The sequence below is a fragment of the Oryctolagus cuniculus genome, chromosome 9 (assembly GCF_051225735.1).
Source record: "Oryctolagus cuniculus isolate XC-2025 breed Fujian yellow rabbit chromosome 9, ASM5122573v1, whole genome shotgun sequence".
Classification (NCBI taxonomy): Eukaryota; Metazoa; Chordata; class Mammalia; order Lagomorpha; family Leporidae; genus Oryctolagus; species Oryctolagus cuniculus.
In genome coordinates, this window is record NC_142875.1 from 134356 (window position 1) to 347297 (window position 212942).

At 58.6% G+C, this 212942-nt stretch overlaps 3 protein-coding genes and 1 long non-coding RNA gene across 15 annotated transcripts; 2 read left to right on the top strand and 2 right to left on the bottom strand.

The window, feature by feature from the left end:
• Nucleotides 1–4964: 4964 nt before the first annotated feature.
• CFAP97D2 (CFAP97 domain containing 2) lies at nucleotides 4965–24879 on the bottom strand. 8 transcript variants are annotated; one of them, XM_017339753.4, is made up of 5 exons: nucleotides 24537–24879; nucleotides 20458–20538; nucleotides 19488–19606; nucleotides 13079–13238; nucleotides 4965–5384 (listed from the first exon to the last, which is right to left on the bottom strand). In XM_017339753.4, exons 1-5 carry the CDS (start codon nucleotides 24624–24626, stop codon nucleotides 5337–5339), a joined length of 498 nt encoding a protein of 165 aa, XP_017195242.3. In that variant the 5' UTR covers nucleotides 24627–24879; the 3' UTR covers nucleotides 4965–5336. The 8 variants fall into 8 exon arrangements, with proteins under 8 accessions (XP_017195242.3, XP_017195241.3, XP_069904467.2 ...); XM_017339752.4 differs by having other exon boundaries at nucleotides 4965–5387; XM_070048366.2 differs by lacking the exon at nucleotides 19488–19606 and having other exon boundaries at nucleotides 4965–5387; nucleotides 24537–24738.
• A 19594-nt stretch (nucleotides 24880–44473) lies between these two features.
• On the bottom strand, nucleotides 44474–49163 carry LOC138843668 (uncharacterized). 2 transcript variants are annotated; one of them, XR_016212640.1, is made up of 3 exons: nucleotides 48772–49157; nucleotides 44917–46077; nucleotides 44474–44831 (listed from the first exon to the last, which is right to left on the bottom strand). It is a non-coding gene; the product is annotated as an uncharacterized LOC138843668 (long non-coding RNA). The 2 variants fall into 2 exon arrangements; XR_011378593.2 differs by having other exon boundaries at nucleotides 44474–46077; nucleotides 48772–49163.
• A 5422-nt stretch (nucleotides 49164–54585) lies between these two features.
• On the top strand, nucleotides 54586–177283 carry RASA3 (RAS p21 protein activator 3). 4 transcript variants are annotated; one of them, XM_070048522.2, is made up of 24 exons: nucleotides 54586–54742; nucleotides 87456–87573; nucleotides 106986–107089; nucleotides 123485–123579; nucleotides 129447–129523; nucleotides 139405–139485; nucleotides 139686–139758; nucleotides 142689–142765; nucleotides 145939–146043; nucleotides 146452–146608; nucleotides 147216–147364; nucleotides 148744–148858; nucleotides 151121–151195; nucleotides 151690–151813; nucleotides 153845–153951; nucleotides 154567–154644; nucleotides 155616–155693; nucleotides 156633–156706; nucleotides 160080–160186; nucleotides 160954–161036; nucleotides 167193–167401; nucleotides 169087–169190; nucleotides 174766–174949; nucleotides 175991–177283. In XM_070048522.2, exons 1-24 carry the CDS (start codon nucleotides 54688–54690, stop codon nucleotides 176064–176066), a joined length of 2505 nt encoding a protein of 834 aa, XP_069904623.1. In that variant the 5' UTR covers nucleotides 54586–54687; the 3' UTR covers nucleotides 176067–177283. The 4 variants fall into 4 exon arrangements, 3 of the variants coding, with proteins under 3 accessions (XP_069904623.1, XP_069904625.1, XP_069904624.1); XR_016212641.1 differs by having other exon boundaries at nucleotides 54587–54742; nucleotides 156610–156706; XM_070048523.2 differs by having other exon boundaries at nucleotides 54652–54742; nucleotides 145939–146048.
• A 1585-nt stretch (nucleotides 177284–178868) lies between these two features.
• On the top strand, nucleotides 178869–198892 carry C9H13orf46 (chromosome 9 C13orf46 homolog). The gene is made up of 7 exons (XM_089304845.1): nucleotides 178869–179043; nucleotides 185641–185692; nucleotides 187140–187366; nucleotides 187418–187449; nucleotides 188506–188553; nucleotides 191559–191623; nucleotides 193729–198892. The coding sequence occupies exons 1-7, from the start codon at nucleotides 178869–178871 to the stop codon at nucleotides 193793–193795; spliced, it is 666 nt and encodes a 221-aa protein (XP_089160971.1). The 3' UTR covers nucleotides 193796–198892.
• The last annotated feature ends 14050 nt before the right edge of the window (nucleotides 198893–212942 follow it).

Genomic DNA, 212942 nt, shown 5'->3' on the forward strand with positions numbered 1-212942 from the left:
AATATAAATCTTTTTAAACAAGAATTAAGAAATGAATGATTTGCCACTGCAGGCATTGTGACATTGTTAAACTGCCACTTGGGACGCATGCATCCCGTACTGGACAGAGTGCTAGTTTGAATCCTGCCTGCTCTACTTCTGGTCCAGCTTCCTGCTAATGTGCTCACTGGGAAGCAGCAGGTTGTGGCCCAAGTCCTTGGGACCCACCACATATATGAGAAACTCAGATGGAGTTCCTGGATCCTGGCTGCAGCCTGGCCCAGTCCTGGCTGCTATGGGAAGCCTTTGGGACATATCTCAGAAGATACACTACACACTTCACACACACACACACACACACACACACGAGACATACCTCAAGGTGCACACAGATACAAATAGCACACCTTACACATGATACACCTCATATACACCCACCTCAAAAATACAAATACACCTCACAGACACACATCACACACCACACAACCTCAGACACCTCACACATGACACATCTCACAAGACATACATACACCTCAGATGCATACCACAAACACACACACATCAGACATAACACATCTGACACACCTCACACCTTACAGATACACAACATAGTTCAAAAACACTCAACATACTTCACAGACACGCCTCACACACATGACACATGTCACACATACATCCATTGGCACACACTACACATGACCCACCTCACATGTACACCTCAAAAACACAATACACTTCGAAAACACACTTCACAGACACATCATGTACCACAGTCTCACAAACACCTCACACACATGACACATCTCATACACTTGACCCACCTCACAGACACACAAACCTCACAACCACACTGCGCATGTCACATCCACATGTCACACACCTCATAGTGTTGAGTCCGAATTTCCCAATCAATGCACAAGGCACAGTCACGGATGCAAAAACAGAGGTTTATTTGTTACCAGCCAGCTGGGACCCCCTACCCACACACAGCCATTTAGCAGCGCACAGGCAAAAGGCCCCCTCGTTTCCATGAGAGGTTTTTATAGCCTCACACTTACAAGGGTGCACTGTCATCTCGTGCATAGGTTACCTTCTTATTCTCTATATGGCAAGATATTGGGACCTAACATGTTCATTGGTTCATTTAAACGTAAAGACTGTGTACGTTATGTGGCGGGATGTGGTGGAATGAGAAGGCCATGCCAAGGTGGCTGCCAGCAAGCTAGCGTCAGTTACTCAGGAATGGCTTTGACACCCACCTGGCAACGGAGCCTGCCTGGCAACAGGCTGTGATTGGATGGCTTTGAATCCCACCTGGCAATGGAGCCTGCCTGACACCAGGCTGTGATTGGTTGGGGCATAGACCGCCCCTTGAGCGGATTGGCTGGTCTTGGCTACATAAGATGTTGTACCAACTGAAATAAACGAGTCTGCGGGCTGCTCGCCTCAGGCCTGCTTTAGCCTGTCTCCCGGGGTCCGTGTGGTGACTCCGCGCCTCTTGCCCCCACCACGCTCCTCCTCTCAGAAACGAATCCACTGCAACATTGTTGAGAAATCAACCGCAACAGCAGGAAGGCCACACAAAGGAGATGGCACCGGGAGAAACTGGCGGGAAGCATCGGGCTATAAATTCCAGGGGAGCTGGTGGGGGGCAGGAGGTCATACATTCCAGGGGAGCGTAGCAGGCAAGCGAGCAGCCAGAGCACAGCAGCGGAACCAGCATTTAGCAGGCTAGGGACTCCAGCTCCTACAACAGATACACACACACATCCCTCACACCTCAAACAACTCACAGAACCAACCTGCCCTTCACAGATGCACACACCCCTCCGATGCACACCCACACACAACACACACAGCACACACATCACACACCCCCAAAACACACGCTTGTGACAGACTTCCCTCTTTTGCCTGGGCTCTCCCTAACGGCCCAAACTCAAAAACCTATGCCTCCCCTATTCCTCTCTTGGAAGCCCCTCAGTCTTGGGCTTTAACAACCGGTCGATCTGGTTTGAGCCCCGGCTGGAGGAGCGCCGGTCGCGCATGCGCACAGGGAGCCCGGGCCCGCGGTCGGCGCCGCGCAGGACCTGGGCACGCGCAGAAGGAACGCGGCTCACTAGGCTAATCCTCCGCCTTGCGGCGCCGGCACACCGAGTTCTAGTCCCGGTCGGGGCGCCGGATTCTGTCCCGGTTGCCCCTCTTCCAGGCCAGCTCTCTGCTGTGGCCCGGGAGTGCAGTGGAGGGTGGCCCAAGTGCTTGGGCCCTGCACCCCATGGGAGACCAGGAGAAGCACCTGGATCCTGGCTTCGGATCAGCGCGGTGCGCCGGCGGTAGCGGCCATTGGAGGGTGAACCAACGGCAAAAGGAAGACCTTTCTCTCTGCCTCTCTCTCACTGTCCACTCTGCCTGTCAAAAAAAAAAAAAAAAAAAAAAAAAAAAAAAGAAGAAGGAACGCTTTGCCCTAGATCCCTGGAGTGGGAGTGGGGGCCGACTCGGCGCCGTTGGCCGCCTCAGTTCCGGGGGCGACTCCTCGGTGCGCGGGTCGCTGGACGCTGGGGCTCACGACTCAGGGAGAAGCTGATCTGTGAGCGGCAGACCCGCCCGGCACCCTTGCCCTCGGGCGGAGGGACCCGCAGGAGTTAGTGGCCGCACCGCCAGGCCGGACGCTCAGCCTGGGTTCTGCCGCAGTGAGGGGCGAACTGAGGACGGCGGCGGAGCAGAAACGGCCGGGCAGGGGTGTCGGGGGCTTGCGGGGCCCGGCGTGGAGGCGGAGGCTCCTGGGGAGGCAGCACGCGGGGCCCCGCTCAGTCAGCGTCCAGGGCGGAGGGAGGAGGCGCACAAATTGTGAGATTCTCAGGACATCTCACATTTTCCCAAATGGAATTTCATAATTTGGAGAACCTTACTGAACACCAGCTTGTAAGAGCTATGACGAATTGCTGATTGTGAATGTCGCAGTGGTGATTGGATAAATTGTTGATAATTCTCAGATGCTGGGTTACTTACTATGTATTGAAAATGATTACTTTCCTACCATTTAGAAAAATGTAAAAATTATTTTGATGTACGTATTTGGAGAAATACGTTAGCAAAATTAACAAAAAGTGCTAATTAGGGGACTTGAGGTTGAGGGCTGCTTAAATTTCTCATCAAGCATATGGAAAGAGAAAATCCTCAAGTGCAAGGCCCCTTAGTTAGGGGCTGCAGTTCTGCAGAGCATCACTAGGGGGCCCAGTTTCCTCCCAGTCACTAGGCTTTTCTCTAAGGCCCCTGGGGTGACTGGCCAGCCTGGGCATTTCACCTTTGTGGAAGTTACGCTCTAGATATGCTTGGTCAGGCTGAGAACATCTGGACGTTGACAGGAGGCCCAGGTCATGAAGATAAGAGCACCCATACAGTCCTTGCAGATGGCTCACAGATGGGCACCCTACAGACCACTGGGCAGTAACTGCCCAGTCTGTTCCAGTTGCCACTATTTTGAGTGCCCCTCTCTTTGTGGTTTCCTGTAGTCTACTTGTGTGTTACGTGGAAATTAATTTCATCATTAAAGAATTATCTATTATATATATATGTATATACAGTGTTTCCCGACATTATACTTGAAGAGAAAAGACAAATACCTATACTAGAAGGTCCTATTTGCTAAACACCAAGATGCTCTGGTGGTGAAATCGGCAAAGTGAGTTCTCACTGAGTGGCTCGAATCATGTGATACAGGACAAGTGCATCTGAGCAGTGTGACTGCCAAGGGGTGAGCACGCGTCTCATATTTAAGACCAGCAGCCCCCGCTTCCTGCTGTTTCAAGCCTGAGTCCTTAGTTACAAACTTTGGTAACGCTGCAGTGTGTACCTTAGCATTCTATCAGACTCAGCTCCAACTTTGCCTTACAGGTGCTTACTTTCCCTGCTGGCAAGCCTAACTTCTGGGCTTCAAGACTTTGGGAGTCAGGAATTGTGGAATTGCAGCCTGGAAGAGCTTGGATTTTTCATCCAGCCAATGATGCCTGCAGTTCTAGAACATCCCCTCATGCTTAGGACTCCATCCCCTTGGCACACAGGGACCTGTACTTGTGTCCCTTTGAGGCACCCTTGACTGATTTGGCAGCAACAGAGGACAAAATAACAGAATTGACACACAAGGGAGTTCAAGGGTAAAAGAGTGGAAGTTTCCCCATATGGGAAAATTTTGTCCCTTTTTGACCATGTGGAGCAATTTGATAGTCTTCATGAGCTGTTGACTCTGGAAAATGGTAGACAGAAAAAGAATACAATGTGCTGTAACCAAATAACAACGTTTCTAGCTTTGCAAGAGTCCTTTAGAGCTCACAGGCCAAGACCAGGGTTGAGGAAGCAAGTCAGGGAACAGACCGGCACAACTGGACATGATGCTGCCACCATTAGAAAGGAGGTACAGATTCAAGGCTTGTAAACCAAGGACACAGTCGTTGGTGAGAGATCATTTCTCTATCAAATTGGGCACAAATCTAAACTGTTAATGAAAGTGTTGTGTCCACATTGGGGTTTCTAGAGGATATGGGAGAGCCCCAGGGTCAAAGCTGCATTCAATCACATGGGGCCAACATGGCACAGCAGGTTAAGCCACTGCTTACAACGCCATCGTACATCAAAGTGCTGGTTTGAGTCCCAGCTGCCCTGCTTCCCATCCAGCTTCCTGTTAATATGCCTGGGAAGGCAGCAGAGGATGCACTTGTGCCTCTGCCACCCACATGGGAGACCAGGAAGCAGTTCTTGGCTCCTGGCTTTTGCCTGGCCCAGGCCTAGCCTGCTGAAGCCATTTGGGGATCGAACCACTAGATGGAAGATCCATAGCACTCTCACTCACTCTTTCCCTGCCTCCCATTTATCGTCCTTTACATAAATACTTTTTAAAAAATAACAGTCACAGAGTTGTTAAGGTAATTACACAAATATCCCTAGGAATTGTAAACAAATCCACCATAGATCAAAATATGGTAACAGAGTAAGTGTTGAAAAATCATTTAATTCCCAACATCACTCAGTGTGTTTGTTTTCAATTATCAGCCAAAGGAGCAGAGGAAAACAAGGTTTGCAGCATTGTGCAGTCCAGCATAGTGTCCACGCTGTCTCAGAGCTGCCTTGCAAGCATCTCCTGGCTGCACAACAGCAAAGAGGGGAAGAGGAGGGGCTGCCCTACCTCGGCCTAGAGCCTGGTTCCCATGGAGCCCAGTTCTGGTGGCAAAGCTGATGTCCTGAGGCTGTGTCATGGGAGTGCAGTGGGAGCCCCGGAGTGGTTGTTCCTGGTTTCTGTCACCACCTTCACCAGGCTGCCTTGTCCCAATCTGTCCCGAATCCTGTGCTTTCCCGCTTGATGTTTAGGATCCACGCTTGAATGTGCTCTTTCTGAGTTTCAGTTTCTGTTCCTGCTGGATCAAAAATACATATTTGAAACATTTTCCTCATGAAAGAAGAGTAAAATATCAACTTAGTAGAAGGCACGGGGACAGTGTTTAGAATCAATCCTTTCAAAAACAGTTTTACAGAGATATAACTGTAGCACAAACTTCACCCACTTAAAGTTTGTATTTCAGTGGTTTAGGCATATGCAGAGTTGGGAAATAGTTATCACAGTCTAATTTTAGAACATTTTCTTTAAACTCCCCTAAAAACCCACACTCATTAGCAGTCACTTCCCAGTTCCCTTTCCCAGGCCCCTGACAATCACTAACCTACTTTTTTCTGTCTGCACGGATTTGCCTGTTCTGGGCATTTCACAAGAAAGGAATCACACCAATTGGCCTTTGGACCTGGTTCCCACCACATGGTGCAGCCCGTATCAGCACTTCACATTTGATTTTAGCCAAAAGGCCAAGAGAATGATTGTATCCACACTTGATTCTTGAGATGGTGGACTGTCGCTCCCCGTCTTCGTGGGGGAACGACACAGGACCCTGCGCTGTTCTTTCTGTCTGCTCGGCCCTCCCCAGGTTTGCTGCTGGTTCTTCCCGGGTTGGCTACTATCCCTTCCACCTCCGTGGAAGGGCAGTTCCCCCTGGCCGCATTCCCCACTTCCGCAGGGGAGCGGCACACCGCCGGCCGGCTCTTCTCGGGGACTGCACAGGTGTTCCTTCAGCTAGATGTTCCCCATAGATGTTCCCGGTGCATGCCGTCTCTCTCCTCCTTTATAGTCCTCCTCCGCCAATCCCAACTCGGCTGCCCACACGCCGAGTACGCTGCTCTCCTCCAATCAGGAGCAAGTCCTACAATTTATTAGTTGAACTGGAGGCAGCTGTGCAGAAGCTGTTTACTTCTCTCCCAGCGCCATATTGTGGGAGAGCAGATGCATAGAATAAGTCTTAATTCGAGTAACTTAGTCTAGTCCGGATTGCTCCCCACAGATCCCCCTTTCTTTTTATTTTTGGCGTTGATACGCGCCTGTCTTCGGTGTCCCGCGGCACACACTCTGCTCTACTTGCTAGAGTTGCCACAGGCTCTTACAAGTCCTATCAATCAGGAAAACCGAATCCGGGTCCTCTCTTCGCCATTGTGAGGAGGTTTTTAGGCGCTGATGCGTGCCTGTGTTCGGTGCCCTGCAGCGCATGCTCTGCTCTGCCCGCAGGGGCTTACAAAACCTATCAGGCAAACCGAATCCAAGCCTTCTCATTGCCTTATTGTGGGGGAGACTTATTAGTGTTGGTTCGTGCCTATCTTCGGTGACCTGCAGCTCATACTCTGGTCGAGCTGCTTGCTGGCGCTTACCGCCTTAAATCAGGCAGACCGAATCCAAGCCTCCTAATTGTTGCATTGTGGGGAAGCTTTACTGATGTTAATTCGTGCCTGTCTTCGGTGACCTGCGGCGCATAAGCTGCTAGCCGCCCAGGTGCTCATCGCCTCACTAATTGGGCAGACCGAATCCAAGCTCTCACATTGCAGTGTTGTAGGGAGGCCTTTATTTCTCTATTTCTCTATCTCCGGGCATTCCTATTTCTCCCATTTTACTTCTATCTTCCAGCATTCTTATTTCTCTCATTTTATTTCTAAACTTCTATTTCTCTTATCCCTGCAGCTTCCCGGCTGCGCCCGCCCCGAGGCTGCTTCTCGGCAGCTTTCCGGCTCTGAGCCGCTTCAGCCCGCATCTCTCTCATCTGCGCGGCTCGGCTTTGCGTGGCTTGGCTTCGCGCGCTCTGCGGTCTCCACGCCCTTCGCGTCTGCACCACGGCCTCGCGCCAGCCCCGTTCCCTATCTATTCACGCCCCGTGCTCTCTCTGCACGCGGCGGCTTCCGCGAGTAACACAGCGTAGCTTACGTGTCCGCCATTAGCATTCAATCTAAGTTCCCCGGGCTAGCCTGGCGAATTCAACCCAGCGTACGTCTCCGCCCCACGGTTTGGCTTCCCATCCTTTGCTCCCCGGGCTAATCAGACGGATCCCAACCTGGCTCACGTTTCAGCTTCTGGTTTCAACTTTTCGCCCCCTATTCCCGGGCTAACTTGAGAACCCCAAAGTGGCTTCCGTTTCCGCCTCGGCCTGCCCCCCGCGGCTTCAATTTCCCTAACATTTTTCTCTACCCGGTATGTTTCCCCAAGCTTTCCTCCAACGATATTCCTCCCTCATTTCTCCTGGCCTCTCCCCACAGTCCGCGTCCGAGTCTGTTTGTTCTAGCTTTCACTTTTGCTTTCGACCTTAGAGATTTCTCCCAGCTTCCCCCCGTAGTCCGTATCTGAGTCTATGCCTAGGCTTTCAACAGCTTCCTCCGGCACCTCTTTTCGTCCGGCTTTTCCCTAGGCTGTTTGCTAGTCTCTCTCTCTGGTATTTTCCTGCTTCTTCCCGTTTCTTCCCTCCTAAGTTTGCTATCCGTCCTAGGTTTCCTATCCGAGTCATTTCTTCCCTCCTAAGTTTCCTATCCGTCCTAGGTTTCCTATCCGAGTCACGGCACCATTATGTCGCTCCCCGTCTTCATGGGGGAACGACACAGGACCCTGCGCTGTTCTTTCTGTCTGCTCGGCCCTCCCCGGGTTTGCTGCTGGTTCTTCCCGGGTTGGCTACTATCCCTTCCACCTCCGTGGAAGGGCAGTTCCCCCTGGCCGCATTCCCCACTTCCGCAGGGGAGCGGCACACCGCCGGCCGGCTCTTCTCGGGGACTGCACAGGTGTTCCTTCAGCTAGATGTTCCCCATAGATGTTCCCGGTGCATGCCGTCTCTCTCCTCCTTTATAGTCCTCCTCCGCCAATCCCAACTCGGCTGCCCACACGCCGAGTACGCTGCTCTCCTCCAATCAGGAGCAAGTCCTACAGTTTATTAGTTGAACTGGAGGCAGCTGTGCAGAAGCTGTTTACTTCTCTCCCAGCGCCATATTGTGGGAGAGCAGATGCATAGAATAAGTCTTAATTCGAGTAACTTAGTCTAGTCCGGATTGCTCCCCACAGTGGACCAAGATGTCTCTCAAACTCCAAGACTCTAATTCCATGTGGCAGAGGCATAAGGAGAAGGAATAACTCAAATTTATTGTTTGCCAAGTCAGGGCCAACACAATCTCTTGTCATGGTTAACTCATTTGGTCCCAACATGAGTCCTAGGAGATGGTCCCCACTCCATCTACAACTAGAAAGCAAGGCCCTGGGTTTAGTTCCAAGGTAACTCATTTGGTCCCAACATGAGTCCTAGGAGATGGTCCCCACTCCATCTACAGCTAGAAAACAAGGCCCTGGGTTTAGTTCCAAGTTAACTCATTTGGTCCCAACATGAGTCCTAAGAGATGGTCCCCACTCCATCTACAGCTAGAAAACAAGGCCCTGGGTTTAGTTCCAAGCAGTGGAGAAGCCTGGGAGACCTGGAGCAGGCCTGCCCTGTGCTCCCACTATTGCACAATTCAGCAGAAGCTGATCACTTAAGGATTTACTGTAGCTCCTCTGTCTCATTTTTGTTTTCTTTCTCTAGGAAGTGGTGGGTCACTGGGTTGGGCTCTTGTCAAGAATGATGCATAATTCCAGGCTACTGAGGGCTCCATTGGAACTCAGGACAGGGCGAGTTTTTCTGCCAAGTCCATGGAATGTGAATTGCAGCTGTGCAGGACCTCAAAGGTCCCAGGAATGGGCGGTGGGCATCGGATCCGAGGGTGGAGCAAGCTTGGCACTGAGAGTTTCTCAGGATTCTCAGGGGATTTGGGTCCTAGAAAGCTGAGTTATTTCCTTTCCTAAGCCCACATATCCGAAATCACCTGGTTCTGGTTTTCTTTCTAAAGGGAAGAAACCTACCCTGAAATGTGTACTGCTATCTGCTACCTCGGTGTGGACGCTGGGAGGCACTTCAGGCAAGGCATCCACCCCGGCCTGGCTCCCAGCGAAGGGGATTTGTCGCCTAGGTGTCCCAGGGCCTGGGCCCGCCCCCTCCTCCTCCCTCACAGACAGGAAGAGCCAAAGAACCTAAAGCACAACACCACAGGCTGTGACAAGGCTGTCACCAGGTTTTGAGACTCAGACGTGGCCCCAACTGCAGTGCAGGGACAGCAATTTGGCAGCTGTCCCTTGGTTCTTGATGGTTTCCATTTCTGCCTTTTCAGAAAGGGAGAAAGTGCTGGGCAGCTGAGGACCTCGCCCGGCAGGGGGGCACAGTGAGTCTTCTATGCACCCTGCAGGCCTGTGCAGAGCAAGGCCTATAGCCAGCTGGCAGAGCAGGCCCTGTCCAGATAGCCTCGGGCTGGAGCTGCAGCTGCTAGAGACCCTTTTTTCTATGGCTTCCGTTTTCCATTTCTTTATTTAACTTATCCCACCCTCCTTGCTCTAGGGCTTTATCTGTTTCCTGTTAATAAAGCAATAAAGTGGGGAGAGAGAGTCAAAGTAAATAAATGAAGGATGGGTTTGAAGCATACACTCTAAGCATTTTCTTGACATTTGCTAAGAAAAAACCCAACACTATGAAAAAGGGAAAAGTAAGGAAACACAAATGAGGAGCCAGAGAGGAGAGCAAGCACTCTTCTCATGTCCGGAAACACAAATGGACAAACAGGGTTAGGGGTAGGGCCTAACCAAGACCAGGTTTAAAAGCAAAATTACACTATTCTGCTTCTAAGACAGACAAACTAAAATGAAATGATGCCCCAAAGCGTGCCAGGAACACATAACTGGAGGCAGCCTCTCAAAAATTCAGAGGAACTGAACACTGAGACCCCCATGGAGCATGGGCCCAGACACAGACCCTTGCCCAGCAGGGAGGATTGTTGAAGGCGCTGTTCTGGCTTTCCAAGGAGCTGAATGGGGCTTCCTGGGCATGGGGCCATCAAGAAAGAATGGAGGCACTGCTGGGCCAGGTCAAGGGTGGGGGGTGGAGGGTGCAGCTGTAACCCTTGGAGAGCAAGCTATGTGAAGAATATTAAAGGCTATTGAACTTGCAATAAACCTGGAAAAAATAAAATTTGATCTCTAATTTATATAACATAAAAACTCCATATTTATTAGACAGAAAGCTAATCAAGAAAACTACAAACACTAGGAGAATACATTCATAGGCTTAAATCTTGCAGGAGCTCTCCCATGTAGGACATAAGAACCAGCTGCCTGGATGGGCTTTTGGCAGAGCAGTTAAGCGGCTGCCGGGATGCCCACATCCCATCTTGGAGTCCCTGGGTTTTAATCCTGGCTCCACTTCTCCATTCCAGCTTCCTGCCAGTGTGTACCCTGGGTGGCAGCAGGTAATGGCTCAAATACTTGGGTCCTTGACACCCACTTAGGAGATCTAAATTGAGCCCTGGCCTGGCCCAGTCCTGGCTGTTGTAGGCATTTGGGGATCTCTTTCTCTCTGTCTCCCTCCACCCTCCTTTCAAATAAATTAAATTTAAAAAAATTTTAAGAACCACTTGCCACAGAGGAAAGTACTGGTTTACAACCTAAAAATAAGTGTTAGTAAAATAGTAAGTAACAACATGGTACAGAAGACCTGTCACATCAATAATAAGGGTAAATATTTTCAGCACATAGACAGCTACCGCCTCTTAATAACTGAAAGAAACATTTCGTAGGATGTGGGGAGCAATCCGGACTGGACTGAGTTACTGGAATTAGGACTTATTCTATGCATCTGCTCTCCCACAATATGGCACTGGGAGAGAAGTAAACAGCTTCCGCACAGCTGCCTCCAGTTCAACTAATAAACTGTAGGACTTGCTCCTGATTGGAGGAGAGCAGCGTACTCGGCGTGTGGGCAGCCGAGTTGGGATTGGCGGAGGAGGACTATAAAGGAGGAGAGAGATGGCATGCACCAGGAACATCTATGGGGAACATCTAAGGGAACCCGTGCAGCCCCCGAGAGAACCAGCCGGCGGTGTGCCGCTCCCCTGCGGAAGTGGGGAATGCGGCCAGGGGGAACTGCCCTTCCACGGAGGTGGAAGGGTCGGTAGCCAACCCGGGAAGAACCAGCAGCAAACCCGGGGAGGGCCGAGCAGACGAAAGAACAGCACAGGGTCCTGTGTCGTTCCTCCATGAAGAGGGGGAGCGACATAATGGTGCCGTGACTCGGATATGAAGCCTAGGCAGGGCTTAGTGTCGTTCCTCCACAAAGAGGGGGAGCGACAGTAGGACACTGATCAAAGATATGAACAGACAGTTCATAGAGCAAAAAATACGATGGCCCAAAAATTAAAAGCACATGTACCACTCTTTTGTTGGCAAATGGGAGGAAACAAGTACTGTGACACCACTGTAAAAAAGAGATGCAGATTGCTAGTACCAGTTGCAAATTTAAATATGTGTACCTGTTGATTTATCAGTTTTGTTTGTAGGAATAGAAGTTACAGAAATATGTACATGAGGAGATATCAACAGACTAGTTTCCTTTGGAACAGTGAAAATAAAACAACCTAAATTTCTGTCACACAAGGGTTAGTGCAGAGCCAAGGCCCATCTGTGAGGAGACTCCATAACTGCTATGAAGGGAAGGGGAGGCCTTTTTGCACTGGCATGAGACTTTTCCATGATACGTTACTGAGCGAAATGAGGAATTTCCAGAAACTTCAGAGTGTGATCCCATTTTTAAATAACTATATCTGTGTCTATATAGAGAGATACACATAATGAATAGACATTACAGTTCCCACCCAAGCTGCTAAGAGGTTACTTCTAGAAAGTTCTGCCTTTTTTTAAATGAGCAAATATTTTATTACAATTAAGATCTGAAGTGGAATGTTCAAGTATTTAATGTAAATTCCAAGATAAATTAGATTTTCTTAATGAATTAGTAACCACTGCTTACTAGCTACACATCTTTGCAAAGGTGCTTGTCCCCACCCCACCTCAGGATTCTGTAAGAATTGTTCAAGCAGAGAATTGGGAAGCCTAGGAGGTCCCAGTAAGCATAGAAGGAAGCTCAGTGGGGGCCATTGCCAACCCCAGTGCCCCGGGGGAGAGCAGAACTGGTGCCAGTTGGGGGAGGTCCTGGCCTGGCTCGGGTAGGAGTCTGTGGTCCAGGAACATGCAGGTAACATTGACTCCTGTGCATTTTCCCCTGTGATGGGTGGTATTTCAAGGAAAGCTATCTGGAAATGCTGCTGGCCATGGAGCTGTAAATACAGAGGAATGAGGGTGACGGAAGATTTTCAACCCTGCTTAATTTGATTTATTGGACATTTACAAGCATGATAATTCATGGTAAAATTTAATGTCACTTCTCCTCACTCAGAATTTTGGTTTTGCCAGCAATGTGGGTAAGATGAGGAGGGTGAGTCTAGAGTTTACAGAATCCGGCAAACCCTTTGGCCACCCTGGCCATTCTGTGTGGGACAGCTAATTCAGGATGGACACAATCCAGCCAGTGGGACAGCTAGTGTTGTGCCAAATTATTGTTTTCACCAAATCTTTCCCTCACAACCTATCATCCATCAACTGAGTTTAGCTTTAGCTTTTAAGTTTGTAAGGGAATAGTGGATGGATGCACCAGTTGAGTCATTGTCCTGTGTCTTTTACTATTAGGATGTGGCCATTTGGCACTGGCCTGTGAACAATGGAAGGAGGTTCCCTCACACTAAAGGCAGGCAATGCGGTACTGGATGCGTTTGAGTAAGTACAGTGGGAATTTGAAATAGCCATAGATTCAGGACAGAGCCCCAGGCGCCTTTATGCATGGAGTACCTGCGTTTCCAGAGGTGTCCATCTTGAGCCCTGCCCAGCCTCCATGCTGCCTGTATGCACAACACCACGGCTCAGCCTTTGAGAAACCCTCTGGGATGATTTTGTTTTCTTTTGGTGCTCTTTTCCCGGTGTAGACTCCAGAACAGAGCACAAGTTTTTCCTGAAAGACCAAGATGGTTAGGGCATATGTCAGGGCCCGGCAGCTTCGGGGACTGCAGGGTTTGCACTTTGCATGACTGTGGACAAGCGCAGAGCAAACCCACGGGGAGGTGCTGGCTCCAGGGTGAGCACTCAGCTGCTCTGGGGACCACACAGCCACTGTGGGAGGGACAGAGCAGGGCTCCTGAGGTGGGCACTCGTGCCTCCCCAAAGAAGGATGTCACAGGCCACCTGAGGAGTGCCTGCTGGGAGCTGACCCAGGCTGGATCTTGGAAAGGTTCCTGACTTATCTTGAAGATAGTCCATGACTTCAGACCACACTCACACAGTTTAGAAAGAACACTGAGGAGATGGCAGAGGATGACTGGAGACAATGAGAAGGGACGGCACTGTGGGAGCACCGAGGGGCAGGAGCGCAGCATGGATTTCAAGAGCAGCGACACTGGAACAGAGACCTGGGCTGAGCAGGTGTGGACCCCTTCCTGGAACAGTGCCCACCTCGGTACAGTACTAGGCACTTGGGCTGTGCCAGGCCCCATCGTAAACACCCCTCACTTTTATTTTTCAAAATGTATTTGTGTGGTAAGCAAACAGAAAAAGATGGACATCTTCCATTCAATGTTTCACTCCCCGGTGCCTGAACGGGCTAAAGCCAGGAGCTGGGAACTCACTCCAGGTCTCTCAAACAGGTGGCAGGGCCCCAGCTAAGCCCTCATCACTGCTACCTAGGGTGCCCATTTACAGGAAGCTGGAGTCGGAAGGGGAACCAGGACATGAACCTGGGCACTTGGACAGGGGATGCAGAAGTCCCAAGTGGCTTCTTAACCACTGGGCCAAACACCCATCCCTGCATTCGTGCTTTTTACTCCGCCAAAAAAGGAGCATTACTGCCAGGAAAACCACACTTCACCGCAGTACACATGCACTTGAGAGTCACTGAAGTGGGTACGTGGTGTGTGTGGGTAGTGTGTGGTGTGTACTGTACGTGTATAGGTGTTTGGTTGTGTACTATATGTGTGTGGTATGTGGTGTGTGTATGTGTGTGGTATATATGTACTGTGTGGTATGCATGGTGTACTGTGTGTGCTGTGTATTATGTGGTAGGTGTGTGTGATATTGTGTTGGTGCTGTGTGTATGTATATGATTGTGTGTGCTTGGTGTGTAGTGTTACTAGGATAAATAAAATACAGTTCTCTCATTTAATTCTGATAATAATCTCAACAATAGGATCTTGTGCTTTACTACAGCTAAGACCTTGCCTGGCATCACTGAGCCCATCATGGCGGAACTGGAATGGGTTTGGGTCATGGTGAGATGCGTGGGTCCTCTGGCTAGCTCGTGGTTGGAGTGGCCACAGGGTTGACAATGGGATCTGTGGCCTAATGGGCACCATCTACAGTGCTGAGCTGAGCCCAGGGATGGGGCTACGGGCCAAACAGGAAAGAGGGCAGGGTTAGGGAGGTGGAAGCATGAGAGAAAGTGGATAAAGAGTTAGAACAAGGAGCGAGTGGATGTGGATTAAATGCCACAAAAGGGTCAAGTATCAGACTGGGTCTGACAAAACCGCATTGTGTAGATCAGAAACAGTGGAACATCAGCAACTTCACTCAGTGTAAGAAGAGTAGGACTGGAGAGTCCACATGGACATTAGTGCCTAAACGTGTCCATTTCACGTCGGCTACAACAGCATGTGCTTGGAATTAATACACAGACCCACTGATACGGGCTGATTAAGTCGTGTGGGTTTAGCTGTTATGAACCCAGTAACATGATATTCAAGAAAACAAGTAGTGTCTAATGTCAGGGTTAAAAGATTACTGTGAGGTAACTTTTTTTTGACAGGCAGAGTTAGACAGTGAGAGAGAGAGACAGAGAAAGGTCTTCCTTCTGTTGGTTTACCCCACAAATGGCCGCTACAGCCAGCGCACCGCGCTGATCTGAAGCCAGGAGCCAGGTGCTTCCTCCTGGTCTCCCATGCAGGTGCAGGTCGCAAGGACTTGGGCCATCCTCCACTGCGCTCCCAGGCCACAGCAGAGAGCTGGACAGGAAGAGGAGCAACCGGGACAGAATCCAGCGCCCCGACCAGGACTAGAACCTGGGGTGCTGGTGCCACAGGCGGAGGATTAACCAAGTGAGCCACTGCGCCGGAGGTTCAACTTTAATCATACTTGCCACATTTCTCTAGACACAGACCATGCCCACTGGGAAAGGCAGAGGGAGGACAGAAGCTGTGGTCAGCGCTCTCCTGTGCCCTTGCAATGGTGTGCATTGTGCTGTCATGGGTTTGCCTCTTCTGGTTTTCTTCTGTCCTCTCTGGACTTCACTCGCAGTAGGCAGCTCTCTTTATTTGGGGTTCTGGAGCCTTTTCTCTTTCAGGATGAGAACTCCTCCCTGATCCATACTCACGTGTCATGGCCTTATGTGCCACGTTTTCCACGTGACAGGTCAGGCTCTGCCCTGGTGACCGCATTTGCAGCAGGTTTGAAGAACAGTCAGTCTGGGAAGGCCCAGAAGCAGTGCAGTGTTTTATGTGTCTCATGTTTTTTTTTTTTTTTTTTTTCAATATTTTATTTATCTGAAAATCAGAGTGACAGAGAGAGGAGAGATAGACAAACAGATCTTCCATCTTCTAGTTTACTCCCCAGATGGCTGTAACAGCTGGAGCTGGGCTGGATCCAAAGCTAGGAGCCAGGAGCCTCTTCCAGGTCTCCCACAAGGGTGCAGGGACCCAGGCACTTGGGCCATCTTCTACTGCTTTTCTATAGCAAGGAGCTGGATGGGAGCAGCTGGGACTCGAACCAGAACCCATATGGGATGATCTCCTCAAGGCAGCAGCTTAACCCGCTGTGCCACAATGCCAGCCCCAATATTTATTCTTTGTGATACTTTTGTGAATGGAATTATTTTCTTAGTTTCATTTTCTGATTGTTTGTTGCAAATGTATAAAAATACAATGGATTTGTGTGTTTGTGGTCTTGTATTCTGCAACCTGTTGAATTTGTGTATTCATTTTTAGCGAATGCAAACTCACTTATTTGTGAACAGTTTGATTCCTTCCTTCTTGGTGTCCATGTTGTTTGTCTTCATGTCCAGGCAGCCTTGCTCTTCTTCACACGCTGCTGCAAGCGGAGCAGCCCTGAAGGATTAGGGGCCACGGTGTTCCCAGTCTGCCTCCTCTCGGGTGGCATCTCAGTGCCCTGGAGTTGGGCATAGGACAGGGGCAACCTCCCCTGAGGGATACCCCAGCTCCGCACTCCATGGTGTGGGGACCATAGGTCCTCCCAGTGTGGGCCCCCTGCCTCGGGGGTCGGGGCTCCAGTACCCCTAGCAAACCCGTGGCAGGACCCAGATTAGGGCCTCCTCTCCAGGGATGTGGGCCGAGCAGAACACAGGTGTCTCCCACACGCCTGGGACAAGAGGTGCTGAAGTCCTGCCCCCAGGAAGAGAACCACCGCCTGGTTGCTGGATGAGATGGAGCCTGCGTTCTCATTCTCGGCTCAGCCCCTGCAGTGGCACCTGCTTCCTGAGCTGGGGACAGGGAGGGAGGGGCAGGCTTCAGTTCAGAGTCTGGGGGTGCTGCTGTTCTTGACAAGCTATGGTGGGTTTCCATAGGCTGTGTCCTCAGGACCACATTCAGAGACCTCAAAGCGTTGTTTTTAGAGGCTGCTCACCAGTGTCTCTGGGGAGAGATCTTGGAACTCCCAGGCAGCGCGCTGGAGGCCCCGGCTCCGGCTGACTCAACTGAGATTCGTTCAGCACAGGTGTCAGTCTTGTGCTGAGAGCACTGTTAGTCTCTGTTTTTTTTTTTTTTTAAACTTGAATGATCATTTTACACATGATTTTACTTGTAATAAAATGCTCTTCCCCAGGCAAATGGATTCACCAACTGCGGGTCACACAACACAGCACTACCCAGCAGGAAGAAGGCCGATCTGCACACGGACCAGGATGCTGCAGACAGGAAGAGCAGTTCACACACAGGGACAGCAGACAGGCTCCTGGCCGGCACCAGGAGTGTTTGTGTCCTGTTGTGGAGACAGTGTCACAGGTGTAACATTGGGGAACTCAGACTGCACACTTTAAGCCTATGTGCTTATCACACGCCGACTAAATCTGAATCAGGAGTGAGCATCTCATTGCTGGCTGTACAGTTTCTCTCAAGGCGCTGACTTCTGCTGTTGACCAACTGGCCTGCTGCGTATGTGTACATCTGAGCCAGTTAGTTCGCTGGGCTTCCCTGTAGAGGGACTGCTTCTCTTTGGCGCCTCATGTTAATTTGGCAGGTGTCAACCAGACGAAACAGCCAGGTACTAGGCACCAAAGCGATGTGTTCCTGACAAACACTGCTGATGTTTCCTGGCAGGTGTCAACCAGACGAAACAGCCAGGTACCAGGCACCAAAGCCATGGTTCCCGACAAACACTGCTGATGTTTCCTGGCAGGTGTCAACCAGACGAAACAGCCAGGTACCAGGCACCAAAGCCATGGTTCCCGACAAACACTGCTGATGTTTCCTGGCAGGTGTCAACCAGACGAAACAGCCAGGTACCAGGCACCAAAGCCATGGTTCCCGACAAACACTGCTGATGTTTCCATGGAGATGCACTCAGCTTAGGGCTGCTGGGCGTCACCGGCTCCAGTATCCCTGGCAGCACCACACATGAAGCTGGGCTCACTGTGGTCTGGATACTGGTCACTGCCGTAGTTCATCACAGCACACTTCCCAGCTGACAGGCCAGCACCTCCCCAGCTCAGTCCTCTATCCAGCCACTCCCAAGCAGGTGCCCTAGCAGCCTCACCTTGCAGGCAGCAGGCTGAGAAGCACACCCGTGGGGGCTGCTCCTGGGCAGCGTGACCTGTGGATGAGCTGCTGTCCCAGCCACTTGATTTGTGCTCAGGTCAAAACGTCTGTCTGCAGGGCCTGTGCTGTGGCGCAGCGGGTTAAAGCCCTGCCCTGAAGCACCGGCATCCCATATGGGTGCCGGTTCTAATCCCGGCTGCACCTCTTCCGATCCAGCTCTCTGCTATGGCCTGGGGTAGCAGTAAAAGATGGCCCAAGTCCTTGGGCTACTGCACCTGCATGGGAGACCCAAAATAAGCTCCTGGTTCCTGGCTTCAGATTGGCGCAGCTCCAGCCATTGTGGCCATCTGGGGAGTGAACCAATGGATGGAAGACCTCTCTCTGTCTCTACCTCTCTCTGTAACTCTGTCTTTAAAATAAATCTTAAAAAAATGCCTGCAAGCTGATGGTGACTCCAGGTCTCCCATCGCTTACCAGGGCTGAGGGTGGGTGCAGCCAGGAGTCACAGGGAGCTCACTCCTGACAGCCCAGCCCCTACCCTGCCTCTGGCCCAAGTGGACCATCTCTGAAGGGCAGAAGACATGTGCTCTGACCAGGCACCCAGCCAGACCAACTCGCAAGGGTGTGCTCTGAGCAGCTTCTCGTGGGCCCTGGCCTCGGGGTGCCCGAGGTGCAAGTGTTAATTTACGGTGAAACCTGGGAGCTGCCAGGTGCTTCTCAAGGTTTTAAAAGGTTCGAGCGCTTCAGGAAAGACCGCTCTCATTGAGCTTGTCTCAGGCACCGCAACCCCCTACGCCGTGGGGAGGACCATGGCGTGCCTATAGCTAGAGTTCTGGGATCTGCGGGGGGGGGGGGGGGGCGGGCCGAGGGCTCTCACTAGAGAAGAGGCTCAGGGCTCATACCTCAGCAGCCACGTGGTGGTCTCAGGGGCTGCACCTCACAGCAGGGGAACCACACTTTGGGACCACCGAAGAGCAGGCCTGGTGGCCAGCAGGGTGTCCACAGTTCACAGGCAGCCAGGAGTACACGGTCTACTCATGGAGATACAAAACCACTGCTGCTTTTGGAAGCTGCCCTGGCTGACAGGCTGTAGGCCCAGCCTAGAACTCGGGCGTGGTGCCTTCTTTCCAGCTGCTGCCCCACCGTGCCTCGGTTTCCCCATCTGACACGACATGCTCAGTAGTCTCTGCCTCACTGGGTCACGTGAGGACTCAGAGTTAAACAATTAGCAGGCCTGGAATAGTCCTGGTGCCAGTCGCATTAGCAGTTACTCTGTCTTTTTTGCTGCAGGTGGGGAAAATGGCTCGCATGTCTCAGCTAAGACCTGGATTCAGGGGCTGACGGGGGAAGGTGCTTCTCCGATGCACAGCGATAGCTGAGCCCCGCCCCAGAGCCCAGGCCTTGGGTTTGCTGCTGACCAGGGTGGGTGGTGGGGGCCCCTCTGTTACCTTGTGTCAGTGGAGTCATATCTGCTGCCAGGCTGCCCCCTTGTCTTCAGGATGTGGGCCACCCTCTCCAGGAGCAGGCGGTTGTTCCTGTCGATGGTGGAGAGCCGCTCCTCTTCCAGCTGTGGGTGGAGGAGGGGCCTGGAGCAGCCCTGGCCATGACTGTGCACAGATCTGGGACGGGGCTCCCTTCTGCCCCCACTTTCTGTGACTGGAGACCCCTGGATTTTGCTTTGCCTCACCAGCCATCAGCGAGGGCACCGTAGCACTGCTCAGCAATGGCTGTGGCAGGAGCGACCTTGACCTCTTGTTTAGTATTGGAACACAGGCTGCAGTGGGATTCTATGGACTTGGAGCAGTAGAGTAGCAAGGTGACAGTGAGGAGAGAAGCTACCATGTAGAATTAGGGCCCCTCTGAAATGGACACATGGCTGTGATGCTAATGAAATAATTTCAGATTGTGAAAGAGATTCTTATACTGCTCAGAAGATTTAGGTTTTAAAACACCTAACCCGCAGTTGCTTAGGGCTGGTTGTGCTCAGCCAAGCGCTCCTCCCTTGCCCAACAGGTGCATGAAACGCAGGGCGCTCTGCCTGATGGGCATTGCTACAAGCGTGACCACACAGTTCTTGCTCTCACTAGATGGCCTGACCTTTAAGAAACAATCATTCTAAGGGAGTCCAGTTTAAAGGAAGGATGCTGAGTAATATCTCAGAGCTGCACTGTATAACTGGCCACCGTGAATCACCAGTACCAAGTCTGAAACCTGACAGGTCAGCACAAAGACCAGAAAGCTTCAGGCCACCCACTAATTCCATCAGGCCAAGACAGGGCTCACTGGCTGCCTGCCCTGCACTAACTGCTGAGTGACCCATACCCCTCACCACGCCTGCCGCTGCCACTTCCCTGGGCGCTTGGGCAGATCTTCCCAGGTGGCCGTCCGCTTAACTGAGGGAGGGCGCTGCACACCTACCTTCAGCCTCTTGACCTTCAGCTGCAGGTGGCAGAAAGTCGGCGGGGCCCGAGTGTCCACCAGCGGCTGGGCGTTCTGCACCTGTGGCACAGAGTGGATAGTGACCTCAGGGGCAGAGCAGCTCGGGTTCCCAGCACCAGGAACACTTACAGACTGTTATCCAAGGCACCAGAGATTCCGAATCTGCTGATGGCAGGAGGTTCCCAGTGGGGTCATGATTTGATTCCAAGTCTGAACCCCCTGGCAAGAAGCAGGCAGGCCTCAGAGTAGAAAGTAAAGTAGGCACAGGGCACGGCTCGTCACGTGCTGACTGCCAGACGACCTTGCATCCTGCCGACCTTGCGTCCTGCCCTGTGCTGCCCAGAGGTCTTTTACACGACGCCCCGGCCCTGTGATGCTGCCGAGCCTACTGGTGGTGCTCTCAGTGAGCTGCATGTCTGTCCTGGCAGAGCACCATCTCAGAAAACATCAGCATTACAGGGACAGTTGTTCTTAAACGTAGCCGATTCATCGCGCGAGGGCCATTCCATTCTGTTTGTTGTGCACTCTGCACGCTGGCTGCTGGGGACATCAGCTGATGAGGTGGTGACAGTTTGGGAAGCTCCACTAGCTGGAGAATAAACTGAGAGCCTACAAGGACAGCCAAGCACGGGGCTGGCAGCATGGCCACAGTCGGAGGACTCTGAGGCTGCAGAAGGCAGAGGACGCGGGGTGGGGTGTTTGACAGAGCCCCACGGGGCAGGGCACCACTGGGAAACAGCAGCAGAAGAGTGGCGTGGTCAGATGTCCTCAGAGACTCTGTCTCCATGCAATGTGGGGATGGAGTGCCATGGCCACTGTGCCATCCCAGGCCCTAGGGTGGCCACCAGAGAGAGATGGAATCCGCTGGAACTGGGCCTCTTGGAGGGGCGAGGAGGGAAGGAGAGGAAGGAGGAAGAAAGCCCGTCCCCACCCCCTGCTTCCTGTTTGCAGCCTGGTGAAGGCTGTGGGCAGGTGTGGGGTGTGGCCCCTGAAGAAGTCTGCGCTGACCCCGTGGGCGGTGACATCCAATCAGTGTTCGAGAAAGACCTGTCATTCAAGGCCCTACCGCCCTGCTCCAGTCCTGCAGGGGAGAAGGGCGTCCTCTCCCTGCTCTCCACCTGCCCAGGCAGCCCCTACGCTTCCCTCCCCATTTCCATACTTGTTCCTGTAAGCAGCCTATCATTTTGTGGTTTTAAATTTATGAAAAATTGAATTTATTAAATAAATTTATGAAAAATTACGTATCTAACTACAGTTACGATTCTTCTTCCTTTTTCAGTTAAATTTGTTTTCTAACTATTGTCTAAAATTGCAAACAAGAATAAAAATAGAGGAAGTGAGCCCATACAGGGCTTGCTGGCTCGGTAAAACCTGCCTGGGACCAGCCTGGCTTCACCTGCATCCCTCTTGCAGCCTCTCCCTCACCTGAGAGCTGGAACCACAGCCTTTCATCCGCAAATACTTTAACACGTGTTCCAAAGAAGAGAAACTTTGAAAAACGTAATTTCAGTATAAGAGCCACACCATAAAACAGTGATAGTTCTTTAGCTGTTAAGGCCGTATCACATCTCCTGCTATTTTCTATTGTCTGTTACTAAAATATGCTCTAGTCAATACATCTGGCCACGTCTTCTTGCATCTTTGCTGTGTGCCTCTGGAATTGCGGTTGGGGGTTAAGGGAGAGTGGGTGTGAGCCCCTGTGAGAGGCATGTGGCCCACACGCCTGCCCATCGGTCTCAACGACACTGCCTCTTTCCTCAGACTGCTTCTGATATTTTTGTCAGTCTGATAGATGAGAATAAGGGTTAAGGTCAGAGTCAGGGTCAGGGATCAGGGTTGGGGTTAGGGCCTGCTCAGGTCCTGGGGTCATCCCTGTTGAGATGCCAGGCAGAGATAAGGCACTGGATTCTGGAGCTGGCTTTGAGGAGCCATTAGGGCTGTGAGGGCACCATGTTCTCCTATGCATCCTTTTTCCTCTGTATGACATCAAAATTCCTGCTGTACCCAGGGATTCTCCACAGAGCAGTTAAGAAGCTGAGTGACTCCGAGGGCTGACCCCCTCCCTGGAGGGGGAGACTATGTTCCCATTGACTCCCAGTGCTGGCAGGTGGCATTGGTGAGGGTCTGGCTGGCTCTTCCTGCAGCTCCCAGCCCTGTGGCCCCCTCCCCTTCTGCTGACACCCACACTTCTCCACCCCCAGGACATCCTTTGGGACTGGGCCATGAACACACTCCTCCTGCATTTCTTTGTCCTAAATGAGTTCTATGTCCATGGGACAGACCGGTCAGCTCCTCACACACTCCATTCTCTGACCTCCCTCAGCAGATCTGGGAGACGGGGCAGCGGTGACGCCCCTGGGCTGCACCTGGGGCTCCCGCCTTCCCCACACCCCTCCTCCTTCCCAGCCTCCCTGCCAGCTGTGGCAGCCCGGTGCTGGCTCCTTGCACTTCAAGACTTGACTGGCCCTGTCCTCACCATGCTTCCTCCTGGGTGCCATGTGCAGTCCCTCCCTCAGCACCTTCCTGCCTGCTCGAGGGAGTCCTCAGTCCACACCTTCTGCCATCAGCTGCGAGCCTCATGCAATGACCAGCGACGCCCTTCCCTGTCCCACAGCCATGGACCCGTGGGAAGGGGCAGAGCTGTGGGGCAGTGCTGTGTGGGTCCACGTCCCCAGCACACCTGCGCTTCAGCTGAGTCAGCCTCACTGAATGCCGCTGACCAGCCCTCGGCAGCACCTCCAGCCTTCTTTATCACACAGGTTCTCAGGAACAGAGCCTGGCTTCTCCCTCAAGTTGGGGATATTTCTTGACAACCCTCCTCGGGACACAAAAATGAACAACAGACCACCCATGGCTGTACAATCTCGCACAGTTTTCAGAGAAGTAACGCTCACTGCCAGCGACTTTCACTAGCTGCTTGCTGTATACTCCAGCACTGAGAACCTCGCCGTGAACTAGCTGGGGCCAGCAGCACAGAGGTGAGCATACAAACAAGACACAAATGAAGCGTGTGTCCCTCTCGTGGCTGCTGCTGCGGTGCAGAGGGTTAAGCCACAGACAGCGACACTGGCACCCCCTAGGAGCACTGCTTCAAGGCCCAGCTGCTCCTCTTCCGCTCCAGCCCCCTGCTGATGCCCCTGGGAAAGCAGTGGAGATGGCTCAAGCACTTGGGTCCTTGCACCCGCATGGGAGACCTGGAAGAAGCTCCTGGCTCCTGGCTTTGGCTTGGCCCAGCCTCGGACATTGTGGCCAGTTGGGGAGTGAACCACCGGATGGAAGATCTTTCTTTCTCTCTCCTCTCTCCACCCCTCTAACCTTTCAAATAAAGAAGTAAATCTTTTAAATAAAGAAGTAAAGAATAAATAATAATAAAGAGGTAAATAAATAAATAAATATAATAAAATAAAGAAGTAATAAAATAATAAAGAATAAAGAAGTAAAATCTTTCAAATAAAGAAGTAAATCTTTAAAAAAAAATCACCACAGGGCCACACTTGTCTCCAGAACCAGAGCCCAAACTTCTCTGGGGCCACCTCCGACCCTGACCCACGCAGGCACTCGCCCAGTGAGCTAGGGCTGCTGGCTGGTGACTCCAGGGAGGCTCAGGCCCACATGAGTTGAGTGGAAAATGCTAACAGTGCATCTCCTGGAGGACAGGCTGGGCCTGTGGTCCCCTCTGAAGGGTGCTGATTGATGGGGGAGGGCTCCTTCAGACTCATTTAGGCAAAGTCTGGTGCTCTGCCAACGTTTGCTGTGACTGGCACAGGTTGTGAAAGAGCAGCCAGGAGCAGTGTGGGGGGAATGGAGCCACATGACGACCATGAGATGTCCCTCCTAAGAAAGGGGCACCTGGCCCCCTGTGCCCAGCTCTGCAGCTGCCTCTGAGCTCCCCGGAGAGTGCCAGAGTCTCAGAACTGTGCCAGGAGTGGTGTGGGGGGGGGAATGGAGCCACATGACGACCATGAGGTGTCCCTCCTAAGAAAGGGGACCTGGCCCCCTGTGCCCAGCTCTGCACACAGTCTCATGGCTGTGCCCTGTGGCTGCAGGGCCCTCCCTACCTTTCTCCTGTGGTCCTGATAGGCTTTGTCCCATGAGCGCTGTAGGTGCTCCCCGGCGTAGGGGAGCAGAGGCCGGGGGGCCCTGTACATCTTGAGTCAGGAAACTGTCCTGCTGCTTCCGGAGAGACTGGCCCAGGACTGTTTGCTGGCCACGTCACAGTCACCATGGCAGCCAGGCTGAGGGGAAAGAGGCAGCCAGAGGGCAGCACAGGAAGGGAACAGAGCTGGCTGGCCTGCCTCAGAGATCAGAGATCTTGCAAGCTCAGTGTGGCCACTTTGCTGGCCGCCCCCAGCTCCCCAGGGATGGGCACAGCTTCCTCCTCAGGGAGCTTCCCCTCCCCCCAACCCTGGCCCCAGTCTGTTCCTGCCTTCCCTGACCCTCCCCCGTCTTTGAATCCTTGCTAAGCATTTGGACAATTCCAAAACACTTCTGTTGGCAGCTCATGTGGCAGATTGCTAGGGTTCAGTCCAAGGATGTTAAGCCCTGCCTCTCTGCACTGCTTTTATCTAGGTTGGGAGGGGCCTTTCCTGAGACGGAACGAAGTGAAAACCATGCCAAGGCAGCTGTTGAGTCATTTCTTTTTTGTCTAAACCAGATGTGTAATTTTGGAGACAGCATGATTAGAGGAACTGGTTAAGGACAAAACAGCACTGTCACTTTCATTTCAGAATTCCCGTCTTCCTAACCGCGCGGTATCCGCCCCTTGAGTAGTGGACAGGGCCTAGTCCAGCTCTGCACACGTGCAGAATAGGAAGCAGCACTTCTCGAGGAGCCACGCTCTGCATATTAGCATTAGTGCCTGTCAGTCTGTGAGATCAGCCAAGCTAAAACAGTAGAAGACTTGGGAGCAATAAGACGTAAGGAAAGCAAAACGCGGGCCCCTCCGGCACACGCGGCCGCACGGCACAGCCTCCTTGGGTGCACTGCGGCAGCCATGGCCTTGCTGTCCTCAAGTTTGGTGGGAGACTTTGCGGGATGTAAAATTGCTGATGAGCTGAAAATTAAAAGTTGTGTGAGTTTTTGCACAAATGAATCTTTTAATACATCATTTTTCACAAGTTTCAACTTTCGGATGATATATACACACAGGATGCACAGTAGATACAGCCAGCACTTTAAGGCATAAGGCTAACTAAGATTTGTTGGCTGAAAAAGACTATATGTTGGGGCTGGCACTGTGGCATAGTGGGCTAAGTCTCCATCTGTGGCACTGGCACCCTATGTAGGTGCCAGTTTGTGTCCCGGCGGCTCCGCTTCTCATTCAGCTCTCTGCTGTGGTCTGGGAGAGCAGTGGAGGATGGCCCAGGTGCTTGGGTGCCTGCACCTGCGTAGAAGACCCAGAAGATGCTCCTGGCTCCTGGCTTCAGATTGGTCCAGCTCTGGCTGTTGTGGCCATTTGGGGAGTGAACCAGTGGTTGGAAGACCTCTCTTTCTGTCTCTCCCTCTCTCTGCCTGTAACTCTCAAATAAATAAATAAAATCTTAAAAAAAAAAAAAAAGCTATATGCTGACGCTGGCATTGTGGTACAGCTGGTTAAGCTATTGTTTGTAATTATAGTATTCCATATCAGAAGGCCCACTTGAGTCCTGGGTGCTCCAATTCAGGACCCATCTGCACCTGAGGAGAAGCAGATAATGACCCAAGTCTTAGGTCCCTGCCAACCATGTGGGAAGGGTGAATGGAGCTCCTGGTTCCTGGCTTCAGCCTAGCCCAGACCTGGTTTTTGTAGCCATTTATGGAATGAATCAGCAGACAGAAGACCTCTGTCTCTCTCTCTCTTTCTGCCACTTTGCCTTTCAGATAAATAAGTTTCTAGTAAAAGCTGTATGTCCTATTCAGAGGAATTACATCAAGATTATTAATTTATTTTACCCTGTTATGTCAAAAAATTGCAGGAACAAGCCCAGCCTTCAGCAGCTCCATAAATACCTGCAGAGAATGAGGGGATGACAGTGGTGCTGTCTGCTGTTGCTGTCCACTGGGACTCTTGGAGTGGGGCTGGCTCTTCTGGTCCTTGTCTAGTCTTCTCCAGAGACCGTGCCCTCGTCTCACACCCCAGACATTGCCAGCGATGTTCAGTGGAGGGGTGGCAGCTGTGTTCTGTCAGCTTTTCATACTCACTTGGACCAAGCAGGGATTGAAGAGAATTGATGAAATAAGTGATGTCCAAGCTTCTTCTTCCACAAGGTTTACACACAGACACTGTTCCTGAGGCGTTTGGCTAACACAGAGCCAGGGCCAAATCCCACACAGCTCCCCCTGGGACACGTCATGGACTCTTGGTCATCTGCGTGTGTCTGACATCACGGACAACTTGGACAAACCAGGCTTAACGCCAAAGACCCAGAGCACCCTTCCTCAGCTGCATGGTCTGGGCTCTGACTGAGCTCAGACCGGGGACTCAGTGACTAATAGCTGTTTGGAATCTATGCTGAGGACGTAATCTGAAACGCTGACAGGATTCAGGCCCTCAAAGGATCGCTCCCAAAAGTGGAAAGGCAGGCAGCCTGGCACTCAGCTAAGGGTTCGATTGGTTTACACTCGTGTGCTGTGCTCCAGGTCCCACTACACAACCACACTGCATTTTGTGTCTTTTGTATTGAGGGTTTTTTTTTTAAAGGTTTATTTATTTATTTGAGAGGCCCCTAATCTTGGTTTTCTAACCAAGTCCACCACTCCTCTCGAATGCTGGCTCTCTGCTCTCCCACAAAAGGCGGTGAGCGTCCAACCTTCAGCACTGAAGAGGGTCTTTGGAAGCAAACTGCAAACGATTTTAAGTTCATTCAGCTTTCGCAGGGAAGAGGTGCCTGTCTCCAGTGCCCTGTTCCTGTGAGTTCTGCGAGGGCTGCGGCTAAAGAGCTGCTGCGCTCAAGCCAGCCCTCCCATCACATCATCTGGGCCTTCCAGGTGTGGTGAGACTCAGCGCGTGCGGGGTGTCTCCTGGGGGCACGCGCACATGGACGTGGCCGGACGCGGCCCCCTCAGCACGCAGGGCGTCTCCTGGGGCACGTGCACACGGACATGGCCCCTCAGCACGCAGGGCGTCTCCTGGGGGCACGCGCACACGGACACGGCCCCCTAGCACGCGCACATAGACGCGGCCCCTCAGCACACAGGGCGTCTCCTGGGGGCACGCGCACACGGACGCGGCCCCCTCAGCACGCGCACACGGACATGGCCCCTCAGCACGTGCCATAGACGCAGCCCCTTCGGCACGCGCACACGGACGAGGCCCCCTCAGCACGCAGGGCGTCTCCTGGGGGCACGCGCACACGGACGTGGCCCCCTAGCGTGTGCACATAGACGCGGCCCCTCAGCACGCAGGGCTTCTCCTGGGGGCACGTGCACACGGACACGGCCCCCTAGCACGCGCACATAGACGCGGCCCCTCAGCACACAGGGCGTCTCCTGGGGGCACGTGCACACGGACGTGGCCCCCTAGCATGCACACATAGACGCGGCCCCTCAGCACACAGGGCGTCTCCTGGGGGCACGTGCACACGGACGTGGCCCCCTAGCACGCGCACATAGACGCGGCCCCTCAGCACACAGGGCGTCTCCTGGGGGCACGTGCACACGGACACGGCCCCCTAGCATGCGCACATAGACGCGGCCCCTCAGCACACAGGGCGTCTCCTGGGGGCACGTGCACACGGACGTGGCCCCCTAGCACGCACACATAGACGCGGCCCCTCAGCACACAGGGCGTCTCCTGGGGGCACGTGCACACGGACGTGGCCCCCTCAGCACGCGCACACGGACATGGCCCCTCAGCACGCGCCATAGACGCAGCCCCTTCGGCACGCGCACACGGACGAGGCCCCCTCAGCACGCAGGGCGTCTCCTGGGGGCACGCGCACACGGACGTGGCCCCCTAGCGTGTGCACATAGACGCGGCCCCTCAGCACGCAGGGCTTCTCCTGGGGGCACGTGCACACGGACACGGCCCCCTAGCACGCGCACATAGACGCGGCCCCTCAGCACACAGGGCGTCTCCTGGGGGCACGTGCACACGGACGTGGCCCCCTAGCATGCACACATAGACGCGGCCCCTCAGCACACAGGGCGTCTCCTGGGGGCACGTGCACACGGACGTGGCCCCCTAGCACGCGCACATAGACGCGGCCCCTCAGCACACAGGGCGTCTCCTGGGGGCACGTGCACACGGACACGGCCCCCTAGCATGCGCACATAGACGCGGCCCCTCAGCACACAGGGCGTCTCCTGGGGGCACGTGCACACGGACGTGGCCCCCTAGCACGCACACATAGACGCGGCCCCTCAGCACACAGGGCGTCTCCTGGGGGCACGTGCACACGGACGTGGCCCCCTCAGCACGCGCACACGGACATGGCCCCTCAGCACGCGCCATAGACGCAGCCCCTTCGGCACGCGCACACGGACGAGGCCCCCTCAGCACGCAGGGCGTCTCCTGGGGGCACGCGCACACGGACGTGGCCCCCTAGCGTGCGCACATAGACGCGGCCCCTCAGCATGCAGGGCTTCTCCTGGGGGCACGTGCACACGGACACGGCCCCCTAGCACGCGCACACGGACGCGGCCCCTCAGCACGCAGGGCGTCTCCTGGGGACATGCACAGCCCCTCAGCACACGCCATAGACGCGGCCCCTTCAGCACGCGCACACGGACATGACCCCTCAGCACGCGCCATAGATGCAGCCCCTTCAGCACGCACACACGGACGCGGCCCCCTCAGCACGTGCCATAGATGCGGCCCCCTCAGCACGCACACATGGACACTGCCCCTCAGCACGCAGGGCGTCTCCTGGGGGCATGCGCGGCCCCTCAGCACGCAGGGCGTCTCCTGGGGGCACGCGCACACGGCGCGGCCCCTCAGCACGCAGGGCGTCTCCTGGGGGCACGCGCACACAGACGCGGCCCCCTCAGCACGCGCACACGGACATGGCCCCTCAGCACGCGCCATAGACGCAGCCCCTTCTGCACGTGCACACAGACGCGGCCCCCTCAGCACGTGCCATAGATGCGGCCCCCTCACCACGCGCACACGGACACGGCCCCCTCAGCACGTGCCATAGACGCGGCCCCCTCAGCACGCGCACATGGACGTGGTCCCCTCAGCACGCGCACATGGACATGGCCCCTCAGCACGCAGGGCTTCTCCTGGGGGCACGCGCACACGGACACGGCCCCCTCAGCACGTGCCATAGACGCGGCCCCCTCAGCACGTGCACATGGACATGGCCCCTCAGCACTCAGGGCGTCTCCTGGGGGCACGCGCACACGGCGCGGCCCCTCAGCACGCAGGGCGTCTCCTGGGGGCACGCGCACACGGCGCGGCCCCTCAGCACGCAGGGCGTCTCCTGGGGGCACGTGCACACAGACGCGGCCCCTCAGCATGCGCCATAGACGCGGCCCCTCAGCACGCAGGGCTTCTCCTGGGGGCACGCGCACACGGACGCGGCCCCCTCAGCACGCGCACACGGACACGGCCCCTCAGCACGCGCCATAGACGCGGCCCCCTCAGCACGCGCACACGGACGCGCCCCCCTCAGCAGGCGCCATAGACGCGGCCCCCTCAGCATGCGCACACGGACACGGCCCCTCAGCACGCGCCATAGACGTGGCCCCCTCAGCACGCGCACATGGACACGGCCCCTCAGCACGCAGGACGTCTCCTGGGGGCATGCGCACACGGACGCGGCCCCTCAGCACACAGGGCGTCTCTTGGGGGCACGCGCGGCCCCACAGCCAGCGTGGGCTCAGGAAGAACCCCTCCTGGGGCCCAAACCCGTGTTGCCTGAGCAGAGACTCCTGAGGCAGCGAGACCAGCTTCGGGTGGCCCCGGCGTGCTGACCCGCCCCTCTCCGTCCTCTCCCGGCCTCGCGGAGACCTGGGCGCTCAGGAAGGGGAGCTGGAGCAGACCAGCGGCAGAGGCATCAGGGGCCCACGTCCGGAGCCGGGGCTGACTGGCAGCTGCACTTGCCACGCCCTGGGGAGCGGAGGACCACACTGGAAATACCTGCAGGAACAGGAAACCATAACGAAGGCGCATTTACGAGCCGCGACTGACGCAGTGGAAACGTCTCCACACATTTCAAAGGAGTGGAGTCACGCGGATTTCACAGAGACACAGAGCTGGGGACAACAGGTAACTGGGAAATCCCAAGTTTGAAATAAGCAACACGCAGTCCCTGCGCCCCCAGCTACTCGGGAGGTGGCTCAGGGCTTGTCTGAATTTGTTAGGGGTTTTGAGCAGCAGCGATTCTTTGTGTGATTAGCGGCCTTCCTGGTGGGATCACTCCTCAGGAGGAACAGTCCTGGAGGGTTCACGTGGGCCCACCAGTCTTCCCCTGGGGAAATTCTTGGGAATTGGTGCAGAGCACAGGAAGAAAGGAAGGGCTGTCCACACACACACACACACACCTGTTGGCCGTGCTGCTGTGTGAGGCTGGTCCCGGCACTCCTGGCATGGCAGCGACTGTGCCATTGGTCCTGCTGTGGTGGGAAGGTTGTCCCCAACAATGCAAGGACAAGATTGTGTTTCTTACAGAGCCCAGAGGACATCCTGGGAAAGTTGACTTGTTACAGGTGTAAAGTCACTTAAAATGGATTTTATCATATTTGTGTGGTTGCTTTAAAACCTTATTTGATGTCCCAAATAGCTTGCCCCTTCCTCCCTGACTCATCACTGAACTTAGAAAATTTGAACAATGTGGGGGCTCCCACTCGCCCCAGCAGATTCTCCTGTGGAGCAGATAGGGATTCCCTCAGCCTCCAGGTGTTTCAGCAGCCACTTCCTGGGTTCCTGGGACCTGGCTGTGTGGCCTCCTGAGCTTCTGCGGCTTGTCAGCTGCACAACACCTCAGGGCTCTCAGGACAACTGCCTGGGCCCATCCAAGGAAGTAGACACAGGGGCACACCCTGGTGCAGGGGGGCTCCCACACTCTGTGAACCTGCTGGGGTCTCCACGCCAGCTGCTTTTTTTTTTCTGTCATTCAGAACTGAACACAGCTTTTGTGCTGCCTCTGGTTACCGGTCCTCAAGTTTGGCCTTATGTGAAACTCGTGTTACTGCAGGGGCGTCTCTCTGGGGTGCAGAAGACAGTCCGCGCACATTGCCTGCTGGAAAGCCCAAGGCAGCAGAGGCTGGGGAAGGTGCACCTGGGTTGGTTGTTCTCAGAGCTCTATAGGGGCTGTGCACTAAACAGGATGTGTGTTCCTGGGCCTGGGGCTGTGTCCGGAGACCTTCCAGCAGCCCAGGGAGGGGACAGGCCCCATGCTGTCAGCCCTGCTGTCTCCTGCTGCCATTTTAACACGGATGAAGTTGTAAAATAAACAAACCATTTTCTCCATCATAAAAGCAAGGAAGCAGTTGACAGGTATTTTTGGCAACATATCCTTCCCTTTAAGAGAAAGACAAGTGAACTGAAGTGGACCGCACTCCCCCCAGCAGAGAAGGAAAGCAAGAGATGAGAGGAATGAGCACCCACGTGACCCCCGAGGGCTACACATCCTGCGAGGTTCTGTCTGTGGGGGGAATGGCCACTTGGCGGTGCTGAGGTTGTTCTCACTTTCAAGGGACCAGCAGGGGGCTGTGAATCAAGGCTGCCTTCCTGGTACAGCCTGATGGTTTGCAGCCTCCACTCTGGTGGACTGTAGTCCACTGTGGTCCTCCAGGCTGCCTGTCGATGGAGATGTCAGGCTCTGTACAGAGACCGCTGGGAAGGACCTGGGCCCAGGAAACATTGTGTGTCCAGGAGAGCGAACATCCCTTGACCAGCAGGCATGTGCAACCACTGGCTTGGGCAGAAAGGGCGGGTGCTGGGAGAGCAGGTGCGTTTCCCCGGTGTGCTGGGTGGCTACAGCTGGCCTCAGAGGCAGGGCCTGCCCTAAAAGAGGCTGCTGCTTAGATCTGCTGCAGGGGACGAGGGGTGTGCAGACCCAGAGCCAGGCTTGAACCGGGCTGCTCCTGGCAGACTGACCTGTGGTGACACTCCCCAGACACAGCTGGCAGGTTCTTCTCTCTGGGGCTTTGTGGCTCTCAGGGGCAGCCTGTCTCAGTCCCAGCTTAAAATGCCCGCACTGTCCCCTAGCTACTTGTCAGAATTCCACCATGGCAGAAGGAGCCCCGGTGGAAGCTGTGTGGTTGGCGCTGGGCACAGCTGGGCCCTGCCAGCCTGGGTACTCAGGGTGCTGCCGCCTGACCCGCAGGCTTCCAGATGCGTGGCCCAGGACTGGCTTGCGAGCCTCGGTAGCTCTCATGTTTTGGCTGAGACAGTTCTTGGTTGTGGGGGCGTCCATGGTAGGGGGCGGGGTGTCTGACGGAGCTGACTCCATGTATGCTGAGCCCCAGCCTGGGCCTCTGCTGGCTCCACACTGGTAGGAGCCTCTGTCTCCCAGTGTCCCCAGACACTTAACTGTCCCCTCGGGGGCAAAATCTCCCCAAGTTGAACACTGCTTGGTCTCCTCAGTGAAACCAGGTAACCAGGTTAGTCTGGAGGGAGAGCTTCTGCCTACGACACCCCACAGCTGGCTTTGCTGTCCGAAGTGCTGGCCACCCCTGCTCCCTTTCCAGGTGAGCCAGGGATGGCTGGCAGCTGGCCAGGTGGTAGCTGTGACAAAGGCAGTTGCGGGAAAGGTGACTCTGACCTGTGCTACAGCATGGTGGTGAAGGGCTGTAAGCAGGGCCAGGCTAAGGAAGATAAGGACGTGCCAGGCAGCGGGCAGTGGGGCCAGGAGAGTGGGGAGTCCTCAATGGGACTGCCTGCGAGTTTGCTGAGGGAGGTCAGCGCCAGGCAGCAGCAGGGGCTCTGATGGATGTGGCAGCCGAGATGGGGGTCCAGGAGGTAGGAGGGGTGCACAGGCAGCAGCTCGCACGTTGTGCTTTCTGGTGCTGGGGTCACGTTTACCAGAGCCCGTGGGGACCCAGACAGCCCATCTTTTACTTCTGGGCTCAGCAGCAGGGTGTGGAGAAGCGTGTGACTCAGATGTGCACACTAGAGGCCGAGAGCCTCATCTGGCAGTGCAGCAAGTGGGGAAGTCCTGGGGCCCAACCCAAAGCACACAGGCTGGGGAGGGCACTCACCTGCAGGCCTCCTTGGGGGTGGCCCCGTGGATTTGGGGGGAAGGTTGTGGAACTCAGACTCTAGAAGACGCAGCTTGAATTCAGAGACAGAATTAAGATGAGCTAAAGTTTACCTTTTTTACACCTATTAACTCTGATTATTATTATTATTATTATTTTATTTATTTGATAGGTAGAGTTACAGAAACAGAGAGGGAAAGCCAGAAAGGTCTTCCATCCGCTGGTTCACTCCCCAAATGGCTGCAACAGCCAGAGCTGAACCGATCCAAAGCCAGGAGCCAGAGCTTCCTCTAGGCCTCCCATACAGGTATAGGGGCCCAAGCACTGCTTTCCCAGGCCACAAGCAGGGAGGTGGATCAGAAGAGGAGCAGCGGGACACGAACCAGTGTCCACATGGGTTGCCGGTGCCACAGGCGGAGGCTCAGCCTACTACACCACAGCACCGGCCCAACCCCGATTCTGTCTCTCCCAGTGAGGTTGCTCTGGAGAAGGAGGTGCCTTCCATACACTTGGCCTGACCATCACCCTATTTGCAGGCGACACTTGTCCACCCCTGTGACAGTTCCCACCCCTGTGACCGTTCCTTCTATGGTGAGTGAAGCATCGTGGGCACAGAAATTAACAAGATGGAGTGGGAGGCAGGCAGGAGCCCTGCCCAAGTCACCCTCACCCTGCAGGTGTGGAATATGTGCTTCTGTCGGTAGAAGGGGTCATTTGTATGAATGATGTGGCAGCAAGAGGTGAACTCTCGAAACACACAGACAGCTTCTGTGTCCTTGTCCAGCCTCACAGGTCCAACGAGGACACTGCATGTCAAGGGGTTGGAGTTGGGGTGGAGCTCCCACATCTGTGGAGAGGGGCATGGCCTCTGGTCCTTTCCAACCACGTGCATGCTGGTTACTTTTGGGAATACTTGCTGAGCCCATGTGCCCCCCAGTCCTGCTATTTCTTACCACATGAGCACCCCCAGCCCAGTCTCTTCTCTGTACAGGGAGGCAGGCAGCAACTCTGGGGGAGAGGAGATGGAGGCAAGGAGTGGAGAGGCAGGGCCAGGAGGCCCGACGGGCTCCAGGGCTTCCAGCACTGGGTACGGATGCACAAGACACCTTTTCTCCCTGGGTTTAAGGAGGACTCCAGAGTCTTCCAGTAAATGCTCCTCTGTCTTGCCCTATCTGGGTTGGACAGAGGCCATCTTGGAAAGCCCTGACTCAGGCAGAAGGGGAAAGTTGCTTCCATTTCTGCCACGTCTTACAGGTTGGCCAAGTTTCCCTTCCAGGAAAATGGAGAACCCCCTCTCCCCTGCCTTTCCCACACACACTGCTTCCCAGGAAACTCCCTCCACCCCAGGAAGCCGGGAATGACTTGCACCATATTTAGGTTCAGATCCCGCCTGAAGAGCTTCTGAGGTGCTTGGAACTTCCTGGAATAAGGGTGTTGTTGGCCCAGATCACTGTGCACCATTACCCGGCTAACAACTGTGTGGTGCAGTGGCTGCTCTGGTTCGTGGTTGCAGCAGTGACTCTGGTCTACACAGTCCCACTGCTTCTAAAAGGAGGCCCCCATCAGCCCCTACAAGTCCTCACCTCATGGATAGCAAAGCAGATGCTTCACCAAAGCTCACTTCTTCAGGACAAAACTGAGCTGAGATCCGAAAGGCACTGTGCACCCATCTTGCCCATGGCCAGAGACAGCTCTGGGCTCCTTTGCTTTTCTTTAAGATTCATTCATTTATTTTTTTTAATTTTTAAGATTTTATTTATTTATTTGAAAGGCAGAGTTAAAGAGAGGCAGAGGGATAGAAAGAGAGGGAGAGAGAGAGGTGTCCTCTGTCCTCTGGTTCACTCCCCAAATGGCTGCAACAGCCAGAGTTGTGCTGATCTGAAGCCAGGAGCCCGGGGCTTCTTCTGGGTCTCCCATGTGGGCGCAGGGGCCCAAGAACCTGGGCCATCTTCTACTGCTTTCCCAGGCCATAGCAGAGAGCTTGGCTGGAAGTGGAGCAGGGGCCAGCGCTGTGGCTCACTTGGTTAATCCTCTGCCTGCGGCACTGGCATCCCATATGGGCACCGGTTCTAGTCCCGGTTGCTCCTCTTCCAGTCCAGCTCTGTGCCGTGGCCTGGGAGGGCAGTGGAAGATGGCCCAAATGGTTGGGCCCGTGTACCCACATGGAGACCAGGAAGAAACACCTGGCTCCTGGCTTCGGATCAGCACAGCACCGGCTGTAGCGGCCATTTGGGGAGTGAACCAATGGAAGTAAGACCTTTCTGTCTCTCACTTTCTCACTGTCTATAACTCTACCTGTCAAATAAAAAAAAAAAAAAGTGAAGTGGAACAGCCAGGACATGAACCGATGCCCATATGAGATGCCAGCACTGCAGGCAGTGGTTTTACCTGCTATGACACAGCGTCAGCTCCAATTTATTTATTTTAAAGACAGAGTGACAGAAAGAGAGACAGACAGACAGACATAGGTAACTTCCATTGGCTGGTTCACTCCCCCAAAGGCTCACAACAGCCAGGTATGGGCCAGGGTGAAGCCAGGAGCCTAGAACCCAATCCAGGTGTTCCATGTAGGTGGCAGGGACCCAAGTACTTGAGCCATCAGGTGCTGTCTCCCAGATGGGCATTAGCAGGAAGCTGGGATTGGAAGTGGAGCTGGAACTCACAGACGCTGACATTCTAAGTGGTGTCTTTATCACTGAACCAGATGCCTGCCCCTCACAATAAGCTTATCTTTCAAGCCCACTTACCCCAAGCTTTTTGAAGTGTTCCCTGTAGGTTGCTGCTTTTTTCTTCTTTGTCTGAGATGCTCTTTACCCAGAAACCTGACACGCACAACAGGGCGATGCCAGCCAGCAACAAGGAGGTGTGGTGGGGGACTCGGTGCCTGGTGTCTACACAGGCTCAGGCTGAGAGAGATGACTGTGGTCTGACAATGTATTCACACTCCCACCCCCAACCCTCCCCACATAGGCTTGCAGGGAGCAAGGGGTCTGAGTTTAGCCTTCACTTTTTTTTAAAAAAGAAGAATTTATTTATTTATTTATTTGAAAGGCAGATAATTACAGAGAGACAGACAGACAGACAGACAGAGAGAAATCTTCCATCCGTTGGTTCACTCTCCAAATGGCTGCAACAGCCCGAGCTGGGCTGATCCAAAGCCAGGAGCCAGGAGCGTCTTCTGGGTCTCCCACATGTGTGCAGGGGCCCAAGCCCTTGGGCCATCTTGTACTGCTTTCCCAGGCCATAGCAGAGAGCTGGATTGGAAGTAGAGCAGCTGGGACTCAAACTGGTAGCCGTATGGGATGCCAACACTGCAGGCTTTACCCGCTACACCACAGTGCTAGCCCCTACCTTCCACATTTTAAGAGAGACACCTCGTCCATTGAGGGATCTCTGAAGGGCTGGAAAGCCCCCAGATATCAAGGACTCAGGTGCTGTGCTAAGCTCCAGCTGTGAGAATCAGGTTTGCGCTGGATCCACCGAACAGTGCAGGGCCCCTTCCTCCGCAGGCTCCACTGGACTGCAGAAAAGCAAGTACAGGGAGAGCAACGCTGTAGCAGCAGAGTGGAGAAAGGGTCTCTGAAGGTGGACGGACAGAAGCCACATACCGTTCCCAGGCATCCGGATAGGTCCAGAACAGCTGGAAGACTTACAGGCCTGCCAGATAACCTTCATCTTTTTTTTTTTTTTTTTTTAAGATTTATTTATTTATTTGAAAGTCAGAGTTATACAGAGAGAAAAGGAGAGGTAGAGAAAGAGAGAGGTCTTCCATCTGCTGGTCCACTCTCCAGTTGGCCATAATGGCCAGAGCTGAGCCAATCCAAAGCCAGGAGCCAGGAGCTTCTTCTGAGTCTCCCATGTGGGTACAGGGGCCCAAGGACTTGGGCCATCTTTCACTACTTTCCCAGGCCATAGCAGAGAGCTGGACCGGAAGTGGAGCAGCTGGTACTCAAACCATTGCCCATATAGGATGCCAGCTCTGCAGACAGCAGGGCTACCTGCTACGCCACAGCACTTGACCCAATCTTCATCTTTTAATGGTCAACTTGATACACTCACATTCCCAGGAGGCACCTGTCTCTTCCAGGACCAGGGCACATGCTAAGACCCCACCCTATTTGTTCATCCAATTAAAGTACCGCCTGTGTGTCATTAAAGAGGCTGAGAACAGGGGTGGGGCAGGGCAGGGGGGTCTCTTCACCATGTACACTTGGAAGTACCCCTCTCTTCTCTTTCATGGGCAACTCTCTGGTCCACTCATGATGAGTATTTCTCCATGTGGGGCACCCCACACTCAGTGAATGTATGTTTATTCTTTCACTGTTGAGTAAATCTTGTTCTCAATTGCGCAATGTACAAACGGATGCATATCCTTTGAATTCTTAACTCTGTGGGGGCAGGGACCAGAATAGAGATCAAGATACTCAGGTCCACATCATAGCAAGTGGAGTCAGAGGAGTCACAGATCACCCCCCCCCCAACTCAGAGGAGTCACAGACCACCCCCCTCCAGAGGAATCCATGGATCATACCCCCCATTCAGAAGAGTCCGCAGGTCACCCCCCCAATCCAAAGAGTCCACAGGTAACTCCCCACACTCAGAGGAATCAACAGATCACCCCCACACACTCAGAGGAGTCCACGTGCCCCCCCAACTCACTCAGAGGAGTCCACGTGCCCCCCCACACTCACTCAGAGGAGTCCAGTAACCCCCACACACTCAGGGGAGTCCACTTATCACCCCCCACTCAGAGGAGTCCACATATCACCCCACACTCAGAGGAGTCCACGTGCCCCCACACACACCTCAGAGGAGTCCACGTGCCCCCCCACACACACTCAGAGAACTCCACGTACCCCACACACACTCAGGGGAGTCCAGTAACCCCCACACACTCAGGGGAGTCCACTTATCACCCCCCACTCAGAGGAGTCCACATATCACCCCACACTTAGAGGAGTCCACGTGCCCCCACACACACTCAGAGGAGTCCACGTGCCCCCCCACACTCACTCAGAGGAGTCCACATACCCCCACACACACTCAGGGGAGTCCACGTGCCCCACATACACTCAGAGGAGTCCAGTACCCCCCAAACACTAAGGGGAGTCCACGTATCACCCCACACTCAGAGGAGTCCACATGCCCCCACACACACCTCAGAGGAGTTCACATACCCCAACACACTCAGAGGACTCCACGTACCCCACTCACACACTCAGAGGAGTCCATGTACACCACACACACTCAGAGGGTCCACGTGCCCCACACACACACTCAGAGGAGTCCACATATCACCCCCACTCAGAGGAGTCCACATACCCACACACACTCAGAGGAGTCCATGTGCCCCACACACACACTCAGAGGAGTCCACATGCCCCCACACACACTCAGAGGAGTCCACATACCCACACACACTCAGAGGAGTCCACGTACCACACACACTCAGAGGAGTCCATGTGCCCCCCCACACACACTCAGAGGAGTCCACATACCCACACATACTCAGAGGAGTCCATGTGCCCCACACACACACTCAGAGGAGTCCATGTGCCCCCACACACACTCAGAGGAGTTCACATGCCCCCACACACACTCAGAGGAGTCCACATGCCCCCACACACACTCAGAGGAGTCCACGTGCCCCCCACACACACTCAGAGGAGTCCACGTACCACACACACTCAGAGGAGTCCACGTACCCCTCCACACACTCAGGAGTCCACGTATCACCCCCTCTCAGAGGAGTCCATGTACCCCCCCTACTCAGAGGAGTCCACGTGCCCCCCACACACACCTCAGAGGAGTCCACATACCCGCCCCCCCCCAGAGGAGTCCTAGGACCCATGGCTGTCGTCAGAAGTTCTGGTCTCTAAGCACACAGCTGTGCCCAGTGGTTCCCGTGCATTCAGAAGAAAACCAGCATCACAGAGGAGAGCAGGGAACCCTGGAGATAAACAACTGGCCTTGAGGGGACACCTGAGGCAGCAAACAGGAGAAAATCCACACCAGAAGCCTCAGTGTTTTCCTCAGAAAAACTGAAAAATACTGCACATCCACAGCGTGGGCATAGGAGACTGAAAGTGGCTGAGGGCGGCCAGCGCTGAGATGCAGCAGGCTCAGCCGCGTGTGATGCCGGCATCCCTGATGGGTGTCAGTTCATGCACGGCCACTCTACTTCAGCTCCCTGCCTGAGCACCTGGGAAAGCAGCAGACGTGGTCCAAGTCCTCGTGCCCCTGCACGAAGCTCCTGACTCCTGGCTTCAGCCTGGCCCAGCCCTGGCATTGCAGCCATTTGGGGAGTGAACCAGCAGATGGAAGGTTTCTTTCTCTGTGTCCCTCCTTTTCTCTCTGTAGGGACTCAGCCTTTCAAACAAACAAATAAATCTTAAGAAAAGGGGGCTGGCGTAGTGGCTTCAGCCTCTACCTACAGTGTCAGCATCCTATATGGGCACCAGTTCGTGTCCCAGTGGCTCCTCTCCTGATCCAGTTCTCTGTTATGGCCTGGGAAGGCAGTAGAAGATGGCCCAAGTCCCTGGGCCTCTGCACTCACACGGGAGACCCAGGAGAAGCTCCTGGCTCCAGGCTTCATTTTGGCCCAGCTCCAGCTGTTGCAGCCATTTGGGGAGTGAACCATGGGATGGAAGACCTTTCTCTCTGTCCCTCCCTCTGTCTATAACTCTACATCTCAAATAAATAAATAAATAAATACATAAATAAAATCTTTAAAAAGAAAAGAGAAAATGGCTGAGGGCAAGAAAGAAATTTGAAGTACAGTTGAGAACTTAAATCCCACAAAAGAGATGAGTTCTGAGGTCCAGTGAGTCTTGGAGCACAAGAAGCGAGGTGAGGGAGAAGCAGGAAAGGGAGGAAAGAGTGGTGGATGACTTGTGGAGGAGCAAGCGTCTGATAGGAGTTTCAGCGGAAAAACAGAAGGGTGAGTGATTACTTAAAAATAGCAGGGAAATGTTCCCAGTGCAGGAAGAAGGTGACTCATCAGAGTGTGGGCCGCTGAGGGCTGACGAGGCAGGGGTGTGACGACCTCACACAGCCCAGCCAGAGGGAGCCGACAGGAAGGCGGAACCGGGTCCCAGGCAAAGCTGACGACCAGACAGGGTAATTAGGATGCCACGGTGTAAAATGGCAGAGTGGAAATATTTGCCGCTTTGTTCTTCTAGGGAAAAATGAAGCCCGTGAAGCCTGGAGCCACCTGCAAGTGCAGCCTGCAGCAGACAGAGGACGTGGGGAGAGCAGGCGGCTGGCTTGGTGTCCTCAGGCCTCTTTCGGCGATCCCCACATGAGCCCGCACGCAGGAGCAGCACCTTGGGGAGGTAGCTGGGGTAGTGTGGTGCTGGAACAGAGACATCCACCGTCATGGGGGCTCCTCCTGGCCAGACCTGGCTCTGATGCATCCCCCACCCCACTGTGAACCTGTGAACCTCTCATACGCCAGCTGTCTTGGGAGGACTTGTCCACTGTCCTGACTGGAAAGAAGCCATGAGAGACAAACAGGGCCAGAGCGAGTGACACCAGTGGCTGAAGGAGCAAAGATGGCTGCGAAGGGAATGCGAGCTGAGACCAAACTCACCTCCTGGAGCAAAGAGCTCCCTGCCAAAGTAGGGTACGATGCACAGCAGACATCGGAGCACTGAGCACAGGCTGTGGTGTAGACACAAGAGGCCAAAGGTCAATGTCATCAATAGGTTCACCTCGGGCTGACACACAGAGACTACCCCAGTGGCTGGTGTGCGGCCCAGCAGGTTCAGCATCCCATACCAGAGCGCTGCTCCACTTCCAATCCAGCTGCCTGCTAGCGCACCTAGGAAAGCAGTGGATGATGGCCCAAATTCTTGGGCCCCTGCCACCCATATTGGAGACCAGGATGGATGTCCAAGCTTCTGGCTTCGGCCTGGCCCAGTCCTGCCTATTGCAGCCATTTGGGGAGTAAACCAGCAGATGATGGATCTCTCTCAGTCTCTTCCTCTCCTAATATTGCTCTGCCTTACAAACACATTAATAAATCTTTTTTAAGAAGAATCTCATTAATCACAAAGCAAAACACCACTGTGAACTCAGTGTGAGAATATTCCTTAAACAAAGTCACTCAGGGTTTGTGGTGGAGGGTGGGCAAAGCCTCACAGGACATGGGCCACAGGACTGTGGAGGTTTGTTCTGTGATGGACAGAAAGGCCTTGTTTGAAAGATGGACGAGTGAAGCCAAGGCTGTTCCAGACTTCAAGTCAACAAGCAGGAACGGCACAGCCATGCAAGCTGCCGGCAGAAAGAACCCAATACTGTGTGAGTTGGGCTAAGTCTGCAGAGTTCAGCTTTTTTTTTTTTTTTAAGATTTTATTTATTTTTATTTGAGAGGCAGAGTTACAGACAGTAACAGGGAGAGACAGAGAGAAAGGTCTTCTTTCCGTTGGTTCATTCCCCAAATGGCCACAACAGCTGGAGCTGCGCCAATTTGAAGCCAGGAGCCAGGCACCTCCTCCCGGTCTCCCACACTGGTTCAGGGGCCCAAGGACTCCCGCCATCTTCCACTGCTTTTCCAGGCCACAGCAGAGAGCTGGATGGGAAGAGAAGCAGCCGGGACTAGAACTGGCGCCCATATGGGATGCCGGTGCTACAGGCAGAGGATTAACCTACTGCGCCACGGTGCGGGCCCCAGAGTTCAGTTTTAACCTGGAGGTACCACGGTCTCTTGAAGTTTATGGGTACTTTTTTCTGTTTTTCTACCTAAACAGCTACCTGACTAAAAATTGCTCTTCAGAAAACAAAATTGCTTTGTTAAAAAATTATTTATTTGAAAGAGTTATGAGAGAGAGGCAGAGACAGAGACAAAGAACTCTTCCCTCTGCTGGTTCAGTTCACTCCCCAGATGGCCCCAATGGCGGTGACTGGGTCAGGCCAAAGTCAGGAGTTTAGAACTCCATCCTGATTCTTCACATGGCTGACAGAGACGCAAGCACTTGGGCCACCTCCCACTGCTTTCCCAGGTGCATTAGCAAGGAGCAGGATCAGAAGGGAAGCAGCCAGGACCTGAACTGGTGCTCATGTGGGATGTGGCCGTCACAGGCAGCTGCTTAACCAGCTGCATCACAACCTGGCCCCAAGAGAAGATATCTTGAGAACTGCTAAAATTTAAACAATGATTTGGCTCCCAACTCACGGAAAAAAATTTTTAAGGATTTATTTATTTGAAAGGCAGAGTGACAGAGACAGAGACATCAAGAAAGATCTTCCATCTGCTGTTCACTCTCCAAATGACTGAAACGTCTGGGGCTGCGCCAGTCCAAAGCCAGGAGGAGCTTTTTCTGGGTCTCCTTCACAGGTGCAGGGGCCCAAGGACTTGAGCCATCTTCTGCTGCTTTTCGGGCACATCAGCAGGGTGCTGGATGGGAAGTGGAGCAGCTGGGGCTTGAACTGGTGCTCATTTGAGGTGCAGGCGCCACAGGCAGCGACTTTACTCGCTGTGACACAGCACCAGTCCTCCACGTAAATATTTAAACCCCAAATCATGTTGATGGCTCTGAGGGAGTAGAAACTTATTCCAGTTATGGTGCCTGGAGGGGTCTTTGGGAAGTGATTGGATTGGCCCGGTTGCCGGTTGCATGGCCAGCTCTTGGTGGCTCCATCAGGGAAGATCGTGTAGACAGGCTGCCCCCTGCAGCTTCTGCCACCCCCACCCTCATCAGGCAGCAGAGCAGAGGGGCTGCTGATCTCGGATTGTGAACCTTCCCAACCTTCTCTTCCCATGTAAGGAGCCTGTGTCAAGTCCTTAGCTGTGCTCACGAAAAGCTGAGTGACCCACAGGAAGCCCAGTGCTGTGCTGTGTGCTCTCTGCAGCCTTCCTCATGCTTCGTGTCTCAGGGGGGAAGTCTGCCGTGGAAACTGAGCCCCTGGTGGATGCACCAGCCAGGGGTTCCCATGGGGGAGGGGCCCAGGAGATGTGATTTGTCCTGCTTGACCCAGGATGCCCCAGTTGTTATTCCAGGACTCCCTTAGTCTCTGACATCCTGGGACTGTCAGTCCTGGGTGAATAAGGAAGTGTCACTTGGAAACGTCATGAAATCAAACACCTGGGGAGCCTGCTCCCTGGGACGGTGGTGGCACAGCTGAGGGTTGAAAGGCTGTGCCTGAGGTCTGTGAGGGCCTGGGCGGGAGAGAGGGAGCTGCTTATACCCCAGAAAGTGGGGAGAGCCTCAGTCTGCCACAGGCTTGGGATCCCACGCCCTGCTGAGCCCAGTCAAATCCTGGCACCAGCAGTGCAATTGCCATAGATCCGCACGTGAATGCGGTGCCAAGAACTCAGCCCAGCAGCGCTGAGAGGAGCAAGCGTGTGCTTGGGGGTGGGGCTGGGGACATCACAGTGGTGTTCTGAGGCTGCGGGCCGGTCTCCTCCCTCATCCTCTGCTCTGCAAAAAGCTGCTGCAGGAAGAGAAGTGGATGGAAGGTGTAATGACACAAGTGCGTGTGCCCGAGTGCAGTCTTTTTTCTTATTTCTTAAGGAGAAAATCCGAGATGAAGTGAAGACCATGGCCTGCTGGCCAGTGTTGCAGCCCTGTCGTTCCAACTGCCTTATGGTGGAAACCGTGTTTGTGGGTCTCACTGTGTGCACTCACTGGGACTCTCAGTCAGCTTTAGTGGTCTCGGCAGGGGTCAGGATCATTTGAACAAATGACCATGGGGCTCCCCTGTGCAGTGGGGCAGATGTAACAGGCGCTGGCACGCGCAACACTGAGACAAGTGAGTGAGAAGCTTCGCGCCCTGCTCTTGCCATGGGGCCTGCTGCACAGGCAGCCTCGAGAGGCCCCAGTCACTCCTCACTTCCCGACACTCTGGAAAGGATTTTTTAAAAGATTTATTTATTCATTTTTTAAAAATATTTATTTATTTATTAAAAGATTTTATTTATTTATTTGAGAGGTAGAGTTACAGACAGTGAGAGGGAGAAACAGAGAAAGGTCTTCCGTCTATTGGTTCACTCCCCAAATGGCCTCAACGGCTGGAGCTGTGCTGATCTGAAGTCAGGAGCCAGGTGCTTCTTCCCAGTCTCCCATGTGGGTGCAGGGGTCCAAGCACTTGGGCCATCTTGTACTGCTTTTCCAGACCACAGCAGAGAGCTGGTTTGGAAGAGGAGCAGCTGGAACTAGAACTGGTGCCCATATGGGATGTTGGCACTGCAGGCAGAGGATTAACCTACCGAGCCACGGCGCCAGCCCCTGGAAAGGAAATTAAAATGGGAATCAGCAGGCACACAGGCCTTGCAGAGTTTGAGTAGCCCTATAACTTGTCCTGGTGACTTACCCAGGAATTAAGCACCTCAGGGTGGTCTTGAGAAGTTAAATATAGCAAGATCTGGGAGGGGCTGGCCTCCTGGCAGCTCTCAGAGCCTCACAGAGAAGTCAGGTTGTAAAGGGCAGCTTGAATGGTGTTGGTTTTATAAGGTCTGTGAGCACACTAACTTGGCAGTGCGAACGTGAGAGGCCAGGGGAAAGCTTCAGTCCACGTTCCCACCTGGGGTGGAGCTGCTGCCTCTGTGTCTTGCGTTCCCAGCCTGGTGCCTTAAACAACTCAGGAATTCCAGAAAACAAAGCTCAGTGAGCCTCGTGCCCTGGGTCTTCTCAAGTGCACTTTGAAACTCAAGAATTGAGGACCGAAAGGAAGTTCTGGAAGCATCACAAATAAGGTCACTGGCTTAGAAATTGTGCCTGTGGCTTCCCACGACCTCAGCACTGGGCACCCAGCAAACAGATCTCCTTCAGCAGGTTCTGGACGTCCGCTGAGGCCAGCTGTTGAGCTGCGGGGGAGCCTTCTGGACGGCAGTGACTGTGCCCAAGCCAGCGGTCCTCACCCTTGTTATCCTCCTGGTTAGTCATGGTTCAGCCTCTCCTGGAGCTGTGCGTTTGAATGGGTGTGCAGGTAGCCGTGGGCGCTGGAGTGTGCGTGAAGGGAGGCCGGCCCGGAAAGCATGCAAGGAAGCTGCAGGGTGGCTCTGAGGAGATGTCGGCTCTCTCTGCTGCCCCTTTGAGGCAGAAGGGGTTTCCTGGCTGGGCCTGAGCGTTGGACTCTGTCCAGGGTGTTATAGGCCGTATCTGGGCACAGCTGACACCTGGGAGCCAGTGACTCCAGTATCCCTGGGCTTCGGGCCAGTCTGTCTTCAGATACAGATTCACCGGGATTTAAAAATGAAGTGCAAGAGGTTTCAAGACAAAGTGAACAAATAAAGCCCAGTTTGCCGTTCTGAGAGTGAATGACAGGGTGCCCTGTGGAGGCGGGACTTCATCTTCTCAGGAAGAGTGGCTGTGTGAATGTGTGTGGGATTGGCTGGGCGCTTCTGCAGGTAGGGCCACACTGCCGTGGCCACACCAGCACTCTGGCAGCATCAGCCCCTGCCACTGGCACCGTGATGGTTTTCATGACTTGCGGATTTATCAACTTCTCCAAGGAGCTAATTTCCAAATATTTCTGGAAAAAAAAATGGCAAAAGCATCATCCATGTGACTACAGATTAATGGAGTGCTGCCTGTGATTGCAAAGTGAGATGTGTTTTCACCCCAGTAAGTCTGGGAGTGACAGAGCAATCAGATAAATGCAGGGCAGGTGTGCTAGTCTTGCATGTTGCGGTAAAGCGATGGAGAGAGAGGGTGGGCTTGGGGATCTGATGCCAGAAGCCAGAGACGTTTGACGGGCATCACCTAAGCCAAGTCTGAGAGACGAAAGGCAGTGACAGGAGCCCTCCTGGGCAGAGAGGTCAGCAGAGCCTTCCCGGTGGAAAGTACAGCAAGGAGGCCGTGGGCCGCAGCAGGAAGCAGGGGAGCATGGGAGGCACAGATGGAAGAGCAGAGCACCCTGCCAAGGCGGAGGACTGGGGGGCCAGCCGGGCCTCTGTGGAGGAGGCAGGCCTGGGCCAGCACAGGATCCGGAGATGTCCCAGCACTCAGTATTTGGCCACTAGGAATTCACATTCTAAGCCCCTGTGGTAGAGGCAGGTTCAGCACAGTCGCAGTGGGTGATGCGGGTGGGAGCCTCTGGCCTGCAGCCGCCCCAGCCACACAGCTGAGCCCGCGAGGCCACCTGCTGTGTGCGGCCCCTGCTGTGCTTTCTCCCCCTTGGCTCCCAGCAGTCGTCTCCCCGCCGCCTGGGCAGCAGGAGGTGACGAGGGCTGGGACCAGGTGCATGGTCAGCGCCCTGGCCAGGCTGAGCCGGCGTTGTCTCACGCTGCCTTCAATCCCTGCCCCATGAGGAAACAACGCCTCGGCACGGCCCAGGTGCCTCATGGAAGGGGAAGTGCTGGCTCTGAACGGCGGGCAGTCTCCAGGGCTGGGGTGGGGCTGTGACGATGACACCACCAGCGGCCGGCGACAGCAAATAGCTTTGGCCCGGGACCCTCGTGGGAGCTCTGGAAATGGCTCTCAAGCGACTGTCAGGCAGGCAGGGCGCCTGACACACAACCCCCCACAAATGGCCACTGGTCCTGGTGGCCCAGGATCACAGGCAGACTCTGTGGGCACCAGCGTGGGGCCAGGATCAGCCAGAACACCACCCTGAGGTCCATTTTAAAAAGTCAGAGGCTGGCGTTGTGGCACTCTGGCTAAGCCACCACTTTTGATGCTGGCATCCCATATCAGATTGCTGGTTCAAGTCCTGGCTACTCCATTTCTGACCCAGCTCCCTGCTAATGTGCCTGGGAAAGATGTAGAAGATGGCCCAGCTATTTGGCCAATCATGTGGGAGATCAGGATGGTCTTCCTGGCTGCTGGCTTTGACATTTGGGGAGTGAACGATTCCCTCTCTCTCAATATTGCTCTGCCTTTCAAGTGAAAAATTTGTTAAAAATTGAACCAGGCTAGTGTAAGTGAAGCTAACATAGAATGTAAAATGTTATTCTGTATCATTTCTTCTCTGCTAAGAACTGTCTCACAGGGGGCCGGGACTATGGCATAGCAGGTTAAGCCACTGACTACAGGTTAGTGTCCTAGCTGCTCTATTTCCAATCCAGCTCCTTGCTAATGGCCTGGGAAAGCAGGGAAAGATGTCCCAACTTCTTTGGCCCTTGCACCCATATGGGAGACTTGGCTTGCAGCCACTGGGGAACGAACCAGTGGACAGAAGATTTCTCTCCCTCTGCCTGTGCCTCTGCCTCTACTTCTCTGAAACGTTACCTTTCAAATAAATAATTAAAAAAAAAAACTGTTTCACAATGTATATTTGTGTGTGCGTGGGTATGTGTGTTGGGTGTGACCCAAACCATGTTTATTCTGTGGCTTCTTTAATAAGGAGTCCCATCAGTCCTGGGGCCGACACCTGCAGCTCTTTTCCTGCCTGCTGCTAGCTGGTGGCCACTCACCACCAGGGCAGCCGGGGTCCTGCTGGAAAGACTGGGAACAAGGCCCAGAGACCAAGAAGTTCTGGGAAAGAACGCCTGTGTGTGAGAGACAAGATGCAGACTAATGCCCTGAGGAGCCTGCCGGTGCCCTGCCCCACGCAGCCGGCAGCGTCACCACAGGGTGTTTCCTGCCATCAGACCACAAAGCAGCTCTGCGGTTTCTTCCGGCCTCAGCCTTCTCTCAGGACAACAAGGGGCCGCTCCCCCAGGGGGCTGCACGTGGCCAAGATGGGAAAACAGGAGGTCACGCCCTTCCTGCCAGGGGAGGTCCTGGTGCCCGCAGTAGAGGGCGGAGGCCACCCGGGCTGCAGCGAGAGCAGCGGGAGATGCAGCTGAGTCGCCCGTGCGCCACACCGCTGTCCTCCGAGGCGCCCGCGTGCCACGCTGCCCTTTGTTCTGGAGCAGTTGCAGAGTCCGCTGCAGTGGTGAGGAGCGAACCAGAGAGACCGGGGTCCCCTGGAGCCACCAGATGGTGCCTCAGGGACTCGCCAGTGACAGGACCCACACTGCTGAGACCCTGCTGCCTGTGAGGGCCCTCACGCAGAGCGTGGGAAATGGCATCGAAAGACAAGCTTATTGTGGTGCAAAAATCTTTGTGAGTGCAAGCACTGGGAGATGAGAACGTGTGAGTGAGTGTGAGAACGAGTGTGTGTGAGTGCATCCAGACCTGGGCAGCCCTAGCACGGTGTGGACATGTGTAAACATACAGGACACCTCCATCCTGCATGGCCACAGCCACCTTCCTCCCATTCCAGCCCTGAGGACCCACTCACCTGGCCCCCGGTTCAAGAATTTCCTTGTTTTGAGAACGCTGTGTTGCTGCAGCCAGGCGATCTGTGACCTTTCGCTCCCGATTCTCTCGAGGGCCGTCCAGGATGTGGCTGCATCAGCAGCTTGCTCCTCTGTCATGGAGCAGCTGCTGGGACGCAGGACGAAGACTGTTTCTAGTTCTTGGCTTTGGCAAATAAATCCGCAGTGAGCCCTGGTGTTTCTGTGTGCACGATGTCTTTATAAAAACATTTTCATTTATTTGTTTGTTTGCGAGACAGAGACAGAGAGACAGCTCCCCCGCCACTGGTTCACTCCTCAAGTGCCTGAAATGGGGATTCAATCTGGGTCTCCCGCACGGTTGCAGGAACCCTAGTATTTGAGCCTCACCTGCTTCCTCCCAGGGTGCACTTCCTCCCAGGGTGCACATCGGCAGGAAGTTGACAGTGGAGCTAAGACTTGAGCCAGGCACTCAGATATGGGATGCATGTGTCCCAGCCACTGTCTGAAGCGCTACGCCAAGCCCTCCTGATGCTGTCTTCTTCCTCCAGAGGAAAGGGCCCCGGGCCACACAGCGACAGGTGCCAGACTCTCCTGGTGCAAAGCCTTCGCTGTGCTGGGACGGTGCCGGCTGTGGACGGCAGCAGCCCAGACCCGGGCCCTCCACGGGGTCTGCTCCTGTGGTTGTGTAGCTGCAAACCCACCACGCGCTTACTTGGTGCCCGGCATCAGGAAGGTGCCGGAGGCCCGAGCTGTCCTTGCCCTTGTAAGAGTGACAAGCAAGCTACTGCTGTTCCCATTCACAGAACCTGGGCTGAGTGCTTCACACACACAGCATCCCAGGTCATCTACAGGCATGAAGGAGGCAGAGCATGTCGACCACGCATGTAGCCCGGCCGTGTCATGCTCAGGGTGCTGATGACTTGGGATTCATGAGTCCACGCCGCTGAGCTTCCCCCGTCTCTTTCCTGAGGATGCTGAGTGTGGGGGTTCCCCCCTCAGCAGGCTGCCAGCCTCTGCTCCTGGCTTCGGGGCCAGGATGGAGAGCTGGGGCCAGGCCTGTATGTGCAGAGGCCAAGGTCTCCACCGCACTCCAGGGTTTTCATGGACTGCTCCTGTCCATTAGGATTCTCTCTAATGCTGATCTTGCTGGCCTCACCGTTCCAGGCTGGACCAACTGCAGGCAGAGGGGAGGCTATGCAAAAGCCAGGCTTTCCAGGCATTTGGTAGCGGCTGTGTGGGCATTTTGTGGGGGCCGAGGTAAGGGGCTGTGTGGCATATTTCTCTCTCAGACCACAGGGCCTGGAAGGCTCTAGACAGAGCCTAGGTGTCCAGTCATCCTTTGTTAAATAAATGAATAAGTAAAAAAAAAAATGCAAACACTCATTCAAACAAATTGTATGACTGCTCTATACAGTTTTATGTAAATGTTGACAAAACCTTGGAAGAAACCCAGAGAAATAAGCCATTTGTGGTACAGTGGTGGACACACATTTTTGCATTAAAAATTTTTTTCTTCTTCTTATTATTACATCGGGATTCTGCATCTGACTCTTAGAAGGGGAACTGTTCTTTCTGGCCACTGATGCCATCTGTTTTGCCTGATTTCAATGACACTTGTGTTGACACTTCCTGCTGCACTTGTCATTGACCTCCAGAGTGGCCCCCAAACAGGAAGTCAGGGGGTCGTACGCCGGACTTCCTGCAGCTCCAGGGATTTCTGCAGTCCTTTGGAACTTGTGAGAGAGCCTGTGGTGAGAGCTGGGGTGCCAGGAAACGGCTTTGGCAGGTGCCCCTCCTTTTACTCTCCTGTTCTAATTTTATGGAGAGTTGAGATGGGGGGAAAAACAAACAACCACCACCCCCACGCCTCCCCGCCACAGCTGAGAGGCTGAGAGGTGGAGCTGGAGCCCGCTGTTCAGTTCAGTTTTCAGAAAGCACCTGCAGGGCAGGCATCTGGCTCGGGGGCTAAGGCGCCACTTGAGACACCTGCAAACCACAGCGGAGGGCCTGGGTTTGAGTTCCAGCTCCACTCTCAAGTCCAGCTTCCTGCTGATGTGTGCACTGGGAGGCTATGGTGATGGCTCAAGAACCTGGGCCCTTGCCACCACGTGGGAGACTCAAAGAGAGTCCCTGGCTCCTGGTTTCTGTCTGGCCCAGGCCTGGGCTGTGGCAGGAGTTTGGGGAGTGAGTCAGGGGATGGAAAATCCATATCTCTGTAGCTCACAAATAAATAAATTTTTAAAATGTACATTAATTAAGAAAAGTATCTGGTTATTTGGCTAGTTATGGTCAAAAATAGGCCAGCGCTGTGGCTCAATAGGCTAATCCTCCGCCTGCGGTGACGGCACACCGGGTTCTAGTACCGGTCAGGGCACCGGATTCTGTCCCAGTCGCTCCTCTTCCTGTCCAGCTCTCTGCTGTGGCCCGGAAGGGCAGTGGAGGATGGCCCAAGTCCTTGGGCCCTGCACCCATATGGGAGACCAGGATAAGCACCTGGCTCCTGGCTTTGGATCAGCGCGGTGCGCCCACCGCAGCAGCCATTGCGGGGTGAACCAACAGAAAAGGAATACCTTTCTCTCTGTCTCTCTCTCTCACTGTCCACTCTGCCTGTCAAAGAAAGAAAGAAAGAAAGAAAGAAAGATAACAGGTGAACTTCCTAGTGACAAAAGGCAGTCATCTCAAGAGAACATCCTTCATAATCAACAACCAAGACATCAAGCAGGCCTCAGTGACGGGTAAATCCACTGAAACACCTGGGGTTTTATTTTACTGTTAGCTCATATCGACAGGTGCCAATCAAATAGCATCCAATAAAAACTTGCTTAAGGTTTTTATTAGTGAGGATAAGATAGACTTGGGGTATGCAGACAATTTCCTGATTTCACGGGCTCCGCCCCAGTATTCTCATTTGCTCAAGGATATCTGCACATCCCAGCTGTTTCACACAACTGCCGTCCAGGCTGCACCCTGGGGACCCCGGCCACCTCAGATGCCGCGGCAGGGAAGAGACAGGTGGCAGAGCACCTGGGGCTCCCTCAGCATCCAGCCCAGATGTGACGTGTGCCTCCACTCTCACTGCTAGGCACACAGTTCTCAGCTGAGATGTGGGAGGGTGGGAAGTGAGGCCTCCCACACCCAAGAAGATGAGGACTAGATCCTGGCGCACCCCACATCTCCTGAGTCAGGCTGGCAACTGGGCTTGCTGACCCCGAGCACTGGTCCGTAGACTCTCACAGCATCACCAGGACCTGGAGCACCTAAGGGGCCCCACTGGCCTCTCTCAGCACCCAGCGCCACACGACTTACTCCTTCTGGGCTCCTACAGACTTCCCTCGCAGCGCTGACTCCCAAGTGCCCGAACAAATTGCATCTGACATGATGGCTTGATGTGGCATCTCCAACATTTCTGTGAAACGTGTGTGGGAAACCACTAAATTCACTCAACAAACATCCATTGCTTATTTTCTATGTTCCAGGTGGTTGTGAGCTGAAAATACCCTTTCCTAACTTGTTGAATATTCCTTCTAAAAATCTCTAAAAAGTTTCTTGTCTTGCTCAGTTGGCTAAAATATCATCGTTTTTGAACAACCGATGCCTGCCTTTTGTGGGACACACGTACCTTGCCTGGATTGTACGTACTATTGAGCTGGAAGGCAGCCAAGGCACTCAGAGCTGAGCTTATGTCTACTGGTGGGGGGGGGGCTTTCTCATTATAGATTTTTTTAAAGGTTTATTTATTTATTTGAAAGTGTTACAGAGAGAGTTAGACACACACACACACACACACACACAGGGGACAGAGAGGGAGAGAGAGAGAGAATTTTCCATCCGCTGGTTCACTCCCCAAATGGCTACAATGGCCGGAACTGGGCCAATCTGAAGCCAGGATCCAGGAGCTTCTTCCGGGTCTCCCACATGGGTGCAGGGACCCAAGCACTTGGGCCATCTTCTACTACTTTCCCAGGCCACAGCAGAGAGCTGGATTGGAAGTGGAGCAGCCGAGACTCGAACCGGCGCCCATATGGGATGCTGGTACTGCAGGCCTGGGCTTTAATCTGCTGCACCACAGTGCAGGCCCCTCATTGTAGATGCTTGATACCAAGACTGCTTCCTTCAGTGCTTACTTTGTACCCTTTAAAATTAATCTGCTGTGCACTGGCCATTCATTTTATGCTGCTGCGATTCTTTGAAAGCAGACTGGTCGGGTGGAAATAATAACTGATCTAATAACGCTGTTTTGGCAATTACCAGATGGCGCCTTGCCGATGAGCTGGTTCTCAAGGGTGTTTGGCTGAGGACTCCATCTTGGGGCCAGCACTGTGGCACAGCAGGTGAGGCTGTCACCTGCGGCACTGGCATCCCATATTGGAGTGCTGGTTCGAGTCCTGTTGCCATCCAGCTCCCTGCTGAAGCTTCTGGGAAGGCAGCAGATGATGGACCAAGCACTTGGGCCCCTGCACTTGGGAGAGCAGGATGGAGCTCCTGGCTCCTGGCTTCAGCCTGGGCTAGCTCTGAACCAGTAAATACACCTCTCTTTCCTCTCTCTCTCTCTCTGCCTTTCAAACAAGCGAACAAGTAAGATTACATCCCAGAGAGCAAACGTAACCCTGAGTTACGGAAACACTGGAGATGCCATTGTTGTCACCTTTCGCTGTAGTCCCCCCCTACTTTCCTGTTTATTATCAGGGTTCTAAGGGAATATGTTCTAATAAAGAAACCCAGTGACCAACACGAACGGCACGCTGGTGGCCCAAGGAGCTAGGCTTTGCTGAGGAAGGATCTTGGGTATGGAGGGAATGGGAGGCCCTGCCCTGGAGCTGCCTCTGACGCACTGCCGAAGCGCAGGCACTGGCAGCAGGAGGCCAGCACCTGTTCCACCTGCCCTGGCACCCGGAGCCCAGCACAGACCTCTTCTCTGGGGAGCAGGGCCGCTCAGTTCTAACGGTGTGGCGGGGATGACCCGAACGCTAGATCTGGGGTGAGCTGTGACCCCAGCCTGACCCTATCCCGTTGTGTGGGTGGGTTCAGGAAGGCGCACATGTGCTCTGGGCTAGGCCTTGAGGGCAGCTGTGGGTCTCTGCTCCCAGCGTGGCAGCACCCGGGTCCTGGGCCATGGGCCGGAGCAGCTGACCTGTGCCGCAGAAGCGCCGGTGGCATCGGGAGGTGGTCGCTGTAGGCCGTTGGACACCCGTGGAGGGCACCCCCCAGCTCCTGGTGGGCACCTCCCTACCGCGGTCAGGAGCCATGAGTCCCAGAGAGGAGGGGGCGTGGAGGTCAGCCTGGTCACTGGGGTTGGGGGTGGGGAGGAGACGCGGAGAGGAAGGGGCTGCCCCTGCCGCACCAGGGAGGCTGGGGCTCCCTGTGGGCCGCCCAAGGGCCCCGGTTCCCCCTCGACCCCCGCAGGTCGTTGGCTCTTGCTTGGGGTTTGCCTCTCCGGCAGTTGAGGTTGGGCCCGGGGCTTTCCCTTCCCGGTTTGATGTTTTAATTTCTCTTCTTCCAGAAGCCTCGCGGATGTCAACAGCGGGTCTGGGCCCCGGGCGACCTCCGTTGCTCTCTTCCGCCCGGAGGGTCTCCGAGCCGGGTGGGCCAAGGCCGCCTCAGGTCGCCCCGCCTGGCCAGGCGGGTCCCCAGCGATCCCGCCTCTTAGGCCCACCCGCCCCCAGAGCCGGGACCAATGGGAAGCTGCGGCTGGGATGTGGGCGGAGTCTCTCAAACCCCGCCCCCCAGGAAATCGGCCAATGCGGAGCAGGGCCAGGGCCGTGGGCGGAGCCCCAGTCCTCGCCGCGGCCCTCAGCCAATGGGTGGACGTGTGGGCGGTGCCGGCGGCTGGGTCTGGGAGGCCGCAAAGCGCGACGGAGCGCGGAACGCGGGGCGCTGAGCGCGGCGCGGGCGCTGGGCCGGCGGCTCCCAGGCGCAGCATGGCGGTGGAGGAAGAGGGGTTACGCGTCTTCCAGAGCGTGAGGATCAAGATCGGTGAGTGCCCGCGGCAGCCGCCCAGGGAGCCGACCCTGCGCAGCTTTCGGCCGGTGGGTCCGCCGCGGAGGCGCCCTCCTGACTGCGCGCTCCCGGAGAGCCGAGCGGCCAGTGCCGCGTCCCCCACCTCGCCGGGGCCGGGCGGGTTCCTCCACGCCGGGGCGGGGGTCGCCTGTCAGGGGGCGTGCCTGCCCGTGTGTGGAGTGTGTGCAGGGTGTGTGTCTCTGTGTGTGCACGTGCATGCGCGAGCATGGGCCTGGCTGGACAACTGCACTGCAGGGGTCAAATTCACTGGGTTGGGGTCTCGCGTCTCCCCTTGCCACTTGGCCCGGAAGCTTCCTTTCTGGGGGCTGTGGATGCGCCGCTCCATCTTTGCGTGGGCGGGCGGCTGGCTGCTGTGTGTGTGTGTGTGTGTGTGTGTGCGCGCGCGCGCGCGCGTGTGGTGATGTAGCCTCTGGCTGACAGCCTGGAGCTGGCCTGACAGCCACCTAAACCGCCAGCACCTCCCCCCTTCCATTGAGAGCCGACCGTGGGAGCTCACAGTCACAGGGCCTGCCATTCAGGACCAGCTTTTCTCTGGGCAGCAGGAGTGCGGAGGGAATGACCAGGGAACCCAGAGTGGGCTGGGAGGAGCATGCGGAGGGCCGGCTCTGGACTTCCTGCTTCTATCTGGAGAGGCTCCCGCCGTTGTTTTGCCTTGGGACAGTGATAGCTCCCCCAGCCCCCAAACCCGGTGGTCTCCTGGAGTGACATCGATGAGGGGTGGGATGGGGTTCTCAGGACCGACCCAGAGTGTCCCGTCCTGGTGCCTGGAGGTCCTTCTGCCCCACTGCCCTGTGCACCACATCCTGATCTATTCCCATGGGGGGAAGGGCCGCCAGGAGCTGTGCCAGGCACCAGTGACATTCGATGCTGCCCGAGGGATTCCAGCCACACGAATCAGTGTGTTTCCTGTCTGCTTTATTTGGTGCACAGATCATCGCGGGGTCGCTGTTTTGATCCTTGGCCCAGGGCACTGCAGATAGGAAGTGGCGGCCTGTGAGCTGTGATGGGAGCAGGAAGGGACCTCTGCTCACAGGGGAGCTGATGGGCGTCTGAGCGCGTGGGCAGGGCAGAGGCCAGTCCTGGGTCAGTTCTTTTGCTCAGTGAGTGGGCCCAGTGGATTGTGGGGGCTGCTGTGTCTCCTCACCCTCGGGGAGCGGGAGCGGTTCTGGGGAGATGGTGACTGGGGAAGGCGCCTGCCCTTCAGCCTCAGCCTCAAGGAAGGATTCCCATGCAGAGTTCAACAGAAGATTCACTTCTTTCCAGAATGTCCAGGGCGCAGCTTTGCTGGCCTGCCGTGCTGTTTGTGGGAGAAGCTGCCTGATTGGGCTGCCTCCCCCTCCCCACTGTGCACACTTTGAAAAGCTGTGAAATCCCCACACAGTGGAAGCTTAACCCAGTGCCCAGCGACTGGGGTGTTGGTTGCCTCTTGTCCCATGTGGGCACTGGGTGTCACTTGGTCCTCTGGTGTCCCTTGCCCCTTGTGTCTGGGAGCAGCAGCTGTGAGCCCTGGCAGCAGTGCACATGCACCTGCCCCTCTCTCCCCCTGCGAGGCTGGCTACAGGAGGGGTGTCTGTGTCTCGCTAGGGGGCAGGGGTGCGTGGGGAGCACAGCTGTGCATGCAGAGGTGAGGCACATCCCCAAGTTTGAGGCAGAAATGGTTGGAGGTGTGTTGCTGAGAGGAGGCCTGGGCCGAGGACTCTGCCGGCAGGCTGGGTGGGCTGGGCTTAGCCTTGTTTGGCACTCCCACTGGCAGAAGTCCCCCCACCCTTGGGAAGACCCGTCAGTGAGCGGGGAGCTGGGGGCGCCCCAGCCGGCTGTGGTGTGCAGAGCTCGTCACCTTCCTTCCCCGTCCTCCGTCTGTGGCCACCCTGGACTCTGTCTTCTCGTCTGCCTGAAGCCTCTGGCGTTCCGCGGGCTGCAGCTGGCCTCTTGCTGTGCGTTCACCTCGGGTGCGCGGGGTGCCCGTGCAGCCTGCGGTGACTGTCGGGGTGACCCCTGCAGGCTCCTCCCCCGTCCCAGCCTGGTTTTCCAGCAGGAGGTGGTGGTGACTTCTGCATCCGGGGAACTTGCTCAGCTCAGATAAACACCCCGGAAAGGACAGGGAGGAGAGCAGTCCCCACAGTCACACATCAGCAGTGTCTCTACGGTGCCACCTTAAGAAAGGACAGAACTTTGGGGGGGGTGGGGAGAGCTTTTTTAGGAGTGGGAGCCTTGGCTTTCTAAACAGGTTTGGACTGTGTGCTGCTCCTTGGGTTCATTCAGAGGCTAATGCTGGGGAAGATGGGAAGAATCCCTTCCTTTTTCGCCTTCCTCTTTCGTTTCCCTTCCGCACTTTGCCAATGAGATGACACAGAAGAAAGCAGAGTAAACGTAGATGTTTTTCTGGCCATTGGCTGGAGCCCTGGTCCTGCAGAACCTGCTGCCCGCATTCGTATCTTGCTCAGCTCTTTCTTTGCACCCAGCAGTCAACACTGGGTCATCACGGGGGTCTGGGTGTGCGTGGGCCACGTGAGTGCCGCCCGGAGCAGGTGTGTGCTGTCTCTGAGCCGCCGGGCTGTGAGGAGCACTCTGAGAGTGCTTGGTCCTACAGTGCTCCCTGGGCACTGCCAGTGATGTTTTCCGTTGCCATAATATTTACCACTTGTTTTAAAAAGTGTCATCTCTGTTGATAAACATGTTCAATAAAGAGCAATAGTGCTTCTCTCAAGCTGTGTAAAAAATGGAAATAAATCCGTAGCCCTGCATTCCAGAACCAGGAGCTGTCTCTTGAGCCGCCCGAGTGTTAATGTCATCGTGCCGTCAAGCTGTGTTTGGGTGCCTGTGGGCCCTGGGGGCTATGCTCTGCCTCCGCCTCTGCTGCCACACTTCCTGTCACTCCTGGGTCCTGCCCCCTCCCTCCTGCCACGTCATGCTCCCCTGAGCACTCACGTTCCCTCCTGTAAGATTAGAACTGTCTTCAAACAAGGGCCAACCGTGAGCACCAAAGCTGACAGCGCCTCCCTCAGCGAGCTGTGGCCATGCCCTTGGCCTCTGGGAGCTGGGGGCCAGGAGCTGGCCACCTGCAGACTCAGCATCTCCCTGCCCCAGCTGCAAGCAGAGTCTCAGCAGGACAGAGAGGCGGGAAGGGCGACCCGGCCTGTGCTGCCCTGGCGTGGAGGTGGCAGTGGGAGGAGCCTCCGTTTTTCTCAAAGGACTCCTACACGGGATGTGTGAGGCCCTGGTCTCAGCGTGCCGCAGGTGGCGTCCTGGCTGAAACAGGCGTGCAGCAGCCTGTTAGGTGGAAGTGGTTCCTACAGGCCCTCACGGTTCCATGGCTGACCTCAGAGACAAGCAGCGTTCCGTGGATCCGAGGCTGGGACAGCAGCGCTCTAGCTTTGCCGTTGGACAGAGCAGGGCAGGGCTGGGCTGGCCACACGTGGGTCTTGGCATCAGAGATTTTAGGTTCTCCTGAGCGCTCTGATGCTAAAATTAACTTGGATATTCTCTTAACCGAGCTCAGCGGGCGGCCTGTGCTATTTTCATCCCCGAGGGTGGTGTGCATGACTGTCTGTGTGTGCAGAAGCCGAGGTGCTGGGTCCGAGGGCCGTTTTGGCCAGAGGCTCCAGTATTTGCTGGGCGTGTGTTGGGAGGAGGAGGGATGCAGGCTTAGGAGGGTGCTGTGAGACTGTTGTTTAATTCCATTTGAATTCTCACAGTTCCATGATGTTGACACTGAGGAAGGGGGAATCATTGGAATTAAGACAGGCCCATTCACCCCGCCTGTAGGTGCCCAGCTGGGGCTTGCATCCTAGAATGGGCTTGTTCCCACTGCTTCATGCTCTCTCCTGTCTTTTCATTGTGAACCTGAGTGGGGGCATTAGGAGGGCTGGGGAAGAGAAATGGCCACTTTGGGAACAAGAGGCAGTCGGTGTTCAGGAGGGAAGGAAGGGCCACTAGTTTGTATGCCTGGGCAGTGGGGTAAGGCACTGGCCAGGGGTGTCTGAGGCCTGCCGCTGACCAGAGGGGCAAGGGAGAGCAGAGGAATGGTGATGGCCAGGTCTTGAGATTCAGAGGTGATTGAGCAGGGTCATTGGCATGTCTCTGGCCCTGTGGGTACAGGGCGGGTGGACCTGTGGTTGGACTGGGGTGCAGAGGCCTCAGAGGTGACCCTGTGGATGCAGTCACTCAGATGGCAAATGGCCTTGCAGAGGCTTCTCCACATGCTACTGTGCGTCGCCACAGAATCTGAACGACCACTCCATCCCGCCTTGCCCCGAGCCACAGCGCTCCCTCCACGGAGTCTTCCTGGCGCTGCCTGCGTCACGTTTCAAGGCGGCACACCACGATTTAAACATGGCAGATCCTGAGTGCACAAAGGAGGTGGAGGCACTGGTTGGACACAGCCACAAGTGAAGAGGTCGCTGCCCTTGTTTTGTTTATGAAGCATGAGATGTGAATTTTGCAAGTGGCACTTGAAGGCTAAGGCAGCTGAGTGCCTTGGAGATGGTTCTGGCCTGGCTGCCATGGGGACTTGTTAAAAAAAAAGATCAGCCCCGTTCAAGTTCACAGTTTACTTGAGCAAGAAGAGGTTCTAGGAGGGGCAGCGGCACTCTGGAGGGAGAGGCTCAGAAAGCCCCACCTGGACCAGGTTCTATTTGTAGCTGAGAACAGGAAGTGACCTGCACAGCCTGGCTGACGGCAGTGGCATCTGTCTTCTGTGGTCAACTTCGATAGCTTTCAGCCTGTGACTGGCCGCAATCCAGCTGCCTGGTTAGGGGCCCACCCTTGGGGTAGGTCACCTTGTGTTTACACGTCAGGTAGGGTGTGCTTCACTGTTTGCAGAGGCCCCTCGGGGCTGACTGCGTTGTGGTTCAGCAAGTCCCCGTTTTGGTCATCTCAGCCTTCAGCAACTGACCAGAGCCACGAGCATCACAATGCCAGAGTTTCCAAGATTTACCAGTGTCAGAGCACTTACTGACTGACATTTCACGCCTTTGTTATCCCAACGGTAATCAGACCACTTTTTTCTGTACAAGTACGTACAACTCTTGGGTGAGTACAACACATCGCCAAGAAGGTGAAGTGCGCGTTCCATCAGGAGTCAAACAGCTCTGACCTCTGGCATTAAAGACAGGTCAAGGGCACCTGAGACCTGTCTTTGGGGGATGATGGTGGCCGAGGACCCCGGAGCTCTGCAGGATGGTCGGACCCCGAGAGGTGCCCAGCTCTGCAATTAGTCTAGTGACAAACGTCCTGGCGGTGTGGAGCTCCCTCCGTGCAGCACGAGGTCAGGAGCCCCTGGAGCAGCCAGGTGTGCCCTGCGAGACGGCACAGGCTCCTTTCAGCTGAGCCGTTTCCTTGGTGTTTGTGCTGTGTCTAGAGAGGCGGCAGCACCAGCCAGCCTGTGACCACGCTTTCAGGAGAATCCTACCGGGAGCAGAAAAGCACAGCGGCTGGTTTTGTTCAGCACTAGGCGTAAGCCTCTACCTGGGACAGGGAGAAGACCGAGCGCCTCGCAATGCTCGCACGACTCTCAGGATGAGCCCCCAGGAGCCCCGCTGGACCCTCTCCTCAGCGGAAACTGATCCGCCTTCCTCTGTCAGGATTTCAGTAACTGGCCCCTTGCGCCCCAAGGGAAGTATGTGGCACTTCCAGGGAACTGCTTGGTAGACAGAAGCCAGGCCAAGGAGCACGAGCTGAACCAGTGCGGAGGCGGGGTACAGCAGGGGAATTCTCCACAGCCAGGTTAGCCCCGGGAGCTGGGGGGTCTGGGCAGCTCCTGACCACAGTTCACAGGGACCACTGCTCTTGGCTGTAAGGGTGATCGCCATGCCTCCTGGCAAAGGACCACTGGGTTTACTCAGTGACGACAAAAAAGGAATCACTGGTACCCACGCAGGTAGCTCCCGAGTCTAGAGCTTGAGCCGCCTGGAAGCACAGCACACCTGCTCAGGTAACCACCCTGACAGATTTTCTTTTCTTTCTTTCTTTTTTTTTTTTTTTTTTTTTTTGTTAAGTTCTCTTCTCTTCTCTTTTCTTCTCTTCTCTTCTCTTCTCTTCTCTTTTCTTTTCTTTTTTAAGTTTATTTGACAGGTAGAGTTACAGACAGTGAGAGAGAGAGAAACAGAGAGAAAGGTCTTCCTTCCATTGGTTCACTCCCCAAATGGCCACCATGGCCGGCGCGCTGCACTGATCCAAAGCCAGGAGCCAGGTGCTTCCTCCTGGTCTCCCACGTGGGTGCAGGGCCCAAGCACTTGGGCCATCCTCCACGGCCTTCCCGGGCCACAGCAGAGAGCTGGAATGGAAGAGGAGCAACCGGGATTAGAACCTGGCACCCATATGGGATGCCGGCGCCGCAGGCGGAGGATTAACCAAGTGAGCCACGGCTCTGGCCCCTGACAGATTTTCTATACTTGTAGTAAGCATAGGAGAACAGAGGCTAGCGGTGTTTAAAACAATAGGGATAACTTGCAGTCCCACTTTGGGGCATCAGGGCATCTCTCGTTGGGCACACAGAGAGAATCAGGACTTGTGGAAATTGCCTGATTTTTTTGATTTTTGGTATTGGTCGATGCAGCCAGCAGTGTCTTGCTGAAGCATCAGCCTTTGCTAAGGCCACCCACAAATACGGTCCCAGGGATTCTCCTGGCAGGAAATGGAAGTGGCTAGCACAAAGGAAGTAAGAGAGGTAGGAAAAAGGACTTGTGTCAGCAGAGACATCCTGGTCCACAGCCTTGGGACGGCTGCCACTTCCTCCGCTGCTGTCTGCTCCTGGAGTCCCCTGGGTGTGCAGTCCTGGAGCCTGCAGGGCCCTGGACATTGTGAGGAGTGACCCTGAGGGTCACCATTCTCAAGCTGTGCTGCAGGCGGGAGGTGAGGAGCCTCAAGGACAGTCTTCCTCTGATGTCACCTCCATAATGCCAGTCTGCAGGCTCTGGGTCCTGAGAAGTTGTCTGCAGTGGGTGGATCATGGGAAACCGCTTTACCTGATGGAAATACACTCGGCCATATGATACCTGACAGCACAATTCAAGAGGTTGGGAGATGCATGGGCCTGCTAGTAACTGATTCCTAAGGCCAACATCTGTTTCCCAGGAGCAGTAGACCTGACTACCATTTACAAGGTTTTTTTTTTTTTTCAAGATTTATTTATTTATTTGAAAGGCACAGTTACAGGATGGCAAAGGCAAAGAGAGTGAGGGAGAGAGATCTTCCATCCACTGGTTCACTCTCCAAATGACCATAATGGCCGGAGCTGGGCTGATCTGAAGCCAGGATCCAGGAGCTTCTTCAGGGTCTCCCACGTGGGTGCAGGGGCCCAAGGACTTGGGCCGTCTTCTACTGCTTTCCCAGGGCATAGCAGGGAGCTGGATCGCTAGTAGAGCGGCTGGGACTCAAACTGGCCCCCATATGGGATGCCAGAACTGCAGATGGTGGCCTTACCTGCTATGTCACAGCGCCGGCCTCTAAACGTTTATTTTTATTTTTATTTTTGAGAGAGCTTTCCTATTCAGCAGCTCACTCCCCAGATGCCTTCAACGGTTAGGACTAAGCTGGAAACTCAACCCAGGTCTCTCCTTGGGGGCGGCAGAGACATAATCGTTTGAGCCATAGCTGCTGCCTCTTATTGAGCTGCAGTCGGGAGCTAGAGCCTGGCACTGAACCAGGTACTGCCGTGTGGGACACGGGCATCTAAGCTACCGTGAGAAACGCCCGTCCCTGCAAGGCTCTGCACAACAGGAGAGTCAAGGACTTGGAGGGCCAGGCCGCTGTCCAGGCTTGTGATGAGCCCGCACTTGGGCTGGGTCCACGTCTGTTTATGCCAGCTTTATTTTCCCGAGACAGGCACATGTGTTGTACTGAAGAGATCATCGTAGCAAAGCTGACTTGGACCACTATTACAGCATTTATTGAAACTGCATATTTTCATAATTTTAGTAGTGATTGACTTAACCTGTAAGCCTGCCAGAGCCTTTCCTTGGTATCCAACCAGTTCTGGTTCTGCCTGATTTGTGTGAGCCCTGGGAAGTGGCCATCTGTTCCCTTAGAGTCCAGGAATTCTTACCCAGGCCGCTGGTGTCAGACTGTTGGACACTTTGTCTTCAGTGCACTCTTGCTACCAGTGTTCGGCCGCTCGGGAAATTTGTAAGTCCTATCCCATTCCCATGCTAGTCGGCTGGACCGCGTGTAGAGACCCTCTCACGAGATTCCTCTTCCCTCCCCTTCCCCATCTTCCCTAACCCTGACCTTACATCCTCATTCCAGTTGGTTCTTTGCTGCCTGTCTTCCCATCCTAAAACAGCCCAGGTACTTTAAGACAAAATTTGCCTTCTTTCCTGTAAACAAAACAAAACCCAATACAACATCTTCACCCTTTAGCCTTTATCAAAGACACATCTTACTCCTTTCTATTTCCCTGTCGTTTTTTCTCATTGTTTCTGTTAGTTACATGCACACATTAAACCTTTAACCCGCCATGACTTCAGTTTCCTGGGAACGCCAGAAAACCATCTCCACATTGGTAGTCTGTGCATCACAATTTCTAGAAGCAATTTGTTGATTAGAGTGTTTCATGATGTCACAGATAGCTTTAGTCTATTTGCAATAAACAATGTCCAAGTAGGCAACATTTTATGTCTATCCCTGTAGGTTTTCACTTATTGTGCAGATTTCCCTCAGCTTCAGCTTTCATTTTTTTTTTTTTATTTGACAGATAGAGTTAGACAGTGAGAAAGAGAGACAGAGAGAAAGGTCTTCCTTCTGTTGGTTCATTCCCCAAATGGTCACCATGGCCGGAGCTACGCCGATCCGAAGCCAGGAGCCAGGAGCTTCTTCCTGGTCTCCCATGCGGGTGCAGGCGCCCAAGCACTTGGGCCATCCTCCACTGCCTTCCCGGGCCACAGCAGAGAGCAACCAGGAGGAGGAGCAACTGGAAGAGGAGCAACCGGGACTAGAACCCAGCACCCATATGGGATGCTGGCACCGCAGGTGGAGGATTAACCAAGTGAGCCATGGTGCCGACCCCTCAGCTTTCATTTTTGATAAGGACTGGTTAAGGCCTTCTGCTGTGGAAACTTCATCTTACTGTCTAGTGGATTGCTTGTAACCACCGTTTTAAGTCATTTTTTCCCACTAATAAATTTTATAAGATGCAAGCTTATTTTCCTGTTAATCTAGGTAAGAAAAGTAATGCCCCAGTATTAAATACACTCATAATGCTAAGAATCCTAAAGAGAGGACTTATTATTGTTATTACCTACCAAGATTACCCTAGTAATGTAAACCTCAAGCATTGGGTCAGTTAATTTTCTGCAAGACTGCTTCATTTACATACATACTTATTTGTTTACTCTTAATCGGTTACACCCTATTGTCCTATATATAGGACACATATAAAGACTTAAACTGAGCAATAGATGTACCACTTATGTTAACCTTGAATTAAATATTGGAAGAAGTGAATACTTAGGGCTTACTGGGGGAAGGCCAGTTATATCGCACTCCTTGATAATTTGCCGATACTATCAGGAGACAGAAAGATTCCCTATATGCTACACTTGAAAGCATACAGCAATCAGAATTCTCAGCAGAGGCCTGCATCCACGTGTGAGTGTGGGCCACCCCACACAGAGGAATCCCATCACGGGTGGGCCAGAGGGTTGCTGGAGAGAGAGACCTCCAAACACGGTTCCTAGTGAAAAGAGACCTCTTCCATTCTCAGCCTCTTTCATGAGCTAGAGGGGGCACCTTAACCAGATAAATAAGTGAGGTGGGGTCTTAGCATGCAAGAAGACTCTGGGGACTTTGAATTTAAATTCCATGTGGTCATCATGGTGGCTCCTCCTTCCCAGTCCCAGATGAGATACAGGTACATCCTGGGAAGGTGGGCAGATCACACCGACAGTGAAAAAGACAGACAGTAAATTGCAGGGATTCCATCACCTAGGCCTCACGATGTACCTGCCTGGTTACATCATGCCGGTAAAGGTAGTGTCACAAGGGAGAATACTTGAAGCACAGTGTGGCTTTCTCCCTTCCTTCTCCCGTCCCCTCTCCTCTTCCCCCATCTCCTCTGCTCCTGTCCGTCTCTGGTCTCTGACCTGCCCTCCTCTCCTTTCCCGAATTTCCTCCCTCTGGTCGCCGTCTTCCTTTCTTCCCTTCCCTTCCATGTGGTTTAAGCTCTTGCTTCCTTCTCCCCTCCCTCCCTCCCTCCCTCCCTCCCTCCCTCCACCTGTTGCCTTTCTTTAGTCTTCGTCAGTGTGTACCCCGCTCCCTTTCTCTCCTCCCTCCTTCCCTCCACCTCTGCCTTTCTTGCCCCTCCCGTCCTCCCCTCACTTCCTTTCTCGTGCCTTCATTTCCTCCCCTTCCCTCCTCCTCTCACAGCTTCCTCCCCCATTTCCTCCCTCCCTGTCCCCCCCATCTTCCTTCGTCGTCTTCAGTCCTTTAACCTCCTTCCTTCCCTTTTTGTCCTCACTCCCCCTGCCCTGTCCTTGCTCTCCTTCATTTCCCCCTTGGTTTCTGTCCCCCACTCCTTGCCTCCCCTCGTCCCTCCTTGCCTCCCCTCGTCCCTCCTTTCCTGTTTCCCTCCTTCCCTTCATTTCCTTTCCTTCCCCTTCCCGCCTCCCATTTCTTTTTCCCTTCTCTTTCCTTTCTCTCCTTAAAAGACTGATGAATGTGTTTGAAAGACAGTGACAGAGAGACAGACCCAGAAATCTTCCATCCACTGGTTCACTCCTCAGGTGCCCTCAACAGCTGAGGCTGGGCCCAGCTGAAGCCAGGAGTCAGGAACTTCCTCCTGGTCTCTCAAGTGGGTGACAGGGACCCAAGGACTTGGGCCATCATGTACTGCCTTATCAGGCACTTTAGTGGGAACCCGAATCAGAAATGGAGGAGCTGGGACTCAAACCTGTACTTTGACACTGGATTGGTGCTTCAAGTGGTGGCTTAACCCCCTGTGCCACGCCTAACTCCTGCCTAATATCTTCCTTCTGGATTTCGGGCATAATACCCACCAGTGGGGCAGCACTGACTTGTGCTCATCCAAGCTATGTCTTGAGTCCCGGGTTCTCTCCGGTGGAGGTGGTCAGGTGGCAGGGTTGTGCTGACGTGGTGTAGACAGAGACTGCACAGACAAGTGAGTGATTTCCCTAGACGTCAGTCCGCTTTCGGAAACAACCCAGTTACACTGGAATTCAGTAGATTTTCCACAGCACATGGAACCTGCAAGGAACGCTCCTTTCTTAAAACTGACTGGGATAAGCCCTCTACCAACTCAGCAGCTACTTTGAAACAGTAAATTAGGTTATGCCTTAAATATGGGCCTATTCCAGTCTTTGTAGGAAATAGTCCTTGGTGCACCGTTAGCTCAGACTCTTCCATAAACAGTTTGCTTTCTAAATACACTTGCAATCTGGTAGTGAATCTCTGTCTGCAAGACTGTGCGGCAGACTCAGCAACGCTGGCAGAAATACCCTGGAATCAGGAATTCAAAAGGCTTTCAGCTCCCACAGGAGAAGCGACAGCACAGGGAGAAATAAACCGCACCGGCTACCTGACTGCCTGATGAGGGCCCTGGGAGTGAAGCCTTGGGGCTTCCTTGGGGGGCCTGACACAGAAGTGGGCACTCCTTTGCTACTTGCCTGGCTGGCTGAGAGCACAGGGCTTTTGGTCTTGGTTTAAAATCTGTGTAAGTAGGTGCTTTTGGTTCTTGTAGCTCTAAAGAAATGTGCCTCCTTGTGTTTGCTAAGGAAGCAGTATTTTGTTTAATCTGTTAAATGTCTCCATGTACCAATTAAAAAATATATAACATTGGCCGGTGCCACGGCTCACTAGGCTAATCCTCCGCCTGCGGTGCCGGCACCCCGGGTTCTAGTCCTGGTTGGGGTGCCGGATTCTGTCCTGGTTGCTCCTCTTCCAGGCCAGCTCTCTGCTGTGGCCCGGGAGTGCAGTGGAGGATGGCCCAAGTGCTTGGGCGCTTGCACCCGCATGGGAAACCAGGAGGAAGCACCTGGCTCCTGCCTTCGGATTGGCGCACTTGGCCATAGCGGCCATTTTTGGGGTGAACCAACGGAAAAAGGAAGACCTTTCTCTCTGTCTCTCTCACTGTCTAACTCTGCCTGTCAACAAACAAACAAACAAAAAACAAAAACCAAATATATCATTGTTGTGAGGTTTTTGACCCTTCCTCTGCTAACTTACCCTGCAAGTGAGCAATCCTTTGCGGATTAGAGCCTCCTCACTGCTGCCGCCGGAACTGGGCGTGGCTAAGGCGCACGCTTTCTCCAGAAAGCTGCAGTTCTGGGCATTTGTTCTTAGACACGACGCTGGAGGAGTTCTAGACTCCGGGATCCAGGTGAAGCCTGACTGTCCCAAGATTCTGCACACATCCAGGGCCCATCCAGTTCCGCCAGGGATGTATCAGTCACACACACCCTCTGGTTTAAAAAGCCAAAAAACCCAAAACTTAAATGCCCTCTCAACATCCGTAAGGGGCCCAGTGCAGGTAACTGCAGAACTGGGGTGCCCGTGAGTCCAGGGCAGGGTCGGAGCTCGGTGAAGCAGGAAGTGCGGGATGGAGATAAAGGAGAGATGAAGGTGGGTGCTCATGGTGGCTCAGCTGGCTGGGAGTGCCGCTTTGGGTCCTGCTGGCTGCGCCTGAGCTGACCTGGGGAAGTCACCGTTCTCTCCTGCTGGCAGGGACCAAGCAGGACGATCAGGGGCTGTGGGATGCCCGGCAACCACATGGTGGTTTTTTGACGTAGTTTGAAGCCCTTATTCTATTCATCTGGGTAGACTCGGGTGGGTGGTGGGCATGGCTGGGAAGGATGTGGCTGAGGTTACTGGGCTAATATCATTTCAGCCCTGGGTCAGAGGTCACTGCAACCAGGGTCCCTGCAGGTCTGGTCACAGCTGTGCAGCAGAGGTCACCGCAGCCGAGGTCGCTCTTGGCTCTTGGGGCTGGGCTGTGCAGTGTAGTAGTCAACATGGCCCCACAGCCCTTAGGATGTGGCTCTGTGCCCGTGGTCATTGTGGCAGGGGTCCCTCCTGGGGACCTGGCTATGGGACAGTGGCTACCATGGTTGATATCTCTCTAGCTGTGTTGCAGTGGTCATTGTGGCAGGGGTCCCTCCTGGGGACCTGGCTATGGGACAGTGGCTACCACGGTTGAGATCTCTCTAGCTGTGTTGCAGTGGTCATTGTGGCAGGGGTCCCTCCTGGGGACCTGGCTATGGGACAGTGGCTACCACGGTTGAGATCTCTCTAGCTGTGTTGCAGTGGTCATTGTGGCAGGGGTCCCTCCTGGGGACCTGGCTATGGGATAGTGGCTACCACGGTTGAGGTCTCTAGCTGTGTTGCAGTGGTCATTGTGGCAGGGGTCCCTCCTGGGGACCTGGCTATGGGACAGTGGCTACCACGGTTGAGATCTCTCTAGCTGTGTTGCAGTGGTCATTGTGGCAGGGGTCCCTCCTGGGGACCTGGCTATGGGACAGTGGCTACCACGGTTGAGGTCTCTAGCTGTGTTGCAGTGGTCATTGTGGCAGGGGTCCCTCCTGGGGACCTGGCTATGGGACAGTGGCTACCACGGTTGAGGTCTCTCTAGCTGTGTTGCAGTGGTCATGGTGGCAGGGGTCCCTCCTGGGGACCTGGCTATGGGACAGTGGCTACCACGGTTGAGGTCTCTAGCTGTGTTGCAGTGGTCATTGTGGCAGGGGTCCCTCCTGGGGACCTGGCTATGGGACAGTGGCTACCACGGTTGAGGTCTCTCTAGCTGTGTTGCAGTGGTCATGGTGGCAGGGGTCCCTCCTGGGGACCTGGCTATGGGACAGTGGCTACCACGGATGAGCTCTCTCTAGCTGTGTTGCAGTGGTCATGGTGGCAGGGGTCACTTGTGCTCTTGGGGATGTGGCAGAGGAGCAGTGTTCACCATTTCACCATGGCTGGGGTCACTGAGCCCTGGGGCTGTCACCCCAATTGGTGTAGTGACACAGGGCAGGACAGTGACGGAGACCTAGGCATGGTGTGTGTGGTAGACCTAGGTGGCTGGGTGGTGCGGTGACCACTGTGGCTGGGGTCACTCCTGTCTGTGCACTGTCTCTGTTGCTGTCAGCTGCCAGGAGCAGGGCAGGACCATGATGGAGACTGAGGCCTGGGAGCTGGGTCTGTGCTGGTGCCAGAAGCAGGTGACCTCCGGGTGACCCTGGGGCGCAGAGGCCTCCACCACAGGAGTGCAGCCCGGCCAGCATTCAATGAACAAGCGGCAAGGGTGAAAGCCAAGTGCAGTAACTGCCGGCTGAAAGGTGAGACCAGGTGACGTGCAGCTGTGTGGCGTGCGTCCTTCGGAGGCCGTGAGACCCGGGGACTATGGGAAGTCCTTCGGGAGAGGGACTCACAGCCGCCCCTCCGTTGGTGGAGCGACAGGAACACTCATGCAGGGTGAAGGACAACAGGTGAGCTCTGGAAAAGGGAGCCTACGACCGTTGTGCGTGCGCATCTGCTGTGTGTGAAGACAGGTAAACGACCTGAGGACGGAAGAGCTGAGAAGTCACAAGAGTTTTTTTTTTAAAGATTTTTTTTTTATTAATTTGAAAGGCAGAGTTATAGAGAGAGAGGGAGAGACAGAGAGAGAGGTTTTCCATCCGCTGGTTCACTCCCCAAATGGCTGCAACTTGAAGCCAGGAGCTTCTTCCCAGTCTTCCACGTGGGTGTGGAGGCCCAAGCACTTGGGCCATCCTCTGCGATTTCTCCAGGCTGATTAGCAGGGAGTTGGATCAGAAGTAGAGCAGCTGGGACTTGAACTGGCACCATACGGGATGCCGGCACTGCAGGCAGACGCTTAACCCACTGTGCCACAGTGCCGGCCTCCCAGAACAGTTTTAGAGATTGAAGGAGGGTGGAAGATTGCTGAGGCCTCATTGAAGAAGGCGTTCTCTGAGTGCGTCAGAGGAGACGGCTGCATCGGAGTCCCTGGGACCCCATGTGCAGCCCAGCAGAGAGGATGGGGCTGGCTCCCAGGGGCGCCTCAGGCTCTGAGCAGACTGACTTTGTGTCTGGAAGGCTGTGACATGGAGTAATGTTCTGTCACCTGCAGCAGAGGGCCCAACATTTTTCTTTGAGTGTAAGAAAGACGTTCGAACTTTGGTCCAGATGCAGTTGTCATAGTACCTGGGTGCCTGAGGGATGAGGAGTGGCAAGTGTCGTCCCCGTTTCCTGGCTTCACAGTTGCCTCCTGGGCCTGGAACCCCAGGAAGTGGTTCTCACATGGGGGTCATTATCTGGAGCACCAGAGTGCCTGGAGGATTTTGGATTGAGTGTTTTGTTTTTGCTAAAAATTACAGATCAACACGACCATGGATCAGAACCAGAGATTAGACATGTTAGTGTCTGGAAGCATTGGCTGTGTTGAGTTTCCGTGTTGGTGGCAATGCTTTTCCTGGTTACAGAAAGGTCCTCTGGTCCAGGATCACAGGAATGGCCATGGGAACCACCTCCTCCCTGCCTGCCCTGGTGCCACCAGCATTCCCGGGACTGTGACAGGAGTCTTTGCAGTATTTCATGAAGTTCATTGTCCTAATCATTAGTGTGCCTTTTTCTGGAGTTTGTTTTCTGAGCTTGGTGGTGTCCTTAGCTCAGCATGGGTCTAAATTAGGTGTGATCCATACCAGACAAGTTGTTTGCACTTGTAGGAGCCGGTTTCACTTCCCTGTCCTGTTCTATCTGTTTTCTGAGTGAAGGAGCCACCGTGGGTGATCCCACACTTAGTCCCTCACACAGTGGGAGACACGCCCCGCCCACCATCAGCCCCTCACACAGGGCAGGGGACACATCCCAGTCAGCCCCTCACACGAGGCAGGGGACACAGTCCCTCAGGGAGCGGGAGACACATCCTGCCCATGGTCAATCCCTCACTCGGCAAGAGATGCACCTGCCCTTGGTTACCCCCAGCCCTCATGCAGGGGTCATGTCGCACTCAGTCTGCTCCGCAGGTAGCAGGGGGCATCAACATACGGCTCTGCATCTGCCCTGCAGCTTTGTTTTTTGGGTGGGTATGTGTATTTTTTGTTTGTTTTTTTTTTTGTTTGTTTGTTTGTTTTGTTTTGTTTTTTTTTTCATTTTGAGGAAAAAGATTTCACTTTCATTTTTAGATCTTGTGGTTTCTCTTTTTCATCCTAAATCCAGTTCTAGAAGGTACTGGAGCATCCAGTTTGCTCTTTATTTCCTGTCCACCAGTGGCTGTGGGAAGAATGGATGGCCCTGGCAGACCCCGGTCATGTTGGAACCTGGCTGTGCCTGTGCCTAGAAGAGGGAAGACGTTTTAACCCCTGCTGCTCTGAGGCTCTGAGACGCTGAGGGCCTGCATGGTGCCGGGCATGCACCTGGACTCAGGACCAGGCTGCCACAGCTGCTGAGTGTCCTGGGGGACCTTTAGTTGCCAAGGCGCAGGATTTGTGGCGGGGCAGGAACCCTCCCCTTGGGTTGTCAGCTCTCTTTCCACCCGAGGCCCCTTTCTTCTTAGAGGTCTTTCAACCAGCGTGGACAGCCTGGCCTACCCAGAGAGCGAAGGCCTTGGCATTGACCGCTGGTCCTGCTGGAGGCAGTGCTGGAGCAGAGAGGCCAGGGCCCAGAATCAAGACTCACCTGCCTGGAATGCTCACTTAGGCTGTGTGTGGACGCAGGGCCAGCCGCTGGGAAGGCAGCTCCCTTTCTTGCACTGGTGCCTGGCTGTCGTTATGTGGCTCCATCTGAGTGGTTTCCTCCCTTGCTCACCTCCGGGGCCAGGCCTATCCTAATGCAAGGAAAGCCCACCCCTGTGAGGTGGGCACAACTCGTAGCTGGTGGGGCTCAGGGAGCTCAGCTCAGGCACTTTGAGGCTGGTTCAGCCCCACACCTCCTGGGCATTTCTTTATTGTGGCCCCGGCAAAGTTGGGGTTTTCCAAGGCTGGTGTCATGTTCCAGGAATATGGACTGTTTGGGAAAATCCATGTGTGTGTATATGGACCCTGGGGCCCTGCTGTGTTGGGTTCCTGTTCAGAGGTCTGGAGTGGGACTCATTTTCCCACGGCCTCTGGCCTGGGCTGAGCTGGGGAATTCCGGATTCTTCAGACAGCAGCTGTTGAGCTTAGCCTGCCCAGCGAGCCCTGCTGGCCCTGCATGGGGCTGACCCTGGTGGTGGGGGTGGGGGCGGCACAGCATGGGAAAGTGGCTGGGAGAGACACTCACCCCTCGTCCCTGCCGACCTCCAAAACTCCCACTGCTGAGGTCACCATGGCTGGGATCTTTGTTATTGCAGAGGGGAGCACGGGCCCATGTGCCTGGGCTGGGCAGCTGAGGGAGGTGCGGAGGTGGGCACAGGCTCCAGCCCCCAGCCCCAGCCTGACTCTGCAGAGTGGAGGGAAGCGGCCCTGGCTGGAGGTAGGGAGAGACCTCAGAAGCATGCTCCTTCGAGTCTCGCTGGACCTCTGCCCCAGTGGCACCGGTGAAGTGCACAACTGAAGGTGGCCCTGAAGCCGGGGCCCGTTTCAGGGGCAGCAGACACTCTGCCAGCACAGGGCATCCAGGGTTCGAGGGGCCACAGAGCGGGGAAGCTCTTCTTCGGGAAGCGGGGTTAGGTGGAGGGAGGGGCCCCAGCTTTACTTTCCAAGGAGGCCGTGGCGTGGTTGTGTGTGCACACGCGTGTATCTGCACACAGACACTTGGGACTGCCTGCAGGGCAGAGGTGTGCGTGGCAGACTGTCCCAGTCAGGATGCAGCCCCCAGCGGCTCCCACTGCCTTTCCCCTTAGGAGCCCCATGGCCGGTGTGTGCTGAGCTGCGTGGAGTTTACAAATTGTTCCTTGTTATCAGACGGCCCCCCTCCTTTTCAGAGTCTGACATGGGTGAAGCTGCAGACACACCGCAGGCAGTCACGGGGCTGGCCACGTGGGCGCGGCCCCCAGGAGGCTCTAGGGTCTGTGTGGCTGCCCTGTCGCCAGGCCGTCTGCACCTGCCTTTCCTCTTCCTGTGACTTGAAATCTCGTCCCGAAGCTGCTTTTTGATTTATACATATTTTGGATTTGTGTAAGAAGCTGTTAGTTTTTAGGCCCACAACTCAGGTTTGTTTCTTGCAGTTTCTCCCCGCTTGCTTCTGACCTGTTCTCTCGGGTGGGAACATCCGAGCTGCTGCCAGGGAGCCTGGGAAAGCCTCGGCACAGTGCCTGGAACGCAGGGGGAGGGGCCCTATTCCTGGGACAAACTGACACCATGGGCAAGTAGTCGAGAGCCTCTCCCTGCGGGTGCCAACAGGTGTGAGTGTGGGTCCCTGCCGGCTAGGAGGTTCTGATAGTAGAGTCCTCCCTCGGTGCCCCGGGCAGCCTCGTGGACAGTTTGTGTGGGGCTTGCTTTAGACCAGAGGTTTCTGGTACAAGCATGGGCTGGTGCAGATGCCTCACTGGAGGGAGGCCAGGAGGTCCCTGGGGGCAACACGTTCCTCTGAGCCAACGTGGTTGCCGGCTGCAGGTGGCTTCCCATTGCACGGGTACACAGCAAGAGCTCCCTCCAGGAATCACTCCTGTAACGTGCCAGGAGTCCCCCACGGGCCCCACCTTCCGCCACCTTCCGCCCTCCCCACTGCCGGCTGTGTGCAGAGCGGCGTTCAGTACTTGGACAGTGGAAAGGCAGGGCCGCATGATAGCAGGACACACTCTCCACCGTGTCTCTGCAGAGTTGTTTGTTTTTCACATTTATTTTGTTTCCGTGTTTTCTTCAGGGGAGTCTTTTTTTGTAAAAAGATTTATTTATTTATGTGAAACTCAGTTACGGGGTGTGGGGGGGTGGGGAGATATCAATCTTCTGTTCATTGATTCACTCTCCAGATGGCTGCAATGACCAGGGCTGGTCTAGGTTGAAGCCAGGAACCTGGAACTCCATCTGGGTCTCCCATGTGGGTGCAGGGGCCCAAGCACTTGGGCCATCTTCTGCTTTCCCAGGCCATAGCAGAGAGCTGGATTGGAAGTGGAGCAGCCAGGACTAGAACTGGTGCCCATATGGGATGCCAGCGCTTCAGGCCAGGGTATTAACCCGCTGCGTCACAGCGCCAGCCCCTAGAGTAGCTGCCTTTTAAGAGCTGCCATAAGGCAATGGTGAGAGCCTGTATGCTTGCTGTGTCCATCACAAGGATGAGTGGCAAAAGGTTATTTTTCAAGGGCCCCCCCAAAGTACTTCCAGGTTCATTCAGTGGGGCCTGCAGTGGTTACTGGGATTCTGCCAATAGGTGTCTCCCTGGCCCTCAGGAGCCATGGACCGGGGATGCCCCAGGATATGCGGAAGGTGTAGGCCGTGCTTTCCAGGAAGTTACCAACTCAAGACTCACTAGGACACACGTCACAGGATCGCTCGTGGGAGCACAGCTGGGGGCTTTCCATTCCCCGGGAAAAGGAGCTGCTGTTATGCTAAGGAAGCCTCACCGTCCAACTGCTGCCCTGTGTGCCAGGAACAGGCTGCACACAGGACCATGCGCACACACACACCGCCCTCATGCAAGCACATACATCAACAGGCACGCACACCTCACACGTGTGCACATGCACACACATGTACGCTCAGCCCCACGCTGAGCAGTGTCTTTTACAAATCTGGAAACTCACTGCAGATGATGGAAATTGTTTGCAGAATTAATTTTCGGTTAATGAAGTGGCACTGTTAGGAAGAATGGAATGAACCTGTGTCTGTCTGTCCTGAGGCAGTTTCCCTCCTGTCCAGGAGGCTCCGATGGCCGTCAGTGTGTTGCTGGAATCGCCTGCTCTTGGTGGCACTGGCTGCTGTCACGCCGGAGGCTCCGTGGGGCCTCAGCATGTGGCCTTTTCTTGGACAGCAGAAGGGCGGCCCATGGGTCTGTGGACACCATGTATTTACGCCTCACGTGTGTGTATTTCAGAGGCTCAGTTCCCTCTTGTAAATGCCAGGCCTGGCTTACAGGGGATTGGGTGTGGGAGGCGAGATGCAGTCACGCAGAGGGGCCGGCTCTGCACAAACCGCGTTTTGATTTGTGTCTCTCTTCACTCAGGAGGTTCCTGTTCAGTCCATGGGGTTCTAGTGTGGACAGGCGGGTAAGGGGCAAGAGTGGAAGGGGGGCCCTCAGAACACATCCGAGAGGCACTGCCCAGGGCCGGGTGAGGGCTGTCCTGAGTCTGGGGCTTTTGGGACATCCATGGGGTCTGTCATCCGTGGCTTGCTGTCAGGACACACAGAAAACCAGGAGGACTGAGGAGCTGTGTGGCATCCTGTGTCCTTTGTCCTCGGTAATGGCAAACCTGTCCCTGCTCAGCCGGCAGCCAAGGCCTCTGCCCAGGTCACAGCTCTGCTGCACCGTCCAGCCCCAGCACTTGTCCAGTGCCGCGGGGTCTCTGAGCCCGGCGCTTTGCCTCTCAGGCACATCTTGTGTTAGTCATGGTGGGGGTGCTGCTGGCATTGAGTAGTGGAGGGGAGGGGGCGGCACAGCCCCCTGCCATATGAGGGGCAGTCCCAGGGTGTCGGTGGTGCTCAGGACGAGAGCCCCTGTGGCCCTGAAGGATCCATGGGAGGAGAGAGTGGGGACACAGGTCAGACACCTGGAGACTGCAGGCTGGGGCTGGGAGCAGGTGTCTTTCTCCACATCTGACCAAGACCATGGTGGCAGGAGGAAGGGACGCTGCCCGGTGGTCGGGGTGGGCGAGACCTGCCAGGGTCATGGGAATGAGACTGGCCTGGGTGTGGCCCTGCCGCCAGCTCCTCGGGTCACGTTGGAGCCAAGTGAGGCTCCGAGAGGGTCTGGGTCTGTGTGGGTCTCGGGGTTCGGGGGGCCAGCCCCTCACTCCCGTGCTCAGTAGAGGAGATTGCTCAAGATTCTGGTGTTTTCCCGACGCACTCAGCTGCAGGTGACAGCCTCTCGTCCTCACCGGCTGTGTGAGCTGAGTTAGCTGCTGCCTCCCGCCCCAGGGCTCCCACTGTTCCCTCAGGGTCACAACAGCCTCCAGGGGACCCTGGAAAGCCCCAGGCCTCTGAGCACAGACCCTCTGTTCAGCGGGTGCTCAGTCACCTTCTTTAAGCTAGAAGAGGAATCACACACGATGTGGCTCCCGTGCACGGCAGCTGCGCAGACGTGGGTGTGCTGGCCTGCTCCTGGCAGTGCATGCATGGACAGGAGCCTGGGGAAGAGCCGCCCCTGAGCACGTCGGGTGCTGCGTGACAGCTGTCTCCTCCTCCTGGATCGTGCTGTGGCTTTCCACACGACCCTGCTCTTAGGACAGGCAGTGGGCGTTGATGAGTCGTGAGCTGCTCTGTGGACTGCTGGAGATTTTTCAGAGCAGGCAGAGGCCTTTGTGCGTGGAGCACCTGTCTGGGCAGAGCGGAGTGGTGTCTCAGCCCCGCCGCGAGCCTGCATGCAGCACTGTGTTCGTTTGCCCAGCTTGCATCCAGTGGAACTTATCTGACCGTGCTCGGGAAAGCTCAGCTCACAGTGGGATGAGGCCGGTGGGTTTTGCTGCAGGATGTGAATGAAAGTGGCAGGTGTCCCCTTGGAGGCGGTTGTGCCCCTGAGGGCACAAGGGAGGGAGCCCGTGGAGCTGCCAGTGGGTCTGGTGTTGATACATTGAGAGACCTTGGCTCTGTGGCTCGTCCTGTGGTCTCTCCACGGCTGCCCACGTCGGCAGGGTAGGGGTGGAGTCCCTGGCTCCGCTCCCTGCTCCTCTGGGTGGATACCGAGCCTGGTTCCCCTCCTTGTCTGTGCTGTGGCGATGGGCTGCTGGGAGGCCCTCAGGCTTGCACAAACGACTTGTTTGGATTTTATTATTTATTATTCATTTATTTGGAGGCTCTCAGGCTCATACGAATGACTTGCTCATGTTTTGTTAAGGGAAGGAGTCACAAGAATGGTGACGAACGAAGAGAAAGTTTGCTTTTGCAGGTAAACCAGCTGCGCACTAAAGCCCAGCGCAGGGCAGCCTGCAGCTGAAGGAGCAGACGGAACAGGTGTGGGCACTAGGGAAGGGCCGGGAGGTGCTGTGAGGAGCCCCACACGGGCAAGGCTGAGGATGAGCCAGACTCCTTCCAAGGCGGCGCTGGACATGAGTGTGATAAAGGAAACCCCAGGAAGTGCAGAGCAGGAAGTTCACACGTGACAGGAGGAAGTTCATTTTAAGCCCCCAGATGCATCTGTGGAAGATGTCCTGTCGTGGTGCCACGGCTGAGGACAGGGCGACTCCCTCCGTTGGGGTCCCCCAGTGCCAGGCAGTGTCTGCCTGGGACATCGTGAGTGCTGAGTAACCCTGCATGGAGTAGATTAGTGACTGTAGCACACGCCAGCCAGTCTGTGATGTGCGGTTTCCGTCTTGGAATCAAGGCAACAGATGCTGCCGGTATGATTTTCTCATTCATTAGCAAGTCTCTTTCTAATTTTAAAATTTACTTAATTGGAAGAGAGAGAGTGAGCGAGATAGAACTTTCATCCTCTGGTCCACTCTCCAAATGCCTGCGGCTGGGCCAGGCTGAAGCTGAGAGCTCAATTTTGGTCTCCCTTGTAGCAGGCAGGGACCCAGTTACTAGAGCCATCACATGCGTCTGTGTCAGCAGGAGCTGGATTGGAAATGGAGCTGGGACTTGAACCCAAGGGACTCGGGCATGGCTTCACTGCTACCCAGAATCTCACTCTGTGTGCCTCTCTGTCGCCGTTTGTCAGGGGCAACCCAGTAGTGTCCTGCATTCCCTGGGACTTCCCTTTTGTTTGTCCTCAGCCGGTCTGAAGTCACAGCACTCAAGCTGGAGCTGTGTGCCCTCCACAGGTGGGGCCCACCCAGAAGGAGCCCTCCCACCCCCAGTCTCCTGGATGTCCTTAGAGGCAGGGCCTACGCACAGGGCTGTGTCCTGGGACGGAGAGGGACACGGTGAAGCTGATGATCACAGAAGGAAGCCTCTGGGTTCAGGAATTGGTGGTGGATTAGGGTGCACTAAGCCTTACTAGGGTCCCGCATCCTACAACTCCCGTCCTGGAGTGCGGGTCAGCCTCTGCCAGAGTGGTCTGGCCCTCCCTCTGTGCTCTGTGCACCTTCCGCCCTCGCCACCTGCTGTGTGCTCCTGGCTCCCTCTCTTTGCTCCCTCCTCATCCCCTCCTGCTGGCCTGTGAAAGGGTTAGGGTTAGGGTCAGAGTTCAGAGTTCAGGGTCAGGGTCACTTTCCTGCTGGGCGGCAGCCGCATCCTCTCTGCCCTTAGAGACCTGAGGGTAGGTTGCAGTCCCCACCCCATGGCCTTCAGACTGCCTTCAGCATCACCTTGGGGGCTCAAGGTACAGAGGTCGGGCCCCACCCCACCCACAGAACCAGACACGGAGGGTGAGAGTGGCTGTGTTTCCACAGGTCCTACAGGGACTGCGGAGGCTGCCGCGGTGAGAACCCTGGCCTGAAGCTTGTGGGTCTCTTACAGTGTTGCAGGTTGTCACCTGAGGGCCCCATGCTCTGTCCCCAGGCTGCAGTGCTTAGAAGGCAGCCTGACCTGCCGTCCAGGTGCTGGGGTGTTTGCAGAGTGTGTGCAGCGTCCCATACAGGCCACACGAGGCCACGCCTGGTGACTTTTGTCTCCTCCACTGAAAAAGTTCTTTGGAACTAGAGTGAGGGCTGTCCCTCTGCCAGTAGCATGGACTGGAGATACTTTGGGTCAGCCGTGTTCTGCTTTGAAAGACTGTTCTTGTGCCTTCCCCCAACCAAGCCCTGGGGTTTCACTGTCCCCTGTAACAGGGTGGGATGTCTGGTCCAGGGGCCACATGAGGCCCATGGAGTCTTGGTTTGGCTCTGCCAAAGCAACCACATGTGGGACTGGAAACTCAATAAATCTACAGCAGGTGCATTTTTAGGTTGATAATTCTATACAGCCCACAACTAATGTCATCAATATGCAGGTATCCTTGGCAGAAAAAAGGCTCCCAGCCCTGCAGTGGAAGCATGGTTGTTTAAGTTGCAAGTGGCGAGGGGGGTGGATCCTAACTACTGACCTTAGATGGAGGTTGTACATGATCTGCATTGCATTTGAGGTTTATCAACAGGTTGCAGTTAGAGGCCAATATGGAGGGAAAAAGAGTTACAAGTGCCATGGCGGGCCTGGCGTGGTCCAGCATGGTAAACCACTGCCTGTGACAACGGCATTCTGTCCTGGAGTGCCAGGAGTCCTTGCTGCTCCACTTCCAATCTAGCTCCTTGCATTGCGCCTGGGAAAGCAGCAGAGGATGGCCCAAGTGCGTGGGCCTCTGCACCCACGTGGGATCTGGATAGAGTTCCTGCATCCTGGCTTCAGCGTGGTCCAGACCCGGCCTTTGTGGCCATTTGTAGAGTGAACCAGTAGATGGAAGACCTCTCCCCCACCCCTTTTTTCTCCCTCTCTCCTCCCTCCCTCTCCCCCTCCCTTTTTATCACTCTGCCTTTCAGATAAATAAATCTTAAATGTCATGGGAAACCCTGTTCCTGGGGGCTCGGCAGGCCTAATTCTGCACAGGGCGGGAAGTCTTTCTCGCGTGTCAGCAGGGCATGGTTACAGCGGGTCTGTGGCATCAACAAGCTGTGTTGTGCATTGCAGTTTTAGGGCTTTGCCTTGAGCAGCAGCTGTGATGATAGCCTTTGTGTGCATTGCCCGGTGGCTGAGCGAGGGTCGGCGGGTGCAGGCCCAGAGAAGCCCACTGCTCAGAAGTGGGCCGTGAACTGGGAGACCCAGTGCTGGGCTGAGGCAGGGACACTGGTGCCAGGAAGCGGGCAGGGTGCCCAGCTTTGCTGTCCCCCTCTTCCTGTGCTTAGGTGTCCTCTGTGGACATCGTCCACTGTCAGCCCACATCCTCTCTGTCCTGGTGCCTTCAGGTTCCCAGTCCCCACCATTGCCCTAACCACCAGACCCTGGTCCTGGGGCCTTCCTGCCTGGTCCCTGGCCCTGGCCTCTGCCCAAAGCTGTGGTGGAATGGGGGTCCCTTTTGTCAGCTTCTGCAGGGTGGGGACTGGGGAGCTCTGACTACCCCATTTCTTAGGTCCAGCAGAGCTAAGGTGGGAGTTTTCTTTGGAATCTGCTTAATTCACGGAAAGTCAGGAATGGCTCTTGGTTGAATAATGAGACAGCCGAGGGCTCGGATTCCCAGGGTCAACCCTGGAAGCAGTGTGGGGGCTGAAGCCGAGTGCGAGCCCAGGGTGCAGGCCTGGGAGGTCGAGTGCCCCGAGCCCGGGACCCGTGGGGGCAGTGCGGGCGCGGCAGGTACCGGCTGCACTCGGGTGCGGCCGAGGGTCCCGCGGCCGCGCTGCGCCCGCTCACAGCCCGTGCGGTGGGACTGCTGTCAGCGGCGGCTGGGCGGACGCGCCCGTGCTGGCCGCTGGCCCGGGGAGCCTGTTTTCCTAAAAAGGCGCGCGATGAACTCGCAGCTCGCCGCGTGGGGACTTGGACAGGCATGCCCAGTCAGCGCCAGCCTCAGCCAGGGCGTGCGGGGCCTGCTCGGCCCGCGTTCCCGCTGCGGCCTCAGACCGGGGCGCGGGGCAGGGAGCCCGGCCCGCTCTTCCGTGCAGCTGAGCAGCCAGCTGGCTGTGTCCAGGGGGTGCTGCTTTCGTGGTTAAAACGTTTTAAAAATAGAACAGCGTCGACTGGGACTACAGAGCTTTCTGCAGCGGGGGGAGGGCAGTGAAATCCCTGGAGACGGAGCAGCCCTGGCCGCTGCACCCGGAGTTCCCGAGTCACTGGACCCGGCCCCGCCCCGCGCCCCCACTCCCGGGCAGGGTCTGAGTGGCTTTGTGAGCCTGTTTGGTAGAATGGGCGTTTACTCACAAATCTCCAAATCGTGTCTCATTTTACAGTTTACAGCGTTTTACAGAATTGCTTCAATTACCGTCAATAAAAAATTGACTCACTTTTTGATATAAAAGGAAGGAATAGTTGGCAAAAGAGAAATTTGATCCAGTCCAGTTTATTTAAGATAAATTAATTTCAAGTGCTATCAAATTTGTAAGCATTTCTATGACAATAAACATAGTGCATGCTTTGTAGAAATTTTCATAAAAGCTACTTTTGAGTTTTCAAGAATGAAAAACAAGTTACCCCCCATGAGAGGACCTCAGTGTCATGTGGTGTCTTATGTCCAGTTGGTTATCTCCATCCTTGTAACTTGCTGGATATGTTGTGTGTGCTTGTGTGCTTACTACATGCTAAACACAGCACACACAAACATTGTGTGTGTACATGTACTTACTACATGCTGAACACACACGCATTGTGTTGGAATGTATACTTACTAAATGCTAAACACACACAAATATTGTGTGAATGTGTACTTACTAAATCTAAACACACATTGTGTGTGCATATGTCTTTACTAATGATAAAAACACATGCAAAACATTGTGTGTACATGTACTTAGTACATGCTAAACACACATGTATTGTGTGTGCACATGTACTTACTAAATACTGAACACACACAAAATCCTGTGTACGTTCTCCGTAGAAGTTTGTTCCATGCGTTTCTGTGTCTTGCCCAGAGTTCCTCGTCCAGCTGCTTTGGGTCCCCCTCCCCTGCAGGGTGCAAGCGCCTGCTCTTCTCTCCTGCACCATGACCCTGAGCTCTGGGTCGGCTGTGACAGTGTCAGCTCCTGCGTGTGGTTGGGCTCTGTCCTGTAGCTGCTGCCCCCAACTCAGGTGCAGGGTGGGGCAGGATCTCCTGCATAGAACATCTGATTGTCTCCTTTTTTATTTTGCTGTCATAAACACTGATCTTTCACAAGCTCGGTTTTATGGATGACTTCCTTAGGAGAACTAGAATATTGATTTTTTTTGCGACCTCTTGAAGACATGTTGTCATGGCCTCTGTAGGGAAAGGCCCAACGGTGCTCACTGCTCTTCACTCTGATGCTCCAGCTCTTTCTGCCTGGCCTCACCTCTACCTGTCCTTACCTGCTCCTGGCCTCACCGGCTCCTAGTTCACTGGCACCTGTACTCGCCTGCACCTGGTCACCTGCATGTACCTGGTTCACCTGCTCCTGTGCTCACCTGCTCCTGGCCTCACCTCTACCTGTACTCGCCTGCTCCTGGTTCACCTGCTCCTGTACTCGCCTGCTCCTGGTTCACCTGCTCCTGTACTCGCCTGCTCCTGGCCTCACCTCTACCTGTACTCGCCTGCTCCTGACCTCACCTCTACCTGTACTCACCTGCTCCTGTACTCGCCTGCTCCTGGCCTCACCTCTACCTGTACTCACCTGCTCCTGACCTCACCTCTACCTGTACTCACCTGCTCCTGGTTCACCTGCTCCTGTACTCGCCTGCTCCTGGCCTCACCTCTACCTGTACTCACCTGCTCCTGTACTCGCCTGCTCCTGGCCTCACCTCTACCTGTACTCGCCTGCTCCTGGCCTCACCTCTACCTGTACTCACCTGCTCCTGGTTCACCTGCTCCTGTACTCGCCTGCTCCTGGCCTCACCTCTACCTGTACTCGCCTGCTCCTGACCTCACCTCTACCTGTACTCACCTGCTCCTGGCCTCACCTCTACCTGTACTCACCTGCTCCTGACCTCACCTCTACCTGTACTCACCTGCTCCTGGTTCACCTGCTTCTGTACTCGCCTGCTTCTGGCCTCACCTGTACCTGTACTCACCTGCTCCTGGTTCACCTGTACTCACCTGCTCCTGGTTCACCTGTACTCACCTGCTCTGGGTTCACTGCGCCTGCTCTGGCTTCCCCGCTCCAGTGTTCACCTGTACTGCTGCGTGTGTGGGCTGCAGCTTGGTGGCATGAAGCAGCTCCCGTCCTAGGGTCCTGGGCAGCGTGCTCACAGGCTCGGTAACTCTGTCCTGCTCTCTGTGAGGCCGAGGCTCGGGGCAGTGCCCAGCAGTGAGGTTGCTCTGCGCTCCCCTCTGCATTTCCATTTTCATCTTAGCTACTGGGACATGCAGCTCACGGAACGCTGAATCCTTCATGTTGGGCCTGGGCAGATGTGATTTCCTTCCTTGTACCGTGTTTGCCAGGTTTCCAAGTTTCGATCTCCACTTGACAGCTCATCCCACACTTGTGTTTTCACAGTGCCGAGCTGCCTGCTGCGCGTGCAGATGGCTGTGTGGTGCTGGGTGTGCCCGAGAAGCCCAGGCCTGCCTCGCTGGGGCACCTAGCTCTGCTCCGTGTCAAGGGCTCCCACAGTGTGGTGTGAGATCTAGAGAGGAGCAGATATTTTAATCACAGAACCGTTCTTTTGGGGGAACATGGGAATGATAATTGCAACGTGTCATATTGGCTAACAGAATTTTTAGAGCCTTTTAAATGTTTGAAGTCAGCAGACTCAGAGGCCTGCTGGAGGGGAAAGCAGCAGGAGTCGGGCTCCTGACCTGTTTGTGTGTCACTGTGGGGAGGCGGGCCCATGGAGGAGCTGGGAAGCAGTTACGTCACAGGAGCCGATCCAGAGCCAGCGTGGCCCGAACTCCAGCTCCGCCGGGCGAACCCTTCCCTCCCAGGCCTCCTCCATCCCTAGGCCCTGCCTCTGCCTGGGACAGCTGAGACATCCCACATGCTGGCTGCGCGCTCTTGCCGCTGACTGCCTGGGTTGCGGCTGTGTGTGGTGTGTGGGCTGGTGCCAGCGGCGGCCCTCGCTCAGGACCCTGGCTGTCTCTTGCCAGGTGCTGCTGTTGGGTCCATTTGTGCTATTTTACGGTTCTGCCTGTTGTTTCAGTAGTAGCGAAACTTTGCGAGCTCAGCTTCAGCTCCACGTTTGCTGTCACATCAGGGGAGGAAGCTGGAGTCAGGTGGGAGTGCCTGCTTCACATGGAATGGCAGCTGCAGGACCAGCGCTGTGGCACAGTGGGTTAACACCCCTGGCCTGCAGTGCCGGCATCCCATATGGGCACCGGTTTGAGACCTGGCTGCTCCACTTCCGATCCACCTCTCTGCCATGGCCTGGGAAAGCAGTAGAGGATGACCCAAGTGCTTGGGCCCCCACATTCTCATGAGAGCCCCAGAAGAAGCTCCGGGCTCCTGGCTTCAGATCAGCCCAGCTCCGGCCGTTGCAGCCAATTGGGGAGTGAACCATCTGATGGAAGACTTCTCTCTCTCTCTCTGCCTCTCCCCTCTCTGTGTAACTCTGACTTTCAAATAAATAAATAAATCTTAAAAAAAAAAAAAAAAGGAATGGCAACTCCACCGGTTCTCACACAGCAGGTGACTCGGCGCTGGCAGGGTCTAAGGTTGGGGTCACTGCCCTACCCCAGTGCATGCGCTGCAAAGAACGAAGTGCATCCTCCAGGAGGCAGCAGGGGCACGGGGATGGGAACCCCGCTCCCCAGCCAGCCCTGGGGTCTTGGGCCATGAGGGTTGTGGAGCCAAGCCGTGAAGACCCTGGGTGGCCGCCTCTCACGTGAGGCTTGTGAGGGTGGCAGGACCCTGGAGGAACTACTCACGTGGTCTTTTCTTCTCCGCTGCGGCTTCGGGGTGACTGCTTGATGAGCCCCCCAGGGGCTTCCCCGGGACCTTTTCCATCGGAGCCAGCGCTGGGGCGTTTCCCCCGGTGGGCTAGAAGGACGGCCACATGCGGGGGCGACCCTGGATGGGACCCAGCGGGTGACACGTGTGCTGTGGGGATCCCAGCGAGCACCTGGATGCGTCAGAAATACAATGGACACTGGAAACGTTCTTCCAGTGCCGAAAGGAAGACTGCGCCACTTTCTCCCTCAGGGTCTCAACTTAGTCGCATTAATGAAAAGTTGAAAAAAAGCTATGAACAACACAAGTCTGTCTCTGCCCTTTGGGGTTTCTGCCATGCTCGTTTGCATGTCGTCATCTTTTCAAATTAGCTGATTTCCTCAAATGAGTCAGAGTGAATGTTTATTTGGGGTTGTGTGGAAAAAAAGTGACTCGTTTTGATGCTGAGTGGTCAGCACCGACTTCTTTGTTTAAAAATGAAAACACATGTTTACTTAGACGCAGAAGACAGCAGTAGACAGATGTGGGGCTCTCGTTACTGCTTCCCTCCCCAGATGCCCACGGCCACTGGGCTGGACCCTCAGTCCAGGTCTCCTGTGGGAAGGGCACAGACCGGATTAATGAGGCCCCCACTTGGGCTTTTACAGGGTCTGCGTTTGCAGGAAGCTGGAGTCGGGAACTGCGCCTAGGCACTCCGGGGTGGGACAAGGACATCTTAACAGCCAGGCCAGATGCTTGCGCCCGGTTCTAAGACCTGAAGACAGCTCTGAGAAACTCATGGTCTGGCTGTTTTATCTCCAGTATCAGAGGGAATAGGGACCTTGGCCCTGCGTGGTACAAAGGACTGTGTGCCCTTGCTTTACCATTGGCTCGGGGTTGAGCCTGGCATTCGGCAGCTGTTCCTGACACGGGTCTGATGCCTGTGGCAGCCAGTTCAGGACCAGACAGCTTCAGAATCTGAACTGAGAGAAGAGAGTGTGTTGAGGGCAGAGTGAGTTATGCCTGGTGGAGTTCTCTGGGCTCAAGGCCACTGCTCTTACACACACACGTGTGAGTGGATGAACAAAGTGTGGTCCATCTGTGCTCACTGGAATAGTACTCAGCCTGGGAGGAAAGAGAGCTCGGCACCTACCCCCGCACGGACAGACCTCGAGGACTTGTGCTGAGAAATCACAGAGGGACATACCTTTAGGGTCTGCCCCTGTGAGGGCCTTGAGGAGCCCTTCCACAGAGTCCTCCCCGTGAGGGCCTCAGAGAGCACTTCCACAGAGTCCATCCCATGAGGGCCTCAGGGGAGCACTTCCACAGAGTCCATCCTGTGATGGCCTCAGGGAGCACTTCCACAGAGTCCACCCTGTGAGGGCCTCAGGGAGCACTTCCACAGAGTCCACCCTGTGAGGGCCTTGGGGAGCACACCCACAGAGTCCACCCTGTGAGGGCCTCAGGGAGCACTTCCACAGAGTCCACCCTGTGAGGGCCTTGGGGAGCACACCCACAGAGTCCACCCTGTGAGGGCCTCAGGGAGCACTTCCACAGAGTCCACCCTGTGAGGGCCTTGGGGAGCACACCCACAGAGTCCACCCTGTGAGGGCCTCAGGGGAGCACTTCCACAGAGTCCAACCTGTGAGGGCCTTGGGGAGCACACCCATAGAGTCCACCCTGTGAGGGCCTCAGGGAGCACTTCCACAGAGTCCACCCTGTGAGTGCCTCGGGGAGCACACCCACAGAGTCCACCCTGTGAGGGCCTTGGGGAGTACTTCCACAGAGTCTGCCCCATGAGGGCCTCGGGGGAGCACACCCACAGAGTCCACCCTGTTAGGGCCTCAGGGAGCACTTCCACAGAGTCCACCCTGTGAGGGCCTTGGGGAGCACTTCCACAGAGTCCACCCTGTGAGGGCCTTGGGGAGCACTTCCACAGAGTCCACCCTGTGAGGGCCTTGGGGAGCACTTCCACAGAGTCCACCCTGTGAGGGTCTCGGGGGAGCACTTCCACAGAGTCCACACAGAGTCCACCCTATGAGGGCCTTGGGGAGCACTTCCACAGAGTCCACCCTGTGAGGGCCTTGGGGAACACTTCCACAGAGTCACCCTGTGAGGGCCTTGGGGAGCACTTCCACAGAGTCACCCTGTGAGGGCCTTGGGGAGCACTTCCACAGAGTCCACCCTGTGAGGGCCTTGGGGAGCACACCCACAGAGTCCATCCTGTGAGGGCCTTGGGGAGCACACCCACAGAGTCCACCCTGTGAGGGCCTCGGGGAGCACTTCCACAGAGTCCACCCTGTGAGGGCCTTGGGGAGCACACCCACAGAGTCCACCCTGTGAGGGCCTTGGGGAGCACACCCACAGGGTCCACCCTGTGAGGGCCTTGGGGAGCACACCCACAGAGTCCACCCTGTGAGGGCTTTGGGGAGCACACCCATAGAGTCCACCCTGTGAGGGCCTTGGGGAGCACACCCACAGAGTCCACCCTGTGAGGGCCTTGGGGAGTACTTCCACAGAGTCCACCCTGTGAGGGCCTCGGGAAGCACACTCACAGAATCCACCCTGTGAGGGTCTCGGGGGAGCACTTCCACAGAGTCCACACAGAGTCCACCCTATGAGGGCCTCGGGGGAGCACACCCACAGAGTCCACCCTGTGAGTGCCTCGGGAAGCACACCCACTGAGTCTACCCCGTGCAGGCCTCCAGGGAGCACTTCCACAGAGTCCACCCCATGAGGGTCTCCAGGGAGCACACCCACAGAGTCTGCCCTATGAGGGCCTTCAGGGAGCACACCCACAGAGTCCACCCTGTGAGGGCCTCGGGGAGCACTTCCACAGAGAAAGAGGACAGGTGTGGTGCAGAGGCTGAGGGCGGGGCGGGGATGTGTGTCATATGGGGGTGGGCTGCAGTCAGGGAAGGTGAGAAGACGCTGAGACAGAGGGTTGTGATGGCTGCACGGAGTGTGGGTGTGCTCAGTGCCCTCCAGCTGTGCGCTGAGCATGGTGAGGGTGCAAATTCTGTTACATGTTAGGGGGTAGCATGGATAAAGCAGAACAAACAACCCCTCGTCCTGAGGCAGGGGGCTCCAACTTCCTGGTTTGCTTTAGAGGCTGGGTGCCCACCCCTCGGCATTCTCACTAGGATTTTGACTTGGGGTAGTAAGAAAACTGAGACCCAACAGGGAACGGCAGGTGCACTGCAGTGAAGTGGGTCTGGATGTATGCCTGTGGGTGGCCAGGGAACACACGCCCGTGCTGAGCCAATGACACTTGTCATTGCTTTTCAGGTGAAGCCAAAAACCTCCCCTCCTACCCTGGGCCAAACAAGATGAGGGATTGCTACTGCACCGTGAACCTGGACCAGGAAGAGGTGTTCAGGACCAAAATTGTGGAGAAGTCGCTCTGGTAACGTCCTGCTGCTTTTCTCAGCACCACTAAGGGATTCCGAGCGGGGCTTCTCTGCGTCTTCGCGTTGCTCAGTTTGGTTGAGGGAGGAGATTGGCAGGCTCTGTTTTGCAGGGCAGTTGAAGTTCTCTGCTGTCGCAGGGAGCTGGTGCTCAGGGGCCAGGATCTGGGCACAGATGTGGCACTTCCTGCCCACTGGCTGTGCCCGAGCTCCTGCTCCTGAGAGGAGGTGGACGGTGCCAGCTGCCGCCAGGATACGGGCCGAGGGTTTTGAGAGAAGAAAATATTTGGAAAGCTTTATTTTTTAAAGATTTATTTATTGATTTGAAGGACAAAATCACGAAGAGGGGGGGAGAGATAGAGATCTTCATCTGCTGGCTCACTCCCCAGGCATCTGTGGTAGCCAGTGCTGGTCAGGCTGAAGCCAGGAGCTGGGAGCCAGGAGCTTCCTCCAGGTCTTCCATGTGGGTAACAGGGGCCCAAGCTTCTGGACATCCTCTGCTGCCTTTGCTAGGCCATTAACAGGAAGTTGGGTCAGAAGTGGAGCAGCCAGGACGTGAACCAGCACCCATATGGAATGCCGGCTGCAGGTGGCAGCTTTCCCTGCTCTGCCACAGCACCGGACCCTGGAAAGCTTTTTAAAAACTGTAACCGGTTAACTTTGTTGAGAGACAGAGACAGAGGGACAGACAGACAAGGAGAGTTCACTCCCCAAATGCCTGCAAGAGCCAGGCTGAGCTGGGCTGAAGCCTTGAGCCAGGAATTCAATCTGGGCCACCCATGATGGTGGCAGGACCCAACTCCTTTGTACTATCATCTGCTGCCCCTCAGGGTCTGCTTTAGAAGGAAGTGGAACCAGGAACAGAGCCAGAACTCAAACCCAGGCACTCTGATAGGGAATGCAGGAGTCCCAAGCTGTGTCTGACCTGTTAGGGCCAATGCTCAGCCTTGGAAAGCTGGGTTTTATAAACCATCTTCCTTCCAGTTTTCCTTAAGAGGCATAGGTAAGGTGAGCAACAAGGCACAGTCGTCTGAGGTAAGAGAACTTGAGAACGTTTGTGGATAAAATTTGAGAAGAGAAAATGGGCTAAAACAACCACCCACATCTAACAGGCCTTAAAACTGATAGGCTTGCCACATAGCACGTCAGCTCCTACTGGTGCTGGAGTCCGTGCCCAGCATGCCCAGGTGGGGTTGTGCTCGGCCACACTGTGGGAAGTGGTCAGGGTGTGGCAGGTGTGGGAGAGGTAGGCACAGGAAGTGAAGCTCCTCGGAGGGCTGAGTAGTTCCCCTGGGGGTGGGGAGAGAGAAACCAGAGAACTGTGAGGCAACAAAACAGGGTTGGAGACTGGGATGGAGGTTCGGGTGTGGCCAGGCCCTGCAGCTGCTCAGGCAGAGTTGGGGGAGGGGCTGAGGAGGACGCAGCCTCAGCAGGCACCAGCCCCAGCTTTGGGATACAGGCCTGTGGGCTCCATCCGAGGAGCTATTTTGATTTTGAGAACAGTTTAGGCAGATAAATTATATCCTTGTTTTTCACTCCCCCTAAGTGGGAACAAACAACGTCAACGCTACGTATAGAAAACTGCCGAAGCTTTCCTGCTCTGGGGGTGGGAAACGCATCCTGCGGCCCAGTGAGGCTGGGGTCTTACTCTGTGTGTGTGTGTGTGTGTGTGTGTGTGTGTGTGTTTAATTGTATTTGTTTGAAAGGCATAGTGACAGAAAGAAGAAAGGCGGGAGAGAGAGATCTTCCATCTGCTGGTTCACCCCCCAAATAATTACAGTGGCTGGGGCTGAGTGAGGCTGATGCAGGATCCAGGGACTGCATGCTGGTCTTCTGCAAGGGTGACAGGAACTCAAGCACGTGGGCCATTTTCTGCTCCTTTCCCAGGAGCATTAGCTGTGAACTTGAAAGGAAGCAGAGCAGCTGGGATTCGAATCGGCACTTGGATAGGGGATGCTGGCAGTGCAGGCAGTGGCTTCCCTTGCTGTACTACCATGCCATCCCCAGAGCCTTTGAAATTACTGTTAAAAGAACTCAAGACAGGAGTGTGGTCAATACAGCTTTGAGACACTGTCTCCTGGGGCGGAAGATGCTGACAACGAGGAATGGTAACTCTGTGAGGACAATGGAGCGAAAAGTTACAGCTGTGCCCTTGAGGAGACCTCCTGCTGTATCTGCGTAGTCTGAATCGCAGGCTGTGGATCAGGCTCTGCGCAGTGACTGGCATCTTTGTGTAGAGGAAGGGGTCTGTTTGGGACTGTCTTGTAAGTGAGGTGGTGAATAGGGTCCCTGTATCTTCAGTAGTTTTAGATCAGGTTAGAAAAAGGAACCAGAGTTTCTGGTTTTGGGGACTCTAGGAAAAGTGCTTTTGGAGCAGGAAAGAGAGGCTGAAAACTGAGGGCCACAATGGGATGAGGCTGCACCCAGGCCCAGCGTCCACAGGGCACACAGTCAGGGTGAGGCTGCACCCAGGCCCAGTGTCCGCAGGGCACACAGTCAGGGTGAGGCTGCACCCAGCCCCAGCGTCCACAGGGCACAGAGTCAGGGTGAGGCTGCACCCAGCCCCAGCATCCTTGGGGACACAGAAAAGGTGAGGCTGCACCCAGGCCCAGCGTCCACAGGGCACACAGTCAGGGTGAAGCTGCACCCAGGCCCAGCGTCCGAAGGGCACAGAGTCAGGGTGAGGCTGCACCCCGGCCCAGCGTCCACAGGGCACACAGTCAGGGTGAGGCTGCACCTAGGCCCAGCGTCCGCAGGACACACAGTCAGCGTGAGGCTGCACCCCAGGCCCAGCATCCACAGGGCACAGAGTCAGGGTGAGGCTGTACCCAGGCCCAGTGTCTGCAGGGCACACAGTCAGGGTGAGGCTGCACCCCAGGCCCAGCGTCCACAGGGCACACAGTCAGGGTGAGGCTGCACCCAGCCCCAGCGTCCGCAGGGCACACAGTCAGCGTGAGGCTGCACCCCAGGCCCAGCGTCCGAAGGGCACACAGTTAGCGTGAGACTGCACCCAGGCCCATCGTCCACAGGGCACACAGTCAGCGTGAGGCTGCACCCCAGGCCCAGCGTCCGCAGGGCATACAGTCAGCGTGAGGCTGCACCCCAGCCCCAGCGTCCGCAGGGCACACAGTCAGGGTGAGGCTGCACCTAGGCCCAGCGTCCGCAGGGCACACAGTCAGGGTGAGGCTGTACCCAGGCCCAGCGTCCACAGGGCACAGAGTCAGGGTGAGGCTGCACCCAGGCCCAGCGTCCACAGGGCACAGAGTCAGGGTGAGGCTGCACCCCGGCCCAGCGTCCACAGGGCACAGAGTCAGGGTGAGGCTGCACCCAGGCCCAGCGTCCACAGGGCACAGAGTCAGGGTGAGGCTGCACCCCGGCCCAGCGTCCACAGGGCACAGAGTCAGGGTGAGGCTGCACCCCGGCCCAGCGTCCACAGGGCACACAGTCAGGGTGAGGCTGCACCCAGGCCCAGCGTCCACAGAGCACACAGTCAGTGTGAGGCTGCACCCAGCCCCAGCGTCCACAGGACACACAGTTAGCGTGAGGCTGCACCCAGGCCCAGCGTCCACAGGGCACAGAGTCAGGGTGAGGCTGCACCCAGGCCCAGCGTCCACAGGGCACACAGTCAGGGTGAGGCTGCACCCCAGGCCCAGCGTCCGAAGGGCACACAGTCAGGGTGAGGCTGCACCCAGGCCCAGCGTCCACAGGGCACAGAGTCAGGGTGAGGCTGCACCCCGGCCCAGCGTCCACAGGGCACAGAGTCAGGGTGAGGCTGCACCCCGGCCCAGCGTCCACAGGGCACACAGTCAGGGTGAGGCTGCACCCCGGCCCAGAGTCCACAGGGCACACAGTCAGCGTGAGGCTGCACCCAGGCCCATCGTCTGCAGGGCGCACAGTCAGGGTGAGGCTGCACCCAGGCCCAGCGTCCACAGGGCACACAGTCAGGGTGAGGCTGCACCCAGGCCCAGCGTCCACAGGACACACAGTTAGCGTGAGGCTGCACCCAGGCCCAGCGTCCACAGGGCACACAGTCAGGGTGAGGCTGCACCCAGGCCCAGCGTCCACAGGACACACAGTCAGGGTGAGGCTGCACCCCAGGCCCAGCGTCCACAGGGCACACAGTCAGGGTGAGGCTGCACCCCAGGCCCAGCGTCCACAGGGCACACAGTCAGGGTGAGGCTGCACCCCAGGCCCAGCGTCCATAGGGCACACAGTCAGGGTGAGGCTGCACCCAGGCCCAGCGTCCACAGGGCACAGAGTCAGGGTGAGGCTGCACCCCGGCCCAGCGTCCACAGGGCACACAGTCAGGGTGAGGCTGCACCCCAGGCCCAGCGTCCACAGGGCACAGAGTCAGGGTGAGGCTGCACCCCGGCCCAGAGTCCACAGGGCACACAGTCAGCGTGAGGCTGCACCCAGGCCCATCGTCTGCAGGGCGCACAGTCAGGGTGAGGCTGCACCCAGGCCCAGCGTCCACAGGGCACACAGTCAGGGTGAGGCTGCACCCAGGCCCAGCGTCCACAGGGCACACAGTTAGCGTGAGGCTGCACCCAGGCCCAGCGTCCACAGGGCACAGAGTCAGGGTGAGGCTGCACCCAGGCCCAGCGTCCACAGGACACACAGTCAGGGTGAGGCTGCACCCCAGGCCCAGCGTCCACAGGGCACACAGTCAGGGTGAGGCTGCACCCCAGGCCCAGCGTCCACAGGGCACACTGTCAGGGTGAGGCTGCACCCCAGGCCCAGCGTCCACAGGGCACACAGTCAGGGTGAGGCTGCACCCCAGGCATAGTCCAGGGTCCTGCTCAGCGAGGCCTGCCCCCAGGATCCTGCTCTGAGCACCCTGCATGAGGCCCATGACCCTTACCCTTCACCAGGCTCTTCCCCGGGTCCTGGTGGAGAGTGGCCTACAGGAGTGGGAGGCCTCAAGGCCGACTGCTGGGTGTCTCTGTGGACCGAGGCCGTTTGGCCAGTGGGCGAGGCAGGCTGCAAAGCTGTGTTTACAGGAAGATTGCTTCTGTTTAAAGTGGTTTGGAATATGCAGACTGACAACATTGTGGGGACTGTGGTAGTGGAGTTACGGCCAGATTTTGTTCTGTACTTTGTATTTAAGTTAAATTAGAAGCTAGAAATTAAAATTAGAAGCTGGAAATTAAAATAGCAACTGCCCTGCTCCAGCCGGGTGAGGTGGAGCTGCGTTCCTGCACAAATTAGAGGCAGTCTCAGAGTCTCTGGGCACCCTTCCTGCTCGGGAGCTGCCAGGGCATCCCGAGTGAACGTGCCAGGTGCATGGGCATCTCCTGCAGGGACACCACACGGGGACGCCTTGCGCAGGGACACTTCGCATGGGTGCCCCTCCTGCAAGGACCTCACGCATGGGGATGCGCTCAAGGGTCGTGTTGGAGAGGGCCAGGTCACCACAGGGCACTGAACCCCTGCTCGCTCTGCAAGGCCTGGGTTGCTCAGGAAATGGTATGGCCAAAGCAAGGGAACTCGGCAGTACCAAAGCTTTGCAGGGCGAGTGAGGCTGCTTGGGAGGAGCTCAGTGTGGGAAAGGACGGTCCTCTCTCAGGGGCTTGTGATGAAAGCCCAGTTGCTGATTTAGAAAACACTGAAGTCGGAATACAAGACTGCCCCGGGAAAGTTCTCTAACTGTTTTATCAACTTTTTAAAAGGTGAAGCTTTAAGAAAGACTTGAGGGCACTAAAAGGCCCCAAGCGGCCCACTCTGCTGGAGTAGGGAACCTACTGTCCCCTCAGTCCTGGGTCCCTTGGCCATCCCACTGCTCACACCTTGAAGGTCTGACGGGGACACCGAGGTGGTCGTTCACTGGGGCAGTTTGCGGAGTGGAGCTCCTGCATTTCCGAGTGGGAGTGTCGTATGTGGTGGCTGCCTGTGTCCATGGAGAAGGTGGCCTGAGATGGATGCCACTGGAGGTGGTGGGCGTGGTCCTGGCAGCACCCCCTGGCTCAGCCCCTCTCACTGCAGGAAGGAGGTGGATAGAGGTCAGCAGAGGGACAGCCTGCGCCTGCAAGGTTTGGGCTGTCCCTTCTATGGTCTGCAGGCTTTTCCAGGGAAGGGCAGAGGTTTTCAGGAATTTGGTGATTGCCCAATTTCTGTCCATTTAGGAAGCCTGGGAAATGTCATGGTGTCAGGTGCAATGGAAGTGGGCGTGTTAGCCATGGGAATTCTATTAACAATTAATTAATTCTATTAACAAGGATGTGGGCTCTTTAAAATAATTTTTAAGATTTATTTTATTTATGTGGAAGACAGAGTTACAGAAAGAGAAGGAGGGAGAGACCAAGAGAGGGGCCTTCCATCTGCTGCTTCACTCCCCAAATGACTGCAATGGCAGGGCTTGGGTCAGGCCAAAGCCAGGAGCTTCCTCTGGATCTGCCATGTGGGTGCAGGGGCCCAAGGACTCAGGTCATCCTCTACTGCTTTCCCAGGTGCATCAGCAGAGAGCTGGATCGGTAGTGGAGCAGCTGGGACTCAAAACTGTGCCTGCATGGGATGCCAGCACTGCAGACAGTGACCTTTCCGGCTACACCATGGTGCCAGCCAATATAAGGACATTCTAACAGGCGGCAAGACACCATGAGGACACAGCCGGCAGCCACGTTGGATGTTCTATGGGCAGCAGATCTTAGAGGCAGCCCTGGGGGAGGGAGTGAAGACAGAATTCTCTGTCCCCCTCAGACCCGTGACTCTCCCTTTACCCAGCACATGTGTAGGGTGGGCAGAGGTCACTCGTGCAGGATCTGGAGAACCCGGCCAGCTGCGGCCAATGGGTGTGGCAGGGGCCCGCGCTGCCTCCAGGCTTGGTGCCAGTGAGGGTCTGAATGGCAGGGCCCTGGTGGTCCCGTGGTTCTTTGCTACAGGCCTGTGCAGGAGCCCAGTGTCAAACGTGTCTGCCTCTGTCTACACAGCTGCCTGGGTCTGACCTGGCTCCCTCGGAACCTGTCTTTGCGAGAGTCGGTATTTTCCCACCACCAGGGGCAGACCTTGCTTGAACTGGCTCTCGAGGGCCTCTGCTGGTTATCTCAGCCTTGATTTGGTTGCATTTCTTACAGGTGAGCTTTGTGAGGGGCACTTTTCCAGTGGCTTTGTGTGTGCCGGATTTTAATGGTCCTTGTGTGCTTTTCATGAAAGCTTTTATTATTTACGTCTCACCTTGTTTCTGAGACTGGTCTGCTCTGAGTGAGTGCACGAGGGAGGCGGGGAGGTGGTGCAGGTGCACGCCTGGCCGCAGGCTGCTTGGACCTGGGGGTGAGGAAGGTGTCTTCTCTCTGTTTCTTCACGTCCCGTGTCTGGGAGCAGGATCCACATCCAGTGTTGAGAGACAGGTGTGTCCTCCTTCCTTGCAGAGTGTTGACGCAAGGAGCTCTTTGCTCAAGGCCCAGGGATTGGTGGACAGGGAGTGGCACGGGGGTCCTGTTGGTTGTGGAAGCCACCAGGGGCACAGGGCCACCTCTCTGTTTGGGCTCTGCTGCTGCTGCTGCCCCCAGGTCCCGGTAGATTTGGAAGCAGGCTCCCTGGAGGGTGGGCTGTGAGCCGTGGCTTGTACAGCCTCGAGGTGCCTGCTTGTGCTTGATGGCCCCGTGCCTGCGCTGGGTCTTGATTCAGCTCCTCATTTAGCCAGGGGGTCTTCCAGCTTGTTTTCGAGCCACAGGGGCACACCTGTGTCAGAATGTGGCGTTCTCTCTCCGTCACAGGCAGCCCCGGCAGCTGAGGAGTTAGTTCTGCTGCTCTGAACACCCACGCCATGTGTGGCCTCTGCTGGGCAGGCTCTCAGGTGTGTCCAGGCTGCTGCCCAGAGAGATTGTGGGTCTGCCACCCCTCTGGGAGCCCGGGAGCCAGGGAGCCAGGCCCACCTGCAGCTTCTTCCTCAGGCTGGCCACCCTCCCTTTCCTCTCTGGGCTCCTCCCCTACAACCTCTTCCCCCAGGCAGGGCTTCCTGAAGGTTCCAGAGTTTGAAATGTGTGCTGTGACCACTCGGTGTCAGGCGGCGTGGCCCCTCTAGAGAGTTACCGTTTCTGTTACTGTAAGCAGCATAGCTGGACCCTGAATGATCCTGTCAGATTTTAGCTTGTTTGTAAGGACCTGTTGTCCCTCTCCAGGTGTGTGTGTGTGTTTGTGTGTGTGTAGAGGCCAGTGCATGGGGTCCCTCTCCGGGGGTGGGGGGTGGGATGTGTGTGTGTGTGTGTGTGTAGAGGCAGTGCACGGGGTCCCTTTCTGGGGGGTGGGGGGTGGTGTGTGTGTGTGTGTGTGTAGAGGCCAGTGCAAGGGGATCCCTCTCTGGGGGATAGGGGGTGGTGTGTGTGTGTGTGTGTGTGTGTGTAGAGGCCAGTGCAAGGGGATCCCTCTCTGGGGCGTGGGGGGTAGTGTGTGTGTGTATGTAGAGGCCAGTGCACGGGGTACCTCTCTGGGGGGTGGGGGGTGGGGTGTGTGTGTACGTGTGTGTGTGTAGAGGCCAGTGCAAGGGGGTCCCTCTCTGGGGCTGTGGGGGTTGATGTGTGTGTGCGTGTGTGTATAGAGGCCAGTGCAGCACAGGGGTCCTTCTCTGGGGGTGGGGGGTAGTGTGTGTGTGTATGTAGAGGCCAGTGCAAAGGGGTCCCTCTCCGGGGGTGGGGGTAGTGTGTGTGTGTAGAGGCAGTGCACGGGGTCCCTTTCTGGGGGGTGGGGGGTGGTGTGTGTGTGTGTGTGTGTGTGTAGAGGCCAGTGCAAGGGGATCCCTCTCTGGGGGATAGGGGGTGGTGTGTGTGTGTGTGTGTGTGTGTGTAGAGGCCAGTGCAAGGGGATCCCTCTCTGGGGCGTGGGGGGTAGTGTGTGTGTGTATGTAGAGGCCAGTGCAAAGGGGTCCCTCTCTGGGGGGTAGGGGGTGGTGTGTGTGTGTGTGTATGTAGAGGCCAGTGCACGGGGTACCTCTCTGGGGGGTGGGGGGTGGTGTGTGTGTGTGTGTGTGTGTGTGTGTATGTAGAGGCCAGTGCAAGGGGGTCCCTCTCTGGGGCTGTGGGGGTTGATGTGTGTGTGTGTGTGTGTAGAGGTCAGGGCAAAGGGGTCCCTCTCTGGGGGTGGGGTGTGTGTTTGAGTGTGCACTGAGAGGGGTCCCCTGGCCCCAGCATCTGGGTGCCATCTTGGCATCGGCCAGTCTGTACAGGTGGACATGGGCCATTGTACAGTGGGGACACTGAGTCTCGGCAGTGAGGCAACTTCCCACGGGGACTGGTGAGTCTTAGAGCTGGGCAAGGAAGCTTTCCTGGAGCCAGCTTGCTGCTGGCCTGGCCCTGCTGGTCCATGCTAACACTCCAGGTATCCAGTGCACACCTCCGGTGCCTCATGGGTAGAGCTGGGCAGTCCCCACATCCCTGCCTTATCTTTGGGCTGGAGCTGGCCAAGTCCAGGGCCAAACTGTGTCTTACCCTAGCCAGCCCACTTTTCTCACTGAGTCTTTGTGTTTGGTTTGAAAATTCAAATAAACAACCCCACCTAGCTTAAACCACACTGAGGTGTTGTGCACCCGGTCCTGCCAAAACCCAGGGGGAGGGGCAGACAGGAAATTGTGGCCTGAGCTTGGCTTTCCTTTTACCCCAGGAGAAGGTTAGCACTCCAGATGTGTAGGAGCAGTGCCGGTGGTGTTGACATGGTGCTGGCGTGGCACTGGCATGGAGCTGGGCCCTTGGTCTGACAGGGACCTGCGTGTGCGGCTTCCCGCCTCATCCTTCCTGGGTGGTTGATTTCTCCTGCACAGCTGCCCCTTCTCCCAGGACACTTGCTGGGGCACGGTCGGGGTGATGTGTGACAGTTCTGGGGGCTGGGCCCCCGGAGGGGGTTCCACAGTTTAAAGTAAGAGAGCTGCTAAGGAGCCATGAAGGTTTCTCTCCTGTCCCTGTCTGGTGCTGGGAGGATGGCAGCAGGCTCACGGAGTCCGAGGTTTGCTCCGGCTCAGAACAGGCTGCAGGCTGTCCCAAGCAGGAGTGGCCAGTTATCCTTGGACACGGGCGGTGCAGGCCCCGACTCCCCCCCAGCCCACACCCTCCCCGTCGTACAGTGTTGTTCAGAGGAATTCCGACCCAGCTGTCAGAACTCAGGGCACACAACACATTCTGGAGCCGTGGGGAACTGTCCTGAAGGAGGCTGGCTCCTTTCAGAGAGCCGGTGCTCGGTGCTCGGCCGGGCACTGGGCCTCGTCTCACGCAGGCCAGGCCTCTCTGCTCTCAGCTTTCGGCTCCTCCCTCTACCAAGGCTGCCCCCACTGCTGGGAAGTGGACATTTTTGCTGGAGCCAGCCCTGCCTGTCTTCTCCAGGCTGGCCATTGCTCGTCGTCACGAGACCAGCAGCGGGTGTGGCGGGGCCGGGGCAGCCACTGGCAGATGCAGGGAAGTGACTCCCGCCCGCCCTTGGCCGACTTCCCCTCGGCGCAGCCCCGCTCTGTTCTCTGCGAGAAGCTGCTGCCTCCTCCCTCGGGAAGGTTCACTTGAGTCTGTGGAGCTTCATCTGAGCGTCTTCAGTAACCACCGGCAAGGAGCGGCTCGGGAGAGGCCTGGTTCTCGGAGGCGGCTCGCTCTTCCTCTCTTTGCAGCGGGTTCTGGACCCCCGTAGCTGGGAGGGGCTGCCTGGCTGGGCATTAATCACGCTTCTGGCACGCTGACCGCAGCCTGGACAAGGCTGTGCCTGTGTGCAGACACCACGGGGCTGGCTGCTAACGGAAGGGGAAGTGCCCAGGGCTGTGTGTCCCCGAGTCCAGCAGAAGGAAGACATTGTCTGCACAGGCCGTGGGAGGCACGGCCCCACGCTCAGCCGGTTTCCTCTTCCTTTAAAAGAACTCAGGCAGGGACAGGCGCTCCTGCTGATGTGAGGAGGGCAGGCAGCTCTCCCTGCCCGACCCTAGGGTGTGGTCCACCCCACCACATGGCCCTGGACTCTGCTGCACATCCAGTGGTTACACCAGGGCCACTTCCTGCCAGTCCTCCTGGCCACCGGTCCTGCCGCGTTCTGCCTGAGAGCTGATGTGGCCAAGGCTCTGGATCTGTCCTGTCTCAGGCATTGTGTTCCAGGGAGCCCAATTCAGAATTGCTGGTCACACATCTTACATGCCACTGATGACAAAGCTGTTAACAAATATGTGGTGTTTTAGTTAAAAAAGGTGTTCTTTGTATGTTGTGAATTAGTGACATTAACAATTCGCAACACAAATTCAGAATTCCCAAGTGGATTAATATCCTGAGTATAAGAATATGAAAAGAGGGATGCTGTAGTAGAAAATAAGCCAAGGGCATTTCAAGAGAAGGTGAAATTCTAACAAGCTTATAAATTTACACTTGGGATGCCAGCATCCCACAGTGCAATGCCTGGGTTCAAGTCTCGGCTCTTCCCTATTCTAGCTCCCTGCTAATATTGACCCTGGGACACAGCGTGGTGGCTCAAGCAGCTGGGTCCCTGCTACCCGCATGGGAGACCCGAATGGAGTTCCCAGCCCAAGCTTCAGCTGGCCCAGTACTGGCTATTCTGGGCATTTAGGGAGGGAACCATGGTTGGAAGATCTCTCTCTGCCTTTGAAACAGGTAATAGTGATAAATAAAATTTGCACATTGATGTCGGATACCCAACCTCAGCAGGATTTCAAAAACTTTGAATTAAATAGTTTTTTTTTGCAATGAATTTTTCAAAGTTTAAAAGTTTTCACAAGACCGAGTGTGTATGGGGTGCCAGTAGGTCAGTAGTCAGAGCTTGGCTGAGGCCTTACATGGTGGGCTCTTCCCCCATAAGCAGCACCCCTGGGGGTCTCCTCTGGGAGTGGTCAGTCGGCTGCACCCACAAGGACGTTCGTTCCAGGGTGGTTTGTGCCTGTGGAAGGTGGGAGCGGCAGGGGTCTGTGTCGTTGGCGTGTTTTGATGTAGTCTGATGTGGGATGGACAAGCTGACTGAAGGCAGGGTGCGTTCTGCGATCCCACTTGCATTTTGAAAGACAGGTGTGCGTATCTACACGAACACCTGTTTCTTCTTGTACGTGGCTGCCATAGGAAAAGCAGGTGGGGGGGTGGGGGAGGGCGCGTGTCCTCTGCATTCCTTCCTGACTTCTCTGTGTGTCTGCGAGATGTTTTGGTTTTTAGACAGTAGCCTTGGCTGTGTAGCTGCTCTACCTTGTCATGTGCTGTGGCTTTACTGTGCTGCTCTCAGGGTGGGAATGTCACCTCCCCCTTACCCTTCCTGGCCTGCATCCCACGGGGGGTGCCGTGCTTTCTGTGGAACGTGCACACTGGGAGGGAACGGCTGGGTCTCATGGGCACCACGAGGAGTGCTGCTGTGTGCGGCACGGCCACAAGCTTCCACAGTGCTCCGGGCTGTGCCTCCCCCACCCCCTCATGGCCGCAGCTCCTCTTCCTCCTCCTCCTCACAGATGCGTGCATGGGCTTTGTCAGCCATCTCCATGGGTCTGATCTTGCCTTTACGACTGAAGCTTCCTCCTCGATAGATTTTTGTTCTTCAAAGCAAAAGCAGCCTCTTACTTTAAGTTAAAGTAAAAGGAAGCCTTCTCTCCAATGAACGTGTCCTTAAAAAGCAAACAAAGTTCAGGTTGTAAAGGAGAAGACACAGGCAAGTTACAGAAATTGGCACATGCATCTAATTATGAGCAAACTCATGGAACCAGATGTGTGGGGGCGGGCAGAGGACCAGGAATGGTGGGGGAAGGTAGGGCCTGAGTGATGCACCCTGGCCGGTGCCCCGTGTGCACTGACGCGTCCAGTCCCTGGATCCCTGCTTGTCACCTTCCCAGCACTGTTCACCAGGTGCCCGAGTGGGAGGCCTCTCTGTGTCTTGCCAGCTCCCAGATGAAGCTGCCTCTACAGAAAGCACAGGCAGGCACTGTGGTGCTGGGCCGGGGACAGGGAGCCCTCAGCTCTGCAGGAAGCGCAGGCAGGCACTGTGGGTGCTGGGCCGGGGACATGGAGCCCTCAGGGAAGCCCCCGTTACAGCCATGGGCAGTAAGGGCTCAGGCTCTGCTTTCCATGGAGGCCCCAGACCCGGCCCCTGTGTGGACTTCTGGTGTCCTCTCGGTTAACCCAGCGCCCCGCAGGGTCCTGTGGGGGTGAGGCATTGACGAAGAAGGATCTGGGGTAGCTGCCTGTTTTGCTGGCATTTCCAGAAGTACTTGCCACTGGAAAGATGCAAAATAAATAATTTTTAAAATGCTGTTAAATGAGCAGTTACTGGGTGAGGCCCAGAAGTGATTTTGGATTCTGTGGGCCTGTGCCTCAGGGCTCACCCTCCAGCAGCTTGAAGTGACTCTTGTGGCCCCAGGACTTTGGGGTCCAGGTCAGAGCAGGGCCTCTGTTTCGCCTTTCAGGCCAAGGCGCAGCCCTGCAGGTGTGGTGACCCCCGAAGAAGTAAAGCCCTGCAGGTGTGGTGGCCCCCGAGGAGGTGCAGCCCTGCAGGTGTGGTGGCCCCCGATGAGGTGCAGCCCTGCAGGTGTGGTGGCCCCTGAGGAGGTGCAGCCCTGCAGGTGTGGGCAGCCCTGCAGGTGTGGTGGCCCCTACAGAGGTGCAGCCCTGCAGGTGTGGGCAGCCCTGCAGGTGTGGTGGCCCCTGAGAAGGTGCAGCCCTGCAGGTGTGGTGGCCCCTACGGAGGTGTTGCCCTGCAGGTGTGGGCAGCCCTGCAGGTGTGGTGGCCCCTGAGAAGGTGCAGCCCTGCGGGTGTGGTGGTCCCTGAGAAGGTGCAGCCCTGCAGGTGTGGTGGCCCCTACGGAGGTGCAGCCCTGCAGGTGTGGGCGGCCCTGCGGGTGTGGTGGCCCCTGAGAAGGTGCAGCCCTGCAGTTGTGGCCCTGCAGGTGTGGTGGCCCCTACGGAGGTGCAGCCCTGCAGGTGTGGGCGGCCCTGCGGGTGTGGTGGCCCCTGAGGAGGTGCAGCCCTGCAGGTGTGGGCGGCCCTGCAGGTGTGGTGGCCCCCGAGGAGGTGCAGCCCTGCAGGTGTGGGTGGCCCTGCAGGTGTGGTAGTCCCCGAGGAGGTGCAGCCCTGCAGGTGGAGGTGAACACACAAGGTTCCTTGCTCTCTGGGGCTGCACTGTGGACGCCAGGTCTCCAGAGGGTTCAGAGAAGTTTCTAGAAGAGAGTCTTGGCCCTCAGCTCCCAGCTGCTGCCACGTTTTGCTCTTGCTGGGATGTGTGTTCCAAAGAACTCTTGCTCATAAAAAGTGTTGCTGCCCAGCCCTGCTGAGTGGCCCTGGCTCAGCCTTGCCCATGGTGCCCTCAGACTGTCCGTTAAGGGTGAAGGAGATGCGGTCTCACCCTGGGTGGAGCAGGGTTCTGACCTTCAAAGGGACACAGCCCCAGCACAGCCCCACAGAACTTTCTAGAAAACTGGAAGCGGCATCTGCTCTGTGCAGCTTGGTGGCTGCTGGTCACACGTGGCTGTGAGCTGAGAAGCTGAAGTCTGAATCCCTGTGTACAGAACTGGCCCCTTGTTGGAAAGCACACGTGGCTGTGAGCTGAGAAGCTGAAGTCTGAATCCCTGTGTACAGAACTGGCCCCTTGTTGGAAAGCACACGTGGCTGTGAGCTGAGAAGCTGAAGTCTGAATCCCTGTGTACAGAACTGGCCCCTTGTTGGAAAGCACACGTGGCTGTGAGCTGAGGAGCTGAAGTCTGAATCCCTGTGCACAGAACTGGCCCCTTGTTGGAAAGCACACGTGGCTGTGAGCTGAGAAGCTGAAGTCTGAATCCCTGTGTAAAGAACTGGCCCCTTGTTGGAAAGCACACGTGGCTGTGAGCTGAGGAGCTGAAGTCTGAATCCCTGTGCACAGAACTGGCCCCTTGTTGGAAAGCACACGTGGCTGTGAGCTGAGGAGCTGAAGTCTGAATCCCTGTGCACAGAACTGGCCCCTTGTTGGAAAGCACACGTGGCTGTGAGCTGAGGAGCTGAAGTCTGAATCCCTGTGCACAGAACTGGCCCCCTTGTTGGAAAGCACAGACCTGACGAACAGAGCATCTGGCGTGCATGCAGGTCCTGTGAGCAGTGAGCTTCCTGCCTTCGCCAGGGCTGCTTCCCAGTCGCTGGTGCACAGCAGTGGTGGCGTGGTCTCAACAAATGCATGCAGAGAGTCCACGGCCTGGAGCACCCCTGGTGGTGTGTATGTCCCTGTGGCTGGATGTTTGCAGGACAAACCTGCCTCTGTCTGCCCCTCACTCCCCGTCACACCAGTGGGGTAGCCACTGGTTCTGGGTGCATGACTCTGGTGCAGGGGCAGGCAGACACATATGTCTGGGTGGTGACACTGGTCATCCCTTCCATGGCCTCAGCCAGGCCTTGCTGTGCTTCGGACATTAGGGATGCAGGTGTACATGGTATGTGCATGGTCATGTGTTGTACATTGGAGGCAAAAGTGTATGTAGCATGTGTGTGGCTGTTAGAGACACGGGTGTAAATGGCATGTATGTGGTTGTTAGAGACGCAAGTGTCCACAGAGTGTGCATAGCTGTGTGTTGTGTGTGAAGAGACGTGCCCACAGCGTGTATGTGGATGTATGTTTTATGTAAAGAGTCATGTCCACAGCATGTACCTGGCTGTGTGTTGTATGTGAAGAGACGTGCCCACTGCATGTGGTGGCTGTGTATTGTATGTGAAGAGATGTGCCCACAGCGTGTTGTATGTTAGTGACACAGATGCCCACATGTATTTGGCTTTCACCTCCTCCCTCAGGCCTCAGGAAAGGGTCTCTGACGCAGACAAGCGCATGTGCCCAGGAAAGCTGGTGACACTGAGTCCCCCTGTCCTCAGCTCCCTGGTCTGGGTGTGGTGGGCAGGAAGCTTCATGGGTTCAGTTCATGGAATCCTCGTCGGATTTTCAGTTGTCCCAGAGGGAGGGGCAGCCTCTGGTCACATCCCTGGCTTCCTTTGAAGATACTTGCGTTCTTCCGGAAGTGTCCTAAGGGCTCAGGCTGAGGTCGGTCTTTGGTTTGGGGCAAGACCTCCTTGTGGGGAATGGCTGCCTCCTCCGGGAGTGTCCACTCTCCAGGAGTCTCTTTTCATGCCTTACAAAGGAGCGGTGGCTCCTTTGGACCTTGGCCCCTCCAGCCCTTCCCTGAAGGTCTCAAGGGCTCCCTGAAGCTGAGGGCAGAGCCCCGACCACCGGCCCAGCCCCTTCCTTCTCTGAAGCTGAGGGCAGAGCCCCGACCGCCGGCCCAGCCCCTTCCTTCTCTGAAGCTGAGGGCAGAGCCCGACCACCGGCCCAGCCCCTTCCTTCCCTGCCCCCTGCCTGCCTCGGGGCCTGTGCGCCAGCTGCTGCTGGGAGGCATCTCCTGCAGCTCAGCTCGACGCCTCCTCCTCCGCGTGGCCTCCGCCCCTGCCGTGTGAGCAGCGTGCTGATGCACAAGGCCCTTTCGTGTCCCTGTCACGGGACTTCAGGGTTCCTGGATCTCCCTGTGCAGCAGCGATGTGAGGCCTGGCCCACGTAGGGGCTCAGGGTGTAAACCCAGGCGTTCTTTTGCTGACCCCCATTTCTGGAGGACTTGAGATGACTTAGAGGAGACAACGTTAAGTAGTAGAATTTAAACAGTGAACTGCAAAACGGGAGAACGTGTTCAAACGGTGACGTCAGGTGTAAGAGAGCAGCCTCACCATCCCCCGCCTTCCAGCACAGCTCTGGCTCTGAGGCATCCGTTGCTGATGCAGGTGGTGGACTTCGGGCTCACTGGGAGCCTCCCAGCCTTCGGGAGCGGATGGAACTCTTCTGAGCACCCAGACCCCAGAAGAGTTCCACACGGGGCAGCCTGAGAGGGCGGGTACTTGGACAACGTGCAGGAGTGAGGTTCCCAAAGCTGTTTCTCAGGATGTCCGTGGTGGAGACGGCGTGTGGCACAGGGCTTTGCATCCGGATCAGAGAGCCTGAGATTGAGTCCTGCATCCATTTCAGATCCAGCTCCCTTTATGCTGTGCACCTGGGAGGCAGCGGGTGACGGCTTACATACCTTGGTCCTGGCCACCCACGCGAGAAACCTGGGTGGAGGTCCTGCCTCCTGGGTTCAGCTTTTGTAGGCATTTAAGGAGTGAACCAGTGAAGATGTCTTTCTCTCTCTGTCACTGTGCCTTTTGAACAAACACAATAAATTTTTTAAAAGTCCACAGCGTGGCTTTGGCCACAAGTCTAAGGACACAGTGTCCAGTGCTGCATGGGGCCCTGTGGGAGTCATTTGTCTAGATGGGACCATGCTCAGCACTGAGGGGCCCAGGGGAGGCCTTGGGGGGAAGCTGCTGGGGGGCACATGGGAGGACTGGAGGAGCCCCAGTGATGTCGACGCCTTCAGTGGAAGCTGGGGTGCCTGAGAGGTACACATAAACTAGACACTGTGTGTGAAGAGAGAGAAGCTTCCGAAAGAGGCAGCTATGAGGGACCTTGAGCCCCGTGAACCATTGCAATGATATCTGAAGGCGGGTGACACCTGGAAGTGGGTGACAAAGACAGCAGAAAACACCTCCCTGACTACGCCAGACATGAGAGTGAGGTGGGCTGGACGTGAGACTGGCAGCAGCCATCCGCTATGCCCGTGCCATGCGGTTCTAGGGAGGTGGTGAGGGTCTGCACACAGAGCCCAAGCCCAGCAGGGGCCTGGCCAAGGGAGCTCTGGCGGTTTGCATCCTGACCTGTGGATCTGTGCTGGGCCCCAGAGTGGCCTCCTACTGTCCAGACACTGAGTCCAGCTCCTTTTGGGGTTCCTCCTTTTGTGTCCCCTGCCAGGGGACACGGGACTCGGTCCACGTGAAGTACCACACACACCTGCACCTGTGGGCTCATGCCCATGGACACACACATGTACACAGGCACACACACACACACACAGTGATGGTGACATTTTTTGTGCTGGTTGGACATTTGGTGAGGCATCTGTTCAGATCTTGCCCATTTTAATGGACTTGTTTGTCATCTTGCTGTTGAGTTGTGTGAATTCTATGTGTTCCAGACATGAGTCCTGTCTATAACTGGTGTGCACACATTCCCCCTCAGCTACCTCACCACTTTCCTGCTGGAATAGAGCATATTGATTTTAAATGTTGTTGGTTTTGGTGAAGTCTGATTTACTAACGTCTTTTGGCAGCTGTGCTCTGGGTGTTGTGTTAATCTGCTTTCACTTCAGCTGAAACCCCCAAGAGGAGTTTCTTTAGAAAAGGCTTATTTCATTTCACAGCGGAGGTCACAGGAGCAGGCAGCCCCATGGTGGCTTGGTGGGGTGGCAGCACTGGTCACATCGTGAGCCAGAGGAGAGCACCTAGGCTGAGCTTGAGCTGAAAGACTCAGGCCTCTGGAGAACCTGTCCTGAGGGCCTCCCCCAGTGACCTGAAGACCTGCCACTGGCCCCACCTCTCAGACACCACACTGGGTGGAGTCTCACCCTTAACCCATCAGCTGCTGAGGGCCTCCCCCAGTGACCTGAAGACCTGCCACTGGCCCCACCTCTCAGACACCACACTGGGTGGAGTCTCACCCTTAACCCATCAGCTGCTGACCCAGGACTCCAGAGAAGACCGCTGCACGCTCTACCCCAGCAGGAGATCTTCACCCCGCTCCAGGTTACAGATTTATTCCTGTGTCTTCTGAGAGCTTTGTGGGTTAGCTCTTCCGTGTAGGTGTGTGGTCTGTTTCGAGTTGACTTTTGTGTAGGCTGAGGATGAGACCTGAGTATTTCCTGGCGTAGGGATGCCCCTGGCAAGCATGGTGTCTTCCTGTTGCTTTCATCTTGTAGGTATCTTCTCTGGGACCTTAGCCCTAGTCCGCATGAAGGCGGAATTCTGCCCACCTCTTCCAGTCTGACCTGCCCAGATCCGAGGCTCTGAGTCTTGCTGGTGGTGGGAACAGCGAGGCCTCCTTCCCCAGACGGTCACAGTCCTGGAGTGCCTGTGCTAGGATTGGGAATGGTTTCACTGGTGACCACAGACCATGCTGTGCTCGGCAACTTTGCTCACTGCCACCAAGCCATGTACAGGGTCTGTTGGTCCTTCATGACAGACCTGTAAGAACAATGCTGGCAACTCCAGAGACCCTTCACAGTCTGCTTCCTACTGAGTTCATCTCGTGTCTCCTGAGTGGTACCTGACAAATGGCACAGGTGTTTCCATGGACCCTTGGCTCAAGTACTTGGTCCCCTGCCACCCATGTGAATGAACCAGTTGGGTTCTGGGTTCCTGGCTGTTGCAGGCATCTGGGGAGTGAACCAGCAGTGGTAGATCTTTTTCTCTCTCTGTCTGTCTGTCTGTCTCTACTTCTCAAATAAAAACAAAAGGAAAACTGAGAGGTCACACTTGGTACCTTAGGCAGGGCTCCCTGTGAGGCCTGTGTGTGCTGGAAAGCTGGGCTGGCTACAATGTATGAGGACACGAGTGGGTCTGAGGTTGCGTGCAGCTCTGACAAACGCGTTCTTGTTTTCCAGCCCCTTTTATGGAGAGGACTTTTACTGTGAAATTCCTCGGAGTTTCCGCTACCTGTCGTTTTACATCTTCGACCGGGACGTTTTCCGGAGGGATTCCATCATAGGTAGGTGCCGAGACAGCTGTCTTGTTCATCCTCTCTGCCTCTTGAGCAGGATCTCATCCCGGTAGAGGTGGGGAGTGTCTCCCAGGGCGTCTCCCTTTTCTGAGTCATGGGAGATGCTAGCACTGTCTGGGGTGGTGCTGAGTGGACGGGGCAGCCTGTAGAGGAAGGCCTGGTCAGCTGCTGGCCTGTCTGGGCGTCTCCCCACCAGTGGCCACCTGTCATTGTCGCATGCCAGAGTCCACACACACAGGGTACAGCCCTGTGAGGCAAAGGCAAAGCACCTCCCAGCTATCCCAGGTGACATCGTTGTCACCGGGGCTGCCTCCCAGGCTCTGCCTGTAGCCCTTTGAGTGGCCATGGTGTCCCCTCCTCTTCACTGAGCCTGTCACCGATTCCAGCCCCTGCTTCCTCGTGGGAGCCACTGAGGCCTCTGAGCCTCAGTCTTTAAGGGGGTAGTGGTAACTTATTTCCCCCAGGAGACTGTGGGGATCAGAGGCGGACAGGACAGGCCCATGGGATGGTTTCTGTTTGGTCCCAAATGTGTTTGTTGTTTGGAGAGGCCCAGTGTGTCCCAGGAGGCAGAGGTTGGAGGGAGGAGCAACAGAGTACAGGAGCCCCTGAGCCTAGCAAGGGAGCAGAGGAGCCTTGTTGGCCTGAGGAAGTATCTCAAGCCCTGTGAGCTGAGGAAATCCCAGGTGGGTAGCAATGAAGTCACTCAGAGGGGAGGAACTGCACAGGCCCTGTGGGAACTCCCACCACGGGGGCTGCCAGGAGGAGGGGACACACAGAGGCTGGAGTGCAACAAGTCAGGGTGACTGAGAGCTCCCAGCCACTGCTCACCAGAAATACATGCGTGTTCCTCACACCTGCCTCACACTGGCTCCTCACACTCAGAACACTCGTGGGTCATGCATAAATCACAAGTGCTCCTTACATCAATCTCACATGCACTGCTCATACCAACTCGCAGAAGCTTCTCACGCCCAACTCACACACGCTCCTCACACCCAGTTCACACATGCACCTCACATCCACCTCACATAAGCTTCTCACGCCCAACTCACACACGCTCCTCACACCCAGTTCACACATGCACCTCACATCCACCTCTCATAAGCTTCTCACGCCCAACTCACACACGCTCCTCACACCCAACTTACTATACTTTTCACACCCAATTTACATCTCCCTCACATGTGCTCTTCACATTCAGCTCACACATGCACTTTAAACCCAGTTCATGCATGCACCTCATATCCACCTCACATAGGCTTCCACGCCCAACTCACACATGCTCCTCCCACCCAACTTACTATACTTTTCACACCCAATTTACATCCACCTCACACATGCACCTCACATTCACCTCACACACTCCTCATTTTGATCTCACATGTGCTTCTCATGCCTAATTCATATGTGTTCCTTACACCCAACTCACTTGGGCTCCTCACACATGCCTTATAGCAAACTCACACACCCTCCTCACACCTACCTGACTACCCTCCTAACACCCAACTTACACATGTACCTCACATCTATCTCACGTGAGCTCTTCACACGTAACTCACACATGCACCGCACACACAACTCACACACGTGCCTCACATCCACCTACACGCAGTCCTCACATCACTCTCACACATGCTTCTCACACCCAAGTCACTTGGGCTTCTCACATCCAACTCACACGCTCCTCACACACAGTTCATGCCTGCTCCTCAGACTCAGTGCACACTGACTACTGACACCCAGCTCACACTTGCTGCTCCCACCCAACCTGACTCTTCACACTCCAGGCTGTCTGCACACACTACCGTGTCTCTGGCCAGCTTCCCTTGAGGGCGCCAGATGCTTGTGGACAAGGGCCTTGAGTTTTCGTTTGTGCCCAGCCAACAGTATTGACTGCCATGCTGTGTGGTGAATATGAGCAAACTGGTTTTCTTATAATGACATATGGAGCCAGCCTGACCCTGGGACTTGATGGAGGGTTATACAACAGAAGGAGGGAGGGGGACATTGTCCTGACCAGATCCCTGTGACAGAGCAGGGAGGGGACACCGTGCTGACCAGGTCCCTGTGACAGAGCAGGGAGGGGACACCGTGCTGACCAGGTCCCTGTGACAGAAGCAGGGAGGGGACACCATGCTGACCAGGTCCCTGTGACAGAGCAGGGAGGGGACACCGTGCTGACCAGGTCCCTGTGACAGAAGCAGGGAGGGGACACCGTGCTGACCAGGTCCCTGTGACAGAGCAGGGAGGGGACACCGTGCTGACCAGGTCCCTGTGACAGCAGCAGGGAGGGGACACCATGCTGACCAGGTCCCTGTGACAGAAGCAGGGAGGGGACACCGTGCTGACCAGGTCCCTGTGACAGAAGCAGGGAGGGGACACCGTGCTGACCAGGTCCCTGTGACAGAAGCAGGGAGGGGACACCATGCTGACCAGGTCCCTGTGACAGAAGCAGGGAGGGGACGCCGTGCTGACCAGGTCCCTGTGACAGAAGCAGGGAGGGGACACCGTGCTGACCAGGTCCCTGTGACAGAAGCAGGGAGGGGACACCGTGCTGACCAGGTCCCTGTGACAGAAGCAGGGAGGGGACGCTGCGCTGACCAGGTCCCTGTGACAGAGCAGGGAGGGGACGCCGTGCTGACCAGGTCCCTGTGACAGCAGCAGGGAGGGGACACCATGCTGACCAGGTCCCTGTGACAGAGCAGGGAGGGGACACCATGCTGACCAGGTCCCTGTGACAGAAGCAGGGAGGGGACGCTGCGCTGACCAGGTCCCTGTGACAGAGCAGGGAGGGGACACCATGCTGACCAGGTCCCTGTGACAGAAGCAGGGAGGGGACACTGCGCTGACCAGGTCCCTGTGACAGAAGCAGGGAGGGGACACCGTGCTGACCAGGTCCCTGTGACAGAAGCAGGGAGGGGACACCATGCTGACCAGGTCCCTGTGACAGAGCAGGGAGGGGACAGCGTGCTGACCAGGTCCCTGTGACAGAAGCAGGGAGGGGACACCGTGCTGACCAGGTCCCTGTGACAGAAGCAGGGAGGGGACACCGTGCTGACCAGGTCCCTGTGACAGAAGCAGGGAGGGGACACCGTGCTGACCAGGTCCCTGTGACAGAGCAGGGAGGGGGACACCATGCTGACCAGGTCCCTGTGACAGAGCAGGGAGGGGACGCTGTGCTGACCAGGTCCCTGTGACAGAAGCAGGGAGGGGACACCGTGCTGACCAGGTCCCTGTGACAGAAGCAGGGAGGGGACACCGTGCTGACCAGGTCCCTGTGACAGAAGCAGGGAGGGGACGCCGTGCTGACCAGGTCCCTGTGACAGAAGCAGGGAGGGGACACCATGCTGACCAGGTCCCTGTGACAGAGCAGGGAGGGGACGCCGTGCTGACCAGGTCCCTGTGACAGAAGCAGGGAGGGGACACCATGCTGACCAGGTCCCTGTGACAGAAGCAGGGAGGGGACACCATGCTGACCAGGTCCCTGTGACAGAAGCAGGGAGGGGACACCATGCTGACCAGGTCCCTGTGACAGAAGCAGGGAGGGGACGCCGTGCTGACCAGGTCCCTGTGACAGAAGCAGGGAGGGGACGCTGTGCTGACCAGGTCCCTGTGACAGAAGCAGGGAGGGGACACCATGCTGACCAGGTCCCTGTGACAGAAGCAGGGAGGGGACACCATGCTGACCAGGTCCCTGTGACAGAAGCAGGGAGGGGACACCATGCTGACCAGGTCCCTGTGACAGAAGCAGGGAGGGGACGCCGTGCTGACCAGGTCCCTGTGACAGAAGCAGGGAGGGGACGCTGTGCTGACCAGGTCCCTGTGACAGAAGCAGGGAGGGGACACCATGCTGACCAGGTCCCTGTGACAGAAGCAGGGAGGGGACACTGCGCTGACCAGGTCCCTGTGACAGAAGCAGGGAGGGGACACTGCGCTGACCAGGTCCCTGTGACAGAGCAGGGAGGGGACACCATGCTGACCAGGTCCCTGTGACAGAGCAGGGAGGGGACGCCGTGCTGACCAGGTCCCTGTGACAGAGCAGGGAGGGGACGCCGTGCTGACCAGGTCCCTGTGACAGAAGCAGGGAGGGGACACCGTGCTGACCAGGTCCCTGTGACAGAAGCAGGGAGGGGACACCGTGCTGACCAGGTCCCTGTGACAGAAGCAGGGAGGGGACACCGACCAGGTCCCTGTGACAGAAGCAGGGAGGGGACACTGTGCTGACCAGGTCCCTGTGACAGCAGCAGGGAGGGGACACCGTGCTGACCAGGTCCCTGTGACAGAAGCAGGGAGGGGACGCTGTGCTGACCAGGTCCCTGTGACAGAAGCAGGGAGGGGACACCGTGCTGACCAGGTCCCTGTGACAGAAGCAGGGAGGGGACACCATGCTGACCAGGTCCCTGTGACAGCAGCAGGGAGGGGACGCTGTGCTGACCAGGTCCCTGTGACAGAAGCAGGGAGGGGACGCCGTGCTGACCAGGTCCCTGTGACAGAAGCAGGGAGGGGATGCTGCGCTGACCAGGTCCCTGTGACAGCAGCAGGGAGGGGACGCTGTGCTGACCAGGTCCCTGTGACAGAAGCAGGGAGGGGACACCGTGCTGACCAGGTCCCTGTGACAGAAGCAGGGAGGGGACACCGTGCTGACCAGGTCCCTGTGACAGAAGCAGGGAGGGGACACCGTGCTGACCAGGTCCCTGTGACAGAAGCAGGGAGGGGACACCATGCTGACCAGGTCCCTGTGACAGAAGCAGGGAGGGGACGCTGTGCTGACCAGGTCCCTGTGACAGAAGCAGGGAGGGGACACCATGCTGACCAGGTCCCTGTGACAGAAGCAGGGAGGGGCACTGCGCTGACCAGGTCCCTGTGACAGAAGCAGGGAGGGGACACTGCGCTGACCAGGTCCCTGTGACAGAGCAGGGAGGGGACACCATGCTGACCAGGTCCCTGTGACAGAGCAGGGAGGGGACGCCGTGCTGACCAGGTCCCTGTGACAGAAGCAGGGAGGGGACGCTGTGCTGACCAGGTCCCTGTGACAGAAGCAGGGAGGGGACACCATGCTGACCAGGTCCCTGTGACAGAAGCAGGGAGGGGACGCCGTGCTGACCAGGTCCCTGTGACAGAGCAGGGAGGGGACGCCGTGCTGACCAGGTCCCTGTGACAGAAGCAGGGAGGGGACGCCGTGCTGACCAGGTCCCTGTGACAGAAGCAGGGAGGGGACACCATGCTGACCAGGTCCCTGTGACAGAAGCAGGGAGGGGACGCCGTGCTGACCAGGTCCCTGTGACAGAGCAGGGAGGGGACGCCGTGCTGACCAGGTCCCTGTGACAGAAGCAGGGAGGGGACACCATGCTGACCAGGTCCCTGTGACAGAAGCAGGGAGGGGACGCCGTGCTGACCAGGTCCCTGTGACAGAAGCAGGGAGGGGACGCTGTGCTGACCAGGTCCCTGTGACAGAAGCAGGGAGGGGACACCATGCTGACCAGGTCCCTGTGACAGAAGCAGGGAGGGGACACCATGCTGACCAGGTCCCTGTGACAGAAGCAGGGAGGGGACACCATGCTGACCAGGTCCCTGTGACAGCAGCAGGGAGGGGACGCTGTGCTGACCAGGTCCCTGTGACAGAAGCAGGGAGGGGACGCCGTGCTGACCAGGTCCCTGTGACAGAAGCAGGGAGGGGACGCCGTGCTGACCAGGTCCCTGTGACAGAGCAGGGAGGGGACACCGTGCTGACCAGGTCCCTGTGACAGAAGCAGGGAGGGGACACCGTGCTGACCAGGTCCCTGTGACAGAAGCAGGGAGGGGACGCCGTGCTGACCAGGTCCCTGTGACAGCAGCAGGGAGGGGACACCATGCTGACCAGGTCCCTGTGACAGAAGCAGGGAGGGGACGCCGTGCTGACCAGGTCCCTGTGACAGAAGCAGGGAGGGGACACCGTGCTGACCAGGTCCCTGTGACAGAGCAGGGAGGGGACGCCGTGCTGACCAGGTCCCTGTGACAGAAGCAGGGAGGGGACGCTGCGCTGACCAGGTCCCTGTGACAGAAGCAGGGAGGGGACACCGTGCTGACCAGGTCCCTGTGACAGAAGCAGGGAGGGGACACCGTGCTGACCAGGTCCCTGTGACAGAAGCAGGGAGGGGACACCATGCTGACCAGGTCCCTGTGACAGAAGCAGGGAGGGGACACCATGCTGACCAGGTCCCTGTGACAGAAGCAGGGAGGGGCACTGCGCTGACCAGGTCCCTGTGACAGAAGCAGGGAGGGGACACTGCGCTGACCAGGTCCCTGTGACAGAGCAGGGAGGGGACACCATGCTGACCAGGTCCCTGTGACAGAGCAGGGAGGGGACGCCGTGCTGACCAGGTCCCTGTGACAGAAGCAGGGAGGGGACGCTGTGCTGACCAGGTCCCTGTGACAGAAGCAGGGAGGGGACACCATGCTGACCAGGTCCCTGTGACAGAAGCAGGGAGGGGACGCCGTGCTGACCAGGTCCCTGTGACAGAGCAGGGAGGGGACGCCGTGCTGACCAGGTCCCTGTGACAGAAGCAGGGAGGGGACGCCGTGCTGACCAGGTCCCTGTGACAGAAGCAGGGAGGGGACACCATGCTGACCAGGTCCCTGTGACAGAAGCAGGGAGGGGACGCCGTGCTGACCAGGTCCCTGTGACAGAGCAGGGAGGGGACGCCGTGCTGACCAGGTCCCTGTGACAGAAGCAGGGAGGGGACACCATGCTGACCAGGTCCCTGTGACAGAAGCAGGGAGGGGACGCCGTGCTGACCAGGTCCCTGTGACAGAAGCAGGGAGGGGACGCTGTGCTGACCAGGTCCCTGTGACAGAAGCAGGGAGGGGACACCATGCTGACCAGGTCCCTGTGACAGAAGCAGGGAGGGGACACCATGCTGACCAGGTCCCTGTGACAGAAGCAGGGAGGGGACACCATGCTGACCAGGTCCCTGTGACAGCAGCAGGGAGGGGACGCTGTGCTGACCAGGTCCCTGTGACAGAAGCAGGGAGGGGACGCCGTGCTGACCAGGTCCCTGTGACAGAAGCAGGGAGGGGACGCCGTGCTGACCAGGTCCCTGTGACAGAGCAGGGAGGGGACACCGTGCTGACCAGGTCCCTGTGACAGAAGCAGGGAGGGGACACCGTGCTGACCAGGTCCCTGTGACAGAAGCAGGGAGGGGACGCCGTGCTGACCAGGTCCCTGTGACAGCAGCAGGGAGGGGACACCATGCTGACCAGGTCCCTGTGACAGAAGCAGGGAGGGGACGCCGTGCTGACCAGGTCCCTGTGACAGAAGCAGGGAGGGGACACCGTGCTGACCAGGTCCCTGTGACAGAGCAGGGAGGGGACGCCGTGCTGACCAGGTCCCTGTGACAGAAGCAGGGAGGGGACGCTGCGCTGACCAGGTCCCTGTGACAGAAGCAGGGAGGGGACACCGTGCTGACCAGGTCCCTGTGACAGAAGCAGGGAGGGGACACCGTGCTGACCAGGTCCCTGTGACAGAAGCAGGGAGGGGACACCATGCTGACCAGGTCCCTGTGACAGAAGCAGGGAGGGGACACTGTGCTGACCAGGTCCCTGTGACAGAAGCAGGGAGGGGACACCGTGCTGACCAGGTCCCTGTGACAGAAGCAGGGAGGGGACGCTGCGCTGACCAGGTCCCTGTGACAGAAGCAGGGAGGGGACGCCGTGCTGACCAGGTCCCTGTGACAGAAGCAGGGAGGGGACACCATGCTGACCAGGTCCCTGTGACAGAAGCAGGGAGGGGACGCTGCGCTGACCAGGTCCCTGTGACAGAGCAGCGAGGGGCACTGTCCTGAGCACGTTTTATCTCTGCCCTCACTCTTAGGCATACCTCAGTGGTGGCTTTGCTGAAAACCCAGAGCCTCAAGGCTGCAGGCTCCCAGCTGGCCCTGCTGGGCCGCGGAGGCTATGCTGGCTGAGGGTGCCGTAGCTGGGAGCAGGGCTCCGCGTAGCTCCTGCGAGGGTGGCCGGGCACTAAGATCTTGTGCTTTCTCAGGAACAGCTGGAGAGTCTCGGGTCTCATCATTAGCGGCACATCGTTACTAACTGAAAGCTCAGTGTGGGCCAGACAACTCAGATCTGTGAGGAGCCCGAGACAACGTGTGTGCCCTTGGTTCGAAGCTTTGGGTTGAGGTTGCTGGACCAAAGGCCCTTGCTCTGTAGGGTGCCCTTGGGGGATGGCCAGGCCACGTCGTCCGTCTTGGGAGTCCCTCATCAGAATTGCCCTCCCGCCTTCCTGAGCCAGGCTCTGCGTGTCTGTCCAGCAGCCGTTCCCTAGGCCCCGTGTGCCACTGTGCGCTCACCCTCACCAGCTGGCCGACGGCTGGGCGCTAATTTGCATCGCACCTGTGAACCACGCGTGGCTGCTTGTTGACAGAATCAATGGCTTGAGTGTTGAGAGCAGAGGTGGGGCAGCTTCTTCTCTCCGTGTGCCCTGTGCCCATGCCACCTGGCACAGCCATCCACCTACAGAGCAAGGCACAGCCGGAGTGTCAGCTCTCACCAGCCCATATGCAGGTGCTTTATCTGCGGTCGAAACTCCCTGTCATGGTCGAGCTTGGGCACCGTCTGTCTTGGATTCATCTGCACCCTCAGTGTGTCTGAGCCTTGCTGGAGGGCAGCACCAGGGACTTCTGAAGGCACAGGGTCAGCTCTTGACAGTGCAACTGTTGGTTTTCAGTCAGCCTCAGCGCAACCTGGGGCCACATGGCCTGGACGGGGCTGGCCACAAGACGCATGAGGGCTTCTGTGGCCACGTCCTCTCCCCCCACCCCTTCCCTGGCCTGTGTGCTTCCCCATCAGCACAGGACTCCTGGCATTGACCAGGCTTGGCCCCAGCATCCTGTCCTAACGGTCAGGTCCGGTTCCTCCTCCCAGTGGAGGCCACTGCTGCCCTGGGAGCACCTCTGCTGTTAGGGTATTCCCTGAGTCCTGAAGTCTCTTCTTTGGATGGAAGGGGTCCTCCGGCAGAGTATCTGGGCTACTCTCAGGATTCTGCGGCTCTCTTGAGGGCCAGCGTCTCAGAGAACGTCCCTGGGAGAGTGAGGCCAACTCAAATGCGGAGCCTGTGTCACTTATGCCTTCTGGAAATGTCATCTCCCAGAACTTTGCTCCCACCCTCCCTGACTTCGCGGGGAGTAAGTGGGCGCTGCCCTGATGCCCAGAGTCTGACTTCCCTGCCACCGGTTGAGAGTGATGACGGCTGCTCCATCACACAGGGCACTTCTGTGCCTTGGTGACAAGGGCCCTTGGGACTGGCCTGTCACAGGACTGGGGGCCTGCACGTTTGTTTATGGCAGTCCTGGGGACGGGAAGTGAAATCAACCCTAACAGAAGCTCTTTAGGAAAAGAGTAAGAAGCCAAACTGAAGAAATCAGACTTCTACTAACCTGGCAGAGGCACACGTTTTGCACGTCAGGGGTGCAAAAGACACTGCAGAATGTGTAGAAACAAAGCTTGAGCCGGCGCCCACCTTGCTCGTGTGAGTTTTTGATGGCTGGCCTGTGAGCCAGCATGAGCGCGTGAGTCTCCAGGGGTCTCGGCTGTGAGGGAGGAGCTGCAGTGTCCTGGAGACCAGCACACTCTGAGGAAGGACGGCCCGAGCTTGACCACCTCACCCCACGCCCCTGGGCTGAGCTTGCTTTCCTGTGGGTGCTGCAGCTTCATGGTTCTTTGTGCTCAGACCGCCAGGCCTGACATCCGAGTCAGCGGCGCTGCTTGCCAGACCAACACCACCAGCTGGGCACTGGCCCTGTCCTGAGCAGGCCGTCCTGCGTGCAGAGGGCTGTGCGTGCAGTCTGAAAAGGAACAGCCCTGGCTTCGGAGTGGTGCCTGGGGCGAGCCTGAGCTGAAAGGGAGCGGAGCACAGTTCTCAGAGGCCTTTCACCGTCTTGGCTGGACACGAGGGGAGACCTCTTTCCTAAGATCGTCCGCTGACTTGTGCTGGAAACGGAATGTCATCCCCACGACACCAGTTCCAGGTCAAGGGCTCTTCCTTGGAGTGTTTTCCCAGCTGGGAGCTCCTGTGCCAGGAGATGTTGCTCCACGTACTGTGGTGCTGAAAATAGAAGCCAAGAGGCCAGAAGGGCAGCGGCTGCCACTCGGACCCTGGGCAGTGTCTTTGCAGAGTGCTGGGCGCTGGGGAGGGGAGCTGCGGGAGCGCAGCCGGGGCAGAGCCGTCTGTGCCTGCGTCACACGGCCACTTCTCTGCTTGCCTGGGCCTTGACCTCCGCCCTCAGCCGTTCAGGGGCCATGTTGGGGAGGTTGTGTCGCTGCAGGAAAGGGTGCCCCATCCCGGCCTTAGACACTACCTGCAGCTCCAGCTCACCAGACCCCAGTGCTCTCCCAGTCTCCCCACACGTCGCACCGTTTCTCTGCAGCCTCAGCTCGTGGCGCTGCTCCTCCTGGCTCACGGTCCGTCCAGGTTCCTTGGAGCAGCCCCTCTTCTGTCACCCCCATGCCTCCACCATTTCTTACTTGGGCTGCTGGTTCAGTGGGCCCTGGGCTTGCTCCTCACGTGGCTTTCTGGCCTCCAGCTGTAGCAGGCGGTTGTGGCTGCGTCCTGAGGAGAGTGCTATCTCCTCATTCTGGTCTGACAGCATCCTCAGGCGTCCTCTGATACAGCTACATGCACGTTCTCGGCGGGAAGTTCAAGTCCCAGAAAGAGAGTGCACCCAGGGTGTCAGCGGAAGACTGGGGTGCAGGCGGGACAAGGCCAGCAGCAAGAGGGAGCCCAGGGAAACAGCCGGAGCTGCTGAAAGGGGGTGCAGTGCTCCAGGCAGGGGGAGCTGAGGAAATAAAGACCCTTCCCCAGTGCCCTGCCCTGTCTGCAGCCCCAGGGCCTCATGGGTGAACCCTGAGGGCCCAGGCCCATAGGTCAGACTCCCTGGACAGAACTGGAGGAGAGGGCCAGGGAGTGTGTGCACACGGCCTCCCTACGCCCGGGAGGTACCCCCAAGTGCTGTGCTGGAGGATCAGGGACCTCTCTGGAGCCAAGGACCTGACTGGGGCGCTGTCCTCAGCGTCTCTGAGGTGCAGTGGGCGTGCTGGACACAGACACCGTTGTCCCTGTGCCAGAGCCGCGGCACCCAGAGGGCTGGTTGGAAGCCCAGAGCAGCCTTCCAGCATTGGTGGGTGTGACCGGAGCAGGCGTGTTTGGGCGCTGCTGCTTGGTGGGTGGAATTCGATTCCGTGGCCCCTGGGCCTCTCATTCTGTTCTGATCTAGACTCTAGGGCACTTCCAGGTGGGGTAGGTGTGAGGTAGATTCCTGGGCTCCTCCTCTCCCTCGCTAGGGGACACTCACACACTCCTCCCACCGTCTGGAGACCTGTATCCTTTTGTTCATAAATCAGGTTTATTGGCCGGTGCCACGGCTCAATAGGCTAATCCTCTGCCTGCGGCGCTGGCACCCTAGGTTCTAGTCCCGGTCGGGGCGCCGGATTCTGTCCTGGCTGCTCCTCTTCCAGGCCAGCTCTCTGCTGTGGCCCGGGAGTGCAGTGGAGGATGGCCCAAGTGCTGGGCCCTGCACCCGCATGGGCAACCAGGAGAAGCACCTGGCTCCTAACTTCAGCCGCAGCGACCATTGGGGGGTGAACCAACAGAAAAAGGAAAACCTTTTTCTCTGTCTCTCTCTCACTGTCCACTCTGCCTGTCAAAAAAAAAAAAAAAAAAAAAAAAGGTTTATTGAGGTGTAAATTACATATGTAAAATTCCCTTTAAAATGTTTCTTAGAGAGAGAAAGGAAAGAGTGCAGCTGGTTCACTGCCCAGATGCCTGCAACAGTGGGGGGACCAGTTGAGAGCTGGGATCTTGATCCAGGTCTGACACGCGGCGGCATCCGGCCGTCACCCTGTGAGTGTTTGGGTTGATTCTGACCATTCTCGTGTGGGCCTTCTGCCTGGTGGATGCCCAGGGTCAGGCCCAAAAGGCTGTGTGTGTGGGTGCAGCCGTCACCCTCACTAGCATGTACTGGTGTCTGTTTTTATTTTTTGATTAATTCTTGCCATTCTAGGGGGTGGTGTCTCTCTGTGTTGCTTGCTGCATTTCCACCTGAGGGACAGGGAAGCTTATTCTTGTCCTGTCTGGGGACAGGGCCCAAGCCCTTTGTCCTTTCTGGTGGGGACTGAGGCTTCCGCATCCTCTCTGGATTCCAAAACGCTTTCTTCCAGTCTGTTGTAGCCTCTTGCTCTTTGGCCTTTGATGCAGTTGCACTCGTCAGACTTCTTTCCTGGTTTGTGCTTTGGTGTCGTGTCAGAGGCCATGCAGGTTCCCGCCCTCTGTCCCTGTCGGCGTCGACGTCTCTGATCCCTTCAAGGGAATGTTTCTGTTCCAGGGCACAGGGCCTCGTGCAGGTTTTCCTTGAACATGTCTGTCTGTCCCAGCCCACGTGCAGGCCTCTTTCTGTCCCCTGCATCTGCTGTGTGGGTTGTGAGTCCTTCGCCCCGGCCTGTCGGGGAAGACCTCCAGCGTGGCCCTTTCCTGGAGTGAGTTTGCTGTTTGAGGCTTTTGGACTACCACGTCTTAATCAGCTTCTCGTTTCCAGAATATCCTCCCAGGAGTCAGGAGTGGGGCTGCCTGGCGTGGGGACTGACTGGGGGAGGGAATTAACTAATGCACGGAGCCCTCAGCCCCCGGCCTGCCCTGTCGCCACGCACTTACACCTACCCTGTCACCAGGCACTCTGCCCGCCCTGTCACCATGCACTCTGCCCGCCCTGTCGCTGCACACTCATGCCTGCCCTGTCGCCATGCACTCTGCCCGCCCTGTCACCATGCACTCTGCCCGCCCTGTCGCCACGCACTCTGCCCGCCCTGTCACCACGCACTCTGCCCGCCCTGTCACCACGCACTCTGCCCGCCCTGTCACCAGGCACTCACACCTGCCCTGTCGCCACACACTCTGCCCGCCCTGTCACCACGCACTCTGCCCGCCCTGTCACCACGCACTCTGCCTGCCCTGTCGCCACGCACTCTGCCCGCCCTGTCACCATGCACTCACACCCGCCCTGTCACCATGCACTCACACCTGCCCTGTCACCACACACTCACACCTGCCCTGTCACCACGCACTCACACCTGCTTTGTCACCATGCACTCACACCTGCCCTGTCGCCATGCACTCTGCCCTCCCTGTCACCATGCACTCACGCCTGCCCTGTCACCATGCACTCTGCCCTCCCTGTCACCATGCACTCTGCCCGCTCTGTCACCATGCACTCACACCTGCCCTGTCACCACGCACTCACACCTGCTTTGTCACCATGCACTCTACCCGCCCTGTCGCCACGCACTCACACCTGCCCTGTCACCATGCACTCTGCCCGCCCTGTCACCATGCACTCTGCCCGCCCTGTCGCTGCACACTCACACCTGCCCTGTCACTGAGCACTCTGCCCGCCCTGTCACCACACACTCACACCTGCCCTGTCACCATGCACTCTGCCCGCCCTGTCACCATGCACTCTGCCTGCCCTGTCGCTGCACACTCACACCTGCCCTGTCACCGCGCACTCACACCTGCCCTGTCACCACACACTCACACCTGCCCTGTCACCACGCACTCTGCCCGTCCTGTCGCCATGCACTCTGCCCGCTCTGTCGCCATGCACTCACACCTGCCCTGTCACCGCGCACTCACACCTGCCCTGTCACCGCGCACTCACACCTGCCCTGTCACTGAGCACTCACACCTGCCCTGTCGCCATGCACTCTGCCCGCCCTGTCGCTGCACACTCACGCCTGCCCTGTCACCATGCACTCACACCTGCCCTGTCACCGCGCACTCACGCCTGCCCTGTCGCTGCACACTCTGCCCGCCCTGTCACCATGCACTCTGCCCGCCCTGTCACTGAGCACTCACACCTGCTGTGTCACTGCGCACTCACACCTGCCCTGTCACTGCACACTCTGCCCGTCCTGTCACCGCGCACTCACACCTGCCCTGTCGCCGCGCACTCTGTCTGCTCTGTCACTGAGCACTCTGCCCGTCCTGTCGCCGCACACTCATGCCTGCCCTGTCGCCGCGCACTCACACCTGCCCTGTCGCCGCACACTCATGCCTGCCCTGTCACCACACACTCACACCTGCCCTGTCACCACCCACTCTGTCTGCTCTGTCACTGAGCACTCTGCCCGTCCTGTCGCCGCACACTCACACCTGCCCTGTCACCACACACTCACACCTGCCCTGTCACCACGCACTCTGCCCGTCCTGTTGCCATGCACTCACACCTGCCCTGTCACCGCGCACTCACACCTGCCCTGTCACTGAGGACTCTGCCCGTCCTGTCACCACGCACTCTGCCCGTCCTGTCGCCATGCACTCACACCTGCCCTGTCACCATGCACTCACACCTGCCCTGTCACCACCCACTCTGTCTGCTCTGTCACTGAGCACTCTGCCCGTCCTGTCGCCGCACACTCACACCTGCCCTGTCACCACACACTCACACCTGCCCTGTCACCACGCACTCTGCCCGTCCTGTCGCCATGCACTCACACCTGCCCTGTCACCGCGCACTCACACCTGCCCTGTCACTGAGCACTCTGCCCGTCCTGTCACTGAGCACTCACACCTGCCCTGTCACTGAGCACTCACACCTGCCCTGTCACCAGGCACTCACACCTGCCCTGTCACCGAGCACTCACACCTGCCCTGTCACTGAGCACTCACACCTGCCCTGTCACCGCGCACTCACACCTGCCCTGTCGCTGCACACTCTGCCCGTCCTGTCACCGCACACTCACGCCTGCCCTGTCACCGCGTACTCTGCCCGCCCTGTCACCATGCACTCACACCTGCCCTGCGCCACAGTTGGGGTGTTCATGTGTTTGGCAGGGGTAAGGAAATGTGGTCCCATGTGTTTTGAAGGAGCAGGAAGGGATTTTAAGTTGCACCCCAAAGCCGTGAGCACAGAGCTGGATTCTGCGGACAGCCCTGCCTTTGCTTCCATTTCCGCTTTCACTGTCAATGCTTCTGCTACGAATGGAATTCGTTTTTACATATTGACGTCGTGTCCTGTGGCTTCGGTTCTCTTTGCATTTCTTGTAGATTCAGGGTGGTGACATGTGTCCTCCCGTTTCATGCCATTGTCCTGTCCTAGCCTCACCCTTGGCTGCATATGAGGAGACGGGGCAGGCTCAGGATCCTGTGATGCCTTGTTTGTCACCATGTCTTCCCTCTGCTAACTGGCTCCCACATTCAGTGCTACCTGGCTTGCTTCTCTTTTCTGTAAGACATATTTATTTATTTGAAAGTCAGAGTTACAGAGAGAAAGGGAGAGAGACAGAGATCTTCCATCTGCTGGTTCACTCCCCAGAAGGCTGCAGTGGCTGGGGCTCTGGCCAGGCCAAAGATAGGAGCTTCATTTGGGTCTTCCAACTGTGTGCAGGGGCCCAGACACTCAGGCCGTCCTCTACTGCTCTCCCAGGCCATTAGCAGGGAGCTGGATTGGAAGTGGAGCAGCTGGGACACCACCTGGCGACCATATGGGATACTGGTGTTGCAGGCAGTGTTTTTACCTACTAGTGCATAGTGCTGGCCCCTGCTGCCCTCTTCTGAGATAGCCCCGACAGGCATCACACCCACAGGAGAAAGTAACAAATGGGAAAATCCAGGCAGCACCATCACAGCCCCGATGAGAACTCGAGGCCCAGGCTGGATCAGGAAGTCTCCTGGTGTCACTGGTGTCTCTGGTGAGAACAAGGTCTGTCCTCCTCCATCCCCACCAGGTGCCTATTCACTCTGGACCCACATGCCAAGGAGGGAGGAGGTGGCTTGTCCTGGTGCCCACAGGAACACACGTGCACCTGCACACGTGTGTGCACATGCCCATGCACACACTGTGTAGGCTGAAGAGACATGCACTCGTGTGTTCTGAGCTGAGCTCGTGTGAGCACATGTCAGGGGACATGTGGCTGTGCGGATGACCTTGTGGTGCACAGCAGCTGTGACCACGCCTGCCCTCAGGGTTCACCCCCATCCCTTGTCCGCCTGGGTCTTGAGCACTGTGCTGTGTGGGCACCTGGTGGAGCCCTCATCCTTCCCCAGTGCTCTGGCCGCAGTGCCTCAGGGGACGCCGGGGCGGGGACAGGAGAGCATCCAGCTGTGCCTCCCAGCCGGGAACTGGCAGGTTGGTGACTGCAGTTCCAGGAAAGGTGGTGAGCTGTGCTTTGCAAAGGCTGTGGCGTCTGGGCCATCACAGTGAAGTCTGCATGCGTCGGGTTCCCTGGGTAAACGTGGGGTGGCTGCCCTGGCCAGCCCTGCCCCTGGGCACCTACTCTGAGCATCTGGACACCGCTGCAAGGGGGCAGGGGCAGGGGCCGCTCTCTCTGAAGGGCCCTCCACCTTGTGTGTTGCAGGGAAAGTGGCCATCCAGAAGGAGGACCTGCAGAAGTACCACAACAGGGACACGTGGTTCCAGCTGCAGCACGTGGACGCTGACTCAGAAGTGCAGGTGAGAGCCCGGCAGCGCTGTAGACCAGGGTGCGCACTGCACAGATGCCACTGTGACGCAAGATGAGGTGTGGGCTCTTGGCCCTCACTGGGAGATCTCACTGGGAGAAAAACTAGTGTAGATGCAGTATTTTGTACTCAGAAGTGTGCTGCTGTGTTGATCTGGACCTGTGCTGCTCTGTACTCGGAGGTCTATGTGGCCGTGTTGTTCTGTATGCAGAGGGGTACACGGCCATGTTGACCTGTGTGTGAGGTGTACGTGGCCGTGTTGACCTGTGTGTGAGGTGTACACAGCTGTGTTGATCTGTGGTCAGAGCTGTACACGGCCGTGTTAACCTGTGTGTGAGGTGTACATGGCCGTGTTGACCTGTGTGTGAGGTGTACACGGCTGTGTTGATCTGTAGTCAGAGCTGTACGCGGCCGTGTTGATCTGTGGTCAGAGCTGTACACGGCCATGTTGATCTGTGGTCAGAGGTGTGTGCAGCCATGTTGATCTGTGGTCAGAGCTATACACGGCCATGTTGATCTGTGTGTGAGGTGTACATAGCTGTGTTGATCTGTGGTCAGAGCTGTACACGGCCGTGTTGATCTGTGTGTGAGGTGTGCACGGCTGTGTTGATCTGTGGTGAGAGCTGTACGTAGCTGTGTTGATCTGTGGTCAGAGGTGTACATGGCCATGTTGATCTATGGTCAGAGGTGTGTGCGGCCATGTTGATCTGTGGTCAGAGCTGTACACGGCTGTGTTGACTGTATGAGGTGTATGTGGCCGCGTTGATCTGTGTGTGAGCTGTACACAGCTGTGTTGACTGTGTGTGAGCTGTACACAGCTGTGTTGATCTGTGGTCAGAGCTGTACACAGCTGTGTTGATCTGTGGTCAGAGCTGTTCACAGCTGTGTTGATCTGTGGTCAGAGCTGTACACGGCTGTGTTGACCTGTGTGTGAGGTGTACGTGGCCGTGTTGATCTGTGTGTGAGCTGTACACAGCTGTGTTGACTGTGTGTGAGGTGTACACAGCTGTGTTGATCTTTGGTGAGAGCTGTACACGGCCGTGTTGATCTGTGGTCAGAGGTGTGTGCAGCCATGTTGATCTGTGGTCAGAGCTGTACACGGCCATGTTGATCTGTGGTCAGAGGTGTACGTGGCCTTGTTGATCTGTGGTCAGAGGTGTACGTGGCCGTGTTGATCTGTGGTCAGAGGTGTGTGCAGCCATGTTGATCTGTGGTCAGAGGTGAGCATTGCCATGTGTATTGTGTGTCCTCCCTTGGTCTTCATCATTGTTGATCGTGTGTGATTGGAACAGCCTTATAGTGAGCATAGAGGGAAATGGAAGCTGGGAGAAGGTGAGGCCCCGGGGCCAGCACGGATCTCCAACCTCCAGCCTCTCACTGCCTCTGGAGGCCCTTGGCTGTTGAGGCAGAGCAGGATCTGAGCTGCACAGACTGCTGTGGGTTCCTGGGCTCACTGCCTATACAACATGCTCACTGGGCCTGGACCCTTGTCTGTCACCTCAGCTCCCTGGGCAGGACCTGGTGCCCCAGACCTTGCAGGCCCTCTCCTCCCCATGTAGCTGCCCTCAGCCAGCACCTAGGTAGGGGCATGGTGGGCCACTTCCCAGAGCCCAGACCGCCGGTTTCCTCGGTGGGGAGCAGTATACGGGGCCTGGTTTCTTCTATGGGGAGCAGCATACACAGGCCCTGGTTTCTTCCATGGGGAGCAGCGTACAGGGGACCTGGTTTCTTCCGTGGGGAGCAGCGTACAGGAGGCCTGGTGTCAGGGACAGGGCACCTTCCCCAGCTGCCCTTTGCTGTCCCCCAGAACTAGTCCTGGATTCTGTTTCCTGAACATCGTCTAGAACCAGGGCCCGGACACGTCAATCTTGCTGAGAATTTAAAGAACCTGGGAGACAGGTGTGGGCTGGGCTCTTTCCCTCCCCCAAGCTGGTTCCCTTTCTGCTGTCATCTTGGAAGGCCTGGGTCCCAGAGCAGAGTGTGCAGCCCCCAGGCCTGCACACAACCAGCCTGGGACCCTCCTGTGTGGGCAAGGATTCCTTGTGTTGCAGCAGTTTTGTGTTCGCAGGAGGAGCAGGGAGGGTGGAGCTGGGCCGCCCAGGCCTGGAGTCTCCGACCCACCCTTACAGCAGGGAGTGGGCAGGCTGCCTGTGGTCAGTGGCCTTGGTTTCTGATGTCAGGGGCTTGTGTCTCTGTTTGTGGTCAGCATGACCTTTTCAGAGAACCTGCTTCTGGGTTTGATTTACCCTATTAATTTCCTGTTTCCAATTTCATTGATTTTTGACCAGTTTTTATTATTCCTTGTCTTGCTTATTTTGGATATAATGTGCTCTTTTTCTGGTTTCCCAAGCTAGATGTTTAGGTTGTGGCTGTCAGTCCAGCTGCTCTGTAAACGTCTCGATGTCATCGTTCACCTTACTAAGAGCAGAAGACCCATCAAATGAGAGTTCCCATCTTAGACCAAAACAGATGCAAGGACACTTACCCATCCTCCATGCGTCCTGGGCTGATGGTGGGCGTGGGTGGGAAGGGGGTCCTGAGTTGTGTAGAGGCCACCAGCAGCTGCCTGTCTAAGCCCCTCACAGGCAGGAGAGCCCAGGGCTTGGTTTCTTCCAAGGGAACCTGGAGTTCTTGGAGCTGGGCAGACAGATGGGTCCACAACTTGGGGCAGGGGCCACGTGTGTGCTGGAGAGCAGGTGGGGCTCCTGGTCTGGGCTGTTTGTGCCAAGGCAGTGTTGCTTGCCAGTGAGAGGCACTGCTGAAACCTGGGCCATGGCTGTGCGTCCATATGACTGGCAGACTGGCGTGAGCGTCTGATCTGCAGGTTTATGAGAGTGCTTTCTGGGGGAGAGGGGTTGTCTGGGGATGGCACAGCTTTGTTCTGTTCGTCCCGCACCAGCACTGGAGACCATGCAGATCCTGGTGGCATAAGCCCTGCTGGTGAGGAGCGACTGTCCCCAGTGATAGGAGCCCCTAGCCAGGACCTAGCACGGCTGTTGGAGACGCAGGAGGCAGGCAGGAAATCCAGTCTCCCTGGCACTTCCATAGCTTTGCAGAAGCTGGTGGCTCTGGATGGCCTTGTGGGTCTTACTGGTGACGTCAGAGAAACACACCCTGCTTTTTTGGTCTGTGTGTGTGTGTGTGGTTTTTTTAAAAAGTCTAATTTAAAGGCAGAATGACACAGAGAGATCTCCATCCACTGGTTCACCCCCAAATGGCCTAAATGATCAGGGATGAGTGAGACTGAAGCCAGGAGCCAGGAGCTCGCTCCGGTCTCTCATGTGGTTGCAGGGACCCAAGCACTTGGGCTGTCCTCCGCTGCCTTCCCGGGCGCGTTAGCAGGGAGCTGGATCAGAAGCAAGCAGCCTGGCTCAGCCCAGTGCTCTGAAACAGCGTGCCAGGGGAGGCCTCAGCTTTAGGGTGTGACTGAGCCTCTGATCTGATTGAATTTCAAGGACGTATCTGCCTCAGGATGGCAGTGCCAACGGTGCCGAGCATGGTTTACGAAGCATTACTCTCTGGCCACACTCAGTACGGGCAGCCACAGACCTGCCCATGGAATCATTCTTGGCCACCACCGCCTTGGGCCTCCCTCAGTCCCTGGGCCTCGAGCACTAGCTGTAGGGGCCGGTGTGCCACAGGGAGCCATGGCCACTGCTGTGTGGGCTGTGCGTGCCCTGTAGTTTTGTGCCTGGAGTTCAGGGCCAGAGATGTCACAAGGACTCCACAGATACTTCTCAGGTCATGGGGTGGTTGGGGGTGGCCCTCCGGGGTCTGCAAGAGACAGGCCATTTGTTCCTCTAACGAGTGCCTGCCTGGAGTTCAGGCCGCCCCACAGTGAGGGGGAGTCCCCGGCGTGGCCGGCAGGGAGTGGCCCTGGCCCAGCCCAGCAGGTCTCTGCAGTTCTTGAGCTGAGTGTGGCTAGTGTCAGGAAAGCATCCAGTGCGGACTCCTGGGGCAGGCAGGGCTGGTGCAGTGGCCATCAAGTCCAAGCTTGGTGACCCCTTTGCTCCTCCCCTGGTCCTGCCAGAGCAGGTTGGCCTTGCTGCGAGAGAGAGGCCGGCAGGGCAGGAGGTGCCTTGCTCTAGTGAGAGCAGCTGTGTGGGGCTGGGGGCTGCCGTACCCCCCCACACTAGCCTCCGGCACCTGCAGCATCAGCATCAGACCCTGTGGCCTACTCATTTTCTGAGGAAGGGGCTGTTTCCTTTGCTCCAGGGCTCAGCTCTGAGCTCGGAACGTTCCCCCAGCTGGCCTCTGTGTTCGAGGGGTACCAGTGATGCCGTCCTCCAGATCCTGTCATGACACAGACACCCAGAGCCCCTGCCGTACGTGCTGTGCACTTCCATAGGGTCCAGCCCAGGCCTGGGGTCCAGGCCGGAATATGGCAGGTGCCTCTTGAAACTGCGTGGCTACTGGGCTGGACGCGGGGAGCCGGTCAGTTAGAGCAGGATTTGTGTAGGCCCTGTGGCGCTCCTGTGTGGGAAGGTGCAGCGGCTCAGAGCTGAGCCCCAGCCGAAGGCACCGAGGCCTGTGGCTGCTCTGTTCTCCCTCCCAGCTGTGTCCTGGGCTCTTCTGAGAGAAGGCAGCATGTATAGGACCCCCCCACACCACCACACACACACACATACACTGCAGATACTGGTGATTTACATTAGAAAAGACTTTGTAGAGTGTCCAGTTCAGCCTGGCTTTCTAGTTAAAAGCCGTTTCCCATTGTACACACATAGGGCACACCTGGTGTCATATCCCACTGTGGTTATTAGTAACTGACTCCTTCATTTCCTGCCCCACCTCCTGCCAGCCTCCAGGATAGATTTGTCCAACCCTCCACACTCTTGAGTTCTCCAGGCCAGCGTGGCCACCAGTGGCCCCGCCACAAATGTGGTGGACCTCCAGGCCAGTGTGACCACACGTGAACATGGCATGCATGCAGTGGACCTCCAAGCCAGTGTGAACATGTGTGACATGGCACACAGTGGACATCCAGGCCAGCATGAACACGTGTGACATGGCACACCCAGTAGACATCCAGGCCAGTGTGAACACGTGTGACATGGCACACACAGTGAACCTCCAGGGCAGTGTGACCACATGTGAACATGGCATGCATGCAGTGGACATCCAGGCCAGTGTGAACACATGTGACATGGCACACATGCAGTGAACATCCAGGCCAGGGTGAACATGTGTGACATGGCACACATGCAGTGGACCTCCAGGCCAGTGTGAACATGTGTGAACATGTGTGGCCACATGTGACCACAGCACACACTCAGTAAATCTGTGCACCAAAACGGCCCCATGAAGGCTGACAGCCTGTGAATCTTCAGGCTGGTGTGGCCATGTGCCAGTGCACACAGATTGGGTCACCAGGCCAGGGTTGCAGCTCCGCCCCATCCACTCCCCTTCTTCTAGAAGCATCCATGCACGAGGAGTGGGACTCTGAGACCCCCTGTCCTCACTGGAGTAGATCTGAATGTGGGAGTGCAAGGACCCTCCTAGGGAGCCCCCCCTTCATGCCATGCCACCTGGAGATCCCAGGCCCCTGTTCACAGGGCCTGGGTGTGTAGACAGCACGTGTGTGCTACTAGAGCACGTGGCACACCAGGGCTGCCGTGTGTCTAGTGATGTTTCTCGTGCTCTGGGCCCCTCGCCTCTGGCACCAGACCTGCCTTCGACAGACCTGGGACCTGTGGGCCAGGGTTGATGTCTGGTGGGCTGGCCATGTGGTCACCTGTGGGGTTAGGTGCAGCTTCTTAGTGCCTTTGCCCACTCAGCTCTCCCCGCAGGCTGTGTCCTGGTGGTGGTAGACAGCAGTCCTGCGTCCCCTTGGTGACACTCTGTCCTTGTGCCTTGCAGGGCAAGGTCCACCTGGATCTGCGGCTGAGTGAGGTTATCACAGACACAGGCGTCGTCTGCCACAAGCTTGCTGCACGGTAAGACACAGCCAGGTCCCATGCACTCTGCAGAATGCACCTGGCTTCTAGAAGAGTGGCTGGCTACTCCCTGACAAACCTGCCGGAGCTCCACACCCAGCAACTCCCTGGTGACCTTGTCTTTGGGTCTTCAAGCCCTCAGCAAAGCAGATGCTGGTCAGAGGCAGGGTGTCTGCAGACACCAGCACCTGGTGCGACCCTTCCCTTGTCAGAAATGAGGGGACAGCAGGGGTCAGACAGCAGGAACACAGCCCCTCCACAGGCAGAGCTGTCCAGCCGTGGTGCCTGGTGGGTGTGGTGGGTGTGTGTACCTGCCAGCAGGCTCAGCATCTCACAGTGTGGCCCTTGAGACTGTCTGTATGAGGCTGTGCACCCCTGGGATACACTCGCACACATGCCATTTGCACACGAGGCTGTGTACCATATGTCCACACGCCACTTACACACGACTGTGTACCCAGGGATGCACACATGCACATACCACTTACATGCAAGGCTGTGTACCACACATGAACACACCACTTACACAAGACTGTGCACACCAGGAGGTACATAGGCACACACCACTTACACACATGTGTGCACCCAGGGATGCACACATGCACAAGCTACTTAGATGTGAGGCTGTGCACCCTCAGGATACACACGGGCACACACCACTTACCACCGTACCCCCGGGATGCACACACCACTTACACACATGTGTGCACGCAGGGATGCGCTCACCACTTAGGCACAAGACGGTGCACCCCCAGGATGTGCACGTGCACATGCCCTACACAAGACTCTGGACCGGGACCCCTGTGATTTCTCAGACAGGCAAGCCTGCCTGCCTCTGTCGCCCCACGTCTTTCCTCCACTCCCCTTTATTTCTTCGTGGTAGGGGTCCTGCTCTGAAGCAGGAGCACTGGCCCTGCCCCCACTGCCTAATCCTCAGCACCACGCAGCCTTGTGGTTCCGTTGTGTATTTTGTGCAGATTCTGGAGGCCAAGGACCCGATCTGGTTCTCACTGCTATGTCCACTTGCCCAGCCCACGTGGCCAGAGTGTGAATCCCAGCTTTGGGAGGGGGCTCCAGAGAAGCTGCGCCCAGTCACCCTGCCCAGATCTGCTCTGGCGGTGCCCTGTCGTTGAGGAGGGGTCCCACAGTCCTTGTGACCTGGGTACTGGCCTTGCAGAAGCCAGGGGTGCCCGCATGCATGTCTTTGACACGGACTATGGCCCTGGGGTTGGCTCTGCTCCTCAGCGACCCTCAAGTGCCAGCACTGGCCCAGCTCGGCAGGAACCAGTACTCCCCGTACTCCCTCTCCTGCAGGTGAAGAGCCAGGGCCTGCCTGGTGCAGCCTCAGAGGTGCTGCCTGCTTCCCTCCTGGCTCCCTGCAGTGGCCTGTGCACCATGGCAGTTGGGGTGCGGGCTGGGGCCCCTCACTTTGGTGACCAGGGGCCCTGGCAGCCTCCTCTGAGCCCGACCCCGACAGCAACAGGGGTGTGAGGGAGAGGGAAAGAGCGGGGATCCCCCGGTCACATAGGCGCCACACCTCCAGCTCCTGAAAGCTGAGATATTCTATCCCCGCGGCCACACGGCCGTCCCCCCAGCCTCTGTGCTTCCTGTGCTGAGCGGGCATCCCAGCTGTGGTGGCAGTCAGGAGGGCTGCCGGCTGCTGCTCCCCAGCCCTGCACCCAGCGTCCGGGCAAAGCCACCTCCTGAGCCAGGGGCCGGGCTTTGGGCTGGGCTCTGCAGGCTGCTTTCATCCACTTCAGCCTTGTGACCTGAGGCCCTGATGTAAGCTGTTAACAACCGCTCCTGCTCCTGCAAGACACCCTGGCTCCAGCTGGCTCTCTGGAGAGAGGGGAGGGGCGCACCAGGGCCCGTGTGCTGTGTGGTGCAGGCGGCCCCACCCCTCAGCCTCGCTTCCTGTGGCTCCAGTGAGAGACACTGCGTCTGCTAGCCCTGGCCAGGACATAGGAAGGAGTGCAGTGACCGTGGCCTCCCTTGTGGAAGGCAAGGAGGAACTCAGAGCTGGAGCGATCTGCTGCTGAGAGACGCCAGCAGCAATGTCGGATTCCCAGGGTGAAGCCCTCTCTCCTGTTGGCACCATTGCACACCCACTTTCTGCCCTCCCTGCAGTCCCATGTGCCATCCCTGTGAAAGGTGTGTCAGTGTCCTGGGGCTGCCTCAGCAATCCAAACGAGACACACTTACCCCATGCTTCTGAGGCCACTGAGAAGCCAGCTGGGCTGTGCCCTCTGGGGTCCTAGGGCAGGACCCTCCCTGGCCACTGCCATAGGTATTGGCACCCTCCCTAGTGGAACAGTGAGTGTCGCTGCATTGCACATAACCTCACAAGGCATACTGCGCCTGACACCCTACAGTGATCCTGTGTGCACAGCCCAGCCCCCTCCTAGACCCTACACTGATCCTAGTGCACAGCCCACCCCTCCTCCAAACTGTACACTAATCCTGTGTGCACAGCCCAGCCCCTCCTAGACCCTACACTGATCCTGTGTGCACAGCCCAGCCCCTCCTAGACCCTACACTGATCCTGTGTGCACAGCCCAGCCCCTCCTGGACCCTACACTGATCCTGTGTGCACAGCCCACCCCCTCCTAGACCCTGCACTGATCCTGTGTGCACAGCCCACCCCTCCTAGACACTACACTGATCCTGTGTGCACAGCCCACCCCTCCTAGACCCTACACTGATCCTGTGTGCACAGCCCACCCCTCCTAGACCCTACACTGATCCTGTGTGCACAGCCCACCCCTCCTAGACCCTACACTGATCCTGTGTGCACAACCCAGCCCCTCTTAGACCCTACACTGATCCTGTGTGCACAGCCCAGCCCCTCCTAGACCCTACACTGATCCTGTGTGCACAACCCAGCCCCTCTTAGACCCTACACTGATCCTGTGTGCACAGCCCAGCCCCTCCTAGACCCTACACTGATCCTGTGTACACAGCCCACCCCTCCTAGACCCTACACTGATCCTGTGTGCACAGCCGACCCTTCCTAGACTCTACACTGATCCTGTGTGCACAGCCCAGCCCTCCTAGACCCTACACTGATCCTGTGTGCACAGCCCAGCCCCTCCTAGACCCTACACTGATCCTGTGTGCACAGCCCAGCCCCCTCCTCCACCCTACACTGAACCTAGTGCACAGCCCAGCCCCTTCCTAGACCCTACACTGATCCTAGTGCACAGCCCAGCCCCCTCCTCCACCCTACACTGATCCTGTGTACACAGCCCACCCCTCCTAGACCCTACACTGATCCTGTGTGCACAGCCGACCCTTCCTAGACTCTACACTGATCCTGTGTGCACAGCCCACCCCTCCTAGACCCTATACTGATCCTGTGTGCACAGCCCACCCCTCCTAGACCCTACACTGATCCTGTGTGCACAGCCCAGCCCCTCCTAGACCCTACACTGATCCTGTGTGCACAGCCCAGCCCCTCCTAGACCCTACACTGATCCTGTGTGCACAGCCCACCCCTCCTAGACCCTACACTGATCCTGTGTGCACAGCCCACCCCTCCTAGACCCTACACTGATCCTGTGTGCACAGCCCAGCCCCTCCTAGACCCTACACTGATCCTGTGTGCACAGCCCAGCCCCTCCTAGACCCTACACTGATCCTGTGTGCACAGCTCAGCCCCTCCTAGACCCTACACTGATCCTGTGTGCACAGCCCACCCCTCCTAGACCCTACACTGATCCTTTGTGCACCGCTCAGCCCCTCCTAGACCCTACACTGATCCTGTGTGCACAGCTCAGCCCCTCCTAGACCCTACACTGATCCTGTGTGCACAGCCCACCCCTCCTAGACCCTACACTGATCCTGTGTGCACAGCGCAGCCCCTCCTAGACCCTACACTGATCCTGTGTGCACAGCCCAGCCCCTCCTAGACCCTACACTGATCCTGTGTGCACAGCCCACCCCCTCCTAGACCCTGCACTGATCCTGTGTGCACAGCCCACCCCTCCTAGACACTACACTGATCCTGTGTGCACAGCCCACCCCTCCTAGACTCTACACTGATCCTGTGTGCACAGCCCACCCCTCCTAGACCCTACACTGATCCTGTGTGCACAGCCCACCCCTCCTAGACCCTACACTGATCCTGTGTGCACAGCCCACCCCTCCTAGACCCTACACTGATCCTGTGTGCACAGCCCACCCCTCCTAGACCCTACACTGATCCTGTGTGCACAACCCAGCCCCTCTTAGACCCTACACTGATCCTGTGTGCACAGCCCAGCCCCTCCTAGACCCTACACTGATCCTGTGTGCACAACCCAGCCCCTCTTAGACCCTACACTGATCCTGTGTGCACAGCCCAGCCCCTCCTAGACCCTACACTGATCCTGTGTACACAGCCCACCCCTCCTAGACCCTACACTGATCCTGTGTGCACAGCCGACCCTTCCTAGACTCTACACTGATCCTGTGTGCACAGCCCAGCCCTCCTAGACCCTACACTGATCCTGTGTGCACAGCCCAGCCCCTCCTAGACCCTACACTGATCCTGTGTGCACAGCCCAGCCCCCTCCTCCACCCTACACTGAACCTAGTGCACAGCCCAGCCCCTTCCTAGACCCTACACTGATCCTAGTGCACAGCCCAGCCCCCTCCTCCACCCTACACTGATCCTGTGTACACAGCCCACCCCTCCTAGACCCTACACTGATCCTGTGTGCACAGCCGACCCTTCCTAGACTCTACACTGATCCTGTGTGCACAGCCCACCCCTCCTAGACCCTATACTGATCCTGTGTGCACAGCCCACCCCTCCTAGACCCTACACTGATCCTGTGTGCACAGCCCAGCCCCTCCTAGACCCTACACTGATCCTGTGTGCACAGCCCAGCCCCTCCTAGACCCTACACTGATCCTGTGTGCACAGCCCACCCCTCCTAGACCCTACACTGATCCTGTGTGCACAGCCCACCCCTCCTAGACCCTACACTGATCCTGTGTGCACAGCCCAGCCCCTCCTAGACCCTACACTGATCCTGTGTGCACAGCCCAGCCCCTCCTAGACCCTACACTGATCCTGTGTGCACAGCTCAGCCCCTCCTAGACCCTACACTGATCCTGTGTGCACAGCCCACCCCTCCTAGACCCTACACTGATCCTTTGTGCACCGCTCAGCCCCTCCTAGACCCTACACTGATCCTGTGTGCACAGCTCAGCCCCTCCTAGACCCTACACTGATCCTGTGTGCACAGCCCACCCCTCCTAGACCCTACACTGATCCTGTGTGCACAGCGCAGCCCCTCTTAGACCCTACACTGATCCTGTGTGCACAGCCCAGCCCCTCCTAGACCCTACACTGATCCTGTGTGCACAGCTCAGCCCCTCCTAGACCCTACACTGATCCTGTGTGCACAGCCCATCACACTCCACCTCCAGACTCTCAGGGATTCTGTGTGCACATAGAGCCTCACACAGACTCTGTGTGCACAGACCCTTTCCCAGTTGAGGTCAGAGCCAGGGTGTGGGGAGCAACTCGGACTAGACTAAGTTACTGGAATTAAGACTTATTCTATGCAGCTGCTCTCCCACAATATGGCGCTGGGAGAGGAGTAAACAACTTCTACACAGCTGCCTCCAGTTCAACCAATAAACTGTAGGACCTGCTCCTGATTGGAGGAGAGCAGCGTACTCGGCGTGTGGGTAGCAGAGTTGGGATTGGTGGAAGAGGACTATAAAGGAGGAGAGAGACAACATGCACCAGGAACATCTATCTGAAGGAACACCTGTGCAGCCCCCGAGAGAGCCGGCCGGCGGTGTGCCGCTCCCCTGCGGAAGTGGGGAAAGTGGCAGGGGGAACCGCCCTTCCACGGAGGTGGAAGGGACGGTAGCCAACCCGGGAAGAACCAGCAGCAAACCCGGGGAGGGCCGAGCAGACGAAAGAACAGTGCAGGGTCCTGTGTCGTTCCTCCACGAAGAGGGGGAGCGACACCAGGGAAGGACACAACTCTTTGGGGCTGCCCTACAGCCTATTGCTTTGGGGTTTCCACGTCCCAGCTGGGCTGCTCAGAGTCCTGGGAGCCCTGTCCAGGCTCTCCTCACTGCGGACACTCTGGGTCCCCTGAGCATTTCACGCTGGACGTCCTGAACTCTCTTTCCTGCTGTTCCTCCTGGCTGTGGATCACCGTTCCACACTGACTGTGGAAGCCACGCTCTCTGTTGTCAGGCAGTGGGCAGGAAGGGGCTCAGGGCTCCCCTCGGCGCTGAGCACAGCGCGACCGCTCTGAGCTGCTCCCTCTACCCCAGCTGTTCGCCATGTGGCCTGAGCTGGTGCCTTGGCCCTGGCTCTGCTCCTGTTCCTGGTGGACAGGATTTTTCCTCAGTGGGTGCATTCCTGCACAAGTGGTTAATGAGGGGAGGAAGATGCCAAATACCAGGTGAATAATCTGGGAGAAAAGCAGAAGTGTTCCAGAGCTGGGGAAGAGAGGGGCCCCTGGGGCCTGCTCTGGCCTGAGCAGAGCTCTAGAGGGAAGCTGGGCAGAAACGGAAGAAGGAACGTGGGGACCTCCCACCAGTGTAGAGCACGTGTAGGCAGGGGAAGGTGCAGGACCCTGCCAGAGCCGCAGATACAAAGAAAGCCTGCCAGGAGGGCACGCAGCTCCCAGCTGACCCCAAGAGGTGTCGTCCAGCCTCCCAGCGAGGGAGAGGATGTGCAGGTGTCTGAGCAATTGCCTCACGTGAGTAGCCAGACGTCTAGGCTTCTGAGTGCGAGGCAGCAGCACCTGGGCTGCTCCTCCCACGGTCACCTGAAAGACTGCACAGTGCACGCGAGAAGCCGTCATGCAGCAGACAAGGTGCAGCTCTGGCCTGGGGCCTGCAGGGTGAACTGAGCAGCCAGAGGAGCTCAGAGCCCCCGGAAGGCCCTGGGGAGAGGGAGCCTCACAGACCCCCTGGGGCAGCAGTTGAGTGGCAGGAGTTCAGGGGCTGGGGGTCTTGTCTGCTGGGCTGGCTGCAGGACGCCTTTGCACTGGGCCAGGCTGTCCCAGAGCAGAGCTGCCGGGGGCCTCCCCGACAAAGCATCCGCAAGGGAAGATCCGAATGCGTGGAGAGAATCTCAAGCAGCTCTGCTCTTCACAGCACAAGGGCACCTGGACGTTTCTGTGCAATTAAGGGTCCATCACCCGGTCAGCACCCACCTGCCCCAGAGCAGGCGTGAGCCTCGCGACCTAAAGGAAGCTGGAGGCAGAATTAGGCCCGGAAGTGACTGGATGACAGTGCTAATGTCACTGTTCCAGAATGGAAGGGGGCAGAGAGCCCTCACTGTGGGTCCCCCCGATGGGAGCCAGGGATTGAGTCAGTCCGAGAGGTGGGGGTGCTTTACCCTCACAGAGGGACAGGACTTGGGGCTCTCTGCGCACTCTGACCCCAGCCTGTCAGCCACAAGTTCCCCGTCCTTGCTGGGGTCTCGGTTTCCCTGTCCGCTCCTATACTGTGGGGTTCGTGAGATTGCGGGGGCTCGTGCTGGGCTGGGGCCTGGCTCATGGAGGTGAGTGAGGCCAGTTCTGTGGGTAAGGTCAGCCAGCTTAGGGGGCTGTGAGTCCAGTGGTTCTTCCTGCCTGGCTCCCTCCCTCCCCAGCCATCTTCACACTATTAATCCACGTCCTCACTGTTTAGTGGACAGCAGCAAGGTGGACACCCCACAGGCACCTCATCTGCCTCGCTTACACACCCCAACCCTGGGTCTCCCGACTGTGGAGACCCCACAGGAGTCTCTGTCTGCCTCAGCGGCACCCCCAATGTCTCCTGACTGTGGAGACCCCACAGGCACCACCATCTCTCACCCCCACCCCACCCCCACGCCTCCGGACTGTGGGGACCCCACAGGCGCCCCCGTCTCTCACCCCCACCCCCACGCCTCCAGACTGTGGAGACCCCACAGGTGCCCCTGTCTCTCACCCCCACCCCCACGCCTCCTGACTGTGGAGACCCCACAGGTGCCCCCATCTGCCTCACCCCCACCCCCACGCCTCCTGACTGTGGAGACCCCACAGGCTCCCCCGTCTCTCACCTCCACCCCCACGTTTCCTGACTGTGGAGACCCCCAGGCGCCCCCATCTCCCACCCCCACCTCCACCCCTTCTGACTGTGGAGACCCCACAGGCGCCCCCATCTCCCACCCCCACCTCCACCCCTCCTGACTGTGGAGACCCCACAGGCGCCCCTGTCTCTCACCCCCACCCCCACACCTCCTGACTGTGGGGACCCCACAGGCACCCCCATCTCTCACCCCCACCCCCACGTCTCCTGACTGTGGAGACACCACAGGCACCCCCGTCTCTCACCCCCACCCCCACGTCTCCCACCCCCACCCCCACACCTCCTGACTGTGGAGACCCCACAGGCGCCCCCGTCTCTCACCCCCACCCCCACGTCTCCCCCACCCCCACACCTCCTGACTGTGGAGACCCCACAGGCACCCCCGTCTCTCACCCCCACCCCCACGTCTCCTGACTGTGGAGACCCCACAGGCGCCCCCATCTCTCACCCCACCCCCACATCTCCTGACTGTGGGGACCCCACAGGCGCCCCCGTCTGCCTCACCCCACCCCCACACCTCCTGACTGTGGGGACCCCACAGGCGCCCCTGTCTCTCACCCCCGCCCCCACGCCTCCTGACTGTGGAGACCCCACAGGTGCCCCCATCTCTCACCCCACCCCCACATCTCCTGACTGTGGGGACCCCACAGGGGCCCCCGTCTGCCTCACCCCCACCCCCACGCCTCCTGACTGTGGGGACCCCACAGGCGCCCCTGTCTCTCACCCCCGCCCCCACGCCTCCTGACTGTGGAGACCCCACAGGTGCCCCCATCTCTCACCCCACCCCCACATCTCCTGACTGTGGGGACCCCACAGGCGCCCCCGTCTGCCTCACCCCCACCCCCACGCCTCCTGACTGTGGAGACCCCACAGGCACCCCCGTCCCTCACCCCCGCCCCCACGCCTCCTGACTGTGGGGACCCCACAGGTGCCCCCGTCTCTCACCCCCACCCCCACGTCTCCTGACTGTGGGGACCCCATAGGCGCCCCCGTCTCTCATCCCCACCCCCACGCCTCCTGACTGTGGGGACCCCACAGGCGCCCCCGTGTCTCACCCCCACCCCCACATCTCCTGACTGTGGGGACCCCACAGGCGCCCCCGTCTCTCACCCCACCCCCACGTTTCCTGACTGTGGAGACCCCACAGGCGCCCCCGTCTCCCACCCCCACCCCCACGTCTCCTGACTGTGGAGACCCCACAGGCACCCCCGTCCCTCACCCCCACCCCTCCTGACTGTGGAGACCCCACAAGCGCCCCCATCTCTCACCCCCACCCCCACCCCCACGTCTCCTGACTGTGGAGACCCCACAGGCGCCCCCGTCTCTCACCCCCACCCCCACGCCTCCTGACTGTGGAGACCCCACAGGCGCCCCCGTCTCTCACCCCACCCCCACACCTCCTGACTGTGGAGACCCCACAGGCGCCCCCGTCTCTCACCCCCTCCCCCACCCCTCCTGACTGTGGGGACCCCACAGGCACCCCCGTCTGCCTCACCCCCACCCCCACATCTCCTGACTGTGGGGACCCCACAGGCGCCCCCGTCTGCCTCACCCCACCCCCACCCCTCCTGACTGTGGGGACCCCACAGGCGCCCCCGTCTCTCACCCCCACCCCCACATCTCCTGACTGTGGAGACCCCACAGGTGCCCCCGTCTCTCACCCCCACCCCACCCCTCCTGACTGTGGGGACCCCACAGGTGCCCCCGTCTCTCACCCCCACCCCCACGTCTCCTGACTGTGGGGACCCCACAGGTGCCCCCGTCTCTCACCCCCACCCCTCCTGACTGCCCTTTGCTTCTCTCCTCAGCATCCTCGAGTGCCAAGGCCTGCCCATAGTGAATGGGCAGTGCGACCCTTATGCCACCGTGACGCTGGCAGGACCACTCAGGCAAGTGCCCTGTGCCCTCAGCGCGCCGCTCCGGTTTGAAATGCCCTGCAGTTGCCGTGTGGAAAAGGAAGCCTCCGTTTGTGCCCTTCCCGGGGGTTCTGGCGCGGTGCTCCTGCCTCGTTCCCTGGCAGCCGGTGAGCTGCTGGTGTGTGCGATGCCCGCAGTGTCCTCGCCGGCCCTCACCTCCCCCGTCATTGCAGATCAGAGGCCAAGAAGACGAAGGTGAAGAGGAAGACCACCAACCCCCAGTTTGATGAGGTGTTTTACTTCGAGGTTGGTGTCTTCAGGGAGCGGAACCCTTTCCCGAGACTCCGTGAAGTCCACTCTGGGCCGTCTCAAGTCTTCACTCCCTTCTGCAGGCATCTGACCCTCTCTGCCACTTCCGGAACTGGCCCAGATTTGTGTGCAAAGCCGATTAGTTGGTGCTCTCCTGATCGAGACTCGGGTTTTTTGTTTCTTCTCTGAGCAGTGTGGAAGGTTCTTGTTTTTGCCAGAAGCAGGGTTTGAAACAAGAGGGGAGGTGATTCGGACCCAGCATTGCCCAGGCTGCCTCTGAAAACCTGCTCTCCCCGAGTGGCAGGACGAGGCCAGGTGCAGCTTGGCTGAGAGCAGGCTCTGGGCTGACGGTGCTGGCGAGGCTTCTGGTGAGCTGGGCCTCGGGGAGCCCTAAGGACAGCCAGGGGCTGGGGGGACCTGGGGGTCTAGAGAGTGGAGTCGGGAGCTGGGTCAGAACAAGGGGCTCCGAAGAGAGCCAGGCCCCGCACACCCACAGTGGTGGGGCAGCTGCGAGGGGGTCTAGTGCACAGGGAAGTGCCTGTGTCGTCATGGGAGCTCAGTCCACGTTAGGAGCACACAGAAGGCAGTGACAGCCACAGCTCTCCAGAGGCAAGACAGGAGATGTAGAGAAATTTTGTTTTTAATCAGTTTGTTTTTATTTGAGAGGCAGAGAGGCAGAGAGAGAGAGATTCCCCTATCTGCTTGTTCATTCCCCAGGTACCTGTGACAGTAGGGACTAGGCCAGGCTGGAGCGAGGCGCTCAGCTCACCCACGTGGGTGGCAGGAACCTGAGCTGCTCGCAGGGTCTGCATCAGCAGGAAGCTGGATCAGCAGCCAGTGGCAGGCATTGCACGCAGGTGCTGTGATGTGGGACACTGGTGCTTAGCAGTTGTAACTGCCAGGCCAGACGTGCCCTGGAAAGTGTGGACAGGAATTGTGAGGTGGAAGTGTGAGCAGCACTCACCGTCGAGGCCGCTGCCGTGGCTCGGACAGCACTTGTCTCCCCTGGCAGCTCTCGGCTTACCTGCCGGCCTCCACTTCAGCGCTGCCCTGAGCACAGCTAGTGCTGCTGCTTCACGTCCCTGTGGCCAGGTGTCACTGGGCATAGGTGTCACTGACACAGGTGTTACTATTTATCAGTGTCATAGTACATAGGCATCAGTACAGGTGTCACTGGGCACAGGCATCTGTACAAGTGTCACCGAGTACAGGTATCACTGGGCACAGGCGTTAGTGTAGGTGTCACTGTGTACAGGTGTCACTGGGCACAGGTGTCACCATGTACAGGAGTCACTGGGAACAGGTGTTATTTAGTGTACAGGTGTCACTGAGTACAGGTATCACTGGGCACAGGCATTAGTGTAGGTGTCACTGTGTACAGGTATTACTGGGCACAGGTATCAGAACAGGTGTCACTGGGCACAGGTGTCACCATGTATAGGAGTCACTGGGAACAGGTATTATTTAGTGTACAGGTGTCACTGAGTGCTGGTATCACCGTGTACAGGTGTCATTGGACACAGGTGTCCGTTGCACAGGTGTGTGTCCCAGTCCACTCGGTGAACTTAATAGCCCCAGATACATTTGAAAGCTGTGGTGTGGATTGCAGCAGTCTGGGCCCCGTGAAGACTGGCTGGGCCCAGACTCAGTGTGGGGCCTGTGGGGCTTTGTCCTGTGACTCAGCAGCTCCACCCAGGCCACAGCAGCAGATGGCCTGACCAGGCCCCTGTCTCCTGGCAGATGCTGCTGGAAACACAGGCTGAGCCCCAGGAGGACAGCAGCCTCCAACAGGGGAAACGGGAGGTGGCTTCCGGCTCACATTTGCCAGGATCATAACAATCAACTTATCTGAAATACCTTAAGTGTCTAAATGAGGTTATGTTAAATTCTGGAAGAATCACGTCGCCACTCACCAGACGTGGGGGCGCCCAAGGCAGGCTGGGAATAGCTGAGGCAGGAGACGGACGGCCCCGTTGTGCTCCTGTGCTGGGGTATTCAGCCGTGCTGCTGTCCTGCTGCAAGGAGCTGCCTGAGGAGGATCCAGGGGCTTCTTGGGAGACCCTGCAGCCTAAGGAGGAGTGAGACTGTGCTGTGGGGGTGCAGGGGGCCACTCAGTCTTCAGCTGAGGACAGTGCAACTGGTGATGGTGCCCAGGAGGGAGGCGATGCCGTGGGGACCAGAACGGACCAGGAAGCTGTTGTCGGGAGGATGTCAGGTGGCCCCCACAGGGACCAGCAGCTTACATATTGGGGAGCAGCAGTCGGGGACAAGGTGTGCAGGTCCAGAGTGGAGGACCAGGCAGGGAACAGAGCCCAGGCCTCGTGTTGTTTGCTGCTGCTTTCCTCAGAGTCTGCTCCTGATGAGAGCTCTTAGCCAGAGCATCTGACTTCACCGCAGCTCCCAGAAGCCTTGGAGGGGACGGAGGCTGGGAGGAAGGGCCATGGCTTGGGCACCACTGAGGGCTCCGCAGCCGGCCCTGAGTGTCCAGCCCAGCTCACTGCTTCTGATGTTTGGAGGCACTCAACAGTTCCTGAAACACCAGGAGGAAAATCGCTGTTTTGACTTCTGCATTCTCTAAGCTCCTGCAGGTGTGGAGTCCCCAGAGCTGTGGGGTAGCCACTTCATGTGGACATAAGGGAGACCTCAAAAACGTAAGGGGTGACCCTCCCAGCATCCCCCCAGCACCCACAGCAACCACAAGGCCAGGGCGTTGGCCCAGAGCAGGTGGGCGTCAATGGCCAGCTCAGGTGTCTGGGGTCATGTCCTGTCTCAGATTGGGCTCCCAGGACAGAAGCCCCTGCCATGGCTGCCTGTGGCCTGGTTCCAGTCCTGCCCGCTCCAGCGGTCCTGCGCATGGGAACTGGGCCTGATCCCAGATTGTGCCTGCTTGGGCAATGCCTGAGGCCTCTTCTCCCATCTGTGGCCAGGTGACCAGACCCTGCAGCTACAGCAGGAAGTCTCACTTCGACTTTGAGGAGGAAGATGTCGACAGGCTGGAGATCAGGTGGGTAAGACTACGGGCACATTTCCCGTCGGAACCTCCTCTTTTGTGCCTATAAATGGGGGCATGGGTGGAAATGAATTTCCCTCTTCTTAATGATTTTAACACCAGAATGTTAGAAGTTGGGTTTGAACTTGGAGCCTTTGGCATAAACTCCAAGGGACTTGGGTGGTGGGTGCACAAGATGTGGGCTGCCCATGGCACATAGGGTTGTATGGTTCGCCTTGCACCTCTTTCTAAGAGGCAGAAGTCAAAGATGAGCCATTCTGCATTCAAGGTTCTGAGGTTCCCCATGAGAGTGGAGGTTGCCCACTGTGCTACAGCCAATTCTGGGTCTGGTTCTATAGCCTTGCCCTGGCTCTGAGACTGCCCTGTCCCAGCCCTGGCTTGGTACTATACCCAGCCCCGTCCCAGCCCTAACTGTACACCTGCCCCGTCCCAGCTCTAAGCGTGCACCTGCCCCGTCCCAGCCCTAAGCGTGCACCTGCCCCGTCCCAGCCCTAACTGTGCACCTGCCCTGTCCCAGCCCTAACTGTGCACCTGCCCCATCCCAGCCCTAACTGTGCACCTGCCCTGTCCCAGCCCTAAGCGTGCACCTGCCCTGTCCCAGTCCTAACTGTGCACCTGCCCCATCCCAGCCCTAACTGTGCACCTGCCCTGTCCCAGCCCTAACTGTGCACCTGCCCTGTCCCAGCCCTGCTGTGCACCTGACCTGTCCCAGCCCTGCTGTGCACCTGCCCCATCCCAGCCCTCACTGTAGGCCTTCTGGTCCCTCCGTCAGTACTGTGAGCTGGATCCCGTCTGCCTTGGAGTGTGGTCTCCATGTCTCCTCTCCACTCCTGGAAGCTTCCTGTACTGTGCAGGGAAGAAAAGGAAAGGAAAGGAGAGAAGAGGGGAGGGGAGGAGAGGAGAGGGGAGGGCCAAAGCACTGAGAGTCCCCTCCTCCCATCACCTTGCTGGCCTCACTCTTCGGGGGACACTTCCAGGGGAGGCCCAGCCCCTCCCACAGCGGCAGTGGGGAAGCCCCTGTGGCTCAGTGTATGCAGCCAGAGTGGCCCCTTTGCAGCTAAAGTCTGTCTGTTGAGAGCCTTGGGAATTTTCCTAATTATTTTAAAGACAGTTTTATTTATTTATTTTCATTTTATTTGAAAAGCAAAGAGACACAAAATCAGATATACAGATAGAAATCTTCTATCCACTGGTCCACTATACTGTGTGCACCCCAAGGAGAGAGGGTGGGGCAGACTCTCCTGTGTGCACCCCAGGGTAGGAGGTGGGGCAGATTCCTATGTGTACCCCAGGGAAAGGGGTGGGGCAGATTCTCCTGTGTATACCCCAGGGTAGGGGGTGGGGCAGGTTCTCCTGTGTGCACCCCAGGGTGGGGGGTGGTGCAGATTCTCCCATGTGCACCCCAGGGTGGGGGGTGGTACACACTGTCCGTGTTCGCCCCTGGGTGAGGGGTGGTACACACTGTCCGTGTTCGCCCCTGGGTGAGGGGTGGTACACACTGTCCGTGTTCGCCCCTGGGTGAGGGGTGGTACACACTGTCCGTGTTCGCCCCTGGGTGAGGGGTGGTACACACTGTCCATGTTCGCCCCTGGGTGGGGGGTGGTACACACTGTCCGTGTGCGCCCCTGGGTGAGGGGTGGTACACACTGTCCGTGTGCGCCCCAGGGTGGGGGGTGGTACACACTGTCCATGTTCACCCCTGGGTGGGGGGTGGTACACACTGTCCATGTTCACCCCTGGGTGGGGGGTGGTACACACTGTCCGTGTGCGCCCCTGGGTGGGGGGTGGTACACACTGTCCGTGTGCGCCCCTGGGTGGGGGGTGGTACACACTGTCCGTGTGCGCCCCAGGGTGGGGGGTGGTACACACTGTCCGTGTGCGCCCCTGGGTGGGGGGTGGTACACACTGTCCGTGTGCGCCCCTGGGTGGGGGGTGGTACACACTGTCCGTGTGCGCCCCTGGGTGGGGGGTGGTACACACTGTCCGTGTGCGCCCCAGGGTGGGGGGTGGTACACACTGTCCGTGTGCGCCCCTGGGTGGGGGGTGGTACACACTGTCCGTGTGCGCCCCTGGGTGGGGGGTGGTACACACTGTCCATGTTCACCCCTGGGTGAGGGGTGGTACACACTGTCCGTGTTCGCCCCTGGGTGAGGGGTGGTACACACTGTCCATGTGCGCCCCTGGGTGGGGGGTGGTACACACTGTCCATGTTCACCCCTGGGTGGGGGGTGGTACACACTGTCCGTGTGCGCCCCTGGGTGAGGGGTGGTACACACTGTCCGTGTGCGCCCCTGGGTGGGGGGTGGTACACACTGTCCGTGTGCGCCCCTGGGTGGGGGGTGGTACACACTGTCCGTGTGCGCCCCTGGGTGGGGGGTGGTACACACTGTCCATGTTCACCCCTGGGTGAGGGGTGGTACACACTGTCCATGTTCGCCCCTGGGTGGGGGGTGGTACACACTGTCCGTGTGCGCCCCTGGGTGGGGGGTGGTACACACTGTCCGTGTGCGCCCCTGGGTGGGGGGTGGTACACACTGTCCGTGTGCGCCCCTGGGTGGGGGGTGGTACACACTGTCCGTGTGTGCCCCTGGGTGGGGGGTGGTACACACTGTCCCGCCTGCTCCTTAGCCTAGGGCCTGCCTTTCCTCCTCTCTTCGTGTGCTGAGCTGTGCTGTCTCCACAGGCGTCACTTGGTTGCAGCCCAACTTTAAATTCTTTTGGCTTCAGGCTGCATTCCCCGGGCGTGCCAGCTGTGAGCATCCCCTCCACCCCGTCCCAGGCCCCTGGAGGAAGTGTTGCTGCTTTTCCATCCTGAGCTTTGAACCCAGAGTGAGGTCTTAGTTTCTGAATGTGGCCTGCTGTGGCATGAAACCAGGCTGAGTCCCCGGTGTGTCCTGGACACTCATCCACCCTGGGAGGCCCAGGCTGCCACTCGTGTCCCCTTCTTGGGTGAAGGGGCAGGTGCCATGGGGCCCCAAGTGCGGCAGGTGACTGCACCAGCCACAGGGCCTGCCTCCACCTCCCTCTGCCTTTGCCTTCATGTTGGCTGCAGGGCTCTTTCCCCTGGTGCACAGCTGTGGCGGGCATGCTCGGTGTGGGCGTCTTCTCTGCCCGCACTGCCTGCCTCGGCTCTGACCTCGGGTGAGGCCTGTGCCCTGTGGTTTCAGAGTGGACCTCTGGAACGCCAGCAACTTGAAGTTTGGAGATGAGTTTCTGGGAGAACTGAGGGTGCCCTTGAAAGTGCTGCGGCAGTCCAGCTCCTACGAAGCGTGGTAAGGTGGGCACAGCCTGGGGCGAGGGCACAAGCCAGGGGAGCACCCCCAGACTGCGGGCTGAGCCCTCACAGCCGGCCCCTGCTCCAGCTCTGTGCATAGCTCTGACGCATGGTGGCGTGGAGACGTCCTGCTTTCGCAGCAGGTGCAACCGTGCAGGATCACAGCGGGCGAGAAGCAGTGTGAGCGGCAGGCCTCAGAGCTTTGAAGCAGCAGCAGGGCCCAGCCCTGGGCAGACGTCCGCTCGGCCCAGCCCTGTCTGTGACTGGGTGGGCTCCTGGGGAAGCCAGAGACCAGTGATACAGAAGGGCCTTGCGATACCCCTCCCCTGGCCCTGCCTCAGCCGATGACCATGACGCTGCCTGAGGCAGGGGCCACCTCACACTGTGGTCCCCTCCTTCCTGCCAGGTACTTCCTTCAGCCCCGGGACAATGGCAGCAGGAGCCTGAAGCAGGATGGCCTGGGCTCCCTGAGACTGAACGTGGTTTACACAGAGGACCACGTCTTCTCCTCCCACTACTATAGCCCGCTGCGGGACCTGCTGCTGAAGTCTGCGGATGTGGAGGTGGGCTCTGCCCCCAGCCCAGGCCCCGCCCTCCTGCCCCGCCCCTTCCCCAGGCCCCGCCCCGCCCTCCTGCCCCTCCCCTGCCCTTTGCCCAGCCCCACCCTCCTGCCCCCAGCCCAGGCCCTGCCCTCCTGCCCCGCCCCTGCCCATTTACCCAGTCCTCTCCAGCCTGTCCGGCCCCACCCCTGTGCCCCACCTCCTGTGGGTGACTCCCCCCCCATAGTCCTCCTGTCCTATTTCCCTCCTGGGGAGGGACACCTGTGTCCCCTTTGCTGGGTGCGCTCAGGCCTGCAGTTAGAGCCGTGGGAACCCCTGACTGTGACCCTGACTGTGGATTCCTCTATGCAGGAACCTCAGTGCATCTGGGTCTGGGGATAGGGAAGGCACAGGTGCCCCCACCCCCTAGGACACAGCCCAGCAGTGGCATGCCCTCATCAGAGAGCATCCAGTGTTCCTGAAGGTTGGCAAGGAGACAGCCTGAGTGGTCACTCTGTGTGGGGTGCAGGAGTCTGGGGGCCTCAGGTGCTGTCCTGGAGCAGTGCTGACCTAGAGGAGACGGTGCTGTGGACTGCAGGAGCCCACCCCATTCACGGCTCTCTTGCTACAGCCTGTCTCTGCGTCGGCGGCCCACGTCCTGGGGGAGGTGTGCAGAGAGAAGCAGGAGGCGGCCATCCCTCTGGTGCGGCTCTTCCTGCACTGTGGCAGGATTGTGCCCTTCCTCAGTGCCATCGCCAACGCCGAGGTGAAGAGGACCCAGTGAGTGCCCTGCCAAGACCTCTCCCAGCAGGGGCCCTGGGGTCAGGGAGGGGGGTGACGTCCAGGTACAGGGGCCCTGGGGTCAGGGAGGGGGGTGACGTCCAGGTACAGGGGCCCTGGGGTCAGGGAGGGGGGTGACGTCCAGGTACAGGGGCCCTGGGGTCAGGGAGGGGGGTGACGTCCAGGTGCAGGGGCCCTGGGGTCAGGGAGGGGGGTGATGTCCAGGCGCAGGGTGACCTAGGGATCAGGGAGGGGGGTGACGTCCAGGTGCAGGGAGCACTGGGATCAGGGAGGAGGGGTGACGTCCAGGTGCAGGGGGCCCGGGGTCAGGGAGGGTGACGTCCAGGTGCAGGGGGACTTGGGGTCGGGGGGGGGGGTTGATGTACAGGTACAGAGGGCCTTAGGGGTCAGGGCGGGGGGTGACGTCCAGGTGCGGGGCCCTGGGGTCGGGGGGCTGACATCCAGGTGCAGGGGCCCTAAGGGCCAGGGAGGGGGGTGACGTCCAGGTGCAGGGGCCCTGGGGTCAGGAAGGGGGGTGATGTCCAGGCGCAGGGGGACCTAGGGGTCAGGGAGGGGGGAGTGATGTCCAGGCGCTGGCGGACCTAGGGATCAGGGAGGGGGGAGTGATGCCCAGGTGCAGGGAGCCCTGGGGTCAGGGAGGGAAGTCACATCCAGGTATAGGGGGACCTAGGGGGTCAGGGAGGAGAGAGTGATGTCCAGGTGCTGGGGGACCTAGGTGTCAGGGTGGGAGAGTCACGTCCAGGTGCAGCGGGTCAGGGAGGCAGGAGTCATGTCCAAAACCACAGCCAGGTGCAGGACCTGCAGGAAATAAGGGGAGGGCAGGCTTGCCTGGAAACTGTGTGCTCTGGATTCCAGGAGTTCGTGGGAGCAGGAAAGGGACCGCTGGACTTGAGTGTTCTGGGCACCAAGTGTTCGGGCACTTGTGTGAGTTTATCCTGTCAGTCCTTTCTGAGCTTGCTGAGCCCCTCTGTGAACTTGGGTTTCCTCTCACACTTGCATGTTTTGAGTTTCTGAACAGAGTGTCCAGAGTAAGTGCAGGGAGGTAGGGCGGCTTGGGCTTGGCCTTGGACCCGGCCCTGAGCTCCAGGCTCTGTCCTGAGCCCGCGTCACAGGAGAGGACTGCACAGTGGACGCTGCAGCCCCTCCAGAATGCACCCCTGTGGGCTGCCATGGTGGGGGCAGCCTCCCGAGTGCCCACGTCCCTCTGCACGGACAGGGGGCACGTGTCTGTTGTGTGACACACAGCCTTGTGGGTGCAAGGGAGAGCCCTGGAAGGCACCTGTGGCCCCCAGGATCCCAGACAGGCCCTGCTACTTCGGTGCCTTGCGGCAGGAAGTCATTCTCAACTCTGTTTCCAGGGACCCCAACACCATTTTCCGAGGAAACTCATTGACATCCAAGTGCATCGATGAGACAATGAAGCTGGCAGGCATGCACTACCTGCATGTCACCCTGAAGCCCGTCATAGAGGAGGTGTGTATGTGTGGGGTCAGTTTACAGTCACCCTGAAGCCCGTCATGGAGGAGGTGTGTGTGTGGGGGGGGGGGGGTCAGTGTGCAGTCACCTGAGGCCGTCATAGAGGTGTGTGTGTATGTGTGGGGTCAGTGTGAGATCACCTGAGGCCGTCATAGAGGAGGTGTGTGTGTGTGGGGTCAGTTTACAGTCACCCTGAAGCCCGTCATGGAGGAGGTGTGTGTGTGTGTGTGTGTGTGAGTGTGCAGTCACCTGAGGCCGTCATAGAGGTGTGTGTGTGGGGTCAGTGTGAGGTCACCTGAGGCCGTCATAGAGGAGGTGTGTGTGTGTGGGGGGGGGTCAGTGTGAAGTCACCTGAGGCCGTCATAGAGGAGGTGGGGGGGGTCAGTGTGAGGTCACCTGAGGCCGTCATAGAGGAGGTGGGGGGGGGTCAGTGTGAGGTCACCTGAGGCCGTCATAGAGGAGGTGGGGGGGGTCAGTGTGAGGTCACCTGAGGCCGTCATAGAGGAGGTATGTGTGTGTGGGAGGTCAGTGTGAGGTCATTGTCACTGTGTTTCCAGTCTCCCCACTCTAAAAACTGACCTAACTTCTTAGGTTCACCATTACTCCAAAGAGGTTGTTCCCTGGATACCCTCTTTCCCCAGGTGGTCTGGGTGCCTGGGCTGTGTGGCTGTCCCTCCCAGGACCCAGCTGTTCCAGTCAGGCCCTCCTTCCTGGTAACCCAGTGTCCCTCACTGACCCCAGTGGAAGGCGCTTGGCCAGTGTGGTTAACAGTGCGTCCTTCTTTGAGCCACGTGTCCAGTCGTGGCAGCGCTCACGGTGAAAGTGTCATCCATGTGAACTCCTGTGGTTCTGCGGATGAACTCTGTGCATGGAGGCCACCCCCCCCAGCTGGGCGGGTCACCGTCAGGGAGTCTGTGACTACCATCAGCTGGGCGTGTCACCGTCAGGGAGGCTGTGACTACCATCAGGTGGGCGGGTCACCTTCAGGGAGGCTGTGACTACCATCAGCTGGGCGGGTCACCGTCAGGGAGGCTGTGACTACCATCAGGTAGACGTGTCACCATTAGGGAGGCTGTGACTACCATCAGCTGGGCGGGTCACCATCAGGGAGGCTGTGACTACCATCAGCTGGGCGGGTCACCCTCAGGGAGGCTGTGACTACCATCAGGTGGGCGTGTCACCCTCAGAGAGGCTGTGACTACCATCAGCTGGGCGGGTCACCCTCAGGGAGGCTGTGACTACCATCAGGTGGGCGTGTCACCGTCAGGGAGGCTGTGACTACCATCAGCTGGGCGGGTCACCAGCATGGAGGCTGTGACTACCATCAGGTGGGCGGGTCACCGTCAGAGAGGCTGTGACTACCATCAGCTGGGCGGGTCACCCTCAGGGAGGCTGTGACTACCATCAGGTGGGCGTGTCACCGTCAGGGAGGCTGTGACTACCATCAGCTGGGCGGGTCACCAGCATGGAGGCTGTGACTACCATCAGGTGGGCGGGTCACCGTCAGAGAGGCTGTGACTACCATCAGCTGGGCGGGTCACCGTCAGGGAGGCTGTGACTACCATCAGGTAGACGTGTCACCATTAGGGAGGCTATGACTACCATCAGCTGGGCGGGTCACCCTCAGAGAGGCTGTGACTACCATCAGCTGGGCGGGTCACCGTCAGGGAGGCTGTGACTACCATCAGGTGGGCGTGTCACCATCATGGAGGCTATGACTACCATCAGCCGGGCGGGTCACCAGCATGGAGGCTGTGACTACCATCAGCTGGGCATGTCACCAGCATGGAGGCTGTGACTACCATCAGCTGGGCGTGTCACCAGCATGGAGGCTGTGACTACCATCAGCCGGGCGGGTCACCAGCATGGAGGCTATGACTACCATCAGGTGGGCGTGTCACCATCAGGGAGGCTGTGACTACCAGCTGGGCGGGTCACCCTCAGGGAGGCTGTGACTACCATCAGGTGGGCGTGTCACCAGCATGGAGGCTGTGACTACCATCAGCTGGGCGGGTCACCAGCGTGGAAGCCGCCCCCCGGGTGGACGTGTCGCTGTCTGGGAGCATCCTGTGGCTCTCTTGCCCTCCCAGGCCGTCTCCTTGGCCTCAGAGACCAGGCATGTCCCCCATGGTGCGGCCCCCATCGTGCGGCCCTGTGCTCGTGGCTGGGCATGGGGCTGGCTGTCGTCTGAGGTGCTGCCATCCCACATTGGTGAGTCTGGGTACCCCTGCCGGAGCCCTGGCCTCGATGTGCTTCCAGATATGCCAGAGCCACAGGTCCTGTGAGATCGACCCCGTGAAGCTGAGAGATGGCGAAAACCTCGAGAGCAACATGGTGAGCTCACTCCTCACTGCTGCAAAGCGCACTCCTGTGTCGGGTCCCAGCCTGTGGCTGCAAGGCGCTGTCCCTCCCCAGGGCTCCAGGGGGGCAGGGAGAGTGTGCCTGGCCCTGGCTGCAGGTGCGTGGTCTGTCCACGCTAGGGAAGAGACAGCCTCACTTCTCTGTCCACTGAGGCCTCTTCCTTCTCCTGTGCACTGACCCAGCCTGCTCCTCGTCTCCACGCACACATCCCCAGCCAGGGCCTCCCCAGCCTGCCCTGTCGCTGGGCCTGGGCTGAGCAGAACTCCTGATGCAGCCCACCATACCGCCCGTGAGGCAGGGAAGGGTGGGTCCCCCCAGGAACGGTTCTGTGCACCATGCATAGCAGCAGCTGGGATATACGGAGACCGGGCAGTGTCCTGCCGCCTGCTGCTCTCTACCTGAGTCCCTCGCAGGCGTGGCCAGCATGGGCCACCTCGGCCATGGTGTCTGCTGTGTGCTGCTTGCAGGAGAACCTGCGCCAGTACGTGGACCGCGTCTTCACTGTCATCACCAAGTCTGGCGTGAGCTGCCCCACCGTCATGTGTGACATCTTCTTCTGCCTGCGGGAGGCGGCTGCCAAGCGCTTCCAAGGTGAGTCCTTGCAGCCCTCCCTGGTGCGTGACAACCATGCGCTGCCCAAACCCGCTGGCCACGGCGGCTTCAGCAAGAGCCCAGACCTTGCTTTTGTAGGGCTAAGTCCCTCTGCCAGAGCCCCCATTCCCGTCTGTTCTGATCTGGCGAGAGCACCCGAGCCCCAGGACCAGAGGCCATAGGGCCAGCTCTCCTGGGAAGACTCGCTCCCCTGTATCTGTGTCTGTGCCCCCTCTCGCTGCCCCGTGGGGCCTGCATCTGTGCCCCCTCCCACTGCCCCGTGGGGCCTGCGTCTGTGCCCCCTCCCGCTGCCCCGTGGGGCCTGCGTCTGCGCCCCCTCCCACTGCCCCGTGGGGCCTGCGTCTGCGCCCCCTCCCGCTGCCCCGTGGGGCCTGCGTCTGCGCCCCCTCCCGCTGCCCCGTGGGGCCTGCGTCTGCGCCCCCTCCCGCTGCCCCGTGGGGCCTGCGTCTGCGCCCCCTCCCGCTGCCCCGTGGGGCCTGCGTCTGCGCCCCCTCCCGCTGCCCCGTGGGGCCTGCGTCTGCGCCCCCTCCCGCTGCCCCGTGGGGCCTGCGTCTGCGCCCCTCCCGCTGCCCCGTGGGGCCTGTGTCTGTGCCCTCTCCCGCTGCCCCGTGGGGCCTGCGTCTGTGCCCCCTCCCGCTGCCCCGTGGGGCCTGCGTCTGCGCCCCCTCCCGCTGCCCTGTTGGGCCTGCGTCTGCGCCCCCTCCCGCTGCCCCGTGGGGCCTGCGTCTGCGCCCCCTCCCGCTGCCCCGTGGGGCCTGTGTCTGCACCCCTCCCGCTGCCCCGTGGGGCCTGTGTCTGCGGCGCTGTCTGCTCGTCTGCAGCTGTGTTTTCAGGACTTGGGCAGAGCCATTGTCAAGCACTGCAGGTGAAAGGAGGAAGGGCCGAAGTGTGGGAGACACGGGCACAAGTGGTTTCCCTGTGACCTGCCATGGGTCTGGGGGTTCCTGCTTCTTTGTGTTGCCGGCTTCTGGAGGGAGCAGGGCCCTCTGCACCCCATGAGCCTCCTGAGAGCAGGGCAAAGCGTCCCCCCAGCCAGGGAGCTGCTTCACAGAGGCGTGGGGACTGCCTGGCTGTGCCAGGTCCTGCCTTCCTTGTGGCAGAACCAGCCCTGCTGGCCTCAAGCACAGCTGTGCAGACGGCAGGGCAGCCCAGTATTGGCCTCACCAGCTGAGGAGCCCCAGGCCAACTTTGAAACAAGACAGAATGTGTCCCCTTGTCCCCAGATAGCGCCAGCATCCACGACAAGTCCCCTTGAGTGTCTGTGAGTGTGACAGCTCCACCACCAGACTGCACTTTGTGGCCGTGGTGAAGTCACAGATGGGGACAGGGACAGGGACACAGAGACAGGAATATAGAAACAGGATCACAGAGACAGGGACACAGAGAGAGACACAGACAGGGACAGGGACACAGAGACACAGGAATACAGAGACAGGATCACAGGGACAGGGACACAGAGAGAGACAAAGACAGGGACAGGGACACAGAGACACAGGAATATAGAAACAGGATCACAGGGACAGGGACACAGAGAGAGACACAGACAGGGACAGGGACACAGAGACACAGGAATACAGAGACAGGATCACAGAGAGACAGATGGGACACAGAGAGAGGGCAGGCAGAGGGACTGGGTGTGGCAGTTGGTGCTGTGGTTGAGATGCCACTTGGGGCACTCGCATCCCCTGGCACTGCACAGGTTTGAGTCCTGGCTCTGATGTTGATCCAACCTCCTGCTGACGTACACCCTGGGAGTCAGCAGTGATGGTTCAGGTTCTTGGGTCCCAGCCACCTGTTTCTGAGACCTTGCTTGTACTCTTGGTTCTTGGCTTTGGCCAGCTGTTAAGAGGATTGGGGGAATGAACAAGCAGATGGGAGATCTGTCTCTCTGCCTTTCACATTAAAACAAATAGCTTTTTAGTATAACTGAGGACCACCCTTTTCTGAGGGATCCTCGGGAGGACCAGGGCACAGGCCTTGGTGGGACAGCGCCCCTGTCTCTGTCCACAGACGACCTGGACGTGAGGTACACGGCTGTGAGCAGCTTCATCTTCCTGAGGTTCTTTGCGCCTGCCATCCTCTCCCCCAATCTCTTCCACCTGACGCCTCACCACACGGTGAGTGAGCCACCAGTGGCCCTTGTGAGCCAGCCCACACTGGCCAGGCCCAGGGAATTGGTCCTGGCTCAGCCTAGCACCCTGGCTCATAGCGGGGTCTTGCTGGGCAGGGGGGATATGGCGGTCAACTCCATCCTGTCTGGAGCACAGCTGGCCTTTCTGCTGACCCTCCCAGAAGCAGCTGTGTGGGTGAAGGGAGCAGCAGGACGGGGCCCAGGCTCTCAGCTGCTCTCTCACCCCCCCCCCCCCGAAACAGGCATGTGCTCGCTCATTCATTCAGTTGTCAGCCTGCGTACATCTGAGCACGTGCCGTGGTCCAGGCCCATGTCTATTTTGCTGGGAGTCCCCAAGCCAAGGGGACCTGCGTGCGGGCCTGTTGTTTCACTGTTGAAGTCAACCCTCCAAACTGGAGTCCAGGAGAGGCATCCACGGGCGGGGTCTCGGGAGCCTCGGGGCAGGCACACCCGGCAGTGCTTCCCGTGGGGGGTCCCACACGTTCCCCTGAATGCTGGTGGGTCTGGGGCAAGACCCTGCCCCACAGCAGCAGCGAGACTGCGCCCCTGGCTGTGGGACTCCGCAGTCGGTCACAGTGCCACCCCCTCCTCGTCCCCGCAGGACCCACAGACATCGCGGACCCTGACACTCGTCTCAAAGACCATCCAGACGCTGGGCAGCTTGTCCAAATCCAAGTCTGTGAGTCTCAGTCCACGTCTGCTGACTTTCCCTTCGGAAGCCGTGGCTCACGGCTACAGGGAGAAAACACCATGAGTGCCGGGGCTGCCTCCCAAAGCCTGGCCCACCGCTGCCTCTGTGTGCTGGTGCCTGTCCTGGGCCAGCTGCTGCCAGGAAGCCTCGTCCATCTAGCCTCCTGCCTGGGCAGGGGGCCGAGCCCCACTCACCCCTTGGGTGATGCATCTGCATGTCCCCTTCATTGTCTTGGGCTGGCTGCTGCCAAGGGGCGGGGGCCCCATGAGGCTGCACCAGGCCTCCTGCTGCCCAGGCCCCTAAGCCCTTTCCCCAGGGCTGATGCTGGCATTCACAGAGATGGGCAGCAGACTCCATGCTGCAGGCTTCCCAGTGCTGTTCAGGGCAGGGCAAGGAAGGGGCTGCCCGGGACCCATGGCTGCCCTCCACCCCGTTGTTCCTGCACCTTGCAGGGCTACAGGCAGAAGCCAGGGCTGGAGGGGGACGCAGGACCTCCGGGGCCGGCACTGGATTCCCCTGAAGTGGTGGAAGGTGCTCCCAGGCTCCTGCACACCAGCCCGCCCTGTTCTGGGGTCTGCACGATGCCCACCCCATTCCCACACCAGGAAACCACAGAGTTAGGGTTAGCCTTAGGTGAGAGCCACACTCATGGGACTGGAGCTCAGGCCTGGGCTGTGGCTCCCTGTCAGCTCCAGGACTCCTGGCCTGGGCCCCAGGGCCCCAGCAGACGCTCTGGATGCTGGTTTGCAGTGCCCACGTGTTGGTGACGTGCACTGAGGGTTCTGGGTCCTTGGGACTCAGGGGACTCAGCAGGAGCTCACGGGCACCCTGGCCTGGTGTGTCCTGGGTGCTCCTGCACACTCAACGTCGGGCGAGCAGAACTCGGGGCTGTGGGAAGTCCTGCCCTGGGCCTCCGCCTGGGTCCTGGCCACCATCCCAGGCAAGCTTTTTCCTTTCAGGCCAGTTTCAAGGAGTCCTACATGGCCACATTTTACGAATTCTTCAATGAGCAGAAGTACGCAGACGCAGTGAAGAACGTAAGTGTGACACCCACCGGTGCTGCCTGGTTCCTAAAGCGGGGTGCATGCCCTCAAGGGGACACGGTCCAGGGTCTTCTCCATCCTGAGCCACCTCTGCCCCCCGCCACGCTCAGGGCTGTGGCCACCACCCTCCCTCTGCCAGCCCTGTCTCACCTGCGTGCCCCAGCCCCTCCCCTTTTGGTCTCATGAGTCTTCAGGTCTCCCAGGCCCAGCCACCCACCCCCAGTGCCTCTGAGTCAGGGCCACTGAGCCAGGAGGATCCTCCCTGGGGTCCCACAGCTCCTCCTCCATGGTTCCAGAGAAATCTGGGATATTTCTCTTTCAGAAATCATCCACGCTAGGGCCGGCAGGTGGCCTAGGAGATGGGACTGCAGTCAGGACAGCCGAGTCCCACAGCAGAGGGCCTGGGCTGGAGCCCAGCTCTGCCCATGACTGCGCTCCCCGGGAGGCAGCAGTGAGGGCTGCAGTACTCGGGCCTCTGCCACCCACACGGGAGACCTGGATTGAGCTCCCAGCTCCTGGCTTCAGGCTGGCCCAGCCCCGGCTGTCGTGGGCATTTCGGGGGGTGAACCAGCATATGGGTCCTGTCTGTCTCTCTCTCTCAAATGAGTCGATAATGTTTGAAAATCTTAAAACCTGTGGAGCTCAGAGCAGCCCTCAGTTGGGCAGAACCAAGCGAGTCACGAGCAGTCAGAGCTGGGAGGGCACCAGGTGAGGCGGCCTTGGCCACACCTGGTAGGAGGTAGTCGGGCCCTGGTGGCCTGTGCCTCCCATCCCTGCCAGGCCCCCGAGAGCCACTGTTGGACAGTTCTGGAGCCTGGCCACACTGGGGTAGAGCTGCAGGCTGGGGCCGGGCCCCCATCCTCCGTCCACCGTGAGACACAGGTACTTGGCGTGTCTGTTTCTTTTCTAGAGCTCTGATTTCTGCCCACTCAGTTCTTAGATTTGATCTCCTCGTCGGGGAGAAGAGACCCCAAGAGCATTGAGCAGCCCATTCTACTGAAGGAAGGGTGAGCCCCCGGGCCGGGAGGGAGGGAGGGCTCCGGGCCGTCACAGCCACTCGTGGTGTGCAAAGCTGTACTCTCATGGGCCTTCCGGGCTGTTGGCCTTGGGGTGTGAGCTCTGCTGGAGGAGGCCTCAACTGTGACCACTGTCCACTGTTCTCTGTGGACTCTGTAGGGTGACAGGAGAGGTGGCCAATCTCCGTGGGGAGATTCCTGCATGCTCGCCCTGGCACCCCCTGCACCCTTAGTCCTGAGGCCTTGCGTGGGCTGCCCACTGTGCCCCAGATGGTCCTGTTGTGGGTGCTCTGTGTCCTGTGGCCCTGAGGGCTGGTGTGTCCTCCCTTGACCTCCATGCGGGGCCCCAAGTGTCACGTGTGCCTCACCCTGTTCTGTGTGAATTCTGACGGAGCTACCCAGGCTGCACTGACTCCTCCGTGGCCAGCTCCCAAGGCTGGTCAGGGCTCTGGTCCAGCCAGCTCGGCCCTGTTTGCTGCAGCCAAGGCCACCCAGGAGTCGCCAGGGGATGCAGCCCTGCCTGCAGATTGTTCCCTTGGCCGTTTTTCTTCAAATGCCTTCATCTGCCTGCGCCACGTGATCTGTGTGACGTGTGTGGTGCTGTGTACAGCACGTCAGACAGGTTCAAGCTGTCAGAGCAGCGAGTGTGTCTCTGCCCTCGCTTAGCCCAGCACCCTCAGGTTTGCACACCTCATACTGGGACCTCCGCGACACAACCACGCCCCACAGGGCTCACCTTGAGGTTTGGTCCATTGAGACTCTCAGGTGCCCACCCTCCGCCTTCCCTAGCTCTGCCCTCAGCGCACCTGCAGTGCCCTGTAGGATGGGTCTGGACCTCAGCTCCAGTGGTAGCGTTCCTGGTGTGCTCATCCTGGTGGTTGCCTGTGCCATGACCCACATTCCCCAGGGCTCGCCCTGTGCCGAGACACTCTGCCCGTCTACTGCCTCACCATGGCCCTCACGCCACCACCTCCCGGCACTCAGGACCTGGGAGTCAGAGTCCTTGTGAGGCCTGAGGCTTCCTGTACCTCCCAGGAGTGGCCCCCACCCCCAGCGCCAGCCACAAACAGCCCCGAGCACTGAGGGCACCCTCGCTCATGGCGGGGTTGTAGAAATGCTGTAGTTCTGTCGGATTACACGAAACCTCCCGCCTTGAGGCTCTAAGAAAAGCAGGTATCACAGAGCCAATGCAGCTGAGGCGTTTATCACACTTTCTGCCTCTGGTTCTGCGTCAGGACCCTGCGTCCCCCAGAAGCCGCCCTTCCTCCAAGGACACAGGGCCCAGCAGGGCCTGCTCTCGGGGCGCCCTCTGGTGTCCAGCTGTGTCCTCACCGTGCTCCTGGGCTTGCTCAGGCTTGCAGACTGACAACACCAGCACTCCTCTGTGTGCCCACCGCTGACCCGGTCAACTCCACTCTCTGCCCATTGCAGACCCAGTCAGCTCCTCTGTGTGCCCACCACAGACCTGATCAGCCCCTCTGTATGCCCACCACAGACCTGGTCAGCTCCTCTCTCTGCCCATTGCAGACCCGGTCAGCTCCTCTGTGTGCCCACCACAGACCTGATCAGCCCCTCTGTATGCCCACCACAGACCTGGTCAGCTCCTCTCTCTGCCCATTGCAGACCCGGTCAGCTCCTATCTGTGTGCCCACACAGACCTGATCAGCCCCTCTGTGCCCACCACAGACCCAGTCAGCCCCTCTGTGTGCCCACTGCAGACATGGTCAGTCCCTCTCTGTGCCCACCGCAGACCTGGTCAGCCCCTCCGTGTGCCCACTGCAGACCTGGTCAGCCCCTCCGTGTGCCCACTGCAGACCCGGTCAGCCCCTCCGTGTGCCCACTGCAGACCTGGTCAGCCTCATTTCTGCCCTCACTGCTGGATGCTGTTGCAAGGAGAAGCTCGCCTGAACAGCACATCAGTACATGTCCTTGTTACTTCACTGTCCTGTCGCAGCTCTGTCACGGGGTGGCCTGTTTCCTGGCTGTCGGCACAGCATGCACTACTCTGCCCATCCTCATCAGCCTCGCCCTGCTCTTTGGTTTTCCTCTGTCCTGCACTCACCTGTCGATTCCTTCCACTCCGAGCTGAAGAGTCTGGACAAGGGCCTTGGGTCAGGGCAAACCTGGTGGGCTCACCTGGGCAGGGAAGACAGTGACAGGCTCCCAGACACCCTGAGCCAGCCTGTGCGCTGGGCCAGGCGAGCCTCAGCGTCCATCCACCGGGCCAGGCCGAGTCCTCAGTGTCCATCCACTGGGTCAGGCCGAGTCTCCAGTGTCCATCCACCGGGCCAGGCCGAGTCCTCAGTGTCCATCCACTGGGCCAGGCCGAGTCTCCAGTGTCCATCCACTGGGCCAGGCCAGTCCTCAGTGTCCATCCACTGGGCCAGGCCAAGTCTCCAGTGTCCATCCACTGGGCCAGGCCGAGTCCTCAGTGTCCATCCACTGGGTCAGGCAGAGTCTCCAGTGTCCATCCACTGGGCCAGGCCAGTCCTCAGTGTCCATCCACTGGGCCAGGCGAGCCTCAGCGTCCATCCACCGGGCCAGGCCGAGTCCTCAGTGTCCATCCACTGGGCCAGGCCGAGTCTCCAGTGTCCATCCACTGGGCCAGGCCAGTCCTCAGTGTCCATCCACTGGGCCAGGCCAAGTCTCCAGTGTCCATCCACTGGGCCAGGCCGAGTCCTCAGTGTCCATCCACTGAGCCAGGCCAAGTCTCCAGTGTCCATCCACTGGGTCAGGCCGAGTCTCCAGCGTCCATCCACTGGGCCAGGCCAGTCCTCAGTGTCCATCCACTGGGCCAGGCCGAGTCCTCAGTGTCCATCCACTGGGTCAGGCAGAGTCTCCAGTGTCCATCCACTGGGCCAGGCCGAGTCTCCAGTGTCCATCCACTGGGCCAGGCCAGTCCTCAGTGTCCATCCACTGGGCCAGGCCGAGTCCTCAGTGTCCATCCACTGAGCCAGGCCAAGTCTCCAGTGTCCATCCACTGGGTCAGGCTGAGTCTCCAGCGTCCATCTACTGGGCCAGGCCGAGTCTCCAGTGTCCATCCACTGGGTCAGGCAGAGTCCTCCAGTGCCCGACACTGAGGCTTTCCAGGGCTACAGGGACCCTGTTGTTTCTGTAGCAGCCCTCAAGGCACATCTGCTGCCTCTGCTGTTGGGAGTTGGTGTGGGTGGCAGGAGGACCAGGTCTTGCTGAAGCACTAGTTGGCCACTGTCACTGCCCAAGCGTGAGCTGGCTCTCGGAGGAGAATCCAGCGTCGGCCTCTGGTTTCACAGACCCAGGAAGGGGGACTTGCAGCTGTGGGCAGGGAGGCCGCATGGCAGTGCCTGGGCTCGAACGCTTGCCAACCGCACGCTCTCTGCGGCAGGTTCATGATTAAGAGGGCGCAGGGAAGAAAGCGCTTTGGGATGAAGAACTTCAAGAAGAGGTGGTTCCGCCTGACCAACCATGAGTTCACCTACCGCAAGTGCAAAGGTAACAGCCCAGCTCTGTGGCACAGTCGGCTTGTGGCTGGGGGAGCTGGTGTCCTGGGAGACCCAGCTGCCAGACCCCAGGATGGGTCGAGGTGGGGGCTGGGGAGGGAGGGACTTGGTGTCCAGGAAAGCTGCTTCCCCCAGAGCCGGGGAAAGCTGTGAGGTCCCTTTTCCCACCAGCGTCCTTGTCCTGGCTTCAGTCCCTGCCCCTGGGCCCTGCTTGTCCTGAGCTGGACCCAGCTTGCCTTCCTCTTGCCTGGCTCTGTGGCCACAGCTGGCCCTGAGGCAGACACTGGCGCTCCTGAGGGCCAGGGGCTAGCCTTGGGGGAGGGGCTGTGTGTGGGAGGGTCTCTTGAGCACAAGAGCGTGGCCGTGGTCAGCTTGGCCCTGCCACCCCCTGGGAGAGGCCAGGCGCAGGTGCCAGTGCAGGGCCCAGGGACTGAGGGCCCGCAGTGCTCTGTCGTCCTGTCTGCTGTTTCTTCCTGGACCTGCAGTGGCCAGATCTAGACTGAAACACTGAGAAAGCAACGTGTCTGCATAAAGTGTTTCTTGGAGGCACCGTTGAGAAGGCGGGATTTGGGCCCTGCCTGGACAGGGTGAGGGCTCCAGCCCGTGGCTGCGAGGTCCGCTCAGCCAGTGCCTCCTTGAGGAGGAGAGCCCGGGTGCCGCCCTCGGCAGAGCTCGGCAGAGCTCGGCACAGGAGCCGGGGGAGGGGCAGACTGAGCAGAGGGCCGGCACGGGCACCGCTCAGGCCCCTGTCTGCTGCAGGAGACCAGCCCCTCTACAGCATCCCCATCGAGAACATCCTGGCCGTGGAGAAGCTGGAGGAGGAGTCCTTCAAGATGAAGAATGTGAGTGTCCCACCCGCGGACGCCAGCACCCCCTCCCCCGGCCCGCTCACTCTGGTCCCGTCCCCCTCAGCCAGGCCACTCGCGGGCTCACCCTGGCTGAGTGACTTGCATCCAGACCTCACGCACGCACGCAGCCCGACACGCCTGGGGTGGAAAGTGCTGGAAGGTGGAGCCTGCACTTGGTGGCTGCGTCCTGGTGGCTCCTGGGGCCTCTGTGAGAGGCGACTGACGCTTTGTCACATTGGCTGACCTCCAGCTTACCGTGTTAGGAGAACGAGGCGTCCCCACGCACCCTTCCCTGGACTGTGTCCCGGCGGCCTGGTGCCGTGCACTCACCTTGCAGCGAGTCCTGGTGCATAGCCAGGCTTGGCCGTCGCCCGTGTGCTCCACAGCTGCTGCTTGTGCGCCGGCCGGGCTCTGCCACAGGGATCACTGTCCCCCTGGCCTGGGACTTCCGCAGCTTTCCTCACTCTCCTGGCCTTGCTGTCTGGCAGCTACTTTATAGCTGCCTCAGTTCGCGGTGTCACCATGGTGTGTTCCGATGACGCTGTACCTGGAGGCAGCCCGGTGGAGGAGGCAGGCCTGTGTGTCACCGAGGCACGTGGTGCATGCGGCCCTGGGGCTGCGGCTGCAGTTGCAGCTTCTACTGCAAGGCGCCGTCAGTGATGGATGTAGCAGGGTGTGCACGGAAGGGATTGGGCAGTCCCTGGAAGCAGGGAGGCCTCAGACCTCAAGAGGGCTGGCGGATTTCACTCCAGGAACGGCCAAGGGGCCTGGTTAACAAAAGGTGCCGGGTGGTTGTGTGCAGACACTGCGTTGAGAAGCACAGAACCCGGGCTCAGCCGGGGGCCTCCTCAGCGTGCTGTGGCCCCTCAGCCCCAGGCCCTGGCCTCAGTGAGCCACTGCCACTTCTTAGGGACGTAGCTCAGAGCCCCAGGGCTGCTCTCTGAGGTCTGCTCCTGTAGTCACTGAGGGTCACACACGGGGGAGCTGCTGAGTGCACTGGTCGTTCCCTGGCCACACAGTGTCCGCACACCGGCCCCAAACGTAGGAGCTGTGGTGTCGGTCGGTCTGTGAGATGAGGATGTGGGCGGGAGTAGCTGCCTCACTTCGGGGGCAGGGCGGGGCTGGAGGGGCCCAGGGTGGGATGTCCCTCCTGGTCCCTGCCCAGGGCACAGGCATGCCGGCCTCTGCCTGTGAGCCTTCTGCAGGTGTCCAGGCCACCTTTGCTTAGGCAGGGCCAGCATCTCCAGAGCCCTCTCTGCTCTGTCCAGTGGACGGCCCTGACTGAACCACAGAGGGAGCTGGGGGTGCACTAGTGGCTTGTGGTCCCTTGTCCTGCATGGCTGTCACACAGGCTGAGGGGCTGAGGGGGCCCCGCTGGCCCGTTGGGGTAGACGCTGGTCTCAAGGCTGGCTGTGCCTCTGGAGGTTTCTGCATTGTCCTGCTTTCTCCCCTGGTTTTCTGAACATGAATTTTATTTTCTGTTAACCTTAGATGTATTCCTTCTAAGTCACCTGGGGTCTTTTTCACAAGGTAGGCTGTGAATAATAAATGCTAGTTAAAACTGGAAGTCCCTCATCTTCACACTGTAAGTGGAGCCCAGCTCCGTGCCCAGCTGTGCCTTCTAGGTGTCCTCCCCGGCTCCAAGGCCCAGCTATGCTGGCCATCTGGGTGTCCTCCCCAGCTCCAAAGCCCAGCTGTGCTGGCCATCTGGGTGTCCACCCCAGCTCCATGCCCAGGTATGCTGGCCATCTGGGTGTCCTCCCCAGCTCCATGCCCAGCTGTGCCAGCCATCTGGGTGTCCTCCCCAGCTCCATGCCCAGCTGTGCTGGCCATCTGGGTATCCACCCCAGCTCCATGCCCAGGTATGCTGGCCATCTGGGTGTCCACCCCAGCTCCATGCCCAGCTATGCCAGCCATCTGGGTGTCCACCCCAGCTCCATGCCCAGCTGTGCCGGCCATCTGGGTGTCCACCCCAGCTCCATGCCCAGCCGTGCCAGCCATCTGGGTGTCCACCCCAGCTCCATGCCCAGCTGTGCCGGCCATCTGGGTGTCCACCCCAGCTCCATGCCCAGCTGTGCTAGCCATCTGGGTGTCCACCCCAGCTCCAAGGCCCAGCTGTGCCGGCCATCTGGGTGTCCATCCCGCTCCATGCCCAGCTGTGCTGGCCATCTGGGTATCCACCCCAGCTCCATGCCCAGCTGTGCTGGCCATCTGGGCGTCCACCCCAGCTCCGTGCCCAGCTGTGCCGGCCATCTGGGCGTCCACCCCAGCTCCGTGCCCAGTTGTGCCGGCCATCTGGGTGTCTACCCCAGCTCCAAGGCCCAGCTGTGCCGGCCATCTGGGTGTCTACCCCAGCTCTGTGCCCAGCTGTGCCGGCTGTCTTGGTATCCACCCCAGCTCCAAGGTCCAGCTGTGCTGGCCATCTGGGCGTCCACCCCAGCTCCGTGTCCAGCTGTGCCAGCTGTCTTGGTGTCCACCGCAGCTGCAGCAGCCACGGGAGCCCCTTAAACACTGTGGTGCTGCTGCTGTGTCCTTACCAAGGGTAGTGCACACAGGACAGACCCTGGCACTGCGCCATCCTGAGCTGGGATGGTGCCTGTCCCTCTGTCCTGCCCTGACCTGCACAGTGGACGTCACAGGATAGCTCAGGGCTGTTGTGGCTGATGAATTGTCCGGAAAGAGCGACACTTGGGCCTATGCAAGCTCAGTTCATCTCCTTCCAGGTGATTGAGTGTTTTTACTGTATTGTCAAGGAAAAGTCCAAACAGAACCTTGTGATAGATGTGGCCAAGTGTACAGTGTGACCCAGTGTACAGTATGGTCCAATATGCAAGTGTGACCCAGTGTAGAGGTGTGACCAGTGTACAGTATAACCCAGTGTACAGATGTAACCAGTGTTACAAGTATACAGTGTGACCCAGTGTACAGTATGGCCCAGTGCACAGGTGTAACCAGTGTACAGTATGGTCCAAAATACAAGTGTGACCCAGTGTACAGTGTAACCCAGTGTACAGATGTAACCAATGTAGTGTGACAAGTATACAGAGTGACTCAGTGTATAGTGCGGCAAGTGTGAAGGTGTGACCCAGTGCATTGATGTAACCAGTGTAGAGGTGTAACCCACTGTACAGTGTGACCAGTGTACAGAGTGTTCCCGTGTATGATGTGACCTAGTGTACAAAGTGACCCAGTTTATAGGTGTAACCCAGTACACCAGTGTGACCCAGTATATGATGTGAGCAGTGTACAGTGTACATCACACCCAGTGGATGGTGTGATGAGTGTACACAGTATACAGATGTGGTCCAGTTTATAGTGTGACCAGTGTATATGTATGACCCATTGTACAGATGTGACCCAGTGTATGGGTTAGACCCCATGCAGTGTGGCCAGATGTACCATGTGACATAATTTGGAGCCCGTTGCCAGAAAAGGACCTTGCCCTGATGAGGTCTGGAGGTGGTCTCAGTGTTGGGGACAGTTTTGTTTCTTTTCACGTTCACACTGCTTCTTGTGCTTCTTGGGAGCAAGGGCTGTGTGTGGGTGGAACCCTGTCTTGGTCACTGGGGAAGCTGCTTGGCCAGGGTTCTGGTGGCCTGGCAGCCCTGGGCCTGGGGACAGCCAGGAGCCATCCGCAGAACTTTCATGCCGGTCTCAGGGTCATCTCCAGCCATCACCACCTGAGACGAGGCAGTGGCACTGTGTCCCCCATGTCCAGATGGAAAACGGGCTCCCTGGAGCTGGCGCTCCTGTCACCTGTTGGGGGGGTTTACATCCAGATCCCAAGGCACTCCCCAGCCAGCCTGGATCCCCACCCTCTGGCCGGTCTCCAGCTGCTTGCCTCTCTGTTTGCCACCACTGCCCCCCTGTGGGTGTGCCCCCGGAATCGTCCTCAGATCCCAGGGCCTTGCCCCTACCAGGCTCACCTGGAGCAGGCAGGGCTGCTGGCGGTGTCTCCTGGACAAGTTGTGTGTTCCATATGTGGGTGGGGGAGCCCAGCACACACTCTGCTGGTGTTTGCTCATCGAACAGGGCTCTGGGGGAGACCCCGTGCTCGCTGTGTGCAGAAGTGTCCTGGGCAGAGCGGCTGTGCCCGTGTCCTGGGCTGGCTCTTCTCTCTCCGTCAGCAGCAGGCTCACACAGGTCACACAGGGTGGAGCTGAGAGGCCGAGCCAGTGGCTGCCGGCTGCTCACTTCTCACTGGGGCTCAAGAACCAGGTTCTGCCTGTCCTTGTCAGTAAGAAGCTTCTTTGCTGGATGCCAGGAAGGGAGTGAGGCCCTCCTGCAGCTCTAGGACCCCCAGGGCCTGTCCCCTCCTCCAGGGCTGTCTGAGAGGACCTTGGGAAAACAGGCCACCTAGAGGTGGTTCCTGGCCTGAGGGGCCTAATGCCCCAGCTGCTGCCTCTGGAGCAGCTTGGTGACTGTGGCCTCAGGATGTTCATCAAGGGAGCTGTGTCCTGGACCAGCGTGGGCCAGGTTGCAGCTCTTTCCTAGTTTTAGCACGTGCTCGTCACTGTGGGAGGGGCCAGCCTGGGCTGGCCAGGACACCCTCATGACCAGACTCATGCAGTCTGACATGCACATGTGTGCACATGCGTGTGAAGGTTGCAGGGTGGGGCGGCTCCTGGTCTCTAAATGTGATCCAAGCTCTTCACCCTGAAATCTGGAGTCACAGCCACAGCCCCCATCTGCTGAGATGTTCCCCGTCCCTGTGGAGAGGCGGCCAGCCTTCCAGCTGCTGGGCTCCCCTCCTGCCTGTTCCCCCAGGGCTCTGCACACACCCCATTCTGGCCTCTTCCTCCCAGGACCGCTTGAGGACCTGAACTCCAACCCTTTCTCGTGCCCTGGGACCCAGAGTCACCTCTCTCCTACTTGGGTCCTTGTGCCCACTGTCCCTCCTAACCTCAGAACCTTGTGCACACCACCCCTCCTACCTGGGACCCTGTGCACACTGCCCCTCCTACCTGGGACCCTGTGCCCACTGCCTCTCCTACCTGGGACCCTGTGCATACCACCCCTCCTACCTGGGACCCTGTGCACACTGCCCCTCCTACCTGGGACCCTGTGCCCACTGCCTCTCCTACCTGGGACCCTGTGCATACCACCCCTCCTACCTGGGACCCTGTGCACACTGCCCCTCCTACCTGGGACCCTTGTACACACTGCCACTCCTACCTGAGAACCTCTGTGCACACCACCCCTCCTACCTGGGACCCTGTGCATACAGCCCCTCCTACCTGGGACCCTGTGCCCACTGCCTCTCCTACCTGGGACCCTGTGCACACAACCCCACCTATTCTGTGACCTTGGCACCCACTCTCCCCTCTAGCTGGGATACCCCCACCACTCTCTGTACGCTGCCCGATGAGCTCTTGGCCATTCTTGGAGCACTGTTCATTGGGAAGCTTCCAGACCCCTGTGACCTGTCCCCTTGCACAGGCCCTGGGTGTTGTGTTTGTTCTCATCTTTCTGGACGTTCAGGATGGCAGAATCTGGCCACAGTGTGCCCCCAGGACATAGGAAAGCATCTGGCACCCAGGAATGTTTGTTGAATGAGTAATAAATGGCAAAGGCACTGGGTCCCGAGAAGCCTTGTGAGGATGTAACACCTGCTAGGAGGAGGAGGAGTCCCCGTGTGGTCGGGTGGGGAGAGAGAGGGGCAGATGGTGAGGAGCAGGTGGGAGACCCTGGGGTGGGGCTGGGCTGTGGATGGGAAGGTGAGCAGGACGAGCTCTGGAGCACCTTGTGTGAGCACCCATCTGGCTTGAAAAGGAGACCCCAGCACTGTGCTCAGGCTCGGGGGCTCCCCAGGGACTCCGCAGGCTCCTGCTTTGTATTTCTAGTGCTGGCATCAGGGGACGTGCCCTGGCCAGGCTGACCCTGAGTGACCTGGCCTAGTTGTGCCAGGATCCACTGTTCTCTGCACCCCTCCTGTCAGGTTTGAGGGTGGCAGAAAGCCCGTGACCCCATGGCCTCTGTGTCTCCTGGTGTTCAGTGCTGCAGAGCCCAGGTGATGATAGCCCCTGTGTCCATCCAGGCCACGCCGGCTGCAGAGCCTGCCTAGGCAGCGGCCCTTGGGGATGATGGCCAGGTGCCTCTGGTTCGGCCGCAGAGCACTGCGCAGCCCCCTTAGCCTCTGCCTGTGCGCAGATGTTCCAGGTCATCCAGCCCGAGCGCGCCCTCTACATCCAGGCCAACAACTGCGTGGAGGCCAAGGACTGGATCGACGTCCTCACCAAAGTGAGCCAGTGCAACCAGAGGCGTCTCACCTTCTACCACCCGTCTGCCCACCTGAACGGGCACTGGCTGTGCTGCAGGGCCACCTCGGACACGGCGCCCGGCTGCTCCCCCTGCACCGGGTAGGTCTGTGCCTCCCGTGCAGCACGTGTGCTGTTCGGGGACGTTCCGCCGAGCGACTGAGTTGAGGCACAGCCCACACCCACATGCAAGCTGTGCCTAGCAGCCGTTCCTGCTGTTGTCTGAGGAACCCCTCGTTGGCTCTGCAGGCAGGCGGGAGCTCCAAGTCTCCAGGGTTCCTCCCGGCCAAGGCCAGGGCCAGCCATCAGGGCAGGAGGAGGAGGCAGGGTGGAGGAGGGGCTTGATGCAGGGGGAAGACCGGCAGGGGCAGGAGGCTGCCTGCTCCTCCTAAGGGAAGCATGGCTCTGTCCCCTCCTGAAAGCTTCATGCCACTCACAGATCCTGCTTAGTACCCCCAACACCCACCCCTGGATCCCTGCACCCCTCCTCTCCCTGGGCGCTAAGGCAGACCTGTCCTGCTGGGCCTCCTGTGGTACAGGGAGGCCGTGTTGTCCCACAGGCTGTTTGCTGTGAGGTTGAGACCCTCACGCCCCACTCCTGCAGCGCCATTGCATCCTCCCGAAGCTCTTGGGGGCGGGACTTCAGATCCAGTGGCACAGCTGCAGAGGCGGAAGCTCAGAGGAGCCACCTGTCCTGCTCCCAGGAGTCTGTGTGTGGCCAGGGCACCCAGGCCCTCCGGGGATGGGCGATGGGGCCTCTCCTCTGCTCTCACTCCCAGCAGGAATGGGAGTCCCTGCAGCCCACATGATTGGGGCAGTCAAACCATCAGGGGCCACACGCCAGAGAGGTTTATTCCAGCTACTTCTGGCATCTGCTTTTTCGCTTGGGTGGGTATGTGGGTCCCAGGAGACTCAGTCACCAAGGTTGGACAGTCCTTCCTAAGATTTATTTATCAAGTTTTAAAAAAGATTTATTTATTTATTTGAGAGTCAGAGTTACAGAGAGAGGGAGAGACAGAGGTCTTCCATCCACTGGTTCACTCCCCAAATGGCCACAATGGCTGGAGCTGGGCTGATCCAAAGCCAGGAGCCAGAAGCTTCTTCTGAGTCTCCCACGTGGGTGCAGGAGGCCAAGCACTTGGGCCATCCTCCACTGCTTTCCCAGGCCATTAGCAGGGGGCTGGATGGGAAGTGGAGCAGCTGGGACTTGCACTGGCTCCCACATGGGATGCTGGGGCTGCAGGCAGAGATGTAACCTACTGCACCACAGTGCCGGCCCCTATTTAGCTATTGATTTATTTAAAAGGGGTGGGGGGGCAGGGGTCTTCCATCCTCTAACTCATTCCCCAAATGGCCACAACACTCAGGCCTGGGGCAGGAGCATGGAACTCCATTCAGGTCTCCCACATGGGTAGCAGGGGCCCAAGCACTGGGCCATCTGCTGCTGCCTTCCCAGGGGCATTAGCTAGGAGCTGGATTGGAAGCCAAGCAGCCAGGACTCAAACTAGCGCCCGATACTGGATGCTGGCGTTGCAAGTGGCAGCTTAGCCCACTGTGCCCATGCCAGCCCCCTGGCCTTTCCTCTCTAAGCGCTGTCGAGCTTCTTCCCACACCATTCACGTGGCCAAAGCTGGCTCTGGCCTCCTGGCAGCCAAGTCAGGTAGGGAAAAGTTTTCACGTCTGTCTCTCCATCTTTCTGTAGTGATTTGAATAAATTCATGTCAGGATGAGCGGCATCGCTCAAAAGTAAATCCCGTGTTCTTTGTGTTCTCGCTGTGCCTGAGCAGTGGCCTCCCCGCAAATATCCAGCTGGACATCGATGGGGACCGGGAGACGGAGCGCATCTACTCCCTGTTCAGCTCCTACATGGGCAGGCTGGAGAAGATGCAGGGTGAGTGCAGCCCTACACGTGGGAGCTGCCCGTGAGGGCCACAGGGGCCTTGGGGGTGCCTGGCTGGGCCTGGGGCACAGCCCACCACAGGGGGTCTTGGGGGTTCCTGGCCGGGCCTGGGGCACAGCCCACCACAGGGGCCTTGGGGGTGCCTGGCCGGGCCTGGGGCACAGCCGTTCTGCAGACGGCCACAGGGGAAAGGCCCTGCCAGAGCGTCTGGTGCCGTGTGGGCCACACACACTGGGGAAAGCCTTGTACAGCTCAGGCCGCTGCTGGGGAGCGAGCGTGATGGCAGGGTCTACAGGGTGATTTCAGAGGGGGAGGTGGGGCCTAACTTCACTGTGAACCACTGCACTGTTTAGAAGGCCATGTGTCTTAATAACCTTCCACAAGGGTGTGCATGTGTGTGGACACGTGTGTTACTGTCGTGACCAGCAGCTCCAGGCATGTTGCATGTTTCAGGTACCTGCTGCTTTGTTGGCCTTGATCTTGAATTGCTCTGTAGAATTGCTCAGGCGGCCAGGGCAGCCTGCACAGCACAGGGCTGTGGTGTGAGGCCTGTGACCCGGGAGGGCTGAACCGTGTCTTTTCACGTGGGGCTCTGGTGGGTCTCAGATCTGCCTAAGAAACTGTGTGGCAGAAACAAAGCGGGCAGTGCCTGGAAACAAGCCCGTTAGAGGTCCTTCTCTGGTTCCCTGACCTGACCCAGCAGTATCATGTGTGCCTTGGCTGGGCGTACACTCAGCCACCCACCCACGAGCTCTGCTACTCTCGTCCTCCAGGCCCCACCAGCAGCCTCAGTGTGACTCAGTGGGGCGTGCACTGCACCAGGAACACACATACACGTGCATACATTCATGTGTGTATGTGCACACGCATGCATAGCCATGTGGACATGCATGCATTCATGCACACACACAGTCACATGCACACATATACACAGCCATGCATGCATGCATTTGTGCACACACATGCAGAGCCCTGTGCACATGCTCCCAGCCCTGCAGGACACACATGCATGTGTGCATAGCCCTAGCACACAGGTTGGGCAGAGGACCTACCTCTGAGTTTCAGGACACGTGTAGCTGTGGCCTTGAGGCTGCACAAGGCCTCAGGGCAGCCCAAACGGTGGAGCAAGGGTGGGCTCAGTCTTCTCAGCCCTCTGGAGTGGAGGAGCCTTGGAGAGATGGAGGCCACCCCCTGCTGTGGCCTAGGTTCCTGAATGAGGCTTCCTGGGCTCCCTCCCATGAGCTGCCTTCAGCCCTCCCAGCAGTGCCATGTGGCCAGGGCTCAGCCTGCAGCACGCTGCTCGTACCCCCAGGCTGTGGCTTCTGCTCTTGCCTCTGCCTGCAGTGTGGCCCATGCTGCTTTACCCTGTAAGGCTCTTCCTCCCGGGGGCTTTTCCCGACCTCCCCATCCAATAGCCTGAGCTCAACTCTGTCACTGAAATTATAATCCCCATACACTGTCACTTCTGACAGCAGAGAGCAGAACTGACCTCAGGGCCTAAACAAAGCAGATACTCAGCACCCGTTAGGTGGGTGGACAGATGGACAGACAGGAGGATGGATTGGTGATAGGTGGTTGTGTGGATGGATTGACAGGTGAGTAGGTGGTGGATGGATGGACAGACAAGTGGACGCAGGTATCACACTTAGCCTCCTTCCCAGTGAGGGGCTGTCTTGACAACAATGGCTGTACAATATCAATGTGATTGGAAAACTTGGAGCTGACTCTGTCCAGGCCCTTGTCCCGCAGGGCACGGAGTCACTCACTCCTTCAGCGCCCAAGCCTCTGCCTGGACATGGGCTTCTGAGGGCCATGCTGGGGCAGAACTTGGTTGGAGAGTCACAGTCACATCAAGACCCTTGGTCTGCGTTTGCTACTCTCTCCCCAGGCTCGCCCCCGGGCTGGCGTCCTCCTGGGAGGGACACCCTTCGAGTGCCTGGGGAGCTGCGTTACACTGGCCTACGAGAGGGGCATGGCCTTTCCCTGGCTCAGTGACAGAGTGAGCCCAGCAGAGCAGGCGGCACTCAGTGGGACGCCGCGGAGCTGGTGCTGGATTTGAGCTGCTGCGTGATGAGTGACACAGGGGCTTTCCAAGGTGGCATCACTGTGGAGTCGGGAGGCTGCCGTCCATCAGGGGTTTCCTGGGATGAGCCCGTTGTCTCTCATCTAGGAAACGGGCATTAATACCTGTTTATTAGAGCTGGGTGGGTTAAAGGTTAACTGGGAGTGCTTACGTGAGAGGACTTCAAAAAAGTTTGTGGACAACTGGAAATAGAAGACAAGTTTATTTTGGTGCAAAAAGTTTTGAAATCCATGCAGTTTTTTCCTGCTGCACTTTTTCCATAAGCTTCTGGAAGGGCCCTGAGTACTGCTCACTCCGCTGCCACTCCTGACGCCTGGGCCCCACCGAGTTCGGAGAGCACGCTCAGTCCTGGTGTCTAAGTTCGGGACGGGCCTGGGGCGGTGCTCTGCTGCGGTCTCTGGGCATCTGCTCCGGTCATCCGCTCTCTGCTGTTCTCCACATTCTGCGTCTTTGAGGGTCACAGAGACCCAGGCCAGCTACACAGCTGGACAGACTCCTCGGCCGTCATTTTGAGGGCCATGGGGACCAGCACAGACCAGCTGCCTGCTTCATGGTCCATTTCTCCTCTGCAGTTGGCACCTGGAACGCTTTGTAAAAAGTGTCCTGCGGCCTTGCTGAGGCCACCTGCAGACTCCAGCGTTTCCCTGAACTCCAGTTTTATTTTCTCCATCTTGAGCTCAGAGTCCGTTTAACGGCCCAGTGGGCACATTTTACACCTGTGCGTGGCTCTGACTCCGTGCGTGTGGGCAGCCCCTAGCGCTCCTCCCTTCTCTCCGAGACCAGCTCCTGTTCCCAGCTGAAGGGGCAGCCCTGTGGGCCTGGGGTGTCGGTTTGCCCCATGCTCTCCTGCTGCCTGTTTCCTCACGCCCAGGTGGCAGGGTTTCTGTGTGCAGTCCCATCTCCATTGCGGACTCTGGTGAGATTCAGCCACTGCAGTCCTGCTGTCACGTGGCTGTCAGACACACTTCCAGTTCTCTCCAAACACACATTCTCAGTAGCACAGCACGTCAGAAAAGATCTCGCATATCTCTAATGCCATTTCCTTTTGACTTAACAATTCACCTTCAAAAACTTTACTCTTCTCCCATTTTGTTATAAGAAGCTGGGAAGTTGGACATGCTCATCTCAGCTGGTCACCTCCACCTCTGCCACCTCCTCACCATCCTGACCTCTCCTACTGTGTCACCTCCATCACTGGCCCCTCCTCAGCTGGTCACCTCCATCACTGGCCTCTCCTCCCCTCCTCCCCGCCACCTCTGACCCCTCCTCAGCTCCACCTCTGACCCCTCCTCAGCTCCACCTCTGACCCCTCCTCACCTCCACCTCTGACCCCTCTCACCTCCACCTCTGACCCCTCCTCAGCTCATCACCTTCCTCCTCTGACCCCTCCTCAGCTCATCACCTTCCTCCTCTGACCCCTCCTGCCCGCATCACATCACCTGCATCACTGGCCTCTCCTCCCCGCCACCTCTGACCTCTCTCACCTCCACCTCTGACCCCTCCTCAGCTCCACCTCTGACCCCTCCTCACCTCCACCTCTGACCCCTCTCACCTCCACCTCTGACCCCTCCTCAGCTCATCACCTTCCTCCTCTGACCCCTCCTCAGCTCATCACCTTCCTCCTCTGACCCCTCCTCCCCGCATCACATCACCTGCATCACTGGCCTCTCCTCCCCGCCACCTCTGACCTCTCTCACCTCCACCTCTGACCCCTCCTCAGCTCATCACCTTCCTCCTCTGACCCCTCCTCCCCGCATCACATCACCTGCATCACTGGCCTCTCCTCCCCGCCACCTCTGACCCCTCTCACCTCCACCTCTGACCCCTCCTCAGCTCATCACCCCCATCGCTGACCTCTCCTCCCCTCCTCCCCTCATCCACTCCTCCCCTCCTCCCTTCCACCTCTGACCTCTTCTCACCTCCACCTCTGACCCTCCCCAGCTCATCACCTCCACTTCTGACCTCTCCTCACCTTCATCACTGACTTCTCCTCCACTCATCACCTCCATCGCTGACCTCTCCTCCCCTCCTCACCTCCACCACTGACCCCTCTCACCTCATCATTTCCACCACTGACCTCTTCTCACCTCCACCTCTGACCCCTCCTCCCCTCATCACCTCCACCTCAGACCTCTCCTCACCTCCATCGCTGACCTTTCCTCCCCTCATCACCTCCATCGCTGACCTCTTCTTCCCTCCACCTCTGACCCCTCCTCCCCTCATCACCTCCATTGCTGAACTCTTCTCACCTCCATTATGTCGTATCCTCACCCTCAATCACTTGGAAGCCCACCCTACACAGGATACCAGTATGGGCATTTGGCTAGTTCCCTGCCACTTAAACAAGGGTCTCCTTTCTGTTGTTGGACACCTGCTGTTGACCTCGCCCTCCTATGGCTTTCTGTCGGGACGCCGGGTGCTCTCTGGGCGCAAGGCTCTGGGCACAGCTCCTGTTCGGAGCCCTCGCCAGGGTCCCCCTGTGGTGTGCTCAGCTGCGTGGCATCTTCTCGCCCGCGCCGCAGACGCTGCTGCCTCGGGCACCAGCAGCATTTGTAGGATTTGCGGTCTGGGGCCCACTCGTCGCTGCTGATCCCTTCTTGGTCGGTTTGCAGTGCTGCAGCAAGGTGCCGTCCACTGTCTGGTTATAAAAGACAGTCACGTCTCAAGGCCCTCAGGTGCTGGTGCCAGCTTTGTAAGGTCTGGTGGGGGCCTCTCCCAGGTTGCAGACACCACCTGCTCACTGCATCCTCACATGCAGAGTGGGAGGAGCCTCCTTTAGGCCCCTTGTCAGTCCGAGTCCCATTCCCATGGCCTGTACCCTCACAGCCTCATCACCTCCCTAAGGCTCCAGCTCTAGACGTCACCGTGGCACCTGGGACCCCAGCAGGAATCTGGGGGACACAGCACCTGGTCCAGCGCAGGTGCGGAAAAGGGCACCGGTTGCTCGAGCCTGACTCACACCTGGAGGCCCTGCGAGCAGGGATCTAGGTCGCCCGGAGCAGAGGACGCGCAGGTGTTTAGACAGGGAGGTGCCTGGCCAGCTCAGGTGTTGGGATGGTTCATCGTACCGCGTATGTGACCTGAATGGTGAGGTGTGGGAGTGTCCAGCTGGGTGAGTGAGGGGTACCGGGCTCAGTGCCCTTGCCAGACGGAGACAACCCAGCCCTGCGTCCAGACGTGGTGTTTTCTCTGCTGGTTCTGGCAGGGCAGACCAGCAGGAAGTGGACAGATGTGAGCAGGTCTGGCAGACGGGGCTGAGGGCTCTGCCCAGTGCCCAGAGCCACAGGACTTGGCAGCCTCACTCTTGGAAGTGCTGGCCCGAGGGCTCTTGCTTGCAGCCCCTCAGGCGTTCCCCGGCCCAGCCAGGGCAGGACCCTCCTGCACGGGAGTGGTGTCCATTTCTGTCCGTGCTGTGTGTGCATGTTCAGCCCTTGTGGAGGAGGCTGCGCGGGGAGCTGACCTCTCTGCCCACCCCGTGTGCAGAGGCCTGTGGGAGCAAGTCTGTGTACGACGGCCCCGAGCAGGAGGAGTACTCGGCATTCGTCATCGATGACCCGCAGGAGACCTACAAGACCCTGAGGCAGATCGTGGCCGCCGTGGCCGCCCTGGAGCAGGAGCATGCGCAGTACAGGAGGGATAAGTTCAAGAAGACGAGATACGGAAGCCAGTGAGTGCCGGCGTCCTCCTCGCTGCCTGCTCGTGGCCTGGAGGTTGCAGCGGGTCTGAGGAGCGGGCTGTGGCTGCAGCAGTTGCTGGGTGGGGCTGGGCCCACCTCAGAACCTCTGTGCGTGAGCGTCTGTCTCCTGTGCTCCCGGCTGCGTGCCAGTGTGGTCAGCACTGGCCCTGTTCCTGGAGGGGCTGAGAGAGGCCAGGCAGACTATGTTCAGCCTGGTCGCCAGTCAGGGGCCATGTGGCCATGGGCAGGTTAAGTGCTACACTTCTTGCTCCACAAAATGGAGTCACTGGGTCCTCCTGGCGGGAGGCAGGGTTACGTAAGGGCTACCTAGCGTGGGTGGACACGTCTAGGGCACCTTCCCTGCCCAGCAGGTCCCAGAGACAGCCTTGTTGGGGAGGCTGAGCCCCCAGGGAGCCCTACCTAGCATGTGCCGCCCCGGCGGCACTCCCTCCCTGCGTCCCGCTACACCTGTGCACACTATCTACAGATGTGTTCATGAGCCATGGAGTGTGCCATGGCCATCCTGCATGTGTGTGCGCGAGCATCCAGTGCTCTGCACACATGTACACATGATCCACACACGGGCACACCTCCTGCAAGTGTGTCTCATACCTCATGTGCTGCGCAAGGCTCGTTCTGCACACATGTGCATTAACCCACCTGTAGATGTGCACACATGTACACATGATCCACACACGGGCACACCTCCTGCAGGTGTGTCTCATACCTCATGCGCTGCGCAAGGCTCATTCTGCACACATGTGCATTAACCCACCTGTAGATGTGCACACATGTACGCATGATCTAAGTGTGCACATGGGGTCTGCAACATGTGCAGTCTATGCAGGCTTACATGTCTGCAAATGCAGGATGCACACACAGGGCAGCCGAGGGTTTGTGCTCGCTTTGCTCGTCTGTGCTCTTGTGTGCCGCAGTGAACGTGCACCCGCTCCCACGTGGGGACGCCGGCTTCCAGGTGCGAGCGGGCAGCACGGTGCCGCGGGTCTCACTCCTCTCCCCTCTGCCTTGCAGGGAGCACCCCATTGGAGACAAGAGCTTCCAGAGCTACATCCGGCAGCAGTCTGAGACCTCCACTCACTCCATGTAGTCTGCAGGGCTGGGATGGCACCCGTGCTGCCTGCGCCTGCAGAGCCACAGCCTGCGGGAAGGGAGGAGGCCACGCCCACCACTGCCCAGAGCCGTCCTGCAGTGGCCACGAGGCCGCACATCTTGCTCCGCTCCGGTGCACCTCTGACCACCCTTCTAGAACACAGGGTTATCTGTTCCCTTGCTCTCCACGGTCTCCTGGGCACCCAGTGACCCGCTGGATGACCAGCACCACGGCCCTGCCCTCCCGTGCCTGGGAGCTGTGCACTTCCTGCACCACGTGCGCTTCCGTCTCTCGTGCACTCTGCCCTGCTGGTTTCCATGGCCTGTGCCTGGGTTGGACGCTCTGCTTTGTCCTGTTAGAGACTACAGCTGTCTTCCCAGGAGCCTGCCGTCGGGGCAGCCAGGGCGGCCAGGGCAGCTGCACCCTGTTCAGCCTTGCTGTAGGTTCTGCCCCTGGCTGAAGGGTCAGTCTTGTGGCTGGGCTGTCACAACCGCACCGAGTCCCCGTGTGAAGGTGCACTTAGCATTTGGGGTACAGTTCCTGGAGCGTGGTGCAGGTTCCAGTCTTCGGGGTCTGCTGAATCCCCCCCATTCAAACTCACATTGTTTTGCTAAATGGGGCCTGAAGGGAGTCCACATTTGCGCCCCCTTGTGGCAGCTGGGGGAAGACTAAGCAGAAGGGCATCTTCAGGCTGTTTTTCTAAATGTTTTTAAAGGGCCATTTTTCATTAGCTCTTTGACAGATAATTCAGGATCTAAGCCCCGCCAAGGGACAGCTGCAGGACCTCAGGAGGGAACCCACAAAGGCAGAGACGGTGAGAGCCCGGCGCGCAAGGCCCTTGGGGACACAGGCCCAGGAGCCCCGGGAGACTGCGCAGGGCAGGAGGACCCCACGGCACCGTGGACCGGCCTCCTCCCTCCACCTGGTCTCACGCCATCTGTGCCAAGCAGATGAACAAGCCCCAAGTCCACACGAGGCTCCCCTCGCCCACCTCTCTCCGTGCTGTTGGAAATACTGTAGTTCAGTTCTGCTCTAGGTAGCAGATGGTAACGTAGGAAAATACTGTAAAAAATAAACTTTGGGACACACAGCTATTTGGCTGCACAGAACTGCAATTTTTAACATGGATTTGTATTTAATGTCCTTGTTTATAAAATACTAATGATTTGTGATGTATTTTACTGGCCAATTAAAACATGTTCTATTCTTTCTGAGGACTGGCTTGGATTTCCAGGGAGCTCCCTGGTGATTGCACAGGTGGGGTGCAGGGCAGCAGGGGATGGCCCTCTGTGATAGGTGACATCTCTGATGACAGAGGACACCTGTTCCAGGTGACCTGTGACCGCGACAGGTGGCACCCAGCCCATGGTGCCCTCAGGAGAGGCGTTTTCAGGAGCTCAGGGAGGGTGCGGAGACAGGCTCCGCCAGGGGCTGCCATCCGGTGCACAGAGGGGCTGAGGTCAGGGCAGTGTGCAGTAGGGAGCCAGGTGTCCTTCCAGGCAGGCGGCTGCTTCCCTCCCTGGGCAGAGACCTGGGGGCGGGGGCAGCCCCTGCCCTGGCTTTGTCCTGATTCTGTGAGGCAGAGGAAAGAGGCGCAGGCTTGGCTTTGGGCCCCCCACCTGTTGTGGTCCCAGGGCTGGGTGGGAAGCATCCGGAGTGCTCCTGCTGTGGCTTCGCTGGCAGGTCAGCTGGAGGTGAACTTCCAGGGCAGGGCCAGCCGCAGCGCCAGAGGACTCCGCCCCCGCCCTCAGACTGGGCCAAGGTGGAGTCAGCTCCATGGAGGGGGCTGGGGGCTGAGGTCAGCCCTGTGGTGGGCAGCAGAAGGGCTGGAAGCAGCCAGGGGCTGAGTGTGGGTCCTGGAGCCCCTCCCAGAGCCACCAGGAGGGGCCAGGGCAGCCTGAGCACTGAGGCCCGTGAGGGGTCACAGAGGCTTCCTGAGGCCCCGCTGCTGACTCCTAGGAAGGGGTGGCCACGTCCCGCTGGGCCGCAGCATCAGGACGCCCCGGTCGAACCACTGCTGAGGAAGCGTCGTGCGGGCAGCCTGGGCCTGGCCCAGCCACCAGAGCCAGGTGGCCGAGGCCTCCTGGACACTTCCTGCCGCAGCTGCTCAGGGACAGCAGCCAGGGGTGGGGGTGGGGCATGGCCCCTTCCTGGGGCTCCGAGTCCCCCGTCTGTCGGGAAGGGCCCCTGTGGGTGGCAGAACAGTCCCCAAAACCAGCACTTTGGCAGAGGGTCTACAGGCCCTCAAAACACCCCAGGGGCACAGCATCTGTTTGCGCTGCGGCCCTTCCCTCGGCAGGGTGAGGCCCCAGTGGGCGACGTCCTCCCTCGGATGCCACCGTTGTCAAGGCCAGGGCGCAGCCCGCGCTCCCCAAGGCCTCCGCTTGGCTGACCGTCCCCTTGGCCCTGTCGGGGAACCGCGTGTGCGTCCCCTGCTGGCTGCCGAGCCGGCCCCGGTTGGAGGGTTCACCCACACAGAGCGCCTGTGTGGGGAGACATGGGAGAGCCAGCTCGCCTGGCCATGGCCTCCAGGACTGAGCAAGGCCAGACCGCCCACTGCTGGGCCCTCAGTCCGTGTGGGGAAAGGCAAGTATGGCCGGCACCTGCCCCTGGGTTCTACAGAGGGTGGGGAGGAGGCTGCGCTGGGCTGGGCCAGCTGACCTCTGACCTGCGGTGATGTCACAGCAGCCCCAGGGCGACGGCCCCTGGCATTCTCGGGCATTTCCCAGGAGGGGGTTCCGGGGGCGGCAGCCATGTCCCACGCCTGAGGCCGTGTGAGGTGCCTTGCCCAGGCCTAGCATGGAGAAGGACCCAGCCGCGGCACACAGGAGGCACCGGCCTGGCCCTGGTGCCCTCCCCTTGGCAGGCAGGGCGGCCAGCGAGGGGCCTGAGCTCCAAAGGAGCAGGAGCGTGGGTGGTCTGCACCAGAAGGGGGACCCCCCCAGCCGTGTCAGGAAGGTGCCCAAGAACCTGGGTAGGCCGGGGGCTGTGGGAAGGGGCAGGGGGCCAGCTGGGGCCCTGTGGGACAGCGGGGGAGGGGGCCTGGGAGGCACGGAGGCAGAGGCTGGGCTTAGAGGACCGGGCCAGGACATGGGGGCTGCAACCTTGCGTCTATGATGAGGGCGGTCTCCCACCCAGGGCCTGACCCGCGTCTGGCCGACCCTCACACAGCGTCCAGGACCGCGGGCGGGAAATCTAGGGCTGGCTCAAGCCCGGGACAATGTAAGAGTGGTGGTGGAACAAGACTTCTCCTAGGTTAAGAATTGGCAGCTGTGCTGTTGGGAGCAGGCCAGGGGTGCAGGGGGGTGTGCCGGGGGCGGAGATGGGTCTCAGTGCTGGCCTCGGTGGGTGCACGTCTCATTCCTGGACCTTGCCCCAGCACCTCTGGGTTTCCCCTAGACGTGGGGATGGGAGGCGGTGGGTGGGCGCCTGGGTGTCCATGTGGCCTGCTGTCCCGTGCCCCACTCACAGGACAAGACAAATCTGTGCATCAGGTCCACAGGGATGTGCCCTGGAGCCCACTCCGACCCCCACATCCTCTCGGGGTCAGCAGCATGTGTCACACGTCCTGGGGAGGCCTGTTTGCCCGTCCTGTGGGTCACCCAGGGCCTCCCGCTCTCCTAGGCCTTCCTCGCTCTGCCAGCGAGGTTGCTCCCAGCCACGGCGGGAGGGCCCCTCAGGAATCCGTACCCGGTGCAGCTCCAGCAGGGCTTCTGCTCCTGTGATGTCAGCGTGACATCAGTGTCCTGGAGGCTGAGCCCTGGCTTCCGGTCTCTCTTAGAAACAGGCTCCCAGCAGCCGTCCAGCCCTTCCCGGCCAGCTCAGCCCTTTTCCTGTAACAGCAGCTCCCCAGGCCCCCGGCCCCTGGCCCTCTCGCTGGCCCTGGCTCCTCATGGGCATCTCACATTTGAGCTGAGCCTGTGACAGTTTGGAAAGAAAGTGGCTCTTGGCTGGGAAGAGACAGGAGCATGTGTTCCTGTCACCGAACAACAGGAGCCACTGCGTGTGCCTCAGACCCGTGAGCCCCACACAGCTGCCCAGTGGTCCCCAGCGCACCTGCAGCCCAGACACGCATGCGGGGGACGGGGCACTGCAGACCCACCACGCAATGGCTTCCCTGCATGGCCCCAGGCCCTTCTGCTGGGGCGACCGAGCCGTGCTCTGGTTCTGCACCTGCTTTGGAGCAAGGAAATTCACACCAGCTCTTCTCGACTGTACAGGCCAGAGCAAGGTTGGAAGATCTGCCTGGGACAGCTCTGAGCCTTCTAAAACACCCTCCCACACACATGTGCATTCTCGTGTGTGCATGCACAGAACATGCACAAGTGTGCACACGTGAGCACACCCGTGCATACACCTGCGCACACAGCACACAAGCACACAGCTTAGTGCACACTCATAAACACACACAGCTGAGGGGCCGCTGGAGCTTCTCCAGAAATTAGCATCAGATCCCTGCTGGAAAACCACGTCCTCCCAGGGCTCCCACCTGAGGGGCAGAGGCTGCCCCCCGCCCCCACCCCACCCCACCCCGCCACCCCACCCCCCGGGCTCAGCGCCAAGTCCAGCAGATCTGGCCCTGGAGACCTCCTCCTCCAGGGTTTTTCTCAGCACAGCCTGCAGCAACTGGTGAGCAAGCAGGAGACAGCAACAGCCCGAGGCCACCAGCCAGAGCACTCGCAGGAGGCAGGTGCAGGAGTGAGGGGCAGGCTGCCCAGCGTCCCAGCGTTGGGGCCCCAGGAGAGAAACCCCCAGGTCCTCAAAGGAAATCTGGGGAACAGGAGCCCCTGGCCCGCAGCCCCCAGAAGCCCTTTTATCCAGGCACCACCCCGGCTGCAGGCGTTGGTTGGGCAGGCATCCTCAGTGCCCTTCCAGGCTCAGGCCCGGAAGGTAGCTCAGGTCTGGAGCCGTCCTGAGCCCACCTGCCCATGTGGGCTTCCATCCGGAAACCCGCAGCTGCACGAGGGTCCTGGGAAAGCTCGCTGGCTTGGGAGAGCTCCTACAGCTGAGAAGCAGAGGCTGCCAGGACACACATGCTCAGGGCAGAGTGTTGGGGGACAGAGCCGGGGGTCGGTGCTTGGGGTCAGGGGACAGAGCTCCGGGACAGTGCTGGGGGACAGTGCTGGGGGACAGTGCTCAGGGGACAGTGCTCGGGGACAGTGCTGGGGGACCGTGCTGGGGGACAGCGCTCAGGGACAGTGCTCCGGGACAGTGCTGGGGGACAGTGCTGGGGACAGTGCTGGGGACAGTGCTGGGGGACAGTGCTCAGGGACAGTGCTCAGGGTCAGTGCTGGGGGACAGTGCTCAGGGACAGTGCTGGGGGACAGTGCTCGGGGACAGTGCTGGGGGACAGTGCTGGGGGACAGTGCTGGAGACAGTGCTCAGGGACAGTGCTCAGGGTCAGTGCTGGGGGACAGTGCTGGGGGACAGTGCTGGGGACAGTGCTCAGGGACAGTGCTGGGGGACAGTGCTGGGGGACAGTAATGGGGGACAGTGCTCAGGGGACAGTGCTCAGGGGACAGTGCTCAGGGACAGTGCTGGGGGACAGTGCTCAGGGGACAGTGCTGGGGACAGTGCTGGGGGACAGTGCTGGGGGACAGTGCTGGGGGACAGTGTTCGGGGACAGTGCTCAGGGGACAGTGCTGGGGACAGTGCTCGGGGACAGTGCTCAGGGACAGTGCTGGGGGAGAGTGCTCAGGGACAGTGCTGGGGGAGAGTGCTGGGGGACAGTGCTGGGGGACAGTGCTCAGGGACAGTGCTGGGGGACAGTGCTCAGGGGACAGTGCTGGGGACAGTGCTGGGGGACAGTGCTGGGGGACAGTGCTGGGGGACAGTGTTCGGGGACAGTGCTCAGGGGACAGTGCTGGGGACAGTGCTCGGGGACAGTGCTCAGGGACAGTGCTGGGGGAGAGTGCTGGGGGACAGTGCTGGGGACAGTGCTGGGGGACAGTTCTCGGGGATAGTGCTGGGGACAGTACTGGGGCCAGTGCTCAGAGGCCAGTGATGGGGACAGTGCTGGGGGACAGTGCTGGGAGACAGTGCTGGGGGACAGTGCTTTGGGACAGTGCTGGGGGACAGTGTTCGGGGACAGTGCTCAGGGGACAGTGCTGGGGACAGTGCTGGGGGACAGTTCTCGGGGACAGTGTTCGGGGAGAGTGCTGGGGGAGAGTGCTGGGGACAGTACTGGGGCCAGTGCTCAGGGGCCAGTGATGGGGACAGTGCTGGGGGACAGTGCTGGGAGACAGTGCTGGGGACAGTGCTCAGGGGACAGTGCTGGGGGACAGTGCTCAGGGACAGTGCTCAGGGGACAGTGCTGGGGGACAGTGCTCAGGGTCAGTGCTCAGGGACAGTGCTCAGGGGACAGTGCTCAGGGACAGTGCTGGGGGACATTGCTCAGGGACAGTGCTCAGGGGACAGTGCTCAGGGACAGTGCTCAGGGGACAGTGCTGGGAGACAGTGCTGGGGACAGTGCTGGGGGACAGTGCTCAGGGACAGTGCTCCGGGACAGTGCTGTGGACAGTGCTGGGCACAGTGCTCAGGGACAGTGCTCAGGGACAGTGCTGGGAGACAGTTCTCGGGGATAGTGCTGGGGACAGTACTGGGGCCAGTGCTCAGAGGCCAGTGATGGGGACAGTGCTGGGGGACAGTGCTCAGGGACAGTGCTGGGGACAGTGCTCAGGGACAGTGCTGTGGACAGTGCTGGGGGACAGTGCTCAGGGACAGTGCTGTGGACAGTGCTGGGGGACAGTGATCGGGGACAGTGCTGGGGACAGTGCTGGGGGACAGTGCTGGGGGACAGTGCTCAGGGACAGTGCTGGGGACAGTACTCAGGGCACAGTGCTGGGGACAGTGCTCAGGGACAGTGCTGGGGACATTGCTCAGGGACAGTGCTGTGGACAGTGCTGGGGGACAGTGCTGGGGGACAGTGCTCAGGGCACAGTGCTGGGGACAGTACTCAGGGCACAGTGCTGGGGACAGTGCTCAGGGACAGTGCTGGGAGACAGTTCTCGGGGACAGTGCTGGGGGACAGTGCTCAGGGGACAGTGCTGGGAGAACGTGCTGGGGGACAGTGCTCAGTGACAGTGCTGGGGGACAGTGCTCAGGGACAGTGCTGGGGGACAGTGCTGGGGCACAGTGCTCAGGGAGAGTGCTGGGGGACAGTGCTGGGAGACAGTGCTCAGGGGACAGTGCTCAAGGGACAGTGCTGGGGGACAGTGCTGGGGTACAGTGCTGGGGGACAGTGCTCAGAAACAGTGCTGGGGACAGTGCTGGGGGACAGTGCTCAGGGGACAGTGCTGGGGGACAGTGCTGGGGACAGTGCTGGGGGACAGTGCTGGGGGACAGTGCTGGGGGACAGTGCTGGGGACAGTGCTCAGGGACAGTGCTGGGGACAGTGCTCGGGGACAGTGCTGGGGGACAGTACTGGGGGACAGTGCTGGGGACAGTGCTGGGGGACAGTGCTCAGGGGACAGTGCTGGGGGACAGTGCTGGGGGACAGTGCTGGGGGACAGTGCTCGGGGACAGTGCTGGGGGACAGTGCTGGGGGACATTACTGGGGCCAGTGCTCAGGGGCCAGTTTGGGGACAGTGCTGGGGGACACTGCTGGGGTCCAGTTTGGGGACAGTGCTCAGGGGACAGTGCTGGGGGACAGTGCTGGGGACAGTGCTCAGTGGACAGTGCTGGGGGACAGTGCTCAGGGGACAGTGCTGGGGGACAGTGCTCGGGGACAGTGCTGGGGACAGTGATGCGGACAGTGCTCAGGGGACAGTAATGGGGGACAGTGCTCAGGGGACAGTGCTCAGGGGACAGTGCTGGGGGACAGTGCTGGGGGACAGTGCTCGAGACATTGCTCTTGGGACAGTTCTGGGGCCAGTGCTGGGGGACAGTGCTCAGGGGACAGTGATGGGGGACAGTGCTGGGGGACAGTACTGGGGGACAGTGCTGGGGACAGTGCTGGGGGACAGTGCTCAGGGGACAGTGCTGGGGGACAGTGCTGGGTACAGTGCTGGGGGACAGTGCTGGGGGACAGTGCTGGGGGACATTACTGGGGCCAGTGCTCAGGGGCCAGTTTGGGGACAGTGCTTGGGGACAGTGCTGGGGCACAGTGCTGGGGGACAGTGCTCAGGGACAGTGCTCAGGGACAGTGCTCAGGGGATAGTGCTGGGGGACAGTGCTCAGGGACAGTGCTCAGGGACAGTGCTCAGGGGACAGTGCTGGGGGACAGTGCTCAGGTGACAGTGCTCAGGGACAGTGCTCAGGGGACAGTGCTGGGGGACAGTGCTCAGGGGACAGTGCTGGGGGACAGTGCTCAGGGACAGTGCTTGGGGACAGTGCTGGGGTACAGTGCTGGGGGACAGTGCTCAGAAACAGTGCTGGGGACAGTGCTGGGGGACAGTGCTCAGGGGACAGTGCTGGGGGACAGTGCTGGGGACAGTGCTGGGAGACAGTGCTGGGGACAGTGCTGGGGGACAGTGCTCGGGGACAGTGCTGGGGGACAGTGCTGGGGGACAGTGCTCGGGGACAGTGCTAGGGGACAGTGCTCAGGGGACAGTGCTGGGGGACAGTGCTCAGGGGACAGTGCTGGGAGACAGTGCTGGGGACAGTGCTGGGGGACAGTACTGGGGGACAGTGCTGGGGGACAGTGCTGAGGGACAGTGCTGGGGACAGTGCTGGGGGACAATGCTGGGGAACAGTGCTCAGGGGACAGTGCTGGGGGACAGTGCTGGGGGACAGTGCTCAGGAGACATTGCTCAGGGGACAGTGCTCAGGGGACAGTGCTGGGGGACAGTACTGGGGGACAGTGCTGGGGGACAGTGCTGAGGGACAGTGCTGGGGACAGTGCTGGGGGACAATGCTGGGGAACAGTGCTCAGGGGACAGTGCTGGGGGACAGTTCTGGGGCCAGTGCTGGGGGACAGTGCTGGGGGACAGTTTAGGGGACAGTGCTGGGGGACAGTGCAGGGGACAGTGCTCAGGACAGTGCTCAGTGACAGAGCTGGGGACAGTGCAGGGGACAGTGCTGGGGGACAGTGCTCCGGGAACATCATCAGCTGCCACCAGAGCTACAGACGCAGCTTTGCCTTGGAGCTTTAGGCTGGCAGAATCCCCTAATGCCATTCACGGTCACTCAGCCTTGGGCAAGTTCAAGGAGCTTCCTGGGCACCCCTTGTCAGGATCAGATCCCTACTCACTGGACATGCAGGGACCACATCTTCTGGAGAACAGATATAACGGGAACCATCCTGGGGACGCCCCTGGGAGGAGTCAGGAGGAGGGAGGGGGCACTGAGTGGTCCAGGACCCACCTTCCCCCCTCCCTGCGTCCCTGCTGTGCTGTGTCCAGTGGGTGCAGGACCAGGAGCTCCGGAAGTCACCGGGTCCCGGACTCTGCTGTGCGTCCTGCAGGGGAGGCCAAGGCTGGGTGGCTCCAGCGTCAGGCACCAGGAAGAAGCTCACAGCGGTGGTGGCCACCAGCCACTGCCTGGGAGGAGCAGGCTCCAGGGTCCGGACGAGCTGTGAGCCAGCCGCTCAGGGGGGCCGGCGGCCCTGACCCGTTGTGTCCTTCCTCCCCAGAGTCTGAAGAGCAGGGGAAAGAGCCGCAGAGTAACGCAGAAGACGCTGGCTGGTGAGGGCCTGAGGGCTGGGTGGGGAGGGCTGCGGGGTGGGGGGGGCTTGTCAGGTTGCCCTGGGGACTGATGGCCCTGCCCCGCCCCGCCCCGCCCCGCCCTCCGCCTCCCCAGGCCGCCCTGTGCGGTGTCCCGGGGGGCTGTGGCCTGCAGCTCAGAGCGGACCCAGGGCCCGCCCACCGCAGATGACGTCTTGTTCCCCAGTGTTCCTTGATTGCACGGTCTGCATTTCAGATGGGTGCTTCACGTTCGCGTCAGAATACCAGGGTGCCGTGCAAAACGAAGGCCCTGAAATCGTCAGTAAAACACGAACAGATTTAGGTGAAAAAAAGCCAAATACAAAACTACAAAATGCAGTTTCATTTAGCTAAAAGTACTACAAACAAAAACAGAAGAAAACAAGATAAAATATCAATACCGGGTTTCTCTTGAGTTTTTTCCTAACAGCTTTCTTTGGATGGGGAAGAGAGAATAAAAGTTGATGATTCCATAATCTGCATGTATTTCAAAGAAAAGAGAAAAGGGGTGGTTTTTTTTTTTTTTAAGATTTATTGATTTATTTATTTATTTGGAAGGCAGAGTTACAGAGAGGCAGAGACAGAGAGAGATCTTCCATCCGCTGGTTCACTCCCCAGTTGGCCACAATGGCCAGAGCTGAGCTATTCCGAAGCCAGGAGCCAGGAACTTCCTCCGGATCCCCCACGTGGGTGCAGGGGCCCAAGGAGTTGGGCCATCCTCCACTACTTTCCCAGGCCATAGCTGAGAGCTGGATGGGAAGTGGAGCAGCCGGGACTCAAACTGGCACCCTTATGGGTGCTACAGGTCACCCCTAGGCCACAGTGCCAGCCCCAGAAAAGGTTTTTAAAAGTTACCTTACAGTAGAGACTAGAGGACACAGAACTGGCTCGCAGAGCCGGGCAAGCGTGGCCAGGCCACCCTGGTTGTGACGGCTCCCCCTGAGGGCCGAGGAGGCGCTGCCACCCTCGTCACCGTCACCCAGGGCCCTCAGGCCACATGGGCTGGCTTGGCTCGGTCAGAGGAGGACCCCAAGGTCTTCATTCCCAGGACTCCGAGCGTCTGCAGATTTCCCTCGGGCGAGGGGCAGCTTTGTGCTGGTGCGGCTGGAAGGGGCTACCCGGCCAGGGCGGAGCCCGCAGGGCGGGGTGCCACAGACCCCACCCACAGCTTGCACGCCCCAGCCGAGGGACTCCCAGCCCTCGCCAGGTCGCTCCCCCGGGCAGCCGAGACCCTGCTCTCTGAGATGAGCCCCGGGGCTGTGAACAGCTCAGCCGCGGAGGCTGGCCTGGGCAGTTGAGGTTCCACACGTCCAGTCCTCCAGACAGGCAGAGCCCAGCCCAGGAGGGCCCAAGGGGCCTGACTCCCGGGTGCCCAGCGAGGGCAGGGGCGCAGGCGTCGTCCCAAGCACTCCTCCCCCCTCTCCTGCAGTCAGGCCAACCTGGAGGAGGATAGGAAGGAGCGGAGCCAGGACGCTCCCAGGACTCCGGGCCGCGAGAGTGGGAAGAGAGACCTGGAGGCGGAGAAGAGCGACTCGGAGGCCAGCACCAACGAGGAGCAGGAAGGAGAGCCCACGGAGGGGCACGCCCAGGAGGCCCAGGTGCACCAGGCTCAGCCCGCGCGCCGGGTCCTGGCGTCTGGCCCTACGTCACAGCCCTGTCCCTGCTGACCTGCCCGCCGCCTTCTTTGCTTGCAGGAGCAGGGCCCAGCGTCCACAAAGCTGAGTGACCTGGAGAGAGAGGCAAGCGCTCCATACTGCAGCAGCAGAAGTCAGGGCCGGGGGCCCATCCCAGCAGGCACTGAGCCCTGGACCCCTCCCACCCTTCCCAGGAGGCCTGGGGGCCAGGCTCCCACCTCTGTGTCTGGTCCCGGGGTGCCCGACCCCCAGCTTCCAAAAGCGCAGTTGTCAAAAGCATGGGGTCCTGAGATACCCCACCCCACTTGACCTTGACCCAGAAAACCCTCGGGGGCACTGGAGTCCTCACAGGCACTTGGGGTGGCTAGGAGTGGAGGACTCGCTTCTCTCGATTGTGCATCTCACGAGTCTCTGGAGCCCCCGTGTGGTGGGGTTCCACAGCCACGCCCGCGGGGCGACTCCGCCCGGGGAGCCCGCCCGCCCTCGCGCAACTCTGGCATTCACTGAAAGCTCCAGCTGGACACCAGCAGCTACAGGCTGGGCTGCCGGCCCCCCAGTGTGCCCCCCCAGTGTGCCCCCCCAGTGTGCCCCCCCAGTGTGAGCGGTGACCCCCCCAGTGTGACCCCCAGTGTGAGCGGTGACCTCCCAGTGTGACCCCCCCAGTGTGAGCGGTGGCCTCTGGCACAGAGTGTGACCCCCCAGTGTGAGCGGTGGCCCCCCAGTGTAACCCCCCAGTGTGAGTGGTGACCTCTGGCACAGAGTGTGACCCCCCAGTGTGAGCGGTGGCCCTTTTCACAAAGTGTGACCCCGTGGCAGGGTCACAGGCCAAGTCAGTGTTGCTGGGAGCAGGAACTGGTCCATTTCCCGGTCCCCCAGAGGGTGAAGGTGGAGGAGGCCCTGTGGGTCTCAGGGCCCCGCCGGGAGGTGAGTAGGGAGCAGCTGCACCATGTCTTCTTGCCCTTTTGCTAGAGCTGCCCTGCGGGTACCTCCAGCCCCCACCCAGTCCTAGGAGCCCCCTGGTGCAGGACCTGTGTCAGGTGGTCCTGGTGGTGGCCCTCAGATCTCGGCCAGCCTCAGCCCAGGAGCTGCTGTCCCCCCGACGTCTGCTCCTCTCTCTGACACTCCCACACCGGTCACCCCGTCTCTGGTTTCCATCTACAGAAACCATCTGTGTTTGTGGAGATTGACCTGGGAGACCATGCCGAGGAGGTAAAGCTGAATCAGCCAGCGGAAGGTGCTTGCACTGACCAGGCTGGGTGGGAGGGTGAGGCAGGGACTCGGGAGAGTTCAGGGTGAGAGGACAGGCCTCGGGGCATGAGGACACCCCCACCTCCTCCTCTCCCCAACTTGCACACGCCCCAGCCCCATCAGACTCCAGGGCCTCTGCCAGCACTCGGATGTCCAAGGGCACCAGATCTTTATGGGATCTCTCCAGGGTGGTGGAAACGGCCCAGACCCAAGACTTGGAGATGCATGGCTCTGCCAACAAGTGCTCAAAATGCTCATCACCCCTCTCTGAGCCCTAGATGTCTCCTGAAATGAGGGCTCCAGAAGCTGTCAGAACAGGGTCCGAAACCGAGAAAGCCTCAGTATTAGGTGTCATCACCATGGCCTCCACCATCACCACCACCAGCAGTGTCATCACATTCATCATCATCACCATCACAATCAGCACCAACACCTACCACCAGCATCACCACCACCACCTTCATCATCATCATCATCATCATTCCTCTCATCACTACCACCACCATCATCACCACCACCACCATCACCACCATCACCACCATCATCACTCCTCTCATCATCACCACCACCACCATCATCACCACCACCACCATCACCATCATCATTCCTCTCATCACCACCACCACCACCATCACCATCATCATTCCTCTCATCAGCACCACCACCACCACCATCACCATCATCATTCCTCTCATCACCACCACCACCACCATCACCACCACCATCACCACCACCACCACCATCATCATCACTCCTCTCATCACCACCACCACCACCATCACCATCATCATTCCTCTCATCACCACCACCACCACCATCACCACCACCACCATCACCACCACCACCACCATCACCATCTACACTCCTCTCATCACTACCACCACCACCATCACCACCACCACCACCATCATCATCATCACTCCTCTCATCACCACCACCACCACCATCACCATCATCATTCCTCTCATCACCACCACCACCATCATCACCACCACCACCATCACCAACACCACCATCACCATCTTCATTCCTCTCATCACCACCACCACCACCATCACCACCACCACCATCACCATCTTCATTCCTCTCATCACCACCACCACCATCACCACCACCACTCCTCTCATCATCATCACTCCTCTCATCACCACCACCACCACCATCATCATCATCACTCCTCTCATCACCACCACCACCACCATCACCATCATCATTCCTCTCATCACCACCATCACCACCACCATCACCATCACCACCACCACCACCATCATCACTCCTCTCATCACCACCACCACCACCATCACCACCACCACCACCATCATCATCACTCCTCTCATTACCACCACCACCATCATCACCACCACCACCATCACCACCATCATCATCACTCCTCTCATCATCACCACCACCACCATCATCACCACCACCACCATCACCATCATCATTCCTCTCATCACCACCACTACCACCATCACCATCATCATTCCTCTCATCACCACCACCACCACCACCATCACCATCATCATTCCTCTCATCACCACCACCACCATCATCACCACCACCATCACCACCACCACCACCATCATCATCACTCCTCTCATTACCACCACCACCATCACCACCACCACCACCATCATCATCACTCCTCTCATCACCACCACCACCACCATCACCATCATCATTCCTCTCATCACCACCACCACCACCACCATCACCATCATCATTCCTCTCATCACCACCACCACCATCACCACCACCACCACCATCATCATCACTCCTCTCATTACCACCACCACCATCACCACCACCACCACCACCATCATCATCACTCCTCTCATCACCACCACCACCACCACCACCATCATCATCACTCTTCTCATCACCACCACCACCATCATCACCACCACCACCATCACCACCACCACCATCACCAACACCACCATCACCATCTTCATTCCTCTCATCACCACCACCACCACCATCACCACCACCACTCCTCTCATCATAATCATCACTCCTCTCATCACCACCACCACCACCATCATCATCATCACTCCTCTCATCACCACCACCACCACCACCATCACCACCACCACCACCACCATCATCATCACTCTTCTCATCACCACCACCACCATCATCATCATCACTCCTCTCATCACCACCACCAACACCACCACCATCACCACCATCATTCCCACCATCACCACGTATATTATCATTTCAACATCAATGTCACCACCACCAGCATCGTCACCTCCATCACCACCACCAGCAGCACTGTCTCACCATTATCTCAGTCACCACCACCATCACCACCTCCATCACTGTCTCACCATCATCCCAGTCACCACCATCACCACCATCATCACCACCATCACCACCATCATCACCACCACCACCACCATCATGCTCATCACCACCACCACCACCACCATCACTGTCACCCTCATCACCAGCAGCACCACCCCATCCCATAGTCAGCACCATCTATAGCTGACTGACTCAGTGGCCCCTGAGGCCCTCCCAACCGCTGTCGCAGGTCCTCCTGCACCCCACTACTGCACAGCCGTCTCTCTTTAAGTCTCTGAAGCCTCTGGGCAGATTTCGGCATCTGCCTGGTGCTGCTGCCTGCTCCATGCCCTCCGAGCAGCCCACGAGGTGCAGGGAGCTGGCAATGGGCCCCACAAGGCTACTCACAAGGCACACAGGCTCTGAGGCTTCCAGGAGGCTCGCCAATGGCCGGGAGGGGGCCGAGGAATAAGAGCCCTTCGGCTGCAGCACAGGCCGTGGGGGCTCTCCCACCAGAAGCCTCCACTCCTCAGAGCCCCGTCTTGTGGAGGTCCCGCCGGGGCCACAGCCGTCTCTGAGCCTGTCTCCGGCCCTGTCCCATCCATGCTGGGGTCCTGCGGGGCGCCTTCTGTGCCCGGCACCTCACCCTGAAGCTCTCCCGCCATGCCTCTCAGATGACCTCCTGCACCCTGAGAGAAGAGAAGCAGTCCCCGATGGACCCAGACTTGTTTGAGGACGAGTGAGTGGCGCGTGTGGGCTTGCACCAGGCGCGTGCCCACCGCCCCCACCCCACAGTCACGGGGGGGGGGGTGGTCTGCGGTGCCTCGCATGTGGTGGGCAGGGCCAAGCCTCGCTCTTCCTTCCCTACAGGGTGAACCCAAGCACGCACTCTGTGGGGGGCTTGGCACTGGTTTTAGGGCAGAGGCAGCAGCTGGCACAGGACTCCACCCCCACCCCAGAATGGCCGACACAGGATCCCCGCCTCTCCTCCTGAGGCTTGCTGAGGAGGCCTTGTGGGCGGTGGCATGGCCGTGTCTTCTTCTTTAAAAAAAAAATTTTATTTATTTATTTGAAAGTCAGAGTTATACAGAGAGGAGAAGCGGAGAGAAAGAGAGGTCTTCCATCCTCTGGTTCACTCCCCAATTGGCCTCAACGGGTGGAGCTGCACCAATCTGAAGCCAGGAGCCAGGAGCCAGGAGCCAGGAGCTTCTTCTGGGTCTCCCATATGGGTGCAGGGGTCCAAGGACTTGGGCCATCTTCCACTGCTTTCCTAGGCCATAGCAGAGAGCTGGATTGGAAATGGAGCAGCCAGGACTTGAACCAGTGCCCATGTGGGATGCCGGCACTGCAGGCGGCAGCTCACCATACCACAGTGCTGGCCCCGGCTGTGTCTTCTAAGTGCAGCTCCTCCCCTGGCTCAGGGTCTGGGGGAGGGGGTTTGTCCGGAGGATGTAGCCCCCTGGGGATGGGTGTGACTTTTTGAAAGAAAGGCTGCTGGGGGCCGGCGCTGTGGCTCACTAGGTTAATCCTCTGCCTGCAGCACCAGCATCCCATATGGGCAACGGGTTCTAGTCCCGCTTGCTCCTCTTCCAGTCCAGCTCTCTGCTATAGCCCGGGAGTGTAGTGGAGGATGGCCCAAGTGCTTGGGCCCTGCACCCCATGGGAGACCAGGAGGAAGCACCTGGCTCCTGGCTTCGTTTCGGCGTAGCTCCGACCATAGCAGCCATTTGGGGAGTGAACCAAAGGAAGGAGATCTTTCTCTCTGTCTCTCTCTCACTATCTGTCAGAAGGAAGGAAGGAAGGAAGGAAGGAAGGAAGGAAGGAAGGAAGGAAGGAAGGAAGGAAGGAAGAAGACTGCTCTGGCTGGTTTGCAGCTACGTGGGAGAGCAGACAGAGGGGTTGGGGGTGACCCCCACGCCACCCCAGAAGCAGGATTGAGCAGGATCACGTGATCTCCAGAGCTCTTGTGAGGGCTGTGGCCCTATAGGGTCGCCCACAAATGCTGCCTCTCTGGACAGAGCCCGAGTGCTGGCTGCAGGGGCTGTGGCCCTTGGACAGGCCGTCCCGTTGGCTGTCACTCAATCAGCTTCAAGTCCTGAGGGATGGGGTGGGCGCAAATCTGAGCAGGGCCCTCCTCCCTCAGCAGGTCCCCGCTCGAGACCCCTGCTGATGACTCTGAGGGCCAGGCCCGGGTCTGCGGCGGGGACTCCCCTCGGGGACTCGGCTCGCCACGCGGGATGGTGGGTGTGTGCCTGCAGGCTGTGTGTTGGTGTCAGCCCTGCGTTCTGGCTGACCCAGTCCACGTCTCTCAGTCCAGCCTCTGCTCCCAAGACCCAGCTGACCAGACACCTGCAGGCTGGAGGCAGTGTAGGGGAAGCAACCCTTGGCCTTGTGGGCTCCTGGTGGATGGGGCTGCGTGGGCCCACCTGCCCCCTTTCCCAGACACAGGGCTGGGCACCCACTGGCTCCGGCACAGGCCGGCGGGGAAGACAGCAGAGGCCACAGCACAGGGCAGCAAGCTCAGGCCGATGCCTTTCAGAGACACTGCCCCGCCACTGCCTTGCTGGCAGCCCAGCTGGGGGCCGTGATGGGCACAGACCAGTCGGTCCCCTGTGTTTGAGAGGGGTCGTGCCCACCTCCAGACTTCCGAGGCCTGAGCGCAGGAGACCCTGTGTGGGCTGGAGGCGGGCCAGGCTCCCACGGGGGTCTAGGCCTGGTGACGCAGGCGTGGCAGGGTTGGAGGGAGAGCTGTGGGGTGTTTGGGGAGGGGGTTGCTTCAGAGGGACGGGGGCCGCAGGGCTGGGCAAGGCCCTTCTCACCGCCTGCCCCTCCTCTGGCCTCCAGGACGAGGACCAGCTGGGTGTGCTGCATCCCATACACCACCAAGAGGAAGGCGAAGGAGAGCGCCTAGCAGCCCGCAGAAGGTACCGGTGCTCAGCGAGGGAGGGGCTGCAGGGGCCGGGGCTGGGGGCAGAGGGAGCGGACACAGGCCCCGCGCAGCCCTGAGAGACCCGGACGCAGGCCCCGTGCAGCCCTGAGAGACCCGGACGCAGGCCCCGTGCAGCCTGGACACAGCTGCAGGCCCACTCCAGGTCTTGCTCTGTGAGGTGTGAAGGGCCCGGCCCTCCCACACAGCAGGGAGCCGGCTCAGTCCCTTGCAGGCCACACAAAGCCACACTGGACAGCAGGCACAGAGCCTGGAAGCCTGCAGCACGTGAGCCTGGAGCGCAGTGCAGGGGGGTGGACGCGTGCCTGCGGGCGAGCACCTACCAGCACAAAGGCAGAGACGCAGCCGCCGTGGCTCAGCGCCTGCAAGGCCATGACCAGGCACAGAGACCCCAGGGCTGCTGTCACCGCCTGAGCCTGGAGAAAGCCAGCCACTCGCTCCTGCCTCCAGCCGGAAGGGGCTCAGGGTCCCATCTGCGTCCCGGCTGTGCGGGCCCAGTCACGTGTGTGTGCAGGACGAGGTGCAGCCAGGGCTTCGTTCGGCTCCCAAGTGCACGGCAGGCGGGGACCAAGGGGCCTGCAGAGGCTCCGTCAGGCAGTGAGGCCGTCTCCTTCCCACGGGGCAGGGCAGCGCCTTGTTCTTGGCCCTCACCACAGGCCGGCCCAGGCAGACCAGGGGACTCCAGCCCTAGCAAAGGACGCGATGCATGCTGGAGCCATTGTCACAGAGGATTGGCAGCCTGAGTCCTCAGTGGGTGTACACGGACCCAGACTGGGACCGAAGCCCTCCGAGGACGGTGAGGCAGGAGCAGGGAGCATGCAGGGACGCGGCGTGACTTCTCGTGAGGGTGAACATGTGCAGCCTCCTGCGGCGCAGGCTCAGCCTTGCTCATGCAAGGAGCCTTTCACCAGACTCCACCATATTAACATGCACATAGCACACACATGTGCATACCCACACAACCACGCGCGTCATACACCACTCACACATGCACGTGATGCACTGCACACTCCTGTGCACCCCTGCAGTGTGCATGCACGCAGGTAAGTCCTGGCGCTGTGCGTGCGTGCATGCCACAGACGTGCCCACATGCAGAGGACACGAAAGCACACGGGCATGTGCTGAGGGGCATCTCAGAAGCTCCCTTGGGTCAGAGGTCAGAAGTCAGAGACTCCAGGAGCCTGCAGGTGTGGTAGCGTCTCAGCTGCTGACCTCAGGGACTTTCAGGACCTGTCCCCGCCACAGAGGAGACCATGGCCGCCACCCAGCCGGGGGCTTCCGGGAGCAGCACCACGCAGAGCCTTGCTTCTGGGCGTTTGCTGTGGCTGAAGAGAGGCCACTACCAATCTGGGGACGAAAGGAAGGGGTCGCCGGCCATCCCACCACCAACACAAGGGCAGCAGCGGAGGGAGGCGCCCGGCCAGCACCAGCACCGTGTGGGGGCGGCAGCAGAAGCAGGACCTGCCTCTCCTGAAGCTGCCACTCCCAGTGGGAAACCTTCAAGGACTCAGCACACACACACACACACACACCCGCCACGGCGCATCTTCGTCAGCCCGCGGTGTAGACACTGCTCTGGGGCCTGGCCCAGGCCAGCCTTGGAGAAGAGGGCGGGATGCGACCCGGGAGCAGGTCCTGGCCTTGCCGGAGGCCTGTGCTGAGCCGTCCTCCTTGTTTTCAATCAGTTCTCTCTGCACTCGGGACAGGTGCGGCTGCTGCCCCTGACGCACAGCGGAGGAACGAGGGGCACGGCAGGGGGCAGCCCGCCTGGGAGAGGCCTTTGCATGTGGAGGGTGGGCAGCCTCTCGGGAATCCGATGGAAAAGCCGCCTCCAGCGTGGCTTTGCCCTACCCGTTGCCCTCCGTGGAGAAGCGCGCAAAGCCGCCTCTCCCAGCTCCAGGATAACGGGATAACGTCGGGACCTGGCTGACAGCGCCCCCTGGCGGCACGGCGCCTGCAGCTCCCTAAACCTCTGTTCGCTCCTAGACACCAGCGGCCATCTCTGAGCAGGACGGAAGCTGCCTCGCCGTGGCGCTGCCGAGTTTTGCCCTTCAACTACTTATTATTAAAGGACAGGCTGGAATGTAAGCGGAGCTCCGGCCGTCAGTCGCGGGACGTCCTCAGATGCCAGCTCTGACGCGCACGCAGCCCTGGGGGAGGGGCAGCCAAGGTCTCCTCCCTGCCCCCACAACCCTTGCACCTGTGACCGCCCCACAGGACCTGACCCTGCGAACACCTCTTCCCAGAGGGCCCTGGGTCCTCTGGCTGTGCCCGAGTCGTCTTCCCTGGCCCAGGGACCCAGCACTGCCCTGTGCTCTGGGCAAGGCCAGTCCCTCGTGCTTAGGTTTGCTCCTCCCAGAACCCTGGGCTCCAGAGTCCAGCTCAGAATGAGGTCCTGCCCTGCAGGACAGGGTGGGGTAGAGACAGCCTGGGGTGTGCGTGCGTGTGTGTGTGTGTGTGTACTCGTGCCCAAGGATGGTGTGCACACATGTATTTGTATCTTATGGTTTACCTGTGTGCATGCAAGTGCATGGGCTTTTCAGTGTTGTATGCACGTGTGCGTTTGTGGCTGTGTGGTTACAAGTGTGTGTGTGTGTGCATGCTCATGCACGTGTGTGTGATGTATGCGTGCTGATGTGTGTGTGTGTGCACGTGACGTGCATGCTTACAGGTACATGGTGTGCACGTGTGTAGTGTGTGCGTGCGTGTGGTGCAAGCATGTACAGGCGCATGGTATGCATGTGTGTAGTGTGTGGGATGTGTATGTGTACATGTGAGAGTGAGGGCGTGCGTGCACATGTGTGCATAGGTGTGCATGTTCCTTTGTACCGTGTGGAATGTGTGCGTGCCCAGGGCAGTGAGAAGGGCTGATCTGGGATGACTTCTAGGGACCCCAGATGGGAACAGAGTGCTTCTCTGGGTCTCAGCCTGTCCGGAGCTGACCCAGACAGGTTTTCAGGGACCCAAGTACGTGCAACTAGGGACAAATGCTGCAGGGTCACTGGGCTTGGCCCAGGCCAGTGCCGGTGTTCGATATTCTGGCATCGAAGCTGTGCCAGTTCCTGACAGAGGGACTGTGTGCGGGGTCTTCTGCAGGGGGGCAGAGGCGGCACGCCCCAAAGAACAGCAGGACCCGTCACTCGGGCAAAGTCCTGAGATGCGGGCAGGGAACGGTGCAGATGAAACACGGGATCCGAAGGCAGGGACAGGGGAGAGGCTCAGTGGGCCTGGGGGCACCCCCTGGCTCCTGCCCCTCCTCCTGAGCTGGGCCTGGGGGCAGGTGGGCACCCCCGCCCCTCCTCCTGAGCTGGGCCTGGGGGCTGGGTGGGCACCCCCGCCCCTCCTCCTGAGCTGGGCCTGGGGGCTGGGTGCGCACCCCCTGGCTCCTGCCCCTCCTCCTGAGCTGGGCTGTTCCCTTGCAGCCCTCCCCCCACCAGCTCTGGGCCCTCCTTTGCTGCCCAGCCCCATCCATGCCTGTCCCACCCTCAGGCTATTACCCTCAGGGTGGAATCCAAGGCCCCAACTGCTGAGGTTGCAGCCCTGCCTCAGGAGAGAAGTGCGGCCCCCACCTGCCCACTCAGCTCACCCCTGCCATTAAGAGCCCACTGCTCCCTTTCCTGGGTGGCCTGGGCCATCATGTCCCATGTGGTCCATCCACAGACACACCTGCCGTCAGTGGACTTTGTCCATGACCTCAGCTAGACTTTGCTCTGAGTCTGTTCCTTGGGTGCCCAGCCCAGGTTGGGTATGGGGGGAGAACAGGGATGCATGAGGGGCCCAGGTTGTGTGGGGGGTACAGGGGAGAGCCCAGGCTGGGTGTGGGGGCTAAGGGACACGGGAGGGGAGGCCCAGGTCCCTGGAGCTAATGCAGGAACTCCCCCAAGTCAGCACAGGAGGGTGGAGCCCCACCCACCCAGGAGTCTCCAAACCCCACATGGAGCTGGGTGAGAGCAAGTCCCTATGGTGAGTGCAGCCCCCCTCTCGGGGCGCCTCTGGAATGTTCTAGGTGCTCCCCATGCTCAGAGCTGTTCCCTTTCTCTGCATCCTCTGAGTGATGGAGCAAAAACGAAAGCCGTAGATGGATGCTGGCCTCCGGACGCCACATAGCAGGCAGCCCCCATTTCTCCGCCCTGCTAACAGCCCCACGGTGCCTGGACCGCTGGGCACGGCACACTCTGGAGTCCAGCTAGCACCCTGAGCTCTCCCTGCAGCCCCAGGGTCCAGCCTCAGCCTCAGCCTCAGCCCAGCCCCTCCCAGGTCACACTGGGATCTTGCAGGACCTTTAGAACTAGCCCAAGCCCCCCACCCCCGCCTCGGCAGCCCAGCTGTAGCTCAGACCCCCAGTCCATTCCCGCCACTTTGTGCCATATGAACCGCTCGTCTGTAGGGGAAGGCGCTCTCTCCTGCGCTAGTGTTCCCTGGGAGTGAGCCCCTCCCAGGCTTTGTTCTTCTGAAAAAACCTGGTCTGGTGTGGGCTCTACGTCCCTCTCCTCCTTCCTGACACTGAGGAAGACTGGAGGGGCCCTCAGGACTGCAGGAAGTAGAGAGAGGGCTCTCAGATCCAGGAGCAGAGGAGGGTTCAGGGAGAGAGAGACAGCTTCACCCATGCAGGGATGTTCCTCAGAGACCCGACTCCACCCAGGGACGTCCCTCAGAGACCCGACTCCACCCAGGGACGTCCCTCAGAGACCCGACTCCACCCAGGGACGTCCCTCAGAGACTGACTCCACCCAGGGACGTCCCTCAGAGACCCGACTCCCACACAGGGACTTCCCGTCAGATCCTGTCTTTCCCAGCATCAGCGATCCTCCCACCACAGGCTCAGCCCCCGCATGGCCCACGCTGCTCACTGCTCACTGAATACGGATGGAACGTTGTCCCCTGTGAGCTGCAGGCTGTGTTCAAAACGTGTGGTCGTTCCGGAGACACTAGAATGCATCCCATGACCTCAGACGTCTTGGCTCTGTCCTCGGATGCAGGACGGTCCACACCTGTGCTCCTCCCACTGCAGCCAGGGCTGGACCAGGGGACATGTGTGGCATCCTGTGTCCCCCAGGGTGGAGCTGTGGGTGACACAGCGGGAAAGCTCACAGCCTCCCAGCGGAACACTGTGCTGAGGAATTGGTGAGCCCCCCTGAGGGAGGGGGCTCCATCCAGTGCAGCCGGGGACCAGAGGAGAAGGGGCCTCCCAGCCCCAGCCCTGCCTTTGCTGCGACTTTGGCCACCTACCTGTCTGTGGCACGTCCTGGGCCACACCCATGACATGTTTGCTCCAGCTGAGACTTGTGGAGGCCACAGAAAGACACGGAGGAGAAAGCACCCGTCACTGCAGGTGTGCCCAGGTCTTCCAATCCTGCCGCAACCAGTCTCAGTGCTGTCATCACACACGCTGTGCCGTGTGCACCCTTCCTGCCGTGACAGCCCCCAGGGCTCCTTGCTTAGTCTTTCCACGGAGAACGGCTGTTTGCTGAGGGGAAAGTGGAGGCTAGGAGAGCAGAAGGGCCCAGGAGGGCTGCAGCCCAAGGCCGGCCCTGCACGCTCTCACAGCTCCCAGGGCCTGGGGACCCAAGGGGTAGCATGAGGTGGGCATGAGGCCAGTGCCCGCCAAGTGCAAGAGCAGCCTTGCTCCGCGCTTGTCAGGGCTGCCGGCCGTTGTCGGGCTCTGGACCAGACCCTGCAGGTCCCACACACGGACTCGAGGAAGCAGAGCAGGTGCTGCGAGGCGGAGGCCGAGAGTCAGTGCCCAGGAGAGAGGCTAACAGGTGCCTGTGGGCCTGCAGCCGGCTGGCCCGGGGCTCTCTCACCAAGCCCTGCCCAGCCCAGGGCCCTCAGCATCCTCATGGCGTCTGCATCTGCCCTTGTCCCCAGGCCCCAGCCACAGATTTCACCGACTGAGGGTTTGTGCCGCTCTCCCTGAGGACTGGACGGAAGGCAGATGCCCTGTCCCCCAGTGGCGTCTGCTGGGCAGGGGAGCGGTCCTCACCGCCCCCCTGAGGAGTAGCCATCTTGGGGACAGGCGGAGGCCGCGGGGGTCGCCGCCTCAGAATTCCCACACTCTGCTCTGCTGCCCTCTTCCCCAGGGGTTCATTCTGGAAACTCCCCTGCGGCAGTGCTGCCCACTAGCTGTCCACTGCGCCTTCTCTTCCCTGACACACACACCTCACTTAGGCCACGGATTAAGCCCAGCACTGCCAGCGTGGTCTTGGTGGCTCCACAAGGGCCACTGCTGCAGCTCCAGCTTTTTAGAGTCGTGCTTATTGAGGGGCAGAGAGACAGAGAAGAGAGTGCGGGAGAGGCAGAGAGCCCCTCCTCCAGGGGCTCTGGGGCCAGAGAGGGACGGGGCAGGGAGGGCTGCTCTGCAGACACAGCCTGGCGGCCCCTGCGGACAAGGCCCAGGGTGAGCGCCCGTGGGAGCAGAGGCGTCAGCACGGAGCCTGCAGGAGCAGCCAGGCCGAGGGACCCCCGAGGTAGGACGCCCCCCTGCGTGAAGCTGCAGCCCGAGCCGCGTGCCCCGACCTTGAAGTTGCAAGTGGGTGTCATGGGACACACTGGGGGCCGCCCAGGGACCCAGGTAGGGATCCTGGATTGTCGCGTGGGCACTGAGACTGACCTGGTGCCGGCTGGAGGCCAGGGGTGGGCCTCTGGAAACCAGGGAGGAGCAAGCAGGTCCAGCAGGAAGGGACAGGCTCCGCCTCAGAGCTTCTGGAAGGAGCCAGCCCAGCGGAGCCTGGCCTTCGTCACCTGGGGCTGCTTCTGACGCCTGCTCTGAGACGGAAGAGGATGAGTGCTGAGCGCATGCGGGCGCTCAGGAGGGGCTCACGGGAAGATGTCAGGGCTAGGAGTGTGGGCGACAGATGACCATGCCACTGTCCTTACAGCAACGGAGGGAATCCACACCCCCTGGGGGTGAGGCCGGAGCCTGCCTTGCAGTGTGGCTGGTGGCTTGGAGAGGCAGCAGGGGAGGCCCCGGGCCCCAGGCAGGGTGTCCCAGAGGCCAGGAGCCGCACCCCCAGAGCTCAGCCAAGACTCCTCCCGCTTCTAGAAGCAGCTGCGCCCACTGGCCGTGGCCCTGGCAGGCAGCTTCATTGGCCCTCCCCCATGGCTCTGTGTTCTGGGTCTCACCCTTGGAGCTGGGTAGAAGCCGTGTGTGGGAGCCTCTTCTAAGGCGCTGGGGCTGGTCAGGGCTGTCTGCGGCTCTCTGTGGCTGTCTGCAGCTCTCCTGGTGGCACGGCTTATCACTGGAGACCGTGGGCTGGGAGCAGGGAGAAAGATGTGAGGACGAAAAGGCAGTTCCGGCCTGGGAAGTCACTTCCGAGAGCCTGGAGGCCCTGGACACAGTTTGCCCCAAACAGAGGTTGCCGTGGGTAACAGACACTAGGCTGGCTGCCAGCACCGCCGGAGACCACACCACCTTGGCTTCTGGACAGCGCGAAAGCCAGGCTGGTGGAATCCGGAAGGCTGTGTGCCCAAGGCCAGGGCCTCGCTCTGTCTGTGCTGTGCCAGGCAGCACCAAGCTTTGTGTTAAGCAGTGCGAGGTGCCAAGTTCGCTCACCAGACCCTGCTCAAAGCCAGCCCCAAGCGCGGTAAGAGCCAGCTCCACGTCTCTTCCCAGCCACGGACAGTCCTGGGGGTAAGGTGCTGAGGGGTGCAGGACAGCAGAGGGGCGGGTCCTCTGTGCCCAGCCGACACACCCTGCGCCCCCATGCCCCCGTGGGCTGGGATTGGAAGAGCTGTGGGAGGCGGGGGAGGGCAGGAGAGGCTGGCTCCTGTGAGTGGCGGGGAAGGAGGAGCTGAGCAGGCTCACTGAGGGCGTCTCCGCTCGTGGTCACGGGGTCAGGGCACCTGGCAGGCTGGACCCTGTGGCCAACAGCAAGTGGGGCTGTCACCCAGGGCCACACCTGCACAGGCCCAGCTAACCCACACGCCCGTGGCCTCCCTGAGCCGGGCAGCCTGGGTTCTGCGGGAACAGGAACACAGATGTCACTGCAGATGCGCCCTTGGAGCTGGCCCACAGGCAGGGGCGGACACAGAGGTGCCTCCCGCTCAGCTTCATCCACGTGGCCGCCAAATCCAAGGAGCCAGTTCCTCTGTGTCGGTCCCGCTCCATCTGCCTCCACCCCACCCCACGGCCTTCAGCATTGCCCAGGGGCAGAATCACCCCTTGTGTGCCCCCTGTGGCTGTCCAATGTCCCCAGACTGGGTGTGGAGCCAGATTCCTAGACTGTGGGTGGTCCAGGCCAGACCAGTTCCCTGCCAGAGACCCTCCCTTCCCCCCAGTACGGCTGGCCTGGAGGCCTGGTCTCACAGGCCCACGGGGCCTCTCAGGGACAGTCACAGGGCCAAGCCCCATCTCGGTGGCCCTCGGAGCTCAAGGCAAAGCCACGTTCCTAGCCCCACTTCACAAATGCAAAACTGAGGCTTGGGAAGTTAAGTGACCACAAACAGGCCAGGAACAGGGCCTCCTAGCCAGCAGTGTCACCAGGAAGCCATGGGGGAGGCAGGTGCTCGGATGCCCCAACCCTGGACCAGATGTGGGGCCTCTGGAGAGGGCAGGCCACGCTGAAGACCAAGAGGAAATCGTCTGGAACAGCTGTTGGCTCCTGTGTCGGAGCCACACTGCCATCAGGGCCACCTCGGACTTCCGCTCCTGAGCCCTGGGTGTGGGGAGCAAAGCTCTTTCCAGAGTCCCAGGCTCCCGGGGGAGTCGGGGGAGGGTGCCCCCTCCCGCCACAGTGCCACAGCCTAGCTCGAGGCTGCAGGTGGGGAATCTGAGAGAGACGGCATGAAGACCACCAGAAACGTGCCCCAGAGCCCAGGGTTCCTGTGGCCCATGTTCCACCCACCTAAGTCTGGTTTCCGACACCGTCCCCATGCCTAGAGAGAGCGTCCAGCCCCACAGCCACCGTGCTTCCTCCCAGGCTGGCCCCCGGGGTGTGTCATGGAGCCCAACAGAGGCGCACATGGGCCTCCTCCATCAGAACCCAACAAAACCAGGACGGGCCTCCCCCATCAGAGCCCCACAGAGGCAGCGTGGGCCTCCCCAGCAGAGCCCAGCCGAACCCAGCAGAGCCCAGCAGAGCCAGAGTGGACCTCCTCTATCAGAGTCCAACAGAGGTGCACATGGGCCTCCTCCGTCAGATCCCAACAAAAGCAGGACGGGCCTCCTCCATCAGAGCCCAGCAGAGCCCAGCAGAGCCCAGCAGAGCCAGCGTGGGCCTCCCCCGCAGAGTGCAGTGACACCAGGAGACAGGTCACAGGCCGAGGGTTGCTCAGGGCACAGGGCAATGCTGGGGTGATCGAGCGTGAGTGCTCACGCTGTAGGTCAGCGTGACTACCCTTACTGTGCAGTGTGTGGGGCTGCCCTGGGCCCCAGCAGCAGGGGTGGACAGGCCGGGGGCTGCTTGGCTGGTCCTCATCAGTAACCCCTGCGGTCCCTGCTCACCTGCTGGGAGTGGTTGACAGGAAAGGGGAGGGCAGCTGGGGGAGTGGGGGGATGGTGCCAACACAGCTCCCGAGACCCTGCCGCCTGGATGCAGCCTTGTGCCTTCCGTGGCCCACGGGGCATGCAGGCGCCCGGGTGGAGGGTGCCTGCAGGTTCTGGCCTGGCTGTGCATCTCGGTGTCTGCTGGTGGTGCCGGCCAGTTTGGTCAGAACACGGCTTCTTGGGGCCTTGGCCTAAACCCCAGACTCCAGTGGCACAGCCTTCGCTCCTCCCGGGGTCCTGCCATGCTGGACTCTCCCATGAGAGGCCACGGTGACCAGGAGCACAGCACCCAGCTCAGGGAGCGCGCTGCAGGGACCTGCCCCTGGGTAAGGCGAGTTGGCAGCGATGCGGCCCTGGGGGCGTGTCCTGCTCTCCTTATGCCAGGAACGTCGGGGCGCAGACTGGGGTGCAGGCGCTGTTTGCGTTTCACAGGTGAAGGCGAGGCCTGGAGTCCAAGCCTGCTCAGCCTGGCAGTCGGTTACAGAATCCGGCGAGCCGGACTGAGGCGCGGAGCAGGCGGTGGGGCTGGGGGTGGAGCGAAGAAGCCAAGCTGAGGCGGGGGCGGAGCCACGCGGGGGTGGGAGCGGAGTCGGAGCCTCCATGGGGCGGGGCAAAGGCACGCCGGGGCCCACCCAGAGCCCTGCCCGGCGCCTGGCGTGTCTCGGACCCTGCAGGCTGGCATTTCCCCTCCCCGGCGTCAGTGTCGGGGAAGCCGGAGCTCTCGCCACTGCCACCCGTGTTCTCCCCGTGAGGCCGGCTCAGCCTCTCCTCCCCAGGTGAATCCAAGTCAGTGTCCATGCCAGCTTTCTTCCGTGGCCAGGCCTCGAAGACTCCGGAAACCAGGAGCCCCCAGGCTCACGGGCCAGGGATGCAGTCGCCTCGGGGTCGGAGGAGTTCTCGGATGCGAAGCAGCACTGGGTTCCTGCCTCCCTGAGCGCTCACCGCCTGGGAGGAGAAACGCGACCGCGTGTCCTGCGCGTGCCTGCCTGCCGCCGCGCTGCAGCGGGGGTGTCGGAGCGTCTGGAGGACACAGGGGTTTTCTCCTAAGCGTGGCGGGGAGTTTTGCGGGCGGCCGCAGAGCTGGGCCTGTGCTCTCCGTTCAGCCGCTGGTGGGAGCTGCGGAACTGAGCGCCTTGCTGGACCACTGGCTGCACCTGTGTCCTGAGCACTCCACAGGGGCCTTTGGGAAGGGGCGGGGCTCCCAGGGCCCAGCACCCGCAGGACGCTACATCTGGGGCTCCCCCTCTCTGCATGGCCCCAGTGGCAGGGGCCTCCCCTCTGCTACCGCAGTCATGAGCACGTGTCTACAGCAGAAGTGGCCGTCGTGCGGCTTGGGAGGCCTGGGTGCTGTGCTCACGGCTGCAGAGCACCTGCGGCCAATCCCACCTACCAGTGGCACCTGAGGGTCAGGAAGGACAGGGGACTGCACCCAGAGTGAGTGACAGCCATGATGGCTGTGTGCTGTGACATCACAGAGAGGACCAGGACAGGGGACTGTACCCAGGTGAGTGACAGCCATGGTGGCTGTGTGCACTGACATCACAGTTAGGATCAGGACAGGGGACTGTACCCAGGTGAGTGACAGCCATGGTGGCTGTGTGCTGTGACATCACAGTTAGGACTAGGACAGGGGACTGTACCCAGGTGAGTGACAGCCATGGTGGCTGTGTGCTGTGACATCACAGTTAGGACCAGGACAGGGGACTGTACCCAGGTGAGTGACAGCCATGGTGGCTGTGTGCACTGACATAACAGTTAGGACCAGGACAGGGGACTGCACCCAGGTGAGTGACAGCCATGGTGGCTGTGTGCTGTGACATCACAGTTAGGATCAGGGCAGGGACTGTACTCAGGTGAGTGACAGCCATGGTGGCTGTGTGCTGTGACATCGCAGTTAGGACTAGGACAGGGGACTGTACCCAGGTGAGTGACAGCCATGGTGGCTGTGTGCTGTGACATCACAGTTAGGACCAGGACAGGGGACTGTACCCAGGTGAGTGACAGCCATGGTGGCTGTGTGCTGTGACATCGCAGTTAGGACCAGGACAGGGGACTGTACCCAGGTGAGTGACAGCCATGGTGGCTGTGTGCTGTGACATCACAGTTAGGACTAGGACAGGGGACTGTACCCAGGTGAGTGACAGCCATGGTGGCTGTGTGCACTGACATCACAGTTAGGATCAGGGCAGGGACTGTACCCAGGTGAATGGCAGCCATGATGGCTGTGTGCTGTGACATCACAGTTAGGATCAGGACAGGGGACTGTACCCAGGTGAGTGACAGCCATGGTGGCTGTGTGCTGTGACATCACAGTTAGGATCAGGGCAGGGACTGTACCCAGGTGAATGGCAGCCATGATGGCTGTGTGCTGTGACATCACAGTTAGGATCAGGACAGGGGACTGTACCCAGGTGAGTGACAGCCATGGTGGCTGTGTGCTGTGACATCACAGTTAGGATCAGGACAGGGGACTGTACCCAGGTGAGTGACAGCCATGATGGCTGTGTGCACTGACATCGCAGTGACCCCTGGACAGCAGAGGGTCTGGGTCTGCCTCACCTGCAGCCCTGGCCAGGGCCAGTCCTGTGTGAGGGGTGGGGCTGGGGGCCCACTCTAGCCTCCGAGTGCTCTGGCTGCTGAGGGTGGTGGAGGCTGCGGCCTCCCACCACAGTACCCTAAGGTGCCCGCGCTGCGGTCATAGAGGAAGGCGTGGCACAGCCTGTAGGCTCTGGTGTGGGTAGGGCTGGGAGCTGGAAGCCACACCTCCCCGCCCTGGGAAATCCTACCGGCCTGCCAGTTAAATCACCTCTTTCCCAGGATGCACCTCGCTTCCCCTGGGACCTGGGGGAGGTGCCAGGTGAGCACCCGCTGTCTGCACAGGAGGCCGAGTTGGAGCTGAGGCGCTGTCGGCTCCGCCCATCCTCTCCCTGCTGGCCGAGGCCCAAGTGTGTTTCTCACCTTCTAGATAAACTGTTCCTGCTGCGTACCGCGTGTGTGCCGGCACTGAGACTGCTTATTTGGGTCAAACGCCAGGACCTGGCCTCCCACACACAGGGCCTGGACCACCTGGGCTGGCCGGATGCCTGTCCTTCTCTGGGCCCCAGCTGCACGGGGCCCACAGCCAGCCCCAGGGCTCCCGCAGCCCCTGGCGCCCGTCCTGCCGCGTCCCTTAGCACTGTGCTCTCGCCTTGGCGCGAGAGTGTCACCAAATCCTGATGGAGGTTTTTCATTTCGCAAGGCCTGGCTCCTGCCACGAGGACTTGGCTGCTGCCCCGAGGATCCTGCCCCGGGCCCCCGGCGGGCGCGGGGACTGAGCTGTGCCTTCCAGCACTGTGGTCCCTGCAGGACACTGAGACTCCCTGTGGGTGCCTCCTGCTCTGCAGCCAGAGACCAGGGAAGCAGGGAGGGCACTGGGGGAGGGAGCCCTGCGGGAGTGTGTGTGTGTGTGTGTGTGTGTGTGCGCGCGCGCGTGTATGTGAAGCAGAAAGGAAGCCCGGGCTGGTGTGGACTCTGCAGGGCGCGGAGAGCTGAGCCTCTCCCATGGCAGACACGACTGAGTTTGCACTTTCAGTCTAAGTCAGCTGACTGTCCACTAAGCAGAAATGTCAGCGCTTTGTGGGCAAACTAAGACTGCAGAGCCACACTGGGCTGGGGTGAAATCCGGAATTATTTGGCACGAGATTAAGAAGGATATTACCCACCCTCGAGAAGACAGACAGCTGGCAGCTGCCAGTGCTGAGCCCCAACAGCTCTGAGCACGTGGCTGCCTGTGCTCAGAGGCCAAGGACATCGCTTACAGTGCGTGGAAAGACAGAATCTAAGCAGAGAAAATCAAAGGACCGACTGGAAATCCAGGACTACCAAGTGCAATGCTTGACAGGGAGAGTTCAGGTGAGAGAGAGAGAGAGAGAGAGAGAACAACTTACCTCGAAGAATGGCGGTGAGAAGTGAGCCCAGCCTCCAGAGTCCCAACACAACACATGGGTCGGGAAAGGGAAAATGGACAGAATATCTTAAAAACCACCAAATTTGGTTAAAGATATGCATATATAAATTTTAGAAGTCGAGGAACCAAAGATAACCCAGAGAAAGCGAGCCTTCCCCACGCCAGTGGCAAACACCGGGACATGCTGAGAGAGCCTCCAGCAGAGGGAAAAGCCACACCCATCCATAGTGAACCCACAATGCGTGTCTCTGATAAACCAGATTCATGATAAACGCCATCATGCACACATCAGTGATAACCCACACGCCTATGATGACCCACACTCATCTGTGGTAACCCACTGACATCTGTGATAACCCACACGCCTATGATGACCCACACACATCTGTGATAACCCACACGCCTGTGATAACGCACACACATCTGTGATAACCCACACGCCTGTGATAACTCACACGCACACTCACACTGGGTCGCAGTCTCCAGGAGTCCCAGCACCGACCCCCAGGGCTCTGGGGCACCAGCACCTGGCCCCTGCCCTTTGGGTCCTCAGCGGCCCAGGGGATGGCCACCCTGGGCCCCTTTCCCTCGCGGGGAGACCTGCGGAGGTCAGCAGGGGCCAGGCGGCCAACACCTCCCCGGGTTCCCCACAGGAGGTGCTGGGGTGGGAGGCTAGGAGAGGAAGACACCAACGGGAGTAACCGAGCGTCACCTGGCAGTCCCCTGGCATTCTTGCCATGTTTCCTTCGCGGGCATGGGTGTGGTGGTGACAGCGGGGTTCTCCTCCACCATGCCCAGCTGCAGCGTGGGGGCGGTCCCTGAACGGGCGCTCGGCACACAGGGCGCCGCACAGCCACTGGCTCTGTATCTGCCCGGTTCCCCTCTCTCCGGGATCCTGCACTAGCAGAGGCTCCCGCCCACGACAGAGCTCCCTGGGGGACACAGCTGTGCCAGCTGCTCGCTGTCACAGGCATCAGTGTCCTGTAGTGAGCATTTTGGACCTGAAATCCTCTCCATGTTCCAAGCCCTTCCCGAGGCACGCTGTGACAAGCAGGCTCTTCAGGCTGTGCTCCCCACCTGCCAATGCGTCCTTAGCTAAAATCCTCCTGCTGCTGAGACAGCTGTCCACACAGGAGGGTTCCGGGAAGGAGCCTGCTTTCCCGCTTTGTAGAGTTGGGCAAGAAATGGCAACTCGGGGCCGGCGCTGTAGCATGGCAGCTAACGCTCCGCCTGGGACTGCGGCATCCCATGGGTGGGGGTTTGAGTCTCGGCTGCTCCACTTCTGATCAGCTCCTGGATAAGGACCTGGGAAAGCAGCAGAGGATGGTCCAAGTCTTTGGGGCCCTGCACCCACATGGGAGACGTGGATGGCGTTCCAGGCTCCCGGCTTTGTGTGTGTGTGTCCCCAGCCATTGCGGGGACTAGAAAGTGAATCAGCGGATGGAAGATCTCTGTCTCTCTTTCTGTGACTCTGACTTTCAAAATAAATGAATCAATCTTTCAAAAATGCTAGCTGGCGGCTCGGTGGTGTTGAGGAGGCGCAGGTTTCCTGTGTTTATGAGGAAGCGCCTGTGATTTGTGGCAGCTGGAGGGGAGGGGAGGGGGTCCTCGGGTAGCCAATGCCCCCTCCTTGGGGTGAGGGACTGGGACTCGGAGGGGGGAAGTCCAGCAGGGCCTGTGGGGTCTGGCCAGGCATGCAGGGGGCCAGCGCAGGCCTCCCCAGGCCACAGCAGAACCAGAGGAACAAGCAGTCCCCGCTGGGCGCCCACCCTTCCCAGCTGTGCCGAGGCTGCCGAGGCCGGAGAGGAAGCCGGGCCCAACTTCAGTTATTTATTGCTCTGGCTGCAGGCTCCGTGTCTGCGCTTCCTGAAATGACCCGCGGTTCCGCAGAGGAGGAAACGGCTGTGGGGCTGCTGGGGTGGGGTGAGGGCAGCCTGGGCCTGACCATCAGCCCCTGAGAGCCGGGCTCTGCGACAGCTGGGCCAGTGCGGGGGCTGTGCCTGGGGCCCCTGGTGGTGGCAGCGAGGGGGCTTTGATCTGGCTCGGGCTGTGCAGGGCTGAGAAAGTGCACCCCTGCCTGGCCGGAGCCGGAGCCGGAGCCCCACCAGGGCTGCCGCGTGTGGACACGTCCCAGGCCTGTGTGTGCTGCCAGCAGCCCAGAGTGTCAAGAAAACACAAAGGCCCCAGCAAGAATCCATTTCTGGCTGCACTGGCGATGCTGCGTCTTCTGGTTATTCTTAGAGATGTCCGATTCCTTCCATCTGCCAAGCCCCACCCCCCAGCCTCCTGCAGCCGCCAGACCCAGGCCTCGCCCACCACCTGCTGGGGGCCCGCAGGTCACAGGGGCCGCGAGAAGCTGAAGGGCCCCCGACCCCACTCATTCGCTCACTGGCTGGTTGAGTCACTCATGGTAACCAATCCACAGGGGCCCGTGGCACAGCAGGGGACGGGGCCTTCAGTCTAGGCAGGGGTCACGTGGGGGCCACATAATCCAGCCCTGGCTCCACAGTCAGGGTTCACCATGCACCTGGCCAAACAGGTGCCATTCTGCCTCCATAGCCCAGCAGTCCACAGGGCAGGAAGTGACAGGGCCACCACGAGGATGAAGCTGCTCAGCGGGTGGACCAGCCTCCATCAGTGTGCACACGGCAGGGTCCCCTCACAGGACAGGAGTGTGGACCAGCCTCCATCAGTGTGCACACGAAGGGTCCCCTCACAGGACAGGAGCGTGGACCAGCCTCCATCAGTGTGCACACGGCAGGGTCCCCTCACAGGACAGGAGCGTGGACCAGCCTCCATCAGTGTGCACACGGCAGGGTCCCCTCACAGGACAGGAGCGTGGACCAGCCTCCGTCAGTGTGCACATGGCAGGGTCCCCTCACAGACACAGGAGCGTGGACCAGCCTCCATCAGTGTGCACACGGCAGGGTCCCCTCACAGGACAGGAGCGTGGACCAGCCTCCGTCAGTGTGCACATGGCAGGGTCCCCTCACAGACACAGGAGCGTGGACCAGCCTCCATCAGTGTGCACACGGCAGGGTCCCATCACAGGACAGGAGCGTGGACCAGCCTCCATCAGTGTGCACACAGCAGGGTCCCCTCACAGGACAGGAGCATGGACCAGCCTCCATCAGTGTGCACACGGCAGGGTCCCCTCACAGGACAGGAGCGTGGACCAGCCTCCATCAGTGTGCATACGGCAGGGTCCCCTCACAGGACAGGAGCGTGGACCAGCCTCCATCAGTGTGCACACAGCAGGGTCCCCTCACAGGACAGGAGCATGGACCAGCCTCCATCAGTGTGCACACGGCAGGGTCCCCTCACAGGACAGGAGCGTGGACCAGCCTCCATCAGTGTGCATACGGCAGGGTCCCGTCACAGGACAGGAGCGTGGACCAGCCTCCATCAGTGTGCACACGGCAGGGTCCCCTCACAGGACAGGAGCGTGGACCAGCTTCCATCAGTGTGCACACGGCAGGGTCCCCTCACAGGACAGGAGCGTGGACCAGCCTCCATCAGTGTGCACACGGCAGGGTTCCCGTCACAGACACAGGAGCATGGACCAGCCTCCATCAGTGTGCACACAGCAGGGTCCCCTCACAGACACAGGAGCATGGACCAGCCTCCATCAGTGTGCACACGGCAGGGTCCCCTCACAGATACAGGAGCGTGGACCAGCCTCCATCAGTGTGCACACAGCAGGGTCCCCTCACAGACACAGGAGCGTGGACCAGCCTCCATCAGTGTGCACACGGCAGGGTCCCCTCACAGGACAGGAGCGTGGACCAGCCTCCATCAGTATGCACACGGCAGAGTCCCCGTCACAGACACAGGAGCGTGGACCAGCCTCCATCAGTGTGCACACGGCAGGGTCCCCTCACAGGACAGGAGCGTGGACCAGCCTCCATCAGTGTGCACACAGCAGGGTCCCCTCACAGGACAGGAGCGTGGACCAGCCTCCATCAGTGTGCACACGGCAGGGTCCCCTCACAGATACAGGAGCGTGGACCAGCCTCCGTCAGTGTGCACACAGCAGGGTCCCCTCACAGACACAGGAGCGTGGACCAGCCTCCATCAGTGTGCACACAGCAGGGTCCCGTCACAGGACAGGAGCGTGGACCAGCCTCCATCAGTATGCACACGGCAGAGTCCCCGTCACAGACACAGGAGCGTGGACCAGCCTCCATCAGTGTGCACACGGCAGGGTCCCCTCACAGATACAGGAGCGTGGACCAGCCTCCATCAGTGTGCACACGGCAGGGTCCCCTCACAGGACAGGAGCGTGGACCAGCCTCCATCAGTGTGCACACGGCAGGGTCCCCTCACAGACACAGGAGCATGGACCAGCCTCCATCAGTGTGCACACAGCAGGGTCCCCTCACAGGACAGGAGCATGGAACAGCCTCCATCAGTGTGCACACGGCAGGGTCCCCTCACAGGACAGGAGCATGGACCAGCCTCCATCAGTGTGCACACGGCAGGGTCCCCTCACAGGACAGGAGCGTGGACCAGCCTCCATCAGTGTGCACACGGCAGGGTCCCCTCACAGGACAGGAGCGTGGACCAGCCTCCATCAGTGTGCACACAGCAGGGTCCCCGTCACAGACACAGGAGCGTGGACCAGCCTCCATCAGTGTGCACACAGCAGGGTCCCCTCACAGACACAGGAGCGTGGACCAGCCTCCATCAGTGTGCACACGGCAGGGTTCCCGTCACAGACACAGGAGCATGGACCAGCCTCCATCAGTGTGCACACAGCAGGGTCCCCTCACAGGACAGGAGCGTGGACCAGCCTCCATCAGTGTGCACACAGCAGGGTCCCCTCACAGACACAGGAGCATGGACCAGCCTCCATCAGTGTGCACACAGCAGGGTCCCCTCACAGACACAGGAGCATGGACCAGCCTCCATCAGTGTGCACACGGCAGGGTCCCCATCACAGACACAGGAGCGTGGACCAGCCTCCATCAGTGTGCACACAGCAGGGTCCCCGTCACAGGACAGGAGCATGGACCAGCCTCCATCAGTGTGCACACAGCAGGGTCCCCGTCACAGGACAGGAGCGTGGACCAGCCTCCATCAGTGTGCACACAGCAGGGTCCCCTCACAGACACAGGAGCGTGGACCAGCCCCCGTCAGTGTGCACACGGCAGGGTCCCCGTAGGAGCAGTTGCCGTATTAGGGTGGGTGCAGGAATCAGGAGGTACAACCCAGCGGTGTGCATCTCAGGACGGGAGTGTGCAGTTTGAGCCCCAGGCCTGGCCAGTACAGTGCATGGGGGAGGCTGAGGACCTGGTGCCAGGTGGCCCTCACTGTGGGTGCGGGAGCTGGTCAGTGGCCTGGGGCTCTCTGCTTTCTGGAGGCCTTTGATTCCTTATCCCACCTCCCCTACCCCAGCCCTGGAAACAACAACCGAAACCCAGGGCTCTGGAGCGAGTGTGGCCGGGTGCGGGGCTGCAATGCGGCTTCCAATGGTGCCCGTGCCCCAAACCCTGCAGGTTGCAGTAGGGCCAGACTCAGGCCAGTCCTTCTCGGAGCCGCGCCTCCTTATTCCACAATGAGGCTGACTGCTCCCTGCTCGAGTCCTTGTCAGAACCAGAAGCCAAAGCCCGCTGAGTCTGCATAAGACAGGCTCCCAGTGCGGCCAGGGCCCCCGCAGGATGCACTCGGGCACCTCACAG

Bases quoted from the DNA above. Each gene is read 5' to 3' on its own strand.
- RASA3 (XM_070048522.2), top strand. From the start codon at position 54,688: ATGGCGGTGGAGGAAGAGGGGTTACGCGTCTTCCAGAGCGTGAGGATC. The intron at 139,486-139,685 runs GCAAGTGCCCTG...CCGTCATTGCAG, and splicing joins ACGCTGGCAGGACCACTCAG to ATCAGAGGCCAAGAAGACGA. The intron at 160,187-160,953 runs GTAACAGCCCAG...TGTCTGCTGCAG, and splicing joins CACCTACCGCAAGTGCAAAG to GAGACCAGCCCCTCTACAGC.
- CFAP97D2 (XM_017339752.4), bottom strand. From the start codon at position 24,626: ATGTACAGGGCCCCCCGGCCTCTGCTCCCCTACGCCGGGGAGCACCTA. The intron at 13,239-19,487 runs GTAACAGAGGGG...TTGGTCTTTCAG, and splicing joins TATGACTCCACTGACACAAG to GAAAAACTTGTGCTCTGTTC. The intron at 5,388-13,078 runs GTACTCCATGCA...TTTTTGATCCAG, and splicing joins GGACACCTCTGGAAACGCAG to CAGGAACAGAAACTGAAACT.
- C9H13orf46 (XM_089304845.1), top strand. From the start codon at position 178,869: ATGGAGAAGGACCCAGCCGCGGCACACAGGAGGCACCGGCCTGGCCCT. The intron at 185,693-187,139 runs GTGAGGGCCTGA...CCTCTCCTGCAG, and splicing joins AACGCAGAAGACGCTGGCTG to TCAGGCCAACCTGGAGGAGG. The intron at 187,450-188,505 runs GCAAGCGCTCCA...TTCCATCTACAG, and splicing joins TGAGTGACCTGGAGAGAGAG to AAACCATCTGTGTTTGTGGA.